The sequence below is a fragment of the Triturus cristatus genome, chromosome 7 (genome assembly GCF_964204655.1).
Source record: "Triturus cristatus chromosome 7, aTriCri1.1, whole genome shotgun sequence".
In the NCBI taxonomy this organism is placed as follows: Eukaryota; Metazoa; Chordata; class Amphibia; order Caudata; family Salamandridae; genus Triturus; species Triturus cristatus.
In genome coordinates this window covers 1,038,565,492-1,038,853,849 of record NC_140590.1, presented here as the reverse complement: position 1 = coordinate 1,038,853,849, position 288,358 = coordinate 1,038,565,492, and positions in this window count along the sequence as shown.

Sequence of the window (288,358 nt, the reverse complement as noted above, 5' to 3'; positions counted from 1 at the left end):
AAAATGGCGACCAGGGTCACAGAAGTGGAGCAAGCGACAGCTACCCTGACGAAAGACACTAATTTCCTGCTCAAAAAAGTGTCACACCTGGAGGCAGAGAACAAGCGCATGGCGACGAAGCTGGACGATCAGGAGGGGCGCTCCCGGCGCAATAACGTGCAAATCACAGGAATTCCCGAAAGTGAAGGGAACCCCGCCATGGACCTATACGTGGAAGAGCTGATAAAAACCAAATTGCAACCTAGGGGTCTCTTGGCCTTCTTCTCGGTAGAGCGCGCTCACAGGGTGCCTGGAGGTAGGCCTAGAGTTGGGGCGCCCCCCCGGCCGGTCCTGGCTCGTATATTTAATTTCCGCGACAGGGATGCCATTCTCCAAACGGCCCGGGTGGTGCCGCATTTGCGCATACAGAACTCAGCGGTGTCCTTCTTCCCGGACTTTACGGCGGTGGTGTCAGCGTGGCCGAGGAGCTTCCTGGAGATAAAAAAAAAACTGAGAGCCCGGGAACTACCCTACTCCATGCTTTTCCGGCGCGTCTGCGAGTGGTAGCAGATGGTTCTTCGAGACGCCAGAGGAAGCTCACGACTGGCTCGAGGGATGGCAGCAGGTGGGAAGCTCTGGACGCTCGGACAGGCAGAGGCGACGCCCGGGGGTGATGGAGGACCTCGTCGACCATGGTCAAGGAGAGGAGGAAGCGAACCGGTTGCAGGGTGAAGCAGGATAATACGACGATACGTGCCTCTTTTGAACTATAGATGTGCAGAAGACTTGGAGGCCTACCGGGACAGGCGGTGCCAACTCAGTTATGCTCAAACATATAGACAGTTGGACTTTGGGACAGGGGATGTACCTGGTCTTCCTCAGACCTCCCGTTCCTTTACACGCAAGTAATGTTCTGGGGTTTGGGTTTTGAGCACTATGCTGAGTTGGGGTGGCGGGCAGTTCGGAGTCCGTATGGCAGGGAGGCAGGGAGGGGGTTGGGGGGTATGGAGTTGTTTCAGGGTTTTTTTCAAAAGTTCACGTTAATGATGAAAGTGGTAACTCACCAAGCAGTACAAGCACCAAGCATAGCACACACGATCTGCACCGATATATCCACAATGCCAGTTCTCCACTACCCGAGTCATTGTATTGGCTGATATAGCGCAAGGGCTGTCTGGTAAGAACCCTCTAACTCCAACACAGCCTCTCTCCCTGCTGATGTGGAACGTGCGCGGTCTGGGAGACAAAATTAAAAGGGGTCTTGTCCTGCAGGGTCTCAAGAGGTGTTCCCCTGCGGTGGTCTTGTTGCAAGAGACCCACCTCACCGGCACTACTAGTAAAGCAATGGATAGGTGGGGATACAAGATGGTAGCACACTCTGAATTTTCCTCCGGGTCCCGAGGGGTGGGCATAATGGTGAAAAAACAGTCCCCATTAATCATACACAAAGTTAAAACTGATGGATCCGGGAGATTTGCAGAGATCATCACCCAATGGGAAGGGCGACCCTTAAATATAGTTTCGGTTTACATTCCCCCTGCATTGCATGCCACGGCGCTCCTGGCGTTTAGCAGATTCCTGCTTGATCTGCCGGAGGGGGAGCTCGTACTGGGCGAAGACTTTAACGCGGTTATAGACGACCTTATTGATCGATACCCGGCACGGGTGGGTGGCACGGGGACATCCCACCTCGGGAGCTTTCTTGAAGCACTCGGGCTAACAGATATATGGAGGCTACATCATCCAACACTGCATCAGTACACTTACCACTCTGGGGTGCATAATAGTTTAACGAGGATAGATTACTTTCTAGGTTCTGCGGGCAGTCTCAAGAATATAGATAGCGTGGAAATCAGGCCCAGGGGCATATCTGATCATTGCCCAATATTCCTACAATACACACACTGCCACCTAACACGACGCCGTATTTATCCAATACACCCAGGCTATCTCCAGGTCCCTGCAATCCATAAAACAATCGTGAAGGCGACGAGCCTTTACTTTCAGGAAAATGCCTCATCAGTTGACTCCCCAACTACCTTTTGGGAGGCCTATAAAGCAGTCATGAGAGGGCAGGCTATAGCTTCCGTTGCGGCGCACAAGCGCGAAAAGCACCTCGAACTGCAGTCAATTAGAAATTGAGTTACACACGGCAGAGACACAACAGGCCCAAGACCCAAATCCTGAGGCTTCTCGCAGCTTGCGAGCGGTGCAGGCACGGTATAAGGAGCACCTCGCTGAGGCACAAGGCACAAAATTGATGATGTCGGGGATAAAACTGGGAAGCTGTTGGCATGGCTAGATAGAAGGGAAAGAGGCACTAGGTGGATAGCGCAGCTTAGCCCTGAGGAAAGGCAGGCAACAACTGATCCGCGCGAAATAGTGCAGATCCTCGCAAGACACTTTCAAGCAGTCTACTCTATGACAGTGGAGGAGACGCTGACATATGTGAAAGATCTAGATATGCCCAGACTTGCCCCTGAAGCACTGACGGCCCTGGAAGCCGATCTCACGGTGGAAGAAATACAGGCGGCAGTGGGAGTGCTGCAGCCGGGTAATGCGTCAGGTCCAAATGGCATACCGGTCGAACTCTATAAGAGGGCGGTAGGGACACTTGCCCCCCACTTGCTCAACATGTTTTCGGACAGTCTGCAGAGGGGCGAACTCCCACCTGATCAACGCACAGCCACCATAGTGGTGATACCGAAGCCGGGCAAGCCAGCAGAAAAATGTACTTCCTACCGCCCCATATCGTTACTTAATGCGGAGGCAAAGATCCTTGCAAAACTGCTGGCGGCTAGGCTGACACCGCACCTGTCGGAAATCGTACACCCAGATCAGTCTGGTTTTATGCCCGGCAGAAGCACGTCCCACAACCTGAGCCGGTTACATAGCGCGCTGCCTCGGGCGGATCGCTTGGGGGAACCAGCGGTGCTTCTATCACTGGATGCACAAATGGCGTTCGACATGGTTGAATGGCCCTTTCTATTTACAGTGTTACTACACCTGGGCTTTGGCCCAAAATTCTGCGCCTGGATCTGTCTTCTCTATACCAAACCAATGGCTCATGTTACTGCCAATGGGCATATGTCCGAAGATTTCCCCTTGACGCGTGGCACACGTCAGGGTTGTCCCCTATCGCTGTTGTTATTTGCCCTGGCGCTGGAGCCCCTGGCGGCGTGGATACGCTGGGAACCCAAGATACGGGGACTTAAATGGTCAGATGACTGGGCGGACCAAGTTTCCTTATATGCAGATGAAGTATTGCTGTACCTGACCTCCCCGCGGCGCTCCATACTGACGCTGCTCAACATCTGTGAGGTCTTTGGCAGAGCGTCAGGGTACACGATAAACTGGTCCAAATCTGTTATGTATGTGTTGCACGGCCCTCCACCGCAACTACCGGCTGACTGCCCGCTCAGGATGGCAGAGGGGTCATTTAAATATTTGGGCATACACATTACTGTGGATCAGGCGGACTTCTTCCAAAGAAATCTTCGGCCCCCATTGGATCGTCTCAAACGAGATGTGCGTCATTGGGGAGCGCTACCGCTGACCCTGTTGGGGAAAGCGGCGCTCTTTAAGATGATGGCCTTGCCCCGATTTGTCTACGTGCTGGAAAACACGCCGTACCAAATACCGCCCGCGTACTTTCGCACAATTGCGGTGCAGGTGACTGGCCTCCTGTGGAGTAACGGGCCAATGGAGGATAGGTTGCTGACAGATTATATGCCAAAAAAGGCCACATCACTCACGTCTCGTAAACTAGTAAACAACCCAACGGACCCAATGGGACCCCTGTGAGATAAATGGTCCAGCGATGTAGGAGAGTTTGATGACCCGGAATGGCGGGAGGGACTAGCATCGCCGCGAGAGGCGGGTATTCCCTCAAGGTTTAGGTTGGTACAGCTCCGGATTCTGCACCGCTCATACTACACCAGGCATACTCTACACAGAATAGGTAGAGCACCGCACCCATTCTGCTTACGTGTTTGCGGGGAGGAGGGTACCTTTTTTCACACCATATGGGAGTGCCCCATAATCCAAGAATACTGGAGGCGGGTGATGCGGACGCTGTCCCAGTCAGGGGGAGTGTCACTGGTGCCGGAACCCAGGCGCTGCCTGTTAAATGTGTGGGAACCTAATGACCTTAACCTTAACCGCCAGGCTCAGAGCTGGGCTACGTTGGGGACTGTGATAGCTAAACAGAACATAGCCCAAAAATGGGGGACGGGGGAGGCGCCATCGCTGTCCGCATGGGGAAGGGACATGGATGTGGCCATGCTAGCTGAAAGATCAGTGTTCATCAGGCGGGGGTGCCCCCGTAAATGGGATAAAGTGTGGGGGGCATGGAACAAATTTAGAGGAGACATATGCGACCTACCACCAATGCAGGAAGATGAAATCTCTGACACAGACTGATGAGAGGGATTTAGAGGCGGACATGTGGGGCGTGGATATCATAAGTGTAAAACTGTGCAGAAGTGCTTTTGGAGGGTTGGATGTAGGGTCACGTGATATACTGCTGTACGATGCGGGACAATTGTGTACTCGAATAACAATACAATGTACTGTTCAACGGAAAATAATACAATTATTTTCAAAAAGACTAACTAGCCTGTGGGACACCTTTAAAGTGTATATTCATGACATTCTGACTTTCGGCAGGTATATTTGGACTTCTTCTACAAAATGGCACAACTATGAAGGGGTTAAAATCAACATCCAATGGTTGTCAAGTTGGGTTTACCTACATTACCAACATAAATTATTATAATCCTATAGAGAGCTTGTGGATAGGAAATTGTCCTATCTTGAGAGGTTAAACCATTGCAACCACATGCTGGGAATGGAGGCAACTCTGCCATAAGGATGGCATGCCTTCTGTACTCAGCAAACACAAGGATATGATGGACGGAGCAGTGAAACTTTTCAGACACTCACACCCAGTTGCAGATCTGTGTTGAATCTATTATCATTCTTTAGGTCTCTTCGCCACCCCAGTTCAGACCCAGCCATATGCAAATCAGTCTTGACCCCGTACCTGATGGGAACAGTTCAGCCCAAACTGCCAAGCCAGGTCTTCCCTGGACCGGAAAGAAGCATCCTGGGACCAGTATAGGGGTAACTCCCCTCATCAACCAGGCTAGCTTGACTCCAGTGGACTTCTGTACTCACCTGCAACCCTCAGCACAAAACCCAATATTACTTTTAACTACAGAACATCATATGCAGACTGCACTGACTAGGCTATGTCTTAAAGAAATTGGGGATCTCTATAACCTAGGGATCTTTAAATAGTTTGACAACCTGACACCTGCTGGATCACTACACATATATAAGACTCAAACGTACTGCACAAGAACATTTGACAGGGTTTTCTGAGGTTCCTAGAGAATTCACACAACTAACAGAGATTATCAGATCCCCTAATGCAACAAAATGGGTCTTGAGATTGTATACCCTATGTACAACACTACATGATCACCAGACTACATGAAATAGACTGGCTATTTTCCAGGATATCTGGTGCATCCAACTGAAATTGATCTACCTGGAAGACCACTCCCACAGCGATAACAGCAGATTCTACCGAATCCCAGAGAAGAGGAGGTGATCAGACACACATGCATTCCTGCTTGAGTTTCTCTATAAGGTGACTAGATTCTCTATCAACCCCCCTTTAGAAATCCAAAGAGTGTGCAGAAATCGGGCCTGATGTCCATCAGCAGAGGTGGGTAATAATGCCAATGCATCATTACCTGCTTTTTGCCACATGATCACAATAGACAAATACTCTTGGAGGCATGAAAGCATGGACCATACAATATTGAGGATTGCTGGCTCCACATTGTACCAAATTTCTCTCTAGAGAACCCAAAAATGGTGGGTCTTTTTTACGCTCCGGCCACAACTGAGAAAATGGGTTATCAAATATGGCCTCCTAGAACCAGCCATGATGTGGATCACCATGGATGTCTTCTATGACCCCACTGATCTAGCTAGGTTCCTGGACTCCTTGGGAGACTCCAACATGGGCATCACTTATCCTTTACATAAAGAACCAGCTGGCTCAAGTACATTTAGTCTGACGCACTCTGATAACTGAGATAAATCCAGATTGCCTCTCATGCCCTCACCCCCTCAAATGAGAGCTTTGTCGTACCCCGATAAACAGTCCATGGACGTTGCCAGCTTGAATTCTTGACCTCTGGGTCAGAAGAGTATTGAAACTTTGAGGGGCGGCCCTGTTCGTGTTCTCAATTTTGCCATTGCTATAGTTATTCTTTTTGTTTTGGGATATATCCTTCTTTTATTCATGGACAGTATTCCCATTCAGGATAACTCCAAGTCAACTATTTAGAAATTACTGTATCAGACATCTCTGATGTGCATTTTTTAAACCAACATAACAATATTATAATACACAGTGTCCCCTCCCACCCACCCCAGCCTGCTTCCCAAGGACTCTTGACTATTCAACCTTATATTTTACTTGCTTACTGAGGTACAAATACTTTTAAAATTGTTATCAATTGTTTACAGTATACTTTTCTATTTATATTTTAAATGATCACGACCAGTGCTGCACTTTTTATTGATTCTTATTGTTAAGATTTTAAATGATGAAACAATAAATTACGTATTATTATTTTTATTATTATTATCATAATGTACTGCAGTAGATAATGCTGTGTTCTGTTTTGGCAGTTTTCTTGTGATGTGCCCTTTCACTTTTTAAGTGTGTTGCTATATTGCTCTATTTATGTTATTCTGGTATGGTTTGCCATTTACTTTAGCTATGTAAACAAACACTGGTACATTTCCAGCCCAAAGCAGCATATTATTTTGAAGTTCCCGTAGCAAGTGTCTAATGTGGTGAAAAAACTCTGCTCCTGCTCTTCAGCTACTTAAGACACCAGTAAGTCCAAAACTGTGCCAGACTCTAAGTCTAAATTTAGCACTGACTGTGTTTGCCTCATGCAACCGACCCATGTCTTCAACACTCCTGGACTCATAATCCTTATAGAAGCTTACTACCCCTCAATATTTTACATCATGATGAAAAACCTATTCCACCTGAGACACAGTTAGAATGCTTGGTAGCTAAATGATTGGCCTGGTTGTCCTCATGCACACATGCTTAATGGCACAGCTTAAGGCTTAAAATAAAACATCAGAGAGAACTAACTAACGAATGAGTAAATGACTGAATTTGTGAGTGAGTAGCTGAGTAAATAGAAACATTTCTAAAGTGACTAATTTAAATCCCTCTATGCTCTGGACTGAGGCCTTAAATAAATGAAATTGTCATAAAATACTTTTATTTGGTGAATTGATGCTGCTTTATTCAGAAAAAGGTTAAATTATAGGATGGATCACACTGAAGTGGGCAGAATATTTCACAATGTTTGTCCCAGTACCTGGAAGTCCTCGATTACTGTACTTACATACTGACTGTGCCAAACAAACCTGTATATCATATTGGAGCTGTAAGGGGTATTCTCCAACCAAACTTTGAAAAAATGGTGGAGGGAATGACATAATGAAAACTTCTGATAAATGTATGTTTTCAAATTCACAGGTACATATGTGCTTGCTAAAGAAATATCACATCTGGACGGTGGCAACGCCCTACTACATGCCCTCGCAGATGCCACACTTGCCCTCCCACATAAGTGTATCCCACATAAAGCAGCACACCTCTTCCAGGGCCTAAAGAAAAATGACTGCATCACTCACACCCTGATGGAGCTCCACTGGCTTTCCTCGCTGGGACTCATCATCTTCACTTGACTGACAAGTTCACCACATCCTGGAGTTCTTGGCACCCCTGCACCCCAAGACGGCAGAGGAGCTTGGGAGAATAAGTGCTAAAAAAAATGTAGACAGGCCTTCTCTATTTAAGCAGCCAGGATCTGAAACAACAGCTATCTATATATTATGATAGCCACCTATAGTCATATTTAGAAAAGAGCTTAAAACACCAATTTATAAAGAATACAATCCTCACCACAAATAGTCCAATTACACTCTCAGAACCCTGCTATTTCTTTACTCACTAGTTCGCTGAATCATTTCCGTCTGGAAGATAAAGCAAGCTATTGCCCAGCAGTGCCGGACTGGCCGTAGCGGGCACCGGGCAATCCCGTGGTGTGCCACACGGGTGGGGGCCGGTTTTGGGCCCCTTGGGGGCCCTTTTTGTTACAGGGCCGTTTTTGCAGCATAGCTGCAAAATCGGCCCTGTAACAAAATCGGCCGAAAACCGGCCCTGGCAAAGAGCTCGGCGGCACCCCCAAGCCCCGGGGGGGCCGGCCGCAGTGATGGCCCGTGTAGGGCGTTTTACCGGGGCGGTGACGTGGCGTTGCGATGCAGCGCGCGCAACGAAATTCGTTTTATTAATTATTTTCGTAACTTACCTGAACTCGGCAGTATGCCGCATTTTGCAACCCCCCCACCCTGCCCCTCCTCTGCGCCACGTCACCGCCCCGGTAAAACGCCCTACACGAGCCGTCACTGGCCGGCCGAGCACTTTGCCAGGGCCGGTTTTGGTTCCCAGTCCGGCTGTGTTGCCCAGAGTCACATGTTGCTGGGCTAACCTGTCGCCGCCCCGGGAATTGAACCGTGAGCCCCTGTGTTCCGGAGTCAGCTGCCCTGGCTGCTGCACCACACCTCTTCTCTGTACAGTGCTCCACTCCCTTTAGATTATGTTCGCACTATACAATATCTTATATATAATTATTTGCTATACTAGATCCTTTATCCCTCATTACAAATGCCCTGAATTTAGGTGCAAGGATGCAAGAGGATGGAATTGCTGATTCTGGATTGCATCTCCAAGCATACATCCAGGGATTACGAGATATTCCTCCCAGAATGTAGCATAATATCTGCACCTGGAAACACCGGATAATGTTCTACATGTGATTTCCCTGTTCAAGAGAAATAATTGCCCAAAATGAGAGCCCATTTAGCTTCTTCTTAGAGCAGGGCCCTAGGAAGGCCATGTAATCCCTGAAGTATGTATATATATGAATATATAGATGAGCCTCTAAAAGGACAGGTCACCTTTATAACAGAGAGGTATGTATTCACTAGTATCAATTAAGCTGTGGAAATGTGTTACTAGAAAACAAATGCAAAGAGATGTTGCAATATTGTATGGAAACAAGTTATTGGAACATTTTCGTTAAAAACACAATCAGATCTCCTGTAATAGAAACATGTAAGAATACTGAGTGCTTAGATGATTGACATACAGTTTTGGGGTGTTATATAACAACTGTAATATAATAAGGCCAAAATATCAAATAGAAACATCTACAATAAATTAACAGAGGTAATTGTATATATATATACATGTTTGGATGATTTTGTTGTTGTTTATTCCTATAAATATAAGGGTGGTGATATAGTAATCGTTTAACTTCAATATGAAAAAATGACACTTAGGCCTAAACGTATGAAGGCAATTGGCATTTCCTAACAATGTGAATCGCAATTTGGGCCATTAGGAAATGCAAAATGCCATTTCGGAATGTACAAAAGGAAAATGCGGTGGTGAGAAATGTGATACCTACGAAGTAGAAATTGCATTTTGGTAATCGTAAAATAGGAAATCGCAAATAGGGATTTCCAAATTGCGAATCGTTAACCGCATGTACAACGGATTTCCTAATTGTGACCCGTCACAAAATGGCCATTTAGGGAATGCAATTACCATTGATGTGGATCATGTGGTGACCAGGTGCAAACTATAAACAGGCACCAAACATACATCAGGATCTTTCACAATGGCGCTTTGTACATTCTGGCAAGGAGGCAGCGGATTTTGAGTGGGAGGCAGAAAAGGAGGAGGAGACAGGAGAGGATATTTAGGCTGAGGGTCACCCTGTTTGAACAGACAGAGGATCAGATTCATTAGAGGTACAGTCTCAGTTTTTAGGTAATACTTGATTTAATTGCTGAGTTATGACCTCAATTACATACCCCAAAACTCAGAAGCCACCACATGTGCACGTATTGCGTTACCTACATCTTCTGGCACTTACCAGGGGGTCATAGCATGAAGAGGGGTGTCACCAAGTGCCTTTTCCAGGCTCCTTCAGAGGTTTCTGGACATCATGGTGAGAAAAGTCAACCAGCATATATCACTTCCCAGTCACCCCCAATTATTGCAACAAACCAAATAATTATTCTACAGAGTAGCACAGTGCCCCAATGTCATTGGTTGTGCTGATGGCACGCATGCTGCCATATGTCCCCCCTCAGCAAATTAACTCATATTCAAGAACAGGAAAAACTCACACTCACCCGATGTGCAGGTAGTGTTGGATTCCTCTTGTATATTAACAGATCTTGTGGCCAGATTCCCAGGCAGCACCCACGACTCATTCAAGTTGTCCCACAGTAGGATATAAAACCGACTTGAATTTAGTGATGGTTTCCAAGTAGGTAAGGGAATAGCAGACTCGGTGAATACAGTGGCTAGGACGGCTTGTGTAAGGTGACGTAATGGTTTTCCTTCTTATAGTCTTAAGGTGACAGTGCATTTGCCTTAAGTCCCTGAATACTCACACTGTACCTGACTCCAAGAACAATAAGTGAAAGGCAGTACAACAGGGCACTGAGGACAATGCGTTCAATCATAGAGATGACCTTTGGGATCCTAAAGACCCAGTTTCGCTGCCTCCACAAGATGGGTGGGGCACTACTATACAGACTAGATGCATGCTGCAAGATCATCACAACATGTGGAAAACTCTACAATATCGCAATGAAGAAGGGTCTTCACAACATCCCCAGAGAGCCTGATTCCGACTCTGATGATGAATTAGCACAGCTGCACCAGGAGGATATATGTGCAGCAGAGGGATGTGCACAACACACGGAGATCGCCACTGTTTGTGAGGTAAAAGCAATTAAAACATCAAATAATGAGACATCACACATGATGGTAATGTTTGGTGCATAAATTAGAGACCCCCTTTTATTCAGGTAGCGACTACATTGTTTCACTCAGAATCAACTGTATACTTGTGGATGTAACAAGTAATACCAAGCAAAACAAAGGCGACTCATTCCTCTGAGTGTATAGTGGCTCACTTCTTTTGGCCTCTGGGTTTGGGTGCTTTGTCAGCAACACTGGGCTGTCGGACTGAAGTGTGTCAGCATGAATGCCTAGTACTGCATGCATCCTGAATGGATTTGCCACTGAGGCTAGAGCCCTCTTCACTCTCAGGGGGGGCAGGATGTTGGGGATACAGAGGTTGTGGGTTTGGATATTCTCAAGGGCTCTGGTCACTTCCACATGCCACGTGAAATGTCCTGAGAGCAGTGACCCAAGTCAGTCAAAATGTTCACAGTCCGCCTTGCTAGACTTGTTGTGGCCACTGCTAGGCGGTTGAAAGACCCGGTGACAAAATCAAATCTTGACAGGTACTGCCTGTGTCTCTGTCTCTGCACATGATGCTCCTTCGCCATTGCTGCTAACCACAGGTCCAGCCTTTCTCCAAATTCTGAAGTGACTTTGACATTCATACCAGATGCCCACTGTCCATATTTGTTTTGTCTGCAGGTGCTGTACGGAGATGATGAACCTCTCCAAGCCTGCATACACAGTAGGTCTCTCTGACATGTCGTCTGACACATTCTCAGTATGAACTGCTGATATTTGGACTCTGCACTGTCTGTGTGTCCCAACCTCCAATGTTGTGGGGCCCCTGCTCCGTGATAGACTCTCATCACTGTCCACAAACTCTGGCAGTGGTGAGATAGTTGCTCTCCTGCCAGTTGGAGCTGGAGTGATAGGCTGAGGGGATGGAGGTGTTGTGTCCTCAATGACCACATCTGTGCTAGTAGCCCCTTCAGCTGCAATTGTTCCAGACATGTCTGTGCTGTGATTTGTGAAATGCATGTAAATAATTTGTGTAAATAAATGGTTAATGTTTGCCCACAATGTTGTTGTAACTTTGCTTCATTTGATTGTGACATGTGTATGGTTGTAAAGATATGTTTAGTTTAGTCATCAACACAAAGTACAGCAAGCAACTGATATGTACTACAAATCCCATCATGCATTGCCAGGGTAAAGAAAGCATCTCAATTGAGTTATTTCTGCTGTGATGTATGATATATGGATTTGTTACCATTATGTTTTGTGAGGTAAGTAAAGGAAAGATGACTTACCTTGGCTGGTGCCTGTTGGATTGGAGGTGTCGATGTCAGCTACTCCCGCCACACTGTTTGGTTCCAGGGTCCCCACAATGAGTGTCTTCATGGGAGTTGGAGGGGTGTATTTTTAAGGGTCCCCACATGTTTCACATCTCTCAGTCATCCTGTTGGCCACCTTATCCTTCGTATGAGACCTGAGGTCATACCACCTTTTGCAGATCTCTCTGATGGCCCTCTTGGTGACTCTGAGAAAGTTAACCTTCTCCAGGATGCTGAGTCAAATCCCAGTGGCGTAACAAAACATGCCGGGGTCCCACTGCCAGGTATGTGGAGAGGCCCCTCCTGACTCAATCAGGAGCTCTCCGGCCAGGGTACTGAAGCTAGGGGGCCCCCTTGCACCACGGGGGCTGCAGGGGCCTGTGTTACGCCACTGTCAGATCCATGTTTTTTGGTTTCCTGGTACTGTGAAGGAGGCCTTCCCAAACAGTTGGTCATATAGAAGAAACATTATTTTGTCAGGAGCTCCAGCTCATTCTCAGATAATTTAACCATCCTCTTCCTGCTCCCTGAGTCTTTGTTCCCATCTTCTGTAGCCACAGTCATCCCCAGGAATGGTGTGATACACTGGTAGTAGTGATGCGGGAGCACTCTTTACTTCCAGCACCGTCCTAGGCCTCTGGTCTGACATCCTCATTCTGCATCCAGAAAGCTCATCTTCCCATTTTGAGATTTCCTATTAGGAAATTGCAATTTTGTGATTTCATATTTAGCAATTTCCTAATTGCAAATGCTAATCCGTCGGAATATCTATTTTGAAATCAGGAGTTACAAACATACCATTTTGTGATTCCCAACTAGAGAATTCTATGGATTCGGAATTTGGAAATCAATAATCCAGAATTTCATACATATGGCCCTTAGATCGCAAAATAGTTTTGGCTTAAGTCTGCAATGTGTAACTTTGTACAATTGTTCTTCACATTGGTATTTCAACATGTAAGACTTCAAAAACCTGAAGAGAGAGTAACATATGGGTACTGCTAAACTTTTACAATTCAAAAGCTATGATTCAGAAGTAAAACCCTTCAGCATGGATTCCTTGAGCCCACTATAAATGGGCAGAGTACATTGCACTAATGTTCCAGATACTAAATGAACTGAGAGTGAGTAGATTGGCTGATGAGTTAGAGATCCTGACTCAGTCCCTCACAATTCACAGATTAATATTGTCAGGGAGGTCCATTGGTTTTATCTGTTATTTTTTTGCCAATGAGGTTGGGAAATTAGTATTACAAGATCCGCTTAGAAGAGGATTGGCACTCTGAGTTGGCACCTTGAGTTGGGCAGACGCTGCTGCTTTTAAAAGCAGGCCTTCAAAGAAAAGTCAATTCCCCAATGTGCTCCTCCTTCCTTTGTGATGAGCTTGGTCACTGTAGGCCACATGAATCGTGCAAGTAGTGGGTCACATTGGGCTTTATTTCTTAAGGGTTGCAACACTTTTACACCACACAACGGGGTGCAAAAGTGATGCAACCCTTGACATGCGATTTATCAAACCACTCAAGGCCAGCTTGCGTGGCCCTGAGTAGCATGATAAATCCAAAGAAACGCAACCCAGCTCAAACCACTGCATTGCCTTACTTTGCACCAAGGAGGCGTTCCATGGGTGGTGTGTGGGTGTTCCCTTGCAAAACCAATGGATTTTGATACATTCCCAGATTTACCATAAGTGGTAGACCTGGGAATGCACGAAAACTGCTACGCCTCTCTAGGTGAGGAGTAATATGCATATTTCTCCTTTTTGTTTCCGCAGCACACATACAAAGAGGAAAATGCTTCAGGGGATTGTTTTTGTGCAGGAAGATGGCTCTCCTGCACAAAAACAATCCTGCTAACAACACAGGCACCCTGCACCATGCTGCACGAGTGCCTACGTTAGAGCTAGGCAGCACATTGTGCGCCAGTGCTGGAAAAAAGGTAGGAATGCACCGTACAATGTTAAGTATGGCGCATTCCTGCTTTTTCCCTGCCACACAGCTCAGCAAGGCGACATATTTTAATTTTATTGTATGCATTTGAAAATCAAGCTGTCAAATGCATTATTCGCCCCATCTTTTAAATATTTCTGTGATCGGATGATCTCCAAGCACCCCCGACGAAGGCTGACCGTAGTTTTGTTAGCCAAGTTCTTTCACAACTATGCTGTAAAATACATCATTTGGTAGCTATATTTTAATGTTTTCTTGGGATATAATCTCTCCCCACACATTCCCCGAAATCCCACTAGAAAGGATCGGGATAGCTTGTGCTGCTTGCACACTCAATGCCATTCGGTACATAGTTAAAAGAGATTTTCTTTTTAAAACAGTCTGCCTACTCCTGTATCTGGAATGTAGGTAGTCATCACACATCTTGTCACCACAGATATGTGCTGCACTATGTTACTTATGACTTCATGCTGTGAAATCGCTTAATAGTTCATGCGCGGGGAATGATCTTGCCCAACAGCTAACAGTTAAAATACAAAGCAAGCCTTACCATTGTCCCACAATGAGATAAATAAAATGAAATCTGACATGAGCCCAAGCGGGAAATGTGTGTTTACAGCTTGAGGAAAAAAACAGGGCAAGACGGAAACGAGTAAATAATGCAAAATATTTATGATAGACTAGAGAACGAGATAAAAAATAAATACCCGCATAAAAGGAAATAACAAACAAATAATATATAGAAAAAAACACAACTTCAAAAGACCAATCTCACTGCCTAGCTGCAAATTAAGACCGTGAATAGCACTGAAAACCCCACGTATTTCCTATGTTGTTTCTTGCAAAGGATTATTTTACATAGATTAATTTTACTGTTATTCTCAGTGTTCACACGTATTGCATTTACATTTCTTCTTTGCTGCTGGCAGTCAGTAAAGGAAGGATTCTGCTCATAACGGGGGGCATGAGGTCCGGCAAAGTAGAAATGAATTAATTTCACGTTTGAGAGATGCTTGGAATCAGAGATTAAAAAATAATTATAGAGGCCAGCAAATTTACAGAATTGGCTGTGAGGGGTTCGAACCGGAGGAATCAGGATAGAAAAAGTTCGTAAGAAGGGAATTTTCTTACAGAGAGAATACATTTTGCACTACAATTTCCAGCAAATTAGCCGAATACAATGTGCACAGACGGACTTCCGTGGAATACAGAAGAAGAGGACAGTAACTAACAACCGGCCATAAACAAAGGAATCCTCATTGGCACTTTCCTGATTAAAATTTTGTGGGAGATCAGGGTGATGCGCATTGATGGAATTTCCAAACTTGTTTTCTTCCTTATGCTGTCTCCTTCAATGGCAGATGCGGCTACTTTGGTGAAGAAAAAAGGGCAGATTTTTCCCTGAGAAACCCTTGCTCCACTATGGATGCGCCGGGGCAGATTTACAAGCCCCTTGCGCCACTTTTGCATCAGTTTTCCCATGTTAAAAGTAATGCAAAAGTAGCGCAAGGGGCTTGTAAATCTGCCCCCCCGTATTTAGAAACAGCGCACCAAGGCGCAATGGTTGACAGATGCATCAGAAATTCTAATGCATCTCTTGACGCAAAAGTCACGCATTGCTGGAGTCGTGTTGCAAGCACAACACAACTCCAGCAATGCAGGGGGAGATCTATCCTCATTGTGCTGCGTCACTCCTTATGCCTAAGAATTTGATGCAGTGGCGTTCTAGAAGTGTCTCAGTAAAATCTTGTAGATTTCACTGCGTCACTTCTACGAGGCTGTTTTGCGTTGGAACGCCCAACCTGCACACATTATACCAGACGCAGGTATAATGTGATGCAGGGCTTTACAACGTGACGCATCTCCCTAGATGCGTCACGTTGTAAATGGGGCGCATTTTTATGCTGCTGCGTCACAAAAAGTGACGCAACGGCGGTGCAAAAATGACGCAAGGGGCTTGTAAATTTGCCCCATAATATGTCACAAGTATTGTAGCACTACCTTCCATGGGGTGGAGATGTACCCACAAATTCGAAATCAGTGGCACTATCTATGGGTGCGCAGCACCTGATGTGATGGTAATCATTCGTGATGAGGATACATCAAAACACATACAGCAAAACCTACTTTTTTTACAAATTCCCTCCGACAGCCACGCTAGAGAAATACCTGTAATTTAGCACTTCCCAATACGCTGCAGAACCAATGAACTTCCCAGCATTGACAACCCATATCACTACCTAAAGTTTTTATGTTGTTGTGAAGTATTAAAATACCTGCAACAAACCCTTACCTGGGAGTCATTTAGTATGCCTTGTAGTGACAATGGTCCCTATACTGCCACTGACATACCGTAGTCATCAGCACATATACAGAATGAATGTCCTTTAATCCTCTCCACGCAACACACTTCCACATGCAACAAGAAACCTGAACCTAAAAGACATAGAAAAGAGTAAGACCTGGGAATCTGATTGATCAAAGCCTTCTCTTATGATGTGTTTGTATCACTTGAAGCAACCTCTGTAACGGGTGTGAAAAGGATGTGTGCAATTTACTTTGCCTAGTGTTTGATATCCCTACTTGACCCTGTTTCAGTGCTGAATTAAATACTTTGGAGGCCCCTAGGCAGTCGAAATTTCGGGGGCCCCCTCGCAAATTATCTCCTAATACGTTTTTAATTTCACCAACCAATAATTTGAATAGATCAATGTTATTACACAAAACTAAACATTTACAATTATTGTCATTAAGCAAAAAATATAATTTTTCTAATTCTTGCGTCATTGAAGTCATTGCGTCATTGAAGAGCAATGACAATATTTGAGTAGTTTTAACTTTGAAATGGTGTGTTCACCATTAGTGTGCACGTCAACCCGCTAGATGGAGATGACCATTACTGCTGTAAATTAATCGTACATAGTTTAAACAAACTGACAGCTGCCAGACGATGAGCTTTCAAGAGACAAACTTATGTGAATCTGATGCAGTGTCTCTGGTTTTTGTACTTTAAGTTGTTATTGGTTACATTACATTAATACAGTAATCTCTCTGTAAAGTCTTTAATGTCAGGGTTTGTTTCTTTGAGTTTATTAATATTTTACCATATTTTGGAAACAATTAAAGAAAGCTTGAATGTCATTTTCTTTCAAGATCAAATCAATATTGATTTGATCCGTTGTTGCGAAGCCCCTAAAAAGAGTGGGGCCCACATGCCGGTGCCTATTTGGTAATCCGGAACTGCCCTGTTAAGTCCTATTCTTATCAGTATCCTGCCCTGCTTAATGCTGCTTGGAGCATGGAAAGCATGAGACAGAATTTGCACTGGTTCGTGGATCTGTTGGGTCCTGTTGCCTTTGTGCTGTTGTTCTGGCTAAATCAATTTCACAAGCCCCTTCCATTTAAAGGTCTTGCTTGTTTCTCCTATGTACTACTCCTCACAGGAGTCTATCATTTAGATTTTATGGTGTGAGACAGATTTTTTCCATCTAATAACAAGTACTGTAAAAGCCAATATGCCTGACTTCAATGTGGTACAGCATGCAAACAGGCGTGCAAACATTATACTTGCAAGCAATAGCACAATAAAGCAGACCAATGGCTGTAGGAAGGTGGAGTACTATATAGTGATGCTGGTTAGGCTTCACCATGCAATACTCTCACAATAGCTCAAAGATGGTCATTTGATTCACAATAATAATTCCTTAGCTCAGTCCTGGTAGAGTGGCAAAGAGCAGTCAGGCTTTACTAGAGGAACATGGGGTAAGCATTTCAGAGTACAAACATGGACGACAAGTAATCGACATGATTCAAACGAAATTTGACACCAATTTATAATAATAAAGCAGATGTTTATATAAATTTAGAATGTAAAATGAAATAAATCAGATGAGTACAACTGGAGTTATGGATTTTAGAGGCAATAATAAATCACAGCCTATCAATACTGCAATACGTTAGCATTGCAGTTAAGGGGAAAAAGCATTAGTGATAATCAGTCACATGCATGTCAAATTGCATGAAACCTAAGGAGGATAAATGTGATGCGGGTCTCAGGACCAAGCCACAATAGTCAGTCCAATTTGACCTGGCTCAAGAAGCCTGGGTGCCTAGTTGTCCGGGCTGTCAGTGGTGCTGAAGCAGGAGCCATGTGGAGCTAGTTTTACTGCTTACACGGTTCTGGTGTGGGACTGGGTGCAAAAAGTCAACAACAAAGCTACTGCTGATGTCTGTGTGAAGGTTTAGTGGCCTTCCCTTGAGGTGTAGCATCGAGTAAAGGAGGTGGTTGCTGGACAACAAGCCTTTGCAGCAGTAAGCACAGCAAAAAGGTTCACCGACAAAATATTGGAACCCAAAATATTGTGGTTAAAATATAATCGAAAACATATTGAGCACAAAAATATTGTTTTCCTATACTTATAATATAAATGACAAACATATCGAAAAGAAATATCGTTTTACACTAATAACGAAAAATATATACAAAAATAATGTGTATTGAGATATATATATAAAACATAGTAAACATTTTAACATATATCAGTAATTTAATGTACATTATTTATATTTAAACAATATAAAAGTATATATAAATCTATACTTATTTAAACATCCAAAAACTTTTAAAACTATATTTCATACCTTAAACAAATGATATTTTTGTCAGCAATATTTTGGACACAATATTTCTGTGTCATGAGATTAAAAATTTGAAATATCTGCAACTCAATATTTTTAACTTGTTATTTTGTCCAAATGCCCAGCAGAGAGCTATTTTTAAATCTGGAGGTCCGGGGGAAATGGTAGCTGCCTGAACCTTGCTGGAGGTCAGGACTGTGTTTTCCACGATGCCCTGGACCGTCTACTTTTGGGCTATCCCTTGTAGGGCCCGATGGGCAGCTATTCTTTAGTTCCGGTATGTTGTTTTTGCCTGCTGAGTGCAAGAGACTAGTGGCACTAGTCCAGGACAGTTTGGAGTTGCCTTTGGCTCTCAAAGGGGTCCCTCTGTCTGCGGAAACCGATCTTTGGTCCGGGAGGAGTCGCAGTCGTGCAGTTCTAGAAAGGTTGCCACAGGTGCAGAGTATCACGCCTTTGCATTGTGCAGATCATGTTGTCGCAGACAAGGGTCTCTTCTTTGTCCTTTGTTGCAAGTCAGATCAGAACTGAGATTCTGGTGTCAGGGGTAACCCTTCAATCCTAGATTAGGGGATTTTGGGGTGTGGGTGCAAGTGGCCAATGGGCTACTTTTCCCAGCAGCTAATCTGCCCTGAGGTGATCAGATCCGGAGGTGTGTGTCACCTTTTCTACCTAGAACCCTCTATTTTGCCACTTTTAACAATGGCAGACACCTTCCTTAGCTGTACAGGCCCTGGTGAACCCTTTAGCACCCAATCCCTAGTTACCACTGATACCATATACTAGGGGCATATAAGGGGGTTAAAGTCCTTGCCAATTGGGTGTGCCAATTCACAGGTATCAGTTTTAGAGAGAGAGCACTGGACTGGGGCTTGGGCAGCAGGCTCCAGTGCACCTTCAGAGCCATAACCATCAGCACTGCTGCAAAAAGTGGGGGGTGACCATACAAAAAGGGCACTTTCCTACATGGACTTTGCCACTTTACACCTATGTTCAGCAGATGTGCAATGAAGCTTGGCATACATGCAGCTTGTAGGAGTTGGACGCCCAAATAATGTCATGGTGAGTTTACAAATGACTGTGTTTAGGCATATATGTGCAGAGACATCAGTTCATCTGTCCAAGGGGTTCGCATACCCACATGGAAGCAGGGCAGCTACAATGCCTCCTGATTTTGTCTGGGGACCCATGCTACTAAATAGGGAAATTTGAAAAACAAAATCATGCCATTAACTGGTGTCCCATGGCATTAGCTGTGCTTGCCAATCTGGAAGTGGGGCATTGTTTTATGGAACTGGCACAAGGCATGAACAAGAGGTACTTTCTGATTTGTGTCTCCTATTCCAAACACGGCTGTCTGACCCTTAGTGTCGTGAGGTGGTGGCTATTTCGCAAACATCAGCAATTGTCTCAAGTGGGAAGCTGAAGCGTGAGCCAGACCATATCAAGGCAATGCTCACATTTGAGCCTTGACAAGAGCACTTAAATTAAGCATTCATATTCATAATCAGTCTGGCTTGCATATTTGTTTATTAGCATGGGCTCCAGGTGTGACAGAGAAGAGTAAAATATCCTCAAGGTGGCAGCACCCAGTAAGGAGATCTGTAACAACATAGGAGGACTCGCAGAATCAGAAGTATTGGACTGAGAGCCAAGAGTGATGACAGAGCAGAATAAGACATGGAGAAAAGGAGCATTTGGCAGTGGAAGAAGTAAGAAGAGGCAGCATTAAGACCACAACAAGAGCCCAACTCAGTGGCAGCAGTGAGGAATCGATGGGTCCTCATTATGAGGACAAGGGTGAACAACAGTAGCTGCTCATGGAGGGAGTGCTGCGGGGTGGTGGGGTGGGGCAGGGAGGGTCAGGGTGGGGGTAGTAAACTACGGCATACGGCTAAACAGAGTTAAGTAACTAAATAAATAAATAAAACAAATTTTGTTGCGCACGCTGCATCACATTTGGCAATGCAGCATGCGCAACGTAATTTGTATTATATCTCTGGTTTTGTATGAGTGAAATGTTCAACTAACTATAATGTCCCTGAAACCTATTGTTTTTACAGTGGATTTCTATGGTTTTTTTAAAGGCTAATTTCTAACTATAACATCCCTGAAACCTATGTTTTTTTCAGTAAATTTCAAAGGTTTTTTAAATGATAATTTCTAGCTATAACATTCTTGAAACCTATGTTTTTTTGTGAACTTCAAAGGTTTTTTAAATGCTCATTTCTAACTATAACGCCCCTCAAACCTATGTTTTTTTCAGTGATTTTCAAAGGTTTTTTAAATGCTCATTTCTAACTATAACGTCCCTCAAACCTATGTTTTTTTCAGTAAATATCAAAGTACAATTGTGCTATTCATCATTAAAACTCTTTTCAAAGTTTACCACTACGTGCAATTAAATAAACAAAAAAACTGTTGCATAATGTAATGTATTACACAAATTACACTGTCACTTTTTTAAGACTACACATAATTTAAGTTTTACATAAGATATAATTTTCCCTTTTTTGCTGATCTCAGATTCCACTTAACTTCACTATACACAGTGATGTCGATGTAGTATCATCATGAAACAGCGGGGAAAAAACAATTAACTAGATTGTTGAAAAAAAACAATCAGCGTACAACATTATTTTTAATATCTGTACCTATATGTGTTCATCCCCACAATTTTTTTATTACATCCTTCTACTACAGGATGTCTTTCATTTATCACAAGAACATTTTCAAAATATACACTCATTTACATCTCCTAAATTATACAGAACAAATATCCAAACTATTTTCATCTCAACGCAGTTTTTCCAAATACAATACCAATAAGCACAAATAATAGTCCCAACAGTAGTTATAATTAGTAATTGTTTCCAGTGCTCTCTACTATCTGTTCACATCTTCCCAATAGGCCGCATAATGTATTCAAAACTTTGGTTTGCAAAATATCCAATATGAATTTGTTAAAGCATGCTTACATCTTCCCAATCGGCGGAATGATGTATTCAAAACTTTGGCTTCAAAAATATCAAATATGAATCTGGTAATTCGTAAGGCAATCTGGGTTTCATTTCTAAGTGTGCATCATTGCAATGTGTCCATCCTTTATTACACTTTAAATACACAGTATAGTGTCCAGATGTTGTGGGTCCAGCATGGAAAATAATAGCCACTGTTGTAAACGTTCTTCCAGAAATAGATATTTGACTGGCAACATTTTTTTTTATTCTGGTTTCCAGTTTTCATCCATTTGCTATACAATGTTGTAGCATTAAAATCAGATATTTTCCATATCTTTCTATTTGTAATGTAGATAACATCTCTGATTTGCAATGAGAACATTTCATCTCATGATTTACTGCTTTTACTAATTTGCTAACAGCTACAGATTTGCAGTCTGGTATTGTTAAGTATATGAATCGTTCTGTGTCAACTTCAGTGCTTGAAGTTAATGAACACTGTTCACATTTATAATCTCATTTGTAACTTAGTCCAAATAAGTTTTCAATCTATATTCCTTCATCTTCTAACACTCCAAGCATAAGCATTAGAAATTCTTGTGCATCTTGTTGTATATTATGACTGAAGGTCAAAGAACCAGTACATATATCCATGAAATGGCGAATACCAGAAGCAGTATGTATTTTACTTCTGTCAGTTGTCAATTGTTGAAATACACAATGTAGTGCAGAACATAATCTTTTTTCTTGATTTCCCATGATTTCAAGATGAAGATCTTGTAGATAAAATGCAACATTCGGAACTACATTAGTGTCACAGTTGATACCTGAACTATTTTCAAATTGGTATCCCACAACGTCATCAATACTTTGAAATTTCTGTCTTCGTTTTGAACACACAACACGTTTCTCATAAATGGGATATACACCTAAATTTGGCGTATAAAGTCTTCTTGAACAATTTACATCAACACTAATCTTGTCATCAAAATCAATCAAATAAAAACCAGACAATGTTCTTACTCAAGATAATGCAACATATGCCATTCCCTCTTTGAACACAGAACTTCCAATATTTACCAAAGCACTGTCTATACTTAAACCTTGAGATTTATGAATAGTTACTGCATATGCTAAAGACAAAGGAAACTGTTTTCTGCGAACATACAAGTCTTTTACAAGCAAAACACATACAGCACAACACCCAATCTGTTTTACCTCTGTAATCTGATCAAATTTTATTTTGAATAATTCTATTCCATCTCTGTTCTGATACTTTACAAAATCAACAACTTGTTCTACATTCAAGTTACGCCGCAAAGTTACCCAACAGTTTATACATACATCTAAAGTTTTTTTCTAAGCCAGCAGTTTTAGGTACAGACTTTTCCAAAGAGTGCAGTTTAGTCTGTAGTTTCTCTGAAATAAGAATAGTCACTCCCTGGAGCTGAATTTTATCACTAGCTTCAATGTGAACTATTTCTTGTTTTTCCAATTTCAGAAGCTCTTGATTAAATGTACAACACTCTTACAGTGTAGGCATTAGGCAAACTACAGACTTATTTTCTCCAATCTTCTTGTACAGTACTTCAGCTGCTGTGTTTTCAGTTGTAAACAAGTTCCTTAGTAGCCGACTTTCTAAAGCTTGTTTACCATGTAATCTTCATCACTAGCTTGTCGCATATTCTGTATAAGTTCTTTATATTCAAAATTTAACCACATGTTCACATTTCCAATACTTCCCAAAGATATCCTAGTCTTCGTGCACAAGTGTTTTAATACTGGTTGTCCTTTTACAGGAGTTAGTTGTAGTAGATGTCCAAATACAATTAAATGTTTTCCTCCAAACAAAAAATCGTAATCTGTTTTTAAAATCTGTTGCATTCTCAAGTGTACAAAGGCGAGCATTAAGTTTGAGACCATGCTCACCTCATCAATGATGAAAAGTTAAATTTTCTTCATCACTCTTAACACTTCATAACAAGCATCTCCAGACAGCTTCTGATATTCCAATTTATTATCGTTTTCAACTGGTAGCATAAGTAATCTATTTAAAGTAATTCCTTTAATATTGTCCGCTGCTAATCCAGTCAGAGCTGTTACAACAGAAGATAAATGGGAATCTGTAGTTTTTTGGAGATAATCACGTCAAAACTTTAATTAAAAAACGTTTACCTGTTTCAGCTTGGCCACTGATGTACATAAGAATTGGTTTAGATAATAAAAATACACATTCTTTTTTTTTCATGAAACAAACCATGTTGTATCTGTTGTGTCAGTTGTACATATATTTCTTTCTGTTCAATATTTAGTTGTTCTTCTAGGTTTTCCAATGTACTATTCTCCGGTTGTGCTTGTTGCATTGCAATTTCTATGTCATTCATGGCTATTGCTGCTTCATTTTTGATTATTGGTTGTCCCAGTGGATCTTGACTAAGGGGACCAGAACTTTAACTATCTTGAGAACTGTTGTGAGCTATTTCAGCTGCAATAGTCTTTTCTTCTTCATTTTCATCATTTAACATTTGTAGATGTGTAGGGAAAATATTACATGCAATGCGTCTTTACTTGCATTAAAAGAATCTTCACAGCAGTCAAAATCTCCAAGTAATTCAGTTTCCCCAAACCATGGCTTGAACAGTTGCAGACGTGCTAAATAGAAAAATTCTCTGTTATCTGGAGTTTCACAACTGAGTTTTCTGTGGTTAATAAGATTTCCTTTGGCATGTTTTACTAAACAACCGTCATATCCAATTACTACATATTTTCCTTGTTTTATATTTGATGTAACATTTCTTTTGAAGCTGTAATGTTGAAGTATTTCATACAGACATAGCTCTTCTAGATGTGTACTCCTTTTGGGATAGTATGTATCCAACATATTAGTTTTACGAATTTCTGTACTTTCTGGTTCATTCACTGCTAACTATTCAATTTCTTCTAGTGTTTTCAACACTCTATTTCGGGTGCAGGCAAGACCTAAACTTACCCAAATGATTCCTCGTGACTTTGAATATAATCTGTAAGAGCACAAGCGATCCGAACATTCAAAGGGTCCGATTTCTCTGTGGGAAAGCATTTTCAAGCTAAAGCTGTACCATTTTTTGCTAAGGCTCTTCTCTGTGAAATCTCTTCCCTCATTTCTTTCATCTCTGTCTTTTCTGATCTTGTTATATATGATGTAACATAGTGTGCAATGGCGATTGAGTTATCTGCAACATATTGAATGTCTATGTTTGCATTCCACATTTTCAAAATATCTGGATTATAGTCATTAATATACTTTAACAGTTCTGTTCTTTTTAAGTTGCACTTATTCTTTCAGAGTTATTGTATGCCTTACCGCAGACAAAAAACAATTTACTCTTCCTTTAGAAATTATTGGACGAGGGGCTCCAAAGCGACACTTGGTATAAAATGTTCCTTTAGACTTGTATTTTCGTCAACAGTACTTTCCACAACGGTGACTTTGGAAACGTAAAACTTGTTGTCTCAAGCTTTTTTCTCCTCCTTCTCTTGGAATCTCACAGGTAACATACTGTTCGATGAAAGACAATACTGTTTTATCAGTATCTGTTCCAACTTTTGGAGCATTTCTTATCCATAATAGCATGTGTATATGTGGAGCACCTCTAGCTTGATACTCCTTTTGCCAAAAAAAACCCAACAACTTCACCAAGAGGACTATTATTTTTATTGCAGATAAAAGACATCATAGTTTGAAAACCATGATTAAAATACCTGCACACATTTACATGATCCAATGAACACAGTTCTCCAGGTGTCTTCATTTCAATATTTTTTATATTGGAATTTGCTTCTCGTAGAATTCAAGTGAATCTTCCCATGCATACTCAGCACAGCTAAGTGTTACAAACCATGTTGGTGTACCTAAGTTTCTTAACATACACTTAAGGTTACCATGACGACATTCCACGTCGACAGGCCATCAAATTAATTAACTGTGCTTCTAAATTTTCATCTGTTCGTTCAACTTTCTCCATCAATTCTTTGGCTGAAAGAAGTGATTGATGACCTTCTGTTTTAAGTATATGGTTCACTGCATACGAAAGAGAAGACAAATCACTTTCAAACAAAAGATGAAATATGTATGGAATGCACTGTCGAAATCTAGGATCTTCTGAGTATAATCTTTTTGAGAGATATTCTGAAGCTGGAATTCGCACAGGTCGCTCATCAAATCGTCCACCTTGTCCAGTGAGGAACAGCTGTGGAAAACATCGAGCTTCTGAGCTTTTCTCCCATAAACTTATTGGAGTTCCCTTTGCTTTTTTCATTTGAAATAACTTAATGCTGTTTCCTATTACTTCTTTTGAAAGTAGAGGACATATTGTGTAATGTTCATAAATCTCTTCACTCCTTGACTTGTCAACTTTCTCTATTTGACCACTTGAAATTTCTGATTCATCTTCTAAACTTATTACCTGTTCATCAACATTTACAGTTTTATAATAAATATTGTTGTGTACAAGATAAAACGTAGCTTTTTGAAGTTTATTAGCACCTACAAACTCTTGCCATATTTTCTGACTCTTTGTTGGTACACCATTCACTAGAATAACTACTGGCTCATTTTCCTCTCTGTCGCCACCAACAGTTTAATTATTTTTCTTAAAATCTAAATGTAAGTACACAACTCTTCCTTTCAGACCTCTTTGTGAGTCTGTTGGTGGCAGTTGACCTGTTTTAGGCTCCATGCGAATTATAGCTTGAAATGGGAGAACAGATTGAATAAGAACTGACTCATATATATTTAAATCAGCCAGTTTCTCTGGAAAAGGTACTCATTCTAAGTTGTTATGTACTCCTCTAGCTGGCATTTTGTTCTCTTCTAATTTGTTGTAGCAATATTTACAAATACGTTGATCAGTACCCAACTCAAATCGACCTCCCACCAGCAAGTATCCTCCAAATTGCTGCCACCTATCATTGTTCTCCTTTTCACTTTTTAAATACAAATTAACATTCCTAGCTTGTCTTTTATAATGAGTACGTCGACAACAAATACAAACATAGTTTGGTTTTTCAGAACATACTGTCTTAAACGTTCTACTCTCTTCTTCAAACTAATCAATGCTAATCTCTTTCCCATGTTCTTCAACATCTGCAGTTGTCAAGCTCTCAGTTTGTACACACTGCTGTTCTGAACAAAACAAAACGAAATTCAATTTCATCACACATTTTTTCTACATCTGTGCAAACCGTGTAAAAGAGCTGTGTTCAGTTCACTTAAACCTAATGATGGAGTCTTTACGTAGTACACTTTCCTTACAAACTTCTGCATTCCTGAGTGGTGTACTGCTAACATTCTTAAGTGATGAAAAGTACTTTTACAAACTTTTCTTGAAAGACAAGCCAGAGAATGTCCATGCTTCTTAGTATATTGTCTTACATTACATGGATCTAGTCTTGTAACAACCTAATCTTTTGTTTAACACTTTTCTGTGCATATTGTCGTAAAACATTTTGCATTATGTCAATAGATTCCTGTCGAATACTGCAAATACTGGTACAATCCCACTTACATACAGGAAATTGTGTGAATTTCCCTTACATTCTTTCAGCTATTAATTCTTCTGCACTCATAACAACTATTTCTTCTTTTGGAATGGGACAACCATTCCGAACTTCATAACAGCAACCTCGAGTATCAACTGCAAATGGTAAATTATTTTGTTGAAAGTAGCTTTCTTCATTAAAGAAAGGGTCACTAGTAGAAGTGTGTTTCCATTCACCACTGAAACTTTTACAAAGGTTACTTCTATTAACAAGTCTTTTTTTGTTTGCTTTTGTCTTTCAGAAACTTAATTATTTTATTTAAAGATTTCATTATTTTTTAAATCAAAATAAATAATTTTCGTTTCAACTTAAAGGCAGTATGTACTACAGCTTCAATGTGCAGCTTCTGTTTGTAAGCTAGTAATCTTCTTTTATACTTCTTGCAATGTTTCAATAAATTCTGATTAACTCTACTTCAAAAGAGTCGTTGTTGAATCTTTTGAAATTGTTTTTGTCTTTGTGTAACTTGTGTTTTTTCCTTATTTTTTTCCATTTGTAGTGTTATTCTCCTTTTCCTTAGTTTAAAAACTCTTCTTTTTCCTTCTATTCCTAGTGTTCTCATATAATTTCTCCACAACATTTTTAAGAAACTGTTTAGTGGTCTTACCTAAACAAACTTTACCCTTGGTAACATTCTCATTTGTTTCTAACACATTTTGTTTCTTTTTCTTTAAGTAGATCTCTTTTTTTGTTTCCTTCTCTTTTCATCTTTTCTTGCCATCTTGAATTTGTGATCCAAACAAGATAATTTTCTGAAAATCAAAGAACAGTTTCAATAGTTTCTTACATCAATTGCATATTTTAAAATAATAACATATGATCATTAATATTAACTACCAAGAAATTATTTACATTAATATTTTCTGGATTTTAAATATCAAAACACTACTAATTCCACTTAAATGTATAGTGTGTACCTCAACAATACCTTCCCAAACACTTATACAAAGTACCATAATCACTAATTCCTTTCCTATCATGTCTTTAACCTCATTCGCCTCTTGCATCTCACTACTCAGCAACTACTAACAATGTTGGGCCTTCTCAAAGGCAAACCAGAAACCCTTTCCATGTCACAGTTGAAAGTCTCACCATATTACTGAAAGGATGCATGCATCTCCCTATGCCTTTTCTTAGTGGCATCATACTTAAAACAAATTTACAAAGAGATCTATACCTGTGTTTTATAGGTATCAGATATTATGATACATACCTCATGTGAAAATACATGTTGAAGCATAGACATACCTCAGCAAAGTTAAACTGTTAAGATAAATCATTGAGCAATGTAAATTGGGGTGATGTGTAAGTTGCAAATGTGTGCGTTTTTTTCTATAGCATAGAAGTCGATTATGACTTTCTCTGAGCTCGTCACATGTCCCCAGAAGGCCAGTAAGGGTCAGGGCAGATGGGCCTCTGTTACCTTCCTTTTATAAACAAGGGGAGAGGAACTATTAGAGACCGGGAGGAAAGAGGAAGGGGGGGTCAAGGGTTCGTGTCATTCCCGGGTCTCTCGATCTGCTGCCCCTGTGATGTAGGCAGCTTCAGCGCAAGCAGGAAGCCTGACAATTACCTTAAGTTATTTTCATGTGTGCTCCACCAGTGTGAGCAAACCCGTGCACCAAGTGTGCTGACAACATTTTAATTTTTACATTTCCCTGAAGTTAATAAAGCATGTCAGTGTTAAAGCCCCCCTCCAGTATTTTCCCACAAGCTTCAATCTTCAGAAGGCCATTTCTAGTACATTACCCCGGCCAATTTTGGACCCCAATTTATCCCTGTACCTTAGACACAAGACCATGTAACCCTTGCAACCTCACACACTGCACTGGTGTGCCACTGAAACTGATTGCAACTTTCTCAGCACTGCACAGATGCCACCAACAAGCTGGTGAAGGTCTAAGTGCTATTTTTCAGGGTACATGGGCTTCTCTTACCTTCCTTTTATAAATGACGGGAGACAAACCGTTAGAGAGCATGAGGAAGGGTGGCTCAGGGGATGTGTCATTGCCAGTCTCTTGATCAGCCACCCCTGTGATGTACACAGGGTCAGCACGAGCAGGAAGCTTGACAGTACCTTAAATTATATTCATGTGTGCTTCACAAGTGTGTACAAATCAATGCACGAAGTGTGCAAATAACATTTAATTTTTTTCATCTCACCGAAGTTAATAAAGCATGTCCGTGTTAAAGCCACCCCCAGTATTTTCCTACAAACTTCAATCTGCAAAAGGCCATTTCTTGTACATTACCCTAGCCGATTTTGGACCCCAATTCATCCCTGTACCTGAGACACAAGACCATGTAACCCTTGCAACAACACACAGTGCACTCGTGTACCACTGCAACCGATTGCAACTTTCTCTGCGCTGGACAGATGCCACCAACAAGCCAGTGAAGGTCTAAGGGCAATTTTTCAGGGTACATGGGCCTCTCTTACCTTGCTTTTGCAAACGACCGGAGACAAACCATTAGAGAGCGGGAGGAAGGATGGATACACTGAAAAAACCAAAGGTTTCAGGCACGTCATAGTTAGCATTTAAAAAACCTTTGAAATTCACTGAAAAAACAATAGGTTTAGGGTACGTTATAGTTAGAAATTAGCATTTAAAAAACCTTAGAAATTCACAGAAAAAAACATAGGTTTCAGGGACGTTATAGTTAGTTGGACATTTCACATTTATAAAACCAAAGAAATTCGGCTCTTATAGTTAGTTCAGCTAACTATAACTCGCACCCCCGCAATGCACTGCTGATGACGTCACATATTACATCATTCATGACATGGTCAGTGACAGCACTGATGACATCAATGATGACATCAGTTGTTAGTTGTAAATATATATATATGTAAAAAAAAAAAATATATATATATATATACATGTTTTTTTCAGGGAATTTCAAAGGTTTTTTAAATGCTAATTTCCATCTATAACGTCCATTTAACCTATGGTTTTTTCAGTGAATTTCAAAGGTTTTTTAAAGGCTAATTTCTAACTAAAACATCCCTGAAACCTATGGTTTTTCAGTGAATAGCAAAGGATTTTTAAATGCTAATTTCTAACTATAACGTCCCTGAAGCCTATGGTTTTTTCAGTGTATATATATATATATATATATATATAAATATATATATGTGTATATATATATATATATATATATATATATATATATATATATATATATACACACACGCAATTTAATAGTATCTTGTTCTCTAAGCATTGAAGAGTAGCAAATTATAGTAAGACATTTTACTGTGACGTACTTATTGTTAAGGTGAAGCGTAGTTACATTTGTTTTAGTTTAAGTTTTACATTTGGAATAAATATGCATCTATTTTGCCAGACTATTTTTAATATGTCATGTTACGTGTACACCATTTCTAAATCTCAATACACGGTTAAAGGGTGTCAGGAAAGTCAACTTTATCAAAAAAGTGGTTAGATTATTATCACTTTTTTTTTACAGAATACATGAATGTTGTCACTGTATGGAGATCATTTTTGTATACATATTTTTTGCATGGCGGTATTTTAATTTTGTGTAAAATCTTGTAAATTGTGCAGAAATTGTGAAAATGTCAACATGAGTGAAAATGTAAATTAAATTGGAATTGCCGGTGAAAGCAGAAAGGAAAATTAGTCACTCATGGTTCTCATACAATGCGCTAGTGACTTTCTGGAGACGTTACTCTGTGTATGGCTGATGCTACCACTAATGTGTGGATACAACTTGTGTGACATCACGTTTTGTGTTATAATTAATGGTGGAGGTGGTTGGAGGCTGACATTTTTTTATTCTTTGCTTGCTTCATCCTAGTTTAATTATTTTACAATGCGGTTGCCCCAAAGACGGAAGTTGTGCACCCTGGAAGTGTGCGCCCTCGCTGTGTGAATCACTGGTGCCCTTGTATTATCATACCCCCTCACCTCCACAAGATGAACAATTCCCTCTTCCCGTCCGTGTTATTGTGAAGCTGGGCAGTGCTTGTTTGCGCCTGGTGCTGTTATATCCGTTGTATTTCAAAGGTAAGACTTGTACTTTTCTCCTAATTACACACCGTGACCTTTCACGCTCTCTTGCTTCCCAAATCAAAGCTGCTGGGATCCCAATCTTTCTCTCTAATTACAGACTGCATTTAAAGAAAAGAATTTGGGGTTTGAAAGTTCTTTCCTTTTATATACTCGTATTTTACCCGCACGCAGCTGCTCTGAGGTGATTCGCTTTCTGTGCAGTTGGATTGAATGGATGAGGGTGCCTGCCTTCTACATGCCCCATGGTTTGTTTTCAAGGTTTGGGGAATTGGGAGCAGGGGGCCGAGGCAGCCCCCTTGTGACCCTCTTCACCCCCTCTTCCCATCCCTCACGGCCCCACCCCTCGCCCCCTCCAGCCATCTTCTGTGGTTATCTAGTGCCTGGTTTTCTGCTGTTCCCAGGGTTGAGGTAAGCATCAGCCTCCCAGTCTGTGTGTGTGTGAGGGGGTGGCTGTCAGGACTCACGCTGTTTATGTAAAGCACTATGCATTTAAGAGGTGTGTGGTATGTGTACATTGTTGACTAGAGTGAATGCAGCAGGGGAGTGTGGGAGGAGATAAGGGGGTTGTGTTAGTGAGTCTGTACATGCTGGAGTAAACACAAAAGGGTGATGTGCCGTGTCTGTGAAGATATCTGCCATGAGAGGGATTGGCAGTATGTATATTGGATGAGAGGTGGCATGTGTGGGCACCACCACAGGCGAGGCGCTAGGACAATCGCTGGTGGGATACAGCCATGACGAATCAGGATTGGTGCTGAATGGGTGTCACTGAGAGGTACTGGGCGAACCCTGAACCAGACACTGCTCGACACCGGTGACAATGAAGGGCGCGGGTAGTCCCCAGGCAAACCCCATAGTGAAGCGGACACTGCCCTACACGGTGATGGTGAGGGGTGCCAGGTAGGGCATGGTGAGAAGAACCCGAGGGCCTAGTGAAGCAGACACGTTTCTGCACTGGGGCTGGTGAAGGGTGCAGGACGCAGGGTGACAGCCCGATGAAGGAGACTCATCTCTGCACCGCTGACGGTGAGGGTTGCAGTGCGCTTCCTGGAGAGAGCCATGGGAAAGGAAACAGTCAGACCGCTCCACCTTTGACCATGAAGGGAACAGTGCCGCCCCTGGTGAGAGAGAACCCGGTCCTTGAGTAAACAGAGAAGACTTTGCATCGGTGCCAGTGAATGGGGCTGAGCAGGCACTGGGGAGAGAGAGCCCGAGTGAAGCTGCTATGTCGCTGGGGCACTAGAGCTGTGTATGGTGCCACGTTCCTTGGTTCTTCAGAGCTGTGGGACACAGTAATGTCCCTCCCTCTGAGCCCCGGAGCAGTAGCGCTGCTGTACCCCTATGGGACCCGGAGCTGTGGGTGCTGCTGTGGGCCTCGGAGCTGTGGGTGCTGCTGTCACCTTCGGGGCCCCGGAGCTGCAGGCGCTGCTGTGCCCCATAGGACCCACAGTTGTGAGAACTGCAGTGGCCCTAGGGGCCCCGGTGCTGTGGCTGCTGCAATGTTCCTCCGACCTCCAGGAGCTGTGGGTGCTGCTGTGTCCCACCGTGCCTCTGAGCTGGGCTCAGCCTACTTCACGGGCACTGCCAGTGCCAGCCTTGGGATAAAGTGTGCAGGAGGCCACGGGCCAGTAGGAGAATCACTGGTGGGATAGAGCCATGAGGAATCAGGCTCAGCGCTGCATGGGTGTCACTGAGAGGTACTGGGCGAACCCTGAACCAGACATGGCTCTACACCGGTGACAGTGAAGGGTGCGGGTAGTCCCGAGGCAAACCCCCTGGTGAAGCCGACACTGCCCTACACGGTGATGGTGAGGGGTGCCAGGCAGGGCATGGTGAGAAGAACCTGAGGGCCTAGTGAAGGACACCTGTTTCTGCACTGGGGCTGGTGAAGGGTGCCGGATGCTGGGTGACAGCCTGATGAAGGAGACTCGTCTCTGCACTGCTGACGGTGAGGGTTGCAGTGCGCCCCCTGGAGAGAGCCGTGGGGAAGGAGAGAGTCAGACCGCTCCACCTTTAACAATGAAGGGAACAGTGCAGCCCCTGGTGAGAGAGAACCTGGTCCTTGAGTAAGCAGGGAAGACTTTGCATCGGTGCCAGAGAGGGGGGCAGAGCAGGCCCTGAGAGAGAGCCCTGGTGCAGCTGCTATGTTGCTGGGGCGCAGGAGCTGTGTATGCTGCCACATTCCTCTGTTCTTCAGAGCTGTGGGACAGAGTAATGTCCCTCCCTCTGAGCCCCAGGGCAGTGGTGCTGCTGTACCCCCATGGGACCCGGAGCTGTGGGTGTTGCTGTGGGCCTCGGAGCTGCGGGTGCTGCTCTCGCCCTCGGGCCCGAAGCTACGGGTGCTGCTGTGCCCCATGAGACCCGGAGCTGTGAGTACTGCTGTGGCCCTCGGGGCCCTGGTGCTGTGGGTGCTGCAGTGTTCCTCCGACCTCCAGGAGCTGTGGGTGCTGCTGTGTCCCACCGTGCCTCCGAGCTGGGCTCAGCCTACGTCGCGGGCGCAGCCGGTCCCAGCCTCGGGATAGAGTGTGCAGGAGGCCACCGGGCCGGTAAGCCTCTGGTGCAGCCTCATGGTGCGTGGCCACCTGTGGAGAGCCCCCCCACCCGGCCCAGTAGAGGGGAAGGAATCCTTATGAAAAACTGCGCCGTGATTTTACCAGCATGTTTTCACACATTTCCCTCCTAAAATATCTCCCGTGCCAAAGTGCGCAGTCTGACTCAATTTCTTGGCTGCTCATCACCTGTGTCCTCAAATCAAGCCAGCGCATTGGCTCATCTCCCTGCTGACCCATCTATCGCCTGGTGCCAACTGTTCCCTTAAACAATTGACATTTCACCCGGGACCTGGCCCACCCGGGGGCTTACAAATAACTAAGCGAGAAGCCCGTGCTTCGTTCTTTTTATTTTCTCAGTGGATTTGCGACCCCAGCACGAATTCTGCCGATTTTGTTTTTTAAATAAAATACTTTTTTGGGCCCTGGGGGTCCCTGTGGGACCCCCTGAGCAGGCCTAGGGGGTCAGGTTGTTTCTACCCTACCCCCTTTTCTTCTTTTTTAATGCTTTTTTCAGTGTTTTCTTGTCACTCGGTTACCGAGTCACAAGATGGCTGCCAACACTTCCTGGTTTGGAGAGTTGGCAGCCAATCGGAGTGAAGCTCCTTCCCGGGAGGGTTCGCGAATCCTCCTCAGTGCTCAGATATCGAAAAATGTCTTTCTCTAATTTCTCAGGAACTACTGAACGGATACACGCCATTTAAAACAAGCATTGGCATGGCCAATAGGTCTCGCCTTTGGGACCTTATAAGTGTTTAGCTATGCAACAGTTGCATAACTAAATACTTATAAGGTCCCAAAAGCGAGACCAATTGGCTATGCAAAGTGGCCGTGCGGCCGCGAAAGTGAAAGTAATCGTGGTAAAGCGGGCGCGCGCGCCCGCGCACATGCAAAGTAGCTCTAGGCTGGCGTGGTAGCACTTTTTGGAGCCCTCTCAATAAGTCTCGCCAGACCAGCCCATGCGCTGTGTCAGGCGAGACCTAAAAAAGGGCTCTTTCTGCCAAATTTGGTGTAATGCCGTTCAGCAGTTCGGGCTGTAGCCCGTTCTAATTTTTCCCATGAAAATTAACATGGGGAAAACGCGTTTTGGGACCCCCCCTTTTTTCTCGGCCCCCACTTGATAATTCACCCCGTAACTTTCAAGACAGGAGCTGACCAGAGTGGGCCATTAATTTTGAAAATTTCTCGAAGATCCATCAAATGACACAAAAGATATTGGGAAAAAGAAAAACGCTATTTGAATAGAAACGAGATCCTAACTATAACTACCTACTGGCAACCGCCAGTAGGTAATATATATATGTGTGTGTGTGTATCACAGCAACGAAGGAATGTAATGAAGCCCAACTCAATGCCATTTAGGCCTTTTATGATGAATAAAGCTGGCAACATGTTTGCTTCCTTACACGGTTTGGCTACTAAATAAGCCTTGATCACAGGTGAGCAAAATCCAGGTGCTTTATATCATGATGAACACGTGACCACAGGTAACTTCTTGCAATTACCACAATGCATCAGTAATATCATTGTAATATTGGAGTCCTGTGACTTTAAATGAATAGCGTTTAGATGACCCAGTCTCCAAATAATATTTCACCTGCATGCATGTGATTAAAAAATAACAGTCACAATTGTTTTCCAAAGTGATCCCATCACTTGGAGACTTTGTGTGGGATTAAATTTGAGGAGCATGTCACGCTTACCTACTTGTGACACAAGGATTTCCAGGATATTTACGCATGCAGGTGAGAAAGGGAGAGGAAGAGACGATTCTGGCAGAACGGAGCCTTTTCAAATGCACTATGAAATGTGTTCCATGGCAGCAGGATATGAGCAATGTCATGAATATATTTGGAAAACATTTGTGACTTTTTTTTTTTAATTGTCAATAAAAAACTGCACATTGACAAAGTCTAAATAAAGGCTGACAGCCAATGCCAGATCTGTTGGCTTTGACAGTGATTGATAAAGTTCCCACACCATATTTTCTACTCAAATTAGTGTCCCATGGAAGAGAATTCATCCAAAGAAAGGGATCATGAAATGGTCAAAAATTTGTCATATTCACAAACCATTTATTTCAGTTCAATACATTTTTATTTTAAGTTCATAATTCAATCATAATATTTTATTTTCCTTTTTTTAAAACTTTATTTACCAGTTTCAGAATTAGCACAATACATTTTCCAGCTCCAATACAATGGTATTTGTAGCAATACAATGCATGATACAGTGATTCACGCGTTTCACAACATTTATCTCCATGTGTATTTATTCAGCCTAGACCAGCAGCGTTGCGAGTACATGATCTCCACCCTCGCCACTCGTAACACCAGGTGTCTTGTTACTACAGTGCATCGCAAACTGCATATTGAAAAGAAAAACATGCATTGAATTTAAATATCACATTTCTGTGTCGGATGCACAATTTCTATTTCATCGGCCAATGCCCGCAGGCATAAGTCCGCGTTCCAGCTGTGTGGTAGGCTGAGGTTGCAATATGCCAGACTGCTCAGCCATTCCTTGCACGTCGGAGCAGGCTTTGGTACCCATTTGAGTGCTATCTCTCATTTGGCCAGCAATAACCCCAAAGCAGTGAATTTCCGGACTGGCTTTGGGATATTCGTCACGTATCCAAGCAATGCAACCTCTGGAATACGTTCGAGGTCTAAGCCTATCATTTCCCCGAGGGTGCGATAGATTTTGGCCCAATACTTGTTTATTTTGCAACAGGTCCAGATGAGGTATACAAAATCTGCGTGTGGGGATTTACATTTTAACCCCTTCCCTGCTCATGACGGAACCGTTCCGTCATGAGCCACGGTTGTCGTGTGCTCATGACGGAACGGTTCCGTCATGACAATCCTGCCGGCGGCCGCTCCGCCTGCGCGGCGCTGTTTCCCCGCCTGTGCGGGGCGACAACGCAAATGGGCGGAGTCATGACGGAACCGTTCCGTCATGAGCACAGCTCAACTGTGGCTCATGACGGAGCGGCTCCGTCATGAGCACAGGCCCGCCGCGCTGCCCCCCTGCCCCCCCCAGCGCTGCAGCGGAATGTCCGCAGCAGCGAAGGGGTTAAACAACAGTGGGGTCTGTCTGGGTCTATTTTATGTGTCATCTCAGGGGTAATATATATTATGCGCAGAAATTTGGAATGGATTAGCTTATGGCGGCTATTCAAGGAGACCTCTTTGGTTTGGAGGCAGCATGCAGCCCATTGGTCATCAGTAATAGGGTGTCCTAAATCTGCCTCCCAAGCGGCCCTTATTTTAGCATCGCCTATTGGAATTATATCGACACATGCCCAGTATAATTTTGAAACCAGATGGTCCCCATTGGTACTATCCAGGACTGTGGAAAGTAGGGTTAATGGATCAGATTCAACGGGAAAGCCAGGGATCTCAGCTCTCAGAGTTGCGCGAAGGCGAGTAAGTACAAATTTCTGACCAGTTTCTGCCAGGCCCAGCTGGTAGTGGAGACCGTTTGAATGTCTATAGGGTTACGTGGGTAGCCCAGGGTAGTACCGTTTTCAATGTGTCCGGCAGGACCAAATCTGCCTCAGGATGTAAATAAGGAATCTTGGCATCAGGGTGGAACCAGGCGTGCGCAAAGCAGCACTGAGCGATCAAGTAGTACACCTGAAAATTGGGACTCCAAAGCCTCCTCTATGATAAGGAAGTGTCACAACTTCCCAGCGGACCCTGGGTCATTTGCCTCCCCAAGTCAGCCGAATAAGATGGGTGTATATTGATTTAAAGAATCGATTTGGTAACGGGATGGGTATATTGTTAAAGAGATACAAGAATTTAGGTAGGACAATCTTTTTAATCAGGTAGCCACCTGTCCACTTTCTTTTCCAACGTGTGCACCGCCGTGTCAGAGTTCAACAGTATAATTTTAGTGATATTTAAGTGTATATTTATCCCCAGGTACTTTACGGAGTCTGAAAACTAGGTCAGTGGATACTTGCATTCCCATCTGGCAGTGCCCATGGTGAGGGGAAATATCACAGACTTGTGCCAATATATGCCAAGGCTGGAGAAGCTGCCAAACCTGATGATCTCTCTGATTAGTGGTTCTTAAATTGTTTTGGGGGTCCCTGACATATAATATAACGTCATCTGCGTATAGTGACACCAGTAGAGACCCAGTGTTAAATTGGAGGCCCCTCTGTAGATGCCGCTCCTACAAATGTCGAACGAGTGGGTCCATTGCCAATATGAAAAGAAGTGGTGACAGGGGGCATCCCTGTCTGGTACCTCGGGATAATGTAAATGAGCGGGACAGCATGTCATTTAAGCGCAGTCTGGCAGTGGGGGCCGAGTACAACAGTGCAGTGAGATTTACGAACCCAAAGGGCATGCCCAACCTACGCATAACTGTCCATATAAATGGCCACTCCAGGGAGTCTAAAGCTTTCTCCGCGTCCAGCAGTACTGCCGCTGTCGGAGTCGCCGGGTTGATTCGGTGCAGGACTGCAAAGAGAGTGCGCAGATTTAGGGAAGTAGATCTGTGGGGTACAAACCCCGACTGGACTGAGGATATTATTTTATCCAGTAGCAAAGCGAGCCGCATAGTGATCGTTTGCGCCAGTAATTTATATTCTAAATGTAATAGTGACAAAGGTCTGTATGACCCGCACAGCAAGGGATCTTTGGCGGGTTTTGGTAATAAAACGATTACTGCTTCTCTTAGAGTTGGAGGCAACTGATTCCATTCTAAAGATTGTGATAGACCTCTAGGAGCTTCAGGGCTAATATATCTTTGTATCATTTATAAAAGTCCGCTGTGAAAACATCCAGGCTGGGAGCAGTAGAGCCGTTTAAAGCATCAATTGCACTGAATATTTTGTCCGTGGAAAATGGCTCGGCAAGGAAGTCCTGCATGTATTTTTCCATATATACCAGTGCAATCTCAGCGAAATAATCATCTTGTTCCGTGGAGTTGTACGCAAGTTTGGAGGTATACAATTTTTCATAATATGCTAGAAATGCGTCCCGGATATCAGATGTTAAAGCATGCACAGAGTCAGTCTGGAGTTCTGTGATGTATGATCAGGAGTATGGCGATCTCTATAGTTGTGCTAATGTGAGCCCCGGCCACTTGCCCTTGCCATACCTTTGTGCTATTGCATATTTACTCATCAAGTGGGTTTCCCTGTCTGCAGCTTCCCGAAATTCTGCCAGCAACGCCAATCGACGCTTTCCTCCCTCAGTAGCGTCTGGTGAGAAAAGCATAGAGGCATCCAAATCTGTCAGCTGCTGTTCGATAGTAGCTACAGTTTTTCTCAGATCTTTTAGTACCCCAGCGTGTTTTGATATGGCTATGCCCCTGATGTAGTCCTTAAAGGCCTCCCAAAGCATTGCCAATGTGTCTACTGACCCCATATTTAAATAAAAATAATCCTCAATTGCTTCCCTAATTTCTGAGTCAAACAAGTCATCATTTAGCGCCCTGCCAGGGAATCTCCACTGACGCTCATGCTCTTCTGGTCTGGGAATACAGAGCCTAAGCAAGACTGGGGCGTGATCGAAATAGGTCCTGGGGGGTATCGTAATTGATTTGTACCATGTGATTGGGTTCAGAGTGAGTAGCCAGAAATCGAGTCTGGTCCAGGTATTATGTTGGGCTGAGTAGTGTGTGAATCCTGGGTTTGTCGAGTTGCGGGCTCTCCAAATATCCACGAGTTGGAATGTCTCGCATGTTTCTAATAGCACCTAACGCGCACGGGGTTTGGAGTCCACAGCCTCGGAGGAGCTGTCGATAGTGCGGTTAAGGGGCAAGTTAAAATCCCCACCCCAGTAGCAAACTGCCAGTGCCCAAGTGTAGAATTGTGGCATCCAGTGCATCAAAAAATTCAGGGCTGTCAGCATTGGGGCGTAAATGCATACCAGAGTAACAGTGTGGCCTATCAACTTACCCACCACTATTGTGAATGGACCTTCCCTGTCGTTGTGGCAGCAGTTCAAAGAGAAAGGTAGTCTCTTATGGATTAAAAATGGTGAGTACCCTAACTGGCTGCAAATTGTGTAGTGTCAGATCTGGGCAAGTGTGTCTCCTGCAGAAAGGCTATGTTGATGTTCTGCCATTGCAGATAATGTAGTACGTGTTTACCTTTTTTGGGGTTGTTGAGTCCCCTTACGTTACAGGTTAGGAGAGATCGATTTGAATGGTACACTAGATTAGGGGCAGTGGTCATCTGTGCCGTGGATCAGTGTGATGTAAGTGTGATGAGTAGTGAGTAACCACTGATTGCCATGCATGGAGCTGGTAAACAAAGAACATTCAACGGTTCGAAAAACATCCCCACCCTCAACCCCCCTCCCAACCTCACATCCCAGTTTGCAAGGCACTAACCCAAATAAACAATAACCTAATGCATCCTGTAAACATCCTGTGTGGAAATACCAAACCCCAGAACGATGCATTGTAATCTGTGAGATCAACAGTGTGCTATGCACCTAGAGGTTATTTATACTGTCCCAGTTATTGTATTAGCTCAATTTTAACATAATATCGCTATATGCAAAGAAAGTTTAAGACAAAGGAAGAGTAGACATGAGGATCATTCATGTGAAAAAAGTTCGACACTAGCAACAGATCCGCTGTGGAGAGGGGAAGAGATAGCTCCAGCATCCCTCCGCTGGCTGTCGGAGTTTTTGTAGGTCTTGCAAAAAGCTTGGGCTTCAGTGGGATTGTCAAATATGCAGGACTGTCCATTGATGTTGACACGTAGTCATGTAGGATATAGCATGCCATACCAGAGGCCCAAATTCCTCAACGCTGCCGTAACACCAGGATACTTTTGAAGAGCTTCTTGGACCATGATTGTAAAGTCTGGGAATAATGACACAGTGGAGCCCTGCCAGGTAAGTTCACCACGCTCTCTACCCAGCCAAAGTGCCGTGTCCCTGTCGCGAAAGTTCATGATGTGTGCTATGATAGGCTGAGACGGACAGCCAAGATTGGGGCAGGGGCCCAAGGAGCTATGAGCGCGCTCCACAACAAATCCAGGGATGAAGGCCTCTTTTCTAAAAATGTCACCAAGCAACGATTCCACAAATGTGTCCATTCTTCCCGTGCTTGTCGACTCCGGTACCCCAAGAATGCAGAGATTGTTACGGCAGCTGCGCGCTTCTAAATCTTCGTTTTTAATTGCAATGTCCTTTGAAATAAAATCCATGAGCTCCAGTCGTTTCATTTCTTCAAGGTCGGAGATTCGCCCTTCGACAGTGTCCAATCTTCAGTCATGGATGTCTAATTTTTCCCCCAGTGAGTCAAGGCGTTTGTCCAGCGTGTCGAACCTGTCATTCAGCAATTTGAACCCAGCTCTGAGTTCAGCTAGTAAGTCGGGGTGTGAGGAGGCAGTTTCAGACACAGTGGCCGAGTCTTGGCCACCCTCCGCCATGATGGCGCTGCGGTCTTGTGCTCTTTCTGTGGCAACGGGGAACGTTAATACTCTCTGTTTGGGATCTTTTTTGTTTGCCCATACCTGTATGCCCTTGGCCAAGTGTGGAACTAGCCATTAGTGACGACTGCTAGCCAGAAGCACAAATATGGTGAGATGCAGTAACGCCAAGTTCATGCCGCCTGAGCGCAGCGGCCATCGACATGTAGGAAGTGGTGTACTTTTGTGTGATTACTTAGGTGCCCACTTTGCCCTCAGCTCACCACTATAGGTGGCAGAAGTAGATTCAATTGTGTAGTTGCCAGGTATTGAGGGAGAACCCCTCTGCAGGGAGTGGACTTCGAGCAGATGGCGAAAAGCAATATGGTTCCCAGTCAGTTTTGCATGTTGGGCCTGATGCAGCTGTCTGATGCAGCGTGATGAGGGACACTGGTGCACCAGCGATCCTCATGTTTCCACCTGATACACTCGGTGGCGATCTCTTCCTCTGGAGCGGAGAGCAACCACCCAGTCCTCCTCCGCCTCAGCGGCGTGCAAATGGAGCCGCGTCGCCTCTTCATTGTGCTGCGAGTCCAGGGGTGGGCCCCTTGGTGATCTGCTATGCCACCGGTGATACATAAAGCGAGCCGGAGCAGGCTCATGGTGTCCCCAACAATTCACCATCCCCAGTCTCAGTGCGTAGCCGGGTGGCTGCCTCCCTCACTCATCCAGGGACCCTGTCACTCTGGGGGCCTACGGGATGGTACACGTGTCCCCAGTGGGAGCTGATAGAGAGGGCGCGTTACGACGGCAGTAGTGAATCTAGTTGGGGGGGCAAGTAAGCATCGCACTCACCGCCGCCAAGGCCAGGAAGTCCAGAGAGGGCTCCACCTGGAGCCGTGGGGTGATCTGAATATCGGTGGCCCGGGAGCTCTAACAGGCTGCGTCGGAGGCCATAGCAGACCCTCCCCCAAGCGCCTGGAGCAATTTTCAGCAGGTTGCATGCGGATTCCGGAGGCACAAACAGCCTCACTGCGGCACCATCGGAAGACGATTTAGCGCCTTGGATCATAGTGCCATGGCAATCTGTATTTGCGGGGAAAGGTGGATTTTTCTGGGGCAACCAGATGGAGCTTTAGAGCCGCGCTGCCATCTTGGTCCATGGCTTTGCCACGCCCCCCCATATTTTATTTTCCTTCCCACCAATTTTGGAAGACTCAGAAAGATGCTACAAGTCATTGTGTTTCTCTACTGTCATTAACGACTGACTGGCACTTTCAAAAGTGGTATTGATAGAACAAGCTTTGATGATTTTATGCAAAAGCTTATCTTTCCACACAGCTGGGCGACATCTTTGAGTTAGGCCACATCTTTGATTTAAATGACTTCCATCAGGAACAAGGCTGCATCCACAATTTTGGGTACACAAGATCTATGTGCAGAATTTACATTGGTGCAACAGGTATTCAGATAAAATATCAACAACAAAAAATATTGAGGAGTAGAAATATCGAATTTTAAATATTGTGATGCAAAACTATCATCTGCAAAAATATTGTTGTCAATAATATTGAGCTGGGGGTGCATGCATGTAGGGCCCCCTTTGTTTCCTTGCCACCACACTTTCAATGGGGGCTTATCTGTAGCAGTGAGGACACTCGTAATATGCTTGGAAGTGCCACAGCAGCACCACCAAGCATATTGCGGGCCTCAAACTGCTGCGCCACCGTTGGGGATCTGGGATTCCCGGCGGTTGCAGCAGTCCTTTGGCGGTCCCACACAGCCACCGCAGCTACAGTGATCCACGGAGCACCGTAGTTGTAATCAGCTGCTAAGTACATTTTGTGCAATAAAAAAAAGTTGCATTATCTTTTAGAAAAGTTTGCATATTGCATGTAAAAATATTTTCACATTTTCACCCACTTCCAACAAACCAAACATGGTGCTATCATATGCTTCCACACAAAAGAGGTCTCTATGTTATTCCATGGATGTCCAACGCAAATATTCTGTATTTATAGTTATGGACTTAGATGTCCCCTACTCTCTTTGGAACATCAAAATCTGAAAATCCCCCTTCATGGAGTAAAGTAAATTAACACTGTGCAGAAAGCGTTGATAAATTAGTTAATGCAAGAATGTTTTGTAGTTACTACTTTTAAATCTGTGTCCTGTATCCTTGCTGTGTTAATATCTATCCTATTTTATTTGTTCTATCCATTTCCTTTTAGAGCGCAAACTTTCCTCTGAATGGACCCTATTCACAAAGGTAAACTTACAAGTGAGTACATATACATGTGTTTCTTACACTTTCCCTTTTGAGTAACTTTGTTGCATTGGGCTATTCACCGTTTATAAGTGTAAAGTTACTCAAAAGTGTAGATTACATGTCCCCAGCCCCTGAAATAGGGGGTGGATTCATTAAAACATTTCAAATACAGCCATAAGGCTAGTACTAATAGTGACTTTTCAACTGTATTTGACATCCTGCACACTTCGTGAAGACCTCCGCTACTAGGGAGGAAATCTCCACCTGGCAAAATATAGGGAAATGTTCAAAAGTTTACATGTGATAAATATTTATGTTATATTTTGATATTAATTTAGTTTATATATTTATTTCAAATGTAGAATAACTTAATAAAACATTACCCCATTATTAATACAAACTAAACTTGCAATTATTTCGAAGACGTTTATTTAACTAAAATTATCTTTCTGAAGTTTATTTAAAAAGATCCCACTTCAAGTTAAAAAATAGATTTTTTTATGCATGTAAAAGTATTAAAAGTGTTGTATAGAATTGATTAACAGTAAAGTAAAGATTTATGATGAATATTTGTGTTATATTCAAATCAAATCAAATCAAAATCACCTTTATTCGGTGCAACAAATACCACCATAAAAGCATATTAATCAAAATACCTTCCTACATTATATCATAATTCAAATGTAAGTGATTTGACAATTTTAAAAATCATCAAGTAAAATTTATAAAATAAGACAGATACTAGTATATGGGGAAAAATCGAAAGTGCAGAGTGCAAAATGCCATTATTTGAAAGTCAGATGTACACTTCAGACTTATCAAGTTGCAAAATATACATATATAAGATATAAAGTGCTTTTGCATGAAAGTGCATTAAGATACATAAAGTGCAAATGCCACCTCCTGAATCAGAGCAAGGAAATAGGGCTAAGCTAATTCATCCTGATGTTCATAGAACAATACATCCAAATGTGAATAGTCTTTTCTTTTCCTAATTGCGAGTTGTACAAAAAGAGAGACAGCATTAATGATTTTCACATTTTCAAGGCAAGTGCCTATTGTACCTTCTTCTTCGTGGAGGGTAAGATCAAGGAAAGGGAGGTCATTTGTTCTTACATCACTGGTTGTCAAGCCAAGACAGGAATGATAGGAAGTCTTCATTCTTCATTCCATTCAAACCATCTCACATTCACTAGTGATGTAAGAACAAATGACCTCCCTTTCCTTGATCTTACCCTCCACGAAGAAGAAGGTACAATAGGCACTTGCCTTTCCCGTAAGCACACAGAACGCAATACTCTCTTGATGTATTCCAGCTACCATCCTAGAGGCTTAAGAGACGGCCTACCTTACTGCCAGTTTCTCCGCATTTGAAGAAATTGTAAATGGCGTAAGTACTTCTTCAGAGAAGCAGCTATTCTCTCTGAGAAACTGATATCCAGAGGATATCCCAAACGCCTTGTATCCCGGGCCTCTAAACGAGCATGGTATTGCCACAGGGAAGTACTGCTCTCCCCTTCACAAAAAAGAACTAACCTGCGCATTCCATTTGTCTCCAACTACAGCCTGTCAAGCAACCTGGTCAGCAGAGTAATGAAGAAAAACTGGTCCATCTTACGCACTCATGCCCCCTTCACGGACCCCCCCTCTTTTCTTATAAAAGAGGCAACAATCTGTCAGACAGGCTCATCCATGCTATCACATGGCCAACAAAAGAAAAAAAAAACCAATATGTAACTACCTTCTTGGGCCTCCCCTCAATCATAGGCCACTACAAATGCCAAACCTGCGCAGCATGCAACCTTACACATAATACAAAGGTTTTTGCCACACCAGGACAAACATACCAACTAAAAAACTTCTCCAATTGCCGCACGAAAAATGTCATCTACGCAATCCGATGCCCGTGCAACTTTCTGTACATCGGCCAAACTACTGAGATGGTCAAACAGCGGATTTTTCAACACCAAAGCTGCATACGATGCAATGTTGAAACCGCACCCCTCGTGGCCCAATTCAAAGAAAAAAACCACTCAGAAACCGAAATTACTTGGCAAGTTATTGACCGCCCAGTACTTTCCCTTCGTGGTGGCAATCTTCAACTCCTGCTGAATAGGTGTGAATGTAGATGGATTGCACGCTGTGACTCTGTTAACCGGGGATTAAACACCTTGGATGAGTGGAATACGGTCAATACCACATCATGACCTTTCCATTGTCCTTTTCTGTCCTTGCCTGCCATCACATCGCATATTTAATCCCCTGATTTAACCCTTACTGCGACCTTACTATCCCCCGTTCTTGAACCCTCTCCTCTATACCACCGCACATAACTGCCAAAACATATGAGATACATTCTCTTGTCCATTGTTTTTTCTTGCTTTGTTCTCATGGACCACTTTAATTACCTAGTTTAATTATTGTATCATTTATACAACGTGCGTACTGTGAAGAAAAATATTTCTGATCTTTGCTTCCAATTGTTTAGTATCTCTTAAGCGTTTAATATGTTTTAATTAACAAAATCGCCTTCCAATGGTATGTATATTTTGTGATACACATGCTGGCTTCATGTGTTTTCGTTTTATATAAAAAATAAATTTCTGACCTTTATTTCGAATGATTTAACCAATTTCAAGTGTTTAAATTGTTCCAAAAGACAAAATCTTTTTTCATTTGTATGTATATTGTTTCACACAATTGCTGGCTCATAGTTCTTTTCCCCCTCCACACTCGGTGTCTATCTGGTGCTACTCCACCTTTTCCTTCTACACCCGGTCCCCCCGGGGTATCCGGCCTTACTAAACTAGTACAGGTATAGTCTTCACCTCCCCTCGTGACCTCGATCACATCACTCCCCTCGGCACTTATTGCCAACTCCAGTAAAATTTTCCTGGTTCCACGGACGCTTTACTCGCCCTTTTGACCAGATTGACTCCTCTTGAATTAACGGGTACTACGGACCCACGCGCCTGACCGTCGCTACGAGCCTGATCACCAGACTAACAGGTATGCACCAGCCCCGATGGGCCATTACAATCACTTTCACTGCCCTATCTCGGTCCCCGTCCCTAACCCCTCTCCTTCTCCTGACAGTAATCACCGGCTGTTTTGCTCCCAAGACTGAATCTTCCGGACTCGACCTCTCCTATATGTTGTTCTACCGCTCCTCATGCTGATTTGCCTCCATTTGGGTAACTATTCATTTCACTGCGCTTTGAGTGCAAGCCATTACTCCTGACTATTCATCCCCTTAATCCGTTTTTCTCCCTTTCTTTTCTCCTCCCCCTTTCCTCCCCCCCTCGTTCCCCCTTTTCCTTACTACCCCCCCGTTCCTCCGATTCTGCAGGACTATCAACCACGCACTGAATTGACATTGCACGTTTTCTTCTCTCCTCCCATCCATTTGACCTCGTTCAAATTGGCTCTCTAATTTGCCTAATTTGCAGAAAGCTCAGGTAATTGATCATAGGCTGACTCTACCTTTAATTCTCCTTTACATCTTTGGGCCTCTCTGACACTTCTGATCTTCTCTTCCCCTTCCCCCTATACAGCACTCCTTTTAAATTATGACCATTGTCCTGATGATGGCCTGGAATCAATCAGGCTGAAACGCCGTCGACTCTCCCCAGCAAAGAACTTTGGCATTGCTGTGGTCAATCTAATCATTGTTCAGCAACCACACTGTATATAATGTTTTGTTTCCATTGACCACATTGTTTTACTTATCATTTGTTGCCGTTCACGCTATCCTTCACCCTTGTGTCACTGCGCCGTTCACTATCACCAGCACACCCAGTGCTCACTTGAGTGTTATGGTCATATGTACTTTGACTTGTACTGTAGTGCTGTTATAACTACTTACAATACATTACAATATACACCTTTACCTCCTTTTCCTTGTGGTCTTCCCCCTCCCCCCCTGTTGTGATTTATATCACTAACCTTGATATTAGGACAGCATCATCAGCATATAATAATACTGGTGTGGGGTGTGTCCCAATTTTCAGGGCACTCTCAGTTAAGTTTTGTAAAAAGGTGTCAACATTATTTGTATAGAGGGAGAAAAGGAGGGGCGCTAATACACAACCCTGTCTGATGCCACACGTGACCCTAAAATCAGGTGTGCATTCCCCCATTTAGATCTGGGATAGATATATAATTATATCGATAGGGGCTCCTAGCACTTTCAATGTTTCCCATAATTTACAATGATTGACTAGGTTGAAAGCGCTAGTAAGGGCAACAAAACAGAGGTGTACCGCTGCTTTCCTCGCGACGGTATATTTCCCTATTAGTAATTCTAAGTTTAAGCATTGTTCTACTGTCCCAATACCTCTTCTGAAACCATACTGGGCATCATTTAGAATTTTTTTCTCACTGGCCCAGTTTTCGAGTTTTCCAGCATGATTCAGCCCATTAATTTAGACGTAGAATCAAGAAGAGATATTTAAGTTTGTATATATCTTTCCCCATCCTCTGTATTGGGATCTAAAGTTACAAGGTCATATTTATGAACAGCATTGTTAATAGTTTCTCCATACAGATCATGTGAAAAATGGGGAATCCTGTCTCCAAATCTATCACAATATCCACAGGGTTCTCCAGTTTCAAAAACACATTTGGCACAGTTAAAATCACCCGCCCAAACTAAAACATAGTCTCCTCCTACTCCCTCCAGAGAGTGGTTCAAGTCATCTGCTGGTTGGTTAATGACCTTGCTCTTTTACTTGTCAAAAATGTTATTTTGCAGCTTCACCAGCGCTTGAGTGGCCTTGTGCCCTGTTTTCCGCTGTGCCCATTTTAGCTTTTGTTTCCTTGGGTGCCCATTCTTTCCTTCTGTCTCCTTGTGTGCCCATTTTGCTTTTGGTCCTTGTGTGCCCATTTTGCTTTTAGTTCCTTGCTCCCCCGTGCCCATCTCGTTTGCAGTTCCTGCCCCTGCTGCCCCTGCGGCCCTGCCCCACGCGCCCATTCGCTGACCCCTGCTACCTGCCTCCCGCCATCAGCTGCTCCTCCCTCCCACCTCCCCTTAAAATGGCGGCCATTGCGCGGTGAGGAGAGCGACCCTTGACCTTGCCAGGTAGGTCGCTCCCCCCCGCTGCAGCTCCACCAGCGCTTGAGTGTTCTTGTGCCCTGTTTTCCGCAGAGCCCATTTTTGCTTTTGTTTCCTTGTGTGCTCATTCTTTCCTTCTGTCTCCTTGTGTGCCCATTTTGCTTTTTGTCCTTGTGTGCCCATTTTGCTTTTTGTTCCTTGCTCCCCCATGCCCATCTCGTTCGCAGTTCCCGCCGCTGCTGCCCCTGCGGCCCGCCCCCCGCGCCCATTCGCTGACCCCTGCCACCCCGCCTCCCGCCTCCCAGGTGCTCCTCCCTCCCACCGCCCCTTAAAATGGCAGCCGCTGCGCGGTTAGGAGAGAGACCCTTGACCTTGCCAGGTAGGTCGCTCCCCCCCCGCTGCAGCTCCACCAACGCTTGAGTGTCCTTGTGCCCTGTTTTCCGCTGTGCCTATTTTTGCTTTGGTTTTCTTGTGTGCCCATTCTTTCCTTCTGTCTCCTTGTGTGCCCATTTTGCTTTTGGTCTCTGTGTGCCCATTTTGCTTTTTGTTCCTCGCTCCCCTGTGCCCATCTCGTTCGCAGTTCCCGCCGCTGCTGCCCCTGCGGCCCCGCCCCGTGCCTATTCGCTGACCCCTGCCACCCGCCTCCCGCCTCCCAGCTGCTCCTCCCTCCCACTTCCCCTTAAAATGGGCGCGCCGAAGGCAAGCCTGTCTGCGCCCGTCCGCGCCTGGACCGTGCCCAGCACCAGAACCCCTGGCCCCCGCACCAGCCATGAAGACCGCTTCCGATACGACGCCAGCATCCTCATCACTCTCAACCCCGGACGAACCCCCACCTGCTGCAGGGCCACCCCGAAGCGCACCCACGGTCCCTTCGCCTGCCAGAACTGCAGCTTCTCCAGCATCGAAGACGCAGAGACACCCACCACGACAAAACACAACCAGCTCCGATGCATCCTGATCAACACCCGCTCCCCATGCAAACATGCCGTCGAGGTTTGGGACCTACTCGACAGCGCATCTCCAGATGTCGCCTTCCTGACCGAGACCTGGATGAACAAAGCCTCCTCCCCAGACATCGCAATCACCATCCCCGACGGATACAAGATCGCCTGCAGAGACCGCACCAACGGAGTCGGAGGAGGAATCGCCATCGTCCACAAGAAGACCATCAGGGTCTCAACAAACACGGACGACACTCTCAGCACCGCTGAACACATGCACTTCCAGATCCACACGGACCCCCAGTCGCGCAGCCCACAAAGACGCCATCCGCAACTACCACCACCTCATCAGGACCGCCAAGAGGACCTCCTTCAAAGACCACCTCAACAACAACGCACACAACAGCAAGGAGTTCTTCAACGTCGTGAAGGAACTCTCCAACCCCAGCTCCAACGCCAACAACATCCCGCCATCACAAGCCCTGTGTGACTCCCTCACCACCTTCTTCCTCCGCAAGATCGCCGACATCCATGATAGCTTCAACCCCTGGATGACCCAAACAGGCCCCAACACGCAGGAACCACCACATCCCACTGACTACGATCCCCTGACAACCTGGGCCAACGTGAGCATCGAAGACACAATCAAGACCATGGGCACAATCAACTCTGACCCTTTTCCACACCACATCTTCAACAAAGCCGGCAGCTCCATTGCACCCCACCTACGCAACATCATCAACCTCTCCTTCGAGACCGCGACCTTCCCTGAAAGCTGGAAACACGCCAAGATCAACTCCCTACTGAGAAACCCAAGGTGGACCCGAGCAAACTGGAAAACTTCCGGCCCATCTCCCTGCTTCCGTTCCCAGCTAAGATCATCGAGAAGATAGTCAACATCCAGCTCACCCGCTACCTCGAAGACAGCAGCATCCTAGACACCTCCCAGTCAGGCTTCCGCAGCAACCACAGCACCGAGACCGCCCTCATCGCGGCCACAGACGACATCAGGATCCTGATGGACAACAGCGAGATGGCGGCCCTCATCCTTCTGGACCTCTCCGCCGCCTTCGACACCGTCTGCCACTGCACACTACGCACACAACTCCACAATGCAGGGATCCGAGAGAAGGCCCTGGACTGGACCTCCTCCTTCCTCTCCGGCAGAACCCAGAGAGTCCGCCTCCCCCGTTCCGATCCGAAGCCTCCGAGATCATCTGCGGCGTCCCGCAGGGATCCTCCCTCAGTCCGACGCTGTTCAACGTTTACATGGCGCCTCTCACATGCATCACCCGACATCGCGACCTCAACATAATCTCCTACGCCGATGACACGCAACTGATCCCCTCCCTCACCAAGGACCCCCTCACCGCCAAATCCAACCTCCACCAGGGAATGAAGGCCGTCGCCGACTGGATGGAGCATAGCTGCCTTAAACTGAACACAGACAAGATGGAGATCCTCATCCTCGGGCCCAAACCCTCAGCATGGGACGACTCCTGGTGGCCCGCATCACTGGGGACACCCCCCGCACCCACCAACCACGCACGCAACCTGGGAGTCATCCTTGACTCGAAACTCAACATGACCAAACAAGTCAACGCTGTCTCCTCCACCTGCTTCAACACCCTCCGTATGCTCTGCAAAATCTACAGATGGATCCCGACAGACACAAGGAAAACAGTCACCCAGGCCCTAGTCAGCAGCAGACTCAACTACGGAAATGCCCTCTACGCCGGAGCCCCGACCAAGCTCTTCAACAGACTGCAAAGAATCCAGAATGCCTCTGCATGCCTGATCCTCGACGTCCCGCGCCGCGACCACATCACCCCCCACCTGAGGAACCTGCACTGGCTCCCTGTGACAAAAGAATCTCCTTCAAGCTCCTGATCCACGCACACAAGGCACTCCACAAGACCGGCCCAGCCTATCTCAACAGCCGACTCTCCTTTTACGTACCCAACAGGAAACTCCGCTCCGCAGACCTCTTCCTGGCCACCGTCCCACGCATTCGTAGAACCACAGCCAGAGGCAAATCCTTCTCCCACCGCGCCGCCAAGACCTGGAACTCCCTCCCCCTCATCCTACAACAAACCGAAGACCTTCTAACCTTCAGGAGACAACTCAAGACCTGGCTGTTCGACCAGTAGCAACAGCACCCCCTTTCTCCCCACCCTTCAGTGCCTTGAAACCCTTGCGGGTATGTAGTGCGCTTTACAAATTATTTGATTGATTGATTGATTGATTATTATAAAAATGAATAACAATAATGACCTGCTTCCCTACAGAATAAAACTACAAAAGCTGATAATGTTGTGATGATATTAACGTTTTCTTTCAAATCAATGGTGATGTAATTGCAATCAGTGTAGCTAAGCCACCCTTTGCTCGTCCCATCCTAGATGGGCTGGCATATGTACAGACAGTTTGATACCCATTTACAAGAAAAGGCTCGGAACACCATGTTTCTTGGATTAGAACTAGCGTGTGCCCCTCTAACGTTTTCAGCCAACCTTCATCACTGACCTTATTTTTGATCCCCACTACATTCCATGTCATGATGTTTAGGGTCTCACTTGAAGGTATACTGGGTCCCAATTTCCTCGGATTACTAATGGAGGTGTATTCAGTATTACCTATCATGGGTTTAGCCAGATCATCTTTCTTGGATTATGCTATTAAATCAACTGTCTGGGCTGAAGCAATTAAATCGATGTTTTCTAAATTTGTTTTTCGGCTACAAGTATGAGATACATCCTTATAATTAATCGAGATCAATTCAGAAACATCTTCCTCGGGGTCAAATCAACTTCTGCTACACTGCAGTTACTAGTGGAGTTCATTTTCGTCTGCTCGTTCTCTACCATGGCCTTTCTTTGTCAATCTATTTCACTGCATCTTCTCAGTGGAGCATATCTGTTGTACAGTGTGATATATTCTAATGGGTGATGACTCAGGTTTACATGGTTATTGTTATAACTTGGCCTGTAAAAATATCCCAAAGGGACGGCCTTTATACAATCACTATTTTCAAAACTGTACCCGCTGTCATTATTCAAAAAGACATTCAGCAATTTACCCACAAGATTACTGCTACGAAAGTTTACTACCACACAATCACCCCTACATGATTTTTTTGAGTTGCCCACCCAATTTACTCTCCTTATCATAATAATAGATTGCTGTAAAATGTTCGCGGCAGCAACCCGGTGATCCAGCAAAGCGAGGGCAGCAGGTTTGTCAGGCGAAGTGGCAGGCAAAATGTTTAAAGTCCTCCCCAGGCGCTGTCTTGGTGTCAGCGGCGTGTGCGCCGCTAGTGGTGCTGGGAAACGTAGTCCGCTAGCTGGGGATCCGGCGTCAGCAACCCGGTGATCCAGCAAAGCGAGGGCAGCAGGTTTGTCAGGCGAAGTGGCAGGCAAAATGTTTTGAAATGTACAAATTCATGTACAAATTCATTTGTACATTTAAGAGATGGTTAATATTATCTGTTTAAGCAAATTAGTATTTATGCTGTAGTTTTATAATTTTGTTAAAAATATATAAAGTGTAATTCCAATCAAGTTTATTGGTTCAGCTATATATGAAAAGCCATATTAAAATAAAACATACAATAGAAAAAGCAAATGAATGCCAGGTTTGTGGAATCAATATATGATTATTTTCCTGATAATACATGAGGCTGTAAGGAAAAGGAAGCTACTGGGAACAGAACATAAATATGTTAAAACAGAGATGCAAATCTCATACCGGGGGATTTGGACACGAATATTCTTGTGTAACTAAGCAAACAACACTATTAAGTGCTTTCATAAGCCTAATAAGTGATTTAAAGAATAAGGGCCTGATTACGAGTTTGGCGGTGTGGGAGCGGGTCGCCACTTCAGCGCCCTTCTCCCACACCGCCAAACTCGTTCACCGACCTCCTACCAGATTATGGGTTTTCTACGGGTTTGACGGGCGGTGTTTTGGCAGTCCCAGGCGGTGAGCCCTAGAAAGGCACCGCAATGGGAATGCCAAAGTAAGTACCTGCACAACATGGAGTGTAAAGTCCATGCTGTGCAGGAACTGGGGGTACATGCATACAGGGGGACACACCATGTGCCCCTCTGCATGCATGCCCTGGCCATGAGGCAGCAGTTGGCCCTGTAGGGCCCCCTTTGTTTCCTCACCACCACACTCTTCATGGTGGGCTACCGCCATAAAAACTGTAGCAGTGAGGAAACTCATGAAATGCCTGGTGGTGCCACAGCGGCACGGGCAAGCATATTGTGGGTCTCGGATCGCTGTACCACCTCCGGACATCTGGGATCCCCAGTGGCTGTCCACACCACCACCAGAGCTACATCTGGTCGTATTCAGCCCCTAAATAACAAACTGATAAAAATTGTTTGAAAAATTCACTATAACCATGTCAAGCCAAGCTTGGAAAGGGGGATGGCCTTGAGAAACTAAAAAAGCATGGGAACCACTAAAATATAACTGTTCATAGGAAAGTGCAATTCTAGTTTTAAACATTTTAATTTTTTTAATGTATTTTACCATTAGTTCATATGGGATTTTATTTTAAGTCCCTACCTCCATATTTTCTATGGAAGGTGTTGCAATACCTGTGAGTGGCCATAGGTGGTAAAATACTTACTCCAGCTCTGAGTTGGAGTACATAATTGGTTGTTCTGAGTCCTTTGTGGCAATAGTAATTTTTGAAGTGCATTTTGTGAATAGCACTGGGTTTACTCTTTTGAGAATGGGTGCATGTCCCTCCCTAGGCTCCTCCATGGCCCTTCCTTAGCCCCTCCTTACTCTTACTTTAACTCCTCCCCTTTAGTAGTGAGTATTCCCCTTTTTCCTGCCACTCCCCTGTGTCTCTCCTACCTTTACTACTTAAATGTATACTTACATGTGCAGAAATTCCAAAGATGCGAGAAGGAACCTTGGCATTGGCATGTAGGTTTGTTAATAGCATTTTGTGGTACAGTTGTAGTACTAATATAGCACCACAACACATACTGCAATAGGCAGTTTGTCAATAGACACACGGTGTTTCTTGGCGCTGGGACATCCAATGAATATGCATAACTGATTGCTCAAGAGAATAAACATGCCTATACTTTCCTTCTGCAGTTGGAAAGTGAAGTTTGCTGGTTGGAGCAATGGGCAAAGTATTTAACCACAGAAGGAGAAAATAAAAAAAGGTTGCCTTAACGCCTATGTTGTGTATTCCAGAGAGTAGAAATGGGTTGGTTTGATCTGGTCAACGGCAAAGCAATGCAGTGTTTCACTACTTCTTCTGCTACCATGGTTGTTGCAGATTATGGGCCTCATTAGGATGTCGCCGGTCGGACTACCAACAGCCCGGCATTGGTGGTCCGACCCCAGACAGCCCTTCTGTCCAATTGACATTTTACAATACTGGCGGTTGGACCCACAGATATTGGAAGGAAAACCACCACCTCTCCCAGGATCATGGATCCCAATGGTGCTGCAGTCGTAAAGGCATCCCAGAATAACGATGGTGCTGAGGCAGGAACTGCTGTCTGGATTACCATATCTCTTTCTGACAACATTTACATAACGGTAATCCTACCATGAAAAGGTTGTCGGAAAATGATCGAGGGGGCCCCAAACAGGGCCCCTGGGCATCGTATCCTGGAGTAAAATGTGCCAGGGGCACATGTCGTGCCCCCCTACATTTGCACTGTCTTGTGTGCGAAGTGTGCCATGCACAACATAGTGCAAGGCACACAGTGCACTGATGAGCTGAAGACGCTGCACAGTGGCAGCATCTGCTGTGCTACTTTCATGTTGCCGCGGCATGCCCTACATATGGTACGGCAAAGTTCCAACCACCAGCCAGGTGGTCCCAACGAAATTTGGCGGTCAGACCGCCGCATGCTCATTGGGCGGTCTCTTGACTGCTAGAATGGCTGCTGGCAGTCCAATCACCCTGCATCGTTATGAGGCCCTCTGACATTTTTTCCTCCAACTCTCACTTCTCTGTGTCCTTAGAGATAGCCTCAATATTAGAGGAGACAAAAGAGCAGTGTGGCTTTAACTGTGAAGAGCTCACTCTGCCTTGTGGTACTCATCAGCATTAGCACCTTCTTTAATGTCACTGGGTGGATAAGGTCAAGGTTTCATGGATGTTGTTAAGATAACCCGTTCTCCAATACAAGCTGGCAAGTTTTCTAGAAATGGTAGAATTTGAGAATCCTCAAATTAGTAGAGGAGAACAAGCTGCATCATCGACATCGGCGTCTGAGGCAAGTTCCGCACCTGAAAGTGAATCAGAAACAGACCAAATTGGGCTATCAGCAAGATTGGGGTTTCACAAATTTACCCTGGGAGAAGAGGTCAATTGCCTAAGACTAGACCGGAAACAGACATTGCGCCCACGAAAGCAGAACCAACAGACAAACAAAGATGCAATCGCAAGCGAGGCGAAAGACGGAAATGCAGCAGATGGTGCAAAAATAAAGAAGCCATACCGCAACAAGAGATGGAACAGAAAATGAACACAACAACTAGTAATACTACCAACACAGTTGTAAACTTGTCATCCATGGTTTTAAATCAAGCGGAAATTCAGCTGTTGGAACTGGGTCTCTCGTATTGTCCAGAAAAAAGCTTCAATTATGCTCAAACTCGTATGGACATATTTAAATTTATTCGGAAGTTAAAATTGAAAAATTATCATGAAACCAACCACAGAGAAAGTAATGTGAACTTGAATCAGGTTTCAAATTCGCAAACAGGCGATTACAACCTTACTGCGGGAGATGCTGAATTACTGGCAAATCTTCAAATGTTAAGACAAGAAAGCAGCAGTAAAAAACATCATGCCAGTAAATTCAAGTCCTATATCATGTGTAACAGCAACTATGAAATTTAAACAGAAATCCAAGTTCCAACTATTAACAACAAGAGATGCTTTGGATATCTTCAGTGAATCGATAACAAGTGAAATTAAAAATCTCAAGATCCAACAGAACTTGCAAAAAGTATAATTTCCAACCAAATGCATATCATAAACTGATGAAAAAATTGCAATCAAATGATCAAATAATTTTTAGAAACTCTGACAAAGGGGGTAATTTGGTCATATGGCCAAAAGACATGTATATTTCAGAAGCAAATCTACAATTGGAGGACAAAAACTGCTATAAAAGGAGCAATGTACAAATAGTTTGGGCATCATGGAACAAATAATATTCCAAATTAAACGTTTGGCGAAGTGCGGGTTTACTCAGTATGGATGAGTTCAAATTTTAAAAAAATGAACATCCCATTATGCCCGTCATATATTTTATTCCAAAACTGCACAAAAATGTTACAACACCTCCAGGTCGACCAATAATCTCGGCGAAGGGCAGTTTACTGGAAAATACATCAACATATATTGACTTCTTTCTACAAGACTATGTTAAAAGTTTACCCTCATTTGTACAAGATACGAGCGATTTTCTAAGACACATCAATGACTATGTATGGCAAGCAGATGATTTATTAATGTGTTTAGATGTAACATCCTTATACACAAGCATATATCATACAGATGGGGTAAGGGCAACTGAGCATTATTTAAATTCTAGACCCTTACAACTTGCCCAACTTAATAAGATGTTAATCACAATGATCATGTGCTGTCTAAATAATAATTACTTTCTGTTTCAGAATCAAATCCAACAAGAAACCAGAGGAGTAGCTATGGGGGCATGTTTTTCCCCTAGCTACTCCTGCCGCCACATGGGTTGGTGGGAGGAGATGGTTTTGAACAAACAACATAAACAAGTTGCGGACAGCCATATAAGACTATGGCTACGCTATATAGATGACTTATTTGTCATATGGCGGGAAACGAGAGAAACAGCAGAAGAGTTTGTTAAGAACATCAATCAAAATGAGCTGAACTTACAATTTACAGCTACTATAAGCGACTGCTCAGTACACTTCCTTGATCTGGAAGTGTACATAAATAATCAAAAGATTGAAATCCGTCTTTATCGTAAACCAACAGCGTGCAATAGCCTTCTGGATGCTACCAGTCATCATTCTCAGCATTTGATACACAGCATACCATACGGAGAAATGCTGAGGATAAGAAGAGCATGTAGTACAGATAATGATTTAAGGGAGGCCCAGCAACTTATCAAAGTGCGATTTATTGAGAGAGGCTACAAAGCTAGTATCATTGATATAGCCAGAGAGAAAGCAAATCGATTAGACAAACAAGCATTGCTAACAAAAAAAGTAAAAGAAACTAAGGATCAGGATGAGACTACCAGCAATGAAACCAGGCTAATATTAACATACAGCCAACAACACAACTCACTGCACAAAATTGTGAACAAAAATTGTTCGATAGTGCGCAGCGACCTGATAATTGGTAAAATGATGCCAAAATATCCTAGTATTACCTATAGGAAATCACAATCCATGAAAGATTCAATAGTGAGCAGTAGCCCTGAAACTAAATTAACGTCCAATTGGTTAACTGCTCGCAAAGGATTTGTGAAATGCAACAATTGCCGAGCGTGCAAATGTGGGATTAACAAGATCATGTACAACACCCCCTTTTCACAGCATCCAATCAAGATATCCAAATTTCTAACATGCCGTACGGAGTTTGTGGTGTACGTGTTGGGTTGCCCCTGTGGGCTGCGGTATGTGGGCAGTACTAAACTACAGGCCCAAAAACGTATACTGTAGCACATGTGGGCAATCACCAACAGTGACCCCACATATCCGATGGCAAGACATTTTAAAGAGAAACATGACAACAATTTGGATCTGTGAACATATTTTTTAATAGATTCCATTCCTGTGTCTAGATGAGGAGGCAATCGTGAGTCCAAACTCCGTCTCCTTGAGACAAAATACATATTAGAACTAGACACAAAGACCCAGAATGGACACAACTCCAGTGAAGACTTTCATACATGCTTATGAATAAAGTAAGGATGGAAAAATGAAATGTAACATTATATGATAAAAAAGATGTATAAGAAAGGTTCGTCAAACGCATTGCCGCAATGGCATTATGTCATAATGAAATCAAAATAGATGTTTTAGTAACACACGTTTGGTTTATATGATACATTTTATTGGTAGCATTTTATTTATTTTAGCACTTGCACTTTGAATTGTAATTTACAACATACAGAAAATCTAATCAGATTTCAAATTTAGTAATTTGTATAAATGTGCATAGAACATCATAACAAAGAATGTCGGCAAAACAATGGATACAACAACGTTGATAATTTGAAGGTCCAGAAAGCATTACTACCAGCAGATCAAACTATGTATAGGTTGCAACAGAATATAATGTAAACTAAACTTAAATCGGCAGTTAGGGAAATATAAACCAAATTGCACATATAGGAGGTGTGTAGCTATATAACAGACATAACCCGCACAGGCAATGAGTTGGGTATTAATCCCAAACTGTCTTAGAAAGTGTGTTGTTTTTTTTTTACTACATGCTCCATGTAAATGCACTATATATGATTTTACAAATTTTATTTATTTATTGTAAAATGTGGACTCAAAAATGATTTTATTGGATGTTGTGTATTTAACAACATGTTGTTTATACTTTGAATTTTTTTTAGAACAATGATATTGGTATTTTACCTAAATTATTCTACAAATGATTTTATTATTTAAACCTGGTCTTAAATAAGCTGAGAAATCTTATTTATGGCAGCATTTTGCACATTGAATTATAGTTTGCACAGAATATACTGAGCATTGAAAGTATGTTGTTTATGTTCATGTAACTCAAGCATCACGTGTGTGTACACTTGCACTTTAAAAATATTGTGGTAACTCCCTAGCGCGTCATGTGATCAAGGCCGAGTGAGGCAGAAACGCGTCATGGCGAAAATGTTTGCTAAATAAAACAAATTCAAGCACGAAATTGAGGTCTCGCAGTATTTTTTTCCCAGAGGAAGGAAAGTGCGAAGGAATGGCATTGTGGGATATATATATATATATATATATATATATATATATATGTGTCTCGTCAAGGTAGATATATGTGGAGTTAGGTATAGAGAAACTGTACATAAATATCTGCCAATATTATATATATGTATATATATATATATATATATATATATATATATATATATTCACTGAAAAAAAACATAGGTTTCAGAGACGTTATGGCTAGAAATTAGCATTAAAAAAACCTTAGAAATTCACAGAAAAAAACATAGGTTTCAGGGGTGTCCATTTCACTCATACAAAACCATATTTAAAATCATATTTAAATTTCAAACTAAACCACATTCAGTGGATTATGTCATCAGTGATGTCATCAGTGATGTCATTTGAGATGTCATCAGTGATGTCATCAGGGATGTCACTGACCATGTCATGAATGATGCAATATGTGACATCATCAGCAGTGCATTGCGGGCGCGTGAGTTATAGTTAGCAGAACTAACTATAACGGAGGAATTTCTATGGTTTTGTATGAGTGAAATGGGAAGCTAACTATAACACCCCTGAAACCCTACTACTCACTCTCTACTACTCTCTGCTACTCACTCTGTACTACTCACTCTCTACTACTCTCTACTGCTCACTCTCCACTACTCATTCTCTACTACTCGCTCTCAACTACTCTCTACTACTCACTCTACTACTCACTCTCTACTACTCTACTACTCTCTCTATTTCTCACTCTCTACTACTCTCTCTCTACTACTCACTCTCTACTATTCTCTACTACACACTCTCTACTACTTGCTCTCTGCTACTCGCTCTCTACTACTCTCTAGTACTCACTCTACTACTCACTCTCTACTACTCTCTACTACTCACTCTCTACTACTCCACTACTCTCTACTACTCACTCTCTACTACTCACTCTCTACTACTCTACTACTCTCTACTACTCTCTCTCTACTACTCACTCTGCTACTCACTCTCTACTACTCTCTAATACTCTCTCTCTGCTACTCACTCTCTACTACTCACTCTCTACTACTCACTCTCTACTACTCTCTACTACTCACTCTACTACTCACTCTCTACTACTCTCTACTACTCACTCTCTAATAATCACTCTCTACTACTCACTCTCTACTACTCACTCTACTACTCTCTACTACTCACTCTCTGATACTTTCTCTACTACTCTCTACTACTCACTCTCTACTCTCTATTACTCGCTCTCTACTCTCTACCTCTCTACCTCTCTCTCTACTACTCTCTACCTCTCTACCTCTACCTCTCTACCTCTACACCTCTACCTATACACCTCTACCTCTCTACCTCTCTGTACATACACACATATGCACATATATATATATATATATATGCATATATATGCATATGCATTTATATATATGTATGTGTATATATATATACATATATGAACATATAAATATAATCTGCATATCTATATAAATATAAATGCATGCAAACATATACATATATATGCATACATATGCATGGTATGAACATGAAAGTTTGAAAAACTCTAATACAAGCAAAGCTAAAAAGCCACCTAATTACAAACAGAATTGCTTTAACTTAAACGAGGGTGAGACCTATTGCATTTTCAATGCTTGTTTACTTTGATTCCATCAAGAAGGCATTCAGATGTGTCACACATTTTCCATAAATTTTTAATGGTAGCACTCTAGTTGCTCATTAGATCACTGTAGTAAAGCTACTGCTCACCAGGGAAGTCTGCTGCTGGTATTCAAAATACATGTTTCAGTCTGCATGTCAGAATTTTTTAATGAAATGGAAGAGGATTTGAGAAGTCAAAATGTGCCCTAATCTTTCTTTCTGCAGCACTAATCATAATTTCTATGGCAAAATGAACCCCCTCATTTTGTTCCTTTGCAAATTAAATGTTTTAAGTGTTACCACTTTATTCCAATCAAGATCGCATCAGGTGTGCCATACTTTTGTCATAAGTAAGACTGTTAGCGCACTAGTTGTTCTTTAAAACACTCTGGGACATTCTGTCATTGGGCTATACTTGGGCTACATCTCAGTGATATTTGTGCTACATTTGGGCTCTTTTGTCTCTGGTGGCCATCTTGGGAGACTTGTTATGAAGTTTCCTAATTTCCTCATTTACTACAGTCTCCTCAGTAGGCATACTGTCAGTTTTTTACTTTGATTCAATGAAGAAGGCATTCAGATGTGTCACACATTTGCCATAAATTGAGAATGTTAGCACTCTAGTTGCTCATTAGATCGCTGTAGTAAAGCTACTGCTCACCAGGGAAGTCTGCTGCTGGTATTGAAAGTGCATGTTTCAGTCTGCATGTCAGAATTCTTTAATGAAATAGAAGAGGATTTGAGAAGTCACTCAAAATGTGCCCTAATTTTTCTTTCTGCAGCACTAATCATATATTCTATGGCAAAATGAACCCCCTCATGTTGTTCCTTTTTAAATTAAATGTTTTAAGAGTTACCACTTTATTCCAATCAAGATGGCTTCAGGTGTGCCATACGTTTATCATGAGTAGGAGTGTTAGCGCTCTAGTTGTTCTTTGGAACACTCTGGGAAGCTGCAGTAGAACACAAAGGAATCAACTGACAGTCTCTGCCCTTGTTGGATGTACATGTTTTACTGAGAATGTCAGACTTCATTCTCACACGACTAAGAAAGATAATGTGAATTTACAGTAAATATGCTCTCCGTTTAGCTTATAGATCACCTTCCAAACCTCTGTGGGAAAAGCATGTGAAAATAGTTTTCTCTCAAACATGATTCGTGATATCCCAGCAGAAGGCTTTTTCACATGGTAAAATCACCTTAGAACATACCACAATTCCTAAAATGAGTATGGTACCATCAACAAATGATTTATAATGTAACTAAAGTCTTAAAACCTTCTATTAACTGCAATGCTTTTTAACGAGGTGCTATCATGTATATTGGTCCCAAGATGGCTGCCAACACTTCTTGGATGAAGTGCTGACAGCCAATCAGATCTCACGATGAGATGAGTGGTTAGGCTCCGCCCAGATAGATATGTGATTTTACTTTTGATTTTCTCAGGAACTACTGAACGGATTTACACCATTTAAGCAAAAGGCACGACTCTGAACCTTTCTGCCAAATTTGGTGTAATTCCGTTCAGCAGTTCGGGCTGTAGCTGCGTCAACAGGTCCTATGGGAAATTGCATGGGGAAAACGCTTTTTGGGACCCCCCTTTTTTCTCAGCCCCCACTTGACGAATCACCACGAAACTTTCAGGATAGGAGCGGACCGAAGCTGGCCATAAGTTTGGAAAATTCTGCGAAGATTCGTCAACCGGCGCCAGACTCATTGGGAATAGAATGTTGCGGATTTCCTATGGAAAATAGGTCCTAACTATAACTACCTACTGGCAACCGCCAGTAGGTAATATATATATATATATATATATATATATATATTATCTACTGGCGGTCGCCAGTAGATAGTTATAGTTAGGATCGAGTTCCCATAGGAAATCTGAAAATTCTATTTTGAATAACTTTGGCGCCGGTTGACGAATCCTCGCAAAATTTTCAAAACTAATGGGGCGCTCCGCTCAGCTCCTACCCTGAAAGTCTCGGGGTGATTCGTCAAGCGGGGGCTGAGAAAAAAGGGGGGTCCCAAAACGTGTTTTCCCCATGCATTTTCCCATAGGACCTTTAGTCGAAGGTACAGCCCGAACGGCTGAACAGAATTACTTGAAATTTGGCAAAGCGGTAGTCCTCAGGTCAGGCATGTGCCTTTTGCATATATGGTGTCAATCTGTTCAGTAGTAGCACCATAACGTGCGCGAGCGTAATTCTGATTGGTGGTTACATGTCAGTCAACATTCGAATCGGTCGAAATCAAGAAGTGTCGACCGCCATTTTGTGTGTGACAGTGAAAAAGAAAGGTGGAGAACGTGAAAAGGGGGCAGGGTAGAGAGTTCCTGACCCCCTAGCCTTTGTCAGGGGGTCCCTGAAGGACCCCGAAGGGAAAAAACAACATTTTATTTTTTTTCAATAAATCGCGGGGTGCGCACCATGAAAAAAACTTTAAAAAAAAAACCATTTTAAACTGTTTGTAAGTTTATAGAAGATATTAACTATGCTGTTCAACTTAATCCAAATTCAAAAAAAAAAAGCTGAGCCATTCCATATTACAGGATACAGTCAATCTATAACTATATACATAGGTAGTTTATTGTAAAATACATATATAAAAAATATAATAATACATACATAAATTAGCATTTAAAAAACCTTACAAATTCACTTAAAAACCATAGGTTTCACACACGTTATAGTTAGGAATTAGCATTTAAAAAACCTTGCAAATTCACTTAAAAAACCATAGGTTTCACACATGTTATAGTTAGCTGGACATTTCACTCATAAAAAACCATTGAAATTCCCCCGTTATAGTTAGTTCAGATAACTGTAACTCGCGCGACCGCCCCTCTATCACAAGGATGATGTCATCAGTGATGTCTTGAGTGATGTCACTGACCATGTCATGAGTGATGTAATATGTGACATCATCAGCAGTGGATTGCGGTCGCGTGAGTTGTAGTTATCTGAACTAACTATAATGGGGGAATTTCAATGGTTTTTTACGAGTGAAATGTCCAGCTAACTATACCATGTGTGAAACCTATGGTTTTTTAAGTGAATTTGCAAGGTTTTTTAAATGCTAATTCCTAATTATAACGTGTGTGAAACCTATGGTTTTTTAAGTGATATATATATATATATTCACTTAAAAAACCATAGGTTTCACACATGTTATAGTTAGGTGGATATTTCACTCGTAAAAAACCAATGAAATTCCCCCGTTATAGTTAGATACCTATAACTCGCGCGCCCGCAATCCACTGCTCATGACGTCACATATTACATCACTCATGACATGGTCAGTTGCATCACTCATGACATCACTGATGACATCATCCTTGTAATAGAGTGGCGGTCGCGCGAGTTATAGTTATCTGAACTAACTATAACGGGGGAATTTCATTGGTCTTTTACGAGTGAAATATCCACCTAACCATAACATGTGTGAAACCTATGGTTTTTTCAGTGAATTTGTACGTTTTTTTAAATGCTAATTTTTTTATGTATTATTATTTTTTTATATATTTATTTTACAATAAACTACGTATTAAAAAATTATTTTATTTTTTTTTGGTTTTCACCTCACCCCCGCAATTTAAAAAAAAAAAAAAAAAAATGTGGGGGGGGTTTTCACCGTGCGCGCACGGTGCGCGCACACCCGCGATTTCAAAAAAAAATTCTGCCTTCGGGGTCCTTCAGGGACCCCCTGACAAAGGCTAGGGAGTCAGGAACTCTCTACCCTGCCCCCTTTTCACGTTCGCCACCTTCCTTTTTCACTCTTGCACTGAAAACAAACAAAATGGCGGCCGACACTTCCTGATTTCGACCGATTCGAACGTTGACTAACATGTAACCACCAATCAGAATTACGCTCGCGCACGTTAGGGTGCTCGCACGGTGCTCGCACGGTGCGCGCACCCTGCGCGCGTATAGATATTGATATGCTTTTAAATGCTATTTTCTCAGGAAATACTGAACAGATTTACACCAGACCTGCAAAAGACACTTCCTTGACCTTATGGCTACCTCTCTGCCAAATTTCAAGTAATTCTGTTCAGCCGTTCGGGCTGTAGCTGCGTCTAAAGGTCCTATGGAAAAATGCATGGGGAAAACGTGTTTTGGGACCCCCCTTTTTTCTCGGCCCCCGCTGGACGAATCACCCCGAGACTTTCAGGGTAGGAGCTGAACGGAGCGCCCCATTAGTTTTTGAAAATTTCGCGAGGATTCGTCAACCTGCGCCAAAGTTATTCAAAATAGAATTTTGAGATTTCCTATGGAAACACGGTCCTAACTATAACTATCTACTGGCGACCGCCAGTAGATAATATATATATATATATATTTATATATATATATAAGAGAAAAGCTCAGTACAAACAACAAGAGTATGTTAATCTTATGTCCAAACTTGGTGAAAATAATGAGATAATAATAAAAAAATCGGATAAAGGAGGCAACCTGGTTATCTGGCCTAAAACTGATTACGTGAAGGAAGCAAATAAACAGTTAAATAACCCAGATTGCTATGGAAGATCTACTCACAAAGAATATACCAAGGCCAATGAGACTCTATATAAACTTTTCTCTCAATATAGAAGAGAAGGACTTATTTCCTCGGATGAATTTAAATTCCTCCATAATGAGTTTCCCGTCCTTCCAATACTATATCTCATTCCCAAAATTCATAAGGGTATCTTTCCAGTGCCAGGAAGACCGATCATCTCTGCTATCAAGAGTGTTTCTGAACAAGTTGGACAATATATAGATTACTTTTTACAGGATATGGTCACGGCATTACCGAGCTATGTACAGGACACTGGAGATTTTTTGCTAAAAATGAAAGATTTGAATTGGTCTGAAGGCATGTTACTAATGACTCTTGGTATCGAGTCTTTGTATACAAGCATAGATCATACTACTGGCCTGTCTGCAGTTAAGCATTTTTTGGACAATAGACCATGTGAACTCTATGAGCACAACAAAGTTATTCTCAATCTTATTGATTGGTGTCTTAACAATAACTTCTTTTTATTTGGCAAGGAATTGTTCAAACAACTCCGCGGAGTAGCGATGGGAGCCTGTTTCTCCCCAGCTACGCATGTTTACATGTCGGCTGGTGGGAGGAACAGGTCCTGAAAATAACACATAGGGCATATTTCAACAACAATGTGGCTTGCTACTTAAGATACATAGATGACATCTTTATATTGTGGCAGGGTGAAGAAACTGAAGCTTTAAATTTCATAGAAGCGATTAATCATAACTCTATGAACCTCCACTTCACATCCCACATTGATAAAGCCAGCATAGAGTTTTTAGATGTTAGAGTCTATATTCATAACAACCAAATTGAAACGACCCTATTCAGAAAACCTACTGCTGGAAATGTCACACTCCACGCCAAAAGCGCTCATCCAAAACATCTTATCGCCAGTATTCCTTACGGCGAAATCTTAAGACTCAAAAGAATCTGCAGTCGGGAATCGGATTTCGATACATGTATAAGGAATACCATCATCAGATTAAAAGCGAGAGGTTATTCTAACACCATTCTAAACAATGCATTGGCCAAGGCCAGTGCACGACCCAGATTGAGTCTATTTAAATCTATTCAGTGTCTAACTTCATTAACTGAGACAGGCTCACAGAGTCCACCAGAGAATGAGTCAGGACCTAGATTGATTACCACGTTCAGTAGAGATGAAAGAAAAATAAGATCTATTGTCAAAAGGCATTGGCCCATTATTCTTTCCGATGCTGTACTCCGTACTAGAGTACCGGCTACTCCTATGGTTACCTTTAGGAGAGCAAAAAGTATGGGAACCTGTCTGGACAAAAGTAGTCCTGAAACCAGACAGAAGGCCATGTGGTTAAAATCTGCTCCTGGGTTTCGTAAATGCTCCTCTTGCAGGGCGTGTAAGTTTGGCATAAACAAAACTCACTATCTTACCCCCTTTAGCACCAAAAAAGTAGCTATCATAGGGAGTCTCTCTTGTAGAACGGATTTTGCTGTGTACGTCCTGACATGCACCTGCGGCCTTAATTACATTGGCAGTACGAAACTGCAGGTGCATGTTAGAATCCTACAACATCTCAGAGCTATCTTACACAATGATCCTGCCTATCCGGTGGCACGCCATTTCAAATCTATTCATAATAATGATGTCAACTGCCTTAAATATTATGTAATAGCATCTATTCCCAAACCCTGACGAGGCGGTAATAGGGAACTCTTATTAAGGCAATTGGAAACTCGGAAGATCTTAGAGTTTGATAGCAAATGGCCGAACGGCCTCAATAACACGGAGGATATGCATAACTTTGTTTAATCATGTTTTGATCTATTGACATAACATTTAAAAGAATTTATATGCATATTTCTACATATATATGTTATGTTCCATTTGATTTATCCTGAGCTTTTTGCGTTCTTCAGATCGTTCTATCTAGCTGTACATATATTTGTATATTTATTTCTTGCTTTGTAGATTCCAGATCGCTTGAATGACCGTGTATATATATATATATATATATATATATTTTTTTTTTTAAACACTATGCACTTTAAGAATTTGGTTATGTTATTTAACCAGCGCAGCTTTTTCCATATACCTCTTCTGTCATACACATAATACATATTTATTGATGACTAAATAGCACTTTTCAGTAAGATGATGAAATTTTAGAAATGAATTTTATATGATTTTAACAATAATTATCAGGATGGCAGTTTTTATTGTTACCAATATTTATTCATTCATATTGTAATCTTACTGTTAGGCAATATTTGCACATATTCCTTATTATATTGCACTTTCGCACGGTTTTGCACCATCATTGACAATGCTGCTATGTACCTCTTTGCACTTGTACAGATTTTGAGTTTCTTTACTAGCTAGCTATTATCCGGTATATGTATATACATGGCATTGTTTGACCTTGTTGTTAGCTGGGTGTATCTAAGGATTTATCCTGTCATACCAACACTTATTCACATACAAGCTCAGTCATGTGTATTAGCTCTATGATAGCTGCCGAGGCTAGTACCTATCATTATATTTTCACTATATTTTTGTATTTCACATTGCAGCCAATTTCAAAAATATTCTTTGTAAATGGTGTCATGTTTTTATAACTATCCTGCAATGTGATTTCCATGTCTTTTAGAATACTATTCGAAGTCTGTTTTCCAGGTCTAGTATCATGTGACCTGTAAGAGGGTGTACACTTTGCAGCGTATAAAAATCATTCAGTGCAATCTGTCTCCGCATGTGAACAAGGGCTTTCGAGCCCGAAACGCGTCATGTGTTGCTGAGAAATGGTCGTAATGGTCGAATAAACACTCTTGCCTGAAGATTCCTGTGGTTCGTCTCTCCTTCTTCGCCGTCTGTTCGGAGGTTGTGGGAGTTCTTGCACTTCATATATATATATATATATATATATATATATTTATATCTTCAAGGTAGGTAGAGGTGGAGTTAAGAATAGCAAATCTATACTTTCCTACTTGCACTTACCTTTTGATATCTGTGTCCTCTGCATCACATTAAGGCATATCGACATTCACATCTCGATATTCCAGCCGACAGTCGCCTTTAGGGATTTCTACTCAGTGGCATAGCAGTGGGGCAGGGGTGGCATGAGTTTTGGGGGCTGCAGCCACCCCCTCTTACCTGTGGGTATCGTGGGGTGGCAAACGCAGGAATGGCCAGCACCCCTCCCCCATTCTGACATGCGACCGCCACGGGCGGCAAACACAGGAACCACCTTGGGAGGTCAAAAGGTCTAGCTACAACACTGTTTCAACTCCTGCTCATCTCTCATGGGATTTATCATTGCTGGTTACTACAGGATGCGAACAATTGCACTTGTTTTTCTCAACCTCTCAACATAGATAAATACTGCATGTGTGGAGCTTTGTCTTAGTACGATGATGGGCTTGTAACATATTGTATGCAGTTCCTAAAGAAATAAGTGGTGGTCAATTCTCTGGAATAACCTCCAAATGGAGGAAGTGCCCTCACATACCCCTAGAGGTGTCATGCTTCATCATTGGGCGGGCTCCTCGTTGGGCCGGCGCTGCAATGCCTGACGGGCACCCGCAAAGGGGCTCTTTGGCGGAGTTCTTTTGATGAAGCTGTTTGGTGGGTGAGGGTTTGTGAGCTGGAGTGTGTAGTGTAGTGAGCGAAAGTGTAAAATAGGTTTAGGGAGACTCTTATTAAATACATTTTATTAATACAGCTACGCTCACACTCGATTAGAAGTGGCGAGGTGGGTGGTCTTTCGCCTACCCGTGTCACGAGAGACAGAGCCAGGGTAGGCGAGAGGCCACTCACCTCGCCACTTCTAATTGAGTGTGAGCGTAACACTCTTGGAAAAACCCATCAGCCCTTGACCCACAAAACACTGGGTCTTGAAACAACACAAAGTAATACTTAACCTTGTGTTACATAGCATGGCTGGCGACTTGATTAATCTGCCAATTGTATGCACCAGCCTTGCAGTAGTGTAAGATTATAAGGAAACTATCCTCTGTATGGTCCTGACGAATTGCCAATAGACCCTTTAGGGGCTGATGAGACAAGAAACATGTTGACCAAACAAACTAAATGGTACTTATACTCTATAGGATCATCGTCTCCAATATGAGCTACACTGTTTTTACTTAGGTTAGCGAGCTGCATTAATAAAATGTATTTAATAAAAGTCTCCCTACACCTATACTAAACTTTCACTCACTACACTACTCACTTCAGCTCACATCCCCTCACTCACCAAACGGCTTTATCAAAATAACTCCGCCAAAGAGCCCCTTCGCGGGTGCCCGTCGGGTATTGCAGCGCCGGCCCGACCAGGAGCATGCCCAATGATGAAGCATGACACCTCTCGGGTGTGTGAGGGCACTTCCTCCATTTGGAGGTTGTCCCAGAGACCTGACCGCCACTTATATCCTTAGGAGCTGCACACCCACGTATTTGAAGTCTATGATATAACCCAACCTTCCCTCTAGACGTCTCTGCCGGTAGCGCTAATGAAAAATACAGTCCATCCCCCCACCACCCACCACACCCCCACACCCCACCAAGCCATACTTCCAGTCTTATGGCCTGAGCAGGAGTGGTCTGGTACAGAGACCACACTAACACCAGGAGTTTCCTTTCTGTATTCTACACCTGAAGAAGGCCATTGCAACGTTCCACATCTAGAATCGGGAATGACACATGGTAATACATTTTCCATGCTGATTCCCACATGTTATTCCCGAATTTTGGCTGGGTTTTCCATACCCATGGTGTTTTCCGCAGGCCTCGTATTCTAGAGTCATCTGATAACTACAGTTACTTGTTAAATCCAGATTACTGGTCAACTCGTGATGGGGCCATTAACGTGCTGCTCAGAGCAGCAGAGAAGCTGCTATGACCCATGACGTTCAAACCCCGACACAACAATGACCTTCGAATATTGGCGAACTTTGAATTACATCTGAAAGTTTTAAGCCAACGGGACAACTGTTCACCCCTATGTGTAAAGGGAATAAAAAAGTGACTAAAAACAAATACTTCTAAGTTATCTCATAATTTATACTCTGTATGTGTAGCGCGCGATGCTACATTTTTTCATGAACATAATAGAAGGGCGCTTCTTTAAAAGCCTCTGAAATGATGTTTTGTGATCCTTATCACGTGTCCTCAGAATTGATTTTGTGTTACAGACAGCGGCGTGTTTGATCCCCAAGAGATTATTATTTTTTTACGCCTTTAGCGAGAATTGTTTTGGTTTGGTTTCATCTAAAGTTAGGGAAAAAAGAAACTCCGGAAATCGTGTGCATAAACGCTCGAGATTGTAAAATAATCCCTAGAGATAAGTATTAATCTTTCTCCGACCTAGGCCTTTCAGAACTTTATTGCCACCGAGGAATATTCATAAATACTTTTCAGAGAATTGAATCTCTTTTTTTTTACCGAAAATATTTGAAAATTTTCCTTTAAGACCCTGCCATATGTCGTTGTGCACTGCATCGTGGCACAAGGGGAGCCTTTGTAGAAAGTTTTCATGTCTAATTTTGGTGAAAGGAGCCAGAGTCTCATATAATGTTCTACCATAATAATGAGTTTTAAATGTTGACCGACCAGAATAGACTAGTGAGGGCAGAATATTCAATAGTGCCACACCTCATACATTAAGGAAACATTAAACATTATAAGGGAGAGAGACAGCGAAAGAGAGAGAGAGAGTGTTTGTGTGCGTGCTGTGAAGCTGTATGTACTCTTCTACATATATAGAGGATGTGGCCTAATGGCTGGAGCGACTGACTTTGAAGCTGGGGAACCACGTTCCGGTCTGGCGTGACGCTCAACATCCTGGAATCAGGGCAAATCACTTAATCTCACCGTGCCTAAAAAAATGAATGTGTCCGTCTGGTGCTCATGTACAGCGCTCTGATACCTTCGAGACGAGTTCGCTGTATATAAAACTGCAGCAAAAAAAAAAAAGCATTGGCATAGCCAATAGGTCTCGCTTTTGGGACCTTATAAGTATTTAGTTATGCAGCATAATATCCTTGGTGCAACAACATCAACTGTTGCATGGCTAAACACTTATAAGGTCCCAAAGGCGAGACCTATTGGCTATGCCAATGCTTGTTTTTGTATGCACTCTGTATATTTTTGGCGCCAAGACCATGCCCTTAAAAACCCGGTAGTGGTATCCCTTCACATGAATGGACTGTACCACTACATAAAAAAGAAAAATGGCCTTCATATTTTTACATTTTTTCAAAATCTAAAACCATGATTTTGCCCATTTGTTTTACGCAGAGCGTAAAAAATTACAACGTGACTGGGTTGGTAATGTTATTTCTGCTGGTACCCCCGGGGGAGGTAACAAGACAGTAAATACGCCGATGGAAGATGGAAATGGGTGGCTATCTAATACACAAACGTTTACCAGCCATAGTATTGAGTGCATGGGTGGATGGGGATGGTCGATTTGTATTCGCAAAACTGAAAATACAAGAAAGGACCCTGATGTTTGATTTCATCTATGCCACAGTGGGTAATAAAACAGACTTCTCCTCTTCTTTCCCTAGAATGATACACACTTTTGGAGGAAAAATACATTAAATAGGCAGTGACTGCAACATAGTATCTGACCCAACTCTATATCACTTAGGTAGCCCTGATAATGCTCATAAGGGGAACAGTCTAGTCATATAAGAGATGACTGACCATGCCTTAGCAGAACCATGGATGCTGATGAACCACGAGAAAAAGAATACACGTTCACCTTGTAGGCATATGGTATTAGGTTTCGAGCAGATTTGGTTTTAGGCTCCACAGGACTACTTAGAAGAACTCTGGGGCATAGTATCAAGAAACGGCGTTAAAATTATCGCCGTTAGCTAAAGTGGCAATAATGGACTTGATAATATGCTTGATAATATGCTCTAGAGAATTCCAATAGAAGCCCATGTTCTGGTGTCAACATGGGCTTCTATTGGAATTCTCCAGGGCATATTATTATCAAGCCCATTATCGCCGCTTTAGTGGCAGTTTTCTGCCGCTAAAGCGGCGATAATTGTAAAGCCTTGCTTGATAATATGCCCCTCAGTTGTAAACAATAGTAGCCAGCACAGCATCACACAGACCTTAGCCTTATACCTCCATCACTGGGTCAATGGTGGACGAATAAATTGCAACTCATATGCCCAAAGGAGAAGGAAAACCTACGTTCCATTTGCAGTCATATACTGAAAATAATGGGAAAACAGCTGCAGCAACACATTTTCTATGGCTAGCTGGAAAGGCTTGACTTAGAGGTGAAATAATGAGAGCTGTGGCAAAACTCATATGACAAGCAAATAAGGAGAAAAACAGACTGGAGAGGCTAGTCCAGCAACTCCATTTAGGTGACATCACTTCTCATACACTATGCTCATTACCAAAGCTAAATATGACCTGAACATGATAGATACTAATACAGCCGGAACAATGCTATTTAAGTTAAGGCCCAGGCACCATGAACTAAATGCTTTTAGTAAGCCCAGAATAGATCTTTTGCATCTGGGGGCATATTATCAAGACAGGCGATAAAATAATCGCCGCTTTAGCGGAAGAAAACTGCAGCTAAAGCGGCGATAATGGGCTTGATAATATGCCGCAGAGAATTCCAATAGAAGCCCATGTTAGATGTGAAGGACATCTAACATGGGCTTCAATTGGAATTCCATAGAGCATATTATCAAGCCCATTATCGCCGCTTTAGCGGCAGTTTTCTGCCGCTAAAGCGGCGATAATTTTATCGCCTGTCTTGATAATATGCCCCCTAGACTCTGGTAGGCAAGACATAAAACAAGGAAGGGTATCATAGTCAGGAACAAGCCCTACCTAGTACGATTTTAATAGTGCCCAATATAACTAATACAGGAAGAAACCAGGAGGAATATCAGCAACAACCGGCGATAATTATCGCTAAGCGCACTTAGCGCTAGGATAATTATCGCCGGCTAGCGTGGATTTTTATCGCTGAGATAGCGTGCTATTAGCAACGCTTATCTCAAAAGCGATAAAAATCCTTACGCTAACTGCCTAACGTGAGATTATCGCTGGAAACCCAGCGATAATCTCACGAAATGTGGGGTTAGCTTGTTGATAGGGCCCCACAAACTTAGCCATGATATCCACCTTCCATAGGATATCATGGCTAAGTCAGTTCTGAAGCAGGCGTAAGGAAAGTAGCGATAACAGGGGTTATCGCTACTTTTCTTGCCGCTATGCTTCATAGCGTGGGGCTTGATGATAGGAGAAATGTCGCTTAGCGACATTTCTCCTGTCATGTAAGGTCAGGAACGCCCACTTTGCATCTCATTAGAGATGCAAAGCTGGGCGTTAGGAATTCCTACGCAAGTTTTGACGCATTAGCGTGAGCTTGCTAATTAGGCAATAAAATTATTGCCGCTTTTCGGCCGAAAACGGCCACAAAAGCGACGATAATTCTATCGCCTCGCCTTGCTGATATGCCCCAAAGCAAGGAAGACCAAGGAGAAGAAGGCCAGTAGGAAATAGCTCTGAAAGAGGAGGGCTTTCATAGTCACAAAGTCATAACTTATGCTAAACAGAGCTAAGTGCTCTCACATCTCTCTCACTAGACAGGTACTACACATTTTCCTTTATGTGTTTCTGTCTTTGATAAACAGGTTTTGTAGATAGACTCGCTGCCTGTGTGTTGCTTTTGTATGCAGTTAATGTAATTCATACATGCTATGGGTAAAAAAGCATGCAGTGCCAATACACAATGAAAGACACCACAATACACACTGCCATATACATGTTCAATCTATAGCATTCTTTTTTTTAAATTATTGTTCGAAAAATAAATTTGTAACGAAGACACGATGAGAATTCATATAAAAAAAATAAAAAATATACAAGCCCACTTGTAAATTGTAGGTGAATTCAAATTCTGCCCTGGTACACAGGTTGATGAACTGATTACATTCCCCAAGACCAAACTCTGAAAAAGAAATCAGCCCTCAACTGTTAAAACGTGTTCACATACACGTAGAGCACGCCAGCCCTCACTGTGCACTAATCTTAATTGCACAGTAAGGGCACACGTGCATTTCCAACGGATGTAGGGGCATATTATCAAGAAACGGCGTTAAAATTATCGCCGCTTTAGTGACAGAAAGCTGCCGCTAAAGCGGCGATAATGGGATGAATAATATGCCCTTGAGAATTCCAATAGAAGCCCATGTTCTGGTGTCAACATGGACTTCTATTGGAATTCTCTGCGGCATATTATCAAGCCCATTATCGCCGCTTTATCGGCAGTTTTCTGCCGCTAAAGCGACGATAATTTTAACGCTATGCTTGATAATATGCCCCTACTCTTGTAAAATTCACCTAAAAGTGTTATTTTACAAGTCTTTCATCACAATGGATGTTTTTGTTTTATCTTTGTGCAGTCCAATCAGAGCAGCTGCCATTTGATAACGCGGGTGTTTCCCCATAAAAACACGTCTTCTGTTGGCGAACTACAGTCCCATCCCACTTACTTTTGTGCTAGGAAAAGACGAAAATCTCGTTTGAGGCTGCTAAACACAGAATTACAAAATATATGACGCTCCCACGCAGTGAGAATTTCAAATGGAAATACTACCGTGCATTTACTCCTTATGACCAACACTCTCACCTTAAAGATTTTGGGACTGCCCATTTCAAAATAAATCCGTGAACATGTATGCGGTACGCCAGTGCGTGCCCACTCAAATAATAACATTCAGGTCTATAGATGAGCCGACTGCATGTCTAAGGGCAGCAGTGGCATCAAGGTCTGGAGCAGCAAAGCAGCCAACTAAAGGAATGGGGAATAACCAATAGACCAGATACTCCATGTCCCGCTTCCATCTGCACTGCCCTCTGCAAGTTCAGACAGGTGATGTGCAGAATGGCACTTCAGGCAGGGCTGGCATCATGGCATTTCAACCACATAAAAAGCGATGGGACCTGCAGGGGCACCATGTGTTGAAACTGGTATTGGCCCCTTGTCCCCACAAACCTCAGCTTGTGTTGCCGTCACTGTCCTGTCTGCCCCCACCAGTCTACCTTTACTATGCTACAAAAAACTGGCATACCTCACAGCAAAACGACTGGTGCACATTCTGTGATAACATGCCAGGTACAGCACAACAGAGCGATTTAGTGTTGGTGGAGGCAAATGGGGTGAGTGTGCTTGATCCCACATAAAGACATTGGGGACATCATTTCAAAAGGGGACCCTCATGCTCAGGGCCGGTTTTAGGGCAGTGCGACCCCTGCGGCCGCACTGGGTTGACCTGTGGAGGGGGGAACTGACATCAGGGGGGTGGGGGGAGGGGTATTGTGTTCGGCAACAGCTTATGATTGGCGAGATGAGGGGCACTTTTGCCCGGTGGGAGTGAGAGAATCCGATGAGGTGGTCATTGGGTGTGGGGCGCCAAAAGTGATTGTCGCACCAAGCGCCAACAGTGCTACAGCCGGCCCTGCTCATGCTTTTCTGCCGGACTCGGCCACAGAGAGGAGATTCACTAGCTGCTGCCTAACCTGAGAGGGCGCCTTCATGGTAAAAAAAACAAAGTGTACAGCCGAAACGAAAATGCAAAGAAGACCTGAACAAAATGCCAGAGCACTCGTCAGTTAAAACAAAATGGGCGAGCCACGCATCTTGTAAATATCACACGTGCTGCTATTGCAAATAAAACAAGAAAAATGAGACAAAACCGGGCGCCGTGCTGAAATTTATAGCGCGGTGCCCCTGTTGAAAAGATGAAAGTGGGGACCGATTAACAGCTCTGTGTACAGCCAAGGAGAGGAAGTTATCAGAAAGCAAGAGACGTGCAGCAGAGTGTACTACGCCAGGATGGACAGAACCTCTTCTTGCATAACCTAAACCCACTCACCATTAACCGATCCCTTCTTTCCTTCTGAAGTGCTTCCCAGGCTTCAGCTTGTGTTCGTTGTTGAGGCTTCAGCTCATGTGCGTTGTTGAATAAACTCCCGCTGTGAGTGGGCTGTCTGGCGTGACAGCTGCTGTTCATGCAGCAAATGTATCCTTTTCCCAACCCCCAGTGCACTTTTTTTACAACAATAAACAAGGTGTACAGCCAAAACGAAAATGCAAAGACCTGAACAAAATGCCAGAGCACTAGTCAATTAAAACAAAATGTGCGAGCCACGCATTTTGTAAATATTACGCGCACCGCAATTGCAAATAAAACAAGAAAAATGAGACAAAACCGGGTGCGATGCTGAAGAACCAGGGCCTTATGGGCCTGGCGGCGCAGGGCATGCTTTAATCTCCTGAGTTCACCTGCTTTGTTGAACAGGGACACAGGACATTCTGTTGAGCGTAGAAGATCAGGTTTATTAGCTGCAGCTAAGTACAGTTGTCCCAGAAGTACACTCAGTATGTTCTTAGGAGACTGCCACTTTACTCCGGGGCGCACAATCTTTTATAGCACATAGATTCACCAAGAACACTCCCAGTGCATACATGGTTATCCAATGAGAAAAGTTTGAAAACAAGATATCAAGTAACCCAAATAAACCTCTCTTCCAACTGTTTTTGTCACTCCTCCTCACAAGTTAATCAGTGGTAATGTCTACAACTCAACTTGCAGGTGGCAGGACATATTTGTATGCTTTGGAGGACAGTTGTGAAATGAGAGAATACAAGTAGAGAATAGCGAAGGCCAGAAGATAAGATAAAGTCAGGAAAGAATGGTGTGAACCGACAGACAGTTGAGACAGGGTTTAGTCAAACCAGACGAGGATTAGTGGACTCAGCCAGTCCCTGACATCAGTCTCGTAAACAGAGGCAGGAGGTAATTTGACACGTCGCAGTACAAAGGGCAAAAACACTCGGTTTACCAAGCTGCCTGAGTGAGGGCAACAAAATGGCGACAGAATACAAAATGGAGTTAAAACTGAATTACCTCAATGCTGAAATTTATAGCACGGCGCCCCTGTTGAAAAGATGAAATCATGGACCGTGCACGTGCCGCTGCAATTGTTTTAGGGCTGGCTGCATATTTGACAGGGCGAATATGAAAGTGGATGTGCTGAATCGGCTGCGGCTGTCACTGTTTAACATAATGCGCATGGGGCGCTGCATGTAGTGCCTGCAGGGCCAGAAACTAATTAAAGACAATCACTGAAAGACAAGCGCGGCCTCGCGGCTTCGAAAGTGAAAGCCCACCTCTACAGCGTTTCCCTTGCGGGAGCGAGCAGCAAGGCGCGATAATTGCTTACAGATGGCCCGGTGCTCGCTCCCGCAAGGGAAAAGCCAAATGTGTACGCCTTGCAATAGAAAGCAATGCAAAGCATGCATGTTTTTGGCCCAAAAAGCTGATCGATTCCAAGAGGTCCCCTCCTACGCAACGAATGCGCGCTGCTTAGGCGAGACCTAAAAATGAAAAACCTGCGATAATCTTTTAATGTAGAAGCTAATTTCCAGCATGAATATGATTAAAATATCACAGGGTGACGCCCTTTTTGCGGAATAAGTATATAAATACCGAAATAACAGTGCGCAACTAAATTATCTCTTCGTCAAGTGAACAACCTGCAATGGTCTCTTGCCATCTCTTGGTCTGTGAGGGTGACTTTCCAGTGTGGATACAATCAAGAGAATTAGTACAATTGCCACAACAGGCCTTGAACGTTGGATATATATTGCAATGCCAGCTCTGGTCCTTTTCCCTTTGCGCTAAATGTTGCTATATATTTGACCACCTGCACGTTTAGTTGAGTATGTTCAGTATTAAGTGCTGTGATGATTGCTAGTCTGTATCTTCGTATTTTGAAATGGTTAAATATGCCTCGTGGTGCCTCTCTTTGTACTAGCAACATTGCAGGGCAAATACAAAGAATAAGAATTTTAAACTTTTTCCCATAGCCACACAACCTGCAGGTTACTGTTTCTGCCTTTTTTGTGGCGGCTGGCATCTTCGGAGGGGGTAAGGGCATGCGCAAAAGTATTAATATTAAAATTTTTTACTAAACCTATGTCTTCTGTCCGCTCCAAAACTCTTCTCAGGAACTGGATGCAGTGCGGGCACCAATCCTGTTGCTGCTCTCATGCTGAGAGAGCAGTGCCCTGGTTGGAGGGAGCAGCCTCACTTGCTGCTCCTGGGGACACTTAAGCCATGCACTTACGCTAACCCAACTGTCATAAAACAGCTGGGTTAGAGGTTCAAAGTGCACATGTGTGGCTGGCTGTTGTAAGACGGCCGACCAAAGGGACATGCGCATTTTGAAAAGTGCGCAATCAGCCCATTCTCCTCCCTGCTGCTGTCATTCAGCAGCACCCTGCCACCGCCTTGACGCTCTGTTCAGGACAGGAGAGTGAAAAATAAAATGGTAATGAATTACTATTTATTTTTCATATTTGGGTGTAATTTAAGTGGGGTGACGAGGGCGGCATCATGTACGTCAGCATCATACATGGCCAAAGTCGCATGAACTGTAGTTTTATATGGTGCACATACCCTGGTCAAAATAAAGTTGGGGCTTGAGAGTTCTGTAGGCATTGAAGACCTGCCATGCATGCACCCTTTTGCCAGTTTGGCTTATTCCTCTTGCAGGGAAAGCGCCCTGGTCAAACTATTAGGTTGTTTTGTAAATACCGTAAACGTTGCCCCAGCCTCCCATAGGTTGGATGTTTGCAGTGATTGTGAAGCTTCATGCAGTAATCGGCTGTATGTTATTCTCCAACCCTGTTTATTTCCTACCAAACTCGTGATGCTAGCGAATTTTCATCAGCCAGCCTGAATTTACAGCACATCTTCAGCAACGAGCATATTATCGCCCAGGATCGCTTTATCATTGGACTAACGAGTATTTTTTGTATTTTGAACCTAAGCGAGGTTTCAGCAGAAGCAAGGTGCATATGGCCTAGATGGGTGGAGATTTGCCGGGTTGGTGATGTTTCGCTGCCAATGTTGGGTGCTCTAGTGTCCGACCTTCTGTCCTCACCAGTGATTGAACCATTTTAATTGTTGTTTCCTCTCCAAACTCTGAAAAGGTAGCTGATGTTTGTGAGTGCCAACTCACAGTATCCAGCGCCAAAAATCCACTATTAGGGTTTTCCCTTTCCAGTATCATTGTGATGATAGTTCTACCTACCGGTTGTCAATTACTGGAGTAAAACCCCCAACCACAATCAACAATCGAAGGGGCATATTAACAAGGGCCGGCGATAAATATCGCAAAGCGCACTTAGCGCTTGCATATTTATCGCCGGCTATCTCTGGAATTTATTGCCCGGTTAGCGCGTTATCAACAACGCGCATCGCCGAGGCGATAAAATTCCAGAGATGGGTGGGATATCGCCGTTTTCCATGGTGGAAAATGGCGATATCCTAGATAATAGGGCCTGTGGTCTTAGCCATACAATCCACCCCCCATGTTAGGTATGCCTTAGTCAGGAATTTAACAGACGTTAAATTCCTGAGTTAAAGCATACTTAAAGCGATTTTATTTATCGCTAACCCTCCTTGATAATATCGCGAAGCATCCTTCGCGATATTATTCCATGTTGCTTTTCACAGCCACGCCTCTTTTACATCTCATTATCGATGCGAGGCGAGGCGTGTGAAAAAGGGGCGATACATCAAGGAATCACGCGTTAGCGTACCCTTGATGATAATGCGATAATATTATCGCCGCTTTGCGCCCGAAAACGGTCTCTAAAGTGGCCATAATATTATCGTCGCCTCTTGATAATATGCCCCATAGTTTTTTCGTCGACTTCTAGAAGTGCATCAGTGCTTTAGGACAACCAGAGTAGCTATTGGGGGTTTTAGAGTCAGCCACATCAGATATCGTAGCCCTAGTCTCACCCAATTTTGGATTTGGGGGCTTTCAACCCCCCCATATAAGATTATTCATCAGAAGGCTCCACATGGTTCTGAGAGTTTCAAATCAGGGTTCAAAACTTGACAATGGTGTTGTTTCCTTCACCATTACTTATCCATTTACTTCTCATGCCAATTACATTCTTGTGAAGTGTATTTAAAAGTACATGTGGGTGAAATACTGGTTTTGAGGTGAAGGACATTATTCAAGGTTTGACTTGGTAGCGCCTGCAGCATAAGAGGACTGAGCAGTGCTTGTGACCGTGCGTAAGAGTTGGTCACCTAAGTTGGTGTAAAAAGGACTTGTCTGACTCCAAGCAGATGTTGCAAGATGTCACCCAAGAAACTCTGAGCGTTTTCCAAAGTTTGCCTAATACATAGGCCATGTACTTTGAAGATTGTGGCTTTCTCCCCTTATTGACTGAGCCTGGCAATCTGTGTGGCGATAGGATGTGGGGACCTGGGGCAGTGTTTGACCCAACACAGTGATCAGAGTGTGAAAATGCAGCAGCTTGTGACTGACAAAACCACAGCAATTGGCTCAGTTACTGGGATGCAAAGGATCCTGAAGGTACTGATGGGAAGGGAGGAGCTCTAATTGCACAGCTGCCACTGTTTATTCATCTATTTATCCTTTTATTTTGGAGCTTAGTAGAGCCCTTTGTCTAACCTTTTGGTTAATTCTGACCATATGATACAGACAAAGTGTGGTCAGAAAAAAGCAAACAACGGAGAGAAGCATTCGATAAGCCGAATAGGTGCCACTAGCTGATGTTATGGGATTACAGTTCCTTATTCATGCACAGTTCAATTAGCCTGCCTATGTTAACTTTAATTTGGAGGTTTTATTGTGAATACAATTTACCACAGGGCCTTGCATTGCAGTAAACGTTACATAGGGAGGCTTTACTATACAAGCTCTGGGATGGGTTGAAGGTTACGGGTTATTGGCACATTAGGGGATAAGAATAGGAAGTTTGTTTAGGGATGCAGAAGTATTTATTTGTGGGTCTAGTGATTTTCAAGGGCGGGTATAGGAAATGTTAGAGGTTATGGATAGTGTTAGAACTGGGGTCACCAATTCCGTGGTAGCTTGGCGCGAGGTAGGAAGGCACCTGAAGGCAATGTGTAAAGCGGTTGTGCAGCACTCACCCACCTGGACTCATTCATGCGCATACAATGAAGGACACCACACCAAGTTGTTTGGTAAAAACAAGATTCTTTATCTATTTCAAATCGAGGTGAACCAATTCATTTCAGGAATAATGCAGATACGATCACAAAAACCATGAATTAATTTAGGTAAATATTCCAGATAAACGCAGGGCAACAGTCATTTCTTCAAAGTAGATAACTCAGTGCATTTCAGGGCAACAACCAAATCAGTGCGGCATAAAACAGGTATAAGTTCATTCGAATAGTTACAGCAGATAATCACAGGGCAATATTTAACTCATTCAGATCAGCACAGGTGAGTAGCACCAATAACCTCTTGGCGGCAAGTAACTCCTTCTAGCCCCAACACAGGCACTGATCCATTTAGGGGCCTCAGGGTGTGAACAGATCAGTCAAACAGCTCTTGGATAGGGGAACATCAAGGTGTCAGACACCCCCAGGGCACGCGTGTACTTTATCAGCCTATCTCTGGGGGGCGTAGTGCATACCAGCAGTCAGCATGGGACAGGCAGTCCCCTTCCTAACTCAGTCCCCCAGCTCTTAACTGTACCAGGTGGCGACAAGCAGTTAATTGGGGGTCCCTGGGGCCCGGGGACAGTCTCCTGAGGGGAGGGGCAGTAGCGGGGCTGCCTCGCTAGTCGTGGGAAACTCCTGGGCAGCCCTCGCTATTCCTGCAGACTTTCCGCCCTCCCCCCAGGGGGATTACCTTATACCAGGGGTTCCGCTCTCCGTTGGGAGTTCCAGGTCAGGCGGGAGGCCGCGCAGGCAAAGCGGGCTCCCTGCGGCTCTTACTCGCCGTGGGGGCGAGACAGGGGGGTGTCAGAGCCGGTCCCGGCTCTCCGGCGTCTTCTTCGTCACGGTACCGATCTGGGCACAGGCCTTATGGGGCGCGCCCGCAGCAGCCAATCCCTGCGCAGCTCGCTGGGGGCGCGGCAGCCTCGTCCAATGGCTACTCGGCGGTAGCGGGGGCGTGGCTGGTGACGGGCCTTCCCAATACCGCGGTGGCCCTCTCCAGGCTTCGGGGGCCGTGGTGGTGATGTCGGCAGCCGGCGATTCTTGAGGCAGCAGGCGCCGGGCCGTGGCGGTGATTCTCGGGCCAAAGGCGCACTCGTCAGCGCCACCGGCAGCGCCCCCTTCTTCTCAGCGCCCGGGCCACAGCGGTGATTCTCGGCAGGCAAGCGCTCCCAGGACTCAACGTGGGGTCGCAGGTACTGGGCTGTGGCGGTGATTTGGGGGCATGCAGCGCTTGGCCAGCTTAGCGCTTGGAAGTCACCACATGGATGGGGCACAGTGGTAGCTCCGCTAAATCCTGGGCTGCGGCGGTGACGGCTTGCAGCACTCGGGACCTTAGCGCTTTGGAGACACGGCAGGGGGGGGGAAGAGAGGCACAGCGACAGTTCAATGATGCTAGGGCAAGTAGCGCTCAGAGGCTACACAGCGCTTAGGAACAGTATGGGTGGATTAATATTCTGAGGAGCACAGTCCTGGCAGTGCAGCGCTAGGTGGGCAGAGCGCTTTATCTATGGCTCCTGTAGGGCTCATAACAGACAGTCCACGTCTCCAGGGCAGCGCTTCTCTTAGGGGGGGTGAAAGATAGCAGGCCTCAGCTGCAGGCTTTTGAGGGGAAGAAGGGGGTTGAGTTGGCAGGCATCAGAGGCAGGATGGGTCTCTACAGTACACTGGAGATGGTCCCCTGGGTTTCCCCCTCACCAGGCAAGATCAGAAGGCAGGCAGAGTCCCTCATCTAACTTGGGTATAGCAGGGCCTAGACTCAGTCAGTCGCAGTAGTGTACGTTCCTCCCCTAGGCCCAACCGCCTACGCTCCGGCAGAGGTTCCCCCAGGTCCAGTGGTGCCCCAACTGACTAGTCAGGTTTCCCTCCTTTCCTCTTATACCCCCAGGTCAGGTGACCTTCCTGTAAAGGCGGCAAAGCATAATCCCTGCCAGGGCTGGAAGGTTCCAGGAGCTTCCACATAATAGTCTATGGGACAAAAAGGCGGGATGGAAAAAGATACTGTATAAAAATGTCCCAGCCTGCTCCTAACCACTAGTGTGTGTATGCAATGGCCACTCCGCAGTAGCAGGGGCCTGTGGCAGCCATGTTGTTAGGAGAGAGCACCTGCACCTCAGCACTGTTTAGCAGTGGTGAGGCGCCCAGAGACCTAGGGCCAACAAAAAGATGGCGGCAAAAAGGAGGCGACAAGGGCAAAAAACGGGGTAGACCACCCTAGAGCTGACAGATCTAACAGATAGGTAGAGTATTAATTTTAGTGATTGTAATTGCTCAGTGTGAGGAATTGGGTTGTTGGTTGAGGGGAGTGTGAGCCCTCATTAAGCAGCAGCCACAGTCCTTGTTAGGGTGAACCACAAAAATCACTAAATTAACCTGTGTTTAACCCTCTAGTAGCTTGGCACAAAAGCAGCCAGGCTTAATTTAGAGGCATATGTAAATTATAAATGCACAATGCAAACAGTAATAAAGTGCAAACGCAACACAAGAAAGGTCTCACACCAATGTAGAAAAATAGAGTAGAATTTAATAAATTATTTGACACCAAAATGGCATAAATGCAATCAGCAGAATTGGAGAGATGCAATTTTAAAATTATGAGGTAAGTACAGCAACAAAAAACACAATGGGGCATATTTACTAGAGAATGGCACAGCACAGTGCTGCAAGCAATTTTGCGCACCGAGTTGTGTCATTATCTAAATGCAGTAATGTGCCGGATTTACAAGAAATCAAAGCATTCCTGTGCTCACCCCTGTGCCGGTGGACAAACAGCAGACAACACCATGGTGCAATTGTGCCTGCGTTGCAGTGATGATTGTGTTGTGCAGGTAGAGGCACCTTCCTGCACAAAAACAATCATTAATGGCAATTTTCTGTTTCTGTGTGTGCGCTGCTGAAAAAATTAGGAGAAATTAAAGTATTTTAAAGTAAATCAAAGTGTTTCTCCCTGTTGCGCCACACTTACTCCTCCCCAGGGGGAGGCGTAAGTTTTTGACGCTACCTCAGAATAACAGTTCCTTGTAAATTAGGGCAGTGTATTAATTACCATGGGTGGTGCTGGGAATTCCACAGCAATACCCATTGCATTCCCCTTTAATGCAGAAAACGACATCAAAGGAAATAATATTTACAAGGTTGCGTTAAGCCACCTTGAATGGGTCCCCACTAGAGAGGTCCATCTGTTTGAGTACCTAGGCATTACCCTGAACAAGAAGCATGATTGGGTGGCACACATCTTGAAACGTAGGCTAAATCTCAAGCCATATGTAGGAGGGCTACTGAAAGTACACCAGACCTCTTTCTTCAAACCAGTTACACCGGCGGTCCAAATATCTACCTACCAAGCACAAGGTGCAGGCCTCAATGGCGCTGAACTCTGAAGTCATAAGGCACCAAACCCCTTGAAACAGTTGAGAATAGGTTCTTAGGGAGCCTTCAGTCAGCACTACGCTATTCCTGTTAAGGCTAGATTTGGGGCACACGCCAATTCAACAAAGAATCCCTGTCAGACCAAAAATGTACTGGAGAAAATTATATGCCACTCCTGAACTGCTCCACTATCTCTAGAGCCTAGAAGAGATACTTAGCCTCTCCAGGGCCAACAATCTGCCCTGGACCAAATATGTCAAAGATACATTGCTAAGCCTCGGGTTAGTTCAACTCTGGGAAAATCCGAGGTGGGTGGTGGTCTAATAATTAGGAAATTGGACTTGAAGATGCAGTTTAGGAACTTTAAAACTGGTATACTCATGTCGAACCTGGCCCTGGGTAGTAATGATGGTTTCATTTTTAAGGATTAGAGATTATTATAGGACTGAGGAGTTCTTAGACAAAATCGAAACAAATCTGTCCAGAAAGCTGTATATCCAGCTCTGGCATGGGTCATTACCTGTTCGATTCATTACTTTGAAATGGGCAAGTACTGATAGATTGGCTGGGACGGATTGCCCATCTTGTGCCATTGGCGCAGAAACAGTGGTGCATGCCCTTTTCTTCTCCCTGAGTATAGAAAGCCAAGAGCCAAAAGGATAATCCCCATTTGCAGGAACCTGGGCACCCCACACTATGCAGAGGCCTGCAGGATCTTATAGTCTGACACCCACAGGCACATTGTTTTTGCAGTCTCCAGGTTCTTATTTGTTATGTGGGAAATGAGGAGGGAAAATGTCCTAACAACGGGCGATAGGCAGGACAGTAGTGTTGTTTGGCTGCTAAGGGATCTCCATATGGAGGTATATTTTCAAGGTTAATGATTCTAATAACTAATCATCCTCAACCAAACAATTGCTGAGAACACTGGTACCATGTATTGAGTAGATGGACTTAGTTTTTAGCTCTTTTGATAATTATCGTATTTTTTAAATTTGTAGCTGTACCTTTGTGTTCACCCAATGTGGGCTAATGTTTTATCAATCTTATTTGTCCGTTGCTGTCTGCAAGCCATAGGAGGCATGGGAGGGGGCTGAGCACTGCAAGGCCCAGGAGCTCTCGCGGCTGATGCCATCAGCAATGCCAGCAGCGACCCCGGAGGCGCCTATTTCCTTTGTTGTGGGCTCCCGCTGTGTGGGAATCCCATTGCTGTCGGCGAACCACAGGAGGGGGCACAGCACTGTAAGCCCCAGGAGCTCTCGTTGCTGATACCGCCACCATTGCCAGAAACACCCCTGGAGGTGCCTATTTCCTTTGTTGTGGGCTCCCGCTGCACAGGACGCGCCAGGGAGCGTGCCCATGTGAAGACCAGGCCCATCTGTGCCTGGCCAAGGCTGGGCTCACTCTCTTGGACAGTTGGTGCACAGCTCATCATTTCTACTGTCTGACATTGTCAACGCTAGCCCGCACTCAGGGGAAGGGGATTGTACTTATGCGCAGCAAGCAACTGTCTCACTCCCTATTGTATTTAGTTATCGTGGGTTTGTAAATTTGACGCATACCCTCCCGTAGTGTCTGGGGGGCTTTGCAGAAACTGTCATATTGTCATATTTGCCATCAAGTGGAAGAGGAAGGCATTACCCATTATGACACCATCAGTACAGCCTTGTTTAACACTAGACCCGTTCTTGGCTAAAACTGTGGGGGCCATCTCCAAGGAAATTGACCGGACTGAAAAGCAGCTTTCAGTTGATTCAGAAAGCACTGGACCCTTGTCCACAATTGTCACATCACTGTATGCCCTTAATGATCAGGGTCTGGTCACAATCACTTCTAACTCGATTCTTGAGACTTCTCTTTCCAATTCTGCTGCAGCCATTGCCCTTTCACGTGGTCCTTCAACCTCCAGACCCCTTCTTTTCCCATCTCCAAATACTGATGTGGTGAGTCCTCCAGCTCTTAAGTGGAAATGGAAGACAAAGAAGGCGGTTGAAGTTTCTGTGGTCACACGACATTGTGATGGTGAGCATGCATGCCAGGAACAGTTTAGAGGACATGGCGATCTACCTGGCTCCTGTACTTCAAAAAATCACAGTAACTCTCAATGACTTATTAGGCCCTCTTTGGGTTAGACTTGATAATTGGAAGCAGCCTCCTAGGATTTTTCAAGTAAAATGATCAATCTCTTGAACCTTATGGATAAGTACCCCCGTTACCCACTAAATTAATCCCAGGCCACTTCCTCTGAAACACCTTCAGTCAATCCCCTTAGTTGTAATAGTAACCAGCATGAAATTGGCCACACTAAGCCCCAGGCTATACTTAGTCATATTAGTTCCTTAGCGCCTAGGGGCCCCACCGAAACATAGATGGCCGAGCCCATACTAATGCCTTCCCTCAGTTCCTATTGTGGTAGGTGCCCCTTGTACCGGGGATCGGTCACTTAAGGGCTCTCTGCCCCCGGTGATCGATCTTCATCCGATTTGTGCCCCTTACACTGTAGTTTTGATTGGGGTTCCTTGACTGACCTCACACGAGGTGGAAACCACTGGCAAACTGATTAATAAAGTCTCACACTGGTTAGGTCTACATACCAATTTTACTGTTAGCGACAAACAAAGACATTCTGATGGCACGGAAAGCTCCCTGGATAGGGCCTACTAGAAAATCAATTGGGGGAGGTTTTATCATTATCTCTGTGCGATATCCACAATTGGCATGAAATACTTTACATGGAGCATCCAAATCGTTTCTTTTAGGTTCTCATATCAAACCATTCCTGCTGTATTTTTTATAGACCCTCCATGAGCCCTCTATGGGTAGAACAGCAAATGGATGGTGGGTGCATAGATAACAGAGCAGGGATTGACCAATCATTCATAATTAATTATGCTCCCCTGGCGGACCTTAAAGATTTGGATTGACTCCATGAGGCAAAAGAGATTTTTACTCTCCTGTTCCAACACCTGGACTCTTTACCTTTGTGCACAGAGTAGGTTAGTAACTCACCAGTTTCAAGACCAATTCAAATCTCGTTACATCCCTCTATCACTAAGTACCCACCAGGAAACTCCCATTCAATGGGGAACCAACAATCATCTCTTTCCACCTTAACTTTTCCTGTGGGCGTTACCCCCAATCCTGGGAAAGACTTAAGCCTTATTTCTTGAAATGTGGCAGGTTTGTCCTCCAAGTTCTCTGATGATAGTTGGCTACTGTTTATTAGGTCTTTCAACATTATTTGCTTACAAGAGACTTGGGAACCCAAGAATACATTCTTTTTGGAGAGCTACAAGACCAGTTTTTGTCCAGCGATGAGCTCGAATATGGGTAGAGCAAGAGGGGGTCTTATTGTTTTAGTAGCTCTCGAGATTTGAAACATCAGACAGATTATGAAGTGGGACTGCCAGGTGTTTTAGGGCATAAAATTATCCACTGGGAGAGCCCTCCCAAAGGTAATTATCAATTTTGAGAATGCAAATAGGGGGTCGGCCAGTCCTCTAATTTTACAGTCTCTGGTAGTGCCTTAGACTCCTTAAAGAGGGAGGGCCTTGGGCATGAGAATTTTATCCTGTCTGGTGATTTTAATTGCCATCTGTCCCCATATTTCTTAAGTGGATCACCCAATGCACAATTGTGCCCATTCTTGGATGATTTACACCTGGAGCATATCATGGAAGGAGAGGAGTTAATCATTGTTTACACATGCAGAACCTGGTATTTAGCTTAGACCAGTTGATAACCGGGTCTAGATCTAAAATCCCTCCAACATATAAAGGAAGGGGTTCTGCCATAATTTTAGTTTTTTTTGTAGCAGCCTCAATGTGGGGGTACCAGCTTCTTTTAATATTTTACACAGTCCCTTTAGTGATCACAGTCCACTGACCCTGTCCATGTTAGCCGTAGGGAACCAAATGGAGGACCCTCGAAAGCACCAGGGATTCCTGACACCCATGGACCAGGGGAGGCGATTAAGTTGGTCGCAAATAGACACTATGGTTTTTAATCAGAGTCTTTTTGCTCTCTGTCAGCCAGAGAAACTCACATGCCTGGATCCTATAACCCCTGGAAAGCAGGTTTTAAGTTCTTTTGCCTCTATCGCCCTGGCAGTACTGGAGTTTTTATTGACCAAGGTGGTTGGGCACTAGCCAGCTCTTCCTTCATGGTTTGACCCACGTGCTCTCGGGCACTTAGACCACTGAAGGAAGCCCTAACACAGATACCTTGGGACAAGGCATGAGTGTCAAACTGCCGACGAAACTACAAAGAGGCCCTGAAAAAATGGAGGCATCAATTACAGAAACAGGCTTGGGCTTATTTAATTAAAGCTGGGGAACAGAGGGACTCTACTCTATTCTGGAAGATAATTAATCGCTCCAGCTTTACAGAGCCTTTGAAACCGCCCCTGTGCCACCATATCACCCCAGACCATTGGGTTTCCCATTTCAGGAGTGTATTTAATACTGGCCTTCCCGAGGGGCCATGGGTAGATATAGTGCCTAGTGTGGCTATTACACCAGTCTCCTTCTCGTTGGAGGAAGTGTATAGGAGCATTGAGTCCTTGTCACGAAATAAGGCCCCGGGTCCTGATGGGATTCCACCAGATCGTTTCCGGGACAATATTGAAGTTTGGGCTCCAATTCTGACACTGGTGTTAAATGCAGTGGCGATGAAAGGGATGTTGCCCTCCTGGTCTACTTCCACCATTATTCCAATCTATAACAAGCATTGAAAATGCAATAGGTCTCGCCTTTGATTAAGTTAAAGCCATTTGCTTTGCTAATGTTTTTGTATAGCAAAGCAAATGGCTTTAACTTAATGAACGGCGAGACCTATTGCATTTTTAATGCTTGTTATTTCTCCTCGAGAGTGTAGTGAGTTTTCGCCTGAGGACCGTTGCTTTCTATTGTCTGATTGGCTCACAAGGCCTTACATCACAGAGGTGGGTGTTACATGGCCATGTCGACAACAAGATGTTGGCAGCATCTGAGAAATGCATCGTTGTATCATTGTTTCTGGTCTTTCTCTTCTCCGTATACTCAACAAAAGATATGGAAACATTCAGAAACGTTCCTTTATTATTCCTACTCGCATGTGTGCATCAAAGGTGGCTGTTAAGTCTCATTAAAAAGACCTTTATCATGTTTAGCTCTGTGACACTGCGCAGGATCTATTCACGCCAGATGAGTTTATGAGACTTTCTAGGAATTAAACAATGGTTTCATGTTTGCTTCTCCTCTTCGGAGATATTGGGCAATAAAGCACACTGAAGGGTGAAGAACACATTAGTGGCACTTGTTTTCTCCGGCTGTTTATTTCATAATCTGCTTGTTTGGTTATTGGGCGATGCGAAAATTCATCCTCAGATGGGTTTATGTTTGCAGCTGATGACGGAGTATAAACCAACTGAGCCGGACTTGCCTTAGGCTCCTGACATGGCTCTCGGCTCTCACCTCTCAAGGGGCAAGCTCTGGAGAGAGAACGAAAGAGAGAGGAGAGACAGCGATGGGAGATACAGAGAGAGGAGATACATAGAGATAAGAGACAGAGAGAGGGAGAGAGAGAGAGAGAGGAGAATCAGAGATATATAGACACAAGAGAGACAGATTCAGAAATGCATACAGACGAGAGAGAAATAGAGGCGGAGGGAGAGAAAGACAAAAGAGACAGACAATGAGAAAAGAGAGGGAGAAAGAGAGAAGAGTCAGAGAGGGACAGAACACAGAGGAAATCAGTAATAAATAGAGACGAGAGACAGATAGAGGCACATGGAGAGACAGAGAAAGAGAAAAGAGAGACAGGGAGAGATAGGAGGTTCAGAGATACATAGAAACAAGAGAGAGAGAGAGAGAGAGAGAGAGATGTAGGGAGAGAGAGAGAACGAGAAAAGAAACAGAGAAAAAGAAAAGAGACATAGAGAAAGAGTGAAGAGAGTCAGAGAGGGACAGAGATAGGAGATGTAGGGATACAAGAGAGATAGAGACACAATGAGAAACAGAGAGAGAGAGACAGACACATAGAAAGAGAGGGAACCACAGAGTATCAGGAAAGTCTGGCATGGATTCTGCCCTCCTCCAAGAAATCTGGGTCTCAGGACTGAAGGAAAGGAAAGAGTAGGCATGTGTCCTGCATTCGCTCTGATACTAACATATGAATTTATATCTAGTGCTTGATTTATAGTTTGACAGACAGGGTACCCGGCTGCAAAGATGGCGCAAAACCTAGCAGTCCTGAACAGAAAAACAATAATTACTAAACGACCCCCACACCATCAGGAAAACTCCCAGGCTGTCAAGGTATTTAAGTATTTTGTTTTCAGAAACAAGCTCCCTCTCTGAGAGTTTGTTGTTGAAAAACAAACAACGCTTGGGGCTTGGCCCCCCGAAACATGGTGGATGCTCACCAAAGTTGTGTGTATTCACAAGAGCTTCTATGATGGAGGTTCCTGTTAAGGCACAGAGATGGGAGAGGTGATCCCCTGGTGTGGTAGGCGGTGGTCTGCCAGGGTGGCATATGTCATGTCCCCTCCATCACCCTGTTGGACGGCGGAGCACCGGCCAGTCAATGAACCAGGCCCTTAGCTTCTCTGAGTAAGAAAGTCACAGCTTGGTTTAAGGTATTTTAAGACCCTGATTTGTGTAAGCATCATAACAAGAAAGAGCAAAGAAAGTAAAGCCGATAAAATTCTGAGGCTTGCTGTTTTCCACCAGTGGAGGGAGGTGAATATAGGAATTATTCCAAACTATACAATGATAAACCACAAATCTCTTAAGCATTCTTGCAGCCATTAAATTCTCGAACTCAGGCGGGGTAATGGCCACTCACATCAATAACGGTGTTTGATGGGAATTGAACACAAGCATTTACAATGCAATGGTCTCGCCTTTTGCATAAGTTGGAGCTATTGGTATTGTAAATGACAAACTTTTTTATTTATGGGTTGGTTTTGAAAACAGATAAATAAATGGCATAGTCATTTACAATGCCAATAGCTTTAGCGATCGCAAAGGCGAGACCTATTGCATCTATACACACACACACACACACACACCGAGCCCCACACACACAATCCTTCGGTGAATATATAGTGTTGGAAGGGGTCCACAGGGGGCACAGCGGTGTGGAAACGAGTGGGACAGAGGGCAAAAGGGGCACAAAAGGGAAAAAAAGGAGTGGCGCAGAAGGGCACAGAAAAACGAGAGGAACAGAGGGCAGAAAGGCACAAAAAACGAGGAAAAACGAGTGGCACAGAGGGCAGAAGGGCACAAAAAACGAGTGGAACAGAGGGCACAAACAACGAGAGGAGCAGAGGGCAGAAAGGTACCAAAAAAAAGAGGGAAACGAGTGGCACAGAGGGCAGAAAGGCACAAAAACGAGTGGCACAGAGGGCAGAAGGGAACAAAAGACGAGAGGAGCAGAGGGCAGAAAGGCACAAAAAAACGAGTGGAACAGAGGGCAGAAGGGCACAAAAACGAGAGGGGCAGAAAGGAACAAAAAAAGAGGGAAAACGAGTGGAACAGAGGACAGAAAGGCATAAAAAAAGGGAAAAACGAGTGGCACAGAGGGCAGAAAGGCACAAAAACGAGTGGCACAGAGGGCAGAAGGGCACAAAAACGAGAGGAGCAGAGGGCAGAAAGGAACAAAAAGAGAGGGAAAACGAGTGGAACAGAGGACAGAAATGCACACAAAAAAAGAGGGAAAAACGAGTGGCACAGAGAGCAGAAAGGCACAAAAACGAGTGGCACAGAGGGCAGAAGGGCACAAAAGAGCCACACACCGACCCACACACACACAATCCTTTGGTGAATATGTAGTGTTGGAAGGGGTCCACAGCGGCGAGGAAACCAGTGGGACAGAGGGCAAAAGGGGCACAAAAGGGGGAAAAACGAGGGGAACAAAAAAAACGAGAGGAACAGAGGGCAGAAAGGCACAAAACACGAGGGAAAAACGAGTGGCACAGAGGGCAGAAGGGCACAAAAAAACGAGTGGAACAGAGGGCAGAAAAAATGAGAGGAGCAAAGGGCAGAAAGGCACAAAACAAGAGGGAAACGAGTGGAACAGAGGACAGAAAGGCACAAAACAAGAGAGAAACGAGTGGAACAGAGGACAGAAAGGCACAAAAACGAGTGGCGCAGAAGGGCACAAAAGACGAGAGGAGCAGAGGGCAGAAAGGCACAAATAACCTGCCTCGGTGAGGAATCTAGCTGGGCATGCGGGGGATGGTCCTCTCGTTCTCCAGCTGAAGCTCCAGTTACAGGACATGCAGCCGGACCCCTACTCCGCGGCCCTGTAGAAAACAGCGCGTGCAAGAGATGTCATGAGCGAAAGACTCGCCACGGCGTGCGCGCAACACTCACCCAGTCTGTCTGTGATTTGCTGCCCATGTAGCACGTGACCAGGGGGAGTCACGCGCTTTCCGGGAACCCGCCAGGTAGGACAACAAAACAAACCCAAGGAAAGAAGCATGGAGGGTCCCGGGCAGCGGAAGCAGCAGCGGAGGTGGTGAAGAGCATCACCGGAGAAGGGCAGACCAACAGCAAGTGAGTGCAAGGGAAACAGGAAATTATATTTTGGGAGAGTGAAAGGGACCTGCCGCCAACAAGACTATTGTTGCCGGGAGACAGACCTGGGCAGGAGCCGATTCTGGTCTGGGCACACTGTGAAGCGCGTTCACAGACCAGAATCGGCTCGTGCCCGGACCAGAATCGGCTCGTGCACAAGTCTGTCTCCCTTGAGAGGCATCACGGCAACAATAGTTTCTCGTTGGCGGCAGCTCTTCGCGCTGCAACGCCAGCGAGACCTAAAAAGGGGAACAAAAACGACGCGCAATGCCATCATCCTATTTCCCTTATTGATGGTTGTGGGCCTATCCCTTCTAGTCAGACTTTCTGAGTGGGTTGACGCCAACCAAATGTTATCAGAGGTCTAATTTGGCTTTTGCTCGGGTAAGTCAACTACTGATCAATGCCTCAACCTCTACCTTTTAATAAATAAATATACAGTTGCACAACCAGTAGTGCTGTTTTTAGCATTGATGGATCTCACGTCTGCTTTTGATCGAGTTAATCAGAAGCAGCTGTGGGACATATGGACCTCTCTGGGAGTTTATCACTCTTTTGTGTACCTATTAGCGATTCTTCATGTCCACATGACAGCGGCAGTTAGAGTCTCTCAAGAGGGGGCGTAACCAAATATTTTAACTGCACCAGTGGGTTCGCCAAGGTTGTATTTTAGCCCCTTCTCTATTCTCCATTTATATCAATGGTCTAGAAACTGCTCTCATGGCTTTACAGACTGATTCTCCCTTAGTCTGCAGGAGATCTTTGCCAGTTTTATTATACACCGACGATGCAGTGCTAATGACCCACACGGCCCTGGGTTTGTACGTTTTAATTGATGGGTTTGTTGCTTTTATAGATGGGTTGGACTTGTCAGTTAACTTAACAAAGCGGTATGTCCTACATGTGGGCCCCTGCGTTCCTCGTTTGAAAACTTTTAAAGCAGGTTCCAATACTCTAGCAAAGGTCCTGGCTTTCCCGTATCTGGGAATTCTATTTGATGGCCTATTAAATTGGAAAACATTACTGGAGAGTAAACTGAGTGATCTGAACAAATCTATGGGCACTATCATTAGCTACTCCCACAGATTGAGAGCCTGGGCACCAGAGTTGATCCTAAAACTGTACCAGTCTATATGCCCTTAAAAAGGCATTATATGGTATGAAAGTTTGGGGGTACGTTGCTGCACATAAACTACAGTTGGCTGAAAATAAGTTCCTGTGTTGGATCCTGCGGGTCCCTTAGAGCACGCCAGCCTGTGCAGTGCACAAAAAACTGGGGGTTTACTTTCTTGTGGACCAGGTGGCAGTTAAACCTTTATTGTGTTGGGTAAAAATTTGATCGAGGGACAATAAGGATTTAAATTGACTGATCCTTTCAGATTGTTTATCACTTGAACATGCCCTTAAAATTACTTGGCTACGTTATGTAAAGGAGTCTTCCCTGCTCTAGGTATGCCAGATATTTTTCTCTCACATGATACTGTACGTTCCCAGGATCTTAGCATTATTAAAGATCTATATTTTAAATATACCTCTGCCCACCGCAAAAAACATTGAGCTCAGGAAACCAACAGTGAGGGCTCATGTAGTGTTCCACGGAATGGTACATTATCATTTTGCTCTTAATAGTGCCCTAGACAGGTTTTTAATCACTAACTTTAGGTTCAACCTTCTACATTTTCTCCTGCATCCCCGTCGGGCTTTGTCCTGTCAAACTTAAGAGGACCCTGTGGCTGCGACTCTAGATCTCCACAGGATATGTTCCATTTTGTTCTACTGTGTAAAAATAATTCCCTCCCAAGAAGGCAATTTCTTTGTCCTCTTTTAAAGAGCATGACATTCAGGCAAGCCAAAGTGGCACTAATGTATTTACAGCCGTTACCTAATGAACTTACTCTTTGTGCAGTGATAAGTTTCCTGCGGGCTGCCTATAGATCCAGACTTTCTAGACCTAATTGAACGTTGACTGGCCTTTGTGTCTTTGCTGTACCTATTTTATCATATTTACCAGTTATGACAAGGAGTGGCTTTTTTTTATCTCTTTATTAACCTGGATGTTCAAAAGTTTTATGTAATCTTAATGCTGATGTTATTTTTTTAATGTATACTTGTACCTTTTATGGTGCATATACTTCCGAATAAAGATTTGGTATTATTATTAATCTTATTTGTCTATTTTTATTGTATTGAATTGATGGCTAGACGCCACTTTTTTGGTTCATATTATGCACATAAACACATAATTTTGTATGTTTAATATTTTATAAATGCATGTCTCTTTTATGGGAATTGGCCGAAATAAAGAGTATTGACTGGCAAGAAAAATCCCACATCAATCTAGAAAAAGAGTAGAATTTAAAAATGTATTTGATACAAAAATGGCAAAAATACAAACAGTAGAACTGGAGAGATGCAATTTCACTTTTAGAATGCTAAGGTGAGTATAGCAACTAATAACATACAGTGGCATATTTACAAGCCAATGGTGCAGCGCGGTGCTGCAAGCAATTTTCTGCACGAAGCGTTGTTATTGTTTAAGTGCAGGAATGTGTTGTATTGAAAAGAATACAGTGCATTCCTCTACTCACCCCTGCACCGGCGCACAAACAGTAGTCATGTGCCAAAGCAGACACCCTTGCACCATGGTACAGGGGTGCCTGCTTTGCAGGGATGATTGTTGTTGTGCAGGAAGGGACACCTTCCTTCAGAAAAACAATCAAGTATTTCTCCTCGTTGTACCACCTTTAACCCTCCCCTGGAGAGGAATACGTTTTTGGCACTGCCTCACAGCAACACCCTTTACATGCTCCTTTAACGCAGAAAACAGATTCAAAGTGAACAATTTTTACAAGGCAGCATTAAGCCATGCAAAGTGGTTTAGCGCTACCTTGTAAATATGGAGCAGGGCACAGCGCTACCGGAGTGTCACAAAAAGTGACACTGCGGTGACGATGGGGCCTTGTAAATGAGGACCTAAAAGCCAACAGTGGTTATTTGGTTGCGCCGGACCAGGATAAAGTCACAAGTTCAAGCTGACAGCAATGGAACCAGGTTAACCAGGGACCAGGTTAATACCACTGAGGATGATACCTTATGTCTTTGATGCGCAATATTGGGTCACACTGCTTCTGTTCCTATGAGGCACTGCAAGAGTTGTGATGCAAGATGCTACATTGAGTTGCACCGTACTGTATCAGTTCTGATGAGGAGCTGCAAGGGCTGCAACATGAGGTCCTACATCCAGCTGAGTCACGCTGCAACGGTTCCAGTGAGGCCGCCGATTAGAAGCAGTGAGGTGCTGCGATGCAAGGTCCTGTATCGCACTGGGTCGAATTGCTTCATGCGTCAGTTCTGAGGTAAGTCAGACTTGGACCAGGAGGAATACACTCTGATGCCAGCCAAGAGTCCAGGACCTGGTGTGTATCACTTAGGGATCAGAACTCTCTTCAGCAGAGGGCAGCAGCAGGGCATAGGCAGATCCATTTGAGCCTGGGCAGCTGGGAAGATGCAGGACAGGTCTCTGGAGCTTGATATGTTTCTGTAGCAAAGAACAGGAGGCCAGTTAGCTACAGTGGCGGCCGGCATGGTTTGCAGGGGGCTGGGTGGATGCGGGCACGTGGGGAGGCACGTGGAGGAGAGGCGGTGGCAGTAAAAAAATATATATAATTAAAAAAACACTTACCTTGCCGCACTGGGCCCCGCGTCCCTGCTCTCCTCATCGGACAGGCACCGGAAGTACAGCGAGGCTCCCCTGACCAATCACAATGCTGCAATGCAGCATTGTGATTGGTGAGCACTCAGGCTCCCATGACCAATCACAACGCTGCATAGCAGAGGAGCAGCCCCTGGTCAGCTAGCCCTTGGAGTCAATCTAATGGTTCTGGATTCAAGGAGCAGGTCCAGTCTTCTCTCCTCGGGCAGTAGGGAAGCAGGGCAGCAGTACAGTCCTTCTTGTAACTGGGCAGCTGAGCAGTCCTTCCAGGAGCAGAGCTGTTTTATGGTATGGACAAAGTAGGCAATTGCCCAGGGCCCCCACATTCCAAGAGGCCACTTGGTAAGGTAGTGGTGACAGTGGTAGGGGTTTGATTATTTGGAGGAAGCTTGGCGCTCGAGCGTGTACGTGGTTGGTCAAGTGATCAAAGTTGTCCGGTGCCACTAGGTCAGGGGGGACAAACCCAATGAAATTACCCCTGCAATGTGTAGGTCAAGACCTACAACAAAAACTGAAAAAGAGATCCTGTGCACACGTATGGATAATTAGCTGGTCCTGTATGTATTCAATAAAGCCAGAAGGAGTCGGACAGATTCTTAATAATGGATAAACACCGGTCGACATCAGGTGTGATGCGTGCAAGATTCCTTTTAATGAAAAGTTTCAGTGCAATATACAAAGGAAAATAGATCAGCCGACACGTGTTTCGTCACAACGTGTAGCTGTGACTCATCAGGGCTGAGGAAGGAAGCAGGGGATAAGAACAAAAATGAATGAAAATAAAGAAAAATGAATAAATAATAATAAATGGAGCCATTGCAACAGTCAAAAGGTTGAAAGCTAACAAAGACCGGCTCGACATAAGGTGTAGGTGAGGGAGACGGAGGATTCTATGGTGTGCTGGGAAAGGGGTGCCAAAAGAAACGAATGGTCAAGCAAGGTCGTGATGAACGAGAATGGGAAATATAAACAAATGAGGCAGACAAATGTTGTGAACATTAGATTGACCGAGTGAAAACTGAGTCTTGCCCGAATGAATAAGTTAGTGTTTATGACGCAAAACAAAATAAAATAAAATAGTAATAATAATATGTAGTCACCGTGGAGTGTTACATATAAAATTAAAATAAAAAATGGGGAAAGAATAAGTAAGTGCCTGTGTAGGCAAGGTGGAAGATAAACGTGGTGAGGTCGGAGGTCGTATATCGTGTCTACTACCATCAAGTGATCCATGATAGGAGAAGTGCGAGGGTAATAATGGTATAAGCTAAACGAGTGAGTCATGCCAGTGAGAGGATAAAGAAAGGCATGAAAAAGGATAGCTAACAGATGGCGATCAATTCATGAGAAAATACTTCAAGTAAACACATTAAATGGAAAACAAAAACAGTCAAGGACGAAAAATAAGTCAATTGAGAACACATGTTGATCTAGAAACGATCTGAAGGTCACAATAGGAAAAAGACCCAAAATACTAGGCTAGCTGAATCATTAAAGAAAGGTGACGGTCCTGAACGATAATAATCATGTAAAAAGCAACAAACGCATAAAACGGGAAACTGAAATAAAGGATAAAAGTAAAAGTAAACAGAGGTGCACATAATGCAACAATAAGTGGTTCATGAAGTCAGTGACGCGAGTTTAAACGGAACACATACATGGCAAATACAGGGCACCAATTAAAAGCAAAACAAGAAAATGCTCGTGGGAGAAAACATCCTGGTTAGAAAAACAATAGAGAAACGTGACAAGAGCACAGAATACGTTGTGAATAGAAGAAAAAGAGAGTGAGGGAAGTGGCAGCTACCTGTACGGAAGTAAATGTATGTATCAAAAGGACCTCAATATGAAGTCACTCGAGGAGAAGGACCCGCTGAGGAAACGGCGGGAACTAGAGTCACACGGATGACGCTAAAATAGCAGGATCTGTAACCATGGAGAGACAGGGAATATCGATCAGTACAGGTAGAGTTATTTACTGTAGGGAAGGGGAAAGAGAATGTGGTGCAAGGCCTTACCGGTAGAAGAGCGGTCTCGGGTACGGGATCAGCTCGTGATTCCAGGGAGCGGAATGGCGAGTATCGGTAAGACCGGAAGTGAAATAGTCTTCAGGTTGAGAAAACAACTAGAGCGACAGATGGTGTTTCCGGTTGTAAAACCGGAAGTGAGGACGTGGGTTAACAGGAATGGGTCAGATGGTGCAACTGAAGCGAAAGTGTGTAGAAGAGGGATGGAAGGTCAGAAAAGAGAAAGACACAACAGGAGTGACATTAGCCGGGGAAGGTGAAAAGAGATAGGAATATTAAGAGTGATGACGAATATGTCAATTTAATCAAGATGAAAAAGGAAAAACAAGGGTTGTGCGAAAATCAGGGTGTGACAAGTATAAATAAGGACAGTAGATAAGATGTAAATTTAGAATGAAAAGGTCAAACGAGGGTCAGTGACCATGATCTAAAAATCAACGAAATACATGATATAAACACCTGGAAACGAGCAAAGGAGAGAAATTAAACCAGAAATGTATGAGAGAGACATGATAAACATCACTGGGTCAGATATACACTTAGATAATATGCAGCTTACGGGCCAGAAGGGCTGAGCAGATAGCGTTACATGATTAGGCAGAAGACATATGGTCTGAAGAGTCAAGACCCCAAGAAGTACTGTAACTCATGGTCAATGTTAAGACCATGTTTGACCGACTGAAGACGCATGATCCACGATGCTTCCTGTCTTCTCAGTCTTAATTCATGGTTACCACCCCTGACACTGTTTTTGGCAATGTCAATTCCAAAAAAGGTCAGGCTCTTACGTGGTCCTTGAGTTTTGCATGTGGATATGTGAGAAGCCATGGGATACTTGGCATCTTGGTTGTGCATAGCTCTGACATGTTCGCTGATGCGTTCTTTTAGTGGTCTGATAGTAGTTCCCACATATTGTAATTTACAGGTGCATTGCAGAATGTAAACGACAAAGTTGGTATTGCAGTTAATGTTAGTCGTGATCTTATATTTTTTGCCATTCCATCCACTGAAATCCTTGGTGCCATTCATGGCCCATTTGCAAGTTCCACAGCTCCTACATTTGAAAAAACCGACCGTGTGACTGGTGAGCCATGAGGAGGTTGGAGCTGAGCGTGGTGTGGTGGGGCACAGTCTGTTCCCAAGGGTTCTGCCTCTTCTGAAGGTGATCTGTGGGTGTGCTGTTATGTTGTTCCTTAACGATTTGTCGGTCAGTAGAGTGTTCCAATGCTTATTGAAGCTTTTGCGCATGGTGGTGCTGATTGCATTGTACTCTGTAATCAGTCTGACGGTCTGTTTGTCTGTTTCTTTAGAGGTTTTGGGTTGTAAGGTTATAGCTATTCGGATATTTTTAACCCTGTTGGTTGCTTTCTTGATGATCAAGGGCTTATAACCGCGTTGACAGAATCTGTGTTGCATGTCGTTAAGACAGTCTTTGAATTCAGAATCTTCGCTACAGTTTCTCCTGGCCCTGGAAAACTCTCCGTAGGGAATTGTTCGTATTTGATGCAGAGGATGAGCACTACTGGCGTGAAGAATTGCATTGCAAGACGTTTCTTTGCGAAACAGCTTGCTATGTAGAGTGTCATTTTGGTGTCATTTTTTACGTACAGTTCAATGTCAAGGAAAGAGGCACAGTTGTTACTGGCTTGGCATGTGAATTTCATGTTCATGTCGTTGGAGTTGAGATAGTTACAGAAGGAATCGAGTTGATCTTGTGAGCCTGACCAGAATAGTAAGCAATCGTCAATGTATCTTCCCCAAAAGACGATGAAATCCGTCCATTGGGCTGCTTTCTTCCCCCATAGCCAGTCAGTTTCCAGTGCTCCCATGTACAGGTTGGCAAAAGATGGTGAGAATTTTGAACCCATTGCTACTCCCTTGGTTTGTTTGTACCATTGGTTGTCATACAGGAAGTAATTGTTATTGAGTATAATCTCCATCATACTTGAGATCATATTAGTGTGTTCTCACAATGATGCCGAACGGTGTTGGAGAGACTTGGTCACTACCTTTAAACCTAGGTCTGGTTCGATGGATGTGTACAGGGAAACTACATCCAAGGTGGCCATGATCATATTGGGTTGCCATTGTATGTCTGTGAGGATGCTGAGAATGTGTTTCGTATCTTGGATATAGGACGGCAGATTCTTTACAATGGGGTTAAGGAAGAGGTCAACATATTGTGAGAGCTTTTCTGTGGGACCACCTATACCTGAGATTATCGGTCGACCTGGTGGGAAAGGTGCTTGCTTGTGAATCTTAGGGAGGGTATAGAGCACAGGAAAGGTCGGTTTAGTTACTTTCAGGTACCGTGCCTCGTCTTCATCGATGATACCTTGAGTCTGCCAAGCTTGTATTTTTTTGTTGATGAGATTGTTCAACTGGCCAATTGGATTGTAGTTAAGATGTTCATAGCAGGTTTGGTCTTGGAGTTGGCCCATTATTTCATTGTGGTAGTCAGCGCGGTTCATAATGATCACATTACCCCCTTTGTCCGCTTCTCTTATGATGATATTGGGGTCAGCACTGAGTGTTTTGAGCGCAGATCTCTCTCCTTTGGTTAGATTGTCTTTGATTCTGATAGTTTTGTGCATAAGTCTTTTTTCATATTTGTCAAGATCTTCAAGTACAAGATTGTGGAAGACATCTATGGCATTCCCACCCGGGAGAGTGGGTGTCCATTTGGACTTGGTTTTTAAGCCACTGGGTATGGTGCCATAGGGATCAATGTCTAGGTCTTGTAGTAGTGATTCCAGACTGCATGGTGGATTATCAGTTTCAGTAATGGAGAGGAGAAGATGTGTATCATTAACATCTTTGATGGTCTGAGTGTCCAGGAGACAGATATTGGTTCTCCCTGTTGTGTCAGATGCGGGCATGAGTTCAAAATGTTTTTTGAGTTTCAAATTCCTGATGAATTTGAAGAGATCAATCTTCGATCTACATAGGTCTCCTGATTCATAAGGGTTGAAATTGAGACCTTTGTTAAGTAGAGAAACCATGTTCGTATTGAGAGGTGTGGAGGAAAGATTTACTACTTGAATGTTAGTATTGGTTGTTACTGTTTCTTGCCGTTGCCAGATCTCAATTTCTTTTTGTACTGATCGTTGTCCTGATCTTTTCCCTCTACGGGTTTTCTGTCTCCTAGTCCTGGTCTCTGTTGAGTCCTGGTCTCCCGTCTGATTGCTTGTACTTCTCGTAAAAAACTACTTGAAGTCGTGGGTGTGGGATTGGACTGTCCCGTGGTTTCTGGATCACTATCACTAGTGGGTGCTGTATTCAGAGAAGATGTACTAGAGGAGATAGAGGATCTGGAGATGTTCACAGCTTTGGTAGAGTTGTGTACCAGTTGATCGTATTTGCGAGCGAAGGTGAAGACACGGCCCTCTTTGTAGTCTGCTTCGTCCCTTCTAAGTTGTCTGGTTTTTCTTTCCTTTATATCGTTCTGGTGTTTAGCCAGGATTTCGTTAAGGATAGCGTAATTTTTCTCAGTTGCGTCTTTCAGGTTGAGCTCTTCTATTTCTTTTTCCAGAATGGTGATTTCTGATTGGAGTTTCGTCACTTTTCGTTCTGCATTTTCTATCAGGATGTGAATAAGAGTTTTAGAGTTGTTAGTTAGAGCTTCTTCCCACTTTCCCAACAGATCGTCATCCAGATCATCAAATGTGGGGAATATTTGTGAGCGTAGTCCCCTCGGGACTCTGTTCAGCCTGAGGTACTGTTTCAAGGTGGCGCTGTCCCACCACCGAGAATTCTCCGTCTTCTTTAGGCGTTCTAGTCTAATGAACTTATCCTTGAGTCCTTCCTTACATTGAGAGTTGTTGTTGGAGGTAGCGTTGGTTAGAGGTATACCTTTGGCTAGATTCTCGAAAAGATCTGATGCGACCTTGTCTCTATCCATATCACAAAAGGATAGTTTAAAAGTAATAAACCAGAAGTGGCTGAATCATACGATGCGGCCGCCCTTCCTCCCGAAGGTAGTGGTGACAGTGGTAGGGGTTTGATTATTTGGAGGAAGCTTGGCGCTCGAGCGTGTACGTGGTTGGTCAAGTGATCAAAGTTGTCCGGTGCCACTAGGTCAGGGGGGACAAACCCAATGAAATTACCCCTGCAATGTGTAGGTCAAGACCTACAACAAAAACTGAAAATGAGATCCTGTGCACACGTATGGATAATTAGCTGGTCCTGTATGTATTCAATAAATGCCAGAAGGAGTCGGACAGATTCTTAATAATGGATAAACACCGGTCGACATCAGGTGTGTTGCGTGCAAGATTCCTTTTAATGAAAAGTTTCAGTGCAATATACAAAGGAAAATAGATCAGCCGACACATGTTTCGTCACAACGTGTAGCTGTGACTCATCAGGGCTGAGGAAGGAAGCAGGGTCCTTCTCCTCGAGTGACTTCATATTGAGGTCCTTTTGATACATACATTTACTTCCGTACAGGTAGCTGCCACTTCCCTCACTCTCTTTTTCTTCTATTCACAACGTATTCTGTGCTCTTGTCACGTTTCTCTATTGTTTTTCCAACCAGGATGTTTTCTCCCACGAGCATTTTCTTGTTTTGCTTTTAATTGGTGCCCTGTATTTGCCATGTATGTGTTCCATTTAAACTCGTGTCACTGACTTCATGAACCACTTATTGTTGCATTATGTGCACCTCTGTTTACTTTTACTTTTATCCTTTATTTCAGTTTCCTGTTTTATGCGTTTGTTGCTTTTTACATGATTATTATCGTTCAGGACCGTCACCTTTCTTTAATGATTCAGCTAGCCTAGTATTTTGGGTCTTTTTCCTATTGTGACCTTCAGATCGTTTCTAGATCAACATGTGTTCTCAATTGACTTATTTTTCGTCCTTGACTGTTTTTTTTTTTCCATTTAATGTGTTTACTTGAAGTATTTTCTCATGAATTGATCGCCATCTGTTAGCTATCCTTTTTCATGCCTTTCTTTATCCTCTCACTGGCATGACTCACTCGTTTAGCTTATACCATTATTACCCTCGCACTTCTCCTATCATGGATCACTTGATGGTAGTAGACATGATATACGACCTCCGACCTCACCACGTTTATCTTCCACCTTGCCTACACAGGCACTTACTTATTCTTTCCCCTTTTTTTATTTTAATTTTATATGTAACACTCCACGGTGACTACATATTATTATTACTATTTTATTTTATTTTGTTTTGCGTCATAAACACTAACTTATTCATTCGGGCAAGACTCAGTTTTCACTCGGTCAATCTAATGTTCACAACATTTGTCTGCCTCATTTGTTTATATTTCCCATTCTCGTTCATCACGACCTTGCTTGACCATTCGTTTCTTTTGGCACCCCTTTCCCAGCACACCATAGAATCCTCCGTCTCCCTCACCGACACCTTATGTCGAGCCGGTCTTTGTTAGCTTTCAACCTTTTGACTGTTGCAATGGCTCCATTTATTATTATTTATTCATTTTTCTTTATTTTCATTCATTTTTGTTTTTATCCCCTGCTTCCTTCCTCAGCCCTGATGAGTCACAGCTACACGTTGTGACGAAACACGTGTCGGCTGATCTATTTTCCTTTGTATATTGCACTGAAACTTTTCATTAAAAGGAATCTTGCACGCAACACACCTGATGTCGACCGGTGTTTATCCATTATTAAGAATCTGTCCGACTCCTTCTGGCATTTATTGAATACATACAGGACCAGCTAATTATCCATACTTGTGCACAGGATCTCATTTCCACTTGGTAAGGTAGATGGGAAAGTCAGAATATCCACGTGTTAACAGCTGCTCAGAAAAAACATGTTCTTTGACATCTGACTTGTTTTTATTTCAGTATTGCTGTGCTGCCAACTGCCAAGTGTAATATTTAAGGTTGAGCTAGGGCTGATGGGTAACTGCCAGTGCCCTAGTCAGGGTGCCACGGGCCTTAACTAAAGCAAGGAAAAGGGCCCTAAATTCCCTTTTTAATACTAAAAAGGCTATGACTTGATGCAGTCGGCTAATCAGGCCCATGTGCCACTACATCTGCTGCACTAAAATAGTTATGCCCTTGGCAACTGCACGCACAGACTTTCATCCACAATGCAAGGTGCTATCTGCTTGTCCTGTACAAGTCCGATGAACAGTGGCGGTGCGTCCATTAAGGGCGCTGGGGCGTTGCCCCACAAGCCGCCCGCACCGGCAGCTCCCTCGGCGTTGAGGGAGAATTTTCAATTCTGACAATCATGTCAGTCACAGTCAGCATGAACTCGGACTGCCCACCCCCTTCAGATTCTGAAGGGGGAGGGCGGTCCGACGTCATGCTGCTGAGGGACTGACGTGCAGCATACCAGGGGTGGCGCAGAGCGCACAGCAGGCAGTAGTGCGCATGCTGGGTGAAGGAGGCGAATTTTCGCTCCGTGCCCAGTCATGCGCACTACTGTCTGCTGTTCTGGCGCATGCCCATTAGGAGAGCGAGGGTTGAGCAAAGGCTCAAACCTCGGTCTCCTACTGGGCAGGCGGGCGGTGAGTCACCCTGCTCTAAGCCAATGCTGGCGCTGCTGGAGCAGCGTCTATTGGCTTAGAGGGGTTGCCAAACAGTGCTGTTAATATCTGATCCGTTTATTCCATCATCGAGGCATCAGACAAATTGAGGAAGAGGCCAGATTCATACGGCCAGCGCCGCCTGCACCTGAGGATGTCAGCGGTGTGCAGTCACTCAGTGACATCACGAAATTAGGTACGCGAGGAGCGCTGACATGCCACGGGTCAGTTCAGGGCTTGAACACTTCACGGCAGCCTCAGCTTTTAATCGTCTAAATCAAAGGTATTAATGAGGTCTCGCTCCGTCTTGTACTCGTATTGGCGGACGATAGTGGTGAGCAATGCTCAGTCTCACTCGCATGCTGATCGACGGTGAACGGTTGCCAAGGTATTCACATAATTTATTGATGTATCTAGTGTTTTTGCGTAATTGGATTGGCGGGAAGTGCCAAGGGTGCCTCGGGTCAGTTCAGGGCTTACTTGAGTGGTGAGCGCTACTTCCGCTGTTTCCCACTACTATATTATTTCAAGCCAGTCTCTGAATTTTATGGTCATACCCAGCGGTATTGATAAGGTCCAAACTTAACTCACCCGTTGCCTGGTATCAGTCATCCTTTCAGCGCCAATCCACTCAGTCACACCGCCTGCCACACAGCGGGTCTTGGGTTGTGACGTGGAGGACTGTAGAACTGCTGTGAAATGAAAGAAAAGCTTGCACACCCACGTTGCAAAGCAGCACTATCTCTGGAGGTTATTCCAGGTGCCTTTTTGTAAGAAAAAACATAGCACTGGGGATTCATTTAATTTAGAAAAAGTTCCCCCAACATCCTTCAGTGTATATAATTAGCTACAATTTCTGCATGTGGGACTACTTTTCACATCGTCATTCTTTGACATTTTTAAGGGGCCAAGATGTAGCCTTTTGGGTGAGCTATTGCCCGATGTAAAATTTGCATTTTAAAAACACAGAATCTGAACCCTTTCTGCTTCTTTTTCCTGTTACAAACCAAATTTTCCCATTTCCTCCATGCTTTAGTGCTGACATAAACAACCTATGCAAATTACCAGGATACAAAAGAGGCAGAAGCAACTTCTGCTTGAGAGTGCACAGCAGTGTTTAACCCTGCTGACAAATTATGGAGAAATTAGGTTTTTTTACGCTGACAAGAGGTGGCTGTCTGCTATTAAACAAAACTCTGAATAAGAGAAATGCTGAAATACCTACAAATTGTCTCTGTGGTACCACAGAAGATTAGAATTGTTTTAACTAGCCTGCACCCTGTACAGTTCCGTGAGAAGAGTACCTACCATCACCAAACTACTTAAACAAAATCATCTAGATGAGCCGGATGAGCACATTCTCTTCCTCATAAGTGACTTGTTCGAGAAAGCAGCAAAAATGGGACTGGAAAATTCCTGAGAAACAGCTGAAAACGAAGAACAAAACTGTTGCAGAGGTCCAGTGCTGTTCCTTAGAAGAGGCGCCAACGGGACCCAGCCGAGAAGCAGAGAGGCGCCGCGCGGACCTGGTCTGGTAAGCTTTCTTTTTTAAATTTTCGTGTTTATGGGGTTTTGGAATATCTACTCGTACCCAGTCTTCCTCCTTAAACGAAGGAGTATTTTTCATGTTTACCCACATCATACCTGTTTATGTATTTGGTTTGATGCGCAGATATCCTCTCAGATATCTTGTCCCTGTCCATCTCACACACACCCCTTTTTTCCAACCAGAAAAAGCTGACATTTTCGTTATAGGATTCCTGCCTTTAAGGGACAGAATGTTACTCTGCCTCTCACCCCACTCACTGTCCACGTGTCTCTCCTTGCCTGTAACCCCCTCCCATTGTGTTGTCCCACCCCGCAGTAAACCGGAAAACTATGATGTGGCCGCGTCATCTTTTTTTTTCTCCCACACACCCCATACCTGTTGCCCCTGTACAGTCTCCTTCTATGTGCAAACAGGTGTAAGTAGGCCAATCCCTCACTAATGCCCCAAGTTGTCACATCGCTCCTGCAGATACGTCCGATGGCTTCCTGGGGTTGGGAAGGAGACGGCGCATTTTATCAGCGCTAGGGTGGAGGCCTGTTCTTGTGTGCGTCATGGATAGAATGTGGCCTGGCAGACTCCGATACCGGCGATGATATAGCTCAGTGGGTAGAGCGCCTGCCGCTGAGAGCTGGCCCTGAGTGAGAAAAAGCAAATAGCCCAGGCGCCGGCAAAAACTCGTACAGTGCTCGTATGTGTCCGCTATATGCTATCAGAAGTCATAATCCCTGGCTTCCAGCACCTGAGGCTTTGCAACACTGTAGCCCACTATGGTATAGCCATGATGGCAAAGCGGTAAACAGGAATCAGCTTTTAGTGGCATTGCCCCTCCCCAGACAAATATTACCAGCTATACTGAGTATTCACGCTGACCATGTACAGAGCAAGTTACATCTATTGAATTACATCGAATTGTTTTTTGTACTTTTGTCAGTGAGCCCCTAAATCTGACTTTCGATCGGAGGATGAGCCCAGTCGTTGCTTCTGTTGAGTGGATGTCGAGGACTGACTGGACTGGACAGTCCATATCACATTCGGCTCAAGCACGCCCCCGCTGCCTAGCCCTCCTCCTCCCTGACACACACGGACGGCCAGCACGTCTCCTGGAAGCTCCCAGAAAGGGGAAGGTGTGACCAGGGGTGCTTATGAGGTGGCACCGGGCCCAATATGTCTGGCTGCGGGTTTTGTGTTTGTCACTTTGTGAGTAAATCGAGTATTTCCCATTTGCTTGCAGCTGCAGCGGTCTCTGTATACTTTTTTGTTTATAGGTCTTTAAGCCTAAACAAATGTTTGTGACTCGTGCTTTATGTGTGGACTTGAAAGAGTTTGAGTGTGTGTTTGTACTTGCGTTGGGGTAAAGTTGATGAATATATGGATGTTATTACAGATCCTGTCATAATACTTTCGCAAGTGCTTTATCAACCTTCCTGCTTCCTCAAATTTGCTTGAAAATGCTCCATTTATCCACTCTTTTTTCAAAATTTTCTCGCCTCAGTGCAGTACCACGATAACTTTACGCCTCACCACTTTCAAATGTCACCAGCCGCCACTGCCGATGAAGAGATAGCCTCACTCAGTTCTCACCAGTGTGACGGTCGCACTCTGCAGCAAACCTTATTTCAAGAGGCTGCTGGGACAGGCTGGGCAGTCTCAGATACAAAAATGCTGTGAGTGAGGCAGATTTGTTCTTTATAGGAGAGTCACAGGAAGGAGATGGAAAAGAGAAAGAGTGCCATAAATTATCGGAGGATGAGATGGAAGGCTAAAGAACGATAAACAGAACGGTAAAAGATGAGGCAGAGAAAGAGAGTGATTAAAAGAAAGATGCAGAATCAAAGGGGATTACAGGAAGGGAGAGAGAACTGAGAGAATGAGAGATGGAAATAAAGAGAGTGAGGGAGAAAGAAGGTAGTTTAGGGTAGAGATAGATGAGGGGGTTGTTTATAATACAATGAGAGAGGGAAACAGATGCTAATGATGTAAATGTTCTGACGAGGCGGAAGAAAGACATGAAAGGCTGCCACACTCAGTGAAAAGACAATCATAACAGTTTGAAGAGTCACAGACCCACAAAGGTAACCTAATAACACAGCGTGAGTTACATAAAGATAATCACAAAAGTTCCTAACAAGGCTGCATGCCTTAAAAACACTTGTGAGATGGAGACAGTAAAATGCTCACAGAACTCCAAAGAGGCATTCACATCTCATATGGGAACAATCACTTTACTTAAAATAAATTGCACACCACCACAGCAAGTCTGTGAACCCTAAAGCCAAGTGTTATTGTACGTACCCAAAGGGAAATTCTCCCAACATGTATTTGACGAAGAGACATCCATAAGTCCTCCAGCCAGACAGACACATACTGTAGCCAGGGAGATCCTTGCGCAAGGACTCACTCACACTTAGCCGCAAACCTCTTCACTGCACTGCTCCTCTCCTACATCCCACTTCTTTTCAGAACCTTCCCTAATGCCACTTCACCTATGATCGTAGCTGTCCCTGTGCTCCCGTTGACTCGCATCTGATGTGCTCCCCTTTGTAATGTCCTGACTGTGATGTAACAGGTGCGTCGGGGGACTTGTACAGGGCCGGGCAGGCCGTGGCGGGCACAGGGCATTCCCCCGGTCGGCCACCAGGGTTGGGGGGCCGGTTTTTGGCCCCTGGGGGCCGCTTTTGTTACAAGGCCATTTTTGCAGCTTAGCTGCAATATCGGCCGCTGTAACGAAATCGGCCGAAACCGGCCGTGGCAAACACCTCGGACGCACCCCCAGCCTCTGTGGGGTTGGGGGGGGGGGGAGGGGGCTGAGCACTTTGCCAGGGCCGGTTATGGTTCCCTGTCCGGCCCTGGACTTGTATATGGTGTCCCTACCATTTGGGTGTTTAATGCTGTCCCCTGCAGGTTTAAGGGACAGTGGTTTGATCTTGCACCACGTGGTGCTTATTAATAAATACGATGTGGGCGAGGTTATTATGACGGACCTGGGCCTAGGCTACGCACCCTAATTCTGTTTCAGCCTGATTATACCTGCGATGTGAGGCCCAAGGTATATATGCTGTCTAATCCCCAGTAATGCATGACAGATAACTGTGCTGCACTCACCAACACTACATTGGCGTGGAGCTGGTGCCGTGTTGCTCCAAGGCACGTGTGGCAGCTGTGTGTGTTCCCCAGCATCACCCGGGGCTCGTGCCTGGTGTCCTGTGCAGTGGTGAGTCACTGACAAGTGCAGCGGCCGGTGGAGGGAGCCCAGTTGAGACACATCAGGGGAGGAGCCCCCTGTTACTGGCCAGCCGTCTCAGTTGCATGGTCTTCCCCCGTTTGACTGATGGCTAGGATGAAGAGGAGTGAATACTGCTCGAGGCAGTGCCACCTCCTGACAGCTCGGGAATTTGCAGCCAATCCTGTGGGGATATGAAGTAAGTGGTCTCCCTTGTTGGAAAACACAGTTAAGTCACACTCAAGTGGAGTAACACATTGCAAATGAGTAGGTAGACAGCCACACACTGGGAGAGCTATCCATGTAATTGGACTGCAACAGGAGAGTCATTTATATCTATGAGCCTGAGCCTGGATGAATCGAAGGAAGAGAGAACTGTGAGTGCTCCAGGAGGAGGCTGAGACAGCATGCTGGACACCATTTTAAAAAAAGTGGAAGAATCTCCTTAGAGAGGGAACCAAGACAACAGTCAGCAGAGGTGATGCCCTGATTACACCTGCACTATGGCAACCATACTGCCTGTGGAACCCTTCACAGTGGAAGACGCCCCATTGGAACAAGCCCCTAAGTGGAAGGAGTGGGAAGAAAGAGTACTACTTTTGTTGCGGCCACTAAGGTGGATAATGCCCAGAAGAGAGCCGTGATTCTTCACCTAGGGGCAAGAGACATTTTCAAAATATTGAAATCCATTAACGAAGCTTAACGAAGCAGCTCCGAAGACACACCTCACCCTCATAGTGGCCCTCACTTCGCACTTCAAACAAATGGCTAACCAGGACTATGATCGGTTCGTATTTTTGCAAGCAAGACAGCAAGCAGAGTAGTCCATTGATGTTTTCCATGCTCGTCTGAAGGAATTGGCCAGCACGTGGATTTCATGATGAAAATGAGGAAATAAGGGGACAGATCATACAAGGGCATTCATCAGCGAAACTTCGTGAGCGGAATCCAGAAAGTCATTAGGAGACATTCTAACACTTGGCAGGACCAAGGAACTTTCAGGGGTCCGAGCAGCTCACATGAAAACAGCATTGCAGATCCCTGTGAAGACAGAAACGGTCAATGCCATCTCCTCCAATCTCACTGCAAAACCTTGTAGGAGGGATAGTCCCTGGCCACAAACTTGTGGATACTGTGGCAGAAGCAGGCTTTGCCCAGCTGAATGCCTGGAAAGAGGGAAGAAGTGAGATGGGTGTGGCAAACTCAACCTTTTCATGCGGTTCTGTCGATCAGGAAAAGATTGAGGACAGCGCACCACCGTTAATACCATCCCAGAAGTAAGAGAAAGAGGCAGTGACATGGACAACGATGACACTGAAGAACATACCGTCCACTCTATATTCACCATTGGCACCGCCGCTCAAACCTCCCGTCGACTACCACAATGCCAGATAAGCTTTGGAGACCAGGTCACCACTACAGTAGAAGATACTGGAGAAAACCAATAACATCATGTCAGCGGAGGCTTAGAGGACTTTGAAACCCACTCCTAAGTTAAGTCCTGCGACATTCAAGGTGTTCGCATATGAACAGGATAAACCTCTGGTGATGCGAGGGAAGTTCAAGAAGAACATCACCTATCAATCCAAATCTTTGAGGTCTAAGGTATATGTTGCGGAGGAAGGCCATGTTATGCTACTAGGCTGCAAGGCATTGTAACACTTTCTTTTGGAATTCATTAGGAGGCCATAACACAGCTTCTGGCAGAATTCCCAGACGCGTTTGAAGGGATTGGGTGCCTGAAAGGAAAGGACATCCATCTGCACAATGACAATTTGGTGCAGAACATACCTCTACTTCACAGGCGCTTAGCATTTCACCTGCAGCCCTAAGTGGGAAAGGAATTGGCCAAGCTGGGGGCAGCTGGTATCATTGAGAAGGTAACCGGACACACCCCCTGTGTCTCGCCCATGGTGGTAACCCAAAAACCCAAGCAGCATTGAGAGGTGAGAATATACCTTGACATGCACATGCCCAATGTTGCAATAAAGCGGGAACGACATCTCACACCCACAATAGACGACCTGATTGGCGAATTGAGTGGCGCCAGCTGGTTTTCAAAACTGGACATACGTCCAGGATTTCACCAGCTAGTCCTACACAAGGAGTCTCGGTACATCACAATATTTTCAACTCATGTCAGCCTGAGGCGCTACAAGCGTTTAAGTTTTGGCATATCCAGCTTGGCCGAGGTGTTTCAGGACATCATTCAAGAACTCTTGAATGACCTCACTGGTGTCGTTAATGTCAGTGATGACATTCTAATCTATGCCAAGATGGTTCCTGAACACATAACATGACTGAAGGAGGTCCTTCAGAGGATTCAAGAATCTGGTCTGACCCTTTACCGGAAAAAATGTGAGTTCTTGTAACAAAAATTGCATTTTTTTGGGTATGTGTTCTCAGCTGCAGGAGTAACAACACATCTTGACAAAGTCTGAGACATTAAGGAGGCCCCTGCTCCAGCCACTGTGACAGATGTCGCAGTTTTTTGGGGATGGTCAACTATTGTGGCCGATTCATCCGAGATCTCATACGTTAATGCAGCCCTTATGTGAGCTCACCAGAGTGGCTGTCCCCTGGTCATGGGGCCCGGCCCAAGAAGCTGCTTTCCAGGCCACTAAGGATGCCCTCTCCGATGAGACCACCCTGGACTATTTCGACTCATGTAAGGCCACCACCATAGCGGTGGATGCCAGCCCGAAAGGTTTGAGAGCCGTGCTAATGCAGCAATCATCGAGCGATGATGAGTGGATTCCGCTCATTGACGAATAGGTAACAGAGATATTCTCAAATTGAGAAGGAGGCAATAGCCATTGTCATTTTCACCTGTATGTGTATAGCAACTCTTTCAGGGTGACCATTCCATTATTCAAGTGCACTACTGCTAAGCAGCTTCCGCGGATTGAAAAATGGATGCTCCAACTTCAAGAGTATAACTGACAGGATAAGTACAGCCCTGGATCTCATAACCCCACAGACTATTTTCTCGACACCCCAAGGTGGGCACTCCAGAGGAGGAAGCGGATCCTGATGAGACAGAAGAATATGTCTGATATATGGCGGCAACATTCGTGTCCTTTTCCCTTGTCCATCGAAGCTCTCTGTCAAGCAACCAGCCAAGATGAAAGTGTTTAGAAAGCTTTGCAAACAGTGCAGAATAATCAGTGGCATAACTTCAAGAAAGACTGGACTGCTCTCACACCGGAAGCTCAACGCATCATGGAGGGATTACATCACTTTTGCCCAGAGTTGAGTGGGGACCGAGTGGGTGCCTGTTGAGAGGACATCAACTTGTCATACCCACGGCCCTTACTAATTGAGTCATACAGCTGTCTCATGCGGGACATCAAAGCATGGTCAAATCCAAGAACAGATTTCTAGCCAAGGTGTGGTTCCCCTTAATGGATGATAAGGTGGAGGATGTGGTCGGATCTTGTTCTTGGTGCCAGGCATCGGGAGAGACCAAACCTCCCTCACCGGTACTGAGTGAGAAGGGGACCGGTGTGTCGGTTGTTGTGTGCCAGCCTTGGTTTTGGAGGTAGAAGTCATACCCTCTTTTAGTGCCAGTGACGTAATCCCCAGGCTAGAGAAAGTCATGGCCACTCATGTAATGATTAAAGTATTGTGAACTGATAATGGCCCTCCCTTCCATGGACAAGAGATGGCAGCCTAGCTGACTGCTTTAGGGATCCGTCACATGAAGATCACACCAAGGTGGTCTCAGGCCAATGGAGAGGGTGAAAGATTTATGCTCACTTTGAACAAAGTCATTCGGATTGCTTCTGCGAGCCACCAACCTCCTGAACTTGCCATTTATTAATTTCTGTGAGAATATTGCCAGACTCTCCATTCTACCACTGGCTGAGCCCCGGGCCATCTCTCGATGGGCAAAGTTGTTGCCGATTCAATTCCGCATCATCCTCGGTGGCTGCCAACCGAGAATACGGGTGGCGTCAGAAGTCTACTGATCAAGTCAGTCGTCGTCGATGGCTAAGGTGTCTGACCTCCTGGCGGGTGATCTGTTGTTGTTGCAAGACCAGTGCCCTGGCAGCAAGTTCCAATTGCTGTTTGAGATACAGCCATCGTACAATGGAAAGGCACCCGCATCACTGCAAGGTGGTGGTCAGAGACAATCACTTGAAATGTTTCTGCTTTCAAGGGTTTTCATCATCAGGCAGAACCATAATGAAGTGGAGATGGTGCATCTCCAGCATGTGATGAGGCCAAGGACACTGGTGAATTGGACTATCCAGAAGGGTTCCTGTCGGAGACGAGTGATCATGTTCCTGAGGTTCCTAGTGGAGTAAATATCCAGTAAGAGGGCTCTCCCGCTCATGGCCCGAGGGTGCCAGCTGGCCGGAGTGACTGCACTCGATACAGTTCGCGGAGTAATCCCATGCCATCCTCGAGGCTGTGAGTGTGAGTCTGTGTGTCCAGTGTGAGGTATCAGGTATTGCCTGGCCTGCAGGTATCTGACCTTGACCCAAGGAAAGGGTTGGATGCGTAGTTGCTGTGGATGTTTATTTAGTAGTACATTGAAATGTGCCTTCTACATTATGGTGCTGTAATTATGTTGACAATGTTATTTACTTGTTATTTTTGTGAGGAAAGTAATGTCATGCCTGTGATGTAACATGTGCGTTGGGGGGCTCGTATATGGAGTCCCGACCTGAGGTGTGTTTAATTTTGTCCCCTGCAGGTTTATGGGACAGTGGTTTGATCTTGCACCAATGTGGTGCTTATTAATAAATATGACCCTGGCTGTGGGCAAGGTAATTGCGATGGACCCGGGCCGGGGCTATGCACCTTAATTCTGTGTCAGCCTTATTATTCCTGCGACGGGAGGCCCCTGGTATATATGCGGTATAATCCCCAGTACTGCATGACAGATAACTGTGTGCTGCACTCACCAACACTACACCCTTCCACTCGGGTCCCCTGTGTCCTTCTACCCCCACAGTGACATCTTTCATGCCCTTTTTTGCCATTTACCCTGTGTCCACTTGTGCCTTTTCCAGCACAGCCCTCTTCGTTCCCAGAATCTGTCCTTGATGGCCTTTCTGCACACAGAATGATGCCAGGTTGTCGAGGCCACCCATCTTTCCTTGCAGGACAATGACCATCAGTTTGTCAAGTACAGGAGTCCCCATATAACATTTCCCCCTGGAGCCATGGACTCTGGGGTGCTCTTGTGAAAGGCAGACATCAGGTGAGTATACTGAGGCCTGAATAGGAGCTTACTGTTCTCTTTAGCAGCTATAATCACACTGATGTCAGCTGTTCAAGCACCCCTTACAGCCAAATATCTAACAAAAAAGACCCCATGCCAGCCACAGCATCTCAATGGATATGCAACAGACATCAATTGAAAAGTTCCGCAGCAGTTCCTCAGCTACGCAGGAGGTAACACCCCAGACAAACATCCTCACCAGCTGTCCATCAAGGAGCACCTTTATCCAGTGCATTCACCTGCTGTCCAAGAGAGAGAACGCATCCCAGCACCCACACCAGCTGCCTGGCAAAGTGCATCCCTGGTCACACTTTCAAATATGCCCAATAGATAAATCCTCATGGCAGTATGTGTGGGTGTTAGCTAATGGGCATATGAAAAGAAAGCAGAGTGTACCATTCCTCACACTCTGACCATCTGTCCAGGGAAGAGCCCCACTACCCATCACTCTCTGCAGCTGTGCAGGAGGGAGCTCCCCCTGCCCACCACCTCTCCAAGTCATTCACCTGAGGGCATACACTGCTCAGCCCCTTCATAAGCTGTCTCACAAGGTTTCATCCCAGCTAACACCCTTTCCAGCTGTCCAGCAGGAGGTTGCCTTATCCACCACTCTACAGGGACTACGCCTACTAGCCACGGCATCCTCTTTTCACCTTCCATTCTCAGCAGCACCCTCACCAACTGCTCGAAGGGGGACTTTCAAGTAATCTCATCACACATCTGCCCAGCAGGGAGCACTCCTGCAAATCTTACCATCACCAGCCCAGTTTCTACAGTGTGCCCCCTACCAGAACTCTGACCAGCAGTAAGTACCTTCTGCCCTGATCACTCATTGGCTGCTCACCACAAAAAACTCCTACTAACACCATCACCAGCTGGCCAGATTCGAGATGTTGCACCGCCCTTCGAGTTATGGGTGGCGCTGGCTGCAGGCTGTAGCCCCAAGAAAGTGTGGGGTTATCCTGTGTCCCTCAGAACCTGGGTAAGTATTTAATATTTAACTTACCTATAAGTCCCTAACATTTGGTGCACAGAGTACAGAGGACCGGAAAGTTACATGTCACTAGTAAACCGCAGCCCATATTGTGCCACCACTAAAGGGACAATGCAAAGCATAACTGCAAGCCTGCCACCAGTAACCTGGCTGTACAGGTTTAAAATGGAAGTTTGACCCTTTTGATTGGCCTAATCCCTCATTTTAAATAGGAATATGCCACTCTTAAGTATGCCATAAGGCACAATAAGGCAGGGTGCATGATAATTAAAAGTAGGACATGTATACGTTTAACGTAAAACGTCCTTACAGGGAAAAGGTCACAAAAACTATTTTCATACTAGCCAGGTTAGCTGTTCTATGGGAAAGTACTGAGAGTTATATTAAAATTAAATACAGTTCTCTCCGTTTAGGAACTAGCCATAAAGTAAATTCTTGGACTTTTTAAAATATTTATTATAAATCCAATTAATTGGTAAAGTAAAATTTAAATAAAATACTTTACAAAAGGCGATTTTAAAAAGTTACCTTTAATCTGCCTAAACCTCCAGAAACTGATTTTCAGGAGCTACCAACTGTCATGTAGGAGCTGAATAGCTCCTTTATGAGGTGTGATCTTGCTGAGGAACAGGAACTGAGGAACAGAGCTGAGGGAAAGGTAGTGGGTGTGGGGAGAGTTTGGCCTTTCTTTGACTGGGTGGTCTGGGGCTGTGCTCAGCCCTTTGCATATCTTATAAGAATGCGTACTCTGTCACTGGTAGCTCCCACCTGGCCCTGCATCCCTTTTGTCTTCCTAGTCAGGCTGTCTCTAAACCCAATAGGAGAGGGTGCTGTCCTAGAATTGGTTTAGAGTGACTTGAGAAAAAGTTTTCTAATTTCTTTAGCCACATCTCTGGGTGGACACAATGTTCTCTGCTCAAGGGAAGAAAGATTCTGCCGTGTTGGTAAGAAAAGTGTAATGTGAGATTTCTTGCTTCCAGGCAAACAGGAACTTCTTCAAACAAGAATAAAGTGCCCCCTGGGACGATGTTTCCTAATAGTTAGGGAGGGGCCAAGGGTCACCTCCACTTGCAACCTAGTGCCAGGCATAAATGTGACACCCCTGGGTACATTCTTCAGATCATTGTTGGACATGTGGAAGAAGGAAGAAGGACTGCATCTGCTTTTGAGACCTGTTCGGAGAACCTGAAGGTCTGGACATAATCCCACTATTTCCCAGGACAACAAAGTTAACTCCAAGGGTCAGTTTTTGTTTGACCTCCTTTTAAGCTATACTATAAGAATTATGCTGTGTTATATGGGGTGGTTGTAAAACCTCACCGTGTAATACAGTCATCAGAACTGCCTTTGGTCCAATCAGGCAAATTTTTTTAACCTCTTGCTCAACCCTGGGTAGCTGTGGCTTTGAAGAGCAAGGCTTAAACAAAGGAACAGGTGTAAACCATTATAGACACCAAACAACAGTTTGTCACACAATTTGAAAGAAACCAGACAATAATTTATAAAAATAGATTATATTTTTATGAACATTTAAACACATAAATGAACAAAATCCCCTAGAGTGTTGCGAACGTACAGATTTTTAAGTAAAACGTAAATCTCAGGCTTTGAAGTCCAGAGTGCAAACAAGCACTGGTAACTGTAAAGTTTGAAAACAATTGAACATTTTTAGAGAGTTGTGTTTAACTACTCCAGCCAGGATTGGGCAACCAATTCCAACAGGGAGAAGGTTGTTTTTCAAAGGTTACCTGGTCACCAAAGCAGTCTCAAGTCCAGTTCCACACTTTATTCAAGGACCACAAAAGACTTCAATGGAGTGGTCCTGATGCTGAGGATGCAGGGTGCTGTAAAGATCCTCTGAATGCTCTGCAGTCGACAGGTACTTTCCTGGGGGTTATTCTTCGGTCCACAGGTGAAGTGGGGTGACTTAGCCCACAGGGGTTGGTGTCTCCTGAAGTTCCCTTTGAGCCAACAGAAGCCCGGCAACAGCGGGACTACAGATCTCCGGTCACAGCAGGTGCAGTGGCATCATTTGGTGAGGGCTAGTGCCCTTTGTTGGAGAACAACCTGCACTCTGATGACTCTCCAGGTCCTGCTGACTCGTGTGCAACATCTGAGCATCGAGTGGTGGTCTTAGTGGGTGCACAGAGGCATCAGCTGCATTTTTTAAAAGTGGTTACTGACTAGCTAGTGTTGCCAACTTCAGCGCGTATGGTCCTAGAGTTGGAATAGGGAGTCTGCTGACTGACTCATGGAGTTCACCTTTGCAGGCTGGAGCTCTGGAGCAACATTTCCAGTAGTCAGGATCCATTGACACTGTCTTCTCTTTGCTGTCTCAAGGAGCAGCAGGTTGGTGCAGCTTCTCTTGCCAGGTCCTGGGATCAGCAGGGCAGCCCTTCTTCAGTCCTCTCTCCAGTTCAGATGTGATCTGAGGTTCATGGTGTCAAAGGTGCTATGTTTATGTCCAGAAAGTGTACTGAGGGAGGATGCAGTTACTAGGCAATGGGCTACCAGGAACTTTCCAGCACCATAGGACAACTTCCAGCTATGTGTGGTTTTTAGCAATTCCAGTGGGCACCATTTTGCCCACTATCGAGACATCTGAACTCTTACTTGGTCGGAGCTTGATAGTATACCCTAAAGGTGTGGCTACCTGTGGGATACACGCCCATGGGAAAAAAAACGATTTGGCAGCTGGTTTCCCCTCTAAGTTCCCACCGCCAGCCTGTCTTCCTGAACAAAGGGGCAGCTCCACTTGAGTGTGGTTGCCATGTGCCCATCAAAGGCAGCTTTTCCTTTGGCACTTGCCTTTTGTTCCAATATCATGTGGAGCATACTGTGGCATCCCTCTATTGTCCCTGGGCTGAGAAGTCATTTACACATCTACCCAGAAGGGTATAAGGCTGTCTGGTGACCAGCAGCTGTAGTTGGCTTCCAGAAAACTGATCAACAGTGTGGCAAGTTTCTAAACGTTGTCTTTCCTTAAAAGTGACATTACATTTGACTTGGACATCAAGTTGGGTTCAATGCCACAATTATTTTGATACTTTGAAGTGCCCACTTTGATTGTCCCTTTCAGAAGTTAGCACAGCTGAAGTGCCAGCGTGTAACTCTGTACCAGCCAATAGGGCCACTGTTCTACCCACAGTAAAAACAATAATTTATGGGTTTTACTGTTAAGACCTATAAGACTATATGTCCTACTTAAGAATATACAGCTTCTTGCCTTAGGGCTCCATAGGTCTTCCTTAGGGGAGACTTACATATATAGTTAAGGGATGTGGAGGTTTTGCCTTAAGTTTGCATGGCAAAGTCAAACTGGTAGTGTAAAACTGCCCTTCCAGTCTGAAGTGGCAGACTGGGAGCCATGTTGTGCTTTGTCACACACAGGGTGTCACAATCAGTGATGCACATTGGAGGACCAATTACTAGGAAACTACAAGTAAGTTAACTTATGCCAGCTGGGGGTAGTCAATTCCACATACATTTTGTAAAGGGTTAGAACACTGCACTGAGGTCTGGGTAGCAGCCCTCAGTGCACTCCTAGAGTAAAAAAAAAACAGCTGCATCAATCAAAAGTTTTGGGGCTGATTATACAAAAAGATGAATTTCCTTACATGGCCCCCTCCAGATGAAAGGTGATAAGCAATCAACCCTTACACTGGTAGTCCTCATCATCTAAGGGGAAGAACCTGGAAAGGCCATCTGCAGTGGTATGGCTTGACCCTGGTCTAGGTTCCACTGTAAAGGTCATACCTGAGAGGGAAATGCGCCACCTCAACAGTTTGGAGATTGCTCTTCTCCTCTGCATTATTCATCTGAGAGGCTTGTAGTCGGTTTGAACCTTGAAGTGAGTCTCAAACAAGTAGGGTCTAAGCTTCTTAAAGAATCAAACTACAGCAAAGACATTCTTCTTCAATGGCACTCCAACGCTGCTCTCTAGAGAGGAGGCCTGCTGATAAAGGCAACTGGTTGATCCTGGTCCTGGTCATTAGGCTGTGGCAGTAATGCCCCAATAATATACACCAGGAGCAAGCATACATCCCTATCAGTAAGGGCCAAACTGAGCACGTTTTAGCCAGCAGGAAAAATTACTTCTGTAGCAAGGACAACAGCCAGGATGCAGAATATGCTCAATTGGTTGCTAGAAGTCAACCAAAGAGCAACCATGCATTGGGAGTTAAGCTTAAAAGTGAGAAGCCAAGCATATGTTGAAGAAGTCCCAGCCCCTCTGCAATGTTTTCGAGACACACACCCACAACAGAATCCCAAGGGAATGAGGATGGCAGAGCTATCCCACTGTTTTTCAGAAGGACTGGTGTTAGTCATGATAAAAGTTACAAACAACTGGTAGTAGCATGCTATCATTTAGGTAGAGGATGTAATATTTCACTGAGATAATTCAGAAGAAAGAAAGGTTGCCCGTCTTTGTTGAGTGCTGATGCCATGCATTCAAAAGAATTGGGACTATGCAGAATGCACTATGCAATGGCATCAAACAAGAAAACAATAGTTCCCTGAAATCTTTAAACTCTCACATTGTTTGTAGGTGGCAGCTGCCATCTTGGATCAACTTGTATAACTTTCCACATCTTCCACAATGTCCTTGCTAGGCAATCGTGCTACAATGTTGCTGAAACCAAGACCTTATGAGTGGATTTGTGTCTTTTCCTTCTGGAGAACTAATGGCACATGCAACAATTGGAAGACAATTTGTATCTTAAAGACGTTTTTCAGAAATGAAGTTGGGCTGGGAGAAAATCGAATTTTGAACTTTTTAGAGACTGTATCTCTTGATCTCTTAAGTTTTTTCCCCATGAAGGAACCGGAAGAATTATGGCACAAAGAACTTTGATTATGAATTGTATATATGTATGATTATTTGCAAGATAGAAAAGGTATTTATCAATACTACATATATATCCCGGCCAGATCATGCTGCTAGATGCTGAGAAGGCTTTCGATTTGGTTTGCTGGGAAAGCCTTTTTGCATTTTGGCTGAATTTGGATTCACAGCCAGATTCTTCAGCAGGATCTTTGATTTTTATAAGGGGCATCAGCGTATATAATTATTAGTACGAGCTGCATTTGCACATACAGTGTTTACAGAGGAACAAGACAAGGTTGTCCTCTGTCACCAATACTCTTTGCCATTCGTTCGAACAGCAATTTAACCTCTTCACTTCCTGTGATGACAAATATAAAGCTGTATGCTAATGATATATCCTTGTTTCTTAAACCTGATTTTGGGATTCAAAAAAGCATATTTGAAATCTTTCAGGACCACCAACTGACGGGATTGTATAAGAGAAATTAATTAAAAACAGAGATCTTGCTGTGTAATACTGCACTAGACACTTTAATACCAGAACAGAGCTCCGTAGTTAATAGCAGACCCAAGAGGTATCTGGGAATTTTGTCTCAGAGAATAATAATGATCTACATATTTTAAATGTTGTTCCTCTGTTGAATAAAATTTAAAGTCTATTCCTAAAATGGAGTAACTTACTGCTGTCAATAATTAGCCGAGCTGCACTGATTCGTATGTCAGTTTTACCACTAGGCAAAATTTTATTTTCTGATATTACAAATGCAATACAGATTAATTTTTTAAGGAAGTACAGGGTATGTTTACAACGTTTTTATGGGCAAATAAAGCTACTAGATTAGCTATAGATACATTATATAGACCACTGAATGAAGGCGGTTTGGCCCTCCCAGATTTGAAAGAATACTATTTTGCGACTTTCGCACATACCGCATACAGATCAGATACAATTTTAAATATTAACGGATATTATAACTTTTTTTTAGCTCTGATTTTTCAAGAATACAATATTACTGATTTTATGCAATTAACAAAAAACCCCAAACAAGTCAGGTATAAGGGTTTACAGTAGAATATAAGACGCAGGTTGCAATTTTTTTAGGCATTATGATATCCCAATACTCAACGCTGCAACCCTTTTATCAGATGTATTTGTTGGGGAGGTTCCCATTGGGGATAACAATGTTGCGTCAAGGTGGTTGAGTAATGAATATGAAAGGATGCAGGATTTTTTGGATGGGAGTTGGAAAAAGTGGAATGATATAGAACCCAACATCCAACATTATACAGCATCAACACAATGGTCCTTCATTAGAATAATGCATTTCCTACTTGATCTAAACCCCACACAGATTATGGCAATGGCAGAGCGTGTTGAAGATCTTATAGAATCCAACACCCATAGATCAATTAGCTACTGGGTTTCTCTCTTGCGTAATTACGGGGCACCTAAGCTCTATGGGAAAGCGCTAGCTAAAAGGCAGCTCAAAGAAAATCTCCAGGTATCTGCGCCAGCTTGGGATAAGATTAACAAGTTAATTTGTTCACTGTTAAAGGATGTTAATTTCTGATGCATGCAATTTTACACCAATTGGCTGCTATACATAACTTCCACCCTCCTCCATAAGAGTAATCAGCAGATTCTGGCTAATTGCTTTAGATGTGATATAGAGGAAGAAAGCAATTGGACACATATTGTATGGTCCTGTCCAAAGATAAGTAAGTTCTGGGATGAGATTAGCCAGTTTTGTAGCCACACATTGCAATTGCAACAATCATTAGATAATCAGACAGCTGTTTTTGGATATTCAACTGACCTAAAAGCTGATTCGCTACTAAAAAAACAACTGTACGTTGTGGCTTTATTAGCTAGATCTTTAATTCTCCAAAAATGTAGGTCTGAAGAAATTCCTACATTTCAACATTTAAGATCCAAAATAAATAGGATTAAGGAATTGGAAAAAAGATACACATTAAGAAAAGATCTGGGTCACATAGGACATTTCTGAAGTTGTGGCAAATATTTGGCTAAGGTGGGGTTTTATTGTGTAATGTATAGATACATTTAAATAATCTAAAAGTTCTAAAGGGAATTATGTGATTGATTGATTGAAATTATCATATTTTATCATGCTCTGTTGGTATGCTCTGAATTTTAAAGGTGCTGGCAGTGATGAGACTGTGTAAAATTTTCCTTACCGTGTCTGTTATATGTCAATTAATTTTGTACACTGATGAACTTTACCAATAAAAATGTTTCATTTTAAAATACTAAATATATGTATTCACTGAAATAAATAATGATTAAAGTCATGTTATAGTTAGGTATAGGAATAAGATCTCCCTGTACACAAAAGAAAACAGAAAGTCACTAGAAAAAACAATATTATAGTCAGATTTGGCAATAAGATCTTAGCTCACATTAAAAAACCCTAGAAATTTGCTTTAAAAAAAAAAGATTAAAAGGGACTGTTAGGTGTTGAAAATACGAAATATTTTTTGTGTCATAGGGTCTGGACATTGGCCAACTACCTGCTGTGAATTGCCAAAGGCCATGAACAGTGTGGAGAGGCCAGGCTCTCCACACTGTAGAGAGGTGTGGCTCACTGGTTAGAGGCGGCAGACCCGTAAGCAGAGAATTGGCCAGGGACCAGGGTTCAATTCCCGACGCGGCAGGGTTGTGGACCAGGGTCAAAAACGGACTTGATAATTCTCACCTCGGTACCTACTCTAACCAGGAACACACTCGGCAACTCTGGGCATTAAGCTTGCCTCATCTCTACAACGGCCCCCCCCAGACGCTGGGGATGCCTGGTTTCACCTTGGAGATACCCAGAAAGGGACCATCTCACAGGGATAGCCAGGACGGGTTCCCCAGCGGTCTATAGCGCCGGGACACCTCCTCGTGAGGTAGCTGTTCGCGCTTTACAAATATCAGTATTATTATTATTATTATTATTAACAACAGCCAACCTCCTGCTGTACGCAGCCAAAGATAGCGGGCAGCCAACCATCCTGTGGGTTGGCTGCAGGACTTGGCTTCAAACCAGGCCCTAAGCCCAATCCAGCATGTGCGGCCAACACCCCCCAATGCCCATCTCACACTGCATTTTTGTATTTTCATTTTTTGGGTACCGCAGTACTCCAACAGTACCCTCCACACAAGCTGTACCACTATGGTACTGCAGTGGTTTGTAAACTTCCCCCAATGAAGTTTGCATGGTACTATGGCACCAGGGGGGTGTAGCTTGTGCAGTGGCTCCCACAGGAGTACAGGGACTAAATCCTTGGGTCCTGTAATGGCAGCTGAAACATTTCACTGTGGTTTTGGCCGAGCAATTTGATTGTTTAGTACCATGGGGCCGATATCGGTCCTGCAGTACTTAAAGGGCCAACTGGAGAAAAAGCTCCCTCAATCAGAGGTCACTGTATCTTTTAATTTATAGTACTGCAGGACTCTTTTGGGACTCCTGCGGGAACAAATGTCCAGTATAAGCACAAGCATCATCAACATGATTGAACAGATTGACACCAAAACACCAAAAGCAAGCTGTCTAACATTTTGCCAAATTTGGTGCAATTCTGTTTAATATTTTCTTATGTATCAGACAGCAAAGCTTCCTATGGGCATCAGTATGTAAAATCAACATTTTGGAACCTCATTTTTCTTGGCCCTTGCTTGATCATTCTCAAACTTTCCAGGACGGGCTGAGAAGGACAAACTTTGTTTTTTTAAGTTTTGTGCAGAATCATCAAACAGCACAAACGGTATTTTCAAAACCCAAAACACTAACCACATGGAAATTCTGACCTAACTATAACCACACAGCAGTAAAAGCCACTTCAGCCTCGCAGGTCCCAATTACGTTTCGACTTTCACCTTGCTGGACCTAGACCAAGGGGCAAGCTGAAAAGTGTCGGGACCTGCAGCCAGCTTTTTCATTAAATAAAATGTATTTTTCAACTTGGGTGTGTTTGCGTTTCTTCATACCGTGGAAGTTATAGAAGATTGTTTCACAGAATATTTTGGGGACTCACGCGCTTGTGCATTCCGCCATCAATTGTGGCCTGAGGGTGAACTGTCTGTGAGACTGATCTTTTAATATCTATATAAGGTATAGTTAAGGTAAGGTAATTAATAATCATCAATATTCAGTATTTTCTAAAACTAGCAACATCTATATAAATGTATAAATGTTGCTGACATTAGGAACTACAGAATACTGATGATTGTTAATTACCTCATGTATCCACACACAGAACATATAGGAACTAACTTTATCATGTCTGTGAAGCGTATATTCTAACAGCTGAAGGTAGTTACCTTATTAACTACAGAAGGAGGGTAGTTTATGTTCAAGTGTATTGAATCGTATGTTTCCGTTTCAGAAATATCAACTTAATTTCAAGAACACAACACACATGGCGGGTTACACTGAGATACTCTCACTTTTCAAACACAGCAATGAAAATACAGCACTGACCATGTAGTGTATGTATTAACATGCCCATGTACAAAAAAAATATGTGGGGAACATTTTAAACCAGTGAGAAAAGAATTTTAAAACATGTCAGGGTGACATATCACAAGGACGAACACTACCCTGTAGCCTGACATTTCCATAAGACAAGCATTGGCATAGCCAATAGGTCTCGCTTTTGGGACCTTATAAGTATATATACTTTTGCTATAATCGTGGCACGTAAAGCACGGGTGCCGCGATTATAGCAAAAGTAAAGAAATAGAAAAAAACATCTATTTCTTTACTTTTGCTATAATCGCGGCACCCGCGCTTTACCTACTACGATTATAACAAAAGTAAACATACTTATTAGGTCCCAAAAGCGAGACCTATTGGCTATGCCAATGCTTGTTTACTTTTGCAATCGCGCAGGGGAGGGGGCCTGTGAGATTCCCTTGCGGGAGCGTGTGACCATATGGCACCGCGCGCTCCCGCAAGGAAATCGCCAGACGTGCACGAGTTGCCATTGCAAGCAATGCAACGCGTGCACGTTTTTGCCTCCAAAGCTGTGCCGATGGCATTAAGTCTCTCTCCTACGCAGCGCATGCACGCTGCGTAGGCAAGACCTAAAAAATGAAGGAAGAAGTGACATTGATACCTTAAAGATGACAATGTAATCAGAAACATGCAGGTGGGACTAGGAAGTGCCAATAGAGACAGGGTACATTGTAGGTTCGGGCGAAATTCGAAATACTACGTTCTAATTTGTGTAATTTCTGGAATCATTGCATTACTCCTTTTAAATGAAATTCCTGACATTTCGCCATTACGCCACATTGCGTAATTACACCACTGTTCATTGCAAAATCATAGCTCCAGCGCGTGAGAAAGACTTGAACAACCAGACAGGAGCAGATGTTGTTCTCTTCAATTGTGTCTTTTGATTTATTTTTTGAGCATACAATGCATCTTTTCATCAGAAGTTGACACAAGGCGCATTTCACACCAAAATATAGCTCTAAATTGCAGATTTGCTTTTTGCGTAATTATGGTTAGTTTTGTGTAATTTTTCTGAATTTATTTCTAATTATGTGTAAGCGAATTAAACAAATTTCACACACCCCTAGTATATAATATCTTTGTTAAATATTTTTTGGGACATATTCACGTATAACAACCAGTATAGTATCAGTACTCTCTCAGAACAGCTAAAGCCACTCGATTTGCCGCAGAACCACTGCGCATGTTACATCTGTGTACAGTTGTCAAGTTATTTATTACAAATATTTCTCCATATTTCCAAGTCACATCTCAAGTAACTCTTAAACAAAAAAAAGGAAACAAACCCCAAGCCTTTAAGGGGCGACCATACATAATTCAGGATTTCATAGACACATTACTTGTAGTATTATGATCTGCCCCAGGCATTGCGCCTCTCTGCATTCCCGTATGGCAAGGTAATGAATAGAATCGGGGTCAAGTTCGAGTCCCATCTATCTGCATGGACTTTATTGAGACCGATAAACCGGTTATCTATCATAACACCTTAGAGCCCTCCTTCCGCACAGCCTCTAACCAGGCCTGTGAAGCTCTGTCATTAAGTGTATGCACCTCCTATCATGACACACTCAAAGCCATCCTCCTCTACCGCCCTCCGGGTCCTAGAGGCACGTTTTTAGAGTCTATTGGAACGCTCCTAGAGGAGTGGATGTGCGCAAGTCCTTTACGGTAATGGGCGATTTTAATTTTCATCTTGAGGACCTCACTAACCCTGACAACATAAGGCTGCAGCAAGTTTTAAGTGGGGGGGACCTCAAGCAGCTTGTAGAAGATCCCACCCATGTAGCAGGACACACATTAGATGGATTTTTCTCGAATAACCCCAACCTCTCCTACCTGGTGGCACTGCCACTCCCTTGGACCGATCTTGCCGCGATTTTATTTGAATTAACAAAGGCAAAGCATCATCAATCCAAACCAAAGCCCAAGGCTATGATAGCAACAAGGGCCTGGAAAAATTTTAGCATCCTAGAGCTAGGTAGTCTCCTGAAAGCAACAGCCCACACCCTGCCATCTAGTGTAGATGAAGCCGTGGTCGCCTTCACGGAATGTATACATTGCGCTTGCAGGACTTTAGCCCCGGCTAAACTGTGCACTCCCAAGCAGGCCCTTCTATCAGCCCCTTGGTAATCAGAAAATCTAAAATTGCACAAACTTGATTGCAAACGTCTAGAGCGAACCTGGAGGAGAGGGTATAATAATACCACTAAAGAGGCTTACAAAGCAAGTCTTACACTTTATAAAAAATTACTTCTTGACACCAAAAAGAAATATTTTGGGGAACAGATCAGCATCGCCAAATCCTCCTCCAAAGAACCCTTTAAACTTTAACCAAACTCACGACCCCTACTAACTCCAAGGCACATAGCAGCCCCGAATTTTGTGAAACACTTGCCTCCTTCTTTCTACAAAAGGTGGAAACCATCTTCTCCTCCTTCACTCTTCAGTCAATAGAGGTTAACAAGGTCTCAGCTATGGGGTTGCCTAAGGACACCAAACCTAATCCCATACTAGACAGCTTTATGCCACTGGATTCACAAGGTGCCATTAAACTTTTGTTGGAGATTCGATCCGGATCCCCTTTGGACCCGTGTCCAGCATCTGTGACCAAACAGGTCCCTGACATTATTGGGTCTGCCTTTAACCCTTTGTTTAACACTATTTTTAATTTGGGCCAGTTCCCCAAATACTGGAAAATAGCATTGATTCATCCACTATAAAAAAAATCCAATCTGGATCCCAAAGCCCCGAACAATTACAGACCCATTTCACATCTTCCTTTGCCGGCAAAGATGATTGAGAAGGCCATGAACGCCCAACTCAGTAGGTTTCTTCAGACTAATTGTCTGTTGGACCCTACGCAATTTGGCTTCCGTGCTGAACACAGCACTGAGCTGGCCCTGATTAAATCCACAGAGGAGATAAGAGAGGCCTTGGACCAGGGAGGCGCCGTGATATTGATCATGCTGGATCTCTCGGCGGCCTTCGATACTGTCCATCATGAAGTTCTGATGGACCGTTTATCCGAAAGGGGGGTTCTCGTGGTAAAGAAGCTGAGACTGGATTAAGATGCCATGATTGCATGCAAGCCATCGCGGGTTGGATGTCATCAAATTGCCTGAAACTTAATGCAGGAAAAACAGAGGTTATCATATTTGGTAATAACACAAACCTTTGGACGCCTGATTGGTGGCGGAATGTAATGGACACGCCTCCAGCCCCCACTGAGAAGGTGAAGAATCTGGGGGTGATTGTGGATTCTAGACTCTCTTTTGGTGAATAAATAAGCAGGGTTGTCTCAACTAGCTTCTACCGCCTCAGGATCTTGAGGAAAATAAAATTCCTCCTTCCAGAAGATAGCCTGAGCACAGCAGTTACAGTGGTCATTTTGTTACAGCTGGATTACTGTAATAGTCTCTATTTGAACATCCAAAGGAGACACCTGAACAGACTCCAGATCGTACAAAATGTGGCAGCCAGGCTGCTAACGGGCACACCCAGGTTTATCTCGGTGAGGAAGGGTTTTTGAGATCTTCATTGGCTCCTTGTGAAACAACGCGCACAATTCAAGGCACTTTGCACCACCTTTAAGGCCCTTAAGGGCCTTGGTCCTGTTTATCTGAGACAACTCCTACAATGGTACGTTCCCGGAAGAGCGTTGTGCTTCTCTGAGGCAAAACAAGTGATTGTTCCCCGTGTTAAAAAGGCCAGTTGGGGTGGCGGGAGTTTTTTCAATTGTGCCGCAAAGGCCTGGAACAGCTTATCCTTGTACCTCAGAAACTCTACCAAGCTCCGTTTCTTCAGGAAGGGGCTGAAAACCTGGCTTTTTTTCCATGAACAGTCTTGTCATTTCTTGTAATCACGTAGGCAGTGCTCAGCTCCAGGACACCCTAGGGTAACAGTGCCCTCTAGAAGTTTACTAACATAACATAACATAACATAACAATTAACTTTGAAACCTTCACACACAGAAAGACACCACCTTTGTCCTGGGAGCCCTCTTGTCCGGTTTGTCCATAGCACCAGCAATATATCCCATTCTGTTGGACGACGCTACCCTGCCATCCTCCCCTTTCCACAGAGAAGGTTGTAATTTCTGCTCTATCTTCACTTGCACATCAATCCTCCATACTCTCACCACTTAGAGAATGCCTTGCTTTCCATGCCATGGCTATATTGGGTTTGGAGAGAACTAACGCCAGGTCCAAGAACCTGGATATATATCTTGTAATCTTAAAACTGGGTATCAAGCCCAATATACAGAATGCTAAATCCTGAGGAACTGTTCTTCCTGACAGTTCCACTAGATATTCCCCCACTTCTGCCCAGAATTGCCCAATAACACAACATTCCCACACCACATGTATAAAGTCTGCCATCGGAGCAAAATATCACCGTTTATCATGACAGTATTGAGGTACTGCAGTATTGTTTCCCAGTCTATATCTGTAAAATCTCCCCTACTGTATCCTGCCATCCAACATGAATCACGTCCTTGTCAGCATAGAAAATCTAAAGGGGAGTTACAGCTCACCTGCCCATACCACGTGTCCACAAACACTCGTGGTACATCTCTTGTAACCGGCTCAACTTCCCCCTTCCCACAGATGCACCAAACCTCAGCGAACAAGGCATTATCTGTGAGGAAATGGTCTGCACCCAAATCCTGTAAGTCTGCAAATGTGTCATATGTGTGTAGGGGGCCATTACAGCACAGGGCTCTCATCTCCCCTATACCTGCCTCCATTCAGCTTGGTGGCTATGCAATTCAGTGAGAGCCTTGAACTCAGGTAGGAGTAGGATCCATTGCGGGATCTCAGGGGCATACACCTCCACATACCCTAGGGGTTTAAGAACATGGAGCCACCACTTCCTTGGCACCCTCAGAATTTTTTGCCCTCCTCTTGAAAGCGGGATAGTCCTAAAGACCACCTCATAAATGGACATAGGCGGCAAGGCTTCCACAAGTTTACTATCCTGAGCCTCCGACAGCCATCTCACAGGCAACTGTAGTGAAGAGGTAAATTAATAGGCCTTGTAATCTGGTTGTCCTAGCCCCCCTTTGTCCAGTAGATACAGACGTTTCTGTAGGGCCACTCGCCTTTTCACCTTGCCCCATTAAAGCTGAGTGAGCAGGGTATTGAGCTCTGTAAAAACTGTCTTAGTCAATAATATTGGCATATTGGGGAACAAAGATATCAGACGGGGTGGAAGGAGTAGGCCACATCAAAAGGATTGATTTCCTCTCTCTTGCTGGCACGTGACCCACATTATCACACATCATATGAGTCGTTTTTTGTGCACTTCCACCAATAAGTATTGATATTCAACTGGTTATCAGACCACAGAGATAATCCATGTCTCTACCCGTTTAGTCCTTCGGTTTCAATGATATAATATTGTGGTAAACAATATAATTGGCAAAAATATTATGTCAATTCAAAACTGTTGTGCCACATCGGGGTTAGTATAATTCAAACCCCTGTGGCCCCATGTTAGTTCCGAAGATAGACTGGCTTTGCAGCAGAACCCACCGAAGGGGAAGATTGTTCCCAAACACTGCATTTTCAGCAATAGCCTAGCCTATGATTAAGGAGGATATTTCAAAATATATCGGGGTTCACCCAAATTACCCTCCTCTACCTGGGCGAAATACTACACAAAGCTAAAGAGAAGAAAGCTAGCGAGGAGGAATAGATATATATAAATCTATTTCAAAATAGGGAACTTAATATTCTCCTATTAACAGTCCAAAGTCCTGTTGTTAGTTCATTGGTCTGAATCACATCCCACAGACACATTTGAACGGATTTTATCGTTTTTTTGTTATGGTTATACTGATTATTTTGTCATCTATATTTCAATATTCTTATTTCATTTTGAATATTAACCTTTTCGACAAACAAACGTATTTACACAAATGAAAAAAAGTACAGAAAAAATACACATCACAAACACAATTCATAAATTCCTTCTACCCCTTAGATAGAAAAAGCAGTGTTCGCCTATTAGGTAAAGGAGATCCTCTTTGAGGTCAACAGATTAGCACAAGAGGAGATTACCCCTCTACAAGTCGAAATTCAGAAATGTGCATTCGCTCGTGCAAGAAATGTATCAATTGTACTCAGAGCCTCATATAAAAGACTGTCGACGCGTGCGCATTTAGGCCTTGTACTCCTTCTTGGAATCCTCAGGACAAGGGTAAGGAAACCTACACAAAAATAAAATAACATATAGTGCCTACAAAACTAAGTCAATATAACACAACTACTACTGTCCCATCACTCTGTGCGTACCACCACAGGCCAATGCCCCACTCGGAAGAAAGCTACCAAAGGAATATAAAGTGCGATAAAATAATTAACCACCATAGCCAATGTGGAAAATACCAGTCAACACTAAGAAGACCACTAAGAGACCACGTACGCAGGCTTGCTCCAAAACGTGTTAGGCACTAAGAAAGATTGGATCTATGAAATGCAGGTTTCCTGGTAATAAAGATTTGGCAGAATCAGCTGTTGTGGAGTGCGTTCTTGCTTGTGGACACTATATATATATATATATATATATATATATATATATTACCTACTGGCGGTCGCCAGTAGGTAGTTATAGTTAGGACCCCTTTTCCATAGGAAATCCGCAACATTCTATTTTGAATAACTTTGGCGCCGGTCGATGAATCCTCGCGAATTTCTCAAAATAGGTGGGGCGCTACGCTCCGCTCCTACCCTGAAAGTCTCGGGGGGATTCGTCAAGCGGGGGCTGAGATAAAAGGGGGGTCCCAAAACGCGTTTTTCCCATGCATTTTTCCATAGGACCTTTAGAACGAGCTACAGCCCGAACGGCTGAACAGAATTACTAGAAATTTGGCAGAGAGGTAGTCCTCAGGTCAAGGAAGTGCCTTTTGTAGGTTTGGTGTAAATCTGTTCAGTAGATTCTGAGAAAATAGCCTTTAAATCAATATATATATCTGAGCCCGCTTACGGTACGCTTACCGTACGCTTACCGTAAGCGTACGGTGGCGTGCGCGAGCGCGATTCTGATTGGCTGTTAGATCTTAGTAAACATTCGAATCGGCCGAAACCAGGAAGCGGCGGCCGCCATTTTGTGTATTTCACTCCGGTAAAAAAGAGTGATATCTTGAAAAGGGGGCAAGGGAGAGAGTTACAGACCCCCTAACATTTGTAAGGGGGTCAAAGAAGGACAGAAAAGTACAAAGAAAACATTTATTGATTTTAAAAAAAATCACGGGGTAAGCGTACGGTAAGCTTACGGTAAGCGTACGGTAAAAAAAAAAAAAAAAAAAAGAAATGAAATGCAGATTTAAGAGTTTAGATATTAGGGAGCTCTACAAAGAGCTGTTGTGTTTATGAAGTCATTTTGTTAGTGGTACCTACAAGTAAGTACCGATGCAGAGTCTAAGGTTCAAGAGGAAGACTCTGTTCCCTTCATCATTGAAGTGCACACCATCTCCTCTATAAATGTCTTGCATGTCATAACGCAAGTTGTTGTGGTAAATGGCACCCATACCATAGTCACGGAGGAAAGCAGAAACAGATTTGTTGACGTGCTTTCTTGCTTTGTCAATCTGCGGACAGAAATGATTGGACCAGTTCCATTTTTGCCTTTGGCATATGTTGGAAAACACAAAGGCAGTTTTAGGGAAAAGTGAAAACAGTTGTGCAAAGGTGTCCTTCATAAGCATTTCCAGACCTACCCCAGTCAAAGTGCCTAGGTCATTGCCACCACAGTGCACTATTATGAGGTCAGGGTGTTGGATTTGCATGAAGGATTTCACCAATGGCATCAATTGGTGCCACTTTAACCCTCTTTGACCAATCCATTTAATGTCTACATTTGGCAAAGCAAGGTCTCTCACCATATCTGTTTTCTCTGCAAACTTTTCACTCCAGAAGACATAGCTGTGCCCTACAATCCACACTGTGAACATCTTCAAAGGAGAACTGGATGCACTCAGGAGGTGTCTTTCAGTAGAATGGCAATATGAAAAGAAAGACAGTTTGGAAATGGAGGCATACATATTTTTTTCAAAACAAAAATAACTGATTGGCTGTTTCATACCATTCTAGAATAACAACTAGGCTGTATGTGTAAATTAATAGAAGCATGTTTTGTATTGGTACAAAAAAATGTGTTACCAAAGAACAGTACTATGGATTTGCTGTTAGGTTTGAAAAGTCAAGCACTCTTGCTCTGTGGAATTGAAACATTGTGTGGCGAACTTCTGACCTAACTCCACACAGCAGTGTTCCATGAGCTGTTGCTATGGTAGCAGGCAGAAGTCAAGTTGGGGGAAGGGTACTAGGCAGAAGTCAAGTTGGGGGCAGGGTACTTTTGGAAAAGGGTTGGTTTTCAACCAATAGAAATGTGTGATTACATTTGAAAAAAAGGGGGAAGCACTGAGATTTGAAACTTACATGTATATGTGTGGAAAAATAGAGGGAAAGTTTGCCATTATCTGGTTCTGCTGAGAGGAGAGAGGTGAACAGAACAGAGATCCTGGCTCTGATAATCTGCTGTTTGAGTGCCACATTTCTTTCACAACTAACTAATTTTAAAGGTGAGGTTAGAGTTTGAGAGGAGATTTATATGGTAAAAAAAGAAATGAATAATAGAAATGGAACTTCTTTTTGTTGAAGTTGCGTTTATCATTTTCTGTTTTGGGAGAAATTTAAATGTGAGGAACATGTAAAATAATATGGACTATGTTTTCACGATAAATTAAGGTGTACTGGAAAAAAAAAGAATAGTTTAAGGGTTTGAGGTTGGACTCAGTAATGCAAATACATTCAGCATCACTAAGGCTGGTTGCCCTTGCTGGAATGTAGGCAGCCACCCAGGTTACACATGGTGGTGGTCTGAAAAAGCAGTTTGGACATGTGCATTTAAAAAAATCAAAAAAGTGGTTTCATAATGTGTCAGTCTGTAAAAGTGATTTTCACTTGCCAAAAAAAAAGAGCAGTAAGTGTGCATTCAAATTGGCAAAGAAATTTCGTTTTGGGACTAATGTGAAAACATGACTCTGTGTGGAAATAGGAATTACAGGCAGAGATTTATTGCGTTTTTTTCTGGTGATTTCACAGTTGCATTAGTAGGAAAAAGGGGGAGCGATTTTTTGGGGGAAGAAGCAGACTCTTAGCACACACCCATCTGCTTGCCATGTATAATCATGCACAGTATTTACAAGCGAGTGGGGTTTTCAGGTTTTAGTCTGTAATGCAAATACATTCAGCATCACTAAGGCTGGTTGCCCTTGCTGGAATGTAGGCAGCCACCCAGGTTACACATGGTGGTGGTCTGAAAAAGCAGTTTGGACATGTGCATTTAAAAAAATCAAAAAAGTGGTTTCATAATGTGTCAGTCTGTAAAAGTGATTTTCACTTGCCAAAAAAAAGAGCAGTAAGTGTGCTTTCAAATTGGCAAAGAAATTTCGTTTTGGGACTAATGTGAAAACATGACTCTGTGTGGAAATAAGAATTACAGGCAGAGATTTATTGCGTTTTTTTCTGGTGATTTCACAGTTGCATTAGTAGGAAAAAGGGGGAGCGATTTTTTGGGGGAAGAAGCAGACTCTTAGCACACACCCATCTGCTTGCCATGTATAATCATGCATAGTATTTACAAGCGAGTGGGGTTTTCAGGTTTTAGTCTGTAATGCAAATACATTCAGCATCACTAAGGCTGGTTGCCCTTGCTGGAATGTAGGCAGCCACCCAGGTTACACATGGTGGTGGTCTGAAAAAGCAGTTTGGACATGTGCATTTAAAAAAATCAAAAAAGTGGTTTCATAATGTGTCAGTCTGTAAAAGTGATTTTCACTTGCCAAAAAAAAAGAGCAGTAAGTGTGCTTTCAAATTGGCAAAGAAATTTCGTTTTGGGACTAATGTGAAAACATGACTCTGTGTGGAAATAGGAATTACAGGCAGAGATTTATTGCGTTTTTTTCTGGTGATTTCACAGTTGCATTAGTAGGAAAAAGGGGGAGCGATTTTTTGGGGGAAGAAGCAGACTCTTAGCACACACCCATCTGCTTGCCATGTATAATCATGCACAGTATTTACAAGCGAGTGGGGTTTTCAGGTTTCAGTCTGTAATGCAAATACATTCAGCATCACTAAGGCAATATATTCTGAAAACAGCAAAAATAAGGCAAAAATATTTTTTGAAAAATATGTAAATATGTGTACTGTATTATAAAATGTTTTAAAAATATTAATACTTTTTTTTTCTTTTTTTTCAGATTGATATAGAAAAATTTCGAAAACTAGAACCATTTTTAAAGCTATTTTTTTAAAAAACAAATGAATAAATATTTTTTTGAGTGGGTATGGTAAGTCAATAATAATAATTGTAGTCTCTCAAGGACCTTGTAATGTGATAATTGATTTTTAGTGTTTTTTTAAAAAAAAAAAAAAAAAAGTACGCGCACCGTACGCATACGGTAAAAAAAAAAAAAAAAAAGTTTTTAAAAACATATGTAAAAAAAAGATGAAAGATAAGGTTGGCTCTTAAAAGAACCGTTGTGTTCATGCAGGGACAGAGGAAAGAAAGAATGGGAAAATTATTCAAAGCGACAAATGTGCTGATCTATTTTGTTGTTCACTAGGGAAACACTGGTCTCCCTATGGCAAATTAGATCTTGACAAAAGGCGCATCGAATATCAACCCTTCGAAATCGAGGGTTCATTTCCAGAGGGCCAGCAAAAGGAGATGCTCCCCCCACAGATGAAGGGCTCACCTGACCTGCAGAAGAAGGAGTCAGCTCTGCAGATGATGGTGCAGGCTGAGCTGCTGTGGATGTACTTGCTTGTCTTTCTGAAGAGTTACCTCCAAAAAGATGACCATGTGTCCTTCTGTGTACATCCTTGAGGTGTCTCTTCATGGTATGATTCCCAAAGGAATACTTCCTGTCAGGATTACCTCTTGAAAGTACACGCTGACACAGCTTGCAAGTTACTAAGGGTGCATTCACCTTTTGCTGGCCTTCAGGAAAAGTAAAATAATCCCATACATAAGAGGGCTTTTGTTTCCTCGCTCTCTGCCTCAAAACAGTGCTGCTAGTGCTAGCCTCACTCTCAGAAGAGCTCTGCTGTTCTGCCATCGTATCACAAAGACAACCCAGCTCCTTCTCCTAAGGGATCACAAGCAGAAATGAGAGGAATGGGTGTGGTGTAGGAGAGTTCTAGAACTGAAAGTAGTTTCAACCAATCAAAAGTTGTGTTTCATGATCACATGACCTACCGTACGCTTACGGTACGCTTACGGTACGCTTACGGCAAAAGTGCGCATGCGCGTAAAAAAGACACGCGCTTGCGCGCATGCGCATAACAGTCACTACCCGACACTTCCGCGTAACGTGCGCGTGTAGCGTACGCGCGCACGCGTCCCACGCGGAGTACGCGCGGCTACGCAAATTGCGTAACTATACGCAAGCAGCGTAGATAAATTACGGACGTTGCGTAAACCGTACGCTTACCGTAAGCTTACGGTACGCGTACTAAAAAAATATTAAAAAAAATAGAAAAAATGTACTGCAAATAAATTTTACATGTTTATTTTAAAAAATATATTAAAAAAAACATATTAAAGAATTTTAAAAATTTAACCATAGTCTTTATAAAAGGTAAGAAAATTAAAATAAAAATATGTTTAAAAAAACAGAACAAAAAAAAAAGAAATTAGCATTTAAAAAACCTTGCAAATTCACTGAAAAAACCATGGGTTTCACACACGTTATAGTTAGGAATTAGCATTTAAAAAACCTTAGAAATTCAGTGAAAAAACCATAGGTTTCACACACGTTATAGTTAGGAATTAGCATTTAAAAAACCTTAGAAATTCAGTGAAAAAACCATAGGTTTCACACATGTTATAGTTAGCTGGACATTTTACTCGTAAAAAACCAATGAAATTCCCCCGTTATAGTTAGTTCAGCTAACTATAACTCGCGCGCCCGCAATGCACTGCTGATGACGTCACATATTACATCACTCATGACATGGTCAGTGACATCACTCATGACATCACTGATGACATCTCAAATGACATCACTGATGACATCATCCTTGTGATAGAGTGGCAGACCTCCTCTTCCCCTAATATAACCTTTGATACACACATTCAAAAATAGAGACTAAAATTTACAAAACAATGGACATACCAATAACAGTTACAACAACCTCTTCAGTAATTCTAAGATCCACATACACATCCACTCATTCACCAACAGTCCAATACAGTCACTCATACATGTACTCACTTATCATATGTACTCATACACCTATACATCCTGTTACACAATGCCACTCATCCATAGAGCTACTCACACACATAGTCACTCATGCTAATAAAGAATCAAACATACATTTACTTGCATATACAGTTATACACACACCACCACACTTACTTCTACGGAAACTTACACATACTTAGTCTTTTAAACAATCACTTATAGAAATACATACTTATTCATACAGGAACTCTTTCAATCTCTCACTCTCACATATACTCACATATATAAACCAATAGTCACATATACTAGTTTTAAACATATGTAGTTACTCATAAAGACACTATTGAGACAGTCATTCACTCACTAACACACCCATACACACACACATCCACCCATGCAGTCCTGCACACATGCTCTGTTCAACACATACAAACAGTGAGTCACTCATTCATGCACCTATGCACTACGTAATACCCCCCACCAAACCATGCAGACACTCATACTGATACTCAAAAAACCAACTAATAACCTATATAGACACCCATGTAGCTACTCACCAACCCATGCAGCCACTTATACACAAAGTGAAAAAATGATACAGATATTTATATATTTAAACATTACTCACTAAGCCATGTATTCACTATGATACACTTAATCAGTCAGTTACACAATCAATTTTTCAAAAAGAAATCATCCATTTAGACAGTAATATACCCATTTATTCTTCCATCGACCTTGAGATATACATATATAAAACATTTAATTTTCAGAAAAACACACATTCACTGGATGATGTCATCAGTGAGGTCATCAGTGATGTCATTTGAGATGTCATCAGTGATGTCATGAGTGATGTCACTGACCATGTCATGAGTGATGTAATATGTGACGTCATCAGCAGTGCATTGCGGGCGCGCGAGTTATAGTTAGCTGAACTAACTATAACGGGGGAATTTCATTGGTTTTTTACGAGTAAAATGTCCAGCTAACTATAACATGTGTGAAACCTATGGTTTTTTCACAGAATTTCTAAGGTTTTTTAAATGCTAATTCCTAACTATAACGTGTGTGAAACCTATGGTTTTTTCACTGAATATATATATATATAAGCTACTGGAGGCCGCCAGTAGGTACTCATAGTTAGGACCTGGTTTCAATAGGAAAAGCATTTTCTGACAGGCTTATAACTTTGCCGATGTTTGACGAATCTTCACAAAAATGTCTAAATAAAGTACCATATTGTTTCTAGTTCTGCTTGAAAAGTTTCAGTGTGATCTATCAAGTGGAGGTCAAGTAATAGGTGAGGATCTAACAAGGTGCATTTTTCATGTTAATTCCCATTGCGATTTTAGACACGACTACAGGCCTGACCCCTGAACAGAATTAAACCAAATTTGGCAGAAAGACAGATCTTGGTCCAGAAAGAGTGCTTTTTGTATTTTGGTGTAAATCCGTTTAGTAGTTTTTGAGATAGCAAAGGAAAAACACATTTCTAGATGTAGAGGCTGCAAATCCAACTGATCTTATGCTGAGACCTGATTGGCTGCCAACACTTCAACCAGGAAGTGTTGGTAGCCCTTTTGGGACTCGCACTCTGTCAAGTCTCAAAGCAAAAGCTAAAAATAAAGCAAAAGGGGCATGGAAGGAATACCCTGACCCCCCTAGACCTGGTGCTGGCATCCCCAGGGACCCCGCCTGAGACAAAAAGCAATGAAAACAAAAGTCGTGAATTTGCATGAAAAAAACACAAACAAATCTAGCGCAGTCTTCCACGCTTGTTTGTTTTTCAGCCCTGGGTGGGCTAGGTTCTGGGGCCATATTTAAATATATATTATGGGAAGGGGGCGCATGTGGTCCTCCTCCACATGGCTGATATGGGCACCGGGGACTGCCACCTCCCTGGGGCCAAGCCAACATGAAATGAAGAGGAGGGGGCGTGCTGCCCTCCTCCTTGGGCTGTTCATCACCCCAGGACACGCCATCTCCCTAGGGCAAGGCCAATAAATTAATTAGCTGGAAAGGGGCCATGGAGGTGAATGCATCCCTGATCTATCAGAGCACAATCTGTGGTTACTGATGAGTGGGTTCTTTCTTGTCCTGGTGAGAACAGAGTCCATGGTTCTCCATTTAAATTATTACGAGTATGCTAATATGCAAATCACCTGGATGCATCGGCCGGTTGGCCCCACCTCATCCACCTTCATAGTATGCAAAAGTTTTCCCACCTTTTGCCAAAAAGCCACCCAGTGTGTTTCCCACTGATTCTAGTGACACGTTTTTGTTGCTGAAGAATTTGAGAACATCTCCACCAAATGAGGAACAATCACATTGCTGAGACACGCACAAGATCACTGGAGATATTTCCTTGTGGTCCATCACAAGCTGGAGTTAATATGCACTAGACATTTACCCATTGAGGTAGCACTTAGGACCCGATTACTAGTTTGGTGGTGTGGGAGCAAACCACCATGCCACAGCTCTGCTGCCACACCGCCAACCAGGGGCGCTGGCCGCCCACCAGATTTCGAGTTTCCTCATGGTCTGGTGAGCCGTCCTTTGGCAATGCCATGGCAGAGCCTTTCAAAAAGGCACCCCAATTGGAGTGCCAAAGCTTGTTCCTGCACGGACCGAAATGCACAGTTTTGTGCATTTCATTCTGTGCAGGAACTGGAGGTACACACATACAGGGGGGCATAAAAAGTGCCCTCCTAATGCGCCCCCTGCACCGAATTACCTCACCGCCAGCCTTTCTATGGCGGGTTTACCACCATGGATACGGCCCCAGTGAGGAAACTCATATTATGCTTGGGGGTGCCACAGTGGCTCCATCAAGCATATTGGGGCATCAGACTGCCGCGCCACTGCCAGAGTTTGTGAATAGTTGTTAGAAACAGTTAGAAACTGTATCACTCATTAGTAGTACAAAAAGAATAGCAATTTTACATTTAAAAAGCACTCACTATCACTGGATGATGTGATTTCACGGACCATGTCATGGATGATGTAATATGTGAGGTGCTTAAGCAGTGCATTGTGGGGGGAGTAAGTTAGAGTTAGCTCAAGAAACTGCTGATTTTCTAAGGTTTTGTGCATGTGAAACCTGAGTCCGACCATAACATCTGTGTACCCTTTGTTTTTTCCCAGTGAATATATATATATATATATATATATATATATATATATATATATAGAGAGAGAGAGAGAGAGAGAGAGAGAGAGAGAGAGAGAGAGAGAGAGAGAAGAGAGAGAGAGAGAGAGAGAGAGAGAGAGAGAGAAAGCAAAGGAATCTCTGCACTTCCGCACTGCCATGTGGCGAACAGGGAAACACGAACCACTCGTAATTTGGCACTGTAGCTTTATTCAGTCCCCAGATCTGACACGTTTCAGGCAACACTTGTCCTTGATCACAGGTCACAGAGCCTAGTTCACCATCTTTTTTATATATGCAGTGAAACACACCCACGTGGGAAATAGACATTAAACAAACACTAACTTTTCCATTCAGTGCACTGAAGAGTCTGTTTTTTCAATTCTTCCACATTATAATCAAAATCTCAAGTGGTCGATGTGTACAACACAAATTGTGCCAATGTATTGGTAAATGATGTTTCAAACTTGAATTGTAATTTAACTTGCATATTGCCCAATTGCCATCGAGTGGCCATATTTTGGAGTTTATTAACGTATTCTAATACACAAAGCCCAATAGATGCTGCATGAGCCCAACATTCCTGCTTTGATGTTCAAAACTCGATATTTAACAGCCCAACATTCCTGCTTTGGTGTCAAAAACTCGATATTTAAACACACAGAAAAATTGAACATAATGGATAAAACCCAGCATTGCCATCAATTTCTCTTGCTCGTTAAAATCACTTAATAAATTGCAAATACCAGTAAATTAAATTTTACACAATTCCTGGGATTACCATTGGGCATGCAATAAATACATTTTTAAAACAAACGCCTGTGCAAATATCGCAAATAACATTGCATACCTTAAAGAATATGTAAAGAAGCTGCCTCTGTACGCAGCTACAGTTTATCTTCCTGCCTAAATGCAAAGGCTTAGTTGTGCAAATATCGCAATAAACAATATAGGCATCTATAAATACACAAATTCCTCTCAACATCAAAGAACCATAATACATCTTCCTGCTTGAATGCAATAACAGACCCATTGACCTGTTGTTTTGTATATCACAACCATTTTATAAATAAAGCTATTTCATAAAAGACGTGGGCAAAATACTGCAGACTCAAATAAAGTGCTATGTGATGTAAGTGCTACCCTAATATCGGCCTGGGGAGAGGGGACCTGCAGGCCCCTCTCCTCATTATTTTTTTTCTTATAAAGGCCTGGCCCCGGGGTTGGGGTTCATGGGGCTGAAATTGGCCTCAGGACAGGGGCTGTGCATCCCCACTCCCATGTGAAAAAAAATATTAAAATAAAGGACAGGCTCCAGGAATGGGGTCCCCAGAGCCAAAATTGGCCTGGAAAAGTGGGCCAATTTAGCCCCTTCCTTTATTTAAAAAATGTTTTCAAAAAGGGAAAAGGATGTGCTCTGGGGAATGGGGTCCATGGGCCGTAATCAGCCCAGGGAGGGAGGCTGCACGGACCCCCTCCCCATTTTATTAAAGACTGGCCCCAGGGAATGGGGTCCCTGGGACAGAAATTGGCCCAAGGAAGGGAGCTGTTCAGACCATCTTTCCCCCCAAAAAATGTAATTAAAAGCTCTGGCAAGTCACCGGAGGTCACATCCCCTTCACCACCACTCTGCAGCGCACCACCTGGCACAGAGGTGTTTGGGAAATGAAGTCCCCTTGAATGCTGAGGGTCTATGGGGTCAACAATCCCTCTTGTTAACTCCAGTAAGTCCCAGACAGCGGGATTGCTGAGAGGACTTGGGTTCCCCACCCCCTTTCTCCACCACTCTGCAAACGCGCCTCCAGGTGCGCTTCTGGTTGGGGAATGAATTCCACTTTGCTCCTGAGGGCCTCAGGACTAAAGTGAACTACTTCCCCCAACTAGTAGTGCCAGGAGGCAGATATATATATATATATCTATATCTATATATATATATATATATATTTTATCTACTGGCGGTCGCCAGTAGCTAGTTATAGTTAGGACCGTGTTTCCATAGGAAATCTGAAAATTCTATTTTGAATAACTTTGGCGCCGGTTGACGGATCCTCGCGAAATTTTCAAAACTAATGGGACGCTTCGCTCAGCTCCTACCCTGGAAGTCTCGGGGTGATTCGTCAAGTGGGGGCTGAGAAAAAAGGGGGGTCCCAAAACGTGTTTTCCTCATGCATTTTCTCATAGGACCTTTAGTCGAAGGTACAGCCCGAACGGCTGAACAGAATTACTTGAAATTTGGCAAAGAGGTAGTCCTCAGGTCAGGCATGTGCCTTTTGTATATATGGTGTCAATCTGTTCAGTAGTTCCTGAGAAAATTGCAGTTAAAAGTACATAAATATCTATAAGCGCGCACCGTGCGCACACCGTGCACGCACCTTAACGTGCGCGAGCGTAATTGTGATTGGTGGTTACATGTCAGTCAACATTCGAATCGGTCGAAATCAGGAAGTGTTGTCTGCCATTTTGTGTGTGAAAGTGAAAAAGAAAGGTGGAGAACGTGAAAAGGGGGCAGGGTACAGAGTTCCTGACCCCCTAGCTTTTGTCAGGGGGTCCCTGAAGGACCCCCAAGGGTGAAAAAAACATTTTTCTTTTTAAAAATCGCGAGGTGCGCGCACCGTGCGCGCACGGCGGAAAAATAGAATAAAAAATCAAATTTAAGTGTTTAGATGTTAGGTGGCTCTAAAAAGAGCTGTTGTGTTAATTGAGGAACAGAGGAACAAAAAAATGAAAAAAATTATGGGGTGCCGCATGTGTGCTGTTGTATTTTACTCTCTATTATGGGAATGCTGGTGTCACCATAAGAGAGAAGAGCATTGCACGCATTGCACCGTATATGCACCCTCTTGAACAGAGGGTGTATATCCAGAGGAACAGAAGCAGGTGAAGCTGCCGCCGCAGATGAAGTGCTCGGCTGAGCTGCTGATGATGTGCTCGGCTGAGCTGCTGCGGATGTGCTCGGCTGAGCTGCTAGAGGGTTGTCTCTAGCAGCTCGAGCAAAAGCCACAGGATGTACTCCTTTAACGTGCCTGATCATAGTGAAAATACTAAAAGAGTATTTCTTTTTAGGATCTCCTCTTGATAAGACAACACCACAAATAGTGCAGGTCACTTTTGGAGCATTCACCTTCTTCTGCCCCACTGGAATTGTAAAAAATTGTCTTTCTGTTTCCTCTGTCTGACAAGGGTCTCCTGCTCACTCCCAGAAGATGACTGCTGCTCTGCCATTCTCAAGTACTGGAGTACTGGAAGAGCTGCTCAGCTTCTTCTCCCAGGGAATCAGAAGAAATAATGAGGGGAGTGGGTGTGGTGTTGGAAGTTTCTAGAACTGAAACTGCTATAAACCAATGAAAAGTGTTGTTTCTTAATCACATGATCTGAAACTACTATAAACCAATGAAAAGTGTTGTTTCTAAATCACATGACTTGCCGTGCGCGCACAGTGAGCAAACGCATGCGTGTATGGAGCACGCGCGCATGCGCGTACGGAGCACGCGCGTACGGAGCACGCGCGTACGGAGCACGCGCATACGGAGCACGCGCGTACCGAGCACGCATGACGTACGCATGCGCACGTGGAGCACGTACGCATGCGCACACGGAGCACGTACACATGCGCACACGGAGCACGTACGCATACCTGCACCGTGCGCACACTGTGTGCGCACGGTGCGCGCACGGTCAAAAATCGTTAAAAAAAAAACATTTTTTAAAGTGTTTATACGTTTATAGAAGATATTAACTATGCTGTTCAACTTTATCCAAATTAAAAAAAAAGAACTGAGCCATTCCATATTACAGGATAAAGTCAATCTATAACTATATACATAGGTAGCTTATTGTAAAATAAATATTTAAAAAATATAATAATACATTCATAAATTAGTATTTAAAAAACCTTACAAATTCACTTAAAAAACCATAGGTTTCACACACGTTATAGTTAGGAATTAGCATTTAAAAAACCTTGCAAATTCACTGAAAAAACCATAGGTTTCACACACGTTATAGTTAGGAATTAGCATTTAAAAAACCTTGCAAATTCACTGAAAAAACCATAGGTTTCACACATGTTATAGTTAGCTGGACATTTCACTCGTACAAAACCATTGAAATTCCCCCGTTATAGTTAGTTCAGCTAACTATAACTCGCGCGCCCGCAATCCACTGCTGATGACGTCACATATTACATCACTCATGACATGGTCAGTGACATCACTCATGACATCACTGATGACATCTCAAATGACATCCCTGATGACATCACTGATGACGTCATCCATGTGATAAATTACCACATCTTCTCACACCCTAATATAACCTTTCATACACCGACTCAAAATTTCAGAGTTCCATTCTCAAAACCATACATACTCCAATACCAATAACTACATACCCACTTATTAACTCTTAGGTCTACATACACCTCCACTCATTCACCTGTACAGTCACTCCATACAAGACTATCAAATGCATTTATACACCTATATAGACACTCACACACCACAAATCATCCATAGAGGTACTCTCACACCTAGTCAGTCATGCAAATAATCACACTCCCATTTACTCACCTATGCGGTTATACACACTCAAGTTCACTTACTCATAAAAAAAGTACCACATTCTTACACTCTTATAGAATCATTGATACAAGCACACACTCATCCATACAGTCACTCTCACAATCACACACTCTCACATCTACCCACTTATATACTCTTACACGCATATATACTGCCTTTCACATATGGAGTTAGTCACAAATGTACCACTGAGATATACATTCAATCCCTAACACACCCATACATACACTCACTCAACCATACAGTCCATCACAGATGCACTCTTAAAACCATGCACCCATAGAATCACCCACTCACACATCTATGCATAGAGTCACACACACCCTACCCACACAAACACTCAGGAACCCATACAGATACTGAGACAACCAATCAATAACCCATATAGACACTCATATAGCTATTCACAAAACCATGCAGTCACATATACACCAACACACAGACACATACAGACATTCAGCTAGCTATAACGCCCCTGAAAACCTATGGTTTTTTCAGTGAATTTTTAAGGTTGTTTAAATGCTAATTCCTAACTATAACGTGCCTGAAACCTATGTTTTTTTCTGTGAATTTCAAAGGTTTTTTAAATGCTAATTTCTAACTATGCCTACAGAGATAGGACATGTGAAGAAAGAAGAAAAAACGCACAGAAAGAAAAAAAAGAAATGCAGAAAGAAGCAACAGAAGTCCTCAAAGACAAAGAAAAGTGCAGGAAGAAGGATAACATGCAGAACGAACAAACAGAAGAGCAGAAAGAAGCCTTGTTGCAAAATCATCCAGTACCCTCAACTTTTTCAGACGGATACAGGTGTTAACTGAGTCTGACTAACCAGTCCTAGAGCCAGTGCTATGTTAAAAGACACTCAGAATAAAGTGAAAACACCTACATACACTAGGGAACACTATGCGTTGGGGTCCCCTGTGATCAGCATGACCTCCTCTGTAAGCCCCTAGTATATAATAGGGCAGGGGATTAAAACTACCTCTTAAAACGTGCCACAGGGCGTGTTTGCACACGTCACCTCAGGCCCCGTCCCCTCACTTCCCCACTGTGTAAACACGCCCTGTGGCCGTTTTAAGTTGGGAGATTAAGTCCCCTTGAACCCTGAGGGTCCCTAGGATCCAACTAGACCACTAGGTACTTCCAGTAAGTGCCACAGAGCTGCGTTGCAGAGAGGTGTAAAAAGTGGCACGGCCTGGACCACTTCTCTGCAACGCAGCTCAGTGGCGCTTACTGGAAGCACCTGGTGGGCTAGTTAGCCCCCAGGGGCCCTCAGGATTGAAGGGGAATTATTTCCCCAACTTAAAACGCGCCATAGGGCGTGTTTGCACACGTCACCTCAGGCCCCGTCGCCTCCCTTCCCCACTGTGTAAACATGCCCTGTGGCCGTTTTTTAAGTTGGGAGATTAAGTCCCCTTGAATCCTGAGGATCCCTAGGGGCAAAATAGCCCACTAGGTCCGTCCAGTAAGCGCCATTGCAGAGAGGTGTAAAAAGGGGCACGGCCTGCACCACCTCTCTGCAACGCAGAGCTGTGGCGCTTACTGGAAGCACCTGGTGGGCTCGTTTGCCCCCAGGGTCCCTCAGAATTGAAAGGGAATTATTTCCCAAACTTAAAACGCGCCACAGGGTGTGTTTGCACACGTCACCTCAGGCCCCGTCCCCTCCCTTCACCACTGTGTAAACGCGCCCTGTGGCCGTTCTAAGTTGAGAGATTAAATCCCCTTGAATCCTAAGGGTCCCTAGGGTCAAACTAGCCCACTAGGTACCTCCAGTAAGCGCCACAGAGCTGAGTTGCATAGAGGTGTAAAAAGGGGCGTGGCCTCAGAACACCTGTCTGCAACGCAGCTCCCTGGCGCATACTGGAGATACCTGTTGGGCTAGTTGGCCCTCAGGGGCCCTCAGTATTGAAGGGGAATTAATTTCCCAACTTACAACTGGCCAGGGGGCGCGTTTGCAGAGTGCTGCAAGGCGGGGGCGTGACCTCCGGCGCGATGCCGGTCTTTTATTTATTTTATTTTTTTAAGAAGGAGGGCTGTGTGGTCCCCCTTCTTTTTCTAATTTACTGGCCCTGGTGACCCCAGGGCCTGCACCCTCATTTTTTTTATAGAAAAAAATAAATTTGGCCCTCCCAAGGCCTTAATCGGCCCCGGGGACCCCAACGCCCGGGTCATGGCCTTTTTTAAAAAAAAATCTTTAGGAGGGGGCTGCGTTGCCCCCCTCCTCAGGCCACTTATGGCCCCGGGGACCCCATTCCCCGGGGCCGGCCTTTGTTTTTTATTATTTTAAAAAAATATATATTTATAGACACACCTAGGACATGCTGGACAAACCGTATGTACCTATCACCATGACGATTTGCGTGATATTCATTGAAAGGCGACTATGCATATAATGAATCCACATGGAATGTATTTACACCGCTAGTGAAGCTCTGACGTGTCTGACGCCCTACCGTGCCTAATCCCGGCGCCCCCGCCGGTGGGTACTCTCCAAGTAGACACCCTTGTCGTTTATTTATACAAACATGGGTAGCTATTGACGGGCACATTTAATATACACGCACACAAAGCCATTCAAAGGGGATTCGACAAAAATTCGGCCAAACTATGCAAGAAACCCCCCTCACGGTTAATAAAACACACATCCATCACCGGATGCGTAATACTTTTTATTTTACTCTCTGGAAAGGAGACGAACCTCACTTGAGAGTCACAGCGTGCTCCTGGCTGAGCCCAATGCTGTGTTACACCCACCAGTGCCCGCCGAGTGCCTCACACCTCTGTGTTGTATTCCACCAGCTAGTGCGTATGCTATGACACTCTCTAGCCCATGTGCACTGTAACACCACCCCGTGAATATGTCATGCCACACTTGCCTTCGCACGGGTTATATTGCCCCATCTAACGTGCCTTCCTCGATGCCTATGTTATAACGCACAGCGCTATGCCATACATATTACAATCTGGGATCCATATCTTTGTCACAGTGCATATGCAACATTACACTCCCCAGCACATATTTTATATTACAACTTTAGAGACTAGTTAGGTTATACAACACTGCCCTGTGCATATTACACTGCAAGGCGCATATCGCATAGCACGGGCTAGTGCCTGTGCTATCTCGCGCTTTCCAAAGAATCTGTCATTGCGCACATTGTATTGCATATTATATTTCACGCCCCGATTCATCTTATATCACACTTTTTGGTGCATAGTTTATACCATATACTATATTTAGTTTTCATTTTCAATCGTGCTCTCAGGTCTATGTTCTATATAACACTGCGTCCACCTACCCTTTTCACGGGCATTACATTTTGCGATGGGGGGTGGAGGGTCAGGAGGTGTTTCTGCCAAGTGAGCCTGGAGTCACAGTCACAAACGTCCTCTTCTTCCTGAATAAAAGGGAGATTATGCTGCATACTTGTTCATATTTTAAGTAGTTCGCACAGACACACATTTTAAAAACAATAAAGTTCCTAATACCCACCTTCTCTGAACAGTTAGCTTGCTGCCCCATCCACCTCCTCCCTATCCTCTGTTGTCTGAATCCATGGACTAGCCTCCTCCCTCCTGCCATGCATGGTCTGATGTGCTGCCACTGCCCTCCATTTAGCATGATGTACCAGTCCACTCCTCCTGCCCTCCATTGCCCAATTCTATGGCCCATCATTGACCTCCTGCTTAGCCTCTGTGCTTAGCTTTCTGCCCCTATTCTCCTTCCCCCTGCCCTCCGATGTCTTTGTGTATGCCCCTGCTCCATCCTTTTTGCCCACCATGTTCCATGGACCTGCCACTCCTATCTACTCTGAGTGTTCTGTTGAGCTGCCACTCCCTTCCCACCTGCCTAGCATTGTCAGATGACTGTAACCTGTCCCTGCCACCTCCACCCTGCCTGTCAACATGCCATGCCCCTATCCCCTTCCTCCTGTCCTCCATGGTCCATTTTACTGCCACACCCTTCTGGCCTCCCTGGTCTGTTGTGCTGCACCTGCTCCTCCTGCCTGCCCCGCGCGGTCTGTTGTGAGGACCCTTCCCCTGAACTCTCTTGTCTGTGCCCAGGTCCTGACCCTCCCTTCTATCCTCCATGGTCCTTTGTGCATGCCCCTGCACCCTCCTTCTTGCCCATCATAGCCATTGTGCTGCCACTAACCCTCCCGCTTGCCATGCATGGTCTTCTGTGCTGCCATGGCCCCTCCCACCTTCCCTGTGTGGTCAGCTAGCTGCCCCTGACCCCCTCCCACCTTCCCTCCATGGTCTGTGTGTATGCCATCATAGTCTCATTGTTGCTCTCCATGGTGTGTCTTGTTTCTAGTGCCCATCCTGCCTGACCTCCATGGTCATCTTGCTGCTCCTGCCCCCTTGCCCCCAGCCCTCTGTTTCCATGTGCAGACCCCTATTCCCTCCCTCCTGGCTTGTCTGTTCCGTTGTAATGCCCCTGATCCGTCCCTCCTGCCCTTTATGGTCTGTTATGCTGCAGCCTTCTCTCCTGTCTGTCCATTATGGTCAGATAGCTACCATTGCCTCTTTCCCCTCTGTTCTCTGTTGTCCATGTGCATGGTCCTGTCCCCTCCCTATTGCTTTCTATGGATTGTTGTGCTGCACTCCCGTCCCGCATGCGCTGTGTGGTGTATTGTGGTAAGAGGGAGATTTTCCCCTTTGAGTTACATTGAAAAAAGGAGATTGTAGACAGGAGACAGATCAAATAAAGCCCATTTGAGCTTAAAAACATTGGACGTTTCCTGGCTGAAATGGGTCTGTTGGCATGTATGGTTGTACTACCACTGCCTCTTCCTTCTGCCCACAATGGTCTATTATATTGCCACAGCCTCTCTTGCCAGTCCTGTATTGTTGGTGTGTTGCCCCTGCCCCCCTTTCCACTGCCCTCCATAGTCTGTTGTGCTGCCACTGCCCTTCCTGCGTGCCCAGTGTGGTCAAATTGTTGCCTCTACACTCTCCTACCTGCCTTCAATTTTCAGAGTCCGTGCCCTTGGCCTCTGCCTCTCAACAGTATCCCAATGAACAACTAGATTGCTAACATTCTATATTTATTACAAAAGTGTGGAACGCCTGACGTCATCTTGATGTAATCAAAACTGTAATACCTAGAGCATTTCCTTTAGAAATTACATATATGAGAGGGTCTTATTTGCATCAAAATTATGGTTAGTGCTCTAAAAAACTAAAATGAGGACATATTTTCTGAGTTTTCAAATAGCAACAAAGAACTTTTAAATTAAATGTAATCTTTATGTTTTTTTATCCAGTTGACCACTTGATTAAATGTTGCACCTAGGGTGGAGGATGTGGTGTTACTTCCAGAGCTGCAGACTTTGCAACTGGGGAACCAGGTTGGAGTTTCTGCTTCAGCTCAACATTCTGTGATTCTGGTCAAATCACTTAATCTCCCCATGTCTACAACCAAAATGAATTTGATCTTGTGTGATGTAACCAATGCTCATGTAAAGCACTCCAATACCTGACAAGCCTGCACTATATAAAACTGCAAATACACAGAAAATAAGTGTTTTGCACACTTCTGTCATTGGGCTACATGTGGGCTACATTGGGGTGATATTTGTGCTGCCTTTGGGCTCTTTTGTCTCTGGTGGCCATCTTGGGAGATTTATTTGTTATGAAGTTTCCTAATTTCCTCATTTACTGCAGTCTCCTCAGTAGGAAATGCTTTCAGTTTTTTACTTTGATTCCATCAAGAAGGTATTCAGATATGTCACACATTTGCCATAAATTCTGAATGTTAGCCCTCTAATTGCTCATTAGATCACTGTCGTAAAGCTACTGCTCACCACGGAAGTCTGCTGCTGGTATTAAAAGTGTATGTTTCAGTCTGCATGTCAGAATACTTTTATGAAATAGAAGAGGATTTGAGAAGTCAAAATGTGCCCTAATTTTTCTTTCTGCAGAACTAATCATAATTTCTATGGGAAAATGAACCCCCTCATTTTGTTCCTTTGCAAATTAAATGTTTTAAGTGTTACCACTTTATTCCAATCAAGTTGGCTTCAGGTGTACCATACTTTTGTCATAAGTAAGACTGTTAGCGCTCTAGTTGTTCGTTAGAACACTCTGGGACATTCTGTCATTGGGCTATACTTGGGCTACATCTGGGTGATATTTGGGCTACATTTGGGCTCTTTTGTCTCTGGTGGCCATCTTGGGAGATTTATTTGTAATGAAGTTTCCTAATTTCCTCATTTACTGCAGTCTCCTCAGTAGGAAATGCTTTCAGTTTTTTACTTTGATTCCATCAAGAAAGTATTCAGATATGTCACACATTTGCCATAAATTCTGAATGTTAGCACTCTAGTTGCTCATTAGATCACTGTAGTAAAGCTACTGCTCACCACGGAAGTCTGCTGCTGGTATTAAAAGTGTATGATTCAGTCTGCATGTCAGAATACTTTTATGAAATAGAAGAGGATTTTAGAAGTCAAAATGTGCCCTAATTTTTCTTTCTGCAGAACTAATCATAATTTCTATGGGAAAATGAACCCCCTCATTTTGTTCCTTTGTAAATTAAATGTTTTAAGTGTTACCACTTTATTCCAATCAAGTTGGCTTCAGGTGTACCATACTTTTGTCATAAGTAAGACTGTTAGCGCTCTAGTTGTTCGTTAGAACACTCTGGGACATTCTGTCATTGGGCTATACTTGGGCTACATCTGGGTGATATTTGGGCTACATTTGGGCTCTTTTGTCTCTGGTGGCCATCTTGGGAGATTTATTTGTTATGAAGTTTCCTAATTTCCTCATTTACTGCAGTCTCCTCAGTAGGAAATGCTTTCAGTTTTTTACTTTGGTTCCATCAAGAAGGCATTCAGATGTGTCACACATTTGCCATACATTCTGAATGTTAGCACTCTAGTTGCTCATTAGATCACTGTAGTAAAGCTACTGCTCACCAGGGAAGTCTGCTGCTGGTATTCAAAGTGCATGTTTCAGTCTGCATGTCAGAATTTTTTTATGAAATAGAAGAGGATTTGAGAAGTCAAAATGTGCCCTAATTTTTCTTTCTGCAGCACTAATCATAATTTCTATGGCAAAATGAACCCCCTCGTTTTGTTCCTTTGTAAATTAAATGTTTTAAGTGTTACCACTTTATTCCAATCAAGATGGCTTCAGGTGTGCCATACTTTTGTCATAAGTAAGACTGTTAGCGCTCTAGTTGTTCGTTAGAACACTCTGGGACATTCTGTCATTGGGCTATACTTGGGCTACATCTGGGTGATATTTGGGCTCCATTTGGGCTCTTTTGTGTCTGGTGGCCATTTTGGGAGACTTATTTGTTATGATGTTTCCTAATTTCCTCATTTACTACAGTCTCCTCAGTAGGAACTACTTTCAGTTTTTTACTTTGATTCCATCAAGAAGGCATTCAGATGTGTCACACATTTGCCATAAATTCAGAATGTTAGCACTCTAGTTGCTTATTTGATCACTGTAGTAAAGCTACTGCTCACCATGGAAGTCTGCTGCTGGTATTGAAAGTGCATGTTTCAGTCTGCATGTCAGATTTTTAATGAAATAGAAGAGGATTTGAGAAGTCACTCAAAATGTGCCCTAATTTTTCTTTCTGCAGCACTAATCATACTTTCTATGGCAAAATGAACCCCCTCATTTTGTCCCCTTTTAAATAATTTTTTTTAAGAGTTACCACTTTATTCCAACCAAGATGGCTTCAGGTGTGCCATACGTTTGTCATAAGTAGGACTGTTAGCGCTCTAGTTGTTCTTTAGAACACTCTTGGAAGCTGCAGTAGAACACAAAGGAATCAACTGACAGTCTCTGTCCTTGTTGGATGTACATGTTTTACTGAGAATGTCAGACTTCATTCTCACATGACTGAGAAAGATAATGTGAATTAACAGAAAATATGCTCTCAGTTTAGCTTATAGATCACCTTCCAAACCTCTGTGGGAAAAGCATGAGAAAATAGTTTTCTCTCAAACATGATTCATGATATCACAGCAGAAGGCTTTTTCACATGGTAAAATCACCTTAGAACACACCACAATTCCTAAAATGAGTATGGTACCATCAACAAATGATTTATAATGTAACTAAAGTCTTAAAACCTTCTATTAACTGCAATACTTTTTAATGAGGTGCTATCATGTATATTGGTACCAAGATGGCTGCCAACACTTCTTGGATGAAGTGCTGACAGCCAATCAGATCTCACGATGAGCTGTGTGGTTAGGCTCCACCCAGATATATATGTGATTTTACTTTTGATTTTCTCAGGAACTACTGAACGGATTTACACCATTTAAGCAAAAGGCATGAGTCTGAACTGAGTACTATCTCTTTGCCAAATTTTGTGTAATTCCGTTCAGCACTTCGGGCTGTAGCTGCGTCAACAGGTCCTATGGGAAAATGCATGGGGAAAATACGTTTTGGGACCCCCCTTTTTTCTCAGCCCCCGCTTGACAAATCACCGTGAAATTTTCAGGATAGGAGCGGACCGGAGCTGGGCAAAAGTTTGGAAAATTTCACGAAGATTCATCAATCGACGCCAAAGTTATTCCAAATAGAATGTTGAGGATTTCCTATGGAAAATAGGTCCTAACTATAACTACCTACTGGCGACTGCCAGTAGGTAATATATATATATATATATATATATTCACGGATGAAAAATTTCGCGAAGATTCGTAAACCGGCGCAAGACTTATTGGGAATAGAATGTTGCGGAATATATTTATACATATATATATTCACTGATTACATCATCCATTGATTGTGAGTGTTTTCTAAAAGTTTCTGAGACTTGAAGATATATACCAAGCTACTTCATAAGTTGAAATACTATTATTTCTGTACCACTAATGAGTGAACCTGTTTCTAACATATGTCATCTGAGTGGCTGTGTGAGTGAGTTGTGTAAGTGGGTGTCGACCACAAGGTAGGCGGCTGGTGTTCTAGCTTTTTTGGGAGCATGGCGTTCCCTATCCACTGCTCTGCCATGGTGCTGGGTGGGGCAAAGAGAAGAAAAAGGTAAGGAAGGAAGGAAGGAAGGAAAACGAAAAAGAAAATAAAGCGAAAAATGAAAAAAGTACAAACAAAAGTCACGCAAAAAAACACAAACAGAATTTGAAAAAATGTCAAATAAACAAACCCAAAGGCACACAGTAAGATAATAAATAAAAATGAGGGGTCGCTAAGTTTAATAGGGGTAGAATTAAAGATATTAAGTAAAGATTCAAAAGTATGCCCCAGCACCATAAACAGAGGAAATACAAGATTGATGCCCCTATGCGAATCGCTTGGTGCAGTTCACACGTGATTTCTGGAGAAAAAACACTTTGAGTTGTGGATGACGTAAAAAGTCACGTGAACAGGTGCAGTGAGTGTGATACTTTTGTGGAGTTCCACATACCGTCAGTACGCAAACTTCAACCAGGCCTAGACCTAGCACACAATCTAGCCTTACATACTTCCCCAATTCTTGCATCCATAGAACACTGGCTATGCGATGGCTTTCGTCACACCTGCTCACTTAGCAGTCTTTTATTGATCTCTTGTTCTCACTGGTCTCATCCCTAAGAGTTCTGTATAACTTCACTCACTGGCCATGATCTCAGAAACAGACTTGGCAAACCAACAATGCAACATATACTCTAACATTAAGAACATCCAATCGGATCATTTAAGTGTCGGGGACGGTTGTTACTGTGTAAATCTCTGCAACCTATAACTTCCCAGTAGCACCGTCCCTGATGTGGTGTTCTAGTTAGACATCAAAAAGAAAAAATCACAAATCAGGTACTTTCTTGACCACAATCAAGTCGACCCCTGCAGCCGGGTCCCCAGACCCCAATATCTCTTTTAGATTAATACTGACTATACACCTGTGAAGGCTAAGATTAAGACGGGGAGCTTGTGATTGAAACATAAGCATGGATCACATGAAATACCAGTGACTACATATATTTAAAGGATATCATCGGCCATCACTGGGGTGAGCAGGGGCCCATACCCTGGAATCTGGATTGTCTTGCCTCGTTGGAGCATCATCCTCTCTATCATGGGCTGAGTAGTCTGTGCCATTTGAATCCCATGGGGAGCTGAAAAACATTAACTGTTCTAGTATCTGTGTCATTGATCTGCAGTTTTCAACTATGTCAGTTTGCTGTCTGTGTGTGTCAGTCTCATCTCATCCTCCAGCGTCTGCCCCATCGCTCTGTCATCATGGAAGTTCTGTCACTTGACTGTATTCTGACTGATTCAAGCCATGAAAATACCTCTTCAGAGGTAGTGAAGAAGTGTGTGACATTGTACCACACTATTCACAGCCTTGCTAGAAAGAACAGGGCATATGGTAGTGCCAACTGCTGCAGGTTTCACTTCACTGACAAAAAAGCTCCTCTGTTGCTGAATCTCTGCTGTATAGTCCAGGAAAATGTGTCCACTTCCGTTTAAGCACCAGGAGTCATTTCCGTGGGCTGCCTGCAGAATATAGTACCTATCTCAGGAACTAAGGAGTGGGTGCCCTGCCTGGTACCCTCTAAGCCCTTCCGTAGGGAAAGGATTCGTAGAGTGACCATAGTAAATAATGGATTTCAGCCATTCTTCCAGAAAAATCTCGGGGCTACGTCCCTCTGATCCCTCCAGTAGACCAACCATGTGTATGTAATTTCTACAGGATCAACTTTCCGCATCCTCCTCCCCAGCTTGTCGGTTGAATATTTCCTTCTGCTGCTGTACAGATGTATGTTGTAGTGCCACTATGAAAACCCCAAAATTGACAACACAAATATTGTATAAATATCAATTGTTACATATATTGAAATCAAAAATATCAAAAACAAAAATATTGCTACCTTTAAATGAACATATATTATGTCAAAAATATCGATTCACATGATATGAATTACAGTATTATCACCAAAATAATTGAATAATCATTAATAAAAAGATATAAAAATACTTTTTACGTGAAACAATTACTTGAAATAAACCCAAAACTTGTTATACACATATTTAAATTAAGTAAAAATATATTACATCAACAAAATATTTACCATTCACCCCCCAAAATTATTTTTATAAAATAAATACCAGCCATCAAAAAATTTGCATTAACTACAAACATTGAAACAGCAACATAAATATTACTACACATGTATAAATACATTTATGACCAAAAATATCAAACTATATATAATAGATAAAAAAATAAAGCATATGGACCTTATTAGGAGTACGGAGGTCCTGGGACCACCCCGGTGATCTGACTGCCATATTATGATGGTGGGATTGCCAGTAGTCCGACAGAAGACCGCCAACCAGCAGCGGTTTCTTGATTAGGGTGCCTGGGGCTCAGCCCACTCACCTATTTGCCAATCCATTTGTCATTTTGATATAAATATAACTCTGACAGTCTGTTAGTAGGCGTATGTAAAGTTATGGCCAATGCTTTGCTGCCCGCGTCTCGCTCGTAGTAAAGGCCAGGCAACAAGGCATTTTCTGAAGTTCCGGTGCACAGGGCTGCAATGATGAAGGGCTTAGCAGTTTACAGCCCTTCACTTTTCCATAATAGTGGGTGTTGCAGGCTAGCAAGCATCAGCACAGCAGATTGACAGTCATCGGGCGTTGCAGAGAGAAGCCCAGCGTCAGGCTTCATGTCACTCAAGTTAGACTCACAACGTTTCCTTTTACCCCTCGTCACAAGGTGCAGAAACAATACGAGTGCGTTTGAAGTCTGGATTGAAATGACGCAGCTGAAAAAATATAACTCTAACTGCCTGCTTAATGTTAGCAGCACAGGGCCAGGTTCTTGATTGCAGAGAGAACCAAATCAGAGATGAATAAAGGAAAACTTGACACTTCTGCAGCTGCTAACCTTCCGTAAGATATGAAAAAAAATAGCAAAGTTGACCGTCTTAATCTTAGGAAGGTTTTGCATCAGTTATCTGCAGTTGTCAGAGTTAATCCCAATGCAAGGTGTTCGTTCGGTGTCATTAATTATTGCTTCTGCGTTCTGTTACTTATCGTACATACTTGTGCCACAGGGCCCTTATTTTCTGTCTTTCGTTTTGCAATCTGTACACATTATGCAAAGTAATATATATATTTTTTAACCAGGCCCTATCGCAAGCCATTCTGAACATTCCGAAAGTGAAGCTTTCAAGTGCAATAACAGCAGGAAAGACTGCCCAGTTAGCACCACTTCACTGAGATAAAATTAAGCACAGAATGTTTATGTTGCTGGAAGATAATTGTGCATTTCATTTCGCTCTGATAATGGGCTTGCAGTTAGAAATGAGCCAATGCTGTAACAAGCAACAGTATTGAAAAAGCCATGTTCCTTCCCATGTTCTGAGCGAGATACTGGATAATCTGTATACAATCAGCACATCCTTTCCAAAACTTACTTTGCAGTTAATGTTTTTAAAGCAGTTCGCATGTCTTAGGTAGAACTGAAAGGTTTGTTTCTCAGGCCTTGGTGCTTTTTTTACCATGTACGTGCTTATTGACAGGACATTTTATTGGGGAGAATATAGCTCACCCTCTTTTTTTTGTGAACGATCTTTATTGTTTTTCAACAAAATTATACCAATAGCATCTGTATGACGACAAAAATCAAACTTTGGCAATACAATGACAGTAACTTGAATGGCTTAGGCGGGCTGTTGGGAGAATCCAATACAGTGAAGATGGCACACTTTCTTAACTAAGTAGCCTCACATTTCCACGGCAAGGTGCAGTTGCGAACAGTTACATGAGGTATAGGGACAAAAGATTGTCAGTATTGCACAAATCAATTCCATCATTGAACCATATGTGAGTAACAAAGTGAAATAACGAGAAAAAAGTAACTAAAAGTCGATCCTTAAATATAGGTTCGATTCTGAATGTACATGTCAGTGGAGCGTGTCATTGGGCATCACGTGTGTGGCTAAATGGGTATGTTGACCCGCCCGGTGGGGAGTGAGACAGGAGGAGAGGGGGGAGGAGGAAGAGGGGGAGCAGGGGGGGTGGCCGGGGGAAAGGGCGGAGGCAAAAAGCGTCTAGCAGCTAGGTATGTGGAGGTGTGTGGTTCTAGAAAATGTAATGACCTAGCAGTTGTATCCAGGGCTAGGAGGGAGGATGCGCCATGGCCAGCTTGGTCTCCACTAGTGTCAGGTAGTCCTGCCATTGAATGGGGTTTGGTCGCGGGGGTGCTGATGCTCATACTTCATTCACTAGTCGATTTGTGTGTTCTGACACCAGTGCCCTGCGATGGACAAGCTGCCATGAGTATATATTGGGGCCTAATTGTGCCTCCCATGTCATGGCTATTTTGCATTTGGCGAGGCCCAAAGCTAGATCCAGGAACTTATTAAGGCCCTTACGGGAGGAGCTGAGTTTCGTAACTCCCAGCAGGAAATGGGTAGGTTGAGCCACCACCTGGGTGTCTGCTGCCTCCGTGAGTATAGTGGCTATGTCAGCCCAGTATAATTGAATACTTGTGCATGTCCACACCATGTGTGTGACTGTAGCTCTTGGGTCCCGACACCTGGGGCATATATCAACGGTGGTTGGGTACATGCGTCCCATTCCTATGAGGTGTGAGGTACGTGTGCTGCAAATAGTTAAATTGGGTGTACTTCAACCTGGCATTGGTTGAAATAGTTTTTGGGTGGCTGATGCACTGCACCCATTGTTTATCTGTACTGGTGGTGGCCAGCTCGGTGTCCCAGTATGCACGTTGTGCTATCAATGAGGCTGCGTCGTCCAATCTAAAAGAGGTGTAGATGGCCGTTATGGCATGTGTCTCACGTCCATGCATCAAAGCATTTGCAAGAGATGCTATATGGGGGGCTCAGTGCAAACATTATCCAATGTCTGTAGGAAGTGGCATGTAAGTAGTGCATGTAACATGAATGAACAATGCGGTACCTCGTGGGTGGACACTAGTTCCTCAAATATTTGTAGCTGTGAGTCTGCATACATGTCACCCCATGTATCCAATCCCCTCACCTTCCTGGGACCATGCTCCATGCAGCCATAGCAGATGAAGGTGCCCGACAGGACCTCTAATGGCAGGCCACGGGCATATGGAGTGGTCCAAACTTTGGGCAGCATGTACCTGGACCAGTTACGCCTGGCCATCGTCATTAGGATGTTTCTGCGTCATAGTATTAGGGCCCGACAACCACTCCAGTAGTACCGGGTGGTCCCAGGATATGGCCGCTGTAACCAGTTTGGTGAGATTGCTCTTGGCCAGCCATCTCATTGGCCATTGCAGCTGTGCTGTGGCGTAATAAAGTTCATAATTTGGTGCGCCTAGGCCGCCATCTGACAGTGGCAAATATAATTAATGGAGTGCCACCCTGGCCCTGAAATTCCCCCATATCAGGGAGACTAAAAAAGATTCCAGATCTTTAAAGAGTTTTCAGGGCAGATGCTAAGGGAGTGTGGAGAAGAAGTACCATTGACGAGCATCTTGGAAATGGCATATGGAAACAAAGGGAGACCCAGCCAAAACGGAGAGCCGATCGGGCTCTGGTGATAGAACGCCCCAAGTTGACGTCTATAGTGTCTGTTCCTGAGTGATAAACCCGGACCCCCAAGTATTGAAAGGTGTCAAACGTCCATTCCAGTGGTGTATGCAGTGCGGTATGTCAGTGGTCAGGTGACATGAGTGTCATCGGAAACACCACTGACTTAGACCAGTTGACTCGCAGTCCTGAGACCAGTGCATGCTCATTCAGTAGGTCCATTATCTGCTGCAGTACATCAGTCTGACCGTGCAGGTAGATCAGTTTGTCATCAGCTCACAGCCACACTATGTGCCACCGGCAGTCTACATGTAGACCCCACTCTATTACCCGTTGATATAACCTACATGCCAATGGCTCAATAGCCAGGGCAAAGAGTATCGGTGACAGGAGCATCCCTGACATATCCCTCGCGCTATCATAAAAAGTGGGGAGAAAGTGCGACCCGTCTTTAGGTTTTTGATACAGAAACCGTATCCATCGTAAGAAGTTCGTCGAGTGCGTCCTTGCACAGCAGGTGGGACTGGGCTAATGAGGGGCCAATCTGGGGGTCAGTGAGTATGAGCTGTTCGCACCTCCGTATTTCCAGCTCATGTGTTTGGGGCACGTCTGTCAGTGATTTTCGGGTGCCATACGTGGTTTTAATGGCGTGTCCCCGAAGGACAGCCTTAAAGGCATCTCATTCCACCCCTACAGATGAAGCAGTACCAGCATTCATCAAGAAGTACGAGTCGATGGAACGTGAAAGGGTGGCGCGATATGATGAATCAGCGAGCGCCACAAGTGGTTATCGCCAGGTCGAGATATCAGGCCTTCTCGCATCCCAGGATAAGCTTAATTGTAATGGGCTATGATCTTAGAGCATGTGCATCAAGTAGTCTGCCTGTAGTATACTGTGTAGGGCGTTATCCTAGCAGTATATGGTGTCTCTCCTTGTGTAGAGATCATGAGGTGCCGAGTAGTGTGAATAAGTGCTTATCTAAGGGTGTTTGCTACGCCATGCATCATGTACCTGCATATTGGTCAACCACTCTCTTGTGTAGTGCGAGTTAAATGGACTGCGCCCCGGGAGGGGGGGGAGTGAGCGGTCCAAACTAAGGTCCTGCACCCCGTTAATGTCCCCGCCCCAGTACATGGGTACCGTGGGGTCCGCAAGCAAAGACGGTGTGAGCGATTGCAGGAACGAGGATTGGCCTTAATTCGGGGCGTAGAGGGACACCAATGCTAGTGGGGACCTATTTAGTAGGCCCTCCTTGGTGACATAACAGCCTTGCACATTTACTCTAGAGTGTGGGCCCTGTAGCGGGGTCCCTGGTGCCACCCAAATGAGAGTGACCCTGGCGTATCCCGAATATGTGGTGCTAAGGATCTTACCTCTCCAGCGCTTATGGAGTGATGCGAGTGTTTGTGCAGTTAGTGTGTTTCCTGCAATAGTGCAAACGTGATTTTGAGGCTGCGCAAATAATGATATACTTTGTGTCGCTTAGCGCATCCCGCCAAGCCCCTCACATTCCAGGTCAATGGAGCATAATCACCATCCACCATCTATCCAGATACGAAGAGGATGTCAGACACAAACAATAAGATTCTCCAACATCCCTCCCCAGGCCGACATGCCAATGGGCAATTGGCCATCTGCACTGAAATGCAAGTCATAGAAGCAGCAACATAACAAAAAACAGATAGAAACAATAGAGATGCTATATCAGCTACTTATCACTCGCTGGAGGGGGCGCGGCAGGGCTGGGTATTATTGCTGGTGTGCCGCCTCCCATGACTCGATCTGGCAACGTGCTTGCTTGCTTGTAATGTACAGGTCTTGTAGTGTGAGCCCTGGTGGGTTTCTGAAATGTTTAGCCTAGTGTATCTGCGGTGTGCGTGGTGAAGGCCAGTCAACCCCGACAGTGCCTCATGCTCTGAGGCAGTCGGAAGTAATGTTTGATCCATTGCCGTGTCCGAGTCCAAGTCCAGTCTTTGGGAGGATGTGGTGCTGCCTATGTGTTCTGCTGCTTTTATGGCCTGTGCCCGTTCGTGAGCTAACTGGGCTTTCATTGGTTGGGGTAGTCTTCCTTTTCTGCGGCCCCGTGGGGTTCCACCAATTTCCAGGCCTGGTGAGGGTCTACGGACATTGTGGGCGGCACGCGTGCTAGTCCTTGCTGAGGCCTCCTCAGGTGTGGCACAGAATACTGTGCTGTCCTTATGGTGAATGCGTAGGCGAGGTGGGTATTGCAGTGAGTAATGGATGCCATGTTCTCTCAGGCCCTTTTTAACTTCCAGGTAGGAGGAACTATGGCATTGTACCAATAAGGTATAGTCAGAGTATATATGTACAGTGGAGTTGGCAACTTGCCATAGACCCGTAGGTTGAGTGACTTGCAGTATGTGATCCCTATTTCAGTAATTAAACGGTCTTGCCACCACTGGTCTGGGGAAGTCCACCTGAAGGTGGGGGACCCCGGCACCCTGTGGGCCCACTCTATCGAGAAAAACTTTGAGATCTTGCCTTGCAGAATTTCTTTAAAGAACCATTCCTCCAGATAGAGTTCCATATTGCGGCCCTCCTCTTGCACAGGAAGTCTCACTATACGCACATTGTTCCGGTGTGAGCGTCCTTCTTGGTCCTCCATGTGGACTCTCAGGTAGTCCACCTCTTGCTGAGGGGATTGCAATTGGGTTGTCGTCGCATTCACTGTAGGGCGCAGTGTAGAGTCGGACTCCTCCACCCTGCCTTTCAGCTTCCTATGTTCTTCCCTGAGGTACCCCATGTCTATAATCAGCGAGTCGATCTTTGGGCCTAGGGTGGTTTTGATGTCGAGTATCGTCGCCATCAGTTGATCGAATTTATGCGATTGGTCATTGCGGTCCCCAGGGGTTGAGGGCCCTGGGTGCCCCATACCCTTTGCACCTGGAGACACAGTCTGGGGGTTGTGTCTGAGGCTTCTCTATTCTGAGCTTACCCATCTCGGCGAAGTCCGGGTGCAGGGGCACGGGTGGAGATTGCAAACAGTATATGAGGGTTTCAGGGTGGAAGTCAATGCGGCAAGGTTATAGACCTGGTGTGGCCCCTGAAGTTGCCTGGTCTCAAAGATAGAAGTATAGTAATGCCTGTTGCAGGGTACCCCAGCGTATCAAGCGGCCTTCGCTTGCCGTTCGCAGTGGAGACCCAGATGGTGCGTCTTTGCTGAATGGCATCTGTCATACTCACAGAGGCCGCTGTAGCATCAAGGTCCATTAATCGGAGGAAGGACCACGACACAAAGCACTGTCAATGTGTGGCCCATGTGTGCCAATGTGGGAATAGCGCGCCACATTTAATTTGTGTGGAGATGTGCGTACGAGGCGCTGTGGTGATCAAGACTATGGGGTGCTCTAGCTCTCTCTAGCAGGCTTTGCGGAATGTGTCTGGGGCCTCAGGACACCCCGTTGTCCATGACCTTAGAGGGTAGTCGGAGTGCCTTGCTTTCCATTGGTGATGATTTCAGGCCTAGAGCCGCGGGGCTCTATGCTCTTGCAGGAACTCAAATCGGGGCAACTGTGGGACTCACGCCTTTACCACGGAGGGGGGTCCTAGTGCGCTCCTGTCCTGCACCGCGTCAGTGCCTCCCCAGCTCCCAGGTGGGCGTATGCGATCGCTCTATCAATGGCAGGGGCAGAGTCTGAGCTGTGTGTTCTTGCGCATCGGCAAGATCCCAAAGTCTTAGGCTGCACTGCCCAGATTTGGGGTGCAGGGTCCACTGGGCCAATGGAACTAGGTTAGGGCCTTTATGCCACCCCTGCTTCCACTAAGGGGGGGGTCTGATTCCATTCCAGTCGCTCGCCGCGCCGGAGCCTCATCCACTCCAAGGCAGTTGGTTGTGTTTGCAGGCTGCGCAGCTTAGTTTACCTTCAGGGCCTCGGTGATCTGGAACGGCTCTCTCTGTGACGCAGCACACCACGGCAGCAGGATCGTAGGCTGCCATCTTGGCCATGCCCCAATATAGCTCAATATCAAGTTTTGGTTTTTAACCCTAAATCCTCCGGAAGGCTGTTACCTTGATGAGAACTTTCATTTCCCATCCTCATCTAAGCATCACTTTTTGCTGTGAAATATCATTGTTCTACAGATTTCCCTTTGGAGAGAACCTTAAAACTGGGTCCCAAACCATTCACTTGAATATACACCAGGCATGGTGAATGTTAAAACGCAAATATATTCCATTGGTATGTGCCCTACTACCAAATAAACAAAGCAGCATTTACTATGATTTCTTAATCCATATAACACATTAACAAATAACTACTACCCCAAAAAATAATTATAGACACTGTGCAAGCCATGATTCAAACCATTCAAAAAATATACCTCCACTCAGCCATACAAGGCTCATACTATCATTTCAATCAAAGCATATGGAGAAACCTACCAAAACCTGCACTATGGGCCTTATTACGAGTTTGGCGGTCCCATGGTCCACCGCATCGGTGGTGCCAGTCTGAGCGTGGTGAGCTCTGAGGCCCGACTGCCGTATTACGAGTTGGGCGGATTGGCTTTGTGAAGACTGCGGCTGGACCACTGATACCGCCAGCAGACAGCCAACCACCAGGTTTGCAGTCGGGGAAACGCAGCCACCTTAGGGCGGTACAGGACAGCTGCACTGTCATGTGTATTACAAGTTGCCTGGTCCACAAGCAGACCATGGCAGTTCGGCCGCCTGCTTTAAGTTGGTGCTGATGAAGAATTTGGTGTGAGTACTCACCCCTTTCTTCAACTTTCAGGCAGATTCTGACATGGATCCCTTTCTCCAGGCCCCCCTTCACAATAGGATCTTCAGACCAAGGATTACGACCCAGTTTGCAGCAATCTTCAAGTGAGTCTGTTTTCAACCCATATACACATTGCCAGGACTGCCCACGTATGGGCTGAACCCCGGTAATGGGTATATGGTATTTTTCAACATATAGCATCCATCACATCTGCAGCCAAAATGCACACAGAGGCATCAATATATTTGTATGAAAAACTCATCACTGCTGCAAGATCCCCACGTCCACACCACCGGCCCGTGGTCAACTCGTAATATGGAGGTCTTTGGACTACCAGCGCCATGGGCTGCGGGCGGGGGCGGATACAGTCCTATGGAAGTCGGACCCCCAAACTAGTAATAAGGCCCTAAGTGTAGAATATTCCACAAACTGCTAATTTGCCTTCGAAATGTAAAGAAATTATAGAATTAGCCTATGTCCCTGTCACAGTGGTAGCCAACCATGCAATTTACTTTTCGAAAGCCCTTTCTGCCAACAAAATGAAGACAAACTTAATTTCATAATTGACTATTTCGAAGACACTTGGATTGGAAAACTGCATTGGTCCGGACAAAGCCGACAACCCAAATTCGAAATACCATGGTGGAGTGTTGAAGACAGCAACTTGGCAAAAAAGACCAAAACAAACAACACAGTGGAAGGATGTCACAATGCCTTCCATTCCACACTAGGCAGAACTCAACCTACACTATACAAATTTATAGAAGCATGACAAAAAGAGCAAGGCTACCAAGAACTATCCATATTGGCCCTAAACTTAACACGCAAACCAAAAGAATGTATGATGTGCTACAATTTAAAGTCGAACTCTTCGTAAATAACAAATGAGTAAACTATGACAAACTCTAAACCAACATACCAAATCTATTATTTACACTAATAAATATAATATTTTATTTGATCAGTCAAACATATATTTAAAATTGCAATGTTAATAAAGAATGATGTAATAAAAATATATAAATTATTCTTAAAACAATTCAACCATCACCAACCAAAATAGATGAAAGCAAACTCAATCCATCATATAATATAATTACAACACATAATTCAAACAATTCCACATAGTAATCACAGAATTTTGACATAAACAATATATCACATTTCCTACCTCAAATAAATGAAAGAAAAAATCCTTACTGTTCTGTAGCTGCAGATCTTTCTCTGTCTCCACATAATGAAAATTAGCAATCCACCAAACAATAAATTAAATAAATCCAAATCTCCCCCCAAAAATGCAAAAATATGAGAAATCCAATCGAAATTCCTCAAAGCAATCCAAAGTATCTATGTTAAAATAAAATAAAAAAACACGTGACGACAAAATAGTGAAAAACACCAACAGCAATACATCTAAATATACAAAAAAACACTGTAAGCAACTTTTAAACCTCCCTCCTAATTCCCCCACCCTCAAAATCCTTAAAAAAGGACTTATCTATTATGACAAACAGCAGTACTTTATCGCGACCTGGTTCTGAAAAAATAGATTAAAATAACACAAATAGATAAAAAATAGAAGGTAGCAGTAAAAAAAAGAATGCCCGCTAAATTAAACTAAAAAGAAATACTATTCCCCATAGAAATGTGTGGGTAATATCATAACATTCTTGAATGTGTTTAAAAAACAAAATAAAAAATTTGTAAAAGTGTAAAACAGATCAAACATTGTTATACAAAATTATGAAACAATTGTAAAGTATAAATTAGATGATATTATAAAATATACACAATTATGTAAGATATACTGAAAAATATGTTTAAATAATGTTGAACATATATATAAGTAACACATTTTAAGAAATTTGAAAAAAAAAATTAAAACAAGAGTTGGAAATTATATAAATAAGATTTACCATTTTTTATTATTATAAATAATAAAGTATATATGACTCAAAATGTAAAACTACCGAATAATTAAAAATTTGAAACAAATATAAATTGAAAAATGTGTGACATGCCTTAATTATACATATTTTGGAAAAGGTGTTGGTCACTAAAGGGGTGACATTTACTATTCCCACTCCAATTGCACCCAATTGGGATAAGATTTTGGACACTAAAGGAGTGACATTTACAATTCCCAATCCAATCCAAACCAATTTGGGGAAGGTGCTGGACAATAAAGAGGTGACATTTACTATCACAACTCCAAACTAACCATATTTGGGGAAGGTGTTGGTCAGAAAAGGGGTGACATTTATCATTCCCACTCCAATCTAAACCAATTTGGCAAGGTGTTGGACCCTAAAGGGGTGACATTTACTTTACTCACTTCAATCTAACCATATTGGCGGCAGGTATTGGACACTAAAGAATTGAAATGTACAATATCCACTTCAAAATAAAATATTTTACGTAACCTATTACAAAATAAAAATATCACCTACACTCACAATCAATATTCCATATTCTTACCTATTAAAATGCTATCTAAAAACACACTATTCTACACTACAAAACCTTATACACATATTTAGATTTTAAATTATAAAATTACAAATTTAATTCCCATTAAAAATGTATATATTGTGCAAAATATTTATTTCCATTCATTAACTTCGAACAAAAAAAGTAAATTCATAACACAACATTAACAGTCATACATAAAAAAATATTTATATTACATTTATTTTACCTTAAAATTGAAATTCAATTTTTTTTAAAATAAGTCAACATTGTATAGAATTGTATATATTTTTAAAGATTTTAAAAGATTCTTTTTACATTAAAATATTTCTATATATTCTTCTTAATTTTTTTATATATTTTTAACATTTTGGTGCCGATTCCAATCCTGGAAAAAGGCTGTACAAATCGTTGTATGGAGCGTTTTTCCCGTACAACTCGTACCCGGTAAACTTTTCTTACAACCTAGGAAGTACGATTCGTACAGAAAGCCTCTTTCCATACAAATCGTACAAAAGACCATACAGCTAAAATAAACCAACAATTCTGATCTGGAACAGCTTGCACGCGACGTCTGTATGTATTTAAGCAGCGGTTTCCAGCCCAGCAAGTACGATTCGTCCCTACGGCACTCCGTACGGCTCTTTTCTAACGGGAGCCAAAAACAGCCGTAAAATCAGAGTACCCAGGGGTACGAGTCGTACAGGCAAACACCCCTGTGCGTTTTGTATGTACTGTGCGTACCCCCAACATCGCGTATGTACTGTGCGTACCCCCAACATCGCGTATGTACTGTGCGTACCCCCAACATCGCGTACCCCAACATCGCGTACCCCAACATCGCGTATGTATGCACCGTACATACGCGATGTTGGGGTACGCGATGTTGGGGTACGCGATGTTGGGGTATGCAATGTTGGGGGTACGCACAGTACATACGCGATGTTGGGGGTAGGCACAGTACATACACAACGCATGGGGGTGTATGCCTGTACGACTCGTACCCCTGTACGACTCGCACCACGGGAGCAACCCACGGGAGCAACTTTTCCCGGGATACGAGTCGTACAAAGTCCGCTTCGTAGCGGGTAATGGCATTCCCGTGTACGGGACGTTTTCCGTACAAATCGGAAATCGGAAAGCCGGTCCGGATCGTACTAGTACGGTCAGACTGCAATTTTACAATTTGTACGGAAAAGTGTCCGGGTCCGTCTCGTACAACTTTTCCCGATCCGATTTGTGAGGATCGGGCCGATCTGTACAAATCGGATCGGGAAAAGTTGTATTTTTCCCGTACGAATCGTACTTCATGGGTCGGACGGGACTTGTACGATTTGTATGGAAAAATTTACCGATACGAGTCGGACGTGAAAAAAAAATACAGGATCGGAATCGGCCCCTTTATAATACTTAATTTCTTTCCAATTTAATTAACATCATATTAAAATGTATTAAACAAATTAGTATAATCACATACATTGAAAAATTCTAAATTATTAATTTGCACATCTTTAACCCCTTCGGCGCTCATGACGCAATGGTTCTGTCATGAGCACCAGTGCTCCTGTGCTCATGACGGAACCATTCCGTCATGAGGACAGGGGCACGAAATGCCTCTGCTGTAAACAGCAGAGGTATTTCCATTTTTTTATACTTAATTTCTTTCTAATTTAATTGACATCACATTAAAATGTATTAAACAAATTAGTATAATCACGTACATTGAAAAATTGTAAATTATTAATTTGCATATCTTTAATCCCTTTGGAGCTCATGACAGAATGGTTCCGTCATGAGCACCAGTGCAGGGGCAGGACAGGGGCACGAAATCCCTCTGCTGTAAACAGCAGAGGGATTTCTATTTTTTGGGGAGCCTTGGGAGGTGGGAAAGAGCTTCCCCAACCTCCAGAGGCCCTTCACTGGTTTTCAATCTAATGACGGTCACGCGCAGGGCGCACTGTCGTCATTAGATTGAAAACAAAACTGAAACTTAGTTTCAATTTTATTGTTTCAATGCTTGTGGGGCTGTCTCAGCCCCCCCAAGCACTGAAACACTTGGGAGAGGTATCGTTGGAAAGGGGGGAATCGTCCCTTTCCAATGGTACCCTTCCCTAGTGAATCAGTGCTTGGGGATCCCCCCAGGAGGGCAATCCCCAAGCAGGGATCCACCCACTAGCACCAGAGAGGGGGGAGCGGCCCCTTGGGCAAGGGCCTTTGCTCCCCCCTTTGTTTTCTGCCATATTCAGTCTTTCTGCCCCACCTGGGGGCAGATAGGGGCAGTAGCCCCCAATCTGCCCCGAGGAAGCAGAAAGGCCACTAGATGCCAGGGATTTTTTTTACTGTGGAATAGGGATGGGGCTGCCCAATATGGGCATGTCAATGGCCCCACCACCCCTGCAGCAAAATGACAGTCTTTCTGCCCCCCCTGGAGGCAGATGGGGCAGTAGCCCCCAATCTGCCTCCCCCGGGGGTCCAGAAAGCCCACTAGATACCAGGGATTTAGTGTTGTTTATTATAATTAGGGGTGGGGGCTGCCCAATAGGGGCATGCCAATGCCCCCACTCCATGCCACAAATGTACAGTCTTTCTGCCCCCCAGGGGCAGAAAGCCCACTAGAATCCAGGGATTTTTTTTATTGACGTTGGGGTGGGGGCTGCCCAAAAAGGGCATGGCAATGCCCCCACCCCCCAGAGAAATGTCAGTCTTTCTGCCCCTCAGGGGGCAGATGGGGGCAGTAGCCCCCAATCTGTCCCCCAGGTGGGCAGAAAGCCCACTAAAAATCATGGATTTCTTTTATTGATGTTGGGGTGGGAGTTGCACAAAATGGGCATGAAAATGCCCCCACCCCAGTGAAATTCCAGTCTTTCTGCCCCCCAGGGGCAGATGGGGCAGTAACCTCCAATCTACCCCCATAGGGGCAGAAAGCCCACTAGAAACCAGGGGATTTTTTATTGATGTTGGGGTGGGGGCTGCCCAAAATGGGCATGAATATGCCCCCACCCCCAGTAAAATTCCAGTCTTTCTGCCCCCCTGGGGGCAGATGGGAGCAGTAGCCTCATCTACTCCTGGGGGGGCAGAAAGCCCATTAGAAACCAGGCATGTTTTTTTATTGATGTAGGGGTGGGGGCTGCCCAAGATGGGCAGGCCAATGACCCCACCCCCCATACAAAATGCTACAGTCTTTCTGCTCCTCCCAGGGGCAGATGGAGCAATAGCCCCTGATCTGCCTCGGGGGGCAGAAAGCCCACTAGGCACCAGGGATTTTTTGTTTTTTTAATGTAGGGGTGGGGGCTGCCCAGAATGGGCATGATAATGCCCCCACCCCAAAAACAATTACCACAGTCTTTCTGCTACCCCCGGAGGCATATTGGGGCAATAGCCCTATATCTGCCTCCTGGGGGGGGCAGAAAGCCCACTAGGCCTCTGAAAATATATATTTTTTAATTCAGGGGTAAGGTCAGCCCAGAATGAGCATGCCAATGCCCACACCTCCCCTAAAAAATACCACAGTCTTTCCGCCCCCCGGGGGGCGGATGGAGGCAGAGGCTCCTGATCTGCCCCTGGGGGGCAGAAAGCCCACTAGGTGCCAGCAATTATGCTGGCTTTTTTATGCATGGGGGCTGCCCAGAATAGTCATACCAATGCCCCCATCCCCCATAAATACGCACAGTCTTTCAGCCCCCCTTGGGGGCATATCGGGGAACCCCCCCGACGCCCCCCCAGGCAGCAGAAAGCCCACAAGGCACAGACTTGTTTTTAGCAATGTGCCTACATTGTAGATTGTGGGCCCTAGTACAGCCGGCACATAGGGAACCCTAGCAAACCTGTACATATTTTCAAACTAGACACCAAGGGGAATCCAGGATGGGGTGACTTGTGTGCCTCTCACCAGGTTCTGTTACCCAGAATCCCTTGCAAACCTCATACTTAGTTAAAAAAACACATTTTCCTCACATTTCTCTGATGGAAAGTTCTGGGATCTGCATGGATCCACCAAATTCATCTCACCCCGCATTACCCAATGTCTTCTGAGAAAAATGGTACCTCACTTGTGTGGGTAGACCTAGTACCCGCAACAGAAAACAGCCCGAAACTCAACGTAGACACACCACATTTTCACAGTGAAAACTGACCCTTTTTTTGCAAAGTGCTTAGCTGTAGATTTTGAACCCTAGTTCTGCCGGCACCTAGGGAAACCTAGCAAACCTATTCATTTTTTTAAAAACAAGACACCCAGGGGAATCCAGGATGGGGTGACTTGTCTGGCTCTCTGGGTCGGGAAATGTTGGGGGACCCACACAAGCCATACCTTGCTGGACACCCCCGGGTGTCTAGTTTTCAGAAATGTGTGGGTTTGGTAGGTTTCCCTAGATGGCCGCCGAGCCCAGGGCCAAAAACCCAGGTGACCCCCTTTGCAAAACCAGGTTGTTCAGGGATAGGTCATTTTGATGTCTCCTCAAAACGTTTTGGCCCATGCCTGTCGTGGGTACTTGACCCACCTACACAAGTGAGGTACCATTTTTATCAGGAGACCTGGGGGAATGCTGTGTAGAAGGAAATTAGTGGATCCACGCAGATTCCAGAACTTTCCCACACAGAAATTTGGGGAAAAAAGTGATTTTTTTCAGCTAAATTTGAGGTTTGCAGGGGATTCTGGGTAGGGGAATGTTGGGGGACCCACGCAAGCCATACCTTGGTGTACTCCCCCGGGTGTCTAGTTTTCAGAAATGTGTGGGTTTGGTAGGTTTTCCTAGATGGCCACCGAGCCCCGGGCCAAAAACTCATGGGACCCCATTTCAAAACCAGGTTGTTTTGTGATAGGTAATTTTGATGTCGCCTCAATAGGTTTTGGGCCCTTGCCTGTCGCGGGCACTAGGCCTACCCACACAAGTGAGGTACCATTTTTCTTGGAAGACTTTGGAAAATGCGGGTTGGGTGGAATTTTGTAGATCCACACAGATTCCAGAACTTTCCACCACATAAATGTGAGGAAAATGTGGGTTTTTTGACAAATTTTGAGGTTTGAAAGGGATTTTGGGTAACAGAACCTGGTGAGAGTCAGACGAGTCACCCCATCCTGGATTCCCCTGGGTGTCTATTTTTGAAAAATATGTAGGTTTGCTAGGTTTTTCTAGGTGCCAGCAGTGCTAGGGTTCAAAATCTACAGCTAGGTACTTTGCAAAATAGTGTCAGTTTTCACTTTAAAATGTGGTGTGTCCACGTTGTGTTTTGGGACGTTTCCTGTCGCGGGCATTGGGCCTACCCACACAAGTGAGATACCAATTTTCTCGGAAGACTTTGGGAAATGCGGGCTGGGTGGAAGTTTGTGGGTCCACGCAGATTCCAGAACTTTCCACCACAGAAATATGAGGAAAATGTGTTTTTTTGGACAAATTTTGAGGTTTGTAAGGGATTCTGGGTAACAGAACCTGGCGAGAGCCAGTCAAGTCACCCTATCCTGGATTCCCCTGGGTGTCTAGTTTTCAAAAATGTATAGGTTTTCTAGGTTTCCCTAGGTGCCATCAGAGCTAGGGTTCAAAATCTACAGCTAGGCACTTTGCAAAAAAAGGGTCTGTTTTCACTGTGAAAATGTGGTGTGTCCACGTTGTGTTTTGGGCCGTTTCCTGTCGCGGGCACTAGGCCTACCACACAAGTGAGGTACCATTTTTCTTGGAAGAATTTGGGGAATGGGGGGTGAGTGGAATTTTTTGGATCCACGCGAATTCCAGAACTTTCCACCACAGAAATGTGATGAAAATGTGTTGTTTTTGACAAATTTTGAGGTTTGCAAGGGATTCTGGGTAACAGAACCTGGTGAGAGCCAGTCAAGTCACCTCATCCTAGATTCCCCTGGGTGTCTAGTTTTCAAAAATGTATAGGTTTCCTAAGTTTCCCTAGGTGCCGGCAGAGCTAAGATTCAAAATCTACAGCTAGGTACTTTGCCAAAAACGGGTCAGTTTTCACTGTGAAAATGTGGCGTGTCCACGTTGCGTTTTGGGCTGTTTCCTGTCACGGGCACTAGGCCTACCCACACAAGTGAGGTGCCATTTTTCTAGGAAGACTTTGGGGGACGTGGGGGGGGGGGGTGGAAATGTGTGGATCCACGCAGATTCCAGAACATTCCACCACAGAAATGTGAGGATTTTTTTTTTTTTACAAATGTTTAGGTTTGCAAGGGATTCTGGGTAATAGAACCTGGTGAGAGCCAGTCAAGTCACCCTTCCTGGATTCCCCTGGGTATCTAGGTTTCAGAAATGTATAAGTTTGCTAGATTTCCCTAGGTGCCGGCAGAGCTAGGGATCAAAATCTACAGCTAGGCACTTTGCACAAAAAGGGTCAGTTTTCACTGTAAAAATAAAGTGTGTACACGTTGCGTTTTGAGCCCTTTCCTGTTGTGGGCACTAGGCCTACCCACAAAAGTGAGGTACCATTTTTATCGGGAGACTTAGGGTAACACAGTATTGTAGAGCAACTGTTATTACCTATTAACTTTTGATGCATTTCTGCCTTCCAAACGAAAGACAATGTGTAAAAAAGAAGACACTTTGAAAAATGACCTATAATTCTCATGCTAGTATGGGTACTCACAATTTTGGAAATGTGTAAATATATACTGTTTCTAAACTCTATATTTTGTTCCAATTTCAGAAATACATAGGTGTCTCTCAGTCCGATTTTTCCATGTATATATTTTCCCAAATTAATTGCGATATACCCAGTACATAATAAAAAACCATTGCAAGACGCTGCTCAGTTATTGGCTCTGGGTTCGTCGGGTTCTTGGTGAACCTACAAGTCCTATATATCCCCACAACCAGAAAGGTCCAGCGGATGTAACGGTATATTGCTTTTAAACAACTGTCATAATTAGAAGAAGTTACAGGTGAAAACGTTGACACAAATGGCTGTTTTTTTCAACGAATGTTCAATTTTTCCTATATTCAACGGTTAGTTTCTATAAAGAAACCTTGAAGGATCTCCACAAAGGACCCTTTGCTGAATTCAGAATTTTGTCTACTTTTTAAAAATGTATGGCTTTCCTGGATCCATTATTGCTTTCTTACCCACTTCTACCATTAAGTGGAAGGAGGTTGAAAGCACAAAATATAGCAAAAATAGGCTATGTCCCAGAAAAATGCCAAAACTGTGCAAAACTGTGACAAAAGCCTGCTTGTCCCTGAAAGATGGGAAGATGGTGATTTCAGCACCACAACCCCTTTTTTGATACCATTTGCAGGGGAAAAAACAGACGCTTTCATCTGTACCCTTTTTTTCCATTTTTTCTGTATTTTGGCTAATTTCTAGGTCCCCTCTTGGGGAATCCACAAACCCTGGGTACCTTTAGAATTCCCATGATGTTGGAAAATAAGGACGCAAATTTGGCGTGGATACCTTATGTGGCCAAAAGGTTACAGGGGTCTAAGCGTGAACTACCCCAAATAGCCAAAAAAAGGCTTACCATGGGGGTAGGGGAGGCCTAGTAGCAGGGTTAAAATTACCTTACAATTTAAACTGTAAACACATATATTTTTTAAAGCTTTTATCCCCTAAAACCCAATATCCTGCTACTAAAAAATAAATAAACATTTATTTATATTCATCAATACAACAAAATTTACAAATTTCAACAATTTCATAAGTGAAATAATATCTTACTAAAACACAATTAAAAACAAATAATAAGCACATAGAATCAAACACACTAGTATACATTGCATTATAAATAACACTTACAAATGGTATTACATACAGCAATATTTTCTACAGCAATATTTTTTACAACAATATGAAAAGCGTCACTAAAAACTGAGGGCCTTATTTACGAGAAAGTAACGCAGCGCGGTACCGCAAGCCATTTGGCTGGGCCATGCTGCATTATTTTCAGAGCACCTGGATGCATCATATTTACTACAGTTTGATGGATCCCTGCACTCTCCCCTTTGCAGGTGCACAATTGGCTAGCATGCGCCCATGCAGGCACCCTTGCACCATGGTGCAAGGATGCCTGCATTGCTGGACGCTTCTTTTGTGCAGGAAGAGACACCTTCCTGCACAAAAACAATCACGAGTGGTGTTTTCCTATTTCTATGAGTGCTGCAGAACACAGCACACAGAGAAAGAGTAAAAAACGAGGAGAAATACAAGTCTTTCTGGGGAGGCATAGGATTCTGACGCATTCTCAGGTTTACGAAACTTGTAAATCTGTGAATGCAGCAGAATTCATGGGTGTTGCGTGGGAACACCCACAGGAGCACCCATGGTTCTTCCCTTTCATGCAAAGTGCTGCGTGAAAAGGGGACATATTTACAAGGGCACGAAAAGCCATGCAGGGTGGCTTTACGTGTCCTTGTAAATATGGAGCACCAAATTGCTCCATCGGTGCATCACAAGAAGTAGCGCACAAGTGATGCAAGGGGCTTGTAAATATGCCCCTATATTTTTATTCCTGCCCACGAAATTTTTGATGTCTTGATATTCTTGATGTGATATTTTTGTATCACAATTTCATTTTTCGACATTTTGTCCAAACACCCACTGCCGTACTTCGGTCAAAAGTGAACCGGTCTTACCTGCAGGACCAGGGGGAAATCCTTTCATGCCAGATGTCACGGTCTAATCAGGATCTGTTGAGACAGGGCTACAGCACTGGCAAATCCCTGAAGACTGCGGTGGGGATGTGGCCATCCCACTGCCCAACTCATTATAGGGCGGTGGGGAAATAGCCACTGTCGCCCCTGGCGAGTCTGGCGGTCCTCTCACCACCAGACTTGTATTGAGCCCTAAGTTTCTTTCTCTTTTATATAGCTTCAATAGATTTACCAAATTTTTTCTCATATTATTCATTTTCAGTACAAAAATCACGTCCAAAATCCATGAAAAAATGGCTCTTCAAAAGGTGTTATTTGCACATTGTTTACACTTGCATATTTTATTTTGCACTTTATTGTCGAAGCTATTTGTACACTGATGTTATTGCTGCAGTGGTGCATATAGGAGGGTCTATTACCTATGTGCCAATAACGATTTTGGCCAAGAGCCTTAATTGAGACTTATATGACGGTGTTTCCCCTCCAGCTCCTTCACCGTCCTATTAACAACATCAGGGCCGTTTCTAGTTGTTCTGCCGCCCTAGGCGAAAATTGAAAAATGCCCCCCCCTCTCCCTTTTACTACCATCACTTTCTCCCCCTGTCATCCAGGCTAGAAGAATTAATGCATTAGATATAAAATTACTTGTATCAAGCGCTGTTTAAGATTGCGCCATCTCAGCATTTAGGCTTTCGTTTCGAGGGATAAATGTTCATAGTTTAGGATTGTTGGCACAATTTGTATGAACTTTGTTTTACTCTTATGTATGTATTCATAAAGGCTCGGATGTCCGTTCCTTAAACTCCTTTCAAAATTATTGATATTTGATAAAAACATGTTTAATTACTTACGTGATGAAAAAGGTACCCTTGCTTTTTTTATTTGCGTTTGTTTAATATAACTTTGCCCAATTTTTATTGTGCTCTCTGCTTTCCAGAAAACTCAATTTAAATACTTACTTGCAATTCTTATTTACACAGGTTTAAACAGTTAAGTTAGCTTTTTAGGAAACATTTACTCCAGGGTGACACTCCCATTCACATTGTAAACATTTCCTGCAAAAATCGTGTCTAACGGTGCTGCTGTTGTCACTACTTGATCGGCTCGACATGAAAAGCAGTAATTGTAGTGCATTATGGGCGCCATTTACTGCTGAAGCACTATCCTAGTTTTCCTCATTTTTCTAAATAATTACAAAATTAAATAAATGTCAGCATTAGGCCACTTTTTAAATATATTCATTTTTATTGTTAAACGCATTTTTGATTAAATTCTTGGAACAGAACTTCAGTACTCCACCTAGTGACTATCTGAGTTGCTACACTTGTATATCTATTACTACTCTTCAGAATGTTTATGACGAGCCCTATTTAGTAAAACTAAATTTTGTCGAGGTCCCCCAAGTGCAATTAGCAGCTAAAATGTTTAACAGTGAACACAGAATACTGTTGGCCTAGCATGTAAGAAGTTAGGGCAAATTTGTGGGTAAAATCAAAGCTAGCAGAACAAACATGATTGTAGGAGAGTAGGGTCTGCTATCCTATGGTCACCCCAAATTTTTGCTTTTTGCTTCACTGGTTTTTGACATATTGAGGCTGTGGGCCTGCCAATCAGACCCCCAGCCTGCTGTTCTCTCTACTAAATTTACACTATGCACCCTAGGTGCATAACCAATTGGAAGTGGATCACCCTGTGAGCCCCTGTACCAGTGTACACTAGGTACCCAGGGCATTGGTGTATCTAAGGCCTACCAGGGGCTGAAGCATGTATTGTGCCACCCCTGGCCTGGCCTAACAAATTTGACACAACTGGCTGATCACTCAGCTGGGGTAAGTTGGTGTAACCACCTCTTACTTAGGTGTAGTATACCTATACCTAACCTTAAATGGGACACCTGGTAACCTATAAGTCACTCCTATGGCAGGCCTTGACAATCCTGAAGGCAGAGTGCTTGGTTCCATGTGAGATGGTGCTCTGGCATGAGCTGAGCCTGTCTGCAGTGGTCGGAACCACTTCCTTCTACTGTTTCCAGATATCGTCATACCATATACTCTTAAGTGCATTATGAACCTCGCGGTTAAATGCTATCTTTGGTTTGGCTTTATCAAAACATGTCGAGTAAGGTGTCATACGAATTGGAATACTAACCCCTCGCCAATTCTGGCGACGGGGTTAGCATTCCACCCTTCTAGAGGGACACGACATGTACAGTACCTGAAACCCGGGTAAAATCAGACATAGCCTCAGCTCCACAAAATGGATGCTGCCACCACAGACACAAGTCTGCCCTCCTGCTGCTGGGAGTCCTTCCAGCTTGGGAGACGTGGACAAAGGGTTTCCTGCCAGGTGAGGTGCGAGCACCACCCCAGACAGGATTTTGTGTATTGGTCAGGTAGGGCTTGAAAGAAACCAGACATGCCTGAGGCTCACAAGGAGCCTCGGTGCATATGCCAGTTCAATCCGGTCCTAGGGCACACCAGCCCCGGACCTGGGGCGAGCTGGACAAAGGATTGGGGGTGTAACCACCCCCCTTCCTGGTCCCACCCTTAGGGAGTGACCTAGCAGGTAGTCCGGCCCCTAGAATCCGCTTAAAGGTAGGAGCTGTGTCCTAAGACTTCAGACATCCTGGAATCAACTTAACTACAAGAAGAAGACGGGAACTTCGACGCTCTGCCGCACAGAGGACTGAAGGAAATCTCCCCTGTGGTCAGGGAGTGACCACCTTGCTAACGCAAGCACCATCCAGCGAATCAATGTCTGCTTTGCCGCCGCCTCCCGCCGGAGCCCGAGCCCAGAGACTGACAAGACCTGGACCTCCAGACCTCTCACCGCCCGATCCACAGTCCCTGAAAAGAAGGAACCCGTGGAGGCACCGAGACACGTGGAGCCAGCCATCTTGAAAAGACCACGACAAGCTGCAAGCGCGACAACCGAGGCTCCCTCCAAGTTGTGCTTTGGGTCTTGAGAAGCCCAACACCCAAGCAGCATCTGCACCAAAGGTGAGCCCTCCAGCATCTCCACGATCTGCGTGGGGCCCCTCTGCATTTTGCCACTTGACGCGCCTAACCGGTTGCTGGCCCGTTGGCTAGTGGCCATCTTGGCGACGAACTTCAAGAACTACACTGCTGGTCTGGTTGCTCCAGACTGGCCCTTGCTCCCCTCCAAAGGAGCAGTCCCTCTGACCTTGCTGGTCAGAACCATCAGCTTATTTTGTTTTCCACAACAATTGCTTTTGCCAAGGCTTGTTTGCTTTGATCAAGTCGCCGACACCGCCGACAGCGAGAGCCTGCATGGGACAGCTCGTGAACCGACTCCTGGACGTCGTCGACCTTCAGGGACCACGTGGCTGCAGAGACGAGCTGCACCTTTCCTCCTGTTTGCACCCGACATCGCCTGGTACCCACCTGGTGCTACGCTGGTCACTGGCTAGTGACTGGGAACACTGTCCCCTCTGCTTACAGGTCTTCTACAACTCCGATCCACTCTTGGATCCACCGCATCTCTTCTGGACCGACCGCCTGCAGCATCTTTGTCGACAGGCTCCATTGAATCGATAGAAGAAACCCGACGCACTTCGAGACCTATGCACCCGCTTCCTGTGGGTGAGGTAAAGCTGGCACTCCGGTGCCCAAGTGTAGAGAGTCATCTCTAGTGTCTGTGTTTCAAATCTTGAGATCGTAGTCTAACCAGAAGAACCTTTCTGCAGTAACTTTGTAACTTTTACGCACCCATTGAAAACCTATGGGAGCACGCGTGTGACTTTCCGCACTGCACACGCAACCCGTGGACCTCCTGGTCACTAACTAAAGTTAGCTCCTTGTAGGCCCAGCGATTCTAGAGGCCCTAGGCCTTTTCACTTTCCTGTTCGTGGTACTTATACCACTATTTTAGTATATGGTTTGAGTGGCCACCAGGGCCCATCCATATAAAGTGCAACTTCTGTATATTATTACATTGTCTTGTTTAACGATTTGTGCTCCTGTGCTCATAAAGAGTCTAGGGGATACTTTGAGAAATAAATACATATATATTTTCAATATATATCTGTGTGGTGTCCTTTCATTGGTATAAAGGGGGGTTGCATTTGGTAAAACAGCCTGCTTAACACGCTTTAACGAGTTTAGCCTCAAAGACTGCTTAGCCTACGCTACCACTAGGGCAGCTAGTCTGAAAAGGTTGACTTACAACCACACCATAAGGGTTGCTTGGCATGGTACAAGGTGGTCCCTTTAACTAGTGAACATCATATACCAGGCCAACTTCTCACAATGATATTTAATGGTACAAGCCTTGGAAGTTCCATACCTTGCAGACTACAGACCCAGTCTTAGGGGGTATCTGATGGACAGGCACAGGGGATAAGCCATCATTTCCCCAAACCTCACAGACTTGGCTCTACACCTACCACAAGTCAAATCCCCCTGACAGGACCTGCCTTGAAGTGACTGTACCTCATTTCAGACTTTTGTGAGGAGAAAACATTCTGTTTACGTGTACATGACTGTATACGTTGCCCTTAAACTCGGGCATTTTCTACATCAGAAATTATCCATATATATGTATGTGTGCTAGCTTTCCTCTATTAATATAACTGGCCCATTTCGAGTTTCCCCATGTTGTATTAAACACTTAGGCCGGAAATATTCCCTAAAACGTTGCGGCTTTAAATGCCGGGCACCTCTGAGAGTCTTTCTGAATAGCTGCGAGATTTTGATGGGGGCTTTCTCAGTTACTTCAATGGTTTTCCGGGAGCTCACCCCCTAAATGTCATATATTGACGAGTTTTCAAGTCTATTGCATTATTTTTAATAACGTGTATGATCCGACACCAAATGCGGCGTTTTTATGCGCAATGCTGCTTTGGGGAAGGATGTTTCCCTGTTGTGCGGCAGTGTCTATAGAATGCTTCCCCTCACCTTTTGCAGAGACAGTTTCTGCTCAGTCTGCACCTTTTCAAGTGGGGGTCACTGACGTATAACTTTATTGCCACATTTTAACAGGTTTCATGGCGCACATATTAGGCCCCAAACAGCGCGGACACTGCCATGTTGAGTGTGCGGGAACATCTGTCAGCATTTCCCAGGGCTTCACTGGCACATGGACCCTGGGCAGGATGCCAGGCCAGCCCAGTAGGACTTTCTGAGACGGGCTTGTCGGGGTCTGAGCGCCTGGCCCGTGATAGCTTTCAGCGCGCACATGACCCCTATGCACCCTTTTCAGTGTCTCCAGTGATGTGCGGCCCCTAGAGGATTGCTTCATTCCTCTGCAGTGACATTCACCTAAAGCCCCATGATGTCACAGGGTCTTGCAGGCAGGAGGTATTGCAGACATCCATAGAGCACCCCACAATGCTACTGGGTTTTCGCCGATATGCAAACCGTTAATGCGCAAGGTCAAAAGACAAGGATTTGACGAGACGGACAACCCCAGATGCTGCTGGGGGTCTGCCCTCTTTGGCAAGATATTGTAAGGGCCTTCTCACATCTGTCACGGTTTGTAGGGACACATGACTTAACTTGGGCCGGGTTGTTTGGGGGGCTACCACTGCTATAAAACGAAATGTGTGGGAAGTTTCCCCTCATTTATTGCCTAATGGCATGGGGCCAGGCAAGCAGAAAATCAGAACTAAAAGCGTCACAGGTTGTGTGAGCGGCGAAGGGGGGGGGTCGGGGGTGGAGGAGGGCATGACCATAGGGACTCTTTTCGCAGAGGTTTCCTTTTCTGTTTATGGCCGGGTTACGCCGATCTGTTCTGCTGCCGCACAGGTGATTTGCAGGGCTGTATCAATTAATGCAGAGTCCAGGTTTGCAGGGCGTAGGGCCTTCCAGGACATGGCTCGATTTACAGGGTCCTTTCTAACAAAATTACTGGCAGAACGTGCATGAGCACGGCGCCACATCTTGTCCCGATTTGTAGAACTACAGCGCACTAAAGCGTTTCGTGTCCAATCACTAGTACACACTATTAAACACTGGAGTGAAATCGGAAGTTGCATATTTATAGCAGCGCGCACTAATGGTTTTTGCCGCCCTCCCCTTTTGGCCGCCCTAGGCGGCCGCCTAGTCTTGCCTAATGGTAGAAACGGCCCTGAACAACATTCATGTTGGTGCTTTCACTTGTTGGAAATTAGGTGGTGTCCCTTTCCTCGTGGCAAGGATAGAGCTGAAGGGCCCTTGATTAAACTGCTGCTACTAATGCTGACATTGCCAGCATGGAAATGTTTGCCAGCCCAACATGTTAGACATGCCCTCCCTAACCCTCACAAGATATCAGAAATCCACATCTGCAAGAACACATTGGTGGAGTGTCTTTGGAATACACTCCCTCACTGTACCTTGTGTTGTTTTTTTCTTCATTTGACACTGCTGTTGTTGTGGTTGTACAGCACGTCATTGGTTTGCCAGCTAGGCCAATCAAGAGCGGTGTCTTTGGACGTCTAGCTTCATCCTTTGTGTGTGGGTCAGACAGAGGTCTGGCCCCAATCATCAACACTATTGGTCCCCCTTAATAGTAGAACTAGAGCGTGGATGATCCACTTCAATAAACATAAACCCAAGGGGTTGGCTTCATCCCCAAGCCATCAAATACACTCTGGACTTTCAGAAACTGTCCCTTCCTTTGGTACGGTCCAAGAATACTGAAGTCAAAATATCATCTGACATAATTACTGTACCTTAAATATTAAAAAATTGGCCTTTGATTTTAATAATAGACAATATATTCTTATTGTGGTCTTTGGAATGCAATATTTATGTTACATGATTTTTCTAAGGTGTACTGACTTACAACAGATACTTTGACCGTGAACATTGCCCCTTTTGAGGGCTTGCGCTTGCGTTGCATTGCGTAGCAGTGCTCGCGCAGGCGAGAGTCCTTTTGTCCGGGGTTCTGAAACGGACCCTGGAATTGTACACGCTCGTGCGTGTGTTTTTACTTTTGTGGCCTGCTATTGGCCTTTGCCTGCAAGTTCGTTTTTAAAATAGCACACAATAGGCCAAAGGCGGGCGCATTGCTCCGCCCATGGCCTATTGGTGTCTATTACACGCTTTCCTGCCATATGGTTTCAATTATCGTGCCCAGACATGGGCGCGATAATTGAAACCATATGGCGCGCGCGCGCACCACTCGTTTGATACTGTGCACATGGCGTCTGTGCTCTGGAGGGCGGGTTCAAAATTGAAGTGCACCGGTGCGAAACGTTTGTCAGGTGTTTAGTATCAGGAATGGTTCTTAGTTCATACCAGAAACGCTTACACGTATAATTTTGCTTCGCGATTTAAGAACATATTTTAACTAAAGCTGACACGGCGTAAGAAAATTTTGCTTCCTACCACAAACTGATGAGATAGATTTGTGAAAATACTCTCTAAATGAGCGAGCACTTCATCGTCAGACACATCAGTGCGTTCCAGGGAATGGTGTCTTCCGACGGCTAAAGAACAAACAGACCATCAATCACAGAGGAACAGAGAAGAGCAAACACAGAAGAGATGCGTTGGCTGAAACCTCCCGACATTGGGAAATCAGAGACTACTAATGAGGGGTCAACGAAGGATCTGGGTTCTGGCCCAAGCAGAAAAAGTAGTCAAGCCTTCATAAATGACTTTTAGGTCAGACGGTGCCTGTCTGACAATCAAAGCAATATCTTTCTAAAATCCCATCAACGTGTTAGTTATGGTCATTGCTACGGAGAAACGAAAAGTATTTCACCAGTGATAATACTGAAGGGTTGCATGTGTATTTGACACTGAATGGCATTATTTATTTTACAAATAAGAAAGAACATAGGAAACAAGATAGAAGCAAGAAGTTTGGGGTAAAAACAACACCGAATGTATAGATGTGCAAGGCAAACCTCCTACCAATAGATATAAAAGTTGCCCTGCAAAAAATAAATTGCAGTTTATTAAATGTTTCTGACTACAGCCGAGGGAGGAGGGAGGTAGGTTACTACCACCAACCAATAAACAATTAACTCCAAAAACAAACCAATAACATTACACATACTCTATACTGGCAACCAAAGACTATAAGGTCTGGTCTGAAACACTACTAGCATGTTGCCTGATCAGTGCAATAACAAGCTTTTGCAATGCAATCGGACTTGCATTTAGGCAAGTTTAAGCTATTGGCATTGTAAATGACAACGCCTTTAATTTATGTTTTAAAAATAAAAACAAAAATAAAAGGCATTGTCATTTGCAATGTCAATAGCTCAAACTTGCGTAAATGCGAGACCTATTGCATTGCAAATGCTTGTTTACCATTGAATTTGCATTGGTATAGGTGTTGGCAAACACTAGATCCCAAAGAAGTAAATGTTTCTGACATAACAAAGTATCTATTTTGGAATGCATTTTCTATTTCTCTATTTTGTGGTGTACTGAAAGCAGCCAACTAGAGATTATCAGCTTCTTTTGTTTGAGAACACTGTTTAAGCTTTTCAGCAGTGCCACACCTGCATTGTTTTTGTATTGTTCTTTTCATTACATGATAGTGCAAATGTACTCAATCAGGCCTGGACTGGGAACGTAAACTTGCCCTGGCAATTGAATTGAACTACCATGGGGTGGGGGGGCACGTTTGGATTTGCGTGTGGAAATCACTGCAGCTGCTTTTGTAGCAGGGGCCAACATTGCAGCTATGCTGCAAAACCCGCCCCCAGAAACACAAACGGCCCTCCAGGGAAATGCCCGGTGCTGTCTACGGCCAGTCTGGCCGTGTACTCAATCATCTAGGGACAGCAAACTTTATATAGTGTGCGTAACCAGGAGCCCTTGTTAGACTCCATCTTTTTATGTACCATTGTTCATTGTGCATAATGCATTGTTTTGTATTCTGACTTACCATTTATTCTGTAGGTGTATTTGTATATTCCTGAGTTATTATTATATCTCACTAAATATTAATATCTGGCTGGACACTGAGATCGTAATTGCAACTTTGATAGCTATACCTTCTTTGAGCTAGGCCTTGACTGCTCATTCATGTATATCAACTGTAGCACTGTGGGTTTGTGAGCATGTATTTCTGTTACTTATTTATTTATTTATTTGAAAGGTTTTATATAGCGCTGGCTCAACCCGAGGTTATCAGAGCGCTTTACATGTGCATTAAAGATTACAGGACATAGAGCAGGTATTCAATAGCAGGGCATTCATACAGTTGAAATAAAACAAATTAATTAAACAAAATGGGCAAAGAGCCATATACATGAAAAGGCACTCATGGTGAGCTATTTTTAAACCGTAACAGGAGGTACAGGTAAAGTTACGTAGAGAGTGAGGGTGTGAGAAAAAAAGACTCTGGCTGAGCTGGGATGAGGTATAATTAGATAAGAAGAGGTGGGAAGAACCCAATTGGGAAGGAGGAGGTAAAGTAGACAGAGAGAGATTTGCGGAGTAGAGGGGAAAGGGAAATAGATGGGGGAGAGGAGAGAGAAGGGGGGTAGGTAGAGAGTGAACAAGGTGAAAAATAAAAAAAGGGAGGGGGGAGAGGTGAGAGATGGTGATGGTATAGGGAAATTCAGGACGGGGAAGCAGGGTGGAGGGTCAGAGGCAATGATTATGGACTCAATACTTGCTGAGAAGGTGATGTTTGAGGTCTTTTTTAAAGCTGTGGTAGGAGGGGTTACATCACAGATCCTTGAGGAGAGAATTCCAGATATTGGGTGCATTTCCGGAGAAGAAGCGTGATTGTGTAGTTTTCTTTTTTGACAAGAGGGGGACGAGGAGGAGAACGTTAGTGCTTCTCAGCGGTCTGGAGCAGCCCGCTATTTTGAGTTTGTTTGTGAGGTACAACAGGGTATTTTGGTGTAGAGCTTTATACGTAATGCATGCTGTCTTGTAGTAGGATCTACCTTCAATAGGTAGCCAGTTAAGAGTCTTAAGGGCTGGGGAGATGTGGTCAAAACTTTTATAACCTGGTTGCTAAGTGGAGCACAGATCTGAGGAGGGCTAGATGGACTTTAGGGGTTCCTGTGAGTATAGCATTGCCATAGTCAATTTTCGAGAGTACTAATGATTGGACAATCCCTTTGAACTCTTCAGGTGGAATGAAGGGTTTGATTTTCTTCAGATGATGGAGAGTGAATAGAGCACCTTTAGCTGAGTTTTTTTTATGTGGTCGCTAAGAGTTAGGTTTTTGTCAATGATGATACCAAGTGATTACACTGAGTTCGATAAGGAGAGCTAACAGTTGAGGGCATTAAGGTCAGAGATCCAGGATTGGATGGGGAGCCTGTTGTTTTTTAGAGGGAAGAGGATGACTTCAGTTTGTTTTGGGTTAAGTTTGAGATGATTGAAGTAGAACCTGGATTAGATCTTGCTCAGTGTATTTTTAAGATGGAGTGCGCCGGAGTGGGACCTAATCTTATAGTAAAGTTGTGTGTCATCGGCATAGAGGTGACAATTGATTCCTGCTTGTTTCAGAATGAGGGTGAGGGGTTCCATAAAGAGGTTAAAGAGAGAGGGGGAGAGAATAGAGCCTTGAGGGACACCTAAGGAGACAGGTGTGGGGTTTGAGAGGCAGTTGTTGATTTTGATTTGTTGTGTTCTTTGTTGGAGATACGAGGCGAACCATTTGAAGACAAGATCGTTAAGGCCAAATTGAGTCTTGAGCGAGTTTAGTAGGGAACTGTGGTTGACAGTATTGAAGGCAGCTGAGAGGTCGAGGAGAATGAGAAGGCAGGACTCACCATTGTCAAGGGAACACTGGATGTCATCAACTATATTTAGCATGGCTGTTTCAGTGCTGCAGCCTTTTCTGAAGCCGTATTGCATTGGAGTCAAGTAAATTGAAATTGTTAATGTGTTTATCCAATTGGCGCAAAGCACATTTTTCAAGGGCTTTGGAGAGAAGTGGGAGGTTAGAGCTAGGGCAGAGATTGTTCAGGTCATTAGGGTCAGCAGTGAGGTTTTTAGGAATAGGAGTGATTTGACCGAGTTGTAGGGAGTCAGAGACAGATCCTGTGGAAAGAGAGGTGTTGATGATAGTAGCCCAGTATGGGGTAATGATGTGATTAAGATCGTGGACAATGTTAGAGAGGAGAGGGTCTTTGGTGTGTGAGGTTGGCTTAAGTTTGGCAATGATGTTGAAGACCTCAAGCTCAGACATGGGGTGAAACTTATGCCATGATGCATTGTTTTTCAGCTGAAAGAAGTGGAGGCTGGATTCAGGAGGGGATGTAACATGAAGGTGGGCAGAAGAGTCCGGAGGTAGAGTTAACAAGGGAGGAGCGTCTAAGGTAATGTCAGCGGCAACTGGGGAACTGGCTGGGACCTGAGTGAGGTGGAAGGATGTATGACGTTACAACGCACACTTTTACAACGCATGCACTTACAACGCATTTTTTACAACGCATAATCCATTACAACGCATGACATTACAACGCATGACACTACAACGCATTTTTAAAAAATACCTTTACAACGCATTTCCATTACAACGCATACTACCTTTACAACGCATACCATTACAACGCATAATATTAAATTACATTTAAGGTAAGTATTAGATAGTATAGGGGTAAAAGTTACTTTTCTAACTCCAGGGGGTGCAACAGTAGGGTAAGTGTTGGATAGTATAGGGGTAAAAATTACTATTCTAACTCCAGGGGGTGCAACAGTGGGGTAAGTGTTGGATAGTATAGGGGTAAAAATTACTATTCTAACTCCAGGGGGTGCAACAGTAGGGTAAGTGTTGGATAGTGTAGGGGTAAAAATTACTATTCTAACTCCATGGGGTGCAACAGTAGGGTAAGTGTTGGATAGTGTAGGGGTAAAAATTACTATTCTAACTCCAGGGGGTGCAACAGTAGGGTAAGTGTTGGATAGTATAGGGGTAAAAATTACTATTCTAACTCCAGGGGGTGCAACAGTAGGGTAAGTGTTGGATAGTGTAGGGGTAAAAATTACTATTCTAACTCCAGGGGGTGCAACAGTAGGGTAAGTGTTGGATAGTATAGGGGTAAAAATTACTATTCTAACTCCAGGGGGTGCAACAGTAGGGTAAGTGTTGGATAGTATAGGGGTAAAAATTACTATTCTAACTCCAGGGGGTGCAACAGTAGGGTAAGTGTTGGATAGTATAGGGGTAAAAATTACTATTCTAACTCCAGGGGGTGCATCAGTAGGGTAAGTGTTGGATAGTATAGGGGTAAAAATTACTATTCTAACTCCAGGGGGTGCAACAGTAGGGTAAGTGTTGGATAGTATAGGGGTAAAAATTACTATTCTAACTCCAGGGGGTGCAACAGTAGGGTAAGTGTTGGATAGTGTAGGGGTAAAAATTACTATTCTAACTCCAGGGGGTGCAACAGTAGGGTAAGTGTTGGATAGTATAGGGGTAAAAATTACTATTCTAACTCCAGGGGGTGCATCAGTAGGGTAAGTGTTGGATAGTGTAGTGTAATATTATGCGTTGTAATGGTATGCGTTGTAATGGTAGTATGCGTTGTAATGGAATGCGTTGTAAAGGTAGTTTTTAAAAATGCGTTGTAGTGTCATGCGTTGTAATGTCATGCGTTGTAATGGATTATGCGTTGTAAAAAATGCGTTGTAAAGGTAGTGCGTTGTAAAAGTTGCGTTGTAAAGGTTGTTCCCCGAGGTGGAAGGACTGATGAATTTTGGCAATTTTGGCCGAGAAGAAGTTGGCAATTTCCTAACATCTGGCAGTTGAGGTTGTAGGCTTAAGGGGGGATGACAATGTTTCCTTTGAACTATGTTAAACAGTTCTCTGGGTCTGTTTTTGGCACGATCAAGTTGTGATCGGAAGAAGGTAGGCTTTTCATTGAAAATGTGTTTCTTATAAGTCGATCTAGCCGCTCGGAGGAGGGCTAGATGGGAGGGGTTTTGTCTCCATGTTCTTTCCGTTAGTCTAAGCAAGCGTCTTTCACTGTTGAGATCTGAGTTGAACCAATATTTGGATGGAATGTTTCTTTGCTTTTTTAGTTTGGGAGGGGCTGAAAGGTTTACGACATTATTGACGGTCTTATTGAAAAGTTCAGTGAGCTCATTGGCATCTTGGGAGAGAGGGGTGAGAAGAAGTTGCGCTTGGAGTTTAGACTCAAGTTCACAAGGAGGGATTTGATTTGGGGGAGGAGGGGAGCGGATTCGATCTTCAACAGAATGAGGTGATAGTCAGACAGGTCGATGGGGAGGATGGTGGAAAGGGAGGCCAAGTCAGTGTTGGAAATGATGGCGTCGAGAGTGGCCCCTTTGGTGTGGATGGGAGAGTGACAAAGTTGAATAAGGTCATTGATTTCCAGAAGATAAATGAGGTGGCTGACTGTGGGGTCAATAACATTGTTCCAGTGGATGTTAAAATCTCCTAAGAAGAGATTTTTCAAGTTAGACAGTGAGGATTGTGTGAGAAGATCTGATAGTTCCTCAGCATTGGGAAGAGCATCACCTGGAGGATGGTAGATGTTATGTAGACGAATTGGGGAAGAACCCTGTACAGGGAGTTTGGCGCAGAGGTATTCGAAGGTTAAGTAGTCTGTGTTCTCAACACAGGTGAGTTGCAGTTTGCTTTTGTAGATTATAGCTAAACCCCCCCAATTCTGTCAGGTCTGTCTTTCCTAAGGATAGAGTAACCGGGGGTGAGTAAGTCGAGAATGGCCTTTTGAGTGGTCATTAAGCCAGGTTTCTGTAAGGAAGGCAATGTCAATAGTTTCACTGAGGATAGTTTCCAATATTTCAGTCGCATGTCGGACAGCTGAGCGGCAGTTTAGAAGCATGCAGGAGAGGGGCTTAGGGTTGACTTTGGTGGGAGAGCAAGAGTGTATGGTGGTAAGTTGAGTTGGGGGTCTAGGGGAGATGGGAGATGGGAGAGGAGGAGATTCAGCTAGTTCCCAAAATCACAGGGATGCTGGAATAAGGGAGGGTATGATCAGTAGTCAAGGGTTTAGGTAGGTAGGAGTGTCATAAGTCAGTAAGGTCAAAAGAGGAGAGGTTGTTCATAGCACGGAGAGGTCTGTGGGTTCTGCTGTATGGGGGTGTGGTTTTCCAGTGGTTAGGTTGGGAGATGTTTGGGAGGCAAGAACAGGGAGAATCAGTATGATTAAGGAAGGTCCTGGCCTTAAGGGTGTTGAAATCCTGTCTGAGTCGCGTAAGTTCTGTCTTCACGGTTAAGAGATTACGTCCAATGTTGGATAGTGTCAGAGCAATGAGATTGAGGGGGAACTCAGTTGAAAATGAGGGGAGGGAAAGGAAGGGTTCAGTGTCGGTCGGGGTGAAAGGCTGATGTGTTGAGGGGGAGATGTCGGGTGCGGGGTCAGTGGTGTGTTCAGGTTGTTGGGCGAGGAGGCGGAGGGGTCAGTCATATAGGCAGGCCAAGTGGTGGGAGATGAAGATGTGAAGGAGTGAGGGATGGAGGTGGAAGGTAAATCAGTTTGGGGGGATGGTGAGCTTTAGAGAGGGGGATATTGGAGCAGGGGGGGGTAAAGTCGAAAGTTCTAGGTGAAGGGGCCTCGAGGTAATAACTTCAGGATGAGGGAAGGGAGTGCAGTTCTGAGGGGGAGATATTGGCGCCGGGGGGTGAGGGCGGAAGTTCTTGGTGAGGGAGTCTGATAGTAGGAGAGAGGTTAGAGGTAGTGAGAGGGGTTTGGGAGTGTCGCTCATTAGATAAAGAGTGGGTTTGGATGATGGTATGTGCAGTTGGGATGTTTAGGGGGAGGGGTCAGATCCAGGAAGTTGGGAGGTATCATAAGGGTGTCAAACATTTGGGAAGAAGAAGGGTTAGGGACTGTTTTGGATATATGGCCTGCCAGGGTACTGAAATGGTGGTCAAAGATGTTGAGGTGGTGTTCAGATGCTTGAATGAGGATATTACCCATTTTGAATATGGAAATGTCAATTTCACCACAAAATGCTGGGGATGGGAAAGTGGATACATTGAATCCATATGGGATTTTGCTTCATTTAGTAACAGTAAGATGGAGAAGGAAAATAATTTTCCATTTGGAGGGGCGTTTGGAGTAGAAAATAAGGTTTGTTTTTATAGTAGAGGAGAGGCTATGATAGGTATCAACTATTAGAGTTTCGGGTGGCGAATTAGTAGTTTGTATCTAAAATGTTTCTTGGTGTTTTTGGAAAGATTGGAGGGTTATGAGATGTTCCAAGAATTGTAGCTGTGTCTGGAGAGGACAGGGTCCGGAGGAGTGAGGTTGGGATTAGGGGGGGACATGTTGGGTCATAAGAAGAGGACTAGGAGGAAGAGCAAAAGAGGGGAGGGAAAATAAGCAAATAGGAAATAAGGTGAGTGCGGAAACCAGGGGGGAAAAAGCAAGAGAGAGAGGGGAGTTAGTGTAAGGGGGAGGGTTAGTTAAAGCAAACACAGATTCAGAAATTTAAAATGAGAGAACATTCAGCAACCTGGACATATTAAGACGCTAGATGGGACAGGGGGTACAATAGAGAGGAGATAGGGTAGGAGAGAAACATAAGGGGGGTGACTATACCGTGCGCTACAGATACTGAGACCCCAGACATTCTCACTTTCTACATGCTTGGAGGCCCTGCTGTGGTGATCCTGTGGAAAACCTTTGGCAGCATCTATACAACAAAATAGCAGCCTAATGTATCATAATTGAAGAAACATCATGGAGTGTTTTGGTCCATTTATGAAGGTTCAGAGGCAGTTAAATAAAGTGCTTCATGTGTAATTAATGCTTGGTAGCATCTCTTATTTAGCAGATTTTGCTAACTCTCATATATTTCCTTCGTTTACGTGACTAAATTATGCATGAGGTAAATTGTTCATGCAAATATCTTTGATTCACAGAAACAGAGAGTTTTGGCCTGAAGCAATGCTGCAAGGCATAAGCAAAAAATCTGCATATTGCCAAGTAAAACATGTCATATGTTAACACTTTCAGTGGTGTGAAAATCCACTTCAAGGAAAACCTTTAAATACCAGCTTTCCATTGCAATTTACTCATACATAAAATTCAGCATTTTAGTGTAAATGTGAATGTGAGGCCTGCTCATGAGATCTCATGGCAGTCATGGGTAACTGGGCGGTATCCTTTTTCAAGTGGTGTTCTAGGTCCAGCTCAACCAATAGTATAGTACTACAATAGTGATAACCAAATGGCACTAGACTCTCTAGAGGGTACCAAAGTGTAATAGTTATTAATTAATCTAGGAGGTACTAGTAATGAGAAACGTGTGTGTGGTACAGTAAATAAGTCTCAATGCATTCAGGGGAAGATACACTAACATTTCACACAAGACAGCACAGCAAGGCAACTTGCTGTGCTGCGTTTCATGAAAGGTAGATATCAGAAAAGAGCCATATCTACAAAGAAATGGCATGTTTCTACTTCCTCCTTGCACTGGGGCTCTGTGTACTGACTAGTGCAAATGCTGGCACCCTTGCACCATAATGCAAGGGTACCTGCCTTATGAGCAGGATTGTTTTTGTCCAGGAAGGAACACCTTCCTGCACAAAAACTATCTTTAAAGTCATTTTTAGGCGAAAGCGCTACTCGCGTAGGCGAGGTCTATTGTTGCCGACTTGCTTTGCGATGCGGGACAGGCTAGGTGCACGCGCCCAGAAGACAGGACATGTGGACGCATGCGTAGGGCTTGGCTCGCTCGCTCCCTCTCTCCCTCCCTGTCTGCGCGCACACAGGACAGGAGATATGCACGCACGCTCGCACAACACCGACAGCTTATTTAAAATGCGCCTCGGCGTGCTCCTGTTGCCACCTCCCTCGGGCCAAGCCTCGTTATTCAGTGTGCGCGCTCGCACAATGTCGTCAGCTTTTTCTTTTTTGGATCCATTTCACAGGGAAGCAAATAAACAGAAGGAGGAAAGTGAAGGTAATACCTATTTATCGTAAACACAAATTTTTGCACAACTCCTCGTGTATGGCTAGCTGCTTCACAGCAGATCATAACTGGCAGCGTACGCACCCAGACAGGAGATGTGCACGTCTATGGTGTGCGGGCACGGCGCGCTTGCATCAGCTGCTGTAGAGAGCCACCCGGACTTTCCTGGACAATGTTGCACTACCACACACATCCCTACACCCCTCGGGGCGGGTTCGTCACTAGGGGATAAATAAACGTGGGCGGGACCGCACGCGGTCTTCCAGCCCAGAACGATATACTGTGGTGTGCACGTCCTTTACTCCGTGTTGCGGCAGTAACTGCGACCCAGGCCCCACCGCGCTACACTGGCGACGAGGCCGGTCGCGCCCTCGTGTGCACGTCGGAAGGCCCGGCTCGCGCAGAGCGTGCAGAGCCCACCCGCGACGCTGCTGCCCCTGTCGCTCACCTGGTGCTGCCTGGAGTTCGCGGAGCCCACCTGCATGCTGCCGGCTGATGATCTGCAGCCTGCAGCGCTGCGCGCCATCTGAGGGGTGAGTGGCTGCCCAGATGCTCCCCGTGTCCTTCTCTGTTTCCTGCCCCGGCGCTGGGGTCCACGTGGGTGCCTCTCTTCGCGCTAGCTCCCGGCTGACTCGGCCGATCTCCAGAAGGGGGCCTTGGCAGAGCTGTCCTGATCCTGCCTGCCTGGTTGCTCGCTCGCACCGAGTGTAGCAAGTTTGGGACACAATAAAGGTGACAGATCCACAAGTGAGGGGGAGAGTGGACAATAAAGCACCAGCACGTGCCCATTCGTGGACCAAAGAGTGGAGATAAGGGACCAGATCATCCTAGGCTGTCGCTCCAAGCTCCTACGTAAGTTGATCCTCCGGCAGCCAGGAATCTCGCTGGATGAGATCCTAGTGCTTGCCCGGTCCCATGAGTTGTCGGATGCCCGGCCGGAAGAAATGGAGGCGGCCCTACACGCACCCATGGCTACGGGGTCGGGGATCAAGAGCACACCCATTAAGGAAGAAAAGCTGGAGGTGATCCAGAGACGTCCCGCTACACCCCGCCAAGTGGCGAAACCCGCACCAGGAGGGTCGTGTGGGTACTGCGGAGACGACCACCCGGCAACGACCGTCTGCGGGGCTAAAGGGAAGGCGTGCTCCCGCTGCGGAAGGATGAATCACTATGCCCGAGTGTGCCGGGGCGGGCGAATCTGACAGCCGTCATCGAGACTCAGGTCTGGGCCACAGCAAGTGCGCCAGATCTCGCATGAAGATCCGCTGCCGGCCACAGACGCGGCCCCCAATATATGAAGACGAAGATGACGAGGTCTTTGTGGTATCGTACGGCAGCCGGACAGGCTCACGGCAAAGGCCGCCGCCCATGTGTTCAGTCTCGGTGGAAGATACGAAGATACAAGCCCTCATATACACTGGGGCCTCGGTCAATGTGATGGACTCTGATCAATATGACCGGCTGTCACTGCGACCCCCCCTGACGCCATCCAGGGTGCGCATATATACATATGGAGGGATGGGTCCTCTTCCCTCCGTGGCATCATCAGTGCTACCATCGCCAGCGGGGAGTACTCCACTCAGACACAGTTTCATGTCACGGAAGGCAAGAAAGGGACTCAGCTGTCATACGGCGGAGGACCTAGGTCTAGTGTTCTTTGCAAACCAGATTCACAACTCCCACGCCGAAGACATACTTAAGGAGTTCCCTACACTCTTCACCGGCCTGGGGAAACACAAGGGCAAGAGATTCAAGCTGCACATAGACCAGTCTGTACGGCCGGTAGCCCTCAGGCACCGGAGGATGCCGTTTAACCTACGCCCTCAAGTGGAAGAGGAGCTGCGAAAGCTCGAAGAGCTGGATGTTATTGAGAAGGTGTCTGGCCCCACCCCCTGGGTGTCCCCGCTGGTCGTGGCACCCAAGCCTAAGCAACCGGGGGCCATCAGACTCTGTGTGGATATGCGGCTGCCCAACACAGCAGTGAAGAGGGAGCGGCTTATCACCCCTACGATGGACGACATTGTGACAGACCTCAACGGGGCAAAATGGTTCTCGAAGCTAGACCTCAATGCCGGCTATCACCAGCTGGAGCTAGACCCTGGCAGCCGGTACATTACCACGTTCTCGACTCATATCGGCCTCTGGAGGTATAAAAGGCTAAGCTTCAGAGTCTCTTCAGTGGCGGAGGTCTTCCAAAATACGATCTCAGCCAAAATCAGGGAGGCTGGAAACTCGGCCAAGGAGCTGTTCAGGACTATAACAGTTCTGGCCAAACCACCGCAGGATAACAAATACCAACCGGACCAAGAAACGTGCCAAAAGTTGGCAGCATTCTTCCAAGAGAAGGTACAGGTCATCTACAATGAGTTTAACAGCAGGGGTCCGGGCCTAGAGGGGGGAGAGGCAGGGCCGGAATTGGTCCCTAGGAACAACATGGGACTTAGTGAATTTGCCTCAATTACGGTTGAGGAAACTCAGAGGCTGATTATTCTGACAAACTCAGGATCGCCCTTAGATCCTTGTCCTCCATCAGTCTTTCACCTGGCCGCAGAGGTGATAGCGGAGGAGCTGTCCCAGGTAATTAACTTAGCAATACAATCGGGGCGCTATCCGCCGTGTTGGAAGAGGGCAATAATCAAACCTTTACTAAAAAAAGCTACACTAGACCCCCTCGTCTTAAAAAACTATCGTCCAATTGCTGCCCTGCCCATGGGGGCTAAGATTCTGGAGAAAGAACTAAATCGTGCCCTGTCGGCATATCTGACGGCCCACGATCTGCTGGACTCTTCCCAGCACGGTTTTAGGGCAATGCACTCTACAGAGTCAGCATTGCTGACTGCAGCAGAAAACATACGGACTATAGTAGACGGTGGTAGTCGGGCAGTATTGGTGATGTTAGACCTCTCGGCTGCCTTCGACACCGTTAACCACAAGATGTTGCTTCGAAGGCTTCAGGAGTTTGGAGTACAGGGAAGGGCATTGGCCCTACTTGCTTCTTTTCTGGATGACAGAGACCATACCCTGTTATGGGATGGTCTTCAATCGGACCCTTTCCATCTACCATGTGGAGTGCCACAGGGCTCCTCCTTATCCCCCACGTTGTTTAACATTTACGTAGCCCCTTTAGCCAAACTTATTAGGGCTCAGGGCTTTACTGTAATCTCCTATGCTGATGACTCCCAGCTTATAGTATCGGCTGGTAAAGAAGCTAATGACACGGCGAGGAAGTTTCATAACTGCATGTCAGAGATTATGAGATGGATGCGAGAAAACTTCCTTAAGATTAATACCGAGAAAACGGAGATAATGGAATTTGGCCCGGGTAGTCCAATTTGGAATAGCGCCTGGTGGCCGGCTGCGGCGGGTGAATGTCCCTGTCCTGTGCCCAAGGTCAGAAATTTGGGAGTGGTCTTTGACAACCAACTTAATTTTTCGGCTCATGTCAGCAATCTTGCCTCTTCCTGCTTTTATGTAATCAGGATACTGCGGAAGATCTTCCCCTTTATCAACCCTGATCTCCGCAGGAATGTGGTGGTAGCTCTAGTTCTGTCCAAAATGGATTATTGTAATGCAGTACTGCTAGGATTGAATAAGACCTTGCTGAAGAGACTGCAGGTTCTGCAAAATGCGGCAGCTAGACTCCTGCTGGATGTACCTAGGGAACAATCTGTCGCCGAGGGAATGAGGACATTGCACTGGCTCCCAGTTCAGCAGCGAATAGAGTTCAAGGCGTTATGCCTAGTCCATAAGGCAGTATATGGGGGGGAGCTAAGGAAGTCCAGAAGCTCTTCAGCCCTTACCTCCCGGGTCGGACACTAAGGTCATCTACCCAAAACCTGCTGAAACTGAACCGTGTTAAAAAAGCCAGATGGGGCGGCAGAGCTTTTTCGTTCCATGCGGCTAGTCGGTGGAATGAACTCCTGAGTTCTGTTAAACTTACCGAAAGTCACCAAGTTTTTAGAAAACTGATAAAAACACGGCTTTTTGATGTTACCCGGAGGTAGATGGAGTAGTTTCTTTCTTATGGACCAGCGCCAAGACGCCTCGGCATTTGTTCGCGCTTTATAAGTGATGATCCTATCCTATCCTATCCTATCAACCTCAGCGACGATATCCTAACACGCTAGAGGAACATCACTCTCACATCAGGGCCACGCTCAAGAGACTGCAGAATGTGGGTTGACACTACATAAAGCAAAATGCTCTTTCTACCAAGACAGCGTGGACTTCTTTGGATACACCTTCACTCGGGAAGGGCATCTGGTAGACCCGAAGAAGGCCGAGGCCATCAGAGCCGCCCACACGCCTCGCAGTCCTACTGAAGTGAGAAGTTTCCTTGGGATGGCTACCTACTGCGGGCGTTTCATCCCTAACTTGGCCGCCATGTCAGAGCCTCTACGCGCTCTCACGCGCCATGATCACCCTTGGGAATGGACACTGGAAGCCAACAAGGCTTTTCGAGAAATCAAAGAGGGGCTCCTCGACAAGACGATCATGGCGTATTTTCACCCTCGAAGGAGAATGGAGTTGGTTGTGAATGCCAGCCCGGTGGGCCTCGGGGCTGTCCTTCTGCAGGAGCATAGTCACGAAGTGGGGAAGCCAGTCGCGTATGCCAGCAAGGCCCTCACTGACACTGAAACGAGGTATGCCCAGATCGAAAGGGAAGCGCTGGCTATCAAATGGGCCTGCCAGCACTTCCATCTATACCTGTGCGGACAAGACTTTACTTTCGTAGCAGATCACAAGCCACTGATCCCACTGTTCACCGGGCTGTCGAGGCTAGCGCCACCGAGGATTGAACGGTGGGCTGCACAGCTTCAGGCATACTATTTTAAGGTAATTTATCGGCCAGGGGCTCACAACCCCGCGGACTATCTGTCCCGTCACCCGGGGCCAACCACACCGTCCGGCACACCGGACATGTGGCACTGAGTCAGTGTTTGTCAGCATGATCACGCAGGGTGCATGCTCCAAGGCCATGACGCTGGAGGAGATCGGTCAAGCCACTCGGGAAGACCCCACCCTCACTCGCGTCCGCAGGGCTCTGGACAGCAACGGATGGGCCCGCTTCATGGATGGGGCCCGAGCCCTGCGACCAGAGGTCAGCCATGCTCGGCAGCAACTGTGGCATGTCCGGAATGAGCTCAGCGTGGGAGAAGAAGGAGTCATTCTAAGGGGTCGCGTCATCGTGGTCCCTGAAAGCCTCCAGGAAAGAATTCTTGCGCTGGCGCATGTGGTTCACCAGGGAATGGCCAAGACTAAAGCCCGGCTACGTGACAAGGTCTGTTTCCCAGCCATGGACTCGAAAGCAGATGAGATGGTTCGGCAATGCCACGCCTGCATGATCACCGGAGGGGACCCGGCCCCTGCTCCCGTGATCACCGAAGAAGCGTGCAAGACACCGTGGACGCATCTCAGCATGGATTTTGGAAGCTTCCTGGATGGCCGACACATGATGGTCGTCGTCGATTCCTTCACGAAGTTCCCGGTCGTCGAGGTAATAGCATCAACTGCGTTTCCCTCTGTCAAACGGGCCTTAGACCGAGTGTTCGCGACTATGGGGCTGCCTGAAGAAGTCAAGTCGGACAACGGGCCCCCCTTCCAGGGGCGAGAGTTCCAGGAATACCTGGCACATCTAGCGATCCGACACCGGAAGATAACTCCCCTGTGGCCCCAGGCGAACGGGGAGGTAGAGTGATTGATGAGGACGCTTAATCGAGCGCTGCGGATTGCCGTGGAGAATGGAGAAGACCCGGAGGCAGCCCTGGACCAGTTTCTCAGAGTGTACCGCCAAACACCCCACAGCACAACCAAATGTGCTCCGGCCCACATCCTGTTCAAGCGAGCCCCGCGGGACATCATCCCGTCCGATCCAGGGTGGGTCCCAGCTGAGAGAGACGGAGCGGCCATCCAAGCGAGACGAGAAGGCACGAACCAGAAGGCGAGCGAGTCTCGAAGAGCCCAAGAGCCACAGGTTCGAGTCGGAGACCGAGTGATCATCAAGGATCGGCACCCTGGATGGAAATTTCGGACCCCCTATGAGCCCGAGGTGTGGACGGTAACGGCGGTTCAAGGGACTATGGTTACAGCCAGACGAGGCCAACAGGTCGTTACAAGGAACGTGTCGAGCTTCAAGACGGTCGTTTAAGTGGGCACAGATGGGGAAGATCCCCCAATCCCAAGGCCCTCTTCCGGATGGTGGTGCTCCGGCGTCTCCGGGCGGAGTGCTGTCACATCCGGTGTCCAGCCAGCAGTCACCCCAGGGTGGCGAGGACTGTCAAAGACCCACCCGTCCGGATCCGGTCGAGAGGATGTCACCAACCACTCCGCCGCCCAGCTCCCAGGCATCATACACCCGAAGTCAGAGGCATGGCCTCCGTCCTAACCCGATCCCAAGTCAAAGACTGGCAGACTTTATATACCCTTCCCCATGATGGGGCGAACTTAGAGTTTGAACTAAAAGAAAGGAGGGATGTAGAGAGCTACCCGGACTCTCCAGGACAATGTTGCAATACCACACGCATCCCTACACCCCTCGGGCGGGCTCGTCCCGAGGGGATAAATAAACGTGGGCGGGACCGCACGTGGTCTTCCAGCCCAGAACGATATATTGTGGTGTGCGAGTCCTTTACTCCGTGTTGCGGCAGTAACTGCGACCCAGGCCCCACCGCGCTACAGCTGCTTCCATCGCTCGCACACATACATCGGCGGCAGTACTTAAACTATTGAGCACTGCAATAGTTCCTCTTGGGAACAGCCATACACTTCCCAGCAGAGCAGCTGTACTTTTCATGATGGAGTGCTGGCAGTCTCAGTAAAGGAGGCCAATGACTGGATGTGCACAGAGTACTCTACTGAGTAGGCAGGATGAATGACTGAACGGCGGTGCGCATGGAATACTCTTCACAGCTTCCTTCTGGTAGGTCCAACAAGCGATGCCACTGCCTGAGCTGCAGAGGTCTCTGAAATAACCTGCACCAGGTAGTTAGCATCATTCGCGCCTATACTTAAACGAGGAGTGGTGCCTGCATCCCTCGCTATGATGCCCAACATTCCTAGGCTGGGTTTTGGTGTAGAGTGATTGTGCCGACATCCGGGGCCGGTATATGACCTCTCCTTCAGCACTCCACACCTGCCTGGAAACTGGTGAGAAAGAGGCTCGAATTCCTTCCTAACGAGGCTGAGCAGTTAAATCAATGCATCTTCTAATTCTGCTGCCTCACCAGATTAACCGCTATGCAAACCGATTATTTTCAATGGGTACACAATGTTTTACTTTGGGCCAGCTCAGTAGCAGGTTGGTTTCTGCAAGAGGCCTTCCTTACACCTCCGGACTACACAAACTCGCTCTCAGCTCAGGTCTCCTTCACTGCAAGTCTCACGTCGAAATGGGAAGCTAGCTTTGTGCACTAAAGTGAGAGCTTGGTACACAAATACCATTGTTTGTGATTGTAAATGTATGTCCGTGATTTACAAACGTGAACTTGCATTCGTGAATTGACACACAGATTTGAGGAAGACCCAGACAACATGGGAATGCTCCTGGGAAGCTTTAACGCTGCTAGCTGCCCAGGAACACTCCTGGAATTCTCTGAGAATTCCCAAAATGACCCAACTTCAAGCAAATCATGAGTGTGCACGCTCAGGTGTAAATCGCTGTCTCTGCAGCCCCGACTTCTATCCATCAGGCCTTATGACTATTTTTCTATCAATTGTTTTCTGTGCATTATTTTTCCAAATAATTAGTTTGACTCTAAGGCAAAGTGGGGGAGGGTGGGTGTTTTGACTTTATGGAGAAAAGCAAATGGGCGAGAGAAAGAGAGCAGCTTGGAGTCCGGTGGGGTGGGAGGGACAAATAGGCAAATAAGCTACATGGAGCTTGGAGTGAGGAAAGCAACCTGGGGTGGGGGGTGAAAGGCATACGGAGGCAAGCGCATAACAGATAGTGGGTGAAGCTCATGGGGAAGAGAGCAACACAGAGTGGGAAGGAGAAGCACCCTAGGGAGACAGCTAAAAAACAAATGCGCTCTCAAGGAGTGCTTAAGACAAAGGAAAACAAGCATTTGCAATGCAATAGGTCTCGAATTTACGCTTGTTTAAGCAATTGGCATTGTAAATGACAATGCCTTTTATTTATACTTTGAAAACCAAAACATTAATAAAGGGCATTGTTATTTACAATGTCAATAGCACAAACTGCATAAATGCAGACCTATTGCTTTGTAAATGCTTGTTGTTTTTCTTATGTGTGATGTTGAATGTATATGTCTCCTTCTTACTCCTAGGTCTGGGAAGCATACCATTTTGAAGAATCCCCAGGTTCACAACTCTTTGTAAATCCGGAAATGCTCTAAAATCAATGGGTGGATACTTGGTAACACCCACACTACAATTATGGAACACCTCCCTGTCACAAGGTAATGCAATGCAGCAAAATGCACTGCCTTGCATTATCTTGGATTTACTGAACGACGCAAAGACAAAAAATGTGGCATTGTGTGGCTTAGTAAATCCTAGTTAAGGGCTTGCATTGCCATGTGTCACCTGGTCTGATGCGAGGGCAACACAAGCCTTTAGTAAATCTGGGCCCCAATGTTCAGCAAGTGTAATTATCTTAAAAAAATAAACGGAGTTTTATTTACAGTTTCTTAAAATGAAAATGAACAGATAAAAGCCTAATACACTGCAAGACCTGGATAGGCTATAATTTTCTTGTGAGAGATAGAGCTCCTAATATTGTCATAGCCACTACACATTAGGTGCCAGTCTTACTAGAATATAAGGCACACACCCAATGTTAATCTATGGGGTTTCTAGTATATTAGTTTGAAACATGGCATGTCTATAATGTGTATAACAAAGTTGCAGACAATGGGACAGAGGTCCCAGGTAAACACATTTTAGCAACTTTGCTGTGACACATCCTATCCTTTCTATCAATAGTTTCTAGCTCTGGATGTCACTCTAAATATTTGTCAGTAGGTTGCAAAAACAGGTTCTGAGTCTTCAAGAACAATAGTAAACATACTGCGAGCTGTGGTCTAATAATACTGAGCCATCCTACACATAGGATTAGCCAGCACATTGCAGTGGTGTCTGCCTCAGAGCAGGGGTGGTGGGGTGGAGGGGGTGGAAATGGATAAAAAAGAAATTAAAAAAGAAACTTACCTTTGCCTTGCCGCCACGCCGCCACAGTCCTCTACTTTATCCTCATCAGCTGCTGGAAAGCACTGGAAGCAGCCAGGCTCCCATACTCTCCCAGCCAATCACAATGCAGTGTCGTAATTGGCCTGAGCGGCCTGTTTGGTGTCTCAGGTTGTGCCTGGGAGCCTGGGCATATTCTCCACAGGGCTGTGCAACACCGCCCCATGAAGAACATGCTAAGTGTGCATGACAGTTTGGCCGGCCCAAGAGGGTGGGGCCAAACCGCCCGCGCACTTAGAGAGTGCAAACCACTCCTCTCTCTGCTCTGGTCACAGAGCCTAGCCCTGCTCCGACTTGGCTCTGATTCCCTCATAGAAAAATAAAATGATAATAACGTCCTGCTATTATCATTTTCTTTTTCTGTTTGGCACTTCTGAAATTGCTGTGGGGCGACTCTCCTCCGCCTTAGTGGAGGAGCTGCCACTGGCACATTACACACCCATGCAGAAGACAAATTGCCTGTTGCTGCAACTCAAGGGAAGGTCAATATGCATTGACTGTGAATTGTGCTGAATCCCTAATGGTTCAATAAGCAAAGGTAAAACAATCCTAAACACTTGAAATGCACCTACAATCATTATGTTGATGGTACACAGTTTTACCTAAATATTTTGACTTTAAAAGATATACTCTTCCTAAGCCAAATTCTAAACAGCATCAAAGCTTGGCTATCATCCAACCAGCTGAACACACTGAAGAAGGAATTGCTCCTCATCTCCCCCATCACTGTTCTCCTGCAGTCCCAGAGTGGCTTGACTCACTAAATGAACAGCATTGGAAATCCTCCTAATTTCTCAGTATCACCCTCAGCAAGAAGCTGAACCTTCAAAATGCTACAACAAAGAGTGCCCAAAAACAATTCAGAGTTCTCAAAAATATCAAACTTTTGGTTCCTCACTGGGATTTTAATATTGTGGTACAATCTCTGGTTATATCCTAACTCTATTATGGAAATTCACTACTCACCTAGCTCCAATGAAGGCAACCTTCAACGCAGCAGCCAGACTGATCTTAGGAACGAGACGCTATGACTCCATTACTCCAGTACTTATCAACCCCAACTGCATGAGCATCAATTAATTTTAAAAAAGCATAGACAGCGGAAGTGACATCATACACCGGTTGGCATTAATGACATCATAAGAAATTACACAATATGACCTTTGACTCTGAATCTCAGGATGTGATGCCACATGACCTTAATCTTGATAACATCAAACTAAAGCCTAGTGCATTACTTAAGGAGAGAATGCATTGAAAAGCTACAGGGTCACTTACAAAACAAACAAAAAAATGCAGAGTTGTGACCACATGCAGCAGTACAAATATATATTGGCCATGCTTTGCTAATGGACCATGTTCCTGGTTTGCTTTACTCCTTATTGTTGTTTGCGAGTTTTGATGTATGCTAACTTACTAGCAAAAATCGTACTTGACAAACATGGAGGTAACGGTTTTGTTCAAAGACTTCATTAGTTTTGGTCTATAGATAGCTTTAGCTGTTTCACCAGACTCATGTATTAAAAATAAATCATAAATAAGAAACATAAATATAGGCTCATAGGGAGGGCCTTTGGGTCATCTCTCTTCATCCATTGGTCTCTTTCATATTCATTCACAACTTGCTTCTGCCCACTGCAGCGTACATCATGTAGCAAATTGTTAGCCACTTCATTCACTGCCTACCTTGCGCTGTAAGTGGCGACATTTGCCTATTCACATATGTACATCCCGTAAAAACAAGTGCATTTGGAAGCTAGGGCAGGTGAGCCAATAATTCCCTTTACTAATGCTTTCCATTGTTTATATATTTGTTTATTTCTTAGTCATCCCTTTGTGTTTACATCACTTCAGAGCCAATTGTACTCTTTGCACCCATAAGAATCATGTTTTCTAATGATGTGCATTAAAACTAAAAGGGTTTCTATACCTGTGATAAGTACTCTTGGCTGCTGGAAAAAACGTATGCTGCTCTGTCATAATTGTGTTTTATTGTTTTCTTTTTTTTTTATTTAAAATTGTTAATGCAAGCACGTGGCACCATGTTTAGGTGTCAAGTTTTTATTTTATTTTTATTTTTCCAGCATATCCTTGCAATAATAAAATATATAGCTTGTCATGGTGTGAGCAATTCACTTTCCAAATCTTATTTTTCACATATTCACAAAAATGAAACAACGAAACACATTTTGAAGAAATGTGCATTTCCAATTTGTTTAATTTTATGAAGTACTTTAAAGAGTGCAGCACTGCTTGGTGTGTTTATTTAATAAAATGGAAAGTGTACTGTCCGAGTTGGAGCGGCATACAGTAAACAGTGCTCATTAGGGTACTCTTTACACTATTTGCCACCCCTGATGTCAGAAGTTCACAGTGGCACTGTTAGTGGTCACAAGGGGCAAGCCTGGGGTCACAACTGTGGCCTATGGTGGGTTGGAGACTACTAAAAGACAGCCATGCTCAACTGGCTCCTGATTGAAGCTAGATGCATATTTAAGGTAGCTTGCATTAGACACAAATGCTTACACTATGGCACCCTGAAAAACCTGTCTCAAAAACCCACCCTTTCTGGAAGCATCCTCTCTCTTCACAATGCTAAAACCTTACTTCTAGAACTTCCCAGATCCATGAAACAAAGAACAAACTCTGATCCTTCTCTGGAAGTGCACCCAGAATATGGAACTCGATCCCTCCAGAGACTTGCAAAAACCCTTCATTCGAAGATGCATGTTTTTCCCAGCATCTATCGATAATTCTATTTTTCATTATGTGCTGCAACTTTCATATGGCCATTGTACAAGCCCTCTGACACCCGCCCGGGCCTTAAACACGCTATACAAAGCTGCACATAAATACATTAGCTGTCAATACCCATGCTGTGCTTAAAAGAGGTCCAAAACAATCCTCTCCTTGGCTCCTTGAGAGCATTGTAGCTCTATCAGACTGTGCCTCATGCATTGATTACAACGGCCGTATGAGAGCTGTACACCCTTTTCCAGTTCAGGCAGGTATGCAGACACCTTCTCAGCACATCCAAGGACCTAACTCAACACTCCTGTTTTTGGAGGTCCATGACCAGCATAGTGCTTTGGAGAGTCTATCCCTTATCTTGATGACTTCAGTCGGCAGCCAGTGCGGTAAAATGGCAGGTCCCAGGGGCCAACTAGACTTGAACTTCGCACATTTTCTCTCCTCTTTCCAACTCAGTCACATTCTCTTCTCATTTCTTTTTCCTCTTTTTGTCCCTCCTTATTCTCTGATATGTTCCCTCTGTTTTGTGTCACTGTTCTCTATCACATCTCTCTGTCACTCTTTTTTCATAATCTCATTCCTCAGTCCCTTCACATTAATTCTCATCCTTCCTACTACTTTCTCTTCCTGACACCTGTAGTATCTTCATATAAGATAAATTGTTTTCCTGTATCTTGTAGTTAGCTGCTCAGCCAGTGTGAGTGTTCCATGTGGAATGATGACGTGACTGGAATGTTGGTGTGGTGAGAGACAGTTAGGAGAGGATGGGCTGAGCAGCTAGCAGGCTGCTCCTGGTGGGGCCATACTATGGACTTATCATCTTAATAAATAACCTAAAGATATATACTGGCTACGTCTGCTGTGTCACATCAACTTATGGAACCAGGTCACTTCAATTGGCGACGAGTTGGACTAAAGAAACCGCGTGTGTAACCTGAATAGACTGATGTGTACTGAACTAGTGTAACTTGAAGAAAATGGATTTAATGTAAAGATACTCCTCATCTGGCGGAATCACCTGGCACCGTGAGCCCCACCAGTGACCACTACATCGGTCGCCCTAACCTCTGTGTGCCATTTCCTGCTGGACCTTCTATCTTCCATGCTGCGGTAATCCTGGAAGAAGTGTTATGGAGGAGGAGTTTGTGTTGATGTACCCCTGGAGAGTGATAAATCAAGTGAAGATCCTCAAGCGTAATGAAGAGGAGTTTTCCACTGGAGTCTAATGAAGAGGAGTTTTCCACTGGAGTAACGAGTGTCAAGTTTCTCTTCGTGTGGGGGAAAGCGTCTGGAGGTGCAGTTTTAAGTGTCCCTGAGGTGCAAAAAGTCCTCAATGTTCTTGGTCAATTGATCTTTGCTTGTGACAAGCCTGTCTGTTTGTCTTCGTGTGCTGAGGAGGTTCCCTGTCAAGAAGAGAGCTTTTGTCCATGCAGAGGCAAATGTCAGAGGCGCTACTGGAAAGAGGTGTCCCCAGCGTGTCTGTCCCTGTGCCACAACAAACATCTACAGTGGAAACAAATATCGACTGTGCCACAGGAAACAGATTTTGTGTATGAAGACCTAAGGTAACCAGTTTATGTCCGAGTTGCTGTCATCGTTTATTGTAGCAACAATTGTTGTATGTGCCTCGACATGTGGATGGACTTCCTGAGAATGTGGGTTTCTGTCTCCAGTGCGGAGTTCCAAGACTTGATTTTGTGGCACTTTTAAATAGCAAGTTCTGGACTTGAGGAATTATGCGTGTGCCCGCTTTTCTACAGCTTCGTGTTTATGGATTTCCTGTCTAAATCGTAAGGGATACGGTAATATGCAAGCTGCCAAGTTTAAGCCAACGAGCGGAGAAAAAATGAAATGTGACCGTATATTGTTTTTTGGTGAACTGCCACTTTAGAGCCATCTGGATGAGGAGAATACATTCTGTCTAAATCGTAAGGGATGCGGTAATAATACATCTTTTATACTTTTAAAGGTTGTCAGGTTTTCTCTCTACATAGCTGGCAAGAGATTACGGTTGCGCTTCATTTTAAAAATTCAAATTGGCTCGCGGAACTTACTATGATCTATGTCGCGGGGAGCCTCTCTTCAAGTTTCCATGACGTCTTCAGCTCTATTGGTGTTCGGAGCTGCATTTGAGCGTTTTGAAGCAGGTGCGTGCCGTAAGCCACCCGGCATGCGTTTCTTGTGCGTCCCGCCATTTTGGAGTTGGCGGATTTAGGCATTGTACTTTGGATATTCGTGTCTCCTTATCTTGTTCTACAGGAACTTGCCAACCACGTTTTGTTTTCTAAATAAAGTTGACCGCGAGTTGAAAGTATCCAGCAACCTCGCGATGAGATGGCCTCTCACCAACCTGAATTTTCTAACTTGACCGCGAGTTGAAATTTTCCAGCAACCTGATGCCGAGTACTTTGTCTTTCATTCTTCAGTGGAAACGGTATTTTTCTGGGAGGTAATTTCTGGTGGCATGTCTACGAGGTACTTTCTGCCGGCAAGTCTCTTGGAACTATAGAATGCATGTTCCTGTCATAAGTACTATTTTGTTTATGGCAATGCCTAATCTTTCTTATTATTGCGGTGACAGGCACACCTGTGACATTTTTTTTTGTTATGACAAGTTCAGAGTGCGCATTGAATTGCTTTAAGTGCATATTGCTTGTGTGTTTTTTTTGTTGTCATGAGTCGACAGCATTTGTGGTCCAGTGTTAGAGTCTTTTCTTGATCTTTTTGTGATTGGACTGATCATTTGTCATGGACACCTGTTGTGTAAATATATTATCTTGATAATATGTTATGCATTTGTCTTTCTTAAAGTCACCTTTCTGTTATTTTAGGTGTGAGTTTGGGGTTTGCATGTTAGCTATATTCTTACTCAGTGTATAGGGGGTACTAGTCCTACCTATGTAAGTAGTATTGCTTTTCAGTCCTATATATTCAGTTTTTAGGGGGTGTTAGTCCCACCTAGGTAATTAGTAATGGGTTTTAGTCCTTTTTACTAAATTTTAAGGGGGTGTGAGTCCCACCTTTGTTCATGTTAGTGTTGGGTTTTAGTCCCTTCATTTATATATTAGCTGTTGTGTGTGAGGGGATTTCTCTCTTGACGCCTCACTGTGCTGCATTCTGTTATGTTTGTTGCACTAGTCTATGGGTGTTAGTCCCATACACTTCGTGTTTAGGGGGTGTCAGTCCCACCTAGGTCATTCTTAATTAGTGTTACTCCCATATTATTTGTGTTTAGGGGGTATTGTCCCACCTATGTCAGTAGTATTGGGTGTTAGTCATGCTGTGACTCACTTGTCGGCCTATAGGGGGTGTTTGTCCCACCTATTAAATTGGGTAATGGGTGTTAGTCCTTTATTCTCAGTGTTTAGGGGGTGTTAGTCCCACCTAGTTTATGGTTAATGGGTGTTAGTCCCATATACTTAGTATTTAGGGGGTGTTAGTCCCATCTATGTTTTAGTAATGGGTGACATCCACCCATTGTGTATTTGGTTGGGAGTGTTTCTTCCTGTCTGTTTCTGCGGTTCCTCGAGTGTTTTTTTTGTCGTTTTTTATTGTGATTTTCTGTGTTGGTTTTCATGAGTATATTGTGTGGTGTTTTCAACCTCCGTTTGGTAGTTTTGTGTTGTTTGTTTAACGTTTTTTTTGTGTCTCATTAAAGGAGGAGGTTGGTCATGGTGTGTGAGTTTAATGTTTTCTTTTTATTCTTATTATAAGAGGAGGATGGTGATAGTTCATTCTTATTTTCCGTCCTTTTCTTATCTTTTTCCTTCCGTTTTATAGTCTGGTTCCCTTTCGTGGTATGTGTAATTCATCTTACCCTTGGGATTTGGACTATTTATCTCTTGTTTATTTTGTGTTTAGTTATTATGTACTTTTAGTGCTCTTTGTTTTATTGTCAACTGTAAAGAAGGGAGATATTGTAGTATCTTCATATAAGATAAATTGTTCTCCTGTATCTTGTAGTTAGCTGCTCAGCCAGTGTGAGTGTTCCATGTGGAATGATGACGTGACTGGAATGTTGGTGTGGTGAGAGACAGTTAGGAGAGGATGGGCTGAGCAGCTAGCAGGCTGCTCCTGGTGGGGCCATACTATGGACTTATCATCTTAATAAATAACCTAAAGATATATAATGGCTACGTCTGCTGTGTCACATCAACTTATGGAACCAGGTCACTTCAATTACACCCTATCAGAGAGAGGCTATGTCAGACACTATCCGCTCCCTCAGATTAGGAACTTGTGACTGGCCGACAGTTGTTCAGCTTTTACATTGCAGGAATGAATACTGAAAGAGCTGAACTCTGCATGTGAACTAGCCCAACACAATCTATGAATCAACACAACTTTTTTGTGCAGGGGCTCAGCTCTCTGTATTCAGGAACTCTGCCCTGGTTCAGTGCTAGAAAATAAACTGTCTGCAAAGAAAATCAACATTATAGCTGGAGGACCCAGCTCTATCTTTGCTTAAACTCAGCTGTATCTGTGCAGGGGTGCAGCATTATATATGTATGGACTCAGCTGTAGTGTTATGGTCAGAGCTGCCAACTTTGGAACCGAGGATCCAGGTTCGGGTCTTGGTGCCGGCTCAACATCCCCTGGTTCTGGACAAACCTCTTAAACTGCCTGTACCAATAAAAATGTATCTGACCTTGAGTAATGTCACTGGTGCTCCTGTAAAGCTACTCTGTTGCCTTCTGGTTGAGCTTGTGCTATATAAAACAGTGAAGAAAACGTCAAATCTACCTGTGAATGAGCACCACTCTTCAAAATGACAGGGTCTGTTTATGACAAAGTTCTACTGTCTCAACATGTGCAGGAACCGATTTTATCTTAGTAAGAACTCACTTATGTCTACTAGGTATTCCGACACATCTCTAGAACTGCAACCAACTTCAGTTTTGGCTTCTTGAGAGCTGGAAAAAAGGAAGTCGTATATGGAGAGTGTGACTACAGGGCCAAAGAGTAGTATGAAAGTATGAACAGTGCTAAATCCTAGGTGACTTCTTATGGACGATGTGGTAGAAGTCAAAAAGCACTGCAGTACATGGTAAGGAAAAAGTGGACCTGGGCAGAAATGCAAACGACAAAGCACTATTATGAACAGAGGGGGGCTCCATGTTGGAGCCACGGACATTTAGACAGGGGCCAGTGGGAGGAAGAACGTGGTGCCCAAGGCAGTTCTTGCCATTGTGCTTGAAAACTCAAACTTTCAGCAGGAGCCAGGGAGTGGGCAATTAAGCTTGTGAAAATGAGACCCCTATAAGGTCAGGTAATTTCCTGATTTGGCTCTAATAATTACCCCATGGAGGAGTAGTGAAATATCGGTCCGCAGGTGGCTGCAGTTTGGGCTCTACACTAACTTTATTTTGGCTGCCAATAGGTGCTTCTCTAACAATGTCTAGGGGTGATTTAGAAGATAGTCTTGCACCAGGGGACCAAGATACGGTCAGGTTACCCGGGTCCATCTTCCAAAGGGTGCCAGGGGATACAATTTGGGGTTCCTTTGGAATGGTTTAGGGTTTAACTTACTGGTTGACCCAAGGGGGCTCCCCTGTTATGAGTGGAGGCTGAGTTCACCTTGTTAAGAACTAAGTATAGGGTCATAGTGGAAATCTGGGGATACCAAATCACGTTGTCTTGGGGATGGTGCTTGAAGGGCCAGCCCGGTGGGTAGCAATACTTTTGAGAAATTCATTTCAGACAAAAAAGTTTATTTGGATATTCAATTTACATGATTTAATAAGTCAAAGTGTGTCACTATCAAGACATGTTATTTATGTGTCTTCAGGCAAATAAATATGGTCAGAGAATGTTTAATTCTCAAAATCAAGTGTCGTGGCCTCAGGCTACTTCATTGATTTATTGGGAATGGGGCTGGTTTAGTGTATTCGTCCAGCTGTCATTCCCACTGAACCTCAGAGAGTCCCTCGCTTATGTTAATGTGAATTGTTGTCTCTGGAACAAAGCTTGAGATTTAAAATGCCCACTTCAGGAAGGCATTGAAACAATGGGAGGTATGTGTACTGTGTCTCAGCACAAGGTGCATTAAGGCACAGGACTACAGACTACAGTTGGAATAGGGTAGCGCAGTAGCAGATGGTGTCCATAAAAAGTGCCATGCAGATCCACTTGCCAAATATTACTTGTTGAACCAACAAATACCCAGGGCAAGAGGCACACACAGAGTTCTGTGAGGTGGACTGTGAGAGGTCCGAATTAGCAGCCCTTGATAAATCGTAGTGTAATGTTGCAAACCACGTTTGTCCCGACTGCGATGCGCACGTCCTGCACTAAATGAGGTAGATAGCAATCATGAAGAAGAGGAGCACAGTGATGGGCTGCTCTCCTCTGCTGCCCTTGTAGGGAGTGTTAGAATAAATGCATGACTGTTAAAGTAACTGTGTGACAAGACGTTATTGCCAAATCATCACCATGACGGGGATGTTGCCTCACAGACTAACAATCAGCATCAAGGCTTGTGCCATGGCTGTCCTTCCTTCTGGAATAGAACAGGCAGCCAGGAGCCGTTTACTCAGGGACTACCCATGGGATCATCTTGTAAAAGTCCCTCACCCCACTAAGAAGTGCTGGTGTGGTGCCACCTACCATCAATCAAAGAATCAAAGTATTTGTTGCCCATATCCATAATACCCAATTTCACTTTGCATGTTTTGATTTTTTAGCCAGTACTTGGAAATTTGAGAAGCAAAAACACATGCGCCCCAGAATGCAAGATGCTGTTGGTAAAGAAATCTGGACTACCTGATGGCAACTGAATCCCTGCAATACGTTTTAAAAAAACAGAAAAACACGTTCTCCTCTTTTTTTGACATATATATAGCACTTGCTACCCCTTGTCAGGGGTATTGACCAATATATAACATCAATTACATACAACAAGGGACACTGGAATTATGTGATGGGGAGGGCCAAATTATGCTGCAGGGTTAAATAAATTATGGGGAAGAAAAGGCGACTAATGCAGCGTAATGTGGCGCATTTTAGAACACCATTACTTTATTCATTTGTAATTTTTACACTTAATAACATTGGCTGGGCATTAATTTCACCTCATTAGTACCAGTATAACACCACAATAAAGCAATAAGCAACAAATGGGTGATCAATCAAGCTTTGCAAATGATCTTCCACTGTCCACAGGCGTGGTGCGTATTTAATAACTTTTGAACCGTTTGAGCTGGAAACATTTTTTTGTTAAAATAAGTGGATTTTGAAGCAGGCGATGGTTTTTGTGGCACATGCGGTAAAACTGTAGTTATGTGAAAAATGCTGTGGCAGCACAATCACATAATTCCAGTAGCTCTGGATACAATATAATTTGTCATTTGTCCTTTCGTTGCTTGAAAGGACTCAGGTTTACAGTCAGGTTGGAAACATGGCAGATATCGCCTTTCAAGTCCACATGCCATCATCACATTGTTATTTGGCAATCATTGTCTCAATGAGGAATGCTAATGCACACATTGGCAATGCAGAGTGAAAGCCCCCACAATGGTGTCTGTGATCTCATATTTTATGAAATACTGGTGACGCCCACCCCTCCTATGAATGCACTTTCCAGCACTAGGAAAAGCTGAACGTGTTTCTTAAAAAAGGCGACGCCGGCTTCCCAAGCAGTGTCCTGCCCAGGTTTTATCAGAGACAAGCTCCCACGAATCTGCAGCCCAGGCTACCACACATGACAGGAGGGGCTGAAGCCCTTTTAGCCCAACGGGCATTGCACACTCGGCAGGTATAGTGACATCCCGGTTTTACATGCAGCACAAACTACAGGGACAAAGCTCATGCACTGACAGGAAAAATGGGGGTGTTACATGTGATCTCAAGCCTTTGCACACTGAGGGGTAGATGTACAAGAAAGTGGCGGAGAACATTTCTCCTTATATTGCCTGTCTTATTTTTGGAGCAGCCTCATACCTTGCAAATATGGGGCAGCTTCAAAAAGCAATGGGTGTTGCGACGGAACGCCCACTGCAGTACCCATTGCCCGCCCCTTTCATGCTTCGTGAATAGGGGCATTATTTGCAAGACCGCGTTAAGCCACTTTAAGTGGCTTAATGCCGCCTTGTAAATAAGGTAAAGGACTTAATGTCACCAGAACGTTGCAAAAAGGGACATTCTGGTGGCGTTAACTCCTTGTAGATAAGCCCCTGAATGTCCCTCCCTTCCCACTTTGAAGTTCTACGTGAAGGCCAGTTAGAGTGACACTTAACTCACCATTTGCACTCCTGCTTCAATTCCTACCTTTTATTATGAGCCACCTAGTTTTCCTCTTTGAGTCTCATCTATAGTCCCAAAACTGTCTTGCCTCATTTTTTATCTTTGTTTTCTTAATCCACCTCTGTCATGGGAGATATTTTTAAACCCCAGCTGGCTAGCATTATCATTGATTCCATATTTCTTCCATTCCTCATAATCTCTTCCTCGCTCGCTTTCAGTTGTCAGTTTCCTGTCAGTGATTTATAGAAAATGTACAGTGCATAACAGGCTTGCCAAATGTCACCGTGCAGTAGATTATTTTAAGGCCATTCAATGAATCTCTCCGCTCTTAATAGACCTTTGTTCTCGAACCGGCTACAATGCCTGACACCAATCTGGATCAATAAATGGATAAAGGAAAGCAGCTTAATAAGCTAGCTTCATCTCAGGTCCATTGATCGTGTAGTTTTTGAAGTTTAAAGAGTGATGCAGTGTATAATAGACCGCTCTCATGCCCCTCATTACTTCATTTCACATAAAAGCAGATTAGATTTTTTGAACATTAATGCTCCATGGAGACATCAAAATGGCGAAAGGGGGAGAAAGGAGGTCTAAAGACCCCTGGAAGAGAAAGAAATGGTGAGGGGGGGGAGATGGAGGGTGAAAGAGAGATAACAGCAAAAAGACTCTGGGGCTCATTTACAAGCCCCTTGTGCCGCCTGTACGTCACTTTTTCCCATATGAAAAGTGATGCACCAGCGGCGCAAGGGGCTTGTAAATAAGCCCCTGCGCATCTAGAGGGAGAGACCCATGCAGAGAGTGACAGGACACACGTTCGCGTCTTTCTTACGAAATCAAAAAGAGGCATATATATTTTATATGTTTTAAACAGTACGTCGTTGAAACTAAGCATTTTCCCAAAAATGTTGTGTGAGACAAGTATAGTAATAAACTCAGATTCAGACATTTAGTACCACAGTGCAAAGGTTAAATCTGATGCTTTAGATGCTGCTTGTGAACTGTCACACTTTGACTCTTCACTGCTTTCCACTATAGGCCTATGAATGAGTGAACGTCTACATCGAAGCTACCCCATTGACAAACACTTTTGGGACATTCATAAAGTAATATATCTGAGTTGAAATATCAGAGTCCAACTGATTTGAAAGGAACCGAGAGGGAGTAATGGTAAACGCAAACTCAGAAGAGCGGAATCAAGATCAATTCTACAAATGAGAACAGGGATACAATGGGGCCATAATTTGGACTAAGAACTGCATGTACAGAAAAGTATCATTAAAGGTAGCTTGATGAGGTCGTAAATTAATGACATAGGCTAGAACTGAAAAGACTTTGATGAAATTCTCGCCATGTACCTTTACTTTTTTACATCTGCACTCCTTCTTTTTTAGATCATGTACTTTGCATTGATTTGGTGGGCAATCTCATGAGCAGCTGAAGTGTGTTGTAAAGTATAATGGTGACATTATTTCATCACTTGACTGTCCATCATAATGAGACACCAAGGTTATTATCACAATCATGGGTGAATTGATGAACTCTCGACATTCATTTTCAATCTGTGAAATTATGTACCATCCTACCCACATTAATGCGATTGGATTTTTTTATGGAAAAAAAAACTTTCCAATGCATACCAAGTATTACGATTACGTTTTTTGCACTTTACAAATTATTTATTTGACAAACACATTTAGTCGCCATCAAATGTTGTGCACCATTATATCCATGATATTTCATTACTGAACTGTCTGACTTACTGAGTCACCATGGTCATTCAAACTGATATATAGGGAAGACTTCCAAAGATGACTTATGAATTACATTTGTTTTTGCGATGGTCATACATAGGAAATGTTGGACACCTGCACTTAGACTCACTAATTTGTGCAATGGAATGGGCAAGTAGTTTGTTGGAAAGGACATAGTTCCAATAATTAGATGTAGCATTCATTATTAATCCGTTTCAAAATAAGACACCCTTTTTTGGCTGTCCATGACAGTTGTCTTAAAGGCAAGCAGTTTTGTAAACTACTGCCCGCGTAAAAGAAAGCAACAGTCGTCGTTAAGTTGAGGCAGGCAGTCACGCCTGGCTACTTTCTGTTTTTAATCAAAATGAATAAAGGACCATCCACATGCATGTTATAAGACTGCCTTGCCGCTCCGACTTTATGGTCTAGTTTGAAATGAGTCGACAATTATTATGCAAAATATCGATGAATCGGTGAATTCAGAAATAAGTATTTTCTATAGCTTGCTCCTGTGGTTTCAGATCTCCCTTGGTGCAGTTGGAAGGGAGATTCTTGATATATATATAAACACACACACACACACACGCACACACGCACACACACACACACACACACACACCCAGGACCACTATGTAGTGTGCACCAGGGATGGACTATAATTTCGTTCTATTAACATGTTAATGCAACTTCCTACACAATACCAAGAGAACTAGGGTACCATCCTTTTGAATGTTAATACCGATTTTGTAAGATTGATGAAACACAATAGTTTGGTGTTCCAATCTTGTCACCTTTAAATACAGATGACGTCTAATGGTAGACATACACCAATATGCTCTCCTTACAAGGCTGCTTAATAATGGCCGCCGAAGGCTTCCTCCGTCATGTACTAATATATCCAGTAACTGACCAACACATGTGAAACAAGATGGCTGATACAGATTGTAAAATCGCCTTTCTTTTCTTTGGTCAAATGATGTCTTTAGAATTATGCATATGTTCTACAAATCGCATACTATATGGTCTAACTCAAATATAATAAGATAGACATAATGTAAAAGAAACGCACGATGTGTATTTAACTATTATGCCTATTTAAAAATGGCCGCCGCAGTTTAATGGATTGTCCATCATCTATGTTGCGCTATGGCCTATGTAATGGCCTCTCACTATGTGACACACTGTGTGAACAAGACAGCTGGGCTGTCGAAAGGTGTTACTGTATCAAATAAACCGCTTTTGGTTTAACTCCTGAGTATGCGTCTTTCTTGAGAGAAATCTGTGGATTAATTAATTACCGCAGGGAGACCTATCCGGCGTGATGCTCCACCTGTCAATGGGCCTAGATGCCCGCAAAAAAAGGTAGCTCGTATATATATATATATATATATATATATATTACCTACTGGCGGTCGCCAGTAGGTAGTTATAGTTAGGACCCTGTTTCCATAGGAAATCCGCAACATTCTATTTGGAATAACTTTGGCGCCGGTCGACGAATCCTCGCGAAATTTTCAAAATAGGTGGGGCGCTACGCTCCGCTCCTACCCTGAAAGTCTCGGGGGGATTCGTCAAGTGGGGGCTGAGAAAAAAGGGGGGTCCCAAAACGCGTTTTTCCCATGCATTTTTCCATAGGACCTTTAGACACAGCTACAGCCCGAACGGCTGAACAGAGTTACTTGAAATTTGACAGAGAGGTAGTCTACAGGTCAAGGAAGTGCCTTTTGTAGGTTTGGTGTAAATCTGTTCAGTAGATCCTGAGAAAATAGCATTTAAATCAATATATATATCTGTGGCAGCTTACGGTGCGCTTACCGTGCGCTTACGGTAAGCTTACCGTACGCGTACGGTGCCGTGCGCGAGCGCGATTCTGATTGGCTGTTAGATCTTAGTAAACATTCGGTTTTTTAAATGCTAAGTTACTTTACGCCATTCGTGGCGTGCGCGCCCACTTAACGCAGTTTGTTCCGTGCGCGCACGGTGCGCTTCGCGCACCGCGCGCCCACTTTACGCAGTTAGTGCCGTGCACGCACGGTGGGCACGCGGTGCGCTATGCGCACCGCGTGCCCACGTTACGCTAGATGGGCCATGTACGCACCAGGCGCTTCGCGCACCGTGCGCACATGGAGGACATATGATGCACTTCGTTTTTAAAGGTAATATTTTAATTTTTCGCATTAGTTATAAGCCATGCACAAATGGTGCCCTTCGGGCACCATTTGCACACGGGGTGGAGAGAGTGTGGATAATTTTTTTTTTTAATATATTTTTTTTTTAATATTTTCGTTTTTTACTTATGTGATAAGCCATGCACAATTGGTGACCTTTGGTCACCAATTGCACACGGGGTGGGGTTAGTGTGGATATTTTTTTTTTTATATATTTTTTTACCGTACGCGTACGGTAAGCGTAATCGGCGAAATTAGCGAAAAAATAAAAATTCCGTTTTTGGCCTTGGGGGATCTTTGGGGACTCCCTGTACATGGCTATGTGTGTGGGAGCTGTCAAAACAGCCCCTTTAAATGTTTTTGTGCTTTGTTTGTTAATCATCTCTCTCAGTGCGAGAGAGAAAATGGCGGCCGCCGCTTCCTGGTTTCGGCCGATTCGAATGTTTACTAAGATCTAAGAGCCAATCATAATCGCGCTCGCGCACGCCACCGTACGCGTACGGTAAGCGTACCGTAAGCGCACCGTAAGCTGGCTCAGATATATATATTGATTTAAAGGCTATTTTCTCAGAATCTACTGAACAGATTTACACCAAACCTACAAAAGGCACTTCCTTGGCCTGAGGACTACCTCTCTGCCAAATTTCTAGTAATTCTGTTCAGCCGTTCGGGCTGTAGCCCTGTCTAAAGGTCCTATGGAAAAATGCATGGGAAAAACGCGTTTTGGGACCCCCCTTTTATCTCAGCCCCCGCTTGACGAATCCCCTCGAGACTTTCAGGGTAAGAGCGGAGCGTAGCGCCCCACCCATTTTGAAAAATTCGCGAGGATTCGTCGACCGGCGCCAAAGTTATTCAAAATAGAATGTTGCGGATTTCCTATGGAAACGTGGTCCTAACTATAACTACCTACTGGCGACCGCCAGTAGGTAATATATATATATATATATATATATATATATATATATATATATATATACATACATATATATATATATATATATATATATATATATATAAACAGACATTTGAGGTGACCAGATCTAGAGTGTCGCTGGTGTTGAGAGTGCTCCATACAGGAGCTGCTTTCCACCTAAACTTGAGAACTACCCAGAGTTCTCTGCTTTTTTTTGCATAATTTATTTGTCACTCTATGCCTGAAAGGGTATTTCTTTGACTTATTCTGGGTGCTCCCTTGTGTCTGGACAAAGCTATACCTCTCTGAAGAGCTCTAATTAGAGCGAAACACTGTGTCAGGGGTTGCTTTTACTCATTTCAGGTTGGCTTGATTGGTATTTTACCAACTCAAAGCTGTAATACTGTGCCTGGAGTGGTAATTGGCTTTTGTCATTTTACAGCTCGGCAAGGACAGCACTGTGCTAGTCCTATGCTTAAAGACTTTGCTGTACAAATGGCAAAAGACTTTGTCCTTTTCTATCTCGGCGTGGATGGCGCTGTGCTAATCCTATGCTTAAAGATTTTGATAGAAAAACAGACATTTGAGTTGAGCAGATCTAGAGTGTCGCTGGTGTTGAGAGTGCTCCATACAGGAGCTGCTTTCCGCCTAAACTTGAGAACTACCCAGAGTTCTCTGCTTCTATTTTGCATAATTTATTCGTCACTCTATGCCTGAAAGGGTATTTCTTTGACTTATACTGGGTGCTCCCTTGTGTCTGGACAAAGCTATACCTCTCTGAAGAGCTCTAATTAGAGTGAAACACTGTGTCAGGGGTTGCTTTTACTCATTTCAGGTTGGCTTGATTGGTATTTTACCAACTCAAAGCTGTAATACTGTGCCTGGAGTGGTAATTGGCTTTTGTCATTTTACAGCTCGGCAAGGACAGCACTGTGCTAGTCCTATGCTTAAAGACTTTGCTGTACAAATGGCAAAAGACTTTGTCCTTTTCTATCTCGGCGTGGATGGCACTGTGCTAATCCTATGCTTAAAGATTTTGATAGAAAAACAGACATTTGAGGTGAGCAGATCTAGAGTGTCGCTGGTGTTGAGAGTGCTCCATACAGGAGCTGCTTTCCACCTAAACTTGAGAACTACCCAGAGTTCTCTGCTTCTTTTTTGCATAATTTATTCGTCACTCTATGCCTGAAAGGGTATTTCTTTGACTTATACTGGGTGCTCCCTTGTGTCTGGACAAAGCTATACCTCTCTGAAGAGCTCTAATTAGAGTGAAACACTGTGTCAGGGGTTGCTTTTACTCATTTCAGGTTGGCTTGATTGGTATTTTACCAACTCAAAGCTGTAATACTGTGCCTGGAGTGGTAATTGGCTTTTGTCATTTTACAGCTCGGCAAGGACAGCACTGTGCTAGTCCTATGCTTAAAGACTTTGCTGTACAAATGGCAAAAGACTTTGTCCTTTTCTATCTCGGCGTGGATGGCACTGTGCTAATCCTATGCTTAAAGATTTTGATAGAAAAACAGACATTTGAGGTGAGCAGATCTAGAGTGCCGCTGGTGTTGAGAGTGCTCCATACAGGAGCTGCTTTCCACCTAAACTTGAGAACTACCCAGAGTTCTCTGCTTCTTTTTTGCATATATATATATATATATATATATATATATATATATATATATATATATATATATATATATATATATATATATATATATATATATATATATATATATATATATATATATATAAGTGTGTGTGTATATATATGTGTGTGTGTAGATGTGTGTGTGTATATACATATATATATATATTCATTGAGAAAAACATAGGTTTCAGGGACGTTATAGTTAGAAATTAGCATTTAAAGGTGCTTAGAAAAGAGCTGAAAAAACCACAGGTTTCGGGGACGTTATAGTTAGTTGGACATTTCGCTCATGCGAAACCAGAGAAATGTGTCCATTATAGTTAGTAGAGCTAACTATAATTTGGCCCCTGCAATGCACTGCTGATCACTCATGACATGGTCAGTGACATCACAGATGGCATCTCAAATGACATCACTGAGGACATCACTGATGACATCATCCAGAGACTGGGTGATTTTTAAAAGTTCAAGAATGTCTATTATAGATACACAAAGGTGTATTGAAGAATGAGTGGGTGTATGAGTGTCTGAATGGTTTATTTAGTTGGTGCATGACTGACTGTTTAAGTGAGAGATTAAACATGTCTTAGTGAATGCACGGGTGAATGACTAATCTGTGTTAATGTCTGTATCAGTCTGTCAGTTGGTGTGTAAGTGGATGCATGGGTTGGTGAGTAGCTACATGAGTGGCTATATGGGTTAGTGATTGGTTGTCTGATTACCTGTATGGGTGCCTTAGGGCCTGTGTGGGTGGGTTGGAGTGTGTGTGACTCCCTCCATGGATGTGTGAGTTGGTGATTCAGTGGGTGTATGGGTTCATGAGTACATCTGCGAGGGGCTGTATGGGTGAGTGAGTGTGTGTATGGCCGTGTTGGTGAGTGAATGGATGTCTCAGTGGTATATGTGTGAGTAACCTCATATGTGATAGGCAGTTTATGTGAATGTTGGAGTATACAAGTGACTATATTTGAGAGTGAGTGATTGTGAGAGTGGCTGTATGGATGAGTGTGTGCTTGTCTCATTGATTGTATAAGAGAGTAAGTATGTGTTAGTATCTGGATGAATAAGTGAGGTGGTGTGTGTATAACTGTATTGGTGAGTAAATGGCAGTGTGATTGAGTCTTTGGGTGACTGACTAGGTGTGTGAGTATCTCTGAGGGTGAGTGGCAGTATGTTAGTGTCTGTATGGGTATATGAGTGCATATTTCATAGGGTGTATTCATATTGATGAATGACTGTGTGTATGAATGACTGTAGGGGTGAGTGAGTGGATGTGTGTAGACCTATGAATCAGTAAGTGGGTATCAACTAACTGGTATTAGAGTGGCTATTTTTTCCAGAATGCTACTCTGTATTTTAGAGTGGGTGTATGAAAGGTTATATTAGGGTGTGAGGAGGTGTATCAGATATTAAGTGGATGATGTCATCAGTGATGTCATCAGTGATGTAATTTGAGAGGTCATCAGTGATGTCATCAGTAATGCCACTGACCATGTCATGAGTGATGTAAAATGTGACATCATCAGCAGTGCATTGTGGGGGCACGAGGTATAGTTAGTTCAACTAACTATAACGGCCGAATTTCTCTGGTTTTGTACAAGTGAAATGTCCACCTATCTATAACGTCCCTGAAACCTGTGGTTTTTTCAGTGAATTTCTAAGATTTTTTAAATGCTAATTTCTAACTATAACGTCCCTGAAACCTCTGATTTTTTCCGTGAATTTCTAAGGTTGTTTAAATGCTAATTTATAAATATGCATACATAGGTAAGACAGGTGCTGAAAGATGAAGAAAGGTGCAGAAAGAAGCAAGAGAAGTGCAGAAAGAACTAACAGAGGTGTAGAAGGAGGCCTACTTTGACTGTACCTTACAACAGACTCATACAAAGTAGCCTAATCATTAATCCTTCTCCTAAGATGTCCTAAACCTCATTTGTCTCTTGAAGGTTCACTATTAATCGACTGCTCAGAATGTTAGGCCTACCCACCAAACATAAAACAGCAATCCTAAGCATATCACTGTTGAAAGGCTAATAAAGTTTGTGAAGGTATGCATGCGTGTCTCTGCTTTTACCGAGTGACATGTTACATAAAAGTAAACATAGAAATACTTCAAACAATATACTCTGCAAATATGTGAGCAAAAAGGTGTATTTATTTCTTTCTTTCTGATCATAATACAGTGCACATGGGTATTCAATGGTATATTTAAGGGGCTCTATAACACCTATATACATAAGACATATCTGCCTGTGCAACTGAATAAAAGAGCAGAACTGAGAACATTTAACCACCTATAGAAGAAGCTACCCACTTTTTAAGCTAACATCTTCCGATACATAATACATGTTAGAATAAATATACAAGTAGACATTCATCTCAGTTGTAAGAGCACGCAGACCTTTAAAGTTGACAGCTTACACTTCCCATTTGAGTACAGAAAGAAGCAAGAGATGTGCAGAAAGAAACAGAGGAAGTGTAGAAAGAAGGAACAGAGGTGCAGAAAGAGGCAACAGTGGTGCAGAAAGAGGGAAGAAGGGTGGAGAAAGAGGTAAGGAGCTGCAGAAAGAAGCAAGAGAGCTGCAGAAAGAAACAAAAGAAGTGCAGAAAGAAGGAACAGAGGTGCAGAAAGAGGCAAGAGGGGTGCACAAGGAGGGAAGAGGGGTCCATAGAGATGTCAAAGGGGTGCAGAAAGAATCAAGAGAGATGCAGAAAGAAACAAAAGAAGTACAGAAATAAGGAACAGGTGTACAAAGAGGCAGGAGGGTGCAGAAAGAGGTAAGAGTGGTACAGAAAGAGGCACGAGGGTGCAGAAAAAAGCAAGAGAGGTGCAGAAATAAACAAGAGAAGTGCAGAAAGAAGCAAAAGAAGTGCAGAAAGAAGGAACAGAGTTGCAGAAAGAGGCAAGAGGGGTGCCGAAAGAAGCACAAGAGGTGCAGAAAGAAACAAAAGAAGTGCAGAAAAAAGCAACAGAGGTGCATAAAAAGGCAAGAGGAGTGCAGAAAGAGAGAAGAGGGCTGCAGAAAGAGGCACGAGGGGTACAAAAAGAAGCAAAAGAGGTGCAGAAAGAAGCAAGAGAAGTGGATAAAGAAGCAAAAGAGATGTAGAAAGGGGGAGGTGGGGTGGAGAAAGAGGCAAGAGGGATACAGAAAGAAACAAGAGAGGTGCAGAAAGAAACAAAAGAAGTGCAGAAAAAAGCAACGGAGGTGCATAAAAAGGCAAGAGGAGTGCAGAAAGAGGGAAGAGGGCTGCAGAAAGAGGCACAAGGGGTACAAAAAGAAGCAAAATAGGTGCAGAAAGAAGCAAGAGAAGTGGATAAAGAAGCAAAAGAGATGTAGAAAGGGGGAGGTGGGGTGGAGAAAGAGGCAAGAGGGATACAGAAAGAAACAAGAGAGGTGCAGAAAGAAACAAAAGAAGTGTAGAAAGAAGGAACAGAGGTGTAGAAAGAGGCAAGAAGGGTACAGAAAGAGGGAAGAGGGTGTGAAAGAGGCATGAGGAGTGCAGAAAGAAGTAAGAGGGGTACAGAAAGAAGCAAATGGGTTGCATAAAGAAACAAAAGAAGTACGGAAAGAAGGGACAGAGGTGCAGAAAGAGGCAGGAGGGGTGCAGAAAGAGGGAAGAGGGGTGGAGAAAGAGGCATGAGGGGTGCAGAAATAAGCAAAAGAGATGCAGAAATAAGCAAGACAAGTACAGAAAGAAGCACCAGAGGTGCAGAAAGACGGATGAGAGGCAGAGAAAGAGGCAATCGAAGTGCACAAAGAAGCAACAGAGATGAAAAAAGGGGGAAGAGGGGTGGAGAAAGAGGCAAGAGGGTTGCAGAAAAAAGCAAAAGAGGTGCAGAATGAAACAAAAGGAGTGCAGAAAGAAGCAACAGAGGTGCATAAAGAGGCAAGAGGAGTGCAGAAAGAGGCACAAGGGGTTAAGAAAGAAGCAGGAGAGGTGCAGAAAGAAGCAAGAGAAGTGTATAAAGAAACAAGAGAGATGCAGAAAAGGGGAAGTGGGGTAGAGAATGAGGGAAGAGGGACACAGAAAGAAGCAAGAGAGATGCAGAAAGAAACAAAAGAAGTGCAGAAAGAAGGAATAGAGGTGCAGAAAGAAGTGGGAGGGGAGCAGAAAGAGGCAAAAGGGTGCAGAAAGAGGCACAAGGGTTGCAGAAAGGACAGAGGTTCTGAAAGAAGGAAGAGAAGTGCAGAATGAAGCAACAGAGGTGTAGAAAGAGGCCAGAGAAGTGCAGAAAGAAGCAACAGAGATTCAAAAAGGGGGAACAGGGGTGGAGAAAGTGGCAAGAGGGTGCAGAAAAAAGCAAGAGGTGTAGAAAAAAACAAATGAAAACCAGAAAGAAGGAACAGAGGTACAGAAAGAGGCAAGAAGGGGGCAGAAAGAGGCACAAATTGTGCAGAAAGAAAAAAGAGATGTGCAGCAAGAAGCAAAAGAAGAGCAGAAAGAAGGACCAGAGGTACAGAAAGAGGCAACAAGGGTGAAGAAAGGGCGAAGAGAGGTAGAGAAAGAGGCAAGGGGGTGCAGAAAGAAGGCAGAGTGCTGCAGAAAGAAACAAAAGATGTGCAAAAAGAAGGAATAGAGGTGCAGAAAGAGGCAAGAGGAGTACAGAAAGAGGCAAAAGAGGTGCAGAAAGAAGCAAGAGGTACAGAAAGAAAGAAAAGAAGTGCAGAAAGAAAGGAGAGAGTTGCAGAAAGAGGTAAGAGGGGTGTGAAAGAGGCACACGGATTGCAGAAAGAAGCAAGAGGTGTGCAGAAAGAAGCAACAGAGGTGCAGAAAGGAACAGTACAACTGCAGAAACTAAGAACAGAGGTGAAGAAGGAGGCAAGAAGGGCGCAGAAAGATGAAAGAGGGGTGCAGAAAGAGGCAAATGGGGTACAGACAGAAGTGAGAGGTGCAGAAAGAAACAAAAGAAGTGCAGAAAGAAGGAACAGATGTGCAGAAAGAGGCAAGAGGAGTACAGAAAGAAGCAAGCAAGAGAGGTGCAGAAAGAAACAAAAGTACAGAAAGAAGGAGCAGAGGTGCTGAAAGAGGCAGGAGGTGTGCAGAAAGAGGAGGGAAGAGGGGTGTAGAAAGAGGCAGGAGGAGTGCAGAAAGAAGCAAGAGAGATGCAGAAAGGGGGAAGTGGGGTATGGGAAAAGGGGTAGAGAAAGAGACAAGAGAAGTGCAGAAAGATGCAACAGAGATGCAGAAAATAGAAAGTTAAGTGGAGTAAGAGGCAGAATGGGTGCAGAAAAAAGCAAGAGAAGTGCAGCAAGAAGCAACAGAGGTACAGAAAGAGGGATGAGGGATAGGGAAAGAGGCAATAGAAGTACAAAAAGAAGCAACAGAGATTCAAAAAGGGAGAACAGGGTGGAAAAAGTGGAAAGAGTTGTGCAAAAAAATTCAAGAGGTGCCGAAAAAACAAAAGAAGAGCAGAAAGAAGGAGCAGAGGTACAGAAAGAGGTAAGAGGGGTGCAGAAGGAGGCACGGAGCATGTAGAAAGAAGCATAAGATGTGCAGCAAGAAACAAAAGAAGTGCAGAAAGACAGAACAGAGGTGCAGAAATTGGCAACAGGGTGAAGAAAGAGGGAAGTGAGGTGGAGAAAGAGGCAAGGGGGTACAGAAAGAAGCAAGAGTGCTGCAGGACGAAACAAAAGAAGTACAAAAATAAGGAACAGAAGTACAGAAAGAGGCAAGAGGGGTGCAGAAAGAGTTAAAAGAAGTACAAAAAGAAGCGAGAGGTGCAGAAGGAAAAGAAGTGCAGAAAGAAGGAACAGAGGTGCAGAAAGAGGTAAGAGGGGTATGTCAAGAGGCACAAGGAGTGCAGAAAGATGCAAGAGGAGTGCAAAAAGAGGGAAGAGTGGTGCAGAAAGAGGCACATGGAGTGCAGAAAGAAGCAAGAGAGCTGCTGAAAGAAACAGAAGAAAATCAGAAAGAAGGAACAGAGGTGCTGAAAGAGGCAAGAGTGGTGCAGAAAGAGGGAAGAGGGGTGCAGAAAGAGGAAAATGGGGTATAGAAAGAAGTGAGAGGTGCAGAAAGAAACATAAGAAGTACAGAAAGAAGGAACAGAGGTGCAGAAAGAGGCAAAAGAGGTGCGGCAAGAGGGGTGTGAAAGACGCACAAGGGGTGCAGAAAGAAGTAAATGAGGTATAGAAAGAAGCAAGAGAGGTGCAGGAAGAGCGGTAGAGAAAGAGACAGGAAAAGTGCAGAAAGATGAAACAGAGATGCAGAAAGAGGCAAGAGGGGTGGAGAAAGAGGCAAGAGGGCTGCAGAAAGAAGCAAGAGAGGTGCCGAAAGAAAAACAAGTACAGAAAGAAGAAGCAGAGGTGCAGAAAGAGGAAGGAGGGGTGCAGAAAGAGGGAAGAGGGGTGCAGAAAAAGGTAAGAGGAGTGCAGAAAGGTAGATGAGGGGTGCAGAAAGAGGCACGAGAGGGCAGAAAGAAGCAAAAGAGATGCAGAAAGAACCAAGAGGACCGCATAAAGAAGCTACAGAGATGCCGACAGGGGGAAGTGGGGTGTGGGACGAGGGGTAGAAAAAGAGACAAGAGAAGCACAGAAAGAAGCAACAGAGATGTGGAAAGGGAAAGATGGTGGAAAAAGAGGCAGGAGGGGTGTGGAATAAGCAAGAGCGGTGCAGAAACAAACACAAGTGCAGAAAGATGGAGCAGAGGTGCAGAAAGAGGCAGGAGGGGTGCAGAAAGAGGGAAGAGGGGTGCAGAAAGAGGCATGTGGAGTGCAGAATGAAGCAAGAGAGCTGCTGAAAAAACCAGAAGAACTGCAGAAAGAAGGAACAGAGGTGCAGAAAGAGTCAAGAGGGGTTCAGAAAGAGGGAAGAGAGGTGCGGAAAGAGGCAAATGGGGTGCAGAAAGAAGTGAGAGGTGCAGAAAGAAACAAAAGAATTGCAGAAAGAAGGAACAGAGGAGCAGAAAGAGGCAAGAGGGGTGCGGGAAGGAGGGTGTGAAAGACGCACAAGGGTTGCAGAAACAAGCAAGAGAGGTATAGAAAGAAGCAAGAGAGGTGTGGGAAGAGGGGTAGAGAAAGAGACAAGAGAAGCGCAGAAAGATGCAACCGAGATGCAGAAAGAAAGAAGAGGGGTGGAGTAAGAGGCAAGAGGGGTGCAGGAAGAAGCAAGAGAGGAGCAGAAAGAAAGAAAAGTGCAGAAAAAGTAGCAGAGGTGCAGAAAGAAGGAAGATAAGTACAGCAAGAAGCAACAGAGGTGCAGAAAGAGGGATTAGGGATGGAGAAAGAGGGAATAGGGGTGCAGAAAGAAGCAAGATAGCTGTTGAAAGAAACAGAAGAACAGCAGAAAGAAGGAACAGAGGTGCAGAAAGAGGCAAGAGTGGTGCAGAAAGAAGGAAGAGGGGTACAGAAAGAGGCAAATGGGGTGTAGAAAGAAGTGAGAGGTGCAGAAAGAAACATAAGAAGTACAGAAAGAAGGAACAGAGTCGCAGAAAGAGGCAAAAGAGGTGCAGCAAGAGGAGTGTAAAAGAAGCACAAGGGGTGCAGAAAGAAGCAAATGAGGTATAGAAAGAAGCAAGAGAGGTGCTGGAAGTGGGGTAGAGAAAGAGGCAGGAAAAGTGCAGAAATATGAAACAGAGATGCAGAAAGAGGCAAGTGAGGTGCATAAAGAAACAAAAGTGCTGAAAGAAGGAGCAGAGGTGCAGAAAGAAAAGAAGTGCAGAAAGAAGGAACAGAGGTGCAGAAAGAGGTAAGAGGGGTATGTCAAGAGGCACGAGGAGTACTGAAAGATGCAAGAGGAGTGCAGAAAGAAGCAACAGAGGTGCATAAAGAGGCAAGAGGGATGCAAAAAGAGGGAAGAGGCACACAGAGTGCAGAAAGAGGCAAGAGAGCTGCTGAAAGGAACAGAAGAACAGCAGAAAGAAGGAACAGAGGTGCAGAAAGAGGCAAGAGTGATGCGGAAAGAGGGAAGAGGGGTGCAGAGAGAGGCAAATGGGGTGTAGAAAGAAGTGAGAGGTGCAGAAAGAAGCAAGAGAGCTGCTGAAAGAAACAGAAGAACAGCAGAAAGAAGGAACAGAGGTTTAGAAAGAGGCAAGAGTGGTGCAGAAAGAGGGAAGAGGGGTGCAGAGAGAGGCAAATGGGATGTAGAAAGAAGTGAGAGGTGCAGAAAGGAACATGGGAGCACCGTATCGTCATTGCCCCATCCTACAACTATCTGGGCACCTGGGTCTCTGAGAGTGCCTCTGCAGTCAAACATCTGAAGGAGCTTAAACCTAAAATTAACAAAACCATTCTGTCGCTAAGACGCTTATGCCACCGCTTGGACAGTCCCTCAGCAGAACCAATGTTGACAGTGCTCCGGGCAAAACTGATCCCTGCCATTGCATATGGGCATATAGCCTACCCTGGTGCATTTGACAAAGTGGTAAACGCGGCCCAAGCGAAAGCCTATAAGATGGTGCTACAGGCCCCTAGATACGCAAGGAACACCAGATTAAGGCTAGAAATAGGCCTTAAGCGACCTGAGCTGGAATTACTGGGGGACCTTTTAAAACTCTATATTAGAGTATTGAAAGCACCAGAACATTCGCTAAAGCACTCCCTAAAATCAATCTTTGATGAGGTGGGCTCCCCCTGGTACTCAAAGCTAGGACAAGCTATTGCAGCATTGAAAATCGAAAGAAGGAGTTTGCCCCTGCACGAAATTCCTTTCTCAGCCTGGGCCCAAGCAGTTAAGCGCCAAGTCCGGATCATCTCCTTTGGTCTTGACCTTGCATCTCTTCGGCAAAATCCACTAACTCAGGCCCTGGACAAATCATATATTCCAGGTAAACCCCAACCTTACCTGCAAGATCCAGTATCCACTTGCGCGAGAAAGAAAATTTTGTACTTTCGACTTTTGGCCCTCAGGATCATGGACTTCAACCCCAAATGGGCCCGTACGGATGGCACCCTGGCCTGTCGTCTATGCAATTACCGCAGAGAATCCTGGCTACACTTGCTGTGCTGCTGCACAAAGCTGGCCAATGAGCGCCATCGCTTGCTGCTTCCGATTTTACGGAATACGGACTATAGAACTTGCAGAGAGGCTTCAGACTGGTGCCTCTCAGTCTCCACGACCTGTTTGATAGCCAGAGTTGCGAAATTTATACACCAGGTAAAAATGGCACTCGACTCCCACTTAACGGCACTGCCTGCAAAGTAACTGGAAGCCCTCCGCCCCAGTTATCTAACCTGGGCTGGTTTAAAGACCCACGAAGAATCCATCTTTCGTCAACAGCCCTTGGTACATGTACTGACTCTACCGAACTTTCATGTGCCTCCCCTTATCAGTTGGGAAATACTGGTACAACCTATACATCACTCCTTTTAAAAGAACTCTGCTTTGGACAGCTAATCAGGACTAATATGTTATTATCTAACCCAAAGTGACTTTCACTTTTATGTGTGGATGGGACTTGTGAGGGGGTGAGTCGGGACGTTCATAAAGCTTCTTTTTTTCTTTTTTTATTTTATCTTATACTGTAAAGATTTTAAGTAATCATGCAGTTTATTATTAAAATTGTCAAAAAAAAAAACATGAGAAGTACAGAAAGAAGGAACAGAGGTGCAGAAAGAGGCAAAAGAGGTGTGAGAAGAGGGGTGTGAAAGATGCACAAGGGGTGTAGAAAGAAGCAAATTAGGTATAGAAAGAAGCAAGAGAGGTGAGAGAAGTGGGGTAGAGAAAGAGACAGGAGAAGTGCAGAAAGATGAAACAGAGATGCAGAAAGAGGCAAAAGGGGTGGAGAAAGAGACAAGAGTGCTGCAGAAAGAAGCAAGTGAGATGTAGAAAGAAACAAAAGTGCAGAAAGAAGGAGCAGAGGTGCAGAAAGAGGCAGGAGGGGTGCAGAAAGAGGGAAGAGGGGTGCAGAAAAAGGTAAGCGGAGTGCAGAAAGTGGGATGAGGGATGCAGAAAGAGGCATGAGGGGTGCAGAAATAAGAAAAAGAGATGCAGAAAGAACCAAGAGAACTGCATAAAGAAGCTAGAGAGATGCAGACAGGGGAAGTGGGGTGTGGGAAGAGGAGTAGAGAATGAGACAAGAGAAGTACAGAAAGAAGCAACAGAGATGTAGAAAGGGGAAGAGGGTGGAAAAAGAGGCAGGAGGGGTGTGGAATAAGCAAGAGTGATGCAGAAACAAACACAAGTGCAGAAAGAAGAAGCAGAGGTGCAGAAAGAGGCAGGAGGGGTGCAGAAAGAGGGGTAGAGAAAGAGACAAGAGAAGTGCAGAAAGATGCAACAGAGATGCAGAAAGTAGGAAGAGGGGTGGAATAAGAGGCAAGAGGGGTGCAGAAAGAAGCAAGAGAGGCAGAAAGAAAAAAAAGTGCTGAAAAAGTAGCAGAGGTGCAGAAAGAAGGAAGAGAAGTGCAGCAAGAAGCAACATGGGTACAGAAAGAGGGATGAGGGATGGAGAAAGAGGCAATAGAAGTATCAAAAGATGCAACAGAGATTCAAAAAGGGGGAACGGGGTAAAGAAAGTGGCAAGAGTGGTGCAAAAAAAGCAAGAGGTGCAGAGAAAACTAAAGAAGAGCAGAGAGAAGGAAAAGAGGTACATAAAGAGGCAAGGGGGTGCAGAAAGATGCACGGGGCATGCAGAATGAAGCAAGAGATGTGCAGCAAGAAACAAAACAAGTGCAGACAGATTGAACCGAGCTGCAGAAAGTGACAACAGGTTGAAGAAAGAGGGAAGGGAGGTTGAAAAAGAGGCAAGGGGGTACAGAAAGAAGGAAGAGTGCTGCAGAAAGAAACAAAAGAAGTGCAGAAAGAAGGAACAGACGTGCAGACAGAGGCAAGAGGGGTGCAGAAAGAGGCAAAAGAAGTGCAGAAAGAAAGAACAGAGGTGCAGAAAGAGGCAAGAGGGATGGAGGAAGAGGGGTGTGAAAGACGCACAAGGGTTGCAAAAAGAAGCAAGAGAGGTATAGAAAGAAGCAAGAGAGGTGCAGGGAGAGGGGTAGAGAAAGAGACAAGAGAAGTGCAGAAAGAAGGAACAGAGGTGCAGAAAGAGTTAAGAGGGGTGTGAAAGAGGCACGAGGAGTGCAGAAAGAGGCACAAGGGCTACAGAAAGAAGCAAGAGAGATGCAGAAAGAACGAAGAGGAATGCATAAAGAAGCATCAGAGATGCTGCAAGGGGTGGAGAAAGAGGAAAGAGGTATACAGAAAGAAAGAGAGGTACAGAAAGAAACAAAAGAAGTACAGAAAGAAGGAACAGAGGTGCAGAAAGAGGCAAGAGGGGTGCAGAAAGAGGGAAAAGGGGTGTGAAAAGTGGCACAAGGGGGGCACAAAGAAGCAAGAGGCGTGCCGAAAGAAGTAAAAAAGAGTTGTAGAAAGAAACAAAAGAAGTGCAGAAAGAAGGAACAAAGTTGCAGAAAGAGGGGCGAGGGGTGCAGAAAGAGGCACAAGGGTTGCAGAAAGAAGGGAGAGAGGTGCAGAAAGAAACAAGAGAAGTGCAGAAAAACGAAACAGATGTGCATAAAGAGGGATGAGGGGAGGAGAAAGTGGCAAGAGAAGTGAAGAAATAAGCAACAGAATTGTAAAAAGGGGGAACAGGGGTGGAGAAAGTGGCAAGAGTGGTGCAAAAAGAAGCAAGAGAGGTGCATAAGGAGGCAAGAGGGGTGCAGAAAGAGGGAAGAGTGGTGACGAGAGCTGCATGAGTGGTGCATAAAGAAGCAAGAGAGGTGCAGAAAGATGCAAGAGGTGTGCAAAAAGAGGGAAGAGCCATGCAGAAAGAGGCACGACGGGTGCAAAAAGAAGGAAGAGATGTGGAGGAAGAAACAACATAAGTGCAGAAAGAAGGATCAGAGGTAAGGAAAGAAGCAATAGTGATAAAGAAAGATGGGAGAGGAATGGATAAAGAGCCATGGGGGTGCAGAAAGAAACAAGAGCTGCAGAAAGAAACAAAAGAAGTGCAGAAAGAAGGAAAAGAGATGCAGAAAGAGGCAAGAGGGGTACAGAAAGTTGCAAAATGGGTGCAGAAAGAAGGAGATGTGCAGAAAGAAAGAAAAAAAGGGCAGAAAGAAGCAACCGAGGTGCAGAAAGAGGCAAGAGGGGTGTAAAAAGAGGGAAGAGAGGTGCAGAAAGAGGTAGGGGGGTGCAGAAAGAAGCCAATGATGTGCAGAAAGAAACAAAAGAAGGGCAAAAAGAAAGAAGCAACAGAGGTGTAGAAAAAGGCAACAAGGGTGCAGAAAGAGGGTGGATGGGTGGAGAAAGACGCAAGGGAGTGCAGAAAGAAGCAAGAGAACTGCACAAAGAAACAGAAGAAGTGCAGGAAGAAGGACCAGAGGTCCAGAAAGAGGCAAAAGGTATGGAGAAAGAGGGAAGAATGGTGCAGAAAGAGGCAGAAGGGGTGCATAAAGAAAGGACAGAGGTGCAGAAAGATGCAACCGAGATGCAGAAAGATATAAGAGGGGTGGAGTAAGAGGCAAGAGGGGTGCAGGAAGAAGCAAGAGAGGAGCAGAAAGAAAGAAAAGTGCAGAAAAAGTAGCAGAGGTGCAGAAAGAAGGAAGATAAGTGCAGCAAGAAGCAACAGAGGTACAGAAAGAGGGATTAGGGATGGAGAAAGAGGGAATAGGGGTGCAGAAAGATGCACATGGAGTGCAGAAAGAAGCAAGAGAGCTGTTGAAAGAAACAGAAGAACAGCAGAAAGAAGGAACAGAGGTGCAGAAAGAGGCAAGAGTGGTGCAGAAAGAGGGAAGAGGGGTACAGAAAGAGGCAAATGGGGTGTAGAAAGAAGTGAGAGGTGCAGAAAGAAACATAAGAAATACAGAAAGAAGGAACAGAGTCGCAGAAAGAGGCAAAAGAGGTGCAGCAAGAGGGGTGTAAAAGAAGCACAAGGGGTGCAGAAAGAAGCAAATGAGGCATAGAAAGAAGCAAGAGAGGTGCTGGAAGTGGGGTAGAGAAAGAGACAGGAAAAGTGCAGAAATATGAAACGGAGATGCAGAAAGAGGCAAGTGAGGTGCATAAAGAAACAAAAGTGCAGAAAGAAGGAGCAGAGGTGCAGAAAGAAAAGAAGTGCAGAAAGAAGGAACAGAGGTGCAGAAAGAGGTAAGAGGGGTATGTCAAGAGGCACGAGGAGTACTGAAAGATGCAAGAGGAGTGCAGAAAGAAGCAACAGAGGTGCATAAAGAGGCAAGAGGGGTGCAAAAAGAGGGAAGAGGCACACAGAGTGCAGAAAGAGGCAAGAGAGCTGCTGAAAGGAACAGAAGAACAGCAGAAAGAAGGAACAGAGGTGCAGAAAGAGGCAAGAGTGATGCGGAAAGAGGGAAGAGGGGTGCAGAGAGAGGCAAATGGGGTGTAGAAAGAAGTGAGAGGTGCAGAAAGAAGCAAGAGAGCTGCTGAAAGAAACAGAAGAACAGCAGAAAGAAGGAACAGAGGTTTAGAAAGAGGCAAGAGTGGTGCAGAAAGAGGGAAGAGGGGTGCAGAGAGAGGCAAATGGGATGTAGAAAGAAGTGAGAGGTGCAGAAAGGAACATAAGAAGTACAGAAAGAAGGAACAGAGGTGCAGAAAGAGGCAAAAGAGGTGCGAGAAGAGGGGTGTGAAAGATGCACAAGGGGTGTAGAAAGAAGCAAATTAGGTATAGAAAGAAGCAAGAGAGGTGAGAGAAGTGGGGTAGAGAAAGAGACAGGAGAAGTGCAGAAAGATGAAACAGAGATGCAGAAAGGGGCAAAAGGGGTGGAGAAAGAGACAAGAGGGCTGCAGAAAGAAGCAAGTGAGATGTAGAAAGAAACAAAAGTGCAGAAAGAAGGAGCACAGGTGCAGAAAGAGGCAGGAGGGTGCAGAAAGAGGGAAGAGGGGTGCAGAAAAAGGTAAGCGGAGTGCAGAAAGTGGGATGAGGGATGCAGAAAGAGGCACGAGGGGTGCAGAAATAAGAAAAAGAGATGCAGAAAGAACCCAGTGAACTGCATAAAGAAGCTACTGAGATGCAGACAGGGGAAGTGGGGTGTGGGAAGAGGGGTAGAGAACGAGACAAGAGAAGTACAGAAAGAAGCAACAGAGATGTAGAAAGAGGAAGAGGGTGGAAAAAGAGGCAGGAGGGGTGTGGAATAAGCAAGAGGGATGCAGAAACAAACACAAGTGCAGAAAGAAGAAGCAGAGGTGCAGAAAGAGGCAGGAGGGGTGCAGAAAGAGGGGTAGAGAAAGAGACAAGAGGAGTGCAGAAAGATGCAACAGAGATGCAGAAAGTAGGAAGAGGGGTGGAATAAGAGGCAAGAGGGGTGCAGAAAGAAGCAAGAGAGGCAGAAAGAAAGAAAAGTGCTGAAAAAGTAGCAGAGGTGCAGAAAGAAGGAAGAGAAGTGCAGCAAGAAGCAACAGGGGTACAGAAAGAGGGATGAGGGATGGAGAAAGAGGCAATAGAAGTATCAAAAGATGCAACAGAGATTTAAAAAGGGGGAACAGGGTAAAGAAAGTGGCAAGAGTGGTGCAAAAAAAGCAAGAGGTGCAGAGAAAACTAAAGAAGAGCAGAAAGAAGGAAAAGAGGTACATAAAGAAGCAAGAGGGGTGCAGAAAGATGCACGGGGCATGCAGAATGAAGCAAGAGATGTGCAGCAAGAAACAAAAGAAGTGCAGACAGATGGAACAGAGCTGCAGAAAGTGGCAACAGGTTGAAGAAAGAGGGAAGGGAGGTTGAGAAAGAGGCAAGGGGGTACAGAAAGAAGGAAGAGTGCTGCAGAAAGAAACAAAAGAAGTGCAGAAAGAAGGAACAGAAGTGCAGACAGAGGCAAGAGGGGTGCAGAAAGAGGCAAAGGAAGTGCAGAAAGAAAGAACAGAGGTGCAGAAAGAGGCAAGAGGGATGGAGGAAGAGGGGTGTGAAAGACGCATAAGGGTTGCAAAAAGAAGCAAGAGAGGTATAGAAAGAAGCAAGAGAGGTGCAGGGAGAGGGGTAGAGAAAGAGACAAGAGAAGTGCAGAAAGAAGGAACAGAGGTGCAGAAAGAGGTAAGAGGGGTGTGAAAGAGGCACGAGGAGTGCAGAAAGATGCAAGAGGAGTACAGAAAGAAGCAACAGAGGTACAGAAAGTGGCAAGAGGGGTGCAAAAAGAGGGAATAGGGGTGCACATAGAGGCACATGGAGTGCAGAAAGAAGCAAGAGAGCTGCTGAATGAAACAGAAGAACTGCAGAAAGAAGGAACAGAGGTGCAGAAAGAGGCAAGAGGGGTGCAGAAAGAGGGAAGAGGGGTGCAGAAAGAGGCAAATGGGGTGCAGAAATAATTGAGAGGTGCAGAAAGAAACAAAAGAGGTGCAGAAAGAAAGAACAGAGGTGCAGAAAGAGGCAAGAGGGATGGAGGAAGAGGGGTGTGAAAGACGCACAAGGGGTGCAAAAAGAAGCAAGAGAGGAATAGAAAGAAGCAAGAGAGGTGCGGGGAGAGGGGTAGAGAAAGAGACAAGAGAAGTGCAGAAAGATGCAACAGAGATGCAGAAAGAGGCAAAAGGGTTGGAGAAAGAAGCAAATGAGGTGCAGAAAGAAACAAAAGTGCAGAAAGAAGGAGAAGAGTTGCAGAAAGAGGCAGGAGGGATGCAGAAAGAGGGAAGAGGATACTGAGAGACCGGCCTCGTGGCGTGGGCCCTCCCGACCAGCAAGCTACCCTGCAACGACGCCGAACCTCGATGTCACAGACTTCCGGCCCCCGTGGCCCAACATCCTGAGGGCCGGCCAGATCCCCAACACGCATGCCCGGCCGAGGGAGAGCGAAACCCCCCAAACCAGACCGAGAGGCGCCGATCCTGTCACACCTCTGGTCTCTTCCCCGAGGGAGGTTTCGATCGACCACCAGGCTCCCGGTGAACAGGCGCCTCGCCTGCTGGGTGTCTGGAGTCCCTCCCGGACCCACCTGAACAGATCAAAGGGCCGAGCGACAGGAAACCCCGACACACCGCCCCCAGGCACCAGACCCCTCTCCGCGAGGACTCCGGACTTCAAAGAGGAGGGGGAGTATAACAAGGGGTGCGGAAGGGACAGAAGGCAGAGAAGACCTGGACTGACGAGAGCCTGCTGACCTGGTCGCGGCTCGATCGCTCCCCGAACCGAAGAACCCTGAACCATCTGAGCCCTGCTGACGCTGTCGCGGCTCCCCGAACTCTGAACCATCTGAGCCCTGCTGACGCTGTCGCGGCTCCCCGAACTCTGAACCATCTGAGCCCTGCTGACGCTGTCGCAGCTCCCTGAACTCTGAACCATCTGAGCCCTGCTGACGCCGTCGTGGCTCCCCGAACCACGGACCTCCGGTGCCTGCTGAGTGACTCGCGGCCCGCTCCTCCAAGAGAATCGGCAGAGATTGCCGAGAGAAGCAACATCCCCTCAGCTCGAAGATTGAGAGCTGTGCGCCGGATACTCCGCAGAGACACTGATTCAAAGACTGTCCCGCTACCCCCTACCCCTCATCACGAGATCACTGCCGCTTGTGGAACTAATTCTGCACCTACCTTCCGGATCATAAAGATCCCTGATAACTAACGATAAAGTCTATTGTCTCGCAAAGAATTCCTGTGTGGTGTCCCTCTGTCCGAAAAGAATACGTGCAGCGTGGACGATCCTAGGTACGAGACCCTTCCTGGAAGGGCCTCCCCGCTCTTGCTCGGCCTAACTCTGGGAAAGGTGGGCCTCCGGGTGGTCAGGAAAGTATTCTGCAGGCTCCCCGGGGAATGCCTTCCAACATTTGGTGGCAGGCGACGGGATCCGAGCCAACACCTAGAGATCGTGCAGTGGACGGCTAATGCACTACCAGGAAGAAATGGAAGGAGAAACCTCCCTAGGTGCCGCAGGCACCAACCCGAGCACGACATTCCGAGAGGACCAGCTGGAATCTTATACGCACCGAGAACTGAAACAATTTTGCAAAGACCTTGGAATCGCTACCACCGGACTAAGCACGAAAGAAGACTTCCAGGGAGCATTAAAAACCTGGGTCGAGGTGGGAACTCCCCGGGCACAAACAGAAGGAGAGCTGCCTAACGAACCACGAAGCATCCCGGGGGGGGGCCTATCCCCCGAGGAACTAGCGGACCAAGAAAGAGGTCGCAACCACGAACTAGAACTAGCAAAATGAAAAATCGAAGGAGAACTAAAACTGGCCGAAAAGAAGCTGGCGGTAGAACAGTTACGCCTACAAGGAGAACTTGAAGAAAAGAAACGACAAAGAGAACACGAAGAAAGAAAACTCCAACTGGAGCACGAACGTGGCCTGAAAGAGATCGAGCTCAAGGCTAAGAATGCGGAGGCCAGACCCTCGGAAACCCAACCCCTCTCCTCCACCGTGGAACCAAAGGTCCACATCCCCAAAGATGTGGTGAAGTAATACTATAAGAACGACGACATCCAGCAGTGGTTCAAAGCCTACGAAGTCGCCATGACCTCCCACCGAGTCCCGCAGAAAGACTGGGGGGCTGGGCTGTGGGGCCGGTTCCTGAGCGAGGGGAGAGATACCCTGCTGGACCTGCCCTCCACGGTGATGAACTCCTACAGTCACATGAAAGAGGCCCTGGTAGCCAGATATGGGCTCACCACTGAAATGTACCGACAACGGTTTAGAGACTGCAAGAAGATACCCGGTACCACCTGGGTGGAGTACGTGAACTTTTACAGCCGGGCCTTGGACGGGTGGATCAAGGGCAGCAAGGTCTCTACCTTTGAGGAGCTGTTCGACCTAATCGCCTGGGAACACTTGTCCGCTAATTGCTTTGTAGAACTGCGCCAGCACCTCCTAGACAGCAAACTCACAGACCCTCGAAAACTGGCCGTCGAAGCCGACCGGTGGGTAAACACCCGGGCCTCCCGGGGTCCCGTGGGAGACTACGGTCGCCACAGTCAGGGACCCCCCCGCCAGAGGGGCGGAGGGAATCAAGGCCGGCCAAGGGAACTCCCGGGGGGATCCCCGCTCAGCCCCCCCAGAGGACAACCTCCGCCCTTTCCAGCTCTGCCTCCGGCCAGCACCGGGCCACCGGGGAGGCCGGGGGCCCGAGTGAGGATCACCTGTTTCCGCTGCCAACAGACCGGACACTACGCCAGCGACCCTCAATGTCCCATGTACCAGCGAACCACCACCACCACCCCGCCGGCTCGGCCAATGGCCTCCGTAGCCCTGGGGGAAGAGATGGAAGACTCCGAAGAGTGGGAACCCGCCGCCATGGCCTTGGTCTCCCTAGGGGACCGGGAGATGGTCCCCGGAACGTCCCTACCAGCCAACACGAAGAAGTACCGACAGCAGGTGACGGTCAACGGTCACCGCGTCGAGGGCCTCCGGGACACAGGGGCAAGTGTCACGGCGGTCCATTGTCACCTGGTCTCCGAAGACCAGATCCTGCCCGGCGCCTTTTGTCCCATCATATCATCAGACAATTCCGAGAGCCTCTGCCGGATGGCCCTAGTTCCCTTCGAATGGGGGGAGTCACTGGCAAGTTAAAAGTGGCGGTCCGAACCTCCCAGCCCGTGGACTGCCTCCTGGGCAACGACCTTGAGAATTCCTCGTGGGGACAAGTGGAAGGAAGAGCCCATCTCGAGATGATGGGCCTACCCGAATGGGTATGCGCCACCACACGCTCGATGACTCTCAGAGTGCCTTCCTCCGAGGGGGGGAGGCCCTGCCACGGAGCACCGCCACCATCCCCGAGGTCCCGGATGCGCCACCCGAGGCCAACGACCCCCTTCCAGACGAAGCGACCGTTCCCGACGAGGGGTCCGTGCCTTCCGACCCCGAACCCCTGACCGAGGTCGGGGACCTGCCGCAATTGGACCAGTGGCGCAGCGAAGGAGGTCCCTCCCGAGAAGAATTCTGCCAAGAACAATCCACCTGCCCTTCCCTCATCGGACCCCGACAACAGGCCGAGGCCCAAGCAGCAGGCGACCGGACCGGCACCCACTGGGTATACTGCGAAAACGGCCTCCTGTACAGCGAACAGAAGTTGGCCGAATTGGGATCGGCCCGAGTACTGGTGGTACCCCTGCGCTTCCGAAGTCTCCTCCTGGGCCTGGCCCATGATGTACCCCTGGCCGGACACTTAGGCCAAGATAAGACCTACCAGCGACTCGTCACCCACTTCTATTGGCCCAAGATGCGAGCGAATGTGGAGGCCCACTGCAAGTCCTGCCTCACGTGCCAGGCCAGCGGGAAGAGTGGGGGGAACAGCGAGGCTCCACTACAACCCTTCCCCGTCGTCAGTACTCCTTTTGAGCGGGTAGGCATCGACATCGTGGGACCGCTGGTCCCCAAGACCGCCCAGGGCCACCGGTTCATTCTCGTCCTGGTGGACCATGCCACCCGCTACCCCGAAGCCATCCCCCTCCGCACCGTGACGGCCCCCGTGGTGGGCCAGGCCTTGATGGGGATCTTCTCCCGCGTGGGGTTCCCCCGCTAAGTCGTGAGTTATCGGGGTACAAACTTTATCTCCCGATACATGAGGTCCCTCTGGCAGCAGTGCGGTGTATCGTACAAGTTCACCACCCCGTACCACCCCCAGGGGAATGGCCTAGTCGAGCGCTTTAACAGGACACTGAAAGGAATGATCATGGGCCTCGAAGAACCTCTACGCCGGAGGTGGGACGTCCTCCTCCCCTGCCTCCTGTTCGCCTACCGGGAGGTTCCACAAAAATCCCTGGGGTTCAGCCCATTCGAACTGCTATATGGACACCCCGTCCGGGGACCCCTGAGCCTGGTCAAGGAGGGTTGGGAAACGACTCCCCGAGGGACCCCCCCCGGATGTGTTCCGATACATCTTGGCACTCCGCAACCAGACCCGGAAATTCCGAGAACTCGCAGAGGCGAACCTCGAGGCTAGCCAAGAAGAGATGAAGCGCTGGTATGACCAGAATGCTACGCTGGTCGAGTTTCAGCCGGGCCAACAAGTCTGGGTCATGGCCCCGGTGAAACCCTGCGCCCTCCAAGATAAATGGACTGGACCCTTCAAGGTGATCGAGCGGAAGAGCCAAGTCACCTATCTCGTCGATGTGCGGTTCCCGCGGAACCCCCTCCGGGTTCTCCACGTGAACCGCCTCAAACCCCACTTTGTAAGGACAGAGTTGAGTTTACTCCTGGCCACCGACGATGGGGCCGAAGAAGACACCGAGCCCCTTCCAGACCCCCTGGGGGCGAAAGAGACCGATGGTTCCGTGGAGGGGGTGAGACTATCAACCGCCCTCACAGCCCCACAGTCCGACGACTGCCGCCAGCTACTAAGGCAATTCGCAGACCTCTTCTCCCTGGTCCCTGGGGTCACCAGCTGGTGTGTCCACGACGTGAACACCGGCGACAGCCCGCCAGTGAGACATCGGGCCTACCGGGTCCCTGATCGGGTCCGAACCTGCATCCAGACCGAGGTAGCGAAGATGCTGGCTCTTGGGGTGATTGAACCCTCCGACAGCCCCTGGGCCAGCCCGGTAGTCCTGGTCCCGAAAGCGGCGGCCCCTGGTGTCGCCCCCGAGCTGAGATTCTGTGTGGACTACTGAAGACTCAATGCGGTCACCCGAGTGAACGCTCACCCTATCCCCCGCGCAGACGAGCTCATTGACCGCCTCAGGGCCGCTCGCTACCTCAGCACCTTCGACCTAACTTGTGGATACTGGCAGATTGCCCTCACCGAGGGAGCCAAGGAGCGCTCCGCCTTCTCCACCCCGGATGGGCACTACCGCTTTAGGGTGATGCCGTTTGGAATGAAGAATGCCCCGGCCACCTTTCAGCGGCTGGTGAACAGGGTCCTGTCCGGACTAGAGGGGTTCAGCGCCGCATACCTCGACGATATAGCGGTATTCAGCTCCCAATGGACCGAGCACCTCCGGCAAGTCCTGCTGGCTCTGCGCCGGGCCGGCCTCACCATCAAAGCCAGCAAATGTCAAATTGGGCACGGCTCTGTAACCTATCTGGGGCACCAGGTGGGAAGCGGACAGGTCACCCCCCTCCAGCCAAAGATCAACGCCATCTTGTCCTGGGAACCCCCAACGACCCAAACAGAAGTCCGGGCCTTCCTGGGCCTCACCGGTTACTACCGGAGGTTTATTAAGAACTATGGCAGCATCGCAGGCCCCCACACAGAGCTAACCTCCAAAAGACACCCCAAGAAAGTACAATGGACTCCCCCCTGCCCGAAAGCATTCGACGCCCTAAAAGCAGCTATGTGTTCGGCGCCGGTGCTTAAAGCCCCTGACTATGCCCAGGAGTTTGTGGTCCAGACGGACGCCTCGGAACACGGCATCGGGGCAGTCCTCTCACAGTTCGACGACAAAGGCATAGATCAGCCCATAACCTTCATCAGCCGCAGGTTGCTGCCCCGAGAACAGCGGTGGAGCACAATTGAAAGAGAGACCTTCGCAGTAGTCTGGGCCCTCAAAAAGCTACGGCCCTACCTGTTCGGAACACACTTCCGAGTACAAACAGATCACCGACCCCTGCGGTGGTTGATGCAGATGCGAGGGGAAAACCCCAAGTTGCTACGCTGGTCCATCTCCCTCCAAGGCATGGATTTCACTGTGGAACATCGCCCCGGGACGGACCACGCCATCGCGGACGGTCTGTCCCGATTCTTCCGCTTCAGCGAGGAGAACCCCCAAGTGGATGGGTAGTTCTCCCTGCCTTTCAGCTGGGGGGGGCACGTGTGAGACCGGCCTCGTGGCGTGGGCCCTCCCGACCAGCAAGCTACCCTGCAACGACGCCGAACCTCGATGTCACAGACTTCCGGCCCCCGTGGCCCAACATCCCGAGGGCCGGCCAGATCCTCAACACGCATGCCCGGCCGAGGGAGAGCGAAACCCCCCAAACCAGACCGAGAGGTGCCGATCCTGTCACACCTCTGGTCTCTTCCCCGAGGGAGGTTTCGATCGATCACCAGGCTCCCGGTGAGCAGGCGCCTCGCCTACTGGGTGTCTGAACAGATCGAAGGGCCGAGCGACAGGAAACCCTGACACACCGCCCCCAGGCACCAGACCCCTCTCCGCGAGGACTCTGGACTTCAAAGAGGAGGGGGAGTATAACACGGAAGGCAGAGAAGACCTGGACTGACGAGAGCCTGCTGACCTGGTCGCGGCTCGATCGCTCCCCGAACCGAAGAACCCTGAACCATCTGAGCCCTGCTGACGCTGTCGCGGCTCCCCGAACTCTGAACCATCTGAGCCCTGCTGACGCTGTTGCGGCTCCCTGAACTCTGAACCATCTGAGCCCTGCTGACGCTGTCGTGGCTCCCCGAGCTTTGAACCATCTGAGCCCTGCTGACGCTGTTGCGGCTCCCCGACTCCAAAACCACCTGTGCCTGCTGAGTGACTCGTGGCACTCTCCTCCAGGAGAATCGTCAGAGATTGCAGAGGGAAACAACATCCCCCAGCTCGAGGATTGAGAGCTGTGCGAAGGATACTCCGCAGAGACACTGAACTCAAAGACTGTCCCGCTACCCCCATACCCCCATCACGAAATCGCCGCCGCTTGTGGCACTGATTCAATCCCTGCATTTCAGGTCATAAAGATCCCTTAAACTTACGATAAAGTGTACTATCTTACGAAGAACTACTGTGTGGTGTCCCTCTGTCCGAGAGTGCAAGCTCAGCGTGTGCGATCCTAGGTACGAGACCCTCCCAGGAAGGACCTCCCCGCCTTGCTCGGCCTAACTCTGGGAGAGGTGGGTCAACGGGTGGTCAGGAACGTATTCTGAAGCCCCCCGGAGAACGCCTTTCCAACATTTGGTGGCAGACGACGGGATCCGAGCCCACACCAAGAGATCGTGCAGTAAACGGCTGACGCACTATCGAAAAGAGATGGAAGGAGAAACCTCCCTAGGTGCCGCAGGTGCCAACACAAACCCGACATTCCAAGAGGACCAGTTGGAATATTACACGCATCGAGAATAAAACAATTCTGCAAAGACCTTGGAATCGCTACCACCGGATTAAGCATGAAAGAGGATTTCCAGGGAGCATTGAAGACCTGGGTCGAGGCAGGAGCTTCCCGGGCCCAAACAGAAGGAGAGCCGCCAAATGAACCATGAAGCATCCCGGGGAGGAGCAGCGCCCCAGAGGGGGGCCTATCCCCGGAGGAGCTAGCGGACCGAGAAAGGGGCCGCAACCACGAACTAGAGCTAGCGAAACTGAAAATCGAGGGAGAGCTAAAACTGGCCGAGAAAAAGTTGGCAGTAGAACAATACGCCTACAAGGAGAACTCGAGGAAAAGAAACGACAGAGAGAACACGAAGAAAGGAAACTCCAACTAGAACACGAACGCAGCCTGAAAGAGATCGAGCTCAAGGCTAAAAGTGAGGAGTCCAGACCCTCGGGAAATCAGCCACCCTCCTCCACCGTGGAACCAACGGTCCACATCCCCAAGGATGTGGTGAAAGAATATTACAAAAACGACGACATCCAGCAATGGTTCAAGGCCTACGAGGTGGCCATGACCTCCCACCGAGTTCCACAGAAAGACTGAGGGGCTGGTTTGTGGGGCCGGTTCCTGAGCGAGGGGAGAGATACCCTGCTGGACCTGCCCTCCACGATGCTGAACTCCTACAGTCACATAAAAGAGGCCCTAGTAGCCAGATATGGGCTCACCCCCGAAATGCACCGGCAACGGTTTCGAGACTGCAAAAAGATACCCGGTACCACATGGTTGGAGTACGTGAACTTTTACAGCCGGGCCTTGGACGGGTGGATCAAGGGCAGCAAGGTCTCCACCTTTGAGGAACTGTTCGACCTAATCGCGTGGGAACACTTGTCCGCCAATTGCTTTGTGGAGTTACGCCAGCACCTCCTGGACAGCAAGCTCACTGACCCTCAAAAACTGGCCGTCGAAGCTGACCAATGGGTGAACACCCGGGCCTCCCGGGGTCCCGTGGGAGACTACGGTCGCCACAGTCAAGGACCCCCCCGCCAGAGGGGCGGCAGGAACCAAGGCCGACCGAGAGAATTCCCGGGGGGCTCCCAGCACAGTCCCCCCAGAGGCCAACCTCCGCACTTTCCAGCCCCACCTCCAGCCAGCACCGGACCACTGGGGAGGTCGGGACCCCGAGTCAAGATCACCTGTTTCCGCTGCCAACAGACCAGACACTATGCCAGTGGCCCCCAGTGTCCCATGTACCAACGACCCGCAACGGCAACCCCTCCGGCTCGACAAATGGCCTCCGTAGCCCTAGGGGAAGAGATGGAAGACTCCGAAGAGTGGGAACCAGCCGCCATGGCCCTGGTCTCCCTAGGGGACAGAGAGATGGTCCCCGGAACACCCCTACCCGCCAACACGAAGAAGTACCGACAGCAGGTGACGGTCAACGGTCACCGCGTCGAGGGCCTCCGCGACACCGGGGCGAGTGTCACAGCGGTCCACTGCCACCTGGTCTCCGAAGACCAGATCCTGCCCGACGCCTTTTGCCCAGTCATATCTTCGGACAATTCCGAGAGCCTATGCCGGATGGCCCTGGTACCCTTCGAATGGGGGGGAGTCACCGGTAAATTGAGGGTGGCAGTCCGAACCTCCCAACCCGTAGACTGCCTCCTGGGCAACGACCTTGAGAGTTCCCCGTGGGGACAAGTGGAACGACGAGCCCATCTCGAGATGATGGGCCTACCCGAATGGGTATGCGCCACCACGCGCTCTATGACTATCCGATTGCCTTCCTCCGAGGAAGTTGAGGCCACACCGCTGAACACCGTCGCCGTCCCCGAGGTCCGGGACGCACTCCCCGAGCCCGGCAACCCTCTTCCGGAAGAAGAACCCGTTCCCGATGACGGGTCAGTGCGTCCAGATCCCGAACCACTGACCGAGCTCGGGGACCTGCCCGAGATGGCCCAGTGGCACTGCAAGGGAGGTCCCTCCCGAGAAGAATTCTGCCAGGAACAAGCCACCTGCCCTTCCCTCATTGGACCCCGGCAACAGGCCGAAGCCCAAGCAGCAGGCGACCAGTCCGGAACCCACTGGATATACTGGGAAAACGGCCTCCTGTACAGCGAACAGAAGTCGGCCGAGCTGGGATCGGCCCGAGTGCTGGTGGTACCCCTGCGCTTCCGAAGTCTCCTCCTGGGCCTGGCCCATGATGTACCCCTGGCAGAACACTTAGGCCAAGACAAGACCTACCAGTGACTAGTTACCCACTTCTATTGGCTCAAGATGCGAGTGAATGTGGAGGCCCACTGCAAGTCATGTCTCACGTGCCAGGCCAGCGGAAAGAGTGGGGGGAAGCGCAAGGCTCCGCTACAACCCTTCTCCGTTGTTAGTACCCCTTTTGAGCGGGTGGGGATCGACATCGTGGGACCCCTGGATCCCAAGACCGCCCAGGGCCACCGATTCATCCTCGTCCTGTTGGACCATGCCACCCGCTACCCCGAGGCCATTCCCCTCCGCACCGTAACGGCCCCCGTAGTAGGCCGGGCCTTGATGGGGATCTTTTCCCGCGTGGGGTTCCCTCACGAAGTCGTGAGTGATCGTGCCACGAACTTTATTTCCAAATACATGAGGTCCCTATGGCAGCAGTGCGGGGTATCCTACAAGTTCACCACCCCATACCACCCCCAAGGGAATGGCCTAGTCGAGCGATTTAACAGGACCCTGAAATGGATGATCATGGGTCTCGAAGAACCCCTACGCCGGAGATGGGACATCCTCCTCCCTTGCCTCCTGTTCGCCTACCGAGAGGTTCCCCAAAAATCTCTTGGGTTCAGCCCGTTCGAACTACTGTACGGACACCCCGTCCGGGGACCCCTGAGCCTGGGAAACGACTCTCCGGGGTACCCCTCCTGAAGTGTTCCGCAATATCCTGGCGCTCCGCAACCAGACCCGGAAATTCCGAGAACTCGCAGAGGCACACCTCGAGGCTAGCCAGGAAGAGATGAAGCGCTGGTATGACCACAATGCCACGCTGGTCGAGTTTCAGCCGGGCCAACAGGTCTGGGTCATGGCCCCGGTGAAACCCTGTGCCCTCCAAGACAGATGGACTGGTCCCTTCAAGGTGGTAGAGCGGAAGAGCCAAGTTACCTATCTAGTTGATGTGCAGTCCCCACGGAACCCCCTCCGGGTCCTCCACGTGAACCGCCTCAAACCCCACTTTGTGAGGACTGAGTTGAGTTTGCTCCTGGCCACCGACGATGGGACTGAAGAAGACACAGAGCCCCTTCCAGACCTCCTGTGTGCTAAAGAAACAGATGGCTCCGTAGAGGGGGTGAGACTGTCACCCCCCAACAGTCCGACGACTGCCGCCGGCTACTCAGACAATTCATGGACCTCTTCTCCCTAAACCCTAGGGTCATCGACTGGTGTGTCCACGACGTAGACACCGGCGACAGCCCGCCAGTGAGACACCGAGCCTACCGGGTCCCTGATCGGGTCCGAACATGCATCCAGACCGAAGTAACCAAGATGTTGGCCCTCAGGGTGATTGAACCCTCCGACAGCCCCTGGGCCAGCCCAGTAGTCCTGGTCCCAAAAGCGGCCGCCCCTGGTGTCGCCCCCGAGCTGAGAGTCTGTGTGGACTACCGGGGACTCAATGCGGTCACCCGAGCGGACGCTCACCCTATCCCCCGCGCAGACGAGCTCATCGACCGCCTCAGTGCCGCTCGCTACCTCAGCACCTTCGACCTAACCTGCGGACACTGGCAGATTGCGCTCACTGATGGAGCCAAGGAGCGCTCCGCCTTCTCCACCCCGTACCGCTTTAGGGTGATGCCGTTTGGAATGAAAAATGCCCCGGCCACCTTCCAGCGGCTGGTGAACAGGGCCCTGTCCGGACTAGAGGGGTTCAGCGCAGCATACCTCGACGATATAGCAGTATTCAGCTCCCAATGGACGAGCACCTCCAGCACCTCCGACAAGTACTGCTGGCCCTGCGCCAGGCCGGCCTAACCATCAAAGCCAGCAAATGTCAAATTGGACAAGGCTCCGTGATCTATCTGGGGCACCAGGTGGGAAGCGAGCAAGTCGCCCCCCTCCAGCCAAAGATCGACGCCATCCTGTCCTGGGAACTCCCAACGACCCAAACGGAAGTCCGGGCCTTCCTGGGCCTCACCGGTTACTACCGGAGGTTTATTAAGAATTATGGCAGCATCGCAGGCCCCCTCACAGAGCTAACCTCCAAAAAGCACCCGAAGAAAATACAATGGACTCCCCCGTGCCAAAAAGCGTTCGACGCCTTGAAAGCCGCTATATGTACTGCTCCGGTACTCAAAGCCCCCGACTACTCTCAGGAGTTTGTGGTCCAGACGGACGCCTCGGAACACAGCATCGGGGCCGTCCTCTCACAGTCCAACGACAAGGGCATATATTTGCCCATAGCCTTCATCAGCCGAAGGTTGCTACCTCGAGAACAACGGTGGAGCACCATTGAAAGAGAGGCCTTCGCAGTAGTCTGGGCCCTCAAAAAGCTACAGCCCTACTTGTTCGGAACCCACTTCCGAGTGCAAACGGATCATCGACCCTTGCGGTGGCTGATGCAAATGAGAGGAGAAAACCCCAAGCTGCTGCGATGGTCAATCTCCCTCCAGGGGATGGACTTCATTGTGGAGCATCGCCCCGGGACTGACCACGCCAACGCGGACGGCCTGTTCCGATTCTTCCGCTTCAGCGAGGAGAACCCCCAAGTGGATGGGTAGTTCTCCCCGCCTTTCAGCTGGGGGGGGCACGTGTGAGACCGGTCTCGTGTCGTGGGCCCTCCCGACCAGCAAGCCACCCCACAACCGCACCCGATCCCCGATGTCACAGACTTCCGGCCACCATGGCCCAACATCTCGATGGCCGGCCGGGCCCCAGCAACACCCAAGACCCCACCACGCATGCCCGGCCGAGGGAGAGCGAAACCCCCAAGCCAGACCAGGAGGCGCCATCCCTGTCACACCTCTGGTCTCCTCACCAAGGAAGGTTTCGATCGACCACCAGGCCCCCGGTGAGCGGGCGCCTCGCCTGCTGGGTGTCTGGAGTCCCTGCCAGACCCACCTGAACAGATCAAAGGGCCGAGCGACAGGAAATCCCGACACACCGTCCCTAGGCACCAAGACCCCTCTCAGCGAGGACTCCGGACTTCAAAGAGGAGGGGGAGTATAACAAGGGGTGCTGAAGGGATGGGAGGCAGAGAAGACCTGGACCACGAGAGCCCTACTGACCTGGTCGCGGCTCGATCGATCCCTGAACCGAAGAACGCTACCCGAACTCTGAACCATCTGAGCCCTGCTGATGCTGTCCCGGCTCCACGAACTCTGAACCATCTGAGCCCTGCTGACGCTGAGGCGGCTCCCCGAGCTTTGAACCATCTGAGCCCTGCTGACGCTGTCGCGGCTCCCAGACTCCGAAACCACCTGTGCCTGCTGAGTGACTCGCGGCACTCTCCTCCAGGAGACTCGGCAGAGATTGCCGAGGGAAACAACATCCCCCAGCTCGAGGATTGAGAGCTGTGCGAAGGATACTCCGCAGAGACACTGAACTCAAAGACTGTCCCGCTACCCCCATACCCCCATCACGAAATCGCCGCCGCTTGTGGCACTGATTCAATCCCTGTATTTCGGGTCATAAAGATCCCTTAAACTTACGATAAAGTGTACTATCTTACGAAGAACTACTGTGTGGTGTCCCTCTGTCAGAGAGTGCAAGCTCAGCGTGTGTGATCCTAGGTACGAGACCCTCCCAGGAAGGGCCTCCCCGCCTTGCTCGGCCTAACTCTGGGAGAGGTGTGTCAACGGGTGGTCAGGAACGTATTCTGAAGCCCCCCGGAGAACGCCTTTCCAACAGAAGCAACATAGATGCAGAAAGGGGGACGAAAGGTAGAGAAAGAGGCAAGAGAGATACAGAAAGAGACAAGAGAGGTGCAGAAAGAAACAAAAGAAGTGCAGTAAGAAGGAACAGAGGTGCAGAAAGAGGCAAGAGGGGTGCAGAAAGAGGGAAGAGGGGTGCAGAAATAGGCACAAGAGTTGTAGAAAGAAGGGACAGAGGTGCAGACAAAAGCAACACAAAATGCAGAAAGAAGAAAGTAGAGATGCAGAAAGAGGCAAGAGGGTTACAAAAAGAGGGAAGAGAGGTGCATAAAGAGGTAAAAGGGGTACAGACAGAAGCAATAGAGGTACAGAAAGAAACAAAAAAGTGAAGAAAGAAGGAACAAATGTGCTCAAAGAGGCAGGAGGGGTGCAAAAAGAGGGAAGAGGGGTGCAGAAAGAGGCACGGGGTGCAGAAAGAAGCAAGAGAAGTGCAGCAAGAAACAAGAGGTGCAGAAAGAAGGAACAGAGGTGCAGAAAGAGGCAACAGGGGTGGAGAAAGATGGAAGAGAAGTGGAGAAAGAGGCAAGGGGGTACAGAAAGAAGCATGAGAGCTGCAGAAAGAAACAAAAGCAGTGCAGAGAGTAAGAACAGAGGTTCAAAAATAGAAAAGAGAGGGGCAGAAAGTTGCACAATGGGTGCATAAAGAAGCAAGAGGTGCATAAAGAAAGCAAATAAGTGCAGAAAAGAGGAACAGAGGTCCAGAATTAGGAGAGAGGAGTGCAGAAAGAAGCAAGAGGAGTGCAGAAAGAAGCAACAGAGATGCAGAAAGAGGCAAGTGGGGTACGAAAAGAGGGAAGATAGGTGCAGTGCAGAAAAAGGTAAGTGGATCCAGAAAGAAGCAAGAGATGTGGAGAAAGAAACAAAAGAAGTGCAAAAAGAAAGGAGCAACAGAGGTGCAGAAAGAGGCAACTGGGGTGCAGAAAGAGGGTGGATGGGTGGAGAAAGAGGCAAAGGGTGCAAAAAGAATCAAGAGATGTGCAGAAAGAGGGAAGAGGGGTGCAGAAAGAGATAAAAGGGGTGCAGAAAGAAGTGAGAGGTGCTGAAAGAAACTAAATAAGTGCAGAACGAAGGAACAGATGTGCAGGAAGAGGCAAGAGGGATGAGGGAAGAGGGTGTGAAAGAGACACTAGGGGTGCAGAAAGAAGCAAGAGAGATGCAGAAAGAAGCAAGAGAGGTACAAAAAGAGTGAATAGGGTAGAAAAAGAGCTAAAAGAAGTGCAGAAAGAAATAACAAAGATGCAGAAAGGGGAAGAGAAGTGGAGAAAGAGGCAAAAGGGGCTCAGAAAGTAGCAAGAGAGCTGCAGAAAGAAACACAAGTGCAGAATGAAGGAACAGAGGTGCAGAAAGAGGCAGGAGGGGAGCAGAAAGAGGGAAGAGGGGTGCAGAAAGAGGCAATATTAGTGCAGAAAGAGGGAGGAGGGTGTGGAAAGAGGCACAACTGGTACAGACAGAAGCAAGAGAGATGCAGAAAGAAGCAAGAGGAATGCATAAAGAAGAAACAGAGATGCAGAAAGGGGGAAGTGGGGTGGAGAAAGAGGCAAGTGTTATACAGAAAGAAACAAGGGAAGTGCAGAAAGAAACAAAAGAAGTACAACAAGGGAAGTGCAGAAAGAAACAAAAGAAGTACAAAAGGAAGGAACAGAGGTACAGAAAGAGGCAAGATGGGTGCAGAAAGAGAGAAGAGGGTTGTGAAAGAGGCAAGAGGGATGCAAAAAGAAGCAAGAGAGGTGCAGAAAGAAAAAAGAAGGAACAGAGTTGCAGAAAGAGGCAAGAAGGGTGCAGAAAGATGGAAGAGGGGTGCAGAAAGAGGCACAAGGTTTCCAGAAAGAAGGGACAGATGTGCAGAAAGAAGCAAGAGAAGTTCCGAAACGAGCAACAGATGTGCAGAAAGAGGGATGAGCAGTGGAGAAAGAGGCAAGAGAAGTACAGAAAGAAGCAACAGAGATGCAAAAAGGGGAACAGAGGTAAAGAAAGTGGCAAGAGGGGTGCAGAAAGAAGCAATAGGGGTGCAGAAAGAGGCAAGAGGGGTGCAGAAAGAGGGAAGAGGGGTGCAGAAAGAAGCAAGAGAGGTGCAGAAAGAACCAAGAGGAGTGCAGAAAGAAGCAGCAGAGGTGCATAAAGAGGCAAAAGGGGTGCAGAAAGAGGCAAGAGGGGTGCAGAAAGAGGGAAGAGGGGTGCAGAGAGAAGCACGAGTGGTGCAGAAAGAAGCAAGAGAGATGCAGAAAGAACCAAGGGGAATGCAGAAAGAAGCAGCAGAGGTGCAGAAAGAGGCAGGAGGGTAGAAAAAGAAGAAAGAGGGGTGCAGAAAGAGGCATGAGGGGTACAGAAAGAAGCAGGAGACATACAACAAGAAACAAAACAAGTGCAGAAGGAAGAAACAGAGGTGCAGAAAAAGGCAAACGGGGTGAAGAAAGATGGAATAGAGGTGCAGAAAGAGGCAAGCTTGGTGCAGAAAGTAGCAAAATGTGTGCAGAAAGAAGTGAGAGGTGCTGAAAGAGAGAAAAGATGTACAGAAAGAAGGAACATAGTTGCCGAAAGAGGGAAGAGGGGTGTGAAAGAGGCACAAGGGGTACAGAAAGAAGCAAGAGGAGTACAGCAAGATGCAACATAGTTGCAGAAAGGGGGAATGGGGTGGAGAAAGTGGCAAGATGGGAGAGAAACAAAAGAAGAGCAAAAAGAAAGAACAGAGGTGCAAAAAGAGGCAAGAGGGATGCAGAAAAAGGGAAGAGGGGTGAAGAAAGAAGCAAGAGAGGTGCATAAAGAAGCAAGAGAAGTGCATAAAGAAGCAACAAAGATGAAGAAAGGGGAAGTGGGTGGAGAAAGAGGCAAGAGGGATACAGAAAGAAACAAGAGAGGTACAGAAAGAAACAAAAGAAGTGCAGAAAGAAGGAACAGAGGTGCAGAAAGAGGCAAGAGGGGTGTAGTAAGAGGGCAGAGGGTATGAAAGAGGCAAGAGGGGTGCAGGAAGAAGCAAGAGGGGTGCAGAAAAAAGCAAGAGAGGTGCAGAAAGAAGCAAGAGAGTTGCAGAAATTAACAAAAGAAGTGCAGAAAGAAGGAACAGAGGTTCGGAAAAAGGCAAGAGGGGTGCAGAAAGAGGGAAGAGTGAGTTGCAGAAAGAAACAACAGAAGCGCAGAAAGAAGGTACAGTGGTGCAGAAAAAGGCAAGAGGGGAGCAGAAAAGGGGAAAGGGGAGCAGAAAGAGGCATAAGGGTTACAGAAAGATGGGACAGAGGAGCAGAAAGAAGCAAAAGAAGTGCAGAAAGAAGCAACGGAGGTGCAGAAAGAGGCAAGAGGTGTGCAGAGAGAGGCACGAGGGGTGCAGAAAGAAGCAAGAGAGTTGTCGAAACAAGCAACAGAGTCACAGAAAGAGGCAAGAGGGGTGCAAAAAGAGGAAAGAGGGGTACAGAAAGAGGCACAAGGGCTGCAGAAAGAAGGGACAGATGTGCAGAAAGAAGCAAGAGAATTTCCGAAACGAGCAACTGATGTGCAGAAAGAGGGATGAGTGGTGGAGATAGAGGCAAGAGAAGTACGGAAAGAAGCAACAGATACAAAAAGGGGAACAGAGGTAGAGAAAGTGGCAAGAGGGGTGCAGAAAGAAGCAGGAGGAGTGCAGAAAGAGGCAAGAGGGGTACAGAAAGAAGGAAGAGGGATGCCGAGAGAAGCACGAGTGGTGCAGAAAGAAGCAAGAGAGGTGCAGAAAGAACCAAGAGGAGTGCAGAAGGAAGCAGCAGAGGTGCAGAAAGAGGCAAGAGGGGTGCAGAAAGAGGCAAGAGGGGTGCAGAGAGAAGCACGAGTGGTGCAGAAATAAGCAAGAGAGACGCAGAAAGAACCAAGAGGAGTGCAGAAAGAAGCAGCAGAGGTGCAGAAAGAGGCAAGAGGGGTAGAAAAAGAGGAAAGAGGGGTGCAGAAAGAGGCACGAGGGGTGTAGAAAGAAGCAAGAGACGTACAAAAGAAACAAAAGAAGTGCAGAAGGAAGGAACAGAGGTGCAGAAAAAAGCAAAAGGGGTGAAGAAAGATGGAATAGAAGTGCAGAAAAAGGCAAGCTTGGTGCAGAAAGTTGCAAAATCTGTGCAGAAAGAAGCGAGAGGTGCTGAAAGAGGGAAGAGGGGTGTGAAAGTGGCACGAGGAGTACAGAAGGAAGCAAGAGGAGTGCAGCTAGAGGCAACAGAGTCACAGAAAGGGGGAACAAGGGTGGAGAAAGTGGCAAGAGGGGAGAGAAACAAAAGAAGAGCAAAAAGAAGGAACAGAGGTGCAAAAAGAGGCAAGCGAGATGCAGAAAGAGGCAATAGGGGTACAGAAAGAGGCACGAGGGGTGCAGAAAGAAGCAAGAGAGATGCATAAAGAAGCAAGAGAAGTGCATAAAGAAGCAACAGAGATGCAGAAAGGGGGAAGTGGGGTAGAGAAAGAGGCAAGCGGGATACAGAAAGAAACAAGAGAGGTGCAGAAAGAAACAAAAGAAGTGCAGAAAGAAGGATCAGAGGTGCAGAAAGAGGCAAGAGGGGTGTAGAAAGAGGGCAGAGGGTGTGAAAGAGGCAAGAGGGGTGCAGAAAGAAGCAAGAGGGGTGCAGAAAGAGGGAAGAGTGAGTTGCAGAAAGAAACAACAGAAGCGCAGAAAGAAGGTACAGAGGTGCAGCAAAAGGCAAGAGGGGAGCAGTAAAAGGGAAAGGGGTGCAGAAAGAGGCACAAGGGTTACAGAAAGAAGGGACAGAGGTGCAGAAAGAAGCAAGAGAAGTGCAGAAAGAAGCAACAGAGGTGCAGAAAGAGACAAGAGGTGTGCAGAAAGAGGCACAAGGGTGCAGAAAGAAGCAATAGAGGTGCAGAAATAAGCAAGAGAAGTACCAAAAGAAGCAACAGAGGTGCAGAAAGACGGATGAGGAGCAGAGAACGAGGCAATCGAAGTGCACAAAGAAGCAACATAGATGATAAAAGGGGGTAGAGCAGTGGAGAAAGCGGCAATAGGGGTGCCGAAAGAGGAGAGAGGTGTAGAAAGAAATAAGTGCAGAATGAAGGAGCAGAGGTTCAGAAAGGGGGCTGAGGGGTGCAGAAAGAAGCAAGAGAGGTGCAGAAAGAAACAAAACAAGAGCAGAAAGAAGGAACTGAGATGCAGAAAGAGGCAAAAGGGGTGCAGAAATAGGCACGAGATGTGCAGAAAGAAGCAAGAGATATGCAGCAAGAAAGAAAAGTAGTACAGAAAGAGGCAGCAGGGGTGAAGAAAGAGGGAAGAGAGGTGGAGAAAGAGGCAAGGGGTGCAGAAAGAAGCAAGTGAGCTGCAGAAATAAATAAAATAAGTGCAGAAAGAAGGAACAGAGGTGCCAAAAGAGGCAAGAGGGGTGCAGAAGGAGGCAAAAGGGGTGCAGAAAGAAGCAAGAGGTGCAGAAAGAAAGAAAATAAGTGCAGAAAGAAGAAACAGAGTTGCAGATAGACGCAAGAGGGGTGCATACAAGGGAAGAGGGGTATGAAAGAGGCATGAGGAGTGTAGAAAGAAGCTAGAGGAGTGCAAGATGGGTGCAGAAAGTGGCAAGGGGTGCACAAAGAAGGAAGAGATGTGCAGAAAGAAGCAAGAGAAGTGTATAAAGAAGTAACAGAGATGCAGAAAGGGGGAAGTGGGGTGGAGAAAGAGGCAATAAGGACACAGAAGAAGCAAGAGAGTTGCAGAACGAAACAACAGAAGTGCAGAAAAAAGGTACAGTGATGCAGAAAAAGGCAAGAGGGGAGCAGAAAGAGGGAAAAGGGGTGCAGAAAGAGGCACAAGGGTTACAGAAAGAAGAGACAGAGGTGCAGAAAGAAGCAGGAGAAGTGCAGAAACAAATAAAAGAAATGCAGAAAGAAGGAACATAGGTGCAGAAAGAGGCAAGAGGGGTGCACAGAGAGGGAAGTGGGGTGTGAAAGAGGCGCGAGGAGTACAGAAAAAAGCAAGAAGTGTACAGAAACTAGCAACATAGGTGCAGAAAGAGGCAGGAGGGGTGCAAAAAGAGGGAAGAGGGGTGCAGAAAGAAGCATGAATGATGCAGAAAGAAGCAAAGAGGTGCAGAAAGAAGGAACAGAGGCGCAGAAAACGGCTACAGGGGTGAATAAAGAGGGGTGGGGAAAGAGGCAAGGGATGCAGAAAGAAACATAAGAAGAGCAGAAAGAAGGAACAGAGATACAAAAAGACACAAGAGGGGTGCAGAAAGAGTCAAAAGGGGTGCAGAAAGAAACAAAAGAAGTGCAGAAAGAAGGAACAGGGGTGCAGAAAGAGGCAAGAGGAGTGAAGAAAGATGGGTGAGAGGTACAGAAAGAGGCACAAGTGGTGCAGAAAAAAGGGAGAAATGTGCAGAAAGAAGCACAAGGAGTGCAGAAAGAAGCTGGAGGAGTACAGAAACAAGCAACAGAGTTATAGAAAGAGGCAAGACGGGTGCAAAAAGAGGGAAGAGAGGTACAGGAAGAGGCACATGGGGTGCTGAAAGAAGCAAAAGAGGTGCAGAAAGAAACAAAAGAAGTGGAGAAAGAAGGAACAGAGTTGCAGAAATAGGCAAGTGGGGTTCACAAAGAGGGAGTACAGAAAGAAGCAAGAGGTGTGCAGAAAGAAGCAACAGAGGTACAAAAAGAGGCAAGAGGGGTGCAAATAGAGGGAAGAGGGGTGCAAAAAGAAGCACAACTAGTGCAGAAATAAGCAAAGAGATGCAGAATGATGAGGAAGCAAGAGTAGTGAAGAAAGAAGCAACAGGGGTGCAGAAAGAGGCAATAGGAGAGCAAAAAGAGGGAAGAAGTTTGTAGAAAGAGGCACAAGCGGTGCAGAAAGAAGCAAGAGACATGCAGCAAAAAAACAAAAGAAGTGCCGAAAGAAGGAACAAATCTGTAGAAAGAGGCTACAGGGGTGAAGAAAGAGGTAAGAGTGGTGGAGTAAAGGGCAAGGTTGTGCAGAAAGAAGCAAGAGAGTGCAGAAAGAAACAAAGGAAGTGCAGAGAGAAGGATTGGAGGTGCAGAAAGAGGGATGAGTGGTGCAGAAAGAAACAAAAGAATTGCAGAAAGATGCAACAGAGGTGCAGAAAGAGGCAAGAGGAGTAAAGAAAGAGGGATGAGGGGTGCAGAAAGAGGCACTAGGGGTGCAGAAAGGATGGTCAGAGGTGCAGAAAGAAGTATGAGAAGTGCAGAAAAGCGAGTTGTGCAGAAAGAAACAGCAGAAGTGCAGAAAGAAGGAACAGAGGTTCAGAAAGAGGCAAGAAGGGTAGAGAAAAAGGGATGAGGCGTGCAGAAAGAGGAAAAAGGGGTACAGAAAGAAGTGAGAGGTACAGAAAGAAACAAAAGAAGTGCAGAAAGAAAGGACACAGGTGCAGAAAGGAGCAAGAGAAGTGCAGAAAAAGCAAAAGATGCAGAAAGAAACAAAAGAAGTGCAGAAAGAAGAAACAGAGGTGCAGAAAGAGGGGTGCACAAGAGGGAAGATGGGTGTGAAAGAGGCACGAGGAGTGCAGAAACAAGCAACAGAGTTGCAGAAAGAAGCAAGAGGGGTGCAAAAAGAGGGAAGAGGGGTGAAAAAAGAAGCACGAGTGGTGCAGAAAGAAGCAAAGAGGTGCAGAAATAAGAAGAAGAAAGAGTAGTCCAGAGAGAAGCAACAGTGATGCAGAAAGAGGCAAGAGGTGTGCAAAAAGAGGGAAGTGGGGTACAGAAGGGAAACAACCTTTACAAGGCAGTCATTACATCGCACTACCTTTGCAACGCAGTCATTACAATGCAACATCCTTTACATCGCATGCCATTATAACGCAGCCATTACTTCGTATATCACTACAACGGATGTCATTACAATGCATGTCACTACAACGCATGCCATTGCAATGCAATATAAGGTAAGTAATGAGGAATAGTAATTTTTACCCCTCCCCTATCCAACACTTACCCTAATGTTGCACTCACTGGAGTGGGAAAAGTAATTTTTACCCCTACACTATCCAACACTTACCCTACTGTTGCACTCACTAGAGTGGGAATAGTAATTGTTACCCCTACAATATCCAACACTTGCCCTACTGTTGCCCTAAAAATAATATGCATTGTAATGGTATGCGTTGTAATGGTATGCGTTGTAATGGAATGCGTTGTAAATGTAGTTTCTAAAAATGCATTGTGTGGCATGCGATGTAAAATCATGCACTGTAATAGATGTTCTGACATAAAAACTGAGTTGTTAAGGCATGCGTTGTAAATGTTTGTGTTGTATCATCATACATATGTGCAGAACGAGGCACGAGGGGTAAAAGAAAGAAGCAAGAGATGTGCAGCAAGAAACAAAAGAAGTTCAGAAAGAAGGAACAGAGGTGCATAGAGGCAACAGAGGTGAAGAAAGAGAGAAGAGGGGTGGAGAAATAGGCAAGGGGGTGCAGAAAGAAGCAAGAGAGCTGCAGAAAGAAACAAAAGAAGAGCAGAAGGAAAGAACAGTGATGCAGAAATAGGCAAGAGGGGTGCAGAAAGAGGCAAATGGGGTAAAGAAAGAAGCAAGAGGTGTAGAAGGAAACAAAAGAAGTACAGAATGAAGGAACAGAGGTGCAGAAAGAGGTATGGGGTGCAGAAAGAAACAAAAGAAGTGCAGAAAGAAGAAACAAAGGTGCATAAAGAGGCAAGAGGAGTGAAGAAAGAGGGATGAGGGGTGCAGAAAGAAGCAAGAGGGGTGCAGAAAGAAGGGACAGAAGTATAGAAAGAAGCAAGAGAAGTGAAGAAAAAGCGAGAGGTGCAGTAAGAAACAAGAGAAGTGCAGAAAGAGGCAAAACAGGTGCACAATGAGGGAAGAGGGTTTTGAAAGATGCATGAGGAGTGCAGAAAGAAGCAAGAGTGCAGAAAACAAGCAACAGAGTTAAAGATAGAGGCAAGAGGGTTGCAACAAAAGGGAAGCGGGCGCAGAAAGTGGCACATGGGATGCAGTAAGAAGCAAGAGATGTGCAAAAGGAAACAAAAGAAGTGCAGAAAGAAAGAACAGAGGAGCAGAAAGAAGCAACAGGGGTGCAGAAAGAGGGTTGATGGGTGGATGGGTGGAGAAAGAGGCTAGGAAGCAAGAGAGCTGCAGAAAGAAACAGAAGAAGTGCAGAAAGAAGGAACAGAGGTGCAGAAAGAGGCAAGAGGGGTGCAGAAAGAGGGAAGAGGTGCAGAAAAAACTAAAGAAGAGCAGAAAGAAGGAACAGAGGTGCAGAAAGAGGCAAAAGGGGTGTGGGAAGAGGAGTGTAAAAGAGGCATGAGGGGTGCAGAAAGAAGCAAGAGAGGTGCACAGAGAAGCAACAGAGTTGCAGAAATAGGGAAGAGGTGTGGAGAAATAGACAAGAGAAGTCCGGAAAGAAGCAACAGAGATGCAGAAAGGGGGAAGAGGGGTGGAGGAAGAGGCAAGGGGGTGCAGAAAGAATCAAGAGAGGTGAAGAAAGAAACAAAAGAAGTACAGGAAGAAGGAACAGAGGTGCAGAAAGAGGCCATAGGAGTGCAGAAAGAGGGAGGAGGGGTGGAGTCAGAGGTAAGAGAGGTGCACAAAGAGGCAAGAGGGGTGCACAAAGAAGCAAGTGAGGTACAGAAGGAGGTTACAGAGTTGCAGAAAGAGGCAAAAGTGATGCAGAAAGTAGAAGAGATTTTTAGAAAGAGGCAAGAGAAGTGCAGAAAAAGAAAGAAAGTTGCAGAAAGAAGCAACAGAAGTGCAGAAAGAGGCAAGAGTGGCTTGCACACGATTAGTACCTATTTAACACCCACATTTATCAATAAGTAAGAGGTGACCATTCTACATTCGCAAAGGACCTTCCACCACGCTGTAACACTTGTTGCTGCATTTTTGGTTAATTTGAGCTAGAAACAAGGCTTTTTTGGTTACAAATCTGCAGATTAGGCAGCAGATGATGGATTATGTAACTAATGCGGAAAATTTATAATTGTGCAAAGTTCAGTGCAGCCAAACAGTCTCATTATTCCAGTGGCTCTGCTCATACCTCTGACTATCCAGAAGTGCTCCTCAGTGATTTCTTCCATTTTTTTGTCTCATTGAGTTCAGAGTTCAACTTCTATGGAAACGTGGAAGACTAAACTTGAGGTTACCACCTCACAGCACAGACTACCATACTACATAATTACTTTCCGTAACACATAATCCCACTCTACATAATTCCTACACACTAAATACCACATACTTTCTAGCCACATAATTTCACTGCACAACCTACCACATAATTCCACTACACACAACGTACATCCACCCCACTCCAAAAAACATTAGTAAAAAACGTTTACATTTACAATGCCAATAGCTCTAACTCTTGCAAATGTGAGACTTATTACATTAGAAATGCTTCTTTACCTGGTAGTCACGTTTGCAGAGTGGTGGAGAAAGAGGCTGGGCCTCCAACCAGCGCTCAAAAATTCTGCTGTGTAGGACTCACACAAGGTACCAGGAGGGCTTCTTGGTCCCCAAAGTCCCTCAGGAGTAAAGTGGACCTCACCCCCCAACCCGTAGTGTGCCAGGAGGCACGTTTGTGGAGTGGTGGAGCAAGGGGGGGCGTGGCTTCTGAAGACCTCTTAGCAATCCCACTGTGTGGGACTTACTGGAGGTAACAGGAGGGGTAGTTGGCCCCAAGGACAACCTTGGGATCCAACTAACCCTTCTATTACCTCCAGTAAATCCCACACGGCATCATTGGTAAGTGCTCATAGCAGGCCATGCCCCCTTTGACCGCCAGTCTGCTAACGCGCTCCCCGGCGCGCTCTTGGATGGGAATTAAAGTCCTCTTCCCTGCTGGGGTTCCTTAGGGGCCAACTACAATTCCTGATACCTCCAGTATGCCCCAGATAGTGGGATTGCCGACAGGTGGACACAGGCCACGCCCCTTTATCTACCACTCTGCAAATGCACCTCCTGGCAGGTTCTTGGTTGGCAGAATAATTCCCCTTGAATCCCCTTGAATCCTGAGAGTCCCTAGGGGCCAACAAGCCCCCAGGTACCTCCAGTATGCCCCACACAGCTGGATTGCTGAGAGTGGTCTGAGGCCACATCTCCTTTTTACACCACTCTGCAAACAAGCCTCTTGGCGCACTGCTACTCAGGGGATGAAGTTCACTTTAGTCCTGAGGTCCTTAAGACACATGTGGACTTCATCCCTTCACCAGCAGTGCGCCAAGAGGCGCGTTTACAGATTGTTGTAAAAAGGGGTGTGGCCTTGGACCACCTCACAGCAATCCCACTGTGTGGGGCTTATCGAGTCACAAGATGGCTGCCAACACTTTCTGGTTTGTAGTGCTGGCAGCCAATCAGAATGAAGCTCGTGCACTGGAGGGTTGCAAATCCTCCGCGGTCACAAGATATCGATGTTTTTTATTTTTTAATTTCTCAGGAACAGATTGACACCATTTAAAGCAAAGAGTACACTCTGGAACAACAGCTACTTCTATGCCAAATTTGGTGTAATTCCGTTCAGCAGTTCCTGTGGAAAGTAACATGAAGAAAATGCCTTTTGGGACCCCCCTCTTTTTTCTCAGCCCCCGCTTGACGAATCACCCCGAAAGTTTCAAGATAGGAGCTGACGAGAGCGGGTCATTAGTGTTGAACATTTTGCGAAGGTTCATCAAACGGCGCCAAAGATATTGGCAAATCAAAAAACACTTTTCCTGAGGAAACTAGGTCCTAACCATAACTACCTACTGGCGACCATCAGTTGGTAATATATATTTATGCATATACATGTATAAATGTATGTAAGTATATATATATATGCATTGACTGAAAAAAACAAAGATTACAGGGACGTTATTGTTAGGCTTGGATTTCTTTTGTACAAAACCATAGAATTTCAACAGTTATTGTTACCTGGGCTAACTATAAAGTATGCCCTCGCAATTCACTGCTTATGACCTTATATATTACATCACTCATGACATGGTCAGTGACATCATTGATGACATCTAAAATGACATAACTGAAAATTAATGTGAAGATTTGTCTCATGAAGCCAAAGTTATTAGCAACACAAAAAATGCTTTTCCTATCGAACAGCTGACCTAACCATAACTCCCCAGTGCCGCTCCCACCATTCACTATTTTCTCTTTAATAGTTTCATTGCAAATCGTGCAGTGATATTATCAGTGATAAATGCAAAATGATTATCAGTGATGTCATAATAATAATAATAATGGGACTGTAGAGCGCCTGGTTACACCACTGCGGTGTGTCCCCGCGCTAAGACCTAGATCCGGAGAAAGAGAAACACAGGAATGGAGCGGCCTGAGGGGGTTAGAGTGGGTTGCGGACAAGCCATGTCTTCAGTTTGCTTCTGAGCTCTTTCTCAGAAGGAGATGCTATCAGAGCATAAGGAAGACAGTTCCACATTTTTGCAGCCAGGAAGGAGAAAGCATGAGCTCCTAGTCTGGCTTTCATTGTCTTCGGAATTCTAGCAAGTTTAGCCTCAGATGATCTCAGCTCACGGCCTGAGATGTAAACTTGTTTCATCAAATGCAGGTAACTAGGGCCTTGCTTGTGAAGTATGCGGCGGCAAAAGCACAAGGTTTTAAACTTAATTCTTTGGGACACTGGGAGCCAGTGATAACACAAAGCCTGCTGAAGGGAATTGCACCAAATTTGGCAGAAAACTAGACCACGGTTTAGAAGAATACTTTTAGTGAGTTGGTGTAATTACATTCACTAGTTGCTGAAAAATTAATGCTTGAAAGCTTTGTATATTTCATACCATGGAGAAGCTTCGATTGCTGCCACCCTATTAACAAAGATGTGGCGTAAGCCATTTTAGGACTCAGTGACTCAGTCCTACAAAAAATTAAAAAGAAACGTATGGGTAGTGCGGTAGGGATATTTAAAGGGATGTTCTTCTCCTGTGTAGCTCAAAACGGGTTTATCACCGACTCGCTCTTTTTGTGTACATTTGTTGGCTGCATGGATGTTAGATGCAGCGGTCATGCTGCTGGCTATGTCACTGAGAAATTGGAAATTTAGATTACCCATCTGTTGCACTGGGAGTTCATTGTTCTGTTTTTGTTTGGTTTGTCACAATTGATTTGTGCACGTCATAGTTCAGCTTGGCGTATACTTTAAGTATGGTGCAATAACACATTTATCTAGCATCGAACATTTTTCTATTTTCTGCAAATATAAATGCTTGTTTAAAGTGAGCATGGATTTCGTGGTGCAGCAGGTTGTAGTATGAATCAGTGATGGTTTCGATGTAATTACTTTATGGATTGCATAAATGATGATGATGTATTTATGTTTGCGTTCATGTTTATTACATTATTCATGGTTGCAAAAGGGCCTCTTTTATACTACAACTACCCCTGACAAAGGGCGTGTTGCCCAAAATTCATTGGGTGAATATCTGCATGGATACCCAGGATGTAAAGTGAATTCTATTGTGTTGCAGAGAAAAGCCTGGATGGGCACTTCTTCAGCATTGAAAGTTTGGAATCAAGCTGCCTCTGTGCGAACTTTGACGTATTTGGGAATAAAATGGATTACTTTGGATTATCTGGATGAATATTGGATTCCCTGTTCGATTTTGTTGTCTTACGCCTATATGGCAGTGCAGCTTGAATCTGGTGCTTTACTGTGCACTATTTAATTATGCATTTCATGTACGTGCTACTGGGGCAGAGAACGAATCAAGCGAGCCTGCATGCCGAAATTCTGACAATCAGCATTTCTCAAAACTGTTGATTACGAGTTTAAACAAGGTGTGCATCCGACCACTTGTTTTGATAGGTTAGGGATTCTGCCATAGATTTCAGAAGTCAGTGTGATGTAATATGCAGTACATCATAGCGGTATAAGTTATACTTAGGTCATTTACGAATAATAGGGGTGTGGCTTGGCGTGCAGCAGAGATGGCTGCTTTCTTTTGAGCTCTGTGACACTGGTGGTGCGGACGCACATTTGTCATGTGTAACGGGTGATAATTCATTGCCCTTCGGCTCCGGTGAGCGATGGAATACCGCAGGAACATCGTAGAGTGTTTTTATTATGTGCAACACTTACTTTTGAGGCTGCGACACAAAAACCTCTTTCAGAATATTTTCCAAAATGGCGACCGCCGATGGAATTCTCACACACGACGTATGAAAGCTGCAGTTCATTACTAAAGCACTTATTTGACATTTTTAGGCTCCTTATATTATTTTTGTTGGGCACTTTGCTGGATCCATAAATATAGGGGTCTGACTTATCGTTCTGTGAAGGTGGCCACAGTTTATTGGGCTTTGTGTCACTGACTGTACTGTCGATTAATTCCCATATGCTATGTGGGATTTCTAATTGCCCTTTAGCCCTGAGAACAACAAACCAGATAAAAAGATGTCAAGGAGTGTTTCTTCACCCTATTGAGTCACTTACTTTAAGGCTGCGATATGAAATGAGGTGTCGTGCTATTTTTCAAAATGGCGGCCAGTTGTGTAATTTTCCTCACAACACAATATGAGGTTGCTGACTTTCACCCTTGAAACTCCTAAGCATTAATTTATGGCTGCCTAAGATGCTTTACTGCATAATTCTTGCTTGTCACAGTGCTCTGTTCATTGCTACCAACTATTGTGCAAGGATGCTTTCGCTTCACGTTTTCAAACTTTAAAAATTGCGACAGCTGTTGGAAAATTGGTCTCATACTGTACTACTCGACTAAAGGGCAATAATCTGCCATTGAACCTGTTTGTTTTGCTGATTGTATATTTCATGCGATGTAAAGTTACCATATTAATATTCTGCTCTGGTGCTTCTTACTGATTTCGAGGCTCAGCAGAATAATATGGCTGGATACCTGAGAGTATACTCTTCACTCTGTCTTTTGTGTCATACATTGCCATATCTGTGAAATCTAATCCTCTTAAGTTCTTTCGGTGGCAGCTGTTACGATCTTATTTAAATGGCGGAAGGAATGGGAGGCAATACAAAAGACAGAGACTCCAAGGGACATTTAAAACGCTCCAAACAAACTTCTCCTACTCCGGAATCACCAACAATGGGTAGCCTTGAGTCTACTTCAACTTTGGAGGCGATTTTACTTAAACTCAATACGGTTCATGATATTGCTCAAAGTACCAAAACTAATACTGATTTGCTTCAGGTAGAGGTGGCTGAAATTCTCAATGATCTTAAATCTTTCGCAATACGTGTTTCTAATGTGGAAACCAGAATAGGACGTGTGGAAGACTTTACAAATAAACCGGCGAAGCTCACCAAAATCTGGAGCATTCCATTACCTCACTGAGGAGAGATCTCACAGAACAGGAGGATCAAAATCGAAGAAGTAATTTTTGTATTTCTGGATTACCGGAAGATTGTGAAAAGTCTGCTCCTTCAGTAATTGATTTCTAGAGTACATGGATCCCAAATACCCTGAATAGTTCCTTCAATAAAGACTGTGATATACAGCGTGCCCACAGGGTTCCAACCTTCAAACCAAGATCGATGTTCTCTCCAAGACCCCTGATTTTTAAACCCTTGCGCCATCAACATACAGAACTAATTTTGGCACAAATGAGGAAAATTAAGATGATACAATGGGAGGGTCACAGAATATCCATTTCACAAGACTTTACTAGAGACACGGTGATCAGCCGCAAAGGCTTTCTGAATCTACACAAGGGAATCACAGATTTAAATTTACCATTTTCTTTTGCTGGACCCTCAAGATTCCGGTTCACTTTCAAAGATCACCCACTAATTTTTTATTAACCTTCAAATCTTTCGACATTCTTGTATAATCAATCTGTTTCACAAATGGACTCAGACTCTCTTCCTGGTACCTCTCGCCTCTAATGCTTTGCACTTACTGACATGGACAGTGCAAATCCTTGTATTGTACTTAGTTCTACTTGGGATTACAAGCCCGGTTTTGTTCTGTGCAGTGATGTTTGACCAAGTCTTATGGTTCTTTGCAGGTATATTGTTATATTTGAATTATTGTTTGTAGTTTGTATCTTGAAATTATCCTACAATTGTTGACTTGATGCTGCTGTTTCGCACATTCTAGATTAGTCAATCTTTATTAATAATTACTCTTTTTTGCAGGACGATACAATTTTTCTGTACTATATTTAGTACTATGTGGGTTTACATCCCTAGTGTTGGTCTATACTATGTTGGTCGACCCAATTTATATGGTTATTGTTAATATACGTTTAAACTCTTATCCATTTCATTTGTTTCCTCTCCTCTATTCTTTTACTATCAGTAAGTATTTGATTCTTTATTCCTTTCCTTCTTACACTCTCTATCTTATTTCTTGGTCATTTTTAGGTCTCGCCTGACCCAGCGCAGGCACTGGTCTGGCGAGACTTATTGAGAGGGCTCCAAAAAGTGCTACCAGGCCAGCCTAGAGCTACAGTGCATGTGCTCGGGCGCGCACGCTGCTTTTACCGCGATTACTTACACTTTCGCGGCCGCTTGGCATAGCCAATAGGTCTCTGTTTTGAGACATTATAAGTGTTTAGTTATGCAACTGTTGCATGGCTAAACTCTTATAAGGTCCCAAAGGCGAGACTTATTGGCTATGCCAATGCTTGTTTTCTTTGTTTAGTGATCTTTTTAAGCGATAAGCTATTTACATGGATATATCAGTTTCTGACACCATTGACCACGTCTGACATCATAGTTGTACAATTGCCTTAAGCTCTAGTTATGATGTCTCAGTGGTGAAATGTCATCTTATGACACACATCTTATTTAATTCTTCATATAGTACATGCTCTACTTAATTGGTATGGTTCATGATATTTTTGTTTTACAGCTTTCACTGTGGCCATTTACGCGATATATAATACATACATCCTTTGACAATAGTAATATGCAATTCTGTGTTTTGTATTTTTTTCTTGGGGATTATTTCTTTATAAATGTGTACCATTGTCCATTCCTCTTTATTCTTTGACCTATCATTCACTCTTTCTTTAATCATTTTCTTTCTAAAGGTTTGTATCCTATTTTCTGTTTTTCTATATTCTATTCTCTTTTCTTCATTTTATTGGACTTCCTATTCGTTTTTCTGTTTGGCTCGTCTATGCTACCTTTTACTCTATCTCTCATCTTCTCTTAGTGCTCTGAGTTGGTGGTTATCTACTTATATGTATATACTATTTATTGATATCATTGATCTCCATTGGAATGTCAAATTATTTTGATTATTTGTGTCATTATATGCACCAACTTAGTATCTATATATTCATTTCTCGATTTAATCTTCTTAATGTATATCTATCCTGAAGCTCTACACTACCATAGCTATAATGATTTGCTTATGAATTACATCTTATGTTAAATACTCTATTTATATTTAAATGTTATCTCCTACGTGCTTTAATTGTATGAGATTTTTCCTAGCTGTTCTTATTCCACTATTTGACAGTTGGCTATTTATTCCATATATTGTATTTATCCTCTTTGGTTCTTATTCACATACCTTTATGGACCGGTTTATAATATCTTAGACTGACATCTATCTGTTAATATAGGCTGCTTTATTTATTTATGAAATGCTATTTATTTCTTCCTCAAAGGTTCGAGTATATTACAGTTATTGAATTTATATTAATTATTCTTATTAGCAAGAGGTAGCAATACAGTATTTCACCTGAGAATGTTATACTTGTTTTCGCCGGTCTGCGGCCTGTTTCTTCTTGAGCTGTCCATACTGAGGTTGATAGCCTCTGCTGTTGCTCCTCCACGTTGTTCCCCCCATGCAATTTGTCTACTACAGACATCTCCTGGCGGGGTTGCTCTTTGTTGATACTCTGTTTTTCCCTGGAGTACTTCTGTTCTTTCTTTTCTTTCTTCTGTTTCTCATTTCCTTTCTTTTTCTCCACCCTAATTTTGGGACATCTGTTCATTTTATTTTGGGATACATGCTTTATTTACTTTAGTCTTTACTTTATCTTGGTTGCCCTTTTTTTATCAGATGCATTCACTTATGTTGTTTCATGCATATCTGTGTCTGGCTTGAATGTAGTTGCACTTAATTTTTGGGGGTTGAATCACCCTGTTAAGAGGGCTAACATTTTTGAATATTGCACGAGTTTATCTGGTGATGTGGTTCTACTTCAAGAGACTAAAATAGCCTTTAAAGTGGCTCTTCTCCTACAAGATATAAAACACTTGAAATAGCCTTTTAACTCCATAGTCACCAAAAGAGCTTATACTGGTGTACATCCTCAAAAATCCTGACACTTATTTCTACGGAACAGAGCTGGTAAGTTGCTGGCCGCCACCCTAAAATAAAAAAATATGAATATTAAAGCTAGATACTTCACAACATAAGAATAATGCAGCTCGTAATACGGTTATCTGGCGATTTGTACTTTCACTGCAATGCAATGCAACAACGTGGTAAACTGTTATGCCCCCGTAATGCAATGCGTACGATCCCCCTTCAGGTACTCTGTTAGGAAAAAGCAATGGAACATGTAATACAGTTATCAGGCAATTCGTTATGCGAAACTAATGCAAAGTGGAACACATATAAACATCAGTTCGGTATGCAACACTAATGCAATGTGTAATACGACAATCCAGCAGATCGTGATGCAGGATTAAGACAAGGCGTAATACATCTATCAGGCAGTTCGTTATGTAAACCTAGTGCAATGCGTAACACACGGGAGACAGCGTTTACAACGCTAGTAATACCACGCGGGTGGATAACAACGCAGACGTTACTTCGTCCGCGTTGTTACCATGCATGGCATTACATCGCAAGTCATTTCAACGACTTGCGCTAGATGGCACGCAACACCAGGGAATGTGTTGGATTTTAAATCCAACACCTTCCCTGCTGTTGCGCTAACTGGAGTAGGAATAGTAATTTATACTATTCCTAAGTCCAGCTCGCCATCTAGCGCAAGTCGTTACAACGACTTGTAATGTAATGCCACGCGTGGTAACAATGCAGACGATGTAACGACCTGCGTGGTATTTGCTCGCAGTGTAACATCACATATTCGTAACACACCTATCAGGCAGTTCGTAAGGCAAACTAATACAATGGGCAATACAACAAAACAGGCAGTCCGTTGTGCAGAAATAAAGCAATGCGTTTTTCAATCATCAGATACTCCGCTACCCAGAAGTAATGCAATCCGTAAGTTACTCCAGCACCGTGCACTGTGCCTTCGGCGGTCCCTCCACCACTTGTGCTGGCTTGCGGTTAGTCTCCGGCCACAGTTGACCCCCACACGGGTAAGATAGAACACAGTGAATGCAGCTTCACACTCAGGCCCCAGTGCTGCCATTCCCTTGGCACACGGGTCTCAATCCAAGCCGAAGCAGAGGCTCGCGCTGCAGAAGAGAGAGAGAGGCTGAGAGCATCTCCCTCCGAGCCCACGCCCTGCCCCAGGAGTCAACACACGTTACCTGGGGGGTGCGAACCTACTCTCCTCGTTCAGCGACTTGGGCCGATGCAATCTCTGACTTTCTGGGAAATGGGAAGATCCCAGGCTGCGCACTACACCCGCACTCAGAGTCACTAAGACTCACGAGAACTCTGGGTGCACGTTAATCACACAACTCCTCATGAAGGTCTCAGGCTACACAAGACACACACACGCAGTGTCGTTGAGACACACTTGATCTTCTTGTGCCCACAATCGCAAGGCACAATTTGTGCAGGTCTCGGATGGTAGAAAGCACACGCACTCCGCGTCGCTGAGACACACTTTATCCTCCGGTGCCCCCGATCACAAGACACCCCTTGTGCAGGTCTCAGGCAGTAGAAGGTACATGCACACAGTGTCGCTTGAGACACACTTGATCTTCCGGTGCCCACAATCACAGGGCACCCCTAGCGAGGGTGTCAGGCTGCGAATAGCATACACACAGCGTCGCTGAGGCACACTCGCTCCTCTGGTGTCCACGATCACGGGCCAATCCACACGAAAGTCTCAGGCTGTCCCCAAGCACACGCACACAACATCGCTGAGACTTACTTAGCTCCTCAATACACACGTTCACAGGACGATCCTCTCGAAGGACTCAGGTTAGACAGAGCACAAGCACCCATGGCGTATATAAGTCTCGTTTAGAACTCCAAGTGCCCAAGTTCACAGGGCACAACTTGTGAAGGTCTCAGGCTAGACAGAGCACACGCACCCACGGCGTATCTGAGAGTCTTCTCTGTAAACTTTTGTGTTCCTGTGTTTCCAAACAGGGAACCAGCTTGCGTTGGGCCCTTGGGGATAGTTACTTCAGGACACAGCACACAGCAAAGTCTTTCAAGCAGGGGGACACAGCACACAGCAAAGTCCCTACAGCCTTTCCTTGGTTAAAACAGCAAACTGCAGGCCAGCCCCAGATCACACAGCAAGAGCAGTACTATCCAGCAGTCTATTCAGTTGTTTCTTCCTTGGGAAAGTTTCCTCTTGATCCACGAAGTAGCTCCAGTCTTGTTCACACTTGATCAAGCTATTCTCCAAACTTCAGGGGCTTCAGCTCGCATAGTTATAACCCCTCAATGGCTTTGAAGTCTTTGTGTTACAGGGGGCACTGACCCCTGCTCAAACAAGTTCTGGGTGCCTCCCTACGAGTGACACCTTCTCCCTTTGATTAGTGGTGGTCTGGATTCTTAATCACTCAGCAGGAGATGGGGAAATTGTTTTATAGCACTAGCCCAGGCCCCTTCACCTCTAGGCCTAGTCTTTCTCCTACACACCATATGCAGATCAGCCTGTCCTGTCTCACCTCCTCCCCTGGGTCAAGACATTCCCTAGATCCTATTGCTTTCAAATCCAGCCAGTCAATCCACAACCAGGCAGAGACACACAGAAATGTTTAAAGCACAAACACCCAGCCACTTCTAAAAGAGTGGCTTACAAACACACAATGCAAAAACCATCTTCATAAAAAGATGTATTATTGCATGGTGAGTTCAGGCATACTAAACTTCACCTTTCCATCTTAAGCCTTTGGGGAGATAGGCTGGAAAACATATTACACAGCCTCCCCATTCTATTCTAATGGGCAATATGGCCTTTCAGCAGTGAAAACGAAATGGAGTTTATTTCACTGCCAGGACATGGCATATACCTTGGTACATGTCCCACCTTTCACATGCACGGCACCCTGTCCAGGGGGTACCTTAGAACTACCATAGGGGTGCCTGATGTGTATGAAAAGGGAAGGCCAGGGTCTGGTAAGTGCACGCACTTACCAGAACAACATTGCAGTTTAGGAAACTGCAAGCAGGCCCTGCAATGGCAGGCCTGAGTTCCCTTTCCGAGGCTACTTGAGTGGGTGGCACAATAAGTGCTGCAGGCCCACAAGTAGCATTTGCATTACTAGCCCTGGCACACATAGTGCACTTCACTAGGGACTTTACTAGTGATGGAGCAGATAGAGCAAAATGTTGTGTACCTCCTCTGTTTGCATGTAAAGATTAACTAAATAACCTACTGATTATAATTTTACTAACGGTTTGCTGTGTGAAACTAACTTAACCTTTGCATACATAAATTACACGTGGGAAATTGCTATTTGCATGTCAAAATAACTCAAATAACTAAAATACGTACGCATATTAATAGTAGTAAATGTGGTAATTAGAGATTGCATGATTTATATTGCTTACGTGATGTTTGCATTCTAGGTTGGATCCAAAAGGTAAATATTATTGCTTTAATTGTCGCTAAATGCTAGGAAAATACTAATACATAAAGGGATTAGTGAGGGTATAACATTAGAAGCATCATTTCATTGTAATAATTTTTGTGATTGTTTCGCTTAAGTTAGCATTTGGGCCTACCACAAAATGCCAGCGGGGATCGAGTTCAGAAGTGGCCACCGTCTTGTGAGCGCGATCTCTACTGCGCAGACTCGGATGGCTCCGTGAATCTCTACATAACCTATTCCACACTGTCCCCAGTCAAGGATAGGATCTTGGTGGACTGCCAGAGCCCGGACTGTAAAAAACTGGTTTAAATGAACAATTGGATCATACAAGTAAAAAACTAAATTTTGTAACATAAGGACTATGTCATCTCTGGAAGCAAATCAGCAAAATCCATGTGAAACCTGACTGACAAATATCGGACGTTTTCGATTAGCCAATCTTTCTCCGCCCATAATTGTTTCATGTTATCCCGAAATGTATTATAAAAAGAGTAGTAGAATAGGGAGGGGACGGCATTCAGCGGTTACTATGACTGCATACCCTCTTTGACCCCACAGGCGATGACTGATGCTTGCACGGCTTCTGGTCCTTTGGCGATCTTTGGGACTGTGACGTACTGAACAAAGAACTTTTGGACCTTAAGCTTTGGCCTGTTTATTTGGACAATTTAACGGCTAATTCGGTTTTGCAGAACAAAAGAATTAGAAAAATCTAGATAGCCAGAATAGGTAAATATAATGTCCTGTGATTAAAATAAATTGATCTAGAAAGTTCTAAAACTTTTGATAAAACAAATGCTAATATTATTTGCAATTAAATTTTAGTTAAACAAATATTGATTAACAGAAATTATGAGTTTGTGGTCTTTCGTTAAAGAGAATAAAGGATTCTGAGTCTTAAAATGTGTTTTAGCTGGTTCTAAATCACCATCAACCAATCCAACTAATTGGTCTGTCGACCAAGTGGGTGGAGTGCCTTGATGTTTGGGATTAGGAATCTATAGGTAACAAATGTTAATGTATATTCTGTAAAATTACTTTTCTTTCCCTATAGGTTATAAGGTACACCCCCACATGTCCAGCGCGATATCGTCATCCCGCCTGTGTGCAGACTCGTGTGTCAGGGACGTGTGAGTGTTGGTGTTATGGGCCCCACCAATGAATGTGTGTTTGAATGAGCTCGTGTGACGTTGGGTCTGTGACGGAGGAGGGATAGTTGTAAATTTGCTCTCTCTTTTTCTCCGGCTTCGCGCTGGATCACTAGTAAAGCAAACATACCAATAATGGATAACCAATCACCATTACACTTTACACAGGGAACACTTGCACTTTGACACTGTTTAGCAGTGCCAAAGTGTCCAGAGCATCTAAGTTGGCAACACATGTCAGAAAAAAGGTCTAGGGGAAAAGCAAAAGGTTTAGGGAACTTTAGCCAAAAAGTGCCAAGTCCCACAAATCCCAAACAGGTTTCGTTAAAGGGAGACTCGCTAGAGACAATATTTAGACTTTTTGTCATACTTTAGAAAAAGCAAAACTCTCTGTATTGCCATCAGCGGCGATTGCCCTTGATGCTAAAAAGGCTTTTGTCAAAGTCTCTTGACCTTTTACCTTGGCGATTCTTTTATTAATATGGTTATGTCTCTCTATGCGCAACCAAAAGCTAATATCAGAATTAATGGTGCTACATCTTCCTTCATTAATCTTCGTCAAGGTACTAGACAAGGGTACCCTCTTTCACCCCTTCTTTTTCTCTTGTCTACAGACCCACGGCTTCGTCTACTAAATCTGAACCAGAGTATTAAGGCTTTCAATTTGATCCGCATATGCTTAAAACAGCTGTTTACGCTGATGACGTCCTTATTTTTTCAGAAGATATTGCAACAGTGATCCCTGTAATTTCTAACATCATTAGGGATTTTTCGCTTGTTTCCCGGTACACTCTTAAAAGAAAAAAATGAAATGTTCCCTCTCAACTCGTTGTGCTTTTCTTCTCACATGGGCAATTCAGGTTTTAAATGGCAATCGACCCGTATTAAATACTTAGGGATTTGGTTCTGTAAGGACCTTTCAGATACTATCACTTATAATGAATCCCACATGATATCTAAAATGAAAGATCTTTTGTCTTCCTGGTCTCCTAAATATATTTCCTGGTGGAGTAGATTACAAACTCTTAAAATAATTATTAATTTGTTACCCTCCATGGTACCTATGGAGCTTTCTTCTACCATATTCCATGAGATTGAGTCAATCTCTTCCTAATTTTTATGGAATGATAAGAGAGCTAGAATTGCTTATAAACACCTTAGGAAGCCTTCTGTCATGGGTGGTTGTAATCTTCTAGATTGGAATTTATATCAAATTGCCTTCCAAGCGTCTCAGGCTGCACTTTGGTTCTTACCTGCTTCCCAGGTATATACCCCTGTGGATTTATATTGAACGTGAACTGTGCACTCCTTTTTCCACTTTCTCACAGCTTCTAAGGGTATCTTTGATCACTCTAAACGTATTATATTACATACGATTAATGCACTAAAATATATTGATAATCCTATTCATAAATCAAGATGGGCCTCTTTATGGAAAAATCCTAAACTTTTTACTGACATCGATCCTGGCACGGCTTCTTCATAGTCTGCCAAAGGTATCAGATTGGTGAAAGATCTTTATGATTCTAATCTTGACCCGCTTCCCTTTTCTTTTTTAGCCAGGAAATATAGGGGCATATCAACAAGGGCTTTATCCCTGCTTTTTTGGCTTTAAAAGCCAAAAAAGCAGAGATAAAACTAGCGCCCTATCAACAACAGGGTGCTAACATGCAAATTTGCATGTTAGCACCCTTTTACTCTACGCTTCCCCTTGCATCTCTAATGAGATGCAAAGGGAGCGTTCCAGAGTAAAATAATAGGAGAAATGTCGCTAAGCGACATTTCTCCTATTATCAAGAATGTCGCTAACCCTGTTAGAGACAAAAAAAGCAGCGCTAACCGCGGTTAACGCTGCTTTTTTACGTCTGGTATTTTTTTGACTTAGCCATGATATCCTATGGAAGGAGGATATCATGGCTAAGTTTGCCTGTCCCTATCAACAAGGTAACGTGAGATTATCGCTGGGTTTCCAGCGATAATCTCACGTTAGCCTGTTAGCGTGAGTATTTTTATCGCTATTGAGATAAGCGTTGCTAATAGCACGCTATCTCAGCGATAAAAATTCACGCTAGCCGGCGATAATTATCCTAGCGCTAAGTGCGCTTAGAGATAATTATCGCCGGTTGTAGTTGATTTGCCCCATAATCTTAGCAACATGGATTTTTACTCTTTTTTTAAACTAAAGGTCAAACTTTCTAAAACACCCCTCTCTACCGGTTTGGTTGTGGTTTCACTTCTTTCTATGTAGTCACGCTCAGGCCATACTGCGTCTAAAATCTATAAATTTCTATCCATGCCACTCCCTACATAGTCTACTATTACTTGCGATAAATGGTCTCATCACTTTGAAGATTACATTTTTAAACATATTTCACAAGATACCTGGCAATTGATAGGGAAATTATTACTACGTAATAAAATTGCTCCTTCACTTATGCAATCCAAGGGGCATATTATCAAGCACGGCGATAATGGGCTTGATAATATGCCGCAGAGAATTCCAATAGAAGCCCATGTTGACACCAGAACATGGGCTTCTATGAGAATTCTCAAGGGCATATTATCAAGCCCATTATCGCCGCTTTAGCTGCCGTTTTCAGCCGCTAAAGCGGCGATAATTTTAACGCAGTTTCTTGATAATATGCCCACAAATTCTTTACATTAAATCTCCTACATTGGACCCCTGCTCGTTTACACAAGTTGAAATTACCAGATAGCGATCTTTGCTGGAATTGTAACTTAGCACCAGGCACCCATCAAAATATCTTTTTGATTGCACATTATTACACTCTTCTGGGGCCTGATACAGAAACACTTATCAATAATCTTTAATATATCTATAGACCTTTCTTTACCTATGATTCTACTGGGTCCATGGGCTGCAGTTATTCCTTTATCCCTTGACAATATAGATCTGGAGCTATTAGATTTACATTTATCCACTGCTGTTAAAATTATACCAACAGAATAGACATTTTTTCATCTTCTATCTTATCATACCAGATGGGCATGGGTCTCATACCTTCGTGGAACTCATACTTTTGTTGAAGAAAACATTACTCGCTTTACATTTTTAGTATTGTTTGGTGGTCTCTGGAAAATTATAGGAATTTATCTTCCCATGGGTTGGTAGCTCAGTATCCTTTAGATCCCATTTCTTAATTTATTTTCTTCCTTTGGAGTAGAAGTCCCCTCCCACCTCTTTGACTCCTATCTTTTCTTTCTTCTGTCTTTTCCTCAGTTTTCTTTTTTCTTTTCCCCTTTTCCCCCCGGTTGATGGTTCTTATTTATTAAGCAAAAAAAAATAGTATATGTTTTTGCCATAATATATGTAGTTGCTTTGCCTGATTCATATCTCTGGGATTTATATTATTATTTGATGAATTTTGTAACATCTACTATGTGTCATGATATTTATTTGCTCAACTTTTTAAAATAATGATATGTTTACCATTCTTGTTATCCCAGTTTCTGACTCTTGTTATGAAATCTTTTTTATTCTAAAAAATCTTCGGAACTATTTTATTATATATTTGATTCTGATCTGTTGTATTGTTAGTGAATTACAAATGTATTTCTCTTTTAAATATCCAATGAAGATATTTGAACAAAAAAAGGTAATTTATGAATAACTAATGAATTTTAGAGGGTGTTTTGCTGAGGCTTTTAAACAGTAGTTTTTATTAGTAGAAGTAGGGGAGAGCAGAACTCTTAGAGTTGTACTCCACAGAGTTAAATAAAAACTCTGTGTGATTCCAGTGAGTTCTGCCTACCCGTAATTAAAGCTTGACCTTCTGGCTTGCAGTGCTTGATAGATTTTATGGCTTCATTTAGTAGTCGAAGGGGAGTGAAGGAGGACAGCAGTACCTGAAAGGCCGAGCTCCACTCTATTTTGGTTTGCCACGTCCCACAGGACAAGAGCAGAGCAGAGCCAGAAATTCGGCTCGCGTCTTGCTGACCTCTAACAAACAGCCATTTTCTTCTGCTTCTCACCCACCTATTTATTCTGAAGTCTGTTTTTGTCCCTGAAGCTGTGGTTTAATACTTTCCCATAGCTGCTCTTCGCTGCCTGGTGCTCCTCAGCTCCGTCTATCTACTATCTGTGTGCAGAGTGCCACATCCGCAACACCAGTCTGTGTATTCCTCAACTCCTGGCTTCACAATCAGTATTACCCTCCAACTGCCTTCCAACATCCGGCTGCAGAGAGGTCACTTGTTGTTACTGTCCAAACATGAGGAAATTCCCTGGACTGCGGTACTCGTCTCACAGTCCTGCTTAACATGCAATTTGCCCCCTCTAATCTGGGCTGGGAAGTGCTTCCCTGCTTGTGCTAATGGTGTACTTCTCTCGACCACCCACACCGCCCCTCCAGACATCACACCAAGCTTATCCTGGCTTTTATCAGCAGAATCTGTAACAGTTTTCAGTTTCTGACCATCCAAGCTCAGCATCAACTCAACATTTCCCAAACTCTACTCTTCCAGGATACACCTCATCTCGTGAGAAGGTACCATTCAATCAGTAGAGAAAAACTCTGACAGGTTATAATAGAAATAAACATAAATGAAGGACATGCTTGTTTGTTTCATTTGGGCTTGGAAGTAAGCACTGTAAAATGAGCATCCTTCTTCAATTGTATGTATGGCCTGAACAGATGGACATTGTGCATATGATGAAACAGATCTATAGTACAATTTGAGATTCAGAGTTGCAAATGCAAGTCATTTCAGATGTGTTTTTGGGTAATTATAGATTTGATTGTAATTTCCAGTTACCCCATATTCTGTTACATCTTAATGCAGATGAAGTACTTTGGTTCATATGTGACTTTTCCGCTGCCAGCTTTCTCAGTTTACTAGGACTACTAGTTGATTCTCCTCTAAAGAACGCAATATGTGGCGTGTCAAGATGGCGTGCCAAGCTTAGTTTCTTGAATAATCTTTCTATATCTGTATCTAGCAGATGCCAGCGGTGGGTTGAGATTTGAATGGCTCGTCCCTGGCACAGGAGAATAAAAATAGGGCACAGAATGGTGTAGTCGGCCATGGACGAATGACCCAGGAGAGTACTGAGGAATGGACGGTGTGCTCATCCAGTTGAGCCACAGGTAAGGGAGACCTTCTCATGAGTTTTCTGATGTGGCAAAGGACACTCAGTGCCGGAAATCCTTCTCAAGGTTTCAGCTGCCGGTCCCCTGCTAGCGTCATGTTACTCAAAGCAGCATGCCTCTTCTAAAGAGCAGCATCCCTTGTCTCCACACTTATCTTTATTTGCTGGGTGTCTTTCTAACAAACCCAAGTCAGGGGTGGGCGCCGGTCAGCAGAGATTTTGCTAAACTCCACGAACTCCGCCAGTGGAACATCTAATTAGAATACCTATGTTCAACTCTGCTTTAACCTCTTGGTTTTTCCGTGAATTTCTAGGATTTTTTTTAAAGCAAGTTAAAATCCTACTACCCAACTTATGTATAACTCCACTGTACCAAAATGGGTACTGCCAATTTAATCTACCCACATTCTTTGCTTTTTGATCACCTGGTTTTTAGATGTTTAGTGTGCGTCAGTCTGAGTACTTGACTCTCAATCATGGTAATTAAATGATTATTGGAACCCGTGTGTTTACCACCAGTGTCTGCATTTTGAAATAAGGTTGCTCAAACGCATTTAGGTTAAAGACCACTTGGCTGGTTACACATGAACATGTGCACATACATGCAGGCTTTGAGTATGAGACTACAGTCATACGTAGCCCTCGAATGGTGCACAGGTAGTATGGTGCAGATGGGACCTGGTGCTGACTTGGGGTCGGCCCGATAATATTTGTGGGCATTCATGGATAGGTCAGTAGGATTTACTGGATTATCTGCCATTGTATTAAACAAATAGGTGAAAATTGCCTAAAATTGCAGTTTTGCTCCAATTATGTGCACACAGTACAGCAAGATGTCAAACTGTGGCAAAACATGCAGATTCCTAGTAACCTACATATGCATCTTAGGGAGCATCCAGAATTGTTACATTTCTCTGGCTCAGCTCAGAATCAGATTTCAGGCTTTTTGTCTGTGCTGGGCCAAATTAATTACTCTGTTCTCCTGCAGAGGTAACAAAGACATGCCCACATAAAAGAAGCAATTATCAGTGCTTGACTCAGATCCTGAGAAAGAAGAGGTAGGGAGGAAAATCTACATCTGGTAATTAGCGGTCACACTGCACCTGTATTGGGACATCCCAGGCCCACTGAACAAAGGAGGAAGCCAAAACATTTGGAGCCAACACAGGAAGGGCTCCTCTTTAAAGTTTTGGTGGGAAAGTACATGCCATTGAGTGGGTGGGGTTGAGGACCTCAGAGGAGTTCTGCACATAGACAATCAGACAATGCCATATTGGATTGTCCCAAAATGCTGTGCAGAAGGGGTGGAGGGATGGTTTGGCATCCTAGGATTGGTCAGGGTGCCTGATATTTAGACACCTCCATCCACGCTTAATAGCCCCTCCACAAGAGAGAGGCAGGGACAAAGACCCTGGGCCTGGATGGTGACAGCAGCAACACCATGGACAGTTGGAAGGAAAAGCCACCTGCAGGGCGCATGATAGACAAATTACATTGGGGTCCAGATGAACGCTTAGGACTAGATGGGTCTGTACGTGGCTGGATGGTCTCTGGGGTAACCCTCCATGAAACGCCTGTCAGAAAGGGACATCGTAATCCCTACGGCGATGCCTGGTAGTCACGACCAGCATTGTAGGGACTATGAGCCCCTCTGCCACACTGGCAGGCTCAAGGAAGTCATGGAATGTGTGGAGTCAGTCTTTTTAAGTGCCACACGTCCGCCCACCATCATCGGGTGGTAAAGTTGGTTACAATGGCAGGGAGAGCACCATGGACAGCCTGTCAGTGGCAGTCTCCCCACCATTGTAATCAGTCACTATTGTTTACAATTAATTTCACCTTGGTGCATGTGCTTGTTGCTCTGCAGTGCATGTACTAGTCAGTGGTTCTTAAACTTTTGACTTCTGGGAAACCCACCGAACAACTACAGGAAGCTAGGACATCCTTCTAAGCATGTTCTATAATTTGAACCTTAAAACAATTCACAAAATTATAGAAACAGCAATACATCAAGTAAATATACAAATTATCGGGGCGTGGCTACACTAGCTAAGATGGTGGATGCATTTTGCTAGAGCTCTGTCATCGATCCGCCATAATCTGGAATTAATCTGAATAAAAGTGAGGTCAGTGGCTGCGAATTAAGCCTGCAGCCCCTACAGAAACTGTAGCAACTGGAGTAGGATGGTGACCCCCCGGAGGCAGCGATGGCTCCAATCTAGCCCCGCACTGGGCAGAGTGACGACACAGGGCCTCACCGACACAAAGCGGTGAGTCTGGGAATGATCACAGGAGAACGCAGGCAATGACACAGGGATTGAGCTGTAACTCCCAATCCACAATATGTTTAACCCAAGGCACTGTGCAGCGTGTGAAGTAGTGGGCTTAAACTGAAGCATAGTATGAGGCTGCAACTGCAGCAGAGGCCGAGTAACAAGCTTGAGGCTTACTGGGCCCGGCTTGGGGCCTGTAGGATCAAACAGCACTGAGGAGCCAGTGTGGGAGTTAACCCCTTCCCTGCTCATGACGGAACCGTTCCGTCATGAGCCACGGTTGGCGTGTGCTCATGACGGAACGGTTCCGTCATGACAATCCTGTTGGCGGCCGCTCCGCCTGCGCGGCGCTGTTTCCCCGCCTGTGCGAGGGGACAACGCAAATGGGCGGAGTCATGACGGAACCGTTCTGTCATGAGCACAGCTCAACTGTGGCTCATGACGGAGCGGCTCCGTCATGAGCACAGGCCCGCCGCGCTGCCCCCCTGCCCCCCCCAGCGCTGCAGCGGAATGTCCGCAGCAGCGAAGGGGTTAAGCAACTGCATAACAAAGGCGTGGCAAAGGTGTGTGAAACCCTAGTGTCAGGAGAGGCCAGCTGAGGTGGCCACCTTCCTCAAGACAACCGGAGCTCGCTCCATTAATGCACCGGGGAATGCGAGGCATGGCTGAGATTGGACCAGGCTACGGAGGAACCTAACAGCTGTGACTGGTGAGTGCAAGGCCAGAGGCAAAACGTTGTCTTGCTGTGGGGGGCACCTGACTGGCGCCTGACTGTGAACCAGGGTAGCTGTTGGCCCGCACCACGACCGAGTGTCAGCGAGAGTGCGACAAGATACACGGATGTGCGCCGAGGTATCGGTACGTTGATAGCTGCTCAGGCTGAACCGGGACACTGAGTATGCTGAATCCACGCTGACGAGGTTAGACATGGGAGGCCAGCTACGGAGAAATCATAGATTTGCAAGTAGACCTGAGTGGATGGCTGACGGGGAGGGGAGTAGGCACTGCACACGTCCAGCCATTTTCACAGCAAAAGAGGAAACGCTCCAGACCCGATAGGACTTGAGGGAAACGCACTTCCAGACACAAAGGAGAAGAAGCATCAAAACAGAGCAGAAAACGCAGGGCGCAGAGCTGCAAGCATTAGTGGGACAAAGCAGAGGCACTGCATATAGTGTTTACCAAGTCAGTACATGACGGACATGGGTCAGCTCCACTTGGGCATGGGAGGACCCTCTTGCCAGCCTCCACCGCTCATCCCTATCAGACAAAAAGTCGGATATAGCGCTCACCAACTCCATGTCCAGCAAACTGGATGCAGTTCTAGCTGCGGTAGAAAGACCGAGGAAAACTCTGGACCAAACACGTAACTCACTGGAAATTAAGATTGACAGAGTGGTGAGTGACCTAAGCCTTTTACATGCAGATCACTGTAAACTAGCGGAAAAAGCCCACACATTAGAAATTGCCATGGAAGAACTGTAACCAAGGGGAAGGGAAGTGAAAATGAATCTAAAGGAGCTCACAACCCGCGTATACATCCATGAGCACAGGGCGGAGGATGCAGAAGGCCGATTTTGGCGTAACAATGTACACGTGATTGGTCTGCCAGAAGTAGGGGAGGGAACGGATGCCGCCACATATGTGGAGACCTGGATACAGGGAATAATACCTGAAGGAAAACTCATGAAACACTTTGCAGTGGACAGGGTGCACAGGGTCCTGACATGGCCACCTCCCCCAGGAACTGGTCCTAGACCCCTTTTATTCCGTGTACTACACTACAAAGACAGAGACACAATCCTACAAGAGGCCCCGAAGCTGCAGTCTATACATATCGCAGATAGCCAAGTCATGCTATTCTCGGGCTACACAATGGCTGTGCAGAAAGAAAGGCACTCATTCTTGGAAGTGAAACGCCATCTGCATAGGTTGGATCTGAAATATTCTCTATTATTCCCTGCACGCCTAAGAATAGCAGCCAAGGGAAAGTAGCACTTTTTTGGCAACCCAGTGGCCGCATGGGAATGGATAGACTCTATGGGGCTGGAGGGTCCAAACCTCCAACAGACACAAAAGGAAAGGTGCAATCAGGAGCAGTTTCCGGAAACCGTAGAGGAAATAGAGGCAAACTGCGGCAGAAACCCATAAGACACGGACCCAACATTGAGCAGATGATTCAGGATCAATGGAAAGCGTTGCAGGCAGCAACCAACATAAGTGATCACCGAAGAGACTCGAAATCCGAGGAAAGCATTCAGGACCGTGGAAATGACGCAGAGTCAGAAGAGGCGACCTCCTCGTCTCAGGGCTCAGGCACCCTGCCAGTGATCACTCCGCAAACAGCTGACAAAATAGTACAGCTGTGCTCCAGACACTCTCATGGGAGAACAACTGTCTAGTACCTGCGGCCAAGCAAGTATCATCGGATACTGTCTGATTAATGTTTGTCTAAGTACTGCAGATACATAAGCACAAATTGAATTTTATACGTGATACTGGGTAAGGAGGGTTGTCACCAAGAGGGTTGCCAGAACTGGCAAGAAAGCAACAAGAGGTACAACACACAAAGCTTGCCAGTTCAGGATAAACCACAAGACCCCACGTTAGATATAAACAATGGGGGGATGAATATATCCAACAGGTAAACACCTTACAAGAGCACTGCCTGTCGCCACCAGTCAACGTAGGCACTAAGTTTGGCATGACAGTTTGGACAGCTGCACGTTGCAATCTCGCCCTTACGGTGTTTAACACAGTAGTTAAGATTTGTTTAGGCTGTAGTGCTTTTTTCAAGAGTCTGATAACAACACACTCCTACACTCACCCAACATGGCTACCCATATCTACAGTACATCGACCTCCCCACTCCAACCACCACAACAGACTAATTCTCACCAACATGATGGTAAGGTATACACATGGAATGTCTGGGGGATCCACACAGCTTCCCAGAGATACTCCATATATTCCTACCTCACAAGACACCAAGCCCACATAATTTTCCTGCAAGAAACGCACCTCACAACTCCTGAAATCGCGATGTTTCAGAGAGGATGGCGGGGCAACTATATGCCACCGGATACTCGGCTTATGCACAAGGCAAATTAGTTTGGATCAGACCAGGCACCCCCTTCAAATCAGAGGAAACAGTAATAGATACTGAGGGTCGATACATATTTGTGAAGGGCCGGCTGGATGGCAGACACATAATTTTGGGCTCCATATATGCACCCAATACAGATCAGGTGGCATTCCTTGACTCACTGACTAGCAAACTTTCTAACTGGTACAGTGTGCTGTGGTTTCTAGGTGGGGACTTTAACTGCGTCTTAGACACAGCACTAGACCAACCCTTCCCTCCCCAGCCTGGCACACACACAACATGAGCAGCTAGGGCATTAACTGCCTGGATGGCACACGGGCAACTTATAGATGTCTGGAGACAAAGACACCCCACGGACAAAATATACTCTTATTTCTCTGGATCCCATGCACTACATGTGAGACTAGACAGGTTGCTAGGCACAAGAGAGATAGCTATGGCTGTGAGTAAGACAGGTTGCATGGGAAGGACTCACTCAGATCATAACCCACAATTTCTACAAATGTCGTGGGAAATAGCTCCTACTGCCATTTCTTGGTGGCGCCAGCAACCTGGAACACTGGAGAATTCATCATTTTGTGAAGCCCTTAATGTAGCAATCTCTAAATACTTTAACAATACATGCACAGCATCTTCTCCCCTTGTTGAATGGGATGCTTTTAAAATGGTAAGGGGCCCATTGTCTAAATAAGCAAAAAGGCTTGTGCAAAGTTAAAGAAACCGACATTAGGAAGGTGGAGGATGGGCTGCTTGAATTGGAGGCTGGGGTGGCAGAAGATCCACTACAGAGACCACTCCTAAATGCAAAAAGAGCGGAGCATCATAGTTGCTGGAGAGGCTGAGAAGCATGAACTATAAATCGCACTCAGCAAGCACGCATAGCGCTGCAGATCGAGCGGGCCGCCTACTAGCATGGCTCATCCGACAAGTTGATGCCCGGACACCCAAACCTTAAATCCGCACATCAGATGGTGAGCTGTTACATATACAATCAGAAATACACACAAAATTCACAAGACACTACACGGAGCTGTATGGGTCCGCAACAACAGCCTTGCCTGAGAAGATCCAGCAATTCCTAGCAGAGCTTTCTCTTCCCCACCTTACCCCTGAGCAGAGACTAGAGTTGGACACACCGATCACCCCTTCAGCAAATCTTGGCTGGTATTCGCAAAGTAGCTACAGGAAAGTCTTGCGGCACAGACGGCCTGCCACCAGAATTCTACAAGGCATATGTTGCTCTGCTAGTGCCACAAATAAAATCAGTAGATGAAGCTGCATTATCGGCATCTATGCTCATGGCATCACAATGTGAGGCGCTGCTGATCTATCTTCCCAAACCGGACAGAGACACCTTGCAGCTGGCATCATACAGACCACTAGCACTTCTGAACACTGATTATAAAATTTTAGCAAGCGTCATTTCGGCCAGACTGGCCCCTTTGGTATCTGCACTGGTGCATTCGGATCAGAATGGATTTGTACTGGAATGCAACACCTCCCTTACTATCCGAAAAGTATTCCATCTGCAGGAATATGCGATACAACCAGGGACAAATCCAGGATGGCTGGTCCGGGACCTAGAAAAAGCCTTCGACTCTCTTGAATGGCCCTATTTATTTTCAGTTCTCTGCCAATTTGGCTTTGGAGAAACCTTCCTGAGCCTTTTGAGGCTGTTATATACTCAACCAATTATTCGGATACGCACAGGTAGTCTAATATCAGGAAGCTTTCAAATAGGTAGAGGCATGAGGCAGGGCTGGCTCCTCTCCTCTTTGCAATTCTCATCAGCTATGGAAATGCTAGTGGCACACTTTCGCTGAAGAGGCAATGACTGGGGAATCAGTGTGGGCGATGGAATGCATGTTGTGTCCTTGTGTGCGGGTGACCTACTGCTATACGTGAAGGATGTTGCCGGGTTACCGGTCAGTGTAGCAGAGATCTTGCACCGCTTCGCTGGGCTATCTGGGCTGCAGGTTAACTGGAATAAGTCATGGCTCTACCCATTTCAACATGATGCGCAGGATCCAGGATTTCTGGTTAATGGGGTACCCATTAGGTAGGTGTCAGCCGTCATCCTTTAGATATCTTGGAATTTACATATATCACACTCCCAAAAATATTCTGGATGCCAATCTCGTCAGGGCCATTACATCTATCTGCCCCAAGTAAAATTCTGGAAAACTCAGCTACTAAACATCATGGGTGGTATAGCAATGACAAAAATTGTGAGTTGAAACTTTGGCATGCGGCGGAGATGCAAACACTGTGGGACCCGTATGCAGTCAAAACCTTATTACCATTCGATGCATTAATACAACGCACGAATATTCGATTATGTCTTTGCTGACTAGCTCATGGGGGGACCTGAACACCCAACCCAAATCCCACTTAGTAATACAATACCTACATGTTATGGGAAAGGGGCAGTTATATTGTACATTGGCTCACGGACGCACTTTTGACACATACACAGAGGCCCCTAGTGGCACTGCGCACCAGCTGGGAAATGGACAGGGGATGGCCCTGGGAAGAGAGGGAATGGGATATGATACTAGCAAACGCAGTGCAAATTCCGCGGAACACAAAATTCCATATAATACAGTTCCACATCATACAGAGAATCTATTGATCCCCGGAGGAAAATAAATAGATACTTTCAAGTTGAACAGACACTGCATGCCCGCTATGATCAGATTGGCGCTGACCTACTTCACATGCTGTGGTTCTGTCCTCAGTTGCACTGTATTGGAGGGAGGTCGGGTGTGGAGTGCACCGACCTGCCACGGCTTCAAACATGGGAGGAGTGCATATCGGGAGTGGAGTCACGTCCAGATTTATAGACCTAGGACTCGTACCAGCTAAAAGACTAGTCACCCGTAAATGGAAAAATAAACACCCTACACCACTAGAGTCCTAGAGGAGGTCGTTCCTGGTGTGGGCTCAGGCTGAAAGCGCAGCGCTGCACAAGGAAGATACAGTGGGACTATGCAAATATCCCATCGCACAACATTGGTACACAATACTGTTGTCGTCACAGCAAGCTGGGCTACAATCAACGAATGGGGACTGAGATGAGGATGAAGGTCAGTGGAACCCAATTAGGCCAAAGTAGGATGGAGGTTGGTGGCAGATGTGGACACAATATGTGAACTAAGGAGAAACAGGCAGTGGGTTAAATTAGTGGTATGGGGGTAGGCGCTAAAAAATGTTGAGAGAAGTTTAAATGTTGTGGGTGTGGTCTGCACCGACAAAGTTATATAATTGCTTGTTTACTTGTATAGATTATTGACCTTATTGCTGCATTGAAATAAAATAATCCGAGCAAAGGTAAAACATGGTTACGTAAAAATACACAAACGGATAATTGACAAGCCAAACTGTATTGATAGAACCTCAGTTATAAACAATGTGTTATTCCCATGTTTTTCCAAACACGATGTAATGTGTATGAATCTGTGTAGAGCAAAGTTATGAGAGTAAGAACAGTCATGGCTAAAACCGACAATCACTAATGTATCCTTTGTCTACTGTACTTCGTAAGAAAATCTATAAAAATGCAAATAAAGAGATTACCAAAAAAATCTATCAAACACCCAAATTATTAAATATTTCATTTAATCACAAAAAAGATACAAAAACCGAAATTTTAATTTTAATGTGAAGGTTGGAGCATTTTTAAATGTGGTTTTGTTTCTAGAAGATAACGCGATTTGCTGGACTGTAGCATATATCTTTGTCTTTTTTACTCCTAATGCATGCTCTTCTTTGTCAATGCACACCAGTGCTTCAGTGGTGGACAAAAATCGTCCATATTAGATTATGTGTCTGTGCTTGCACTTCCCCCATAAATAGCCTAAGGATACCACCAACACTTTAAACTTTATTTAAAAATTCCAATACTGTTAAAGAGTGTTTCAAACTTTTTTTATTACATTTTGCTTTCTTTAGCTTAATCTGCTAATATTTTTCAATTTTCATAGCAGTCGTGGATCCGCCTTCTCCCCACCCCCGAGTAAATGTTGCAAACCTGGGGGCAGATTTATAATCCCCGTGTGCCACTTCTGCGCCGCCGTTGCGTCACTTTTGTGACACAGCGGCGGCGCAAAGCCAGCGCCATGCTGCAGGCCATTTACAACGTGATGCATCTAGGGAGATGCATCACGTTTTAAAGCTTGCGCCACATGTGGGCGTACCTGTGCAGGGGGGGGCGTTCCGGCACAGGAACGCCTCCGAAAAGTGGCTGAGTGAAATCTACAAGATTTCACTCAGTCACTTTTGAGCCCATGCTGCGTCAAAACCCTGCGCCTGCTTGAAGCAGGCGTAAGGATTGACGCAGCATTGTGACGATAGGGCACCCCCGAGCCTTGCTCGAGCTGCGTCGCGCTTGCGACGCAACTCCAGCAGTGCGCCGCCTTACGCCTTCAGATGCGTCACGCATCTGTTTATCCTTGCGCCACGATGCGCTGCATTGTAAATGCGGCCCATCTGTGGTGGCGCAAGGGTAAACTTGCGTGACGCATATTTCCTGGCACATCCCTGCTGATTTGCAGGGATGCGCCAGGAAACATAGATCTGCCCCCAGAGGTTAAGAATAGGGGGTGCATAAGTCAAGTAATTGCCTTTGGCGCGATTACGGATATTACCACAAATTTACACATAATAACGAGTAATTAAGCAAGAAGTGTAATCCAACATTTAACGATATTTGCTAAATTCAACAGGAAATTAATAGCAGCAGCCAGCAGTTGCTCATGCTCTAGTATGTTGTTCCTGTACTCGTCAGGTAGGATTTTTGCCTCAAAATATTCCTAATAGGGAGCGGGCATAAGTGCGTAATTTTGAATCACAAGAGTAATGCAAAATGACCAAAATGACCAAAATGTGTCTGATTACTCTGGCATAAATAAAATTACTCCCAGGACTAGATAAGAACCGCTACACAATGCAGTTTTTATATACATATCTGTAATGTGTGGATCCTACTTTTGAGTGAATATTGAGCATATGTGATTTTCGTTTAGTCTGTGTATAGTATAGACAGTTTCTGTGTGATGAGTGGATATCACACAAAGCACAGCATGTAGCGTTTCCTGTGTGATCCGTGGGACTGGATGAATAGCACACTGCATAGTCTACTGTTTGCAGTGAATGTAGATATTACTATGCAATACGCTGTCATAGTCATAAAATGTTTCATGTGATACGTTAATTTCATTGCAATTGCACAGATATGGTTTCCGTGAACATGATACGTGCCCTGGCGTAGTTCGCGTAGTCGCGCTATGCTACGCGAAGTGCACTGTGCACTACGTCGCGCTACGTGAACTGCGTAGTGCGGTAGGGAAATGATGTACGCAAAGATTGCACTGTGCCGGATGCTTGTCCGCACTGTGCAATCATTGCGAACGACATCATGCACAGTGCAAGCGGTTGTTTTCTGCCACTTGAGTAGATTTGTACTCGAGCGGCAGCTTTCTCAATGCGGACTGGTAGTTTGTCATCGTGAGCGGACGTGAACATACGCGACCACTTACAATGAGAAACCTGACCTCCCCGCATTGAGAATCTCGCCGGGAGATTTATTTTCCACACTTGCGTTTGACAACTTGATGTTGCCGATCGCGAATGAGGAAAAAGTCTTGCGGGGATGTTGATTTTGCTCGCTCATGGTCGCCAACTTGACGTTGAGGACCGCGAGCGAGCAAAAAATGCCTGCTACGCGCATTTGGATTGTGCTACGTGCGATTCGCGTAGCGCGTAGTTGCGCTCACTACGCACACTCCGTGAGCGTAGCATAGTTTTTCGCCCAGGGTTAACGTGCATGCGCAGTGCAGCTACGTAGGCAGATTTATTACATATAGCTTGGGCATGCCCTAGCTTAAAGGAATATTGGGATGAGGTGTGGCAGGTCTTGCATGACATGACATTAGAGCCATTAACGAACACCCCACACCTCTGTTTACTAGGGCTGTTAAAGTAAAAGTCAGTGATAACTCGCAGACTGATATCTATTGCTCTTTTGCTGGCTAAGCGACGGGTTGCGATGAAGTGGGGTAGTAGGAAAGCTCCCATTGTTAAAGACTAGATAACAGACTTGGTCTATTGCACAGAACAATTGACGACTTATGCGGAAGAGCTACCGTCAGCCTCCAGACCAAAAGACATTTGGGGGCCTCTGGGTCAATACCTGCGGCACAAGGAGCAGATTAGGGTGGGCAGGTCATGATTGCATACCGTTCATTGAAACATACGTATTGTGCATGCGACTAGGTTATATATGGAAATTACTGTCAACAGCTCTTGGTTATATTATACTGTACCGTGCATGTGACGGTGGGGCAAATATATGCATAACTTGAACAGTGTTAATTATTTGGAAAACCATTTAAATGTTTTTTTTTAAA